This window comes from Polyodon spathula, chromosome 22 (genome assembly GCF_017654505.1).
Source record: "Polyodon spathula isolate WHYD16114869_AA chromosome 22, ASM1765450v1, whole genome shotgun sequence".
In the NCBI taxonomy this organism is placed as follows: domain Eukaryota; kingdom Metazoa; phylum Chordata; class Actinopteri; order Acipenseriformes; family Polyodontidae; genus Polyodon; species Polyodon spathula.
Genome location: NC_054555.1, coordinates 19,069,004 through 19,343,607, shown reverse-complemented (window position 1 = coordinate 19,343,607; position 274,604 = coordinate 19,069,004). Strand labels below are relative to the sequence as shown.

The window sequence follows — 274,604 nt, the reverse complement described above, 5'->3', positions numbered from 1 at the left end:
TCGTTGTTGGGCAGTTTGTAGACACATCGTCTCTATCAGTGGTTAGCAGTACATGCAATTTGAACCAAACAGTCTGCTATCTGCAATATTAGTCTCTTTTCAGAAAAGATAACCAGTATAGCTCTGCTAGTCCACATGCGTAGCAAACCCCTAATCAATTCTCAATCCATGTTTTCCAACACTGTTAATGAAATGTTTTCCTCCATGCTTTACAAAAACGGTTGAAAAAAGTTGATAACAAAAGTTGAGTTTAAATACTGTTACATTTTCTTTGCACACAGTACATTCACTAGCTACGTTTTATTTCTATCCTGAGATTAGTTTAAATCGTCTTATTTAGCGTCCTCCTCCATATGAAGCTATAGCGCCATAGTTTTATAGTAAAAACACAAAACAAATGTAAAATTAAATAAAGGGTTTTTTTTTTTTTTTTTTTAAACTTAAACTGGAAACAATCAATTTCTCTAAAAAGAAAAAAAGTAGAAGTCATGTCTTTTATTCACACATACAATGTGCCTATTTGACCAGTAGGGGGTCACTGAAAACCCACTGTTTACCCCCCTAAAGGTTTCTCAAAATATTAGCACAGAACAGTGATTATTATTAATTAAAATCGGACTAGTTTGGTGTTTATAAGACTGTTTGTGTTATGTTTTTTGGGTCCAGAAATAAGTGAGCCCAGATAAGGAGAACTGTACAAAGTCAAACATAGTTTATTCAGGCAGTTACGCACAGAACACATAACCCCAAGAAGACCCCCCCCTTTTACACCCTTAAAACACGCGGCCCTACACATGTTTAGATGCACTCAGCAAACACAGGGCCTTACAATTTCCCACGAGCTGTTCACATGAACAACCCTCTGTACGTGCAGAGTTATATATATAACAGTTTGGACATTCACTTTGTCACCCACACCACTCACCTCCTGACAGGCTTGTATACAAAGAGATCAGATTGGAAATAAAACACTGAGAGGAACGGTAGTTCCTCGTACAAACTAGAAAAACTTGTTTGAAACTACTGAGTTTCTATACAGCTCCAAGAGTTTTGCTATTTTCACCATATTGCAACAGCAACACCGAATCACTTAGAATTACCATATGTACCCGTACCGAAACTTTCTTACACCAAATGTGAAAAAAAAAATGTAAATACCTCTTATACACAATGAGATATAAGTCGTCAAACTCAGGTAAAATTGTTATTCTCTGTCTTGTAGTTCTTCGTTTTATTAAAACTAAATAAACAAATAATTTATTAGGTAATAATAATTAATTAATTAATTAATTATATAATTAATTAATAAATTAATTTCTCTTAAAAATTAATGTAGAAATTAATGTTTATATTATAAATGTATAAATAAATTAATAAATAGCAAGCCAAATAAATGACATATTAATTGATTTGGCTGATTCTTTTATCCAAAGCAATCGACTTTTGTGTACCTAGTTTCTGTAAAAAAAAAAAGTTATACTACGAGATATTATTACTTCTTCACTTGTAGCATATGTAGAGTAGATGCTAGAGAATTGTGCTTCTTGACTACAAGGTCATGAGTTCAATCACAGGTGGGGGACATACTGCTTTTTTTTACCTAGATTGGTACATTAAAAAAAAAAAAAAAAACTTGATAAATGAGTAATTGTATGTAAAAAAAAGAATGTCACAATTGTAAATTGGCCTAGATAAGAATGTCTGCAAAGAAATAAAATAATAATTTTCAGGTCTGGTTGGTATAGGATTGGAGACTGCCTGGCAATACCAGGTACTTTAAACATTTCTTTGGAGTTTTACTCAGTGGTGAAGTCAAGGGTATATGCAGGTAAATGGTCCAGACAAAATGGTATTAAAATATATAGATGTGTGCCCTCATCTATCTGTGCCTTACCTGCATGTTGTCTGTGTGTCTTCCTAAAGCATACTTGTCTGTACCTGTGATGATGCCTCTTCCATTCATTGTCTTTCTTACTGTAGTAGTGCTTGTAAGAATAACCAAGAACACTCCAGTCTGTGTTGAGCACTTTTCTTGGCACATGTGTCTTAGCAAGCCAAGTTAGAAGCAACAGTTGTGTGAATGTTGGGCCCCAGCACCTTTCCAATTGTACCTATTGCTTGATGCTTGACAAGGTTGCCCCAATTGCTTCTCCTAACTTGGGCTTTTGTGTTTGATATCACCACTTTAAATGGCTGTTGCGTTTTTCTAACTTGTTTTTTTTTACATTGACAATGTTTTGTTATAGATATCACTTCTTTTTTTTACTTCATCAAATAATGAATAAAAAAAAGCGAGGGAAAGCTATTTGAGAATGTGTATGGTAAATAGACAGACAGACAAGACAAGAGAATAGTAAGTAGAGTAATATAAGAGAAATGAGAAAAGACTTGAAAGTAAAATAATGGTAGAAGGGACGGAATTGAAAGTGTAAATGTTGTATTCTTTTAGTTGCAAATGTACAGTGCCACGAAAAAGTATTTGCCCCCTGTCTGATTTTCTGCATTTTTGCACATTTTTCACATTGAATTTGGTCAGATCTTTTTGTGGGTTGTAGTAGTATATAGAGAGAGTCTGACAGAAAAAATGACACCAAAGTTTGGTGCTTCTTTCGTTTGTTTGGTGTGCAAAGTAATCAAACATGCAATCTTCAGGTGTGAAAAAGTTATTGCCCCCCCCCCCCAGTTAACTCAACCCAATTAAAGGGATAATTAGGGTCAGCTGTTTGAATACTTTGGTAACAATCAGGTCTGACTTGGGCCAGCCCTGCCCAATATAAATCTGACTAACTTTGGTCCTTACCATCAGAGTGAATGGCACACATCATGCCATGATTAAAATAAATTCCTGAAGACCTCCGGAAAAAAGTTGTTGATGCCTATCAGTTTGGAAAGGGTTACAAAGCCATTTCTAAGGATCTGGGGCTCCACCATACCACAATCAGAGCCATGTTGTCCAAATAGAGAAAGTTTGGGACAGTAGTGAATCTTCCCAGGAGTGAATGTCCTGCCAAAATCTCTCCAAGAGCAAGACTAAAATCGTCCAGGCAGTCACAAAGAACCCTAGAACAACATCCAGGGATCTGCAGGCCTCTCTCGCCTTGGATAAGGTTAGTCTTCATCACTCCACCATCAAAAAGACAATCCAATCCAAAAATTGGATTCATGGCAGAGTAGCAAGGCGGAAACCACTGCTCACTAAGAAGAACATGAATGTTTGTCTCAAGTTTGCCAAAAAGTACCTGGATGATCCTCAAGAGTTCTAGACCAATTTTCTATGGACAGATAAGTCAAAACTGGAACTTTTTGGCCAACATGGGCCCCGTTATGTCTGGCGAAAACCAAACACTGCATTCCACAGTAAGAACCTCATACCAACGGTCCAGCATGGTGGTGGTAGTGTGGATGCTTTGCTGTATCAGGACCTGGTCGACTTATCATCATTGAAGGAACCATGAATTATGCTCTGTATCAGAGAATTCTACAGGAGAATGTCAGGTCATCAGTCTGTGAGCTAAAGCTGAAGCGCAGCTGGGTCATGCAGCAAGACAATGATCCGAAACAAAAAGCAAGTCTACATCAAAATGGTTGAAGAAAAATAAATTTAAAGTTTTGGAATGACCTAGTCAAAGTCCAGACATAAACCCCATTGAGATGTTGTGGCAGGACCTGAAATGAGCAGTTTATGCACGAAAACCCACAAATGTCACAGAGTCTAAGCAGTTCTGCATGAAGGAGTGGACCAAAATTCCTCCACAACACATGAAGAGATTGATCAGTAACTACAGGAAGTGTTTGGTTACAGTTAATGCTGCTAAAGGTGATGTAACCAGTTATTGAGTCTAAGGTGGCAATTACTTTTTCACACGGGGGGCATTGGGTGTTGTATAACTTTCTTTAATAAATAAATGAAATAAGCATCACAAGTCAGATATGCAAAAATGCTGAAAATCAGACAGAGGGAAATACTTTTTCACAACACTGTACATCCATCAGTGGTGAAACTACATTTTGGTAGGTATTGAAATATTGATATTTACGTAGATTCAAAACTGCAATGTTATGAATGGTTAAAAAGGTACATACTTTACGCATGAGTACTGATTCAGTAGATGTTGCTAAGAAAGAAGCAGCAAGTGTGTGTCATGGAAGAGGTGTTGCGAGAAGGAGAGGGGTCAAAAATAAATCTAGATTTTGTAGCAGAAGGAGATGGAGAGTGAAAGAGTCAAGAGATACTGAGATGGAGAGGTCAGAGGAGGCAAAGGAAGCAGAAGGAAAGTAGAGGAGGTCTGATTTAGAGAGGCTGAGTTTGAGGTGGAGAGGAGAGGAAGATCTGGGCATCATCAGCATAAAGCTGATTACAAAATGTATATTGAAATGGCTAGATTAGCCAAAGTGTTTTATACTAGTAGGCATCAGAGTCATCTTGTGAACACAAAAGGATACTTGATCCAAAGTGGCAGATCACTAGATGGCGCTGGCACCTAAAGACACTATGGCCAACCAAGCCTATGTTACAAATATATATGGCAAATAAAACTAAATAACAGCTTTGAACTTAGTTCAAAGTGCCTTGTGAATGTAGATTTAAAGAAAAAACAAACAAAAAGAAAACAGTGCTGGAGCAATTGCAAAAATAATTCAGAATTACAGCACAGTATCTTCGCTTGCGGGACAGTAACCATGGTTACTAACACTTCCAGACTAAATGCGTTTTTTAACCCTTGGTCTGCATCTGAATTGACTATTAGGGTGTACAGCTGGTTTCCCCACTGTAACTGATTTTGTACAGATATGTACTGTTCACAGAGGTCACAGTGGCAGAGGGGTCAGAAACAAGATAATACTGAGTGAGAGGATGGCTATTTAAATAACCATTAAAGTTACCTATATTTAAATGGTTTAATTAGTCATGTCCGTTATTTAACAATGTGTCCCAGTTTTGAGATTTTAAAAATCTGGTCACCCTAATTATAATTCAACTTATTTACTGTAACTGTGCAATGTATATTTTTATAGCCTACTTCAAATGCCAGTAAACATTGTATATGTGTAAAGGGTAATTGATTTAAATGTAGTATTGTTGATTTTAGGACACTACACTACAACCCTGGCCCTGTGGTTCAGAGATAGCATTAGTAAGCCTGGTAAATAATGAGCTAAGTCAAAACAGCAACAGAGAAACATACAGAACACACACCACAAGATATTAAACAGGTACAGATTAAATATTCTGAAAATACATGCTTTAAATTAATTTAATATATGGTTAAAACAGTAATATTGATCAAAATTGAATACAATTCAATTCAATTGAGGTCTGTGGCAGAGTGATTGCAGTGCATAGGTGCGGTGACGTCACGGAACTGGAAGAAGCAACCCAAAACAAAGAAGGACGGGGCAAAAACTGAAACGCAATGGCACTCGGTATGTTTATTAAATAATAAAAGAAAAGATTTAAACAAAACACTAAACAAAAAATAAAATAAGGGACAAACAAACAACACTAAACAAGTTGTATCCTGGTTGCAAAACCAGCATACATAGCAATTGCTTATTTTTCTTTTAAACAGACTTACATCTCTCCTCTAACACTATCCACCTAACAAGCCTGTATTGTGTCTTTTTATAGTCTGTGGCTGTAGCCTTAATTACCTAATTTTATACAATATTTACTTTAAGGCCTCAGCTGCACTACACTACGGTCTCAAACAGTAAATATAAAAGAAGGACGATGCTCGATCGCCTGCACATAAACACAATAATAACTAGAAGTCCCAGGCAGTTTTACAGCTCCCAAGCCCCAGTATCAGTGCCTGTCTAAGCGTGTTTAGTTCTCAATGTGCCAAGTTTAAAATCAGCAACTTCAGCTGTTACATAGAAGAAGATTTTTAAAGTTGTTTTTTTTTTTTCAAAAATGCGTCATGCAGCCATCTTGTTTAATGCGAGTTTTTTAAAAGTCAGCTGTATTGCTACAGTGTCAGGGAAGATGTTTGTGAAGTTTGGAGTTAGTCAAGTAAATCGTTTGTCAACTGACGCAGGTTTACATTTCAAATGTAAAAGTATAAGTAGCGGCCATATTGTTTTATAAAACATCACCATTTTCATATATTTGTATTCCATTGTTACTGGGACAATAACTACCAAGTTTGGAGTTTGTTGGACAAATGGTTTTAAAATAGCAAGAGTTTGTTGTTAGGGGTGCATTTCGATAAGATTTGTGGCAGCCATTTTGACATAAAAATTTATCACAGCAACTTCTGCTTTGCAAGCTAGATGCGGGTTTGGATGCTGATGATATTTGCCAAGTTTCAGATCAATCGCTTCACCGGTTCCCAAGAAGAAGATTTCGAAAGGTTTTTTATCAAAAAATGCGTCATGGTGCCAATTGCAAGGACGCAGCAGCAAACTTTTTTCAGCATCTGGCAGCCAATGTATCCAGCTTGTTACCTGCCAAGTCAGAACCTGATTGGTCACACACCTTCGAAGCAGTAGCAGGTTAAAATTTTGGGAAGAAAAATAATAATAACTAGAACTGCCAAGCAGTTTTACTGCTTCCAAGCCCCAGTATCAGTACCCGTCTAAGCGTGTTTAGTTCTCAATATTCCAACTTTAAAATCAGCAACTTCAACAGTTCCACAGAAGACGATTTTGAAATTTTTCAAAAATGCATTAGGCAGCTGTTGTGTGAAATTTAATTACTTTAAATTTAAAAGGAAGTTGATGTGGAAGTAAATAAGACAATCACTTCACAGAGTAATTTTAAAAGGTCCTTTATTATTTCACACACACACACACAGTTACATACACAGATGCTATACTGTGAATAATGATATCCCTAACGGGACACAACCAAACAAGGTTACATACAAAGATTATATTAATCACAGATCAATACAATCCATGAGACGCAACTGAACTAATTCTTACCCTTCCAAGCAGATCGGGAGAGCCCTTCGACCCTGGTAAGAGAAAGCAGCTGTCTCCAAGAAAATACCGAGCAGGACTGCACGCTAATCCTCATGGCTGACTCTCATCAGAGCAGGGGAGAACCAAAGTTAGGCTTTTGCGTGCGAGAGAGTGATTGGCCAGATCACTCCCTTGAGGCTCGGCCCTCTGAATAAACCATCCCTTTCCCTAGAACATTCTGACAAAAACAAGTTATATAAACGTGACAAAAACAAGTTATATAAGATACGGGGTTATTATAGGGCAAGGGCACAGATGAACTCGAACGCATTTCTAGAACTTTCTAGAACACACTTTTTTTTTATTACAGCAGCCATATTGTTTAACGCACAAATGCCATTTTTGAAAATGTAAATTTTATCGACACAGGCACGATGGTTTTCAAGTTTGGAATTAATCAAGTGAACCATTTTTAAACTAAAGCAGTTTTAAATATAAGAAAATGTAAGAGTGCCAGCCATTTTGCTGATGAAACATAACCATTTTGACATATTTGTATTCCACAGTCACCGGAACCATTACTACCAAATTTGGAGTATGTTGGTCAGATGGTTTTCAAATAAAAGCAGTCTGCTGTAAAGGCGCGTATTAGCCGTCTGGCAAAGACTTCCTTTCTCGATCCTAGTAGTAACCACATCAAAAGAAACAGATTGCTGGGGCCATGTGAACAGGATGGCTTTGTAGGGGTGACGTCAGACCAGAAATGCAGACTCCAAACAATTAGGAATGGCGGTGAATCTGTGACGCTGTGACGTCCAGAGTTTTATTGCAAATAATAAACAAATAGGTTTGAACAAAACACACAAAATAGGACACGGCACTTGAGGCTAAAATAAAAAAGTAAACACTTCCAGCATGTGTAGCAATTGTTCTCAAAACCCCAAAAACTCCTTCTCTTTCCCGTTCTCCACTCGCGAACACACAACACCCGAGTGAGTGAAAACATGCTGTTTATATGCAGCTGTACTGAGACTCGATTGCTAATCAATCATTCAATTGGAGTCTCGGTACAACTGCACGTGAATTAAGTGTAATTCCCCGTGCTCACATATTACATTTTACCTGCACTTGAAGTGTTGTGCAATCCTCGTCCCTAAATACAAATATACATTTTAAACACAATTTATAGCCCATGTATTTTATACATAAACACCAAAATTAACACACTACAGCCAACATAAAACACTTAAAAAACATAAAGGGGCAGGACACTCCTCCACAGGCCACTTCTCCTAAATACCATCCGCCACGCCCTCTTTCGTTGGTGCGGTTAGTCACGTCTCGTCCAATCTGTGACTGACACCTAACCTACTGCATTAAGGCAATGACTTCTGGTATCGTGGCTCACCCCCTTCCTGGATGGACGGCTTCCGAATGACCCTGGAATGAACTGCCAAACCATCCATTATGGGGCGCTCTGCTCTGATGATACAGTGCCCTCACAGATCGGGAAGGAGACTGTTGCTTAGGATTAATTCTATCACAGTGTTGCATAGAGATTCAGAGAATGTGTCTGCTGTAGTGAGTGTTGCACTGAGATATGGGGAATGTGTCTACTGTAGTGTGTGGATTGAAAACTGGGGAATGTGTCTGCTGTAGGTGTGTTGCATTGAGATTGCAAAGCATATGACATGGTTTATTTAGATTTCCAGAAAGCTTTTGATTAATTCTCAAAACTGAACGCAATAGGGATTCAAGGAAATGCATGTGCATGGATTAGGGAATGGTTAGCATGTAGAAAACAGAAAGTACTGATTATAGGAGAAACCTCAAAATGGAGGTAACCAGTGGTGTACCACAGGGATCGGGATTAGGTCCTCTGCTATTCCTAATCTACATTAATGACTTAGATTCTGGTATAATAAGTAAACTTGTTAAATTTGCAGATGCCAAAAGAAATAGGAGTGGCAAACACAAATGATCTAGACAAAATGCAGACACATGGCAAATGACATTTAACAGAGAGAAATGTAAGGTACTGTATGCAGGCAATATAAAAATGTGCAATACTGTATGCATATAATATATATATATATATATATATATATATATATATATATATATATATATATATATATACACACACACAGTATACTATCATTGGGGAGATACTGAAATTGAAGAAGTTTATGTTGACTCAGAAATGTTTTCATCTAAACACTGTGGGGAAGCTATAAAAAAAGGCTAACAAGATACTTAGATATATCTATATTATATGATATATAAGTGTTGAATTTAAGTCAAGGGAAGTGCATTATTAAGACCTCATCTAGAATATGGGGTGTAGTTCTACAAAAGGATATTGCTGCTCTAGAAAGAGTTCAAAGAAGAGCGACCAAAATTATTCCGGGTTTAAAAGTTATGTCATATACAGATAGGCTAAAAGAATTGAATCTATTCAGTCTTAAACAAAGAAGATTACACGGCGACCTGATTCAAACATTCTAAAAGGTATTGACAATGTTGACGCAAGGGACTTTTTCAACCTGAAAAAAGAAACAAGGACCAGGGGTCACAAATGGAGATTAGACAAAGGGGCATTCAGAACAGAAAATAGGAGACACTTTTATACACAGAGAATTGTGAGGGTCTGGAACCAACTTCCCAGTAATGTTGTTGAAGCTGACACCTTGGGATCCTTCCTGCTCGATGAGATTCTGGGGTCAATAAGCTACTAACAACCTTGCGAGCAAGATGAACCGTATGGCTTCCTCTCATTTGTAAACTTTCTTATGTTCTTATGTTCTTATGAGATCCGTGAATGTGTCTGCTGTAGTGTGTGTTGTCAATTGAAACACCAGTCAAGGTTGCAGGATGCACCTGATCAACTACAAAACTGATCTTGAAATGATTATAACTACCTATGAACAATCTTTAAAATCTTTGCAGAATACGCTCCACGCTACAGTAGGACAGGTTATCTAGAAGCTGTGAGGAGGTCGTATTGTATTTTTATTTTTATTTTGGACTTGTGCAGTGTCAGGCAGCTTTGGTTTATTCAGTCTATTCCACTGCACGACTTTGTTCCAAGCAGATCCTTAAATTATTTAACTATAATTCAACAGGTCCGTTAAATAATTCTGGACTGGTTGAAAAAACTCCTGAATGGGATGGAGAAGCTGGGTAAAAAAATATGTATCCTCTTTGAAAGTACGGGAACAATTGCTAAACAAATACCTGAATTAATCACAAATATACAAGCTTTGACAAAGTGCATGTTAAAATATACAAATTCCAAATATGACTCAGACTAAGAATAGTTTTTTTATGTGTTTTTATTAGAAGAAAAAAAGATCGAATATGGTTAGATGAATTAATATATAAATCAGAAAGGCCAATGTCTTTTACAGAAAGTTCACACTGTCCCGTAGATCCTCTTCTTCCTTTATAGGCAGGTGGTTTCCAACAAACAAGTAGTGATCCTTGAAGTGAAACCAACACGGTCACTGTTTACTTCATGTACCTGAATTGTTGGTCTTCAGTTCCTCGTCCGAGAAACCCAGAGCTATTAGCTTAACAATAAAAGTGTGCAGAGATGTTTCTAATACTCACGAAGCCTCTTTACAATGTGAGGTCTGTCACTAGATCTTCTGCTAGGATTCTTTCATTAAAGGTCTTGTGAAAGATTCATTCTAGAGGAGTTTTCAGAATTGTTTCTGTTGATTTAGGACCAAGATATGTGTACAAAAATAACAACAAAATCGATATAATTTTGAAAAAGATATTTCAGCAATACGTATAGCACAGGAGACCACAATGGTTAGCACCACCTATCTAAAAAAACAAAACATTTCAGATAGACTCCACAATTGCAGGATTATAAGAAATTCCTTGGGAAAATATGTAAGCGATGGCCTATCTCATGGGTGCCTGCTGTTTCACGGGAGTCACACATTATTTTCTGAGCTATTAAAGGCTATATCTTTGGATCTGTCTGTCTGAATGTCATGCCTTCAACTTCATTACATAGATATTTGTTTGAAATAAGGTATTCCACATACTCTGAATATTATGTTCCACTGACCTAATGCAACTGATACAGCTTGGCTCATCTTAAAATGATTGTAGCTACACAGTGATTGCAGAAATATTACCAGATGTGCTCTTTCTTTCATTACACTGTAGGTCTCAAACATGCCCTTATTTCAAAGATGCCACAGGACCTGCTACTACACTAGGTTAAGGAAAGTTCCCATTGTGCTTGCCTTGCTTTCCAGAATGTCTGTTATGCTTCACTTCCTAGATCATTTCACCCCAGGAGTGTCTTCAGGGTCAAAGCATGTTACTGGCTGAAAAGCATGCCAGTCATTAGGGGAAGCAGCTAGTTGTTTAATTACAGGAGAGAAAGCCTTGAAGGGGTGGGACAATGACAATCTGAACGCATGCAACACAGTTTTCTGTAACCCAGTGCAGTAGCAGACGTCCTGTTTGAAATAACAAACACGTTTGAGACCAGTATAGTGAATGGATGTGCACGCTTGTGATAGTCTGTGGAATTATTTTGTTTGTACAATTACTTTTGGAGGTTTTTACATTTGTAACAGTTTTTGCCAGGCCACAGACATTGACAATACTGATCAGTAACATATTCCACAATGCCTCATGAATGAGAAATTAATCTACGCTAATCCTTGCACTGCAACAACCTTACTCAGCATATCCTCCTGATGTATGTTGTCATAGTGATATGAAAACTATAGATATGAAGGATAGACATATTTAACAGATACATTAATTTCTTTCAAATAGTGGAACAATGACCTCACATATATAATACTATAGTACCATGCAAAAACACTGTAGTTTCTTTTAATATACTGCAGTTTTTGGATGGTGCTCTAGTACTTTTTTATATGGGCCCGCAAATGTTTACCACAGTAATTCTGCAATGTTCCTATGCTTTTCCAGTGGTTATAGTATGCATTTACTTTAGTTTAACATGGCTTGCCATATTGTTAACATGCGTTACCAACCAATCTGGGCTTACTATGGTAAACTTTTATATGGGGTGTCAATGTTCCATTTTTGTAATTCACTCATTTGAAATCAATCTATAATTTCCAAACTAATATATTTTCAAAGCATATTCTATAATACAAGTGCTGATGCATTATGCCCTATCCCACTGTTTGCTACCCTATTATGTTCCCTCACCCGTCACTACAGTAACTCCCCACAAGACCTCTGGAGAAATAAAGGTCACTAGGCATCCTCTGACCCCACCCCCACGCCAATCACCTCTTTACAGCCAGGAACTCGAGAGCTGATGTCAGCGAGCACCGGCTCCGGGGGGACAAGGGCCGTCCCTGCAGGTGTCCACCTGAGCTCACCAGGCCCCTGGTGGACAAGGGCCATCCCTGCAGGTGTCCACCTGAGCTCACCAGGCCCCTGGGGGACAAGGGCCGTCCTTGTAGGTGTCCACCTGACCTCACCAGGCCCCTGGGGGACAAGGGCTGTCTCTGCAGATGTCCACCTCTCACCAGGCTCCTGGGCAGCAGGTTATTCTCACAGCCGATGAAGTGCAGTGAGGAGAAACTGACCCTGGTGGCTTTGCCTCCTTAACCAGTGGGAGTACCAGAATCAGTGCGATTTCGCAGAGCCAGAATGTGAATCTGTACTCCTCTAACTGTGGGACTCACCCTGCCTTTACCAGGAGAGACCTCGGGACCCACATGATTCTGTTCTGAAATCACACCCCCTGTAATCTTCATCATGTTTTCTGTTTATACCTCCAGTTAGTCCATTTAGTCATTGTGATTTATTTTGGTTTTACAGATTAAACATTACTGTTGCTGCTAGGAGCTCTGAATTCAAAGCGTTTGTGAAATATGAAAAATAAATATGAAACCCACACATGTTTAAAATGCACGTTTGTTTTTACCAGAGGTAGAACTGTATGTTTCACAATCCTAATAGGAGCAACACAGTGCCTCGTCCATTGGGATCTCATTATCACAATCACTGATATTTCCTGCAATGCTGCTTGCGGTCATGCAGTCATCTCTTCAAATTGATTAAACAAAAAAAGCAGAGGGACCAGGGGGTTTGGCTGCTCGGTTTCAATTCCCTGAAGTGCACTGGCTGACTGGGGGTTGTAGGTTTGGTATTATTTTGTTTATTCCCCTATCAGTCATCCAGCTATATAATCTACACTGCTTGAAATTTCTCTGGATTTCCACTAAGGCATCAACAGCATTCTGGCCATAATGCTGACAGAAATAGGCTACAATTCATGCAAGATTTTGCATTTCAAAGTGTTTTATCTGGATCATGTGTCTTGGCAGAGCAGGTTTTATATCCTGCACAAGCATTTACACTGTAGCTTAAATGAGTGACAGCTGCAGCGGGCTTTCACATTACAGTTACAAATGAGTTTGGCAGTGTGGCAGAGCAAAGCTCTGCCCTTTTTAAATTGGCAGGGATAGGGTTAATTTCCCCTACCTGCCTGGGTTTATTATGTTCAGGTGGCTGGGGTTGATTAGTTGATTAGGTTAAATAACGATCAATCAGCACCCAGCCACCTGACATAAAAGGAGGCCTCTGGTTCTCATTTCGGAGGAGGGAGCTGAGGAAGCAGGTTGGTGTTTTGGTGGGTGTGATGTTTCAATTTTCTAAATCCAGTGAAGGCATTGCCCAGCTTGGAAACCTTTATTTTGTACATTTTGCTTTTTTGTCTTTCTTTTTGTGTTTCAATCCTTTTGTTTTGGCCCTTGTGCCTTTTTATTTTTGTATCTATTTATAATAAAAGTATATTTTTTTAAACTGCAGTCTGTCTCTGGGCCTCTATCCACTTGTCAGCCTGCCACAGGTAGTCTCAATCAAAATACACATGATAAAAACATATGATAAAATACACGTGATATAAGCACAGCACAGTTCAGCATGAATGACAGACACCCTGAGAGAGGCCCAGGGCTCTCGCTGTCTCTCTTGCTCTCTTGCTCTCTCTCTCTCTCTCTCTCTCTCTCTCTCTCTCTCTCACTCTCTCACACTCACTCACTCAACTGTAGTCACCTTTCATGAACACTAAATCTGCAAGTGCCAAAATGGCACATTAAAGTTATGGTAGCTGACAAAATAGCCAGCAAGCCTCTCCATACACATGCATTATATAGGTCCTAAATATGCAGTTTTGAACAAATCACATGTTTTAATAAACACTTATTTTAATCTTAAAACATTTGGCACTACCTTAAAGAAATCTGTTTGCATTATATGCATTCAGATTGTCTTGTACTTCCTGGGTCATTTCAGCTGGTGGGTGAGATTGTCCGCACCGAATCTCGTGTTTTAAAAAAGACTTAAGTAATCATTCATCATCCAGTGGATTGATTTATTCCAACTGTCATCCAAAGTGGAGTTGTGGTTACTATAACGCTCCTGATGCACCAAACATTCAGATTTTTACTTTATTGCTAAACTCAATTTAAATAGATGAAATGCCACAGAGGAATCAGCCTTTACAAGACAGCATTCAGTGTTTAATGGCGTCTAAAACCTCCAATCAGGTTGAAGGAAGTCTCTGTTCCATGTTTTCTATATATCTCAGGGATATATAGTTGCTATATAGTTGTTTGTCATAGGCAAGATGAGCTGGAGTGTCTTTATACTAGTAAGCGCCAGCCCAATACAGTACACTGTGTACTGCCAGTGAAACATGCAATGGGGATGCAATGGATTGACTAGTCATGTCGTTGAAACTGAATCACGGATCTTTTAAGATCACAAAGTTCTGAGGTCAATCAGCTGCTGGGAACCTGACAAGCTTAGATGAGATGGATAGCCTCTTCTCGTTCGTAAGCTGTCTTATGTTCTTATGTGCTATGGTAAGCAGCTAGAACTGAAGAGGAGCTCCTGAATTGTGAACAAAGTAATTTGAGTAATTGCAGTGGGACCCACTCTGAATGCTTGCAAACATCACTAACAAGCAAACGGAAATGAACTTGACCTTAATCTTTAAAGGCATGCTTATAGCACCTGTCTCACACAAGCTGCCAGCTTTATCAGCAGGAAAGTTGGCGCTCCCTTCGTAGCTGGAGAAGTCCGGGACATAGGTTGAGTAGAAGCGTGTGACACGAAGAACAAACTAGAATTAGAACAAAAACTGTCCTTCCCTGCATTGTATTCAATACACTGTGCCTAGCCTTCACACAGCACTGTATCAATACTCTGTGCCTCACCTTAACACAGCACTGTATTCAATACACTGTGCCTCACCGTAACAGAGCACTGTATTCAATACACTGTGCCTATCCTTCACACAGCACTGTATTCAATACACTGTGCCTCGCTTTAACACAGCACTTTATTCAATACACTGTACCTCGCTTTAATACAGCACTGTATTCAATACACTGTGCCTATCCTTCACACAGCACTGTATCAATACACTCTGCCTAGCCTTCACAAAGCACTGTATTCAAAACACTGTGCCTCGCTTTAACACAGCACTGTATTCAATACACTGTGCCTCGCTTTAACACAGCACTTTATTCAATACACTGTGCCTCGCTTTAACACAGCACTGTATTCAATACACTGTGCCTCGCTTTAACACAGCACTTTATTCAATACACTGTGCCTCACCTTAACAGAGCACTGTATTCAATACACTGTGCCTAGCCTTCACACAGCACTGTATTCAATACACTGTGTGTGGCCTTAACACAGCACTGTGCCAGGTATAGGTGACAGGATACATGCACCTCGTCCGTTCACACAGTTACAGATGACAGGATACATGCACCTCGCTGGTTTTATTCTCTTCCGATGGACTCTCTCTTTAAAAATAAACAAGTATCTGTTGACGTACCAAGCACACAATTTTGTCTACAGTTAAAGAAAAACATTTTTCTTTTAGTATTTGGGTTTCCTACTGTTTATTTTAACCCTAATTGTCTCCCCAATCTAGAATGTTGGATTACACAACTGCTCAGGAGATCAGGCTGAATTGCATGCCACGAAAATGATCTGTTGACTGACAGGTTTGAAAGTTGTAGCCACAGGATTCCTCTGGCTGTGTGAAAGTGTTATGACGGTATTATACCTGCATAGATTGAGCCATTTCATGCTGTGGGGATGGGTATTTTAAATTATTTTTTAAACATCTCTGAGACAGCTCAGTAGCAGCATTTGTGTGTGAAAGGCACTTAGTAAGATAATAGAATAAAAAGGGAGTTCTGTTTCCTCAACAGAAGAAGAGGGGCAATGCTTATATTGCTTTTGTTAAAAAGTGATAATGGATTTGAAAGCCTTGGACAGCAGTCCTTTAAAGTGATTGTAGCTAAGAAAACAGCTCCAATGTTCTCCACCATGTACATCCATTCATTATCTAGGTATCAGTGCAGCTTTGTATGAAACACATACTGTAGCAAGCAGTGATTTTCATTTTAAAACATGATGGGGATGATGTAAGTACAGGCACAACAGTACAAATAATTGCGGATGCAAAATTAAAATTGCATAACATGACATCCAGAAATGTGTCTGGTGGGTTGGGCTATCCCTCCAGATATTCTGTGGTCTGAAAGGAACTAGAGGCACAGTAGTGCAGAGAACACAGCACTTTCACTTGTGCAGGGATAGCAGACCCTAGATTGACGCTGGGGTCTAGCTCATTCCTGAATTGAGCTGTGAGGACAAGGATGACTGTGGAATGAGACAATAATGCTTTAGCACCATATTCTTTGGCATCCCAAACAAAGTGACCCTGGGATTGAATATGCAGGGTCCTCTTCGTCTTGCCCTTCTCCTCCGAGCATGTTCCTGCCTCTCCTCAACAAGAACCAAGTGTTGCTGCATCAGGAAGTGAACCACAGCAGCCATCCTGAAGCCAATGACAGGCTTCTGCAGATGTATGCTTTTATACAGCTCTTAGTTACTTGCTTCTGCAATGGTTTGCATCTTGTAAGAAGAGATGTAAAGTTTCTGGAGGGTGAGCAATTGCAAGGCAAAATCCTTACATCACATTATAATGTTTGTGCCAGCTTAGTATCCAGATTCTGCCCAATTCCATGCACTTTTCTTCATTTGAATGAATTTCAATATAATTTGACTAATGATGTCAAAGTACAAATTTACATACACCGATTTTTTTTGAGATCGGTAAAATCAGTCTTATGGCTGCTAAACATGATTTACGGCAGCATTATGGGGGTTTTGCACCCAAATCTGTATCCTTACATCTACCCCAATATCTGGTGCTACACTCGGTTACAGAAGTCTGTTTGCAAGCCATGCTTAGACTGTGTAGCATTTAAATACATTACATCCAATCTTTACAGTACTGGCTCTTTCTTCTATATAACTCGGCCCATTTTGTAGATATTATATCTATGGCTGGTCCCTTTTTATAAAGTTGTACTTCTGGAAATAACAGATGTCATCACACACCACTGGAATTCAGAGCTGTGTATTCAGATGTGTCTGAGGCTTGACCACAGTGCTTTACATTGCTTGGCCAGGCTAGCTCTGATTTTTATATGCCAATTAAAAATAATAATAATAAATAAATAAATAAACTAGAGAGGTGACACATTTCAATTGCAGTCCTTACTTAACATTATTCCCCTTGGCTTCTTTTGAAATGCTTAATTTTATCCTAAGCTGTTGATCTAACAAAGAAAGGCAATGTTGTCTCAGTGCAAGCTAGTGTTATTGGCTAGTCTGTTTGAAGCTTGTGATATCTTAATATACTGGTGCAATAGTGACTAATTACTGTGTTTATTGTTCCTAACTGAAGACCCAATTTGAAGTGAGGCTGACAGGTGCAGGGCTGCCCACTGCTGGGAGATTGCATTGCCTTTATTGTGCTGCCCTGCCTCCTGGGGTCTGCTTCAGGGCTTGTGGGGCCTGGTGTGTTATTTTGGGGTTGGGGAGGTTTGTTTCTTTATTTACTACTGCATGAAGGGCGGTTTGGTTTATTTCACTTGTATGTTTTGAGTTTTGTTTAATTAGCTATTTCACTTTATTTTGATTGCACTGAGCACTTTTTATTCTTTACCACAGGTGTCAATGGTGCTGATCCGGAGTCCTGGTGGGCAGAAGAGCTGGCTGCTGTTTGATGTTCACCAGTTTAGCATCTCCCTTCAGACGATGAACCTGAACCCAGTCTGACTCATTTTAAGAACAGGACTTGTCTGTTTGTTGTCTTTTTCTTAAACACATCATAGCTACCAGTTGTTATTTATCTTATTTTCTAAATAAATAATCCTGCTCGGAAGAGCATAACTACATTTCAATCTCCTTGATTTTCATTCATTCAAAAGGGGCGTGGGCAGTGGTTAATAGTTTTGCAATTTGTGGCATGCCCTTACTATATTGGGGAGGTTTCATTCCTCTGTAAACTTTGGATGGTGTAGCCAAGATTCTACATCACATTATCACTATCACCTTAATGAATATTCTCAATAAATACGACTGGCTCACCTTAAAACAAGCATGCCAGTAACATGCACTCCCTGCCACGACATGGTGGATGAACAGTATAGAGTCAGCAACTTTCATGACACTTGGTGTGATGAGTCAAAGGGGTTTCGGTCTGTGAGTCAGCCTCCCGACAGTAGAAGGCATTAAACTAACTCGGGACTTCCCTTACTAAGATCTCGTGACCATGGCGAAAGTCATCTTTATGAGGGGCGGTACCTTGGTGAGGGGAAGAAGTACGAGTATGTAAATTCCAGCCATTGGAGTCAAGTGAAGGATAAGGACACTTGTCAGTTGGGGATTGGTGTTCCACTGACTACAGAGGCGGGACATGGCATACTAAAGGGAACGTACTATTGTGTTCGGGTTGGTCCGAAGGGAAATAGGCAGAGTATAGGGCGGAGGGAGAAACAAAAATTGAGTAGCTGTTTTTTTTTAAAACTTTTACTAATATTTCTTGTGTCTTTTTTTTTGTTTATGTCCGGGTATGCCGGGAAGATGAATAAGGACGAGTTTCACTACCTGTTTTGGATTTTTACTCCAGCACACACTCCCTCCCTCACGTCATTTTGTTTTCCTTTGTTATTTATCTTTTTTTTTGTGTATAGAAAATAATAATAAATCAATTTATTTCTTTACACATAAATTACTGTCTGGACATTCCATTAATACACTCTCGCCTCACACTTGGATACACATTTTTCCAGATAGATACTACAATGTATAGAAATGTGTGGCAAAGTGGCTGCTGAGTAAGAACAGGTGCAGAGGTGAAGCAGTGCAAGAATAATCACAGACAGGAAACTGTAATCCGTTTGGAAAAGGGGTCTTTTTATTTTTAAATCCTGGTCTGGCAACCAAACAATAAACTCCTGCAAGACACACCAATGTGTAATGCACAGAGGTAGAAATAATAAGGGACTTTAGCCCAAATAATAAATACAAGTTATCTGCCCCACAATAATTTTGGACACGGTCACCAGTCCTGGTGCGTGCAGCAGTGCTCGTGGTGTGTGATAATGTTTTATTTAGTGACTGTGGTGAATTGTTGTCTGGCTTTGTGCTGGCCCAAGGTGACAGATCTGGATAAGTGTTAGCTGTCTGGTGGTCTACAAATATAGACAATTACTAATAGTGACAAACAGACCTTCTAGTCTCTAATAAAAAACATGCGAAGGAGTAGATTGCGATTCTCCATCCCCTTTTATGCTATCATGCATTACCCCTTGGTAAACAAGTGCAGCTGTCTCTACAATCTGCAGCTGCTATGTAATTTCCCTTCCAGGTCAATACATTCTTGCAATGGAGTCTCGCCGCCTTCCAGACTGATTGGCTTCCCGACCCTGGGAAACAACTGTCAGGCCAGCCCATCCAAAGGAACTTTCGCTGCTTAGTGCCCTCACAGGTCGGGAGGGAGATTTACAACCAAGATTCATTGTATTTCTGTCACGTATCCCAATGCTCACAGTAGAGTCGAAGGAACACTCAGCTGAATCTATCTTTCCCATTACTCCTCCCTCCTGGGAAGAAAATCTGCATTTTGATGGTCTTTCCCCGTACAGTGTACCGTGTGCTACATGAAAGGTTGCAATGCCAGATACCACCGAGCTATCCTTCATTGTGCTTAACCCCTTGAGTGGGGCATGGTCTGTGATGAGACTAAATGAATGCCCCAGCAGGTAGTATAGGAGTGAGTAGCCCATCTAGTGTCCCGCCCCTTATTAATTTATTTGTTTTTGTACTGTTATGATTTATTACTATTTTTAAGTATATATCTACTTGTTCCTTTTATTATTAATATGAATTTGCATTTATATGTTTTGGATCGACAGGGAGGGGGTTAAATTCCTCCCTGCCAAAATACATGTGAGAATGTGGCTGGAGTCTTAATTGACTAATTGTTAATTATTGATTAATTGGGCTCCAGCCACAAACTACAAAAACTGAGGAGAGATCCTTTGTCTGGAGAGTGTATGAGGAGAAATGTAAATCTGTGGAACAAGCAATGTAACACTTGCTACGCGTGCTGGTTTCGCAACCAGCATACTGCTTGTTTAGTATTTGTTTATCTGTTTGGCCAATGCACCTTTTGTTTTGTGTATTTTTGTTTTGTCCAAACTGTTTGTTTTATTATTATTATTATTATTATTATTATTATTATTATTATTATTATTATTATTATTATTTATAAAAATACTGAGCACAGTCCACTTGTTTTGGTATCTGTTTCTGGTCTGACGTCACACCTGCAGCCATCTTGTTCACATGGCCAAACACTCCCTTTCGACTACGGTGTAGTTGCTCTCCCGCAGTAGCATCTTTTTGCTGAGATACAGTATCGGGTGTTCTACTCCGTCCACCTTTTGGGACAAGATTGCACCCAAACCCATGTCTGACGCATCGGTGTGGAGGATGAATCTCTTTATGAAATTAGGTGTGATAAGAATGGGGGCCTGGCACAGTTTACGCTTAATAGTATCAAACGCCCCCTGACACTCAGCTGACCATTTGATTAAATTTGGAGCACTCTTTTTGGTGAGGTCGACTAAAGGGTTAACCACTTTGGTACACTCTGGGATAAAGCAGAGGTAATAATCGGCTAATCCTGGTTGAGTGACCTCACCTAAGTCTTGGTTTTGGGGATCAGTGCGTCGACCAAAGCCTGCATTTTGGTGACCATGGGTCTCACCCTTCCATTTCCCATCAAAAATCCCAAATATTGAGTTTCTGTTTTGGCAAACGCACATTTTCTCAAGTTATCTGTCAGCAGGGCTGTCCTTAGAGACTGAAAGATGGCTGTAATCCTAGCCAAATGCTCTCGCCAGGTGAAGCTTTAAATCACCACATCATCAATATATGCTGCTGCATATTCATGATGCGTATACCCAGAGTCAGAAGGTAGCAAAGTGCACGCTATGTCCATTGCAATGCATTCAAAAGGAGTGGAAATAATCAGCTGTGGAACCAAAGGGGCGGGTGAACTCGACCCAGCTCTACTTGCTGGCAGTCTGGCCATGTGGCTACATATTTCGACACATCAGTATGAAGACCTACCCAATAGAATCAAGCCAATATCCGCACCCTTGTCTTGTCAGCTCCGAAGTGCCCCACAAAAGGGATATCATGCATCAGCCTCATGACCTCGGTCCGACAAAACACGGGAACCAATAATTGTGTTACATGCTGTCCTGTGCCCGCAGCTAGGTTTATCCTATACAGTAATTGCCCCTTGATACTGAAGTGTGGATATACTAGTGTCCCAGCACTATCAACATCCTTTCCTTCAATAGACAGGACCTGCCCCACACTATGTCCATGCTTGAGTACCACATGTCCGGTATATTGAGAGGGGCTGGAGTAGTATCTGGCCCAATAACTTTACCCTCTCTGTCACACTGCGTTCTGACTCCTTTTGACTGCCATTTGTTTCCATCCGAGCGCTCTCCCACCAGACGCTAGCCTTGTCTTAGTGATGCTCTCTCCCATTTTGCAGTCCTTCTCATGTTTGTTTTTCTAGGACGGAAAATAGAACTGCCATTAATTGAACCATAATTTCTCTATAACTTGTCCAGTCTCGACTCAGATTTATTGGGTGTGGTAGGCTTTCCGCCACCCCAACTACTAGGTGGCGTTTTATCGGTCCTACCGATAAATATACTTATAGTGGGATATGCTGCCGTGTCTCCATGGATACAGGAGATGGCCACCTGACCTCATGGTCACCACGACATACTGCCCAAGACAGCTGTTCTAATTAAGGTTTGCTCGCATCCTGTGTCCACTAATACATGGGTTGCTGTTATGGCAATGGGGCAGGGGCAGCATCTCTACCACAGCTGGGGGGCAACCTTGGTCTTCATGAAGAGGAGGCAAGGAGGCCCATTGGGGTAGGCGGTCTCGGAGGTCTGGGTCCCGGGACTGATGGTGGTGGTGGAGGAGAGAGAAGTAGGGGTTGGCTGTTCCGATGGGCGGGAACTGACAGTATCCCGGTCCGGGCAGAGACTAGGGAATCCTCGAAATCCTCGCCTAGTTTCATTACATTTTCTAGTTTGTTAGGGTTGTGGGGGCCGTATCCAGGCCTTGGTATCAGCATCGACCACATGGCAGAACTGCTCCACAACCACTGCTTCCCCCATTTGTAGGTTGGTTTTCTTCTCGGGGGTCAGACAGTGTAAAATGTGGTCACACAACCGCTCCGCAACCATCCTGGGGCGTGGTTCCGGGGATCTTCAGTACTCCCTGATCCGTACCTGGTGTGTCTCTGCTGACTGAATAATGTTACGTTTCATGATTGGAGAAGTTTTCTATTGCCTACATTTGCTACCAATAATCTTTGCCCACTTATATATAAAGTTTCTATAAAAGAGTTCTTCCAATCACATGGAACCAGCATACCAGCAGAAGGTAAGCATGCAACACTTGTCGGTTTGATGAGCATTAGTTACATCTAGTGCATAGAATGTCATGACTTATTGCAACTGAAACTGAAAATACTTCAGGATAAATTTCAGACAATTTGGTGAGAAACTGCAACATCTTGCTGCTCACCTCTAATGAATGGTTCTCCTAAGAAGTGACAAATACCCACAGTAGTTAGACATGCAGTGGGTGGCAAGTGATCATAGTTGTGAACAAAGCTCCTGACAGCATCTCGTGGATTGTGTTTTAATGAATCCTTCAGAGGTTGCAAGTGAGGAAGGCGCTGCAATGTTGCATTTGCATAGCATGAGGTGAAATTCAGGTTGCTCAAGCCTCTGAATCGATGAATAACTGCAAGTGCTCTCTTAGAAGATTGAGGCTTTTGCTGTTCCTGAACATTAATGATGGATTGGTGAATGAAATGCTCTCGATCTTTTACCTTGTGTCCCTTGTACATGTTGGTCTCCTTCAAGCTTATCAACTTAGGGCAATAAATCCCTTTGAGCCTATTGTACTCTGCAGCTACAGTTTGAGATGTCATAATGCAGGTGAGGTCAAAAAGTTGATACAGTGGACACTGCTTAAGGATGTAACTCTGGAAAATGCAACAAAACTTTGTCCATAGGAGGAAATGGAGTTACTAAGATCCATCGTAACTGTTTTTAGAGTCTTACCCTTGCATTTGTGAATGGTGATTGCATGAGTACCAATGACTGGGAACTGCTCTCGAACTCTATCCATAATTTCAAACTTTGAGCATAAACGTTCAAAGTTATGGGTGACTCCATTGTTAAGTTTACTTGGGTTTTCCAGATAGTAGGAAACAGCCTGAAGCTTCCCTATTGCCCCATTGATGGGACCAGTGGCAATGTCAATGTTCTTGCGAAGAACCAGTTTGCAGCCTATTTTGAGTTGTACGGTAGTTTCCAGTCCAGCTGTACGACTGTAGTCAACCTTGTAGGTTTTCATTTTTTTCAGCACATTTCTCTGTAAGTTACAATGGCAGTCCACAGTCCATAAGATGGATGTCCTCTCCAGGCATACAATGAAGCATGGCAGTCTGTATCTGGTTACATTAGTCATGACGCAGGTTGAGCTTGCATCTTTGTCATCCTAGTCTTTCATGTGTTTGAACATTTGTTTTTTGTAGCTGGAAATATCTCCTCTTCCATAGGTATCAAGCATAAAGTCAACAATCTGCGATCAGCTTGGTTGGTGGCTCCGAGTCAGGCACGGTTAAGGAAGTTACCAAAAGTTCTGTCCTGCTTATGGCGCATGTTAAGTGTGAGTTGATCATACGCAAACAAATTCCACAGATCCACAGATCCCACGGAGCCAGTCAGTTTGTGTAATTCCTCTTGAGTAACTGGCACATAAGGTGGATTCAGACGCACAGGTGGAAGCTGTAGCAAATCCCCCAGAAGTAAGATGTTGATTTTTCCAAAGCAGCCATCATCTGTGTTAGCAGTCTGGAAAAGCTCACACAGACACAGATGAATGTACAATAAGGTGACATAAGAAATCAAGGACACCTCATCAATAATGAGGAGGCTCACATCTTGCATGTCTGTATGAAGGCATTGCAGTATTTCATCAGAGAGATTACGATACACCAGTGTTTTCCATGTTCCACTGGAAGCATTAGTAGTCTATGAATGGTCATCCCATTGATATTGTAAGCTGCAACACCAGTGGGTGCTGTGATTGCCACTTCTTTTCCCAGGCTTTGTTTCACCCATTATGTAACAGTTTGAATGAGAAAAGTCTTCCTTGTGCTGCCAGTGCTACTCAAAAACATGCAGAAGATGGGGTGTTTGTTTCAGTTTGTTGTTTCAAAGTTTTGGCAATGTGGTCAAACACTCTCTGCTGATTAAAACACTTGAACATGACTTCTACACATCTCTGAATTCAGTCTTTGCCTCTGCAGCCTGCAGATAATCAAAATTAACTTGATTTTCAGGTCCTACTGTTTCAAGCTCATTGTCCTATTCAGCCTCTATTCTTTTTTGTTTCTGCTCTACTAGTCGGGTTAACTGCTCATCAGCTGCAGCTATTTGTTGTAGTCATGATAGACCATAGTTTTTTGAAGGCTATCCCTGCAAGCATGGAAGGCTTCCACCTAGGAATGGCACCCTTCAGGAAGAAGGTCTGTTCTGTCTTTCCATGGCTTGAAAAGTAGGAGGATAGCATACAAGTGAATATCCATATTGCCTTCCCAAGCTAGCAAAATGGCTGGATTGTAGTCTTTGGTTTTGACATCTGCACTACTCCATGGTAGATCATAGAGTCTGCCATGAGGTTTGAGTGCTTTCCGGTCAGCAATGGCCTCAGCCACATCTCGGATTACCACCATGGTTTGTTCTTTTCTGGGAAATCAAAAGCTACAAACTATCACCACCTTGTTTTTGATTTTCTTGGCTCTCAGACAGTACTTGTTGCATTTATGTTGCTGCCATTTCAAGACACGGTTTTTGAGTACAGGTGCTATCAGGTCATTTGTAATGGTACAGGTGATTAATGTACTCTGCAATATGTGAGTTGGGGAAAACTCCAATAAGTGGTGCATCTTCCACCAAAAGAAGCATGTGGAAGTGTTGCATCCCACAACCCTGGTACTATCTGTGCCAAAAGTAATATGTGGGGGGCAGTGGCAGTTTGCTCAGTGTTTCCTAAAAATCTGGTTGCTTGTGAATAAATGACATGCAATTTTCCTGTTTTTTTTGTTTGTTTAGCTGGTGGTCCCAATGATGTTGTTCCTGCTGCTGTTGGGGTCTGTCCAGTGCCTCACTGTGATACACTGCTGGTTTGTGTTACAAACAGTTGCATGATGGTATTCCTCATTGGCGGATTTCATTCTGAATATTTTACAAATCCAATAAAACAATCCAGATCACGGTGTTATCAAGAATATTTTTCTCGGGGCTAAACAAGATTATACTGATTCCTTTGGGGCCATGACTAATTAATACAAATATATTACCACTAAGATATACACTATATAGGCCTATTCTCAAAACAGCATGGCTGAATATTTAAAAGTTAATATTCAAAATAAGTAGGCAACTATTACTATTGCTTATTCATTTATTTTTGATCAAAAGAGCCACCTTCACAATATTAGGAATCTGTTATCCACCTAACATAGCCTACCAACAGATGTGTCCATTTAATAGATTTTTTTTAACCAACGGTTGATAATGCATTGCTGAGTTTGTTGTGCTCACGTATCAGGTCTCTGGAATGATCCAAATGCAATTAAAACAGCAGGTGGAGGCGTGAAATAAATATATTTATAACTTCTCTCATGCAATTATTTAAATAGCGATTAATAAAATCAGTCATAACAGTGCTTCTCAGATGCCTTAGAAAAGTGAAAGAGTAGCACACTACATCGGCATGGTGTACGCTAATGGAATCAGAGATAATAATAATCCTTATTTTTATATAGTGCCTTTCATAGTGGACCACCATCACAAAGTGCTTTACAAGATATGAGACTAGGATGTGTGAACTATGCATCAGCATAGTTGAGTCACTCACAAGAATGTCTCACCCAAAAGTTTTGAACCAGGTACCTCTTGGTTACAAGCCCGTTTCTTTAAACACTGGACCACATAGCCTCCTCTTGAGAAGTTCTGCTAGGAGAGAATAGTATTGTCTCCTTATTGTCTCTCAGGATCACAATCCTCTATTATCAGTGATTAAAGCCTGGCTTTCAAACAAACTGATTATCGTTCACCAATACAGTATTGGTATAAGAAAAGTGTGTTTTTTAAAAAGTAATTTCAGCATTCAATCACTTAAAATATGCTGACGATAATGTAAATACACCAAGCTACAGACAGGGAGTCCCAAGCTTTAAACGTGTTACTGTTTATATATAAGAACTCAACTTTATTATGAATATTGTGTTACTATGTTTTAAGCAACACAATACGATAGTGTTCGTTATGGTAATTGTTTGTTTATTAGTTTTAAAGTGTTTAGTAAAACGTGACCTATTGTTTAATCTTGTTAGTACAACCGGCCCGCTTTGCTAATGACCAAGTACATAAATCTCCACATTTTTGTTAAATTACTTTACACTTACTTCTAAAGATGCAACACGTTTCAGTAAATTGAAACTGTAAACTTCACATCCCGTGCAGAAGGAGAACTCAAACGTAAAACACTATTAAGTGGGGTTGGCATTGCAAGGGAGATGAAGGGAGGTTTCACAGTTCCGATCGAGTGACAGTTTTCTAAGCCTTATTTGTAAATGCTTATTCACCATTGCTACACCATGTTAGAAAATTGACATCCCTGAATTTTTTAAAAAAATATATTCATAATTTAATCATAAAATCACAATTTGCAAGATTAAATACACAACTATACTCCTCCTGGGCACTGCTATAATATGGTCACACGACTGTGATACCATACGCCGATTGGCTCAGTGGATATGTCAGATTTTGTTAAATTAGAAACCTGGCGTATAGTGAGTTATGGAAAGAAAAATTCATTTGTATTTAACCTGGTGTATATTATGTTCCCTTTCAATTCGAAGATGGCCACAAAAACATTGTTAACATCGTTAAGGTCTCGCCTACCGAGGGTACATAACCATCACGCAGGGGAGGTTCACTCTCTTTTCGCTTCTCAAGATTGGTATGGTAAAACCTCTCTGTATTGCATTGAGTCCTTTTTCTTCTAAAAAGTGCTGTGTAAGCTACTGCTAGTTTCCCTGCACTTCATGCTGAAAGCCAGCCTCACTGCTTTTCCCAGAATCAGTAGTTTTAATTCGTAGCCTTTTTATTCTGTTTCTAACTATCAGCATCTGCTCACTCCACATGTCAGGCTGCTTCTCTCTGTCTGTCCATCTTAGTACGGTAAGTATTATTGTTAAGAATTGTGTGTGTTTCACCCTTTCTTACTTGGGAGAGCGCTGTTACTCCACGGGGCTAGGCTTGCTTTGTCCCCGCTGTCCAGTTAACCCACCAAGCGCCTATGGGCTGCAATTCGGGCGTTGTTTTGATCGTAGATGCTCGTCCTCGTGCTTGCACAGAGGACTAGCTGCAGCGCGGCGGCTTACAGCCAGACCAGCCACATACTCCTCACCGAGACTCCCTCGATGATGGGTTGAGACGTACGCGGGCTGTGTTGGCCTTCACCTTGGGTGTAGGTCTTACAATCCAACAGACATTGTGCTCTCCCCCATCTGTCCTGTAATATTTTAACTGTTTTTGTATTTTAAAACTCTTTTGTATTACTGTACTGTGAAAGTCAATCGTCCCCCTGTTGTACGCTATGAGCTGCTCAGGTGTGTGACCACGCGGTCAGGGTAGGCACCGTGCACAGCTGCCCCGGTGTTTTTTAATACCACGGTACGTAGGACTCTGCCCATGCTACTTCGGTACCACGGTGCGCACGGTGCTTATTGACTCACTGTACTGGTACAGGCTAGCGCAGTACTTGGTGCACGCGGTGCACGCGGTGCACATTATACCTGGTGCTACATGGCACCCAGTGCTCAGTGCAAATGGTGCACGCGGTGCACATTATATCAGTGCTGCACGATACACGTGGTGCTCGGTGCACATTATACCAGCCGCTTAGGCCCTGAGCACGCCTTTTGAGCCCTGAAAGGCTCTTGCGACATCTATGCGGCTTTTCAGCCTTGAGTGATCGCTAATCACCTGGAGAAAGTTGCACGGGGCGTTCCTCATTCCCGCAGCGGGCCCCTCCCAGCCATGCCTCCCGACGCCGTCACAGAGCCCCTTCAGGGAGATCCCCTGTTCACAGGCATCTGTGTCTACCCGCAGCCGCTCCCCATCGCCTACGGCTAGACAGGTGAAGAAGTCTCGGCAGGTGCGGGATATTATGGACATTAAAGCTCAGATCGGCCACATCATGGGACTTCTGAAGAGGCAGCAGGCCCCACCGGCTCTGGTCGTGGGCCCCCGTGTGCCCCCCCCTCACCCCCTATGCTGGTCGCAGTCACTCTACCACCCCCTGACACCTCCATGGGAGAGCAGGGTGAGCGGATCGACCGGGCGGTTTGCTCGGACAAGGACATGCTCTCTATCGCCTCCCTGTGGGGGGAGTCCACTTTCCACCCGGATATTTAGGTCGAGGCAGAATCTGAATTCCCTGCTGAAACGTCCCCTAGTTGCCTCGATTATTAGCACGCCACACTTATTGGGACGCGCGGCGATGTACCTGCAGGTCCCCTGGACAGCGCGGGCAGAGCCACGCTGTTCCGTCTTTCAACCACATGACGTGGTAGCCACGTTGCTCCCTCCCCCCACTCCGGCGCAGGGCAGGTCAAGCCGCTGGCACTCTACCCCGATGCGAACAGTCACCCGGACGGTGCCAGTTCCCACAGCCCCACCAGGTGAGCTTAGGCATCGCCTACAGGCCTCATTTCAGGCAAGAGGCAGGACCAACACCTTTCTGTGGAAACAGAAAGAGTTCCACATGCTGACACATCGTCACATACTCCAGTCTGTCCAGCTGGGCGACTGATTTACCACAGTGGACTTACGGGATGTGTATTTTCACGTTCGCATTCATCAGCAGCACAGGAAATACCTCTGCTTCGCCTTTCAGGGAAATGCAGATGAGTTTTCCGTGCTGCCATTCGGCCTCTCACTAGCTCCCCATACATTTTCAAAGTGTGTAGACGCTATCCTAGCCCCCTTGTGGCTGGAAGGGGTCAGAGTGATGAACTACCTCAATGACTGCTTGATCTGTTACCAGTCGCGGGACGGAGTGGTGGCCCACACGGAGCTGGCGATGGAGCATCTAGTTAGGCTGGGCCTCACCATCAACGATGCCAAGAGTCGTCTGACGCCGGTGCAGTGTATAACGTATGTGGGGCTCTGGTTGGACTCCACTATAATGCACACATACCTTTTGGACGACAGGGTAGTAGCTCTGCAGCACCACCTGTTCCTGTTTCGACAGGGATTGAGGGTGCCCCTTGTTTTGTGCCAGCAACTACTGGGTCTGATGGCAGCAGTGGTATCAGCCATTGAGCTGGGTTTATTGTGCATGCGCCTGCTACAGGCGTGACTCAATGCATTCCGCTACAGACACCATCAGCTGACTGTGTGTCTCGCATGTACGACAGCCCTGCGCTGGTAGAGGATTCCCTCTCACCTGCGCCAAGGAGTCTGAATGGGAGTGGTCTACAACCACAGCATAGTGACGACAGACACCTCCAACTCAGGTTAGGGCGCAGTCTGCAAAGGCAGAGGAGTCAGCGGGCCCTGGTCGGGCCGTTGGATGTCCCTGCATATCAATATGCTGCTGCCGCAGGCGGTGTTCCTTGCTCTCCAGCACTTCCTACCTGTGGTGCGAAATAGTCATTTGCTGATCCTCATGGACAATACATCCGTCAGGTCGATCTCTTTGCCTGGTGGAGACGACACACTGCCCCCTGTGGTAGTCCCTCCACCATTGCGGCGATCCACTCAGTGTTGACGACCTAACCCACGCATGGCCCAGAGCGCTCCTTTACATGTTCCCACCTCTGCCATTACTCCCAGCCTTTCTCGAAAAGCAGCGGTCAGAGATGGTGTCAGTTCTCCTAGTGGCCCCCAGGTGGCCCAGGAGAATCTGGTTTTCAAACATGTGCCAGCTATTAAATGGCCCGCCCTGGGAGATCCCACTTCGCCGAGATCTCCTCAGTCACGTGAGAGGCACACTTTGGCACCTGGAGCGGGGAAGACTCCAGTTGTGGGTCTGGCCCCTTAAAGGGACCGCTGGTCAGCCTTAGGGCTGTCAGATGTGGTCATGGGTACACTGCAGAATGCAAGGGTGCATTCCACTAGGTCACTGTATGCCTATAAGTGGAAAAGATTGGTGCTGTACTAATGGTCATGATCCAATCTTCTGTCCCATGCCTGTCATCTTGCAGTTTCTGCAAGATCTGCTTGAGGCTGGTAGATCACCTTGAATATTGAAGGTATACCTAGCAGCTATTTCTGCTTGCCAGGCCCCCATTGACTCAGAGTCCCTGGACGCATTTTCTGGATACCCGGTTTCTCCGAGGTGCTCGGCGATTGCACCCTCCTAGGAGGGCTACTCTCCCCAAAAGGAGCCTTGAGCTTGTATTGGAGGCTCTCATGCAGGCCCCATTTGAGCCTATTTTCTCCATTGAGCTGAAGCACCTGCCCATGAAGACAGCCTTCCTCTTGGCTATCACTTCCGCAAAGTGGGTTAGTGAGCTGTAGGCGCTGTCTGTGCATAGCTTGCATGCATATTTGTGATGATGGTAGTAGAGTTTCACTGCGTGTAAACCCTGCTTTTAAGGTGGTTACAGCCTTTCACATGACTCAGTTTGTGGAACTGAAGTTCTTTCATCCACCACTGTTTACTTCAACTAGGATAGTTGAACCTTCTCTGCCCGATTCGGGCATTGAGATGTTATGTGGATACGACCCTGGGACAGCCCCTTTCGAAGTACCGACTGTTGCATTGCATTGAGGACACAGTCTCGACTGCGTATGATAGTGCTGAATCCCCTTGCCTGGGCGGGTAGCCGCACATTCCACGAGAGGGCTGGCTACGTCATGGGCCCTCTTTCGAGGTGCCTCCATTGCTGAGATTTGTGATGCGGCTAGCTGGGCTACCCTGTATATTTTTTCCAGGTTTTATCACCTGAATGTGATAGATCCCTCATTGTTCTCGGTGGGCACTAGGGTCCTCGTGGTCGCACGCTTGCACCGTTGACCTTGGTCAGGCAGGGCTAGGCACCCCTCATATGCTGCCGTTCTATTCTCCCTCACGACGGCTCTGGTACACGTTTACCCATAACAATGTTTGGTGGCAATCTTTGAATTGAAATGGAACTCTAGTTTACCTACATTAAACTTGGTTCCCTTGAAAGAGAAGATGGCCAACAACCGCGAGGTCGCATCGGTTGACATCACAGTTTCGTTGCGAAAAGAGAGTGAACCTGCTTTTAGCTCAGTTTTGGTGCGAATAGCGTATATTGCGTTTTACATTATTTTCACGTTCGCATTCATCAGCAGCACAGGAAATACCTCTGTGTTTTCTTTATTGTTTTATATTTGTAAATATGAACGGATAGCCGTGCGGTTTTGTTTTTGTGCATGTTTTATTTTTGTAGCGTAGATGGGAAGTTGATTAAAAACCTTTAAATCCACGTGGATTTAAAACCTCGTGCAGAAGGTGGCCATCTCCTGAATTAATTAAGTCACCTGTATAAAAAGCCTGCAGCTCTCCATGTTTGGGGTCGGGTGTTTAGAGGCGGACAGAGAGAGCGATTGCGATTCATTTGAAGACAAAAGGAACCGTCTAGGAACAGTGAAGGCGATTTTCCCTGACTGACCTGGATCGTATTTGTAGTGTTTTGTGTTCGTGATTATTTTGTTTACATCTTTTTTTTCGCTCAGTAAGCACGTGTTTATTTTTGTTTAAATATTTTATTTATTTTTGTGTTCTGTAATAAACGGCGCCACAGCGCGTCTTTTTGAACTGCAGATACCTTTGTTCTGTGCTTCCTTCTGGTCAGCCATTTCCTGCCACAATATATACAGTGCCTTGCAAAAGTATTCAGACCGCTGACCAATTCTCTCATATTACTGAATTACAAATGGTACATTGAAATTTCGTTCTGTTCGATATTTTATTTTAAAACACTTAAACTCAAAATCAATTGTTGTAAGGTGACATTGGTTTTATGTTGGGAAATATTGTTAAGACAAATAAAAAAAATAAATAAATAAAAAAACTGAAATATCTTGCTTGCATAAGTATTCAACCCCCACACATTAACATTTGGTAGAGCCACCTTTTGCTGCAATAACAGCTTTAAGTCTTTTGGGGTAAGTATGTACCAGCTTTGCACAGTGTCGGAGTGATTTTGGCCCATTCTTCTTGGCAGATTTGCTCCAGGTTGTTCAGGTTGGTTGGATGACGCTTGTGGACTGCAATTTTCAAATAGTATCACAGATTCTCAATGGGATTGAGATCAGGACTTTGACGGCCACTGTAGAACATTCGCCTTTTTGTTCTTGAGCCACTCCAATGTTGCTTTGGTCTTGTGCTTGGGATCATTGTCCTGCTGAAAGGTGAATTTCCTCCCAAGCCTCAGTTTTTGTAGCGGACTGAAGCAGATTCTCTTGCAGTATTTTCCTGTATTTTGCTCCATCCATTCTTCCTTCAATTGTAACAAGATGTTCAGTCCCTGCTAATGAGAAGCATCCCCACAGCATGATTCTGCCACCACCATACTTCACTGTAGGGATGGTGTGTCTTGAGGCATGGGCAGTGTTCGGTTTGCGCCACACATAGCGCTTTGAGTTTTGGCCAAAAAGCTCTATCTTGGTCTCATTTGAGTACAAAACCTTTTCCCACATCGCAGCTGGGTCACTCTCATACTTTCTGGCAAACACCAGACATGCTTTCAGATGGTACTTTTTGAGTAATGGCTTCTTTCTTGCCACCCTCCCATACAGGCCAGTGTTATGCAGAGCTCTTGATATGGTTGACTGGTGCACCATTACTCCACACCCAGGCGTTGAATCTGTATTCAACTGAATCTGTATCTCCTTCAAAGTGATTGTTGGCCTCTCTGTGTCTTCTCTCACAAGTCTCTTTCTTGTTTGAGTGCTGAGTTTTGAGGGATGGCCTTTTCTTGGCAGTGCCAGGGTGGTGTGATGCAGCTTCCACTAACTGATTATTGATCCAACTGTGCTCAGTGGGATATCCAAACACTTGGATATTATTTTGTACCCTGTTCCTAATCTATGCATTTGTATTACTTTATCTTTAACTTCTGTAGAATGCTCTTTGGTCTTCATTTTCCTTCAGATTCACAGCCTTACAAATGATCCTTCAACAGTGGGGTTTTTATCCAGAAAATGTGACAGCAACTTTAATGGTTCACAGGTGGAGGCCAATGGTAAGGTAATTGTGTCCTCGTTAGGGCAATTTCTTTTGTCGGTGCCAACTGGGAGCTTCCACAGCACAGGGGTTGAATACTTATGCAAGCAAGATATTTCAGTTTTTTATTTTTCTTAACATAAAACCGATGTCACCTCACAATAATTGATTCTGAGTTTCAGGGTTTAAAAATAAAATATCAAACACAATGAAATTTCAATGTACCATTTGTAATTCGGTAATATGAAAGAATTGGTCAGGGGTCTGAATACTTTTGCAAGGCACTGTATATACAGTAGTTCTCAAAAATATTCGCCCCAACCTTGGACTTTTCCACATTCGACTGTGTTACAACATGAAATCAAAATGGGTTTAATTAGGAGTTTTTGCCACTGATCAACACAAAAAAGTCCATAATGGAAAAGTGAAAAATAAAATCTACAAATTGTTCTAAATTAATTACAAATATAAAACAGAAAATAATCGATTGCATAAGCATTCACCCCCTTTGCTATGACACACCTAATTAAGCTCTGGTGAAACCAATTGTCTTTAGAAGTCACATAATTAGTTACATGGAGTCCACCAGTGTGCAATAAAAGTGGTTCACATGATTTCAGATTAAATACACTCTCAATATAGTCTCTGTAAGGTCTCACAGCTGGGTAGTGCATTCAAAGCAAATATACTACCATGAAGACCAAGGAGCTTTGAAAACAACTCTGGGTTAAAGCTATGGAAAGGCACAGATCAGGGGAGGGGTATAAAAAAATTTCAAAGGCCTTGAATAGCCCTTGGAGCACAGTCAAGTCGATTATTAAGAAGAGGAAGGTATACGGCACTGTCCAGAATCTGCTTAGAGCAGTCCATAATGGAAAAGTGAAAAATAAAATCTACAAATTGTTCTAAATTAATTACAAATATAAAATAGAAAATAATCGATTGCATAAGTATTCACCCCCTTTGCTATGACACACCTAATTAAGCTCTGGTGAAACCAATTGTCTTTAGAAGTCACATAATTAGTTAAATGGAGTCAACCAGTGTGCAGTTAAGGTGTTTCCCATGATTTCAGGTTAAATACACCTGTCTCTGGGAGGTCCCACTGTTGGTTAGTACATTTCCTAACAAAAAATACATCATGAAGACGAAGAAACACTCAAAGCAAATCCAGAATATGGTTCTTCAAAAGCACCAATCAGGGGTAGGATTTAAGAACATTTCCAAGACATGAAATAACCCCCGGAGCACAGTAAAATTCATTATTAAGAAATGGAGAAAATATGGCACAACTGTGAATCTGTCTAGAACAGGCCGTCCTCAAAAACTGAGTATCCGGGCGAGAAGGACACTAGTCAGCGAGACCACCAAGAGGCCCATGGCAACTCTAAAGGAGTTACTGTCTTCCACGGCTGAGCTGGGAGACACTGTGCATACGGCAACAATAGTCCGGGTGCTTCACAAAACTGTCCTTTATGGGAGACTGGCAAAAAGAAAGACATTGTTGAAAAAAACTCACATCAAATCTCAGGAAGTGGAAGAAGATTCTATGGTCTGATGAGACCGAAATAGAGCTTTTTGGCCTCAACACTAAGCACTATGTTTGGCGTAAGTTAACACCACACATCATCCTGAGAAAACCATCCCTACCGTGAAGCATGGTGGTGGTAGTATCATGCAATGGGGAGGCTTCTCTGCATCAGGGCCTGGAAAGCTTGTAAAGATAGAGGGCAAAATGGATGCAGCAAAGTGCAGAGAAATCCTGGAGGAAAACCTGTTGAAGTCTACAAGAGACCTGGGACTTGGGAGAAGATTTATCTTCCCGCAGTACAATGACCCCAAACATACAACCAAAGCCACACTGGAGTGGCTTAAAAACAAAAAGGTCAATGTCCTGGAGTGGCCCAGTCAAAGCCCAGGCCCCAATCCAATTGAGAATATGGGGAAAGGGTTGAAAATTGCTGTTCACCCAAGTTCTCCCTCCAACTTGACGGAGCTTGAGCAATTTTGCAAAGAAGAAAGGGCAAAAATTTCAGTGTCCAGATGTGCAAAGCTGGTAGAGACTTATCCAAATAGACTCGATGGTTGTAATTGCTGCCAAAGGTGCCTCTACCAAATATTGACTCAAGGGGATGATTACTTATGCAATCAATTATTTTCTGTTTTGTATTTGTAATTAATTTAGAACAAATTGTAGATTTTATTTTTCATTTTGACATTATGGACTTTTTTGTGTTGATCAGTGGCAAAAACTCCTAATTAAATCCATTCTGATTCCATGTTGTAACACAATAAAATGTGGAAAAGTCCAAGGGTAGTGAATACTTTTGAGAGCCACTGTGTGTGTGTGTGTGTGTGTGTGTGTGTATATGTATGTAAATATATATGTATGTATGTATGTATATATATATATATATATATATATATATATATATATATATATATATATATATATAATATATATATAAAGCGGTACAGAGTCCATCGGGTAGCAGACGTCTGAAGATGACCGGACTGGTGTTATGGTGCTGACCAACCCCACAGGCTGGGTTTCTATCTCCCGATAGAGATATTTCTTTATTTCTTTTAAGAAAAATCTTTTTAAATCTTATTACCTTGGCACATTCCACTAAGGAAACCTCATGACTCCTAACATCATCCATTGTAGAAGTCTCATCTTTTTGTTATATGTAATATCTTTATATAATAAAATAATTATTATTACTAACATTTTAGTATTGGGGTAAATAATACTCTTAATATAGTTTATCTGGGCATGTACAATTGTTGAATAGTCTGTGTAGTACAGAGTCAGACTTGAAACTTGTTGTTGGAGGCGGGGCATCATTTAAGCAGGCAGGGAGTGGACTGGCTGTTGTGGAAAGAACTGAAACATGGTTGGCAGTGTGACTAGCTGGTTTTGAGGGAGGGTTTGTTTGGGCCCAGCCGATGACAGAAGTGTGGACCAATCATGTCTTCCCTGTTGATTTGCTGTCCAGTAGCTGTGAATTGAGCCTTCATTACGGTGTCCTGTCACAGACATGATTTTGCTTGTTTCTAGACCAGTGTCAGAAAATTTGTTTAAGTAGCTTTTTATGTTATCAGATTAGTTGTAGATTAGAAAGTTAAGGTAAAAGCCGGTACGTATGTGAGGATTGATTTCAAATTTAATTCGGTTAAGCACGTCAATGTTCTAACGAGCATCTATGCAAAATAGAAACCGACTAGATTTGAAAGCTGATTGGTTGTTCGCACTGAATTATATGTATAGTATATATATATATAGATATATATATCTATATATATAGCGATATATTATATATATAATATATCTAAGCTGGGACTAAGTGATTGTCCTACTCTTAGGGGATGAGATCCCTGTCCTAGCTGATTACCAATGATGTGTGACTAAATATGTTTGTACCTCTTATGGAGAATGTCACGACAAATACCTGTTGCGATATGGACAACGGGTTACAGCAGAGGCAATGGTCGTCCCAAAGACCTTGCCCAGGTTGTGTTCTGGAAACCTTAAACAGTCATGATTTGTAAGACCTTACTTTACACATTATTTCAAGTTCTGTCAATATAAAAAGAGACAGAGCACCTATATCATTACATGGAATCATCTGAGTCACTTTTGTAGTGAGTTTGTATGAAGTTACACTTCAGTCATCGCAGATGATTGTTTCCTATAAATATGTGGAAGTGGTACAGTACAGTAATTACTGATTATTATTGAGAATGATTGAATTGCTCTAACAATAAAGCATGACTATTGTATTGTTACAATACCTGTAAAACTGCATTCTAAACAAAGAAGAGAGATTCTCTTTCGTATTGTCACCCGCATGGTATTTATTTCACACATCATTTATACATTGGTTTCTAGTTTTATGACATTTGTTCAACACTGAGTTTTTTTTGTTTGTTTTCCCTGTTGCTGTCTTGAAGTGACAATCAGTGTTACTTTTGCATCTTAGCAATTCAAAGCCTTTGATTTCCTCATTCCAGAAAGTCTCTGACTTGGAACCTTAATTATTATTATTATTTTTTTTTTTGTTAATCACAGGTGTAGGTATCTGTGAACGACTTATAGCTTATTAGGTTTCCAAGCCAAAAGCTGGGAAGCCTATTGTTATTGTTAAAGGTTTTTTTTTTTTTTTTCTTCCCAAAACTTTAAACTGCTGCTGCTTTGAGGCTGTGTGACTGATCAGGTTCTGACTTGGTAGGTAACAAGCTGGATACATGGATACATTGGCTGTTGGATGCTGAAAAAAAATTGCTGCTGCGTCCTTGAAATTGGCGCCAGGATGCATTTTTTGATAAAACCTTTCGAAAACTTCTTCTTGGGAACCGGTGAAGCGATTGATCTGACAATTGGCGTATATCATCAGCATCCAAACCTGCATTAAGTTTGCGAAGCAGAAGTTTCTGCAATAAATTTTAATGTCAAAATGGCTGCCACAAATCTTATCGAAACATGCCCGTAACAGCAAACTGCTGCTGTTTGAACACCGTTTGACCAACAAACTCCAAACATGGCAGTTATTCTCCCAGTAACAATGGAATACAAATATGTCAAAATGGTTATGTTTTATAAAACAAGATGGCCGCCAGGTGTATGTTTACATCTGAAATTTAAAACTGCCTCAGTTGACAAACGATTTACTTGACTAACTCAAAACTTCACAAGCATCATCCTTGACACTGTAACAATACAACTGACTTTTAAGAAACTTGCGTTAAACAAGATGGCTGCCTGACGCATTTTTGAAAAAAAAAAAAAAACCTTTCAAAATCTTCTGTGAAATAGTTGCTGATTTTAAACTTGGCATATTAAGAACTAAACATGCTTAAACGGGTACTGATACTGAGCCTTGGCAGCCGTAAAACTGTCTGGCAGTTCTAGTTACTATTATTATTATTATTATTATATTATTATTATTATTATTATTACTACTACTACTACTACTACTCCCCGCTGGTCTCCGGGGGAGCTGGGGACCTGGGATAGAGGGTCCTGCACGGAGCGCTCGCGTCAGGAGTGATCCTGCATCACTTTACCGACTCGGACGCCGCATGCCCTTTCTGCGGTCAGTCCGAGTCGGTGGCTCATATTTATTTTTTATGCGCCAGGCTGCAGCCGTTCTTCCTGCTGCTGAAGAACCTCTTGCTGCAGTTCTGGCTGCACTTTTCACCCACCCTCCTCATTTTCGGGCACACTGTTCGTGGCTCCAGCAAAAAGAGAGACCTCCTCGTCAATCTGCTCCTGGCTCTTGCTAAACTGGCCATTTACAAGACCAGGAAGCGGAAGATGAGCGGGGAAGGTCTCTTTGACTGCGGGGCCATGTTCAGGGCCCTCCTCCGTTCTCGGATTAATTTAGAGCACGCCCACGCGGAGTCTGCTGGCGACATGGCATCGTTTGTCGACCAGTGGACCCTAGGGGGTGTGCTCTGTACCACCTCCCCTTTTACAATTCTTATTTAATTTACAGTCCTTTTTCTGGTTTTTCTTTTAAAATTAGTTAAATGCTTATTTATTTAGCATCCTCTTTTACGAGAAAACAGTGGTTTCAAGTTTTATTTTGGAAAATTTTTGGTTCTTTTCATTTATTTAAAGTAGTGGTGCACCTTTTAATTAAAGAATTTTAATTTTTGAACGGTTCTTTTCTTTAAAATAAGTGTTTGTTTGTTTTGGTTTGTTTGTCTCCCTGCACTTGCATTGTAAGTGCAGGGGGGCGGCCATTTTTGATTTTTTTCTTTTTGATTGATTTTTATTTTTCCTTCTTTCAATTTTAACTTTGCTTTCTCACTTTTATTTTAGGTGATTTTTGATTTTATAATTAAGAGCACATTATCTAGTTTATTTTAAAATTATTTTTGCTTTGAAAAACTGTTTTTGACTTTGTTTTAAAAATCGTTTTGTTTTAAAAATCCCCTGCTCTTGCCTTGGGCAGAGTAGGGGAAGGGCAGGCACTTTTGTCTGCTCTGTTTCTTATTTTTATTATATTTTTTTAGTTGAAGGTTTTTATTTTTAAAAAAAGAAAACCTTTAACTGGATTTATTTATTTTGATTATTATTATTGTTTTCATTTTATCTCGTTTTATTTCCTTTGGGGGAGGGAATAAAACGGGATAAGATAAACAATTAAAAAAAAAAAAAAAAAAAAAAAAAAAAAAAAAAAAACTCCCCACTGGTCTCCGGGGGAGCTGGGGACCTGGGATGGAGGGTCCTGCATGGAGCACTAATGTCAGAAGAGATCCTGCGTCACTTTACCGACTCAGACGCTGCATGCCCTTTCTGCGGACAGTCTGAGTCGGTGGCTCATATTTATTTTCTTTGCGCCAGGCTGCAGCCGTTCTTCTTGCTTTTGAAGAATCTTTTGTTGCAGTTCTGGCTGCATTTCTCCCCCACCCTCCTCATCTTTGGGCACCCTGTTCGTGGCTCCAACAAAAAGAAAGACCTCCTCGTCAATCTGCTCCTGGCTCTTGCTAAACTGGCCATTCACAAGACCAGGAAGCGGAAGATGAGCGGGGAAGGTCTCTTTGACTGCGGAGCCATGTTCAGGGCCCTCCTCCGTTCAAGGATTAATTTAGAGCACGCCCACGCAGAGTCTGCTGGTGACATGGCATTGTTTGTCGACCAGTTGACTCTAGGGGGCGTGCTCTGTACCACCTCCCCTTTTGTTTTGAATATTTAATTTACAGTATTTTTGACCGGTTTTTGTTTAATTAGTTAAATGCCTAACTATTTAGCATCCTCTATTAAGAGGATGCTAATTTGTATTTTTTGACGATTGCCTATTTAGGCATTTAAATAGGACTACTCCCCGCTGGTCTCCGGGGGAGCTGGGGACCTGGGATGGAGGGTCCTGCACGGAGCGCTCGCATCGGGAGAGATCCTGCGTCACTTTACCGACTCAGACGCCGCGTGCCCTTTCTGCGGACAGTCCGAGTCGGTGGCTCACATCTATTTTCTTTGCGCCAGGCTGCAGCCATTCTTCCTGCTTTTGAAGAACCTTCTGTTGCAGTTCTGGCTGCATTTCTCCCCCACCCTCCTCATCTTTGGGCACCCTGTTCGTGGCTCCAACAAAAAGAGAGACCTCCTCGTCAATCTGCTCCTGGCTCTTGCTAAACTGGCCATTTACAAGACCAGGAAGCGTAAGATGAGCGGGGAAGGTCTCTTTGACTGTGGAGCCATGTTCAGGGCCCTCGTCCGGTCTAGGGTTAATTTAGAGCACACCCACGTGGAGTCTGCTGGCGACATGGCATCGTTTGTGGACCAGTGGACTCTAGGAGGCGTGCTCTGTACCACCTCCCCTTTTGTTCTAAATATTTAATTTGCAGTCCTTTTTTTACAGGTTTCTTTTTATTTAGTTAAAAGCCCATTCCTTTTAGCATCCTCAAATTGAGGATGCTAATGAGAATTTTTTTTATGAGAATGTCCTATATATTGGACGGTCCCATTTAATGGACTTTTAAATAGGACTACTACTACTACTACTACTACTACTACTACTACTACTACTAATAATAATAATAATAATAATATATAATAATAATAATAACAATAACAATAACAATAACAATAAGTAGTTGGTCGCTTCATGAATTGTCATTTCACATAATCAATCTATAAATCATGTATTTTTTCAGACCCGCGGTGTTGCCTGCCTTATAGATACTGTCTGCAGCTACTTGTGCATTCTCCCTGTTGTTGCCTGCGGCGTGCCATAACATAAAATGGGCAGCAGTAGTGTTGGAATTAGCATGAGATCAGAATGCAAGGCGTGTTCCCTGGGAAAGCCCGGCTTTGCTCCACCTGATGGCGGTATGAGGCAGACCCTGAAAGCAATTGCGTGGGAGTTCCCTGCTCGCTGGCCAGGTCTGGGTGGCGCAGTGACTCAGGATCTCCTCTCTCCCATCCTCCCCCACACAGCAACGACCATCCCCGCTCCGTGTAGCAGCTGAATCCAGGCGGAGAGACACAGGAGATACGCACCAAGTGATGCTCCTGCGACTGCCGCATCCTCCTCCAGCACAAGCACGCAACTAATTAAAGGAGTAAACCACTATCACAAACCACACTCTGCTCATGAAGATGACTAACGTTGACATGGTCATAAATTCCACTGACAGGATGGTCAAATGTAAGTACACATATCTCGTCTATCGCATAGGGGGTGCACTGGTAAATCTGTGTTGTTCCTTTTGGGGGAAAACATATTTCGTTTAAAAAAAAAACAATGCATTTTTTAATGGCTTTAAACATGAGTACCTAAGTACTCGCGTGGAATGGTGGTACAGATTGTGGCTAGCAGAGCAATACATGGTGTTCGTCTTTAATAAACATACAAACAAACACAACAACCCTTCGTTATTAACGGTGCTTATTTATATACATAGCTATTGTTATTAATAGACTGTCAAATGATGCTAATTCGTGTTTTGGGAATGCATTCAGAAGGTGTTCGCGAAGGCGGTGATGCAGCAGGATTCTGAGGCAGAATCATGGCTATGCTGGAGCTGTAAGCCATTCAAATGCATGTTCAGTCTGTAGCAGTACACTGGGCGCCCGGAGGATACATTTGATGCTTTTTCGAGGATTTGTTTGCTTTTTGACTGCTGCATGATGTCGACGTGCGGGTGCAAAGGTTTGACTTGTAAAATATGGATTTTTGTTATTGTGGAATAGATTGATGTACAGTAGACTTGCAACGTTTCAGTATTTTACGTGTTGAGATTTTAACATACAGTTAGCTGCTACGTACTTGCTAAAGGATGCTGTTTGTGATGCATGTAGAAACTGTTTTCACTTTACACTTGAAATGTGAAAAATGTATGGAATACAGGACGAGCTCTCTGTGGCCAGTACAATTAAGATGCTCAGTGTATCAAGTCAATACGATTAACCACAGCCGCGATGATTTCAGCGGTACATGAAATCTGATTAGTGTTTAATCTTTTGTCCTTTTGGGTTTCGAGATAATGGGATGCTATTAACATTCTCAGGGAGGTTTGGGTATTCTACAGTACATTACAGTCGTGTGTTTTATTTCAGCCTGTCGTAATGTGTGATTTACTAGACATGGATTGGTCAACAAAATGTGCAGTTGGGATGTTAACTGATATAATGTATTTATATAATGGATTTATTTCATTATGTATTTATAATGGGGTTTTGTTTGGCAAGCCCAGCCTTCGTTTTGATTTTGTCTCTGCAGCTAGCTACAATCGGATCTGAAAATTGAATTTCTAAAGCTGAGCTACTTATTAACATATTGCACACTGTCCCGTGTTTGGAGCACTTTACCCAGTTATTGCAATTCCAGATAAATTTTTTTATTGAATATGTTTTTTAAAAGAACGATTCACATCGTTATTCTTAAGGTGCAGATTCATTTTTTTTAAATGAGTGCGTTTTTAGAATCAGGAGACAGTATAAAAATATAATATCCATAACAAATATATTTTAGGGACGCAAACCTGTCACTGTCATTGATCTGAATGATAACAAAAAGCAATCTTCTTCTTCTTCTTCTTCTTCTTCTTCTTCTTCTTCTTCTTCTTCTTCTTCTTCTTCTTCTTCTTCTCCTCCACATCCTGCTCTTCCTCCCCCTCCTCCTTGTTGTCTAATTATTAAATGGCACCTGAGTAGTATACTGAAGTTGATATGTCTTCGGTCTTGCATAATACACATTCTTGGTAATTCAATATAGAGTTATCGATTCTAATCATTTTTCATTATTATTTATTATGTTAAGTTGTGTATCTTACTGTTATACTGTATTTAGCTCAATCGTTACAGAGAAGCAAAGAAAATCAAGTTCATTGCCCTAGTTTAGAAACAAAGTAGGACACAAGGCACTGTTATATTTTGAATGAATTTGAAATTGTCATTTTTTTTATATAAGGTAAAATATTTACTAATATTCAGGATATACCAGCTGTATCTTTCCTAGTATCAGAATCAAAAAACAGAATATAATATTAAAATAACTGTAAAACTGTGACTTCTGGAATTATTACCTGGAGAATGCCTATTCTATTACAGTTGGCTCCTCACAGAATAACATATATGTAGTGACACGCAGGTAACGGGGAGGAAGCGTGTGGCCCTATCGCTGTAACGACACCTTGCAGAATGACTGGTGAGCGGCTTGTAGCCTGTTTTACCTACTAAGACCACCTACTTAATATCTTGGTATCCTGAATATATAACTACCCATTATTCAAATGTAACATATTACAATACGCAAGACAGTGGCACTCCAAATATCCCACCTCCGTCCTCTTTCATCTGTCCCAAGACTTGTTGTGGGTAATGCTGTACCTTTAAGTTGTGCTCAGTAACAAGCCTATGCTACATTGAGTGAATGAAAAGATACACTGCAGATCAGGAGTGCATGGAAACATACACTGTGGATCAGGGGCACCGGAGCCATGGGGCAGGGGGGCCAAGCCCCTCTCACTTTTTGACAAAAGGAACATGTGCACTGCGGGGATTGTAGAGCACAGTGTTTAGTTGTAGTTTTAGAAAGGTTCCTGCGCCGTTGCCTTGGAATAATTTCATTTTAGGCCAAACCTAATAAATAAAGAGTTTGTCAGAATTGCGTCTTCCTGACATTTTCTTATTTTTTTTTAATTCTGAAAGCAGAGAATGTGCATTCCAGACATTTTTCATCTGCTCTGACTCCAGTGATGACAGCGCTGTCATAAACTCATTGACACTACATTTTATTTCCATATCAGGTATCCTTTTCAATGCAGCCAGTAACAGCAGGCTACTAATGCAGCCATCAACTAGCGGAATTGCTCCGTGATTGTGTATCTACAATAGCAGTGCAAAGACACGTTTGGCTTTACAATGTTTAGTCTCAAAATACCTGGACACTGTTTAGAGAAATGTTGCTTTTTACCATTTTTTCTATATAAACCATTGCAATAAATGTGATTTTCAGCATATGCAACATTAGTAACCAGTCCTATCATGAAGTCCCATGCAGCAATGCCTACGCGTTCCAGTACTGGTGCGTGACAGGCTTGCAACTGGTACGCACCAGCAGGTGTTCTTTATGACGATATGATTCCTTAACCAGAATACTCACTCAATCACACCGTCGTAATGTATCTGTTTGTACAACTGAAATCACAGAGAAACGAGAAATTATGATGCAGGCCCCAGACTCCAACTAACATGGTTTTGACAACTGCTTTTTGCCAGTCCAATCGTAGAGTGCCTCAACAAAGTTTTAAGTCAACACAAACAATTTGTTTTTGCCTATTGCATCTAGCATCCCAGATTGAATAGATTTAGTTACATTATTTACTGGTTCAGTGGTCAAAGACAAGGGTTTGTAACCAGGAGGTTCCCGATTCAAATCCCAGCTTAACCACTGATGCATTGTGTGATTCTGAGCAAGTCACTTAACCTCCTTGTGATCCATCTTTCGGGTGAGACGTTGTTGTAAGTGACTCTGCATCTGATGCATAGTTCACACACCCTAGTCTCTGTAAGTTGCCTTGGATAAAGATGTCTGCTAAATAAACAAAACATTACATTTAATGATTTAATTGAGCTGCAGATTCTCCACTTAGATGATGAGCTGATAATATCTTTCAGCCAAAGAAGCGGCACGGTCATTTCCATAGACAGCCGACTAGAGTGCACTCGAATTGGCCTGAATTCTCTCAGAACTCGAGTTGATGGACAACTTGCTGGTGAAAAGGGTGATGTTTCCATGCTTTTTCAAGTTATAGAAGTTATCACATGAGTTGGGCAGGAAATACGACCGATTTTCCCCAGAAGTACTTGCAAGGTAAATGTCAAGATGTGAATTCACTGCAGACGGCATTATAATAACACTTCCACCAATCAGACAGGTACATACAGATTCGTAGCGACCCCTCCCTCTGTCAGGCTTGTATGCAGAACAATTTAGTGAAGCGCAGGACGGGAGAAATAATATGTCAGATATCAAAGTGGATATGAGGATGGCAGTGATGAAGCCAATTTGCTTGAAAACATTAAAGGTAGACCGGACATTTCCATCAGTGGAGTTAAAAAATCTGGAATTGATCTGATGCAATCAGAAACCCAGAGGCCCTATAAACTGCCTGCTACTGTAGTAGTACTGTTCTTTTTGTATTTTAAGTATTTGTGTGTTATTTTACAAGGTTTTATGAGTAACATCCAAAAGTGTTTATGCCAGACTTATTAGAAAATCTGTAACAAAATGGTTGATTGTTATTTTCGATACCCTGTTGATACAACTACTGAAGACATCCATCATGCAGGTATCGCAAAGTCTAGAAACAAAACAAAACGTTAAAATAAATGAGTTCTGCACAATATAAAACGGAGCTGATTTTACCAGTGCTTGCTAGTCTATTAACCAGTTTCAAATAATTTCAAATTAAAGCATTTTCGTTTTGGCTTTATATTTTAAGTTTTCATACTGTCCTACAATTACATGGTACTGTGATCATTCCACTCTATTAAAATTTTAAAACTGAGAGATAGCAACCGAGAGGTACCTTAAAATTAAGGTCCATATGAGAACAATAAATAATGTTAAGGCAGCAATTCCGCTGAATTGAATAATAGCCAAAATGTCTCGTTATACGGTATATTCCTGCCCACTACAACATTTTTGATTGACATTTAGTGATGTTGTTTCCATACCAGAAATGTGAAAGCGGAGCACACATAAATACTTTGGACTGTAATTAGAAAGTGTACTGCTGAAAAAAGAAAAGGGAATTAAAAATGAAATGTACTGCAGATTACTGTAGTAAAAAAAAATGGTATTCAGCTAATTTAGCTCTCATATTGTGCTAATGAAAATATCTGAAATATATGAGAATGTGCTTGCTGTGGTGTATTTATATAGTAAATATAGCAGAACAAACTCATTGCAATTGAAACTTATTTTTACTGAAATATAAACGGTAACATGTAATCAGAAGAGCTGTCTGTGTTACACGAGCTGGGGAGCTGCATCATGCTATTTCCATATCACAACGGTATACAGTTATAGGTGCGGTCACTAATTCCATACACATGCTGCATAGATTAACCATTCAGAAGAATGAAGCAACAAGTGAGTACAGACACAGCCAATCTGGTTGTAATGGGGTAGGTCTCAGTTTAAGATTGGTGGTCCCTGCTGGAAACACTGGCACTTCAGATGAATAGGTTGAAAACCACTGGTCTAGAGAGAGCTATGCCACATCAGTACATGTAATATGCTAATATTTCAAGTACTCACTGACTTTTTATGCTAGATATTATATTAAAAAGGCATTGTATTTCACTGTCTTATTTAATTGCTTTTCAAAAAGTAATTATTTTCTATAAAGTATATAGTATAACACCAATAGAACATCAGATTGGTACATTTAATTTTTTCATGTTGTGATGACTTGTGGACCATGTTTGTACTATATGGTATTATTCCAGATTGGGTTTGTAATGTGTTAGTTTCCGTAGATCTTTGAGTAACATGTGGTTTGCACTGATTGAATGTTATGCTCTGGGGAAAAAAGACAAAAATAGGTTTAGTATGAAAGGTTTACCAAAACAAAAATTGGAAATTGGCTCCAAAACTCCAAGGAATAATATGTTTTTTAGGATTGGCATAGTGTGGTTAATATTGCGACGTCTCAAATACTGTGGGGTTTTTATTAAATTTTTCTCTAGAGTTCAGGAGCTGCTGTCCTGTTCTATGCTGCCATAGAACTATGTATTGTAGGCTAGATCAGCCAAAGAGTCTTTAAATCAGTAAGCGCCAGCGCCATCTAGTGCACAGCAGTGTATTTCTGACAAAGCAAAAAGAAAATTAATCCAAAGTGGAAGATCACTAGATTGCATTGGCTCTTACTTCAGTATGCTACAGGTTTCTAGGGTAGGCGGCTAGCACTGAAGAGAAACTCCTGAACTCCTCTAAAAGCATCTTAAAGCAGTTTTATCAGAAAGTAATAAAACAAGCATTTGAGTACTTGCAATCAAAAGCACTCAAAAAGACACGGGCAATAGTGAAATAAAGAAATGAGAAGTTCCTTGCTCGTGCAGCACAGTGAATAGGGTTGAGCAGAACAGCATACTCTGTTAAGCAAAGGGATTATTTCCTGATATGTGTTCTGTAATATACATCTATCTATTGTATGCCAGATGAAGTTATGATGGGCTGATCTGACGACTTTGATATTGAACTGATAGTAGGTACTCAGTTGACTTTGATATTGAACTGATAGTAGATGCTCAGTTGACTTTAATATTGAGCTAATAGTAGGTACTCAGTTGACTGATAGTGAGCTGATAGTAGGCGTTCAGTTGACTGATTTACAGTTCTGTAAATTGTATTTCTTTTTATTACTTTGTACTGCTCTTTAATTATTAACTTATTTACTTATGTATACTGGTGTGTTTATTACTTGTTTGTATTGTTTTTAAGTATTTTCATTTCTGTATTCTAAAAAATATGTTTTTATTTTACTTATTTTCTCTTGTTTAGCACTTTGAGACAAATATTTGTGAAAGGCGCTACAGAAAAATAGATTTGATTGATTGACTGGTTGACTTTGATACTAAGCTGATAGTAGATGCTTAGTTGACTTTGAGATTGAGCTGATACTAGACACTCAGTTGGCAGGTGCTTCAGTATCAATGAATGAATGAGAACCAGTCTAAGTAACCTGTTTGATTAGTGTTCATCAGATACATGTCTTTACATTTATTCATATAACATATACTTTGATGTGTTGTGACCAGCTTTCTCAAGCTTTCCCGTAAGCTGGTATGCGTTTGTCAACCCGATGCACCTACTACTGCTGATACCTCACCCCACTGGAAACATTTTCAATCTAGCGGGCAAAATCTATTGCCATACTGGGGTCATGTGACTTTGTAGTTTCCGGATGACAAAGACTTAATGCTTTGAGATGTTGCCATCATACTCTATACACAGCTATATTCTGTGATTCTCTGGGTTAGGGTTAGGGTTAGTACCAAGCGTGTGTCAATTGTACAAGTAAAATTAACCCTTTCCTGCCACTTATATTACACAACCGCCACTGTCAGTGTCTAAATCTCATATCTCAGAAGCTATCTGAGGCATGTGCATGTTATATAAATCTCATATCTCAGGAGCTATTTGAGACATGTGCATGTTATATAAATCTCATATCTCAGGAGCTATTTGAGACATGTGCATGTTATATAAATCTCATATCTCAGGAGCTATTTGAGACATGTGCATGTTATATAAATCTCATATCTCAGGAGCTATTTGATGCATGTGCATGTTATATAAATCTCATATCTCAGGAGCTATTTGATGCATGTGCATGTTATATAAATCTCATATATCAGGAGCTATTTGAGGCATGTGCATGGTTATATAAATCCTACATCCTAGATGTGTTGGGGACCATGTCCTTGACCTAATCTGGCTGCTATATTGAGCTTTTGTGACTTTTTGAGACTTTTGAGTTGTACATTGCTCTATTCTTTTCTTGGTTAGCTTACATTACCGGTATTGTCCAGAAAAGAAAAAAAAATGTTTCACTGACGCATTGTTTTAATCACTGACCATGTCGTGAAAAAGTGTCTGTATAGTTGGTACACAGCTGTAATCTGTGATTCTCCCAATAAAGTTCAATTACAGGTGATGTCCAGTACACATTTCGCACCATGTGTTTTTTAACCTCTGGACATATCCATGCACTTGTTCACATTTCCTTTTTACTTGATTGTTTTGTTTACAAATATTTAATTTCTAGTAAATCAGTGGTACTGTTCCTAGAACTAGTGGTTATCACTCCTGAGGCTTGATTTAGAAGTATCCCCTCCTATCTGTTATGGAATTCCACACCAATGGGATGAATACAAACTTTTGAATTCACCCACCGTATCTCTCTGTGTAAAAGCTGTGTACATTTTAACATCAGGACATGTGATGAAAATGATTGGTCACAGCTTAAAGCAGACCAGGGATTGCCAAAAGGCAGGGTGGTGCACAATGTGGTACTGCCATGCAATGCATACCCACATTGACTAGGTCAGTAATGTCAACAATGAAAGTGACATTTCAGAGAGAGTAATCCTTTGATGTTTGTCTAAACCATCAAAATGAATGTTGTGGCTGTTCTAGTGGTAAACATAACATTTACAGAGGCAGTGTGGTCCAGTGGTTGTAAACAGAAGGTCACTGGTTCAAATCCCACCCCTGCCACTGACTGACTCCAGTCACTTAACCTCCTTGTGCTCCATCCTGCAGATGAGTTGTTAAGTCAGTGTAGTATTGTAAGTGACTCTGCATATAACGCACAGTTCACGGCCTACCTCTGTAAAGTGCTTTGTGATGGTGATCCACTATGAAAGGTGCTATATAAAAATAAATATGTTGTTGTTATTATTATTATTATTGTAAGTATCAATCTTAGGTGCCCAGTGAGATCAGAGAGGACACCTGCAGGGCTGGCCTTTGTAGCTCGATGACACCCACTCTCGAGTTCCTGGGTGTAAGGAAGCTGGCTTGGTTGTAGGATTAGAGGACACCCACTGAACCTTCAGATCTCCTGAGGAGAACTGTTGCTGTGAGGGGGAAAAAAATAGACATTGCAAATTGGGGAGAAAAATCGGGGGTCAAATAATTGGGCACACTAAAAAAATAAAATATTGAGGAGTGTACCCATACGGCAATAAATAAATAAATAAATAAAACCAAATGGCAAAGTATGTCTTTTCTGTTAATATGCACTGTATGGGTGCAGATTCAGAATTGCAAGATGGCAGTGTGTTGCGTTAACGTGGAAAGAAAATGGAGCTGAAGCCTTGGTTCAGAACTACTTTCTGTTCTTCTTAAATGTTGGAATACTTGATTACCACTAGCAGTGGTTTCAGGAAGATCTCAGAGGTGACAACAGCAACAAACCAGGGCTGATATGTAGCAAAGAGGCTTCACTTTATAATTAGCGTTTCTATTACAGAGCCCTATTTTTTAAAAATATTTTGTACAAGTTCCACAAATAGGCAGGAGCACATTAAGAATGAAATCATGCCAGCTTTGTAGAATATAGGTCATCTCGACTGTGTTTATTAGAGTGGAGTGGGGGAGTGATCACAGGAAAATAAAGCTTACAAAATGTTGTATACAGACTCCTGTTTACTCAGAGTCGAGTCAGAACACAGGGCTGGTTGAATGGAAATGTTGTACACAGCCTCCTGTTTACTCAGAGCTCTTTACAACTACAACATCACATTCAAACTTTTAAAGTGCTGTTCAGAAACAGTGCTGTATATTTTGACTGGATCAAAAGGCCAATTTACAGTAAAAAAAATCAAGCCAAACCCACTATGTAACAAATAAATACCCGCTATAGTTTGAAATAACTTGCGCTCCAAGGGTAGAGAGAGCGTCCACCAAGACTTTGAGACAGGAGGGTACGACTAGGGTACACCTGGCGCATGACTAGGTCATTACAAGGGCATGACTGGGGCACAGCTGGGGCATGACTGGGGTACGACTGGCCCATATAGAAAAATAATATATTGCAGTATATGTCAAAGCAATAAAATATATTTAAAATACATGGCAATATGTTATCATCTCTTTCCTGAATATATGCTGTATAGTGCAATATATTTTAAAATATATTCTCATATATTTCAGAAAACTTTAAAATATATTTCAGTACATTCCTACATGAATACAAGATGGCAGAATTCTAAATATATTTTGGCTTTCATCAAAATATATTGCAATACACTTCACACTGAAAGTGTGAGGGTACAGAATGGTTTACCTTGTCATGTTGTTTAGGCGTTGATTTTGTCTGTTTCGTTACAGGGCTTGGTTTTTGCTTTTTTTTTGCATCTTTGGTTAATTTTACACTTGTCTTATTGTTGCCTGTGAGCAGCACTGTTGGTACAGTGGCACAATCATTTTTATATTCCTGTATAAATAAACCGTGGACACCTACAAGGCGTTTCACTGTCACTTTCAAAGTCTCCCACTCTGTCAGCTGATACCCAAAAGCCCATTTTGACAACCTGATAAAGGCATGATTGTGAACTGCAGTGCACAGGGGTTCCTCGTTGCTCTTAACATTGGACAGATTCTACAGTCTTCTAGGTGAAAGCGATCCTATTTGTTATGTCTGGAAGTCTGTGATGAGGCTGGCCAGTGAAGCAGTGCATTATGTTGGAGGCCTTTGCCCTGCAGTGCAAACCAGATCAGCACACAGCACAGTGGACCCACATACTGTTACACAGGGGACAAGTACAGGGCATGAACAAAACGGTGGAGGTATCTGGGACATGTAGCACACACTTGCATGGAAATGGCCCTCCCTGTATTCTGTTTCCTTTTCACTGGTGTGTGGGGGGTGTCAGTTCCTTGGTCTGCACCAGTGTATGGAATATCAGAATCCATTCAAATAGAATTTAACTGGTTTTAATTAAACATGTAGTCAGATGTTTTTAACCCTACAGATCCCTACAGCAATGTAGTATAAATTGTTCATCAAGTATACTCTATGTTCTTAACCAGTGATGGGGTGTTGTTTAAGTTAATGAAATGATGAATTAAAAAACAGAATCTCTAATTATCCTTAGTGATCTTATAGAGGAGACAGTCATACAAGAATACAGGGAATAATTTCCTCAATTAACAAGTTACAATGACATTCCTCACTGCTGAATGTACACCCACATAGAAAAATGTCACATATGATTATTTTTAAAACAAAAGGAAAACCTAGATTTCATTAACTTGTGCTTAACTATATCCTGGGGCTCCAGATCCAGTGCAGTGGAACGGTCTCAGTCACTTAGTTTTTACGCGCACAGCTGCCACATCCCCTTTTTGTATCAGTTCAGAAATCTAGAAAACATTATTAACCCTGTCACATTTGTAAGTTGTCAAGTTGAATGAGTCTGCATGATTTTCTTGATTATTTAAAGTTGTCTGGATATATTGTCAAACCAGTGCATGAACAATCCATTTACAGGAGTCCAAAACACCTCTGTGTCCTCTTTAAACGTCTCCCCTGAGATATGCTATATTCCCCACATATATATGTTTTGGACTCCTGTAAGTGGATTGTTCATGCACTGGTTTTACAATATATCCAGACAACTTTAAATAATCAAGAAAATCATGCAGACTCATTCAACTTGAAGTTTTAATGATTGTTATGTAATGAATGATGTAATGAATGATGTTACAGACCACTTCGGATCCCAGCTAATATGCAGTCTGGGTGATCCAGTGCCTTACAAGTTTAACAGGATTAATATTTCAGAACAAAATGTTTATCATATGTTTTTTCCCTTTTTTCATTCATGCAATTTAGTGACCACCGTTAAATTCTAAAACATCCAATATATCACCCTATAAAGCTAAAATATAATTCCTATACCTTAGAGCAAATGCTTCAATATAAGTGAGATACACATTCAAAGTGGTGCTTACCTTCCACTATATGGAAGTGTAATGGTAGAATATAATGTAAAAACAAGAGCTGTCATCAAAAGCTGAGGCTTCTGAATATGATCGAACAGCAACCAGCTTTTTCAGAGATCTTCAGAGCATGGACCACGCAATTTGTAGTTAGCAAATCAAACGATGCTTGACTGAAGTCTTGCCTTGACTTTTGTAGAACATTTTCTCCACTTCATATGTCAGACCCAATAAAATCAAATTATTTGGTTTGTTTTACAACCCTTATCTTTTAAGTCAATGACATATTTAACCCTTATAAGTCCATTTATTCAGCACTTTATTTAGCTGCTTCAGGTCCAATTTATTTTCGCATGCGCTGTTTATTTTACATGCGCTGTTTAATTTTTTTTTTTTTTTTCAGAGTAGAACAGGTTTAAAAGGCATTAAATTGCAAAATGACACTCAGTACTGTATCTCCAGCCAAGCCCCACCCCTTATTCACTGCAATAAAGAAAACAGACAGTACTGATTGGAGGAGAAACCTCAGACTGAAGCGAGGTAACCAGTGGAGTACCACAGAGATCAGTATTAGGTCCTCTGCTATTCCTAATCTACATTAATGATTTAGATTCTGGTATAGTAAGCAAATTTAAATTTGCAGATGACACAAAAATAGGAGGAGTGGCAAACACTGTTGCAGCAGCAAAGGTCATTCAAAATGATCTAGACAAGATTCAGAACTGGGCAGACACATGGCAAATTACATTTAATAGAGAAAAGTGTAAGGTACTGCACGCAGGCAATAAAAATATGCATTATAAATAGCATATGGGAGGTACTGAAATTGAAGAATAAATCTATGAAAAAAACCTAGGAGTTTTCATCTAGACAATGTGGGGAAGCTATAAAAAAGGCCAACAAGATGTTCGGATATATTGTGAAAAGTGTTGAATTTAAATCAAGGGAAGTAATATTAAAACTGTGCAATGCATTAGTAAGCCCTCATCTTGAATATTGTGTTCAGTTCTGGTCACCTCGCTACAAAGGATGTTGCTGCTCTAGAACGAGTGCAAAGAAGAGCAACCAGAATTATTCCGGGTTTAAAAGGCATGTCATATGCAGACAGGCTAAAAGAATTGAATCTATTCAGTCTTGAACAAAGAAAACTACACAGCGACCTGATTCAAGCATTCAAAATTCTAAAAGATTTTGACAATGTTAACCCAAGGGACTTTTTCGACCTGAAAAAAGAACCGGACCAGGGGTCACAAATGGAGATTAGACAAAAGGGCATTCAGAACAGAAAATAGGAGGCACCTTTTTACACAGAGAATTGGGAGGGTCTGAAATCAACTCTCCAGTAATGTTGTTGAAGCTGACACCCTGAGGTCCCTCAAGAAGCTGCTTGATGAGATTCTGGGATCAATAAGCTACTAAAAACCAAACTAGCAAGATCGGCTGAATGGCCTCCTCTCGTTTGTAACCTTTCTTATGTTCTTATGTTTCACACACATCTTTATAGATGTGCATAATGGTAAATCCTCTCCTGATCACTTGTTTTATCACCAAACTCCTGAATAATGCAATCCAAGTCATTATTTTATTACTATAACATCTCAAAAAGTTCTGCAAATGTCCATGAGCACTGGATGCAGAAGCAGCTATCTCCTTTGTTTATGTCTGTGTTATCTCTGTAGTGCAGGGGCTATGAGATTTTTTTTTCTTTTTTCGGGTTCATTCGGCTCCTATCGGTCTCACTCACCCGTTGAAAGATTTTCTCAGCTTTTTTACGGAGAAAAAAAAGACTAGAGACCTGTGCTTTTTGATGATGTTGGACAGGGTCCGACATCGGACTGGAAAGGGAAAATTGTAAACATAGGACCGCAGAGGGTTAATAAACAGCTTTGTATTAAATTGTTTGATTTTTAAACTTAACAGTTTCTCTGTAATAAATACTTCTCTTTTCTATTACAGTAAAACTTAAATAAGTGCAGCACTTCATTTTAGTTTTAAATGTAATTCTATTTAAAGGTTGCTATTTATCTGCAATACCTAGAAGGCTCTGTGTTCACAAACATCTTTCCAATTAAAGTTGCTACCTTCCTGATAAGAACTTACACTGTAGACAACTTTTCTACTCAAACTTACAATAATTTCTACTTTTATACAATGTTCTCAGAGACTAATAAAGAGTACATTATGACTTTTTTCTGAACAATGTGTTTTAACAATTTGTTTAGTATTTCTGCTGCCTTTATATTTTTTAAAATGTATTCATTAAAATATAAGTATTTTGTTAAACCTGATTATTTTGGCCTCTTTATTTATTCCTGTGTTTGTATTTTTGTTTTATTTTGTTTATTAAAGTGTGTCTTGGCGCTTCGTACTGCTGTTTCCTGGTCTCTGAGTCTTCTTCTGGCCTCTCCCTTGTCACAACACTGTAAAATAAATGTAAAGCCTCTGACAGAAAGGTGGAAGAGTATTATTAAGGATATGACTTGCCAGTGTTCTCCCTGCACTCCATGTCAGAGTGCTCCACCTATGCTGTTTCTATACCAGGTGTGTCTGGATGTAGCCTAACTGAACATGTGCTTTTTCTGTATAGGGAACCTGATTAGCCAATCAGCAGCACCTGGCACGGTGAATCAGAAAACAGCAAAGTGGAGCACTCTGCTTCCCTGACGATGGAAAACACTGCTTTTATTCCAAAATGAATTACAATGCAGGCGTATCACAGCTGTATCTGAAAGCAGAAATATATTTACGTTGTCAGTGTTTTTAAAGACATACAAGAATGTGAAATATTAAAAATCTAAATTTTTAAATGTGGTGTGTACATACATAAATCAGTGCTTCAAAGACAAGTATTACACATGTGGGCACCAGGGACACTTTCCCTGCCTATGTCTCAGTTAAGATTGATGTAGTGTAAAAACTCAGCCCCAATTTCCCTAGTTTTTCCTCGTTAACGTAATGTTATCTTAATATAGTTATTTTTTGCAATGATTTTAAACTGTATTTGTTTATGAACACATAGTTTTTTTAAGTAGAGTTTTAAATTAAGTGCAAAGAAACTATGTTAAGGTAAGGTTAAAGTCCCCATATCAAGTTCCTAACAACTTTTTACAAAATGATAATATAATGTATTTTAATGCTTGACTCGTTTAAAATGTTCAATTGTGATGCATAGTTTCTGCAAAATATAATTTTGGCATTTTGTCAGGAAGGCATTTTCCAGCTGTATGACCATCGACCGCGTAACGTCATCGGAGATAGTGGAATCTCACTATACACTGTATAAATACAGCAATAGATGTATTCGTGTGAACAATTTTGAACGATTTAAAGGTTACATTCAGTTATGCCTAAACGTTGTATTGCGGCAGGTTGTTCTAATATAGCCACTGACAGTATAAGCCTCTCCAAATTTCCACCAGGCGAGAAACTTCGGGCAGAATGGGTTATAAGACGAACTCGCTATAATTTTGTAAGTCCAACTCAGCACTCTGGACTTTGTAGTGCACATTTCATGGAGGATTGTTTTGACAATTAGCCAGCTCTAATCATTTGGAATTAATGTGCAACGCAAACAAACTTAAAAAGGATGCAGTACCCACAGTATTTAAAAGATAAATCTCACCACATCCTGCACATTGAGTCTAACCCGATCTACCATCTGACAGAAACAGTACAAGCAGTACACCAGTGCAATTATTGGACCAGCAACAAGACTGTGGCAAATGTGGGCCTAACAACTGCACACCCAAACGTATCACTGTGCTCAGACTTCAAAGAAAGCGAGTAAGTTGTGTTAATTTACTATCTGGTACATGTCCTGTAGAAGAATTAAGCATTCTGTACATAACATTCATTGACTGTAGGACCTATAGCAATTAACAGCCAAGGTACAGCTAGTCACTTAATTTAAAGTTAGGTTCGCCGGCACACCGAAATGCAATTGGTGCTGTGACGCATTTTTCGATAAAATCTTTTGAAATCTTCTTCTTGGGAACCGATGAAATGATTGATCTGAAACTTGGCATACTTCATCAGCATCCAAACCCACATCAAGTTTGCGAAGCAGAAGTTGCTGTGATAAATTTTAATGTCAAAATGGCTGCCAAATCTTATCGAAACGCGCCCCTAACAACAAACTGCTGCTGTTTGAAAACCGTTTGTCCAACAAACTCCAAACTGGGTAGTTATCGTCCCAGTAACAATAGAATACAAATATGTGAAAATAGTGATGTTTTATAAAACAAGATGGTCGCTGCTTATATGTTTAGATTTGAAATTTAAACCTGCGTCAGTTGACAAACGATATACTTGACTTAACTCCAAACTTCACCAGCATCTTACCTGATACTGTATCAATAAAACTGACTTTTAAAAAATTGTGTTGACCGGAAACTAAAATGTCTGTTTGACGCATTTTTTTAGAAACCTTTTGAAATCCTCTTCTTGGGAACCAGTGAAGCGATTGATCTGAAACTTGGCATATGTCATCAGCATCCAAACCCACATTAAGTTTGCGAAGCAGAAGTTGAAATGATTGATCGATACATTTTAATGTCCAAATGGCTGCCACAAACTTTAACAAAATGCGCCCTTAGCAGCAAACTGCTGGTATTTGAACCCGTTCGACCAACAAACTTCAAACTTGGTATTTATCGTCCCAGTAACAGTGGAATACAAATATGTGAAAATGGTGATGTTTTATAAAACAAGGTGGCCACCAGTTATATGTTTACATTTGAAATTTAAACCTGTGTCAGTTGACAAACAATTTACTTGACTAACTCCAAACTTCACAAGCGTCATCCTTGACACTGTAGCAGTTCAACTGACTTTTAAAAAAATGGTGTTGTAGTGTATGCACAGAAAGGCAAATATCGTGGAACCCTTCTGCAATGTTACACATGAAATGTCCTCTATCTTCTCACAGACTTTTTCTATCTCTCTACAGCAGACGCTTTCTTTCATGAGAAACATGGGGCAGCAAAATGTGCATTGACACCTGGAAAATAACAGCACAACATTGACATAACAGTAAACGGCCCCGCATAGTCCCTTTACAAGCTTTCACCTCTAATTTATGATCGCATGCCAAGGTTTAGAGCTGTAGATAGTAAGTGTTTTTCCACTAACACTGTCAGTCGCAGTCAAACTTGCATCTGCACAGCATTCATTTTAATAATTTGAATTAAATCAGCCTCATTTCCTTTTACAAACATTTTCATGAAAAGGACCTACCATTTGTTATTTTGCAACCTCTCAATGTCTCTGTGGACATTTCTGTCTCGGTTGTCATGTGAATTGGAGCCCGAACTTTCCTCACCAGATGTTTGGTAAGGCTCGAATCTGTAGGGCTGCAAAACACCTGCCTCGGATTCCTGGTTATCAGATGCTGGTGTCTGATCAAATTCGGTGGTAGATTCCGAACACGACAGTTAAAAAAACTTGAAAAACTCACCATCCTTCTCCATTGTTTTCCATACAGTAAAATAGAGATACTGCCGACACTTCAAATGAAGTGTTTACACTGTAATGCCTGAATTTCGACAGGGATTATAAATATTTAAAATGTGTATTTACATGTCTTTATTGGCCAGCATGACTTACAATAACACAGAGACTTTAAGTTTAACTTTAAGTTTGCAACATCAACCCATTGCTGGTATAAAGCAGTGATGAAGTGCATTGGGTATTGTATTATATTTGTTGAACAGGGTTAACAGCTGGACAAATGCTTTTTTCTGTTGTTTCACGCATCAAGCTGAACTGATCAGTCTACTCACGTTGTCAATAGCAACCCATATAGTTCTGCCAGGAAGCATCACTCCTCATGTTGGGTAATGTCTTCATTACCATGCAGTGTGGCAGATTGGACTGCAGCCCATTGTTTATTTCACCTGGTTTAGACACGACAGCAGAAAGGGACCCTTCATTTGACTTGCTGTTTTATAGAGGTAAGGGACTGCTTGGTAATGACTCAAGGCTGAATAGCATGTGAAATTCAAGCTGACTTGCACAATATTTTTGCATTTCAGAATCACACACAGGTTGTATTTATGTGATGGAAAGCTGAGTGTCAATGGCTATAGTTTGAGTTTCCCCTCGATCCTGACCTAAACCCTGACTGCCATTCACCCGTGTCTTTCTCAAGAAAGCTATCATATTAGAACTATTAGTGTAACCCTGATGTTTAGAAACACAGCTAGACAGACACAGACAGACTTATCACTGTCAGAATTAGTGTTTCATTGCTCTTCACAGAAAAGCAAAACTACAACCATGAATTTAAAAAACATCAAAAATAGATTGAGCAAAATAGAAAAAATAAATGCTTTCAGTATTAACTGGTGAACAGTAATTGGTTACATGATAGTAATTACGAATCCATGTTTGCTGTTTCTGTCATATTTTGAACTGTTACATCAAAGTCATTTTATGGCATCATAGAAATCCACTCAAAAGTATTATTTGTTATGAAAATGACTATAACACCCTGCAACTCTGCAACTGTAGTACCATCACAGCATACACATGTCTCTAGTATTAAGACCACTTTTTTGATCACTAACTCAATTGCACTGCTAGTTGCTGGGCTTCTAATGTTATGAACAAGCCTCCCTTGTGAGACTCCATGTCTCTTCTTCACAAACTCTCACGAGAGCTCCTGCTTCTCACTGTGGTGCACAGTAAGGCAGGGACCAGTCCTTCAATATTGTTTCAGTACCTTTATAATGCCATTTCTCGTGAAGCCGGTATCGTAGAGAAAATGTAGACTGAGGAAAAAGTGGATCATGCAAGCGCAGTAATATTAAAGTAAAGCGCAGCAGCTATTTGATTAAAGGGGAAGTTAACTGCACTTAACATTTTCTGTGTGATCATTTTATTTTCCAGATTGAATGGTAATGTATTCACACATCTCTTTATTGGTTTTATTTATTTATTTTCTGCCTGTAAAATATATGTGATGCAAAGTTTTCTGTTATGTCTTTATACTCTGGCTAAAGTGTTAAATGTTTGTCAACTTTTTCTGCCGGTGTATATTTAAAAATGTCGTTATTGGTCAGATGTAGGCTGTATTTGATGTGTAGTCACAAAGATTTATTTACTGTATATTATTAAAAGGCTTTACACGTCAAAATGTTGTCTATTGCTAATCGAAATTTAAATATTTTAGTAATATATTCTAATGACATACAATGATACAGTGTTATTAGTATTGCTTATATTATTTTATCAGTAGGCCTAGCGGTAACTATCACAGTTTACAAAGACTAAATGTTATCCTATTTTTAAAGAAAAATAAAAGACTAGACTATCAACATGACAGCTAAATTAGAAAAAACTGTGAGTTGCAATAACCTTTGTTAAACAGACACACAAATTACACTTACAAACTTAATTTTAAATTATGTATTTATTATGAATTTATATTACAGCATCGTCTTATCTATTGTTATACTGTCAAATACATCCACAAAATCCATTTAAAAGTATTTATTTTTTGTTAATATAGCCGATCTTCTTATTCCCCAGACGTAGCAGTAGTACAGCGATCTATGCATAAACCTTAGAAGAAATTGACCGTCACTTTTAAATTCTAGACTGCGATCCAGTTTTTCCCGGTCTACTTTTTCCCCAGGACACCGGCTCCTTTATTAGCTGTAGTCGCAGCAAGTAGATGCAGTAACTAAAATACCCATCATTATTATCTCCACTGGTCTTAGCTGTCTAGGATGATTTATTTTCTCACAGCATAAATAATACAAGTATAGAGAGAACAGATTTGTAGGTTTTGAGGGTGGCATAAATATGATCATTCATTAATATCATTAAAAATTACCCCACTATCAATCTTACTTCACAATCTGGTAGGATGTTAGATTGAGGAAAGCTCATGAAACATTTGGTTTAAAAAACACCTTATAAAAGTGTACCATTGTAAAAGCACAGCAAAGTGTGAAAAAGGCATAGTGAAAGCATGGTAAAGCATTGTAAAACACAGTGAGAAATTAAAAACATGGTGTGACAGGGATGGACTGAGTGGTGACGTCAGGCTAGAATGCAGGAAGCAAAACAGCAAGGTACTGCAGGGCAAAAGATGCTGCGCGTGCCGTTTATTTTAACACAAATAAATAAAAGGTTTTAACAAAAATAAACGTTCACAGAGCACACAGAAAATAAAAGTGTGAACAAAAACAAATCACAAACACAAATAGATCAGGCTGGGCAATTGCCTTCACTGTTCCTATATGTTTTTACTTTTAAATTTCTCTCCTCTCGCTCTCTCGTTCCTCCTCCTTACATCCACTCAGAACATGGAGAGCTGCAGGCTTTTTATACCGTGGCTGAGGGTTTTAACTAGCTTGTAATTACTCTATTACCCCTTTGGCCACAATCTGCACACGTTTTATTAATTAATCCTGGCAGAGGACGAGCTACTATCTCGCCTCTGCCAGAACATGTTTCAAACAAAAACAAAACAATAAGAAAACAAACTCACGGCTACGTCGTCATATTTAAACACAATAAATCATGATAAACAAACACAAAATAACACAGAGGCAGAGGGGGAGACCCTGTTCTAAAAATACTGTACAGGGCTCCTCGCCCTGTTACACATGGCAAACCATGGTAAACTACGTAAATGCATAGGATAACCATGGAAAAAGCATAGCAATACTGCAGAATTTCCCTGGTAAACCTTTATAAGATTTCACCCATCCATTCAAACATTCAACCATAAATTCTGAGGCAAAACTATAATCAGTTACATATTATTATCTATAATCATTTTTTTTCAATTATAAATGATCCTTATTCTAAAAAAGCAATATTGTTGTTGATACCACTATTCTTTCTTTGCTAACTATAGTGTTTTTGCAAAAGGACATATTTTGCTTCTAAGTATACAGTGCCTTTAGTAAGTGTTAAAACCTGAAATCTTGATGCATTTAAATGGGATTCCTTTTCCCTTTGATTTACCCAACCTACTCAACACTTTGAAGAGGCTAGAGAATTTGTATTGTAAAGCAATAGTTAATGAAAAAAAGACAAAAAAACCCAGAAATGTCTTGGTTGATAAGTGTTCACCTCCCTGAGTCAATACTTGGTAGAACCACCTTTGTCAGCAATTATAGCTGTGAGTTTTTTGGGGTAAGTCTTTACCCGGTTTGCACACCTGGATCTTGCAATATTCGCCCATTCTTCTTGGCAGAATTGTTCAAGCTCTGTCAAGTTGGATGGGGATCGTTGGTGGACAGCAATCTTAAAGTCTTGCCACAGATTCTCAGTTGGATTCATCCGGACTTTGACTAGGCCACTCTAGGACATTCACTTTCTTATTTTTTAAGCTCAGTGTCACTTTGGCTGTGTGCTTGGGGTCATTGTTCTGCTGAAAGGTGAATCTCCATCCCAGTCTTAGGTCTTTTGCAGACTGAAGCAGGTTTTCCTCAAGGATTTACCTGTATTTAGCTCCATCCATTTTGCTCTCTACCCAGACAAGCTTCCTAGTCCCTGCCAATGAAAAGCATCCTTATAGCATGATGCTGCCACCACCATGCTTCCCAGCAGGGATAGTGTTACCTGGGTGATGTGCTGTGTTGGGTTTGAGTCAGACATAATACTTTACATTTAGGCCAAGTGGTTCAATTTTTGTTTCATCAGACCAGAAAATCTTTTGCCACGTCTTTTCAGAGACTCCCACTTGCCTTTTTTGCAAATACCAAGTGGGATTGAAATGGCTTTTTTCTTGCCACTCTTCCATACAGGCCAGCTCTGTGGAGTACCTCAGCTATTGTTGAGACATGGACAGTTTCTCCAGTCTGGGCCATGGAACTCTGTAGGTCTTTCAGTGATGTCATTATCCTCTGGATGGGTTCTCTGACCAATGCCCTTCTTACCTGGCTGCTGAGTTTGGGAGGACGGCCTGCTCTAAGCAGATTCTGGGCAGTGCCGTATTCCTTCCTCTTCTTAATAATTGACTTGACTGTGCTCCAAGGGCTATTCAAGGCCTTTGAAATTTTTTTATACCGCTCCCCTGATCTGCGCCTTTCCATAGCTTTAACCCAGAGTTGTTTTCAAAGCTCCTCGGTCTTCATGGTAGTATCTTTGCTTTGAATGCACTACCCAGCTGTGAGACCTTACATAGACTATATTGAGAGTGTATTTAATCTGAAATCATGTGAACCACTTTTACTGCACACAGATGGAAACCATTTAACTTATTGTGTGAATTCAGAAGGCCATTGGTTGCACCTGAGCTTATTTAGGAATGTCATAGCAAAGGGATGAATACTCTCTAATTAAGACTTTTCAGGTTTTTATTTTTAATTGATTTGTTTTTTCACCCCCCCCCCCCCCCCCCCCCCATTTTTCACACATTGAAAGTGTTGAGTAGGTTGTGTAAATCAAAGGGGAAAAAAATCCCATTTAAATGCATCAGGATTTCAGGTTTTAACACAACAAACTGTGAAAATGTCCAAGGGGGCTGAACACTTCTTATAGGCACTGTAGCTTCTGCAACTGTGGTTTACTCCAAAAATTGCTTCCAGCTCTTATTCTTCACCAAAAGCATTTCAGCTACCTGTCACTAGGCATCTGGCTTCCAATGAGTCTTGATTGGCCAGGTATCCAATCAATCACCTGTGACATTTGGTATATGGACAATAAATCAGTTTTCAGTAAATCAGAATTCCTCAAATCATGCATTTTCTCATTACATTACAAATATGTTAGGCAAAATCCATGTCAATGATCTTGATCACATTAGGTATTCCATTCATATCCGTGGCAATATCTTTTGAAAGCAAGCCCCATATTGCACTTTTTAATTATTAGAAATGTTTACAGAATACTTAACAACTGCATGATTTGTTTATTATTAATAGCTTTATAATTAAACATGTTTTTGCTGACGTTATAAGCATTTGGGTGACACAGTATAGGTTACCTTCATTGTAAATAAAAAATGTGATTTGGTATAATTTAATGATAATGCTATTAATAATAAATGAATCGTGATTACAGCAGCAGTTTGTATTCTGTAAATATTTCGTCTAATAGTTAAATAGTACAATGTGGGGCTGTCAGGTCTTGTTTTAAAAAAAATATCAGCACGGTCATTATATATAAACCAAAGGAATAATGTGTGTCTATGTATGTAGGTATGTATGTACTGTATGTATATGTGTGTGTGTGTGCTTGTATGTATGTGTTTATGTGTTTGAGAGAGAGAGAGAATACATGTGTGTCTCCAGTCATAGGTGGTTTTCACGATCACTTCGCATTAAGTTCTTTCCAAAACTGAAGATATTTATTACTGCCATAGCCTTATTTTTTCACCTGTTGATTCGCCCTATCGCCACTGTACTTTATGCATCCATGCATCCCTTCCTGCGATGTCATCGGGCAGTGTGTTCTGTGCTTAAATTTACAAATTGATAAAACAAGCGAACAAATCTCATTCATAACCACAAGTATATAAACGTCTAAAATATTTTCATAACTACAAATATTGAATTATCAAGGTATCGTTTGACTCACAGCCACAGTCTGTTAAATTTCTGTTTCAAGGTGACTAGTCTTTCATTAATTAAACCCCTCCTTTTCCAAGTGCAAAATTACTCCTGATAAATTACGACAATTAGCACGGACTTGCTTATAAATTCCCAAAAAAAACTAAAGAAATAGTCGTAAGAAGCATTGCTCGTTAAGATACTAACATTATTTTGTAAATCAACACAATTTCAGAAATCAGGTTAGCAAGGTTCCTGACAAGTGTCCCAGTCCCTGCCAATGAGAAATAACCCCACAACATGATGATTTCAGAAATCAGGTTAGCATGATTATTTAATAACAAGCTAGGCATACCAAGCTCTTCAAAATGCCAGCATCAATGCTACATACCAATTTGTTTATTAACACTGGAGTTCTCATTTACGAACTTATCAATGCTACATAGTGATTTGTTGATTAACACTGGAGTTCTCATTTACAAACTTTTGAAAATCCTGCCCTTAAAGTCTTAAAAGGAATCGACAAAGTTACACTAACCAGGCAGCACAGAAACCTGCACTAGAGGACACAGCTGGAAAATAAGTGGAGATAGACTTGGGACAGAAGATAGGAGACACGTCTTTACACAAAGTGGTGAGGGTAAGCAAATCGTTAACTAGCCATGCTGTTGATGCTAAATTATTGGAAGCCTTTAAGAATCTTTGAAATCAACGGACTCCTCTCAGTATATTGTTGTGTGTTTCTTATGAAGCCTGGTCCGAGCAGTCTTTTGTAGAACTTATCCAGAGCAGGAATACAGGGATACACGAAGGTGCCTGACAGGCTGTGTATGTTGAGCTGTACATGTTTAATATATGTAGATCACTGTGAGGGAAATCTATTTAACAAACATACTAGTTACAAAAATATAAATACAACTTTGAACCCTGTTTATGTTCACACTCACTGGGAGATGAGGGACTAGAGGTTTCACATTTTTAAAGAACACTTGAGATTGATGATTTTAATCAACATCATAACATAAACACAGCTGCAGGAGTCCCTCTGATACTTTGATTCATGCACTGATCTTAAACCCTTCAGTATAATAAAGAAAGGAGAGACTAATTGCACCTTAGTGAGTCCATCCTTCATATTTCTTCACAATAAGGATTCCATCTGCAATCCAATGCAGTAAGTGCATAGTGTTGTATATAAAACATATCCTGGAAACAGCCAGCAAAGACCCTTCATCACAACACAGGGAAGGGGCACTGATAATGTCTGTGATGCCAATAAGTGGTTAGAAAATGAATTTGAAAACATTGGTTATCGCCACTTTCAGCTGCCTATATGTGCACTGTCTTTTGTCATTCTATCAAAGAGCACTCATTTGAGGTTGCACCTGACTGTAGGGAATTATCAGAGCCATCTTCTAGAAGAACGCTACAGATCCTTTTGTTAATCAGTGCACTCATTTGGTGCTGTATAGTCAAACCTGTGGTAGAGAGATCAAATCTGGGGCACCACTGCACTATGAGATTTTTTTCTTATTAACATGTGTTGCCTATTTTTGAAGGGACAATTATCCATTCAGGCACATTAAGATATTTAAACAAGGGATGTAATTGTGGTTTAATAGGTAGTAACCTTTATAAGTGGATGAATCTTCTCCCAAGTCCCAGGTCTCTTGAAGACTTCAGCAGGTTTTCCTCCAGGATTTCTCTGTACTTTGCTGCATCCATTTTGCCCTCTATCTTCACAGGCTTTCCAAGCCCTGACACAGAGAAGCATCCCCATAGCATGATGCTGCCACTACCATGCTTAACGGTAGGGATGGTGTTCTCAAAGTTATGTGTGGTGTTAGGCTTGCGCCAAACATATCGCTTAGCGTTGAGGCCAAAAAGCTCTATTTTGGTCTCATCAGACCACAGATTCTTCTTCCCCTTGAACTTTTTTCACATTTTGTTGTGTCAGTGCCTCAGAGTTTCATGCATTTAACTGAGCATTTTTTTCCCGCTTATCTACACACCATACGCCACACTGTTAAAAGGAAAAACATTTTCATGCCACAAATCTTCGATTGGATTTAGGTCAGGGCTCTGACTGGGCCACTCAAGGACATTTACTTTTTGTTCCTTAGCCACTCCAGCGTAGCTTTTGCTGTGTGCTTTGGGTCATTCTCATGCTAAAAGGTGAACTTCCGTCCCAGTTTCAGGTTTCTTGCATAGGGTAGCATGTTTTCCTCAATGACTTATCTGTACTTTGCTCCATTCATTTTTCCTTCTATCCTGACAAGTGTCCCAGTCCCTGCCAATGAGAAATAACCCCACAACATGATGCTTCCACCACCATGCTTCACAGTAGGGATGGTGTTCTTTGGGTGATGCACAATGTTGGTTGCACCAAAAATAACACTTTGCATTTGAGTGTTTTTTTGCATACTTCAAACGGGATTCAAGGTGGGCTTTCTTGAGTAATGGCTTCCTTCTTGCCACCCTACCATACAGGCCAGATCTGTGGATTGTTTCGGATATTGTTTTCACATGCACACTTTGACCAGCCTTGGCCATAAAAGCCTGTAGCTCCTGCAAAGTTGCCATTAGCCTCTTGGTAGCCTCTCTGATCAGTATCCTCCTGATATTTTTATATACCCATCCGCTGATCTGTGCCTTTCAGCAACTCTGTCCCGGAGTCCTTTTGAATGCACCTTGGTGCTCATGGTTGAGACTTTGCTTTGAAATGCATTACCCAGCAGAGGGAACCTACAGGAACTGCTGAATTTATCCTGAAATTATGTGAATAACTACAATTGAACACAGGTGGAGGCCACTTAACTTGGTGTGTGATTTTGAAGGAAATTGGTTACACCTGAGCTAATTTACTTTTGCTATTACAAGGGGGTGGACACTTATCCAACCAAGCTATTTTAGTTTTTATTTTTAATTAATCTTCTACACATTTCTAGAATATTTTTTTCACTTGGAAGTTGTGGGGGAGGATGTGTAGATAAATGAAAAAAAAAACTATTTTAATACATTTTAATTCCAGGATTTAAGGTAACAAAAGGTGAACATTTTGAAAGGAGTTGTAGACTTTTATAGGCACTATATATATAAAAGGCAGGATTTGAACCCTAACTAGTCAAATTTTCACTTCAACTACATAACCACTACGCTACACAGATTCACATCTTAACCCTTTCAACAGACTAGGCTACTTTGCCCCCTCAAACTTGAATTAAAAAAAACACAAGCGTTAGTAGAAACAATTGGGACAACCCCCCACCCCTCACCACATTATTTCTGAATAATGTCAACACAGGTAAATCTGTTAATGCTGTACACTTTTTATACATATACATTATAAATGCAATATACAAACTCATATACATATCTCCAGACTGTGGCTAATAAATCTCAGCAACTAGCTGAGCTCTCTGTGTAGCTCAATCAATAAACCCTGCTGTTGAAAAATATTTTAATACAAAATATTTTTCATAATAATTACAGTAGTCATAGCCTTTTCTTGAAAAATGCATGGATTTGAAGTTATGAATCGTACATCTTTTACAGGACACATTTTTATGAAGTTCATGTTCCATTGTAGCGATTTTGCTAGTCACAATGTTGAGCAACCAAAAAGCATGCTGGCACAACTTTGATACAGCACATTAAGGAATACCTTTTATGCATTGAGATAATCTTAATTGAAACATTTAACAAATAATTACATGTAACCCTCCTTGGAGATATAAAAAAAGCATGACCAGTAGAATGCTGCAGTTACATGTGCTGTGAACCTGGATTGCCATGATTAGGTATGTAAAATTGGAACGTTTCTGTAATATCATTCTAAAAATATTACAGTCATTGGAAACACGCTTTTAATGCAATTTGTGTTTAATTATTGGTACATTCTTATGAAGAATATTGTTTTAAATATTAGCATAACCCTCCTTTTATTACCACAAAATTGTTTGCTGTATTATTCACATACCTCTTTATAGATGTGCATACTGATAAATCCTCTCCTGATCACTTGCTTTATCACTAAACTCCTCAATAATGCGATCCAAGTAATTATTTTATTACTATAACATCTCAAAAAGTTCTGCAAATATCTGTCATATTCTTTGAGCACTGGATGCTTTGTGTCCGTGTTACCTCTGTGGTGCAGGTGCTATCTGTATTGCTCAGATACACCCCTTTTTTTCGTCTTCATTCGGCTCCTAGCGGTCAGCCATTGAAAGGTTATCTCGGCTTTTTCTGAAGAAAAAACGACTAGAGACCTGTGCTTTACGTCTCTCTGATGATGTCAGACAGGGTCCAACATCGGACTGGAAAGGGAAAATTGTAAAGTCAGACCTGGTCCGACATAGGACCGCAAAGGGTTAATAGTACAACAATCACAGAGAGCTACCTCTATTTCATTGTAAATGTAGCCATTGTTAATAACACAACTATCATTGTAAATGTAGCCATTTTTAATAGCACAACAATCATAGAGCTACCACTTATTCATTGTAAATGTAGGTATCGTTAATAGCACAACAATCATAGAGCGCTATCTATATTTCATTTGAAATGTAGCTATTGAATACACATCAGTCACTGGAAAAGCAGTGATTGATACATGAATAAAAGCCAACATGTCTACCATCTGGGAGTTTGAGTTATTTTAAAGAAAATAAATGGCAACCAAAAATGTGCTCAGCAAGAGTAATTGTCTAAAAAAAAAAAAAACCTGCTGAATTGTTGAGTGTAAGGCAAGTTCGGTAGTTTTATTATTTACAAATGCTATGCAAAAAATGTCATTAAAAATCCAATACACATTTAACGTAATGCATCTATCATATAGAAAATCTTTTAAGTGACGGTTATGCATACATCATCATGCAAGAGTCTTTTATTTCAAAACAAATTGTATATTTACTCTTTAGGCACTAAAAGCGTAGCAAAGATTAAAAAGCATATTGAAAGCATAGGTAATTGTTAAATATTTATTTAAAGCATATTACAAACAAAGCAAACCATGGTAAACAATGGAAAACCATGGTAAACTATGGTAAATGCATATTATAACCATGGGAAAACTGCAACATTTTCCTGTAAAACTTTTATAAGAGAACTAACGTTATAGAAAGCTGAGATAAAATCAGTTCTGTATTGAGTGCCTTTCCTAGAGCTGTGTGCTGTTGTGTTTGTGTGTTGTCTTATTTGATGCTATGCTAGTAACTGTATTGCCAAGGTAAAGCTAAGTTACTGTACCTCACACAGTAGGCTGACATTATATCCTTAAACAAGTGCACCTTTTTTGTACCCCTGCTGAGAAACCTGTCAGGGTTAGGGTAGATAAATCAAGACAAAGGATATTAAAACAATAAAGGAAAGACTGCTTTATACTTGTATTTTAAACAGCTATACATATCTACTACAACTAGCAATACTAAAAACATACATCATTCTTCTGGTTGAAATTAGCAAGACTGGAGTGTTTACCGTTGGCTGTCTATGCTGAGATGGGAAGATTTTCTCCAAGAAGCAAACATTGCTGAACCTTCATTAAAGCCTTAATTACTGTCAAAAGCCTTCAGAGACAACACATTATGCACTCTGTATCTACGTTTTGCATATACACTTGCAGGCTTTATTTAGCAGTGCAGCTGAATTATTTAACCCTTCGTGCAGGGCAGGTTTCCTGCACTGTGGCCACTTACATAATGATACTTCCCTGAGGCCTAAGGGGGAGAGAGCAGCAGCTGGGACACAATACAGGCACAGTGGAGGGGCTAGGGCTGCGCTGGGATTCAAAACTGCATGCAGTGTCCCTCAGTACAGTTGAAAGGTAACATTTACTCTGACACCTGCCTAAGCACATCTTCCAGGGTTTAGATGAAGGTAATGTTCATGTTTTGGTTTTATCAGTCTTCTATATTTGATAGGTAGGTAATAACATGGAAGAACATTTGTGATACCCTTTTAAGATTTGTTGCTAATGGGATTTTGGCCTCATTCTGCAATTCAGTAACTCATTTCCCAAAGATTTTCTCATTAGCTGTCATTAGGAATAAACATTTAAAAAAAATATTGTATTTACTGAATGTGTCAATTTTGCTTTCCAGATTCATCACCTTAATATTAAAGTATTACAACAACACAGGTGGAGGGAGGGAGGTGGGGGTTTCTGTTGCATATATGTTCTGTAAGGGGTGGGGGGAAGGGTAAACTGATGATGTAATAACAGAAGTGGGAGTCAAGCCTGCAAGCCTTAGGTGATGGGTAATGAAAGGGGGCCAAAACTCTCATCTCTCAACTCTATTTCTTTTATATAGACTTAGTTATACAAAAACAACATATTTTTTATGTGCTGAAGGCCTACATCTCCTGCCAGGCCCTGGTTTACGCAATGGCTATTCATTGAAGGGCCTGTTTAATGGATACTTGCAACACCTTTCTCCTAATTTCTCATGCTCTTCAGAGGCTTTTCATATGAAATCAGATTTCAAGCAGATTGTGTTTTCATGCTCGGGTTATCATTCCCCAGCCTCTCTTTCATCAGCTCATTCTCTGAAATAAATCTCTGGAGCTGTACGCCTCTCTCTGGGCTGTCAACAGCCCCAGTGGAAATGTCAGCATGCTACCCACATTTAATTCTCATATTGACAAGGTTTTCTTTGTCATTGTTATCCCTCATGTTTATTTTGTGATACAACTTAAAAGGAGAAGATCCCTCCTGTTGGTTTGTGCAAATGGTTCTCCCGCAGGGTAAGCACATAAGAAGAACATAAGAACATAAGAAAGTTTACAAATGAGAGGAGGCCATTTGGCCCATCTTGCTCATTTGGTTGTTAGTAGCTTATTGATCCCAGAATCTCATCAAGCAGCTTGTTGAAGGATCCTCTTTCTAAAGCAGCAATATCCTTTTTGTAGCGAGTTGACCAGAACAGAACACAATATTCTAGATGAGGTCTTACTAATGGATTGTACAGATTTAACATTACTTTCCTTGATTTTAAATTCAACACTTTTCACAATGTATCCGAGCATCTTGTTGGCCTTTTTTATAGCTTCCCCACATTGTCTAGATGAAAACATTTCTGAGTCAACATAAACTCCTAGGTCTTTTTCAGATTCCTTCTTCAATTTCAGTATCTCCCATATAATATTTATAATGCACATTTTTATTGCCTGCGTGCAGTACCTTACACTTTGCTCTATTAAATGTCATTTGCCGTGTGTCTGCCCAGTTCTGAATCTTGTCTAGATCATTTTGAATGACCTTTGCTACTACAACAGTGTTTGCCACTCCTATTTTTGTGTCATCTGCAAATTTAACAAGTTTGCTTACTATACCAGAATCTAAGTCATTAATGTAGATTAGAAATAACAGAGGACCTTACACCGATCCCTGTGGTACACCACTGGTTACCTCGCTCCATTTTGAGGTTTCTACTCTAATCAGTACTTTATATTTTCTACATGTTAACCACTCCCTAATCAATGTGCATGTGTTTACTTGAATCCTTACTGTGCTCAGTTTGAGAATTAATCTTTTATGCGCGACTTTGTCAAAAGCTTTCTGGAAATTAAGTGAACAATGTCATTTGCCTTGCAATTATCCATTATCGATGTTGCATCCTTAAAAAATCAAGCAGGTTAGTTAAATCATGAAGACTGTCTGCCAGGATACTGTTACCATATAGGTAATTTTCCATTTTGGATCTTATTATAGTTTTCATAAGTTTACATATAGTAGAAGTCAGGCTTATTGGTCTGTAGTTACCTGGTTCAGTTTTGTTTCAATTTTTGTGGATCGTTTGCCCTTTGTACAGACTGTTGCATGATCTTGGTTATAGGTTTATAAATAACTTATTTTATTTCATTGAGTAATATTGGGAGGATCTCATCCAGCCAGGGGATTTGTTTATTTTAAGAGCTCCTAGTCCCTTTAACACTTCTGCCTTGGTTATGCTAAAGTTACTTTAAACTGGATAGGAACAGGTTGACATGGGGGGCATGTTGTCCATATCCTCATTTGTATAAACTTGTGAAAAGTAATCATTTAATATATTTGCTATTTTTTTCTTCGTCCATGATTTTGCCATTTGTATGTCTTAGACATGTAACCTCCTTGAATGTTCTCTTGCTGTTGTAATATAGGAAAAACATTTTGGAATTGGTTTTAGCTCCCTTAACAATGTTCATTTCTCTTTTCCTTTCTAACTTCTTTTTTGACTTGCTTTTGTAGTTCCAAGTACTCTTTTTGTTTACTTTGTTTTAGGTCCCTTTTAAATGCTCTGTAAAGTGCCTTTTTTCACTAAATATGTATTTTTAAATAGATCTATTAAACTATTTTGGCAATTTTCTTTTAGATTTAGATTTGTCGACTCTTAGGATGTAATTGTTTTTCAGTCTAGTACTACATTTAAAAAAAAAAAAAACAGCCATCCTTTTTCTGTGGATGTTTTCTCTATTTTACTCCAATCTACTTCTTTTAGCCTCTGTTTCATACCTTCATAGTTTATCTTTCTAAAATTGTAAACCGTAGCTTTAGTCATTACTTTTTGTGTTTTAAAAAACACTTCAAATGAGACCATGTTGTGGTCTGTGTTTGCCAGTGGTTCTCTGACCTCTGTTTTGGTTATTCTGTCTTTGTTATTTGAAAAGAATAAATCAAGGCATGCCTCTCCTCTAGTCAGTGCCTTGACAAATTGTGTTAGGAAGCAGTCATATGTTATTTCCACCATTTCAGTTTCGTCCGTCGTGCTCCCCACCAGGTTTTCCCATTTTATATTGGTGAAGTTGAAATCCCCCATTAGTATGGCTTCTCCTTTGCTACATACATTTCTAATGTCATTGTATAACAGATTATTTTGTTCGGCATCTGAATTTGACGGTCTATAACATGCTGCTATTATTATGCCCTTTTTTGAATTTTTGTCCATTATTCGGACCCATATTGATTCAGCATTATTTTCTTCATCCAGATTTAACCCCTGGGTTTCAAGACTGTTTCTTGTGTATAGCGCTACCCATCAGCCTCTTCTTCTTTCCTATACAGTCTCAGACAACCAAGTTTCTATAACACTGTGGCAAAGTGCCCGCCCCTGTGTGTATTTTATGTTGGATGTTTTGTGTTAATGTTGGTGTATAGTCATTTGGTACACAGGATATATATGGGTCTGTGTAACACAAGTGTTTAAAATGTATATTTGTATTTAGGCACAAGGATTGTACAGCACTTCACGTGCAAATAAAAAGTAAAAATATATGAGCACGGGGAATTGCACTTTATTAATTCATGTGCAGTTGTACAGTGATGCCAATTGAATGATTGATTAGCAATCGAGTCTCGGTACAGCTGCATAAAAGCTGCATGTTTTCTCTCACTCGGAGTTGTGTGTTCGGTGAGTGGAGAACGGAATTGGAGACGGAGGTAATAATACTAATAGTAATAATAAGTAAAATAGAAGCTCACCGTGTTTTTCTATGTAGTCTGTTTTGTTCATCTCTTTGTTTTGGCGAATATGCTGTGTCCTGTGTGTCTTGTTTGCCTTGCAACCTTATTTGCTGTCTGTCTGTGCACTATTAAATGCTGAGCGAGACCATTCGCTCAGCTCCACCAAAGTCCACCTCTCTGTCGTTTATTTCCTGGTTCCTGTTTCTGGTCTGACGTCCCCCACTCCGGCCGTCTTTGTGACACATGGTGTCAGAATCGGGATTACCAGTGCCTCCTAGACGCAGACGAGAGCAGGGACCACAGTTTTTTTGGGGGAAAAAAATGACTTTTTTGTGTGTGGGGAAAAAAAAAAAATAATAAAGAAATGGGGAGAAGAAGAAGGAGAGGAAAGCTGCAGCAACGACTGCAGGAGGAGGAGGACACAGAGGAGTTCTGCCTGAAGGCTAGGAACCCAGGTCAATACAGCCAGCCGTCGCCGGTGTGCCCCCTCTGCAAACAAGGACATGGCTTTTCAAGCTGTCCCTTCTGCAGTTATGAAGAGGAGAACTAGAGCCCAGGAGGGAGGAGACAGATCCTTTCCCATCCTCTGAGGAGATGCTGGACTGGGTGTCAGACCAGCAGTGGAGCGGGGAGGACCTCCCACTGGTTGCTGACCTGCTGTGGGCCAGAGGTGGAAACACTGGAAACAACATTTCTACCCAGAGCCCTTTGAGATCCCAGCAGCCGTGGTGATCAATTACTTGGCTGACGATATGGGACTGCCCCAGCAGGTTGAATTCCACGTTCGAGGAGCCATGCCTACCTGCATCCTCATTGGGCTGAAGGGAGACGACTTGCAGCTCCAATCTCCACCAGCAGAGGAAGAATGCCTGCTGGTTTTGCCTCCAGAGCCAGAAGGAGAGGAGCCGTCTCCAGCGCCAGAGGGAGAGGAACTGTTGCTGCCATCTCCAGCTCCAGAGGGAGAGGTCCAACTGCTGTCTCCAGAGCAGGAGGGAGAGCTGCACCAGTCCCCTGCAAGCGACGGAGAGCCGCACCAGTCCCCTGAAAGTGAGGGAGAGCCTCACCAGTCCCCTGTAATAAGGGTAGACTACACGCTGCTTCCACCTTCACCCCCAGGAGACTACACGCGGCTCCCTCCTTCACCGTCAGGAGACTACACGCCCCCGCCACCTCCATCAGCAGGAGCTGCCTCCTCCTCCGCCACCTTCACCGGCAAGAGACTACACGCCTCCACCACCTCCATCGGCAGGAGCAGAGCAGCAGGAGCTGCCTCTGCCTCCACCACCTCCACCGCCAGTAGCAGAGCAGCAGGAGCTGCCTCTACCCCCGCCACCTCCACCAGCAGGAGCAGAGCAGCAGGAGCTGCCTCTGTCTCTGCCACCTCCACCAGCAGAGGGTGAATGCCTGCTGGGTCCCTATCCACCAGCAGAGGGTGAATGCCTGCTGGGTCCCCATCCACCAGCAGAGGGTGAATGCCTGCTGGGTCCCCGTCTACCAGCAGAGGATGAGTGCCTGCTGGTATCACTTCCCCCACCAGCATAGGATGAATGCCTGCTGGTATCACTTTCCCCACCATCACGAGGAGAGGAGCTGGAGCTGCCTCTGCCTCCATCACCATCAGGGGGAGAGGAGCAGGAGCTACCTCTCCCTGCACCAGAAGGACCAGGAATAGATGCTGGCGGTCCTCAGCAGCTCTTGCATATGCTGCTGAGGGAAGCACGGGGCAGAACTGTCCGGCCGCAGTTGCCGAGAAGAGGGCAACACCCGCACCCCAGCTTGCCCTGACTCCCTGCCTCACTTCACTCAAGGATGCCTGCCTCGCTTCGTCCAAGGATGCCTGTCTTGCTTCACCCAAGGATGCCTGCTTGGCATCACCTAGGGTTGCCTGCCGCTCCACATCACCTGGGGTTGCCAGCCGCTCCGCATCGCCTGGGGTTGCGAGCCGCTTTGCTCAGACTCTTCCAATGTTGTTTGTACCGATGTGGACAACTACTACCGGGTCGTCTCCTGTTCGTTCTAGGAGCTTGTCCACATTCTCAGTGATGTGTATGACCAAACTGTGAACTGAACTTACTGTGCTTCTCAATATGGAGTCCCCAACAATCATGACCTCCCTTCATTTTGCTGTCTGGCCACCACTGTTAATAGGGTCCTAGATGTTGATCCTTTTGATCTTTTGGTTTTGATCATTTACATTTTGAAGTGGCTCAAATTTAAAGTGACTCAAAAAATGTTTTGTTTTCTGGTGGTTGTTCTTGACAAAGTTTCTTTTCTTCCCTGCTTCTGCCTACCTGAACCAAGCTGTTTTGACCTTCTATCTCCTTGGTGGCTTTCAGTCTCTTAGGTGTGCAACCTTCTATGAATTGTGGATGTACCTCTGTACTTTTCCACGCCTGTGCTTCTCCCACACTGTCGCTTCCACTAGCTGTTGCTGGGAAGACTGCCTCATTTATATCTGTATCTGTTGTGCTGTTGGCTCCGCCCCTCCCCCGTGCCTCAGAACGGCTACGGATTTGAATCAGCTGCTATGAACTTCAGCTTGTTTTTTTCAGAAAAAGACATGCAGCTGTTAGATTTTAAGCTGCAGTGTTTTCCCAATTTACTCTTGGATGTACTCTGGGCTGTACTCTGGGCTATTGTCTGAGATGTACTCTGAGCTCTTCTCTGGGTTGTACTCTGAGATGTACTCTGGGCTATTCTCTTGGATATACTCTGAGCTATTCTCTGGGCTGTACTCTGCGATGTACCCTGGCTATTCAATGACCTGTGTGTTTATCAGACCTTAGTTGTGCTACGACCACACCACCCCACCACAAAGTACATTTACTTCCTGTGTTATGGGTGAAGTGCCCTACCTGAACTGTACTATGAAGTTCCATACCAGTAGATAACTGTAACCTATGACCTAGCAAGTAATATTAGTTTTAGCATACATTTTTCATTTGACCATACAGTTTTTAAAGAGAAACAGCTGGTATTTTTTCCCCTTAATTTCCCCTTGGTGCTACATTATGTTAAGAAATCTCTGTTTGAGGCATATGTCTCATTTGAGGTTCCTGTCATACACTAGTAGAGGTTACCATAACAACAAGAAGCTTAACACAGACTTCTTGGATACATTCCCCCAGTGGATCAGTGCTGGTGACTAACAACTACCAAAAATAACAACACAGGGGGTGGGAGGAGGTACATTGTGTATAATGAACACTGATAACTGGTCAGATACAGTATATAACATTTTAAATGAACATTAATAAAAGATCCTTTGATTTCTTCTACTGCTTATATAACACCTCCAGATTATTAAGAAGGGGACACGTGTCGGGTTCAGTCTTATGTTAAGAGAACATGAGTGAGCTGAAAGCTGCAATGGCAATGAAAAAATGAAATACACTCAGTTTTGAGTAATAAAGTGAAGTTTGGTATTCATTAAATTTTGACTCATGAGATGAAGCTTTTTGAAAAGGGCCCAGCATATTCTGTTGTGGCAGGCTGTTCTAGCAGAAGGTAATTGTATTATAACATTATGGATCATGTAAACATAATTAAAGCAGGTAAATTGCCTGGGGACTGAGGACTGTATTACAAGCAATGTTGAGTGCCTCTGATTTGTAGACATTTTCATCAATCATACTTGAATTTGCATGGTTTATGCAACAATGGAGAATTTGCCCCTTACTGATGATTTATGTTGTTTAGGCAAAGTGCATTTCTATATATCATATAGAAGCACTACTCATAACAGCCACGGGCTATTCCTAGTAGGACCCTGTCACTAGAGTACATATCAATACAGCACATTAGGAAGTCATTAAAAACATTTTACAGCCAGTCAAAGCAGGATCGGGATGGAGAGTCTAGAATATACACCACACACATACAGGCTAAAAAAAATAAACTAAAACATAAATATAAAGATATATTAAAACAAATACTCAAAATATATATCTGACTAAAGTAGACCAAATGTACAAAAACAACCAGTTAAGAATGTGAGCTGTATAAGTAGAGGATACTTCCTGAATGTTCAGAATGTCGTGGAGTTATTCCACCAATGAGGATCGTGGGATGAGACTCAATCGTGTCTGATTCAGGTCTTCTCCGAGTCGGGTTGTTTGTGAATGCAGCCCAAAGCAGGTGGTAAACTCCATCTAAGGCTAAATACAGGCATACAAGACCGATAGTCAACAAGTATCATAAGGGAAAGTTGAAAAGAACTTTGGAGAGAGTTCAAGAATTCCTTGTGACGGAGGCTCATCATTAGGTAGAGCAAGGCAGGCATCCTTGGGCGGAGTGAGGCAGGGCAGGAGCAGTCCCACCCATGGTGGTGGAGGTGGGAGCAGCAGGTATTCACCCTCTGCTGGTGGAGGTGGGAGCGGCTAGCAGCCCTCCCATGGCAGTGAATGAGGGAGTGGCAGGTAATCCTCGGGCGGTGGTGGGAGCAGCAAGCAATCTCCTGGCGCTGGAGACGACAGTAATGGCTCCTCTCCCTCTGGCACTGGAGACGGCTCCTCTCCCTCTGGATCTGGAGACGGCACCTCTCCCTCTGGCACTGGAGACGTCACCTCTTCCTCTGGATCTGGAGACGGCACCTCTCCCTCTGGCACTGGAGACGGCTCCTCTCTCTCTGGATCTGGAGACGGCACCTCTCCCTCTGGCACTGGAGACGTCACCTCTTCCTCTGGATCTGGAGACGGCACCTCTCCCTCTGGCACTGGAGACAGCTCCTCTCCCTCTGCAAACTGGTCCTTCTCCTCCTCCTCCTCCTCCTCTTCCTGGAGGATGTGGACAGTTGACCATGAAGTGGCCCCACTCCCCCCACAGCAGTGCACCAGTTCATCGCCTCAAGAGCACTGAGGTAGGCTTCCCAGCTGCCCTTCGGTCATCCTTCTTCCTCCTCTCTGGGGTGGGGGCAGTTGACGATGGAGTGGGCCAACTCAAGGCCTCGACCAGGTGAAAATAGCCATCCCAGCAACCACTTGGGCTTTCCTTTCTTGGGCTTGTGATGCTCTTGCTCTACCTTTATGGGCACTGAAGCTGGCAACTGCTTCTTCACTTCTTGGCACTGCCACTCCTTCCCATCTTCAGAACCAGCAGTTCTACCTCCTGCCATGGACGGCAAAGTACCACTCCTCCTCTTTGAGGCAGGTGAGGCAGGTTTCCTGATCCACCTGCTGCGATGGTACAGCCTTCAGGCGGATCCACTCCTCGGCGGTCTCCACCTCACCCATATCGAAGGCCTGCACAAAAAGGGGTCTTCATATGGGCATACGCCAGGGAGGTGCCCATACTCCAGGCAGGCGAGGCACCATGTAGCCCCTCCTTCCTTTAACTCCCTCTGATGCGCATGCCACCTCTCCATCAACTCCACTTTATCCATTTTTTTTCAAACAACAACAACAAAAAAACACTCCTTTTAACAAAACATCTGCAGTATTCCTGGCCTGACACTTGGAGGTGCTGTCGTCCCAGTTCTGACACCAACTTCGAACAGGATGGCACAAGGGTGAGATCAGACCAGAGAAATGAAACCAAAACACAAGTAAATGCGGGCGAAACTGAGATGCTATGATGCTCAGTATTTTATTAAATAATATTCAAACAAAAGATTTAAACAAAACAAAAAGACACAAAACAAAAGACACGTTGGCCAAACAAATAAACAATAAGTATTGTGCTGGTGTATAAACCAGCACGCTTAGCAATTGTTATATTTTCAGTTACTTCGCTTACCTCCTGTGTCCACTCTCGTTCTCTACTCTAAACACTCTTCCACTTTGCAGCCAAAGCTGCAGGTTTTTATAGTGGTGACAGAGGGATAAACTAGTTATTAATTATCTTGTTAACCCCTCGGTCACATTCTGCATGGGTTCACTATGGATGCGTGACTGTCAGCTAATCATATTATGTAGCTGATCAGTCACGAATTCCAACAAGGTAATTTTCAAAAACCAATAACAAATAATGGCGCTGGCTTTTTGTCCGCACCGCAAACAACAATAACACAATAAATCGTAATACAATAATAATAAGTAAAGGGGTGGGACACTCCGCCACAAAGCCTTACTTTAAAAATGAGTTACAGACTTCAGAATTAATCATTTAATTTTTTTTTTTCTCACAGCACATCTGATAAAGGACTCCTCACACAGTTTCTCTTCATAATCGGTTTGGATGAATCGGCATGGCCTTACAGAAGTCACATGGTTTTTTTGATTCCTTTTTTGATGCATGGCTTTAAATTGAACTTCCAGCCCTGCTTCCTCAATCTTTTTCATATTGTTAATTTTTTGAGAGAGAACTGCTGAACTCAGGAAACAAGAATATATCTGTGGAAAGAATACACCACAATGGTAATGCAGGGATTGCAATTTGTGAGCCTGCGAGTCTGGCAACAGCCTGCTAGGATGACACATTGTTTCTCAGACCTCTTCATGAGCATTCCTGTGATGAACTGAACGTTCTAATTCAGCTCTCTTTGTTTGTCAGAGATAGAGATCAGTCACCTGCCTTTCTTGTATTGCTGGGAGATCAGTATTTCAAATCTGCTTTTAATGATGAGCCCAGTCTTAGTGGCAATGGGGCTGCTTGGTTGTGATGCTGGTCTGATCAGAGTAGTTGCTGTGATGCTGGGTCTATTCAGGGTATTTGCTGTGATGCTGGATTTGATCAGAGTATTTGCTGTGATGCTGGGTCTGTTCAGAGTATTTGCTGTGATGCTGGGTCTGTTCAGAGTATTTGCTGTGATGCTGGATCTGATCAGAGTATTTGCTGTGATGCTGGATCTATTCAGAGTATTTGCTGTGTTGCTGGATCTGATCAGAGTATTTGCTGTGATGCTGGATCTGATCGGAGTATTTGCTGTGATGTCGGGTCTGTTCAGAGTATTTGCTGTGATGTTGGGTCTGTTCAGAGTATTTGCTGTGATGTTGGATCTGATCAGAGTATTTGCTGTGATGCTGGATCTGTTCAGAGTATTTGCTTTGATCCTGGATCTGATCAGAGCATTTGCTGTGATGCTGGATCTGATCTGAGTATTTGCTGTGATGTTGGGTCTCTTCGGAGTATTTGCTGTGATGTTGGGTCTGTTGAGAGTATTTGCTGTGATGCTGGATCTGATCAGAGTATTTGCTGTGATGCTGGATATGATCGGAGTATTTGCTGTGATGTTGGGTCTGTTCAGAGTATTTGCTGTGATGCTGGATCTGATCAGAGTATTTGCTGTGATGCTGGATCTGATCTGAGTATTTGCTGTGATGTTGGGTCTGTTCGGAGTATTTGCTGTGATGTTGGGTCTGTTGAGAATATTTGCTGTGATGCTGGATCTGATCAGAGTATTTGCTGTGATGCTGGATATGATCGGAGTATTTGCTGTGATGTTGGGTCTGTTCAGAGTATTTGCTGTGATGCTGGATCTGATCAGAGTATTTGCTGTGATGCTGGATATGATCGGAGTATTTGCTGTGATGTTGAGTTTTATCAGAGTATTTGCTGTGATGCTGGGTTTGATCAGAGTATTTGAGAATTGCAAATTTGCTCCTGCTGAACTCTGATGGCAGGCAACTCCAGCAACTCCAGCAGTGGCCATTGCCATGTCCAGTCAGTCGCCTTTCATCCTGACACTCTGCTGTAATTCATACTACAGCCTGTCACAGACAACTCCATTTTAAGGTTTTCAAATTATAAAACTAACAACTACTGCAAAAAATAAGTCTTACTGTAACTCTTATTCTTCTGTTTGCACTCAACATTTGAAGGATGGCTCTAAGGATAGGATGGCATTTGTAGGTCGTGTAAATGCTGCGGTCTTACAATGACTTGGAGTAGGATGCCTGCCTTTATTCATATTCCCTCTATTGTCCACCTGGCCATGTCGGCTGATGTCATGGGCAATGCCCCCCATGTCAGTGCAACACAGCCGTCACCATGGAAACGGGAAGTATAAACACTGTCAGCTGCCAAACAAAGCAGGCATTGGTCCAGAGATGACACAGGAAATGATGTGTGGATTTCTGTTGTTAATCTCTTATGCACAGGATCCTGAACGATTACTTTGGTAACTGCTAGTGAGAGGCTAGTGTACAATCATGAACAGCACACTTACACATAGAACAGCAAAAACACGTACCATTCAGCATGCATGTTACAGTATATATCAGTTTTATAAAGGTCTCAGCTGGGGTTTGTCCATAGACCCAATTTTAATGCCATGTGGCTTGGCCAGATACAATGCAACAGATAAGTGTTCCAGAACCCCCTGTAATGTTTACATGAAACACATTGCTTTACCTCTGCTGTATCCCGTGCTGTCCAGATTGCAGCAATGTATTTTTCAACATAATCCAGATTGTTTTTATTCACACATGATAGGCAAATCAACTAGGGAACGTTTTCCAGGAGAAAGACCATTTGTCTTCTAAGAGAAATTCAAATGTTGAGAAATGTCAAAAGAGTCAACACTGACAATACAGGACACAGTAAAGGCTACATAATGAATTTCCTGTGAACATTGCAGGGTGCTCTGTAATGCTTTCACATTTCCCATGAAGGGCATATTGTCAAGTGTCAAAAATGTCATTAGACCAAATGTCCAGCCGTGGACCACAACAAGGCTGACATTCATCAGAACATTTGAACTATTCACTTTCCAGACTGACACTAAGTAGAAAGAATAGTAGCAAGTCTGATTTTCTTTGTCAGAGGTACAGTAGGATACACCTCTTGTCATAGGGGGGTTGTGACAGGCTACCGCCACAAGAAGGAGGGTGCCGCTACCGGAGTATGTGTGCTACACACCCCTCACTATACTGTATGAGGATTGCTTGTGATCCCCCTAAACTAACCCTTCTCTACGGCACTAGTGAGCCCCAGTTCCACACATGGTGTTGCAGTATTAAGGTAGATGACTTTACTTTCCAGTTATTTTGCTCTCCTGAGCATAAGGCTGCCTTTTGGGTTCTTCTAGCCGGTTCCTTTCCTCCCCCTCCAGAGTAGTCCTGCACCACTTCGGCCGAAACATTGAGTAACCTGGGTGTGTAGCTCAGGCTCTTTCTCAATGGTCAGATGATCCTCAGGGCCCTCTCCCCCAGCCAATCAGGGATTCACGGTCAGCCAAATCCAGGCTGAGTCTCCCTGTTCAACCAGTTGACTGACAACATGTTTCCCCTGGATCGTCCGAGCTGTTCCTGCAGTGGCATGCATGCACTGAGTAGCCAATGACAGATCCTGCCCCTGTCACACCTCTAACTCTAGCTTTCCTGTTAATTATAGTTTCACTATATTTCCTTATTGCATACAGAATGTCACCTGTGTCACAAGTAATACTTTATAGTAGAGCTTGATATTAACAGATGTGTTCGGAAATGGTTTTGAAATAACACAGCTGAAGCAAGCCTTGACAGATTGAGAGGCAGAAGGATGGAAGGAATAATTAGAGAATATAGTGTTGGAGTGATTGGGTTTCTGTCATTGTGACAGTCCAGCCACATCTGCTGTTTATGATTCACACTGAGGGAACAAACTGTGGCTCAAATGAAAGACAGATACAAGGGAAAGGGGGTTTTCCTTTGCAGATCAGCGTGGCTGCATTATTAAGAAGCAAAGGGGATTCCAGTAAAACGGCTGCACCTGATTCCATTTCAGCTGTAGTCAAAGAGCCTCCAAGTTTGTGGAAGAAAGGAATTTTCTTCTCAATAATTCAGGCAAAAAACTGGTTTCTTGAGAAAACCCCTTGTGATAAAATTATGATGATGATACCACTGCCACTGTGTATCAAGCAACAATTGATATTAAAGGAAATATGAACATATTACAATAATACAAAAATTGTAAAAAAATAGAAATATTGGAATTATAACCCCAGCTCCAGTACCCCTGTTAACGCTAACCCTCTAGCATCCTTGCATTGAATGTTTATTATCTAACTTCTTATCTGAATGTGGCATGGTAGCATTCCGGAAATAATCCCAATACTCCAGCACAAACATGACACAATTACTGTGCAAATCACTGCATAGAGATGGGTAAAGTTTCAGTCTGAAAGCAGAATGTCAACATTGCAAATGTATTCTAATTAAGTTCAAATTGCAAACAGAGATTTAAAAGTGTGGTGACATATTAAAATTCATAGAGTTTAGCTAATAAGGCCATTTGTATAAAAATTGTTACAGCATATGTAATTTATGATATGATAATAGCTTTTACCACTTGCGTGAGGATGGCTTGACATACCCAGCTTCTGACTTAGTCTCACATGAGGTATCAGGCCACTTTGTTTTGTGTGAAATCAGTTACGATGACTGGGCAAAATATAAAGATACTGAAGCTCTGATGCACAACTCTGGGTGAAACAGCGGGCCGTGTCCTCTTGTACAGTGTTGCAGGTCTGTGTAATTTGCTCTTGTATAGTGTAGCTGGTCTGTGTGATTTGCTCTTGTACAGTATAGCTGGTCTGTGTGATTTGCTCTTGTTCAGTCTATATGGTCTCTGTTATTTGCTCTTGTACAGTGTAGCTGGTCTGTGTGATTTGCTCTTGTTCAGTGTAGCTGGTCTGTGTGATTTGCTCTTGTACACTGTAGCAGGTCTGTGTGATTTGCTCTTGTACACTGTAGCAGTTCTGTATGACATCCACCAATGACTGAGGTTCTTTACAGGCAGGGACATGCTTGACCCCAAAGACACTGCTGAGGTGAAATGACTCATAAGGAAGTTAAACAGTAACATGCTACCTGACAGTAAGACATGCAAACTGAAAGCTTGCTTTAACCTGATAAGCTGTCAAATATAATTTTAAAAATGAAGTTCCATGCACATGTGGGATCTAAATAGCTAATGGAAGTGCACAAGCCCTTATAAAAGTTTGCTAAAGTCTATCTACCCAGTGAATTTGCAGTTTTCCACATGTTTTTTCCACTTACCATAGTTTACCATCCTTTCACTTTAAAAAAATGCTTTACCATACACCTCTGGGCCTACAAATGTTTCCCTATGCTTTCCCTTGCTTTCACTGTTTTTTATTACAGTTCGCTATGCTTTTGTAACAACTAAGTGGGATGTATTTAAATGAGAAAGTGGGTTGTATTGGGCAACAGGAGATACAAGTGCTGTTGTCTCTTTAGCCCTTTGATCCAATCCAAGCATTCACTGAAATAGGCATTGTTTTTTTTTTTTTTTTTTTTTTTTTTTATAATGCACTAAACATCAGACAGTATTACAAAACTGCACTTGCGATCTGGATTTGCTTTAAGTGATACTTGATGAAGCCCCATGTTAAAATAACTGTATATATCAGCTGAGATATAAGAGGAGAGAGCCGTGGTTAGGCTTCGTTAGCTTGGTTACACATTAGTGCTGTAGAGTATGTATTGGGCCCTGACAGCTCAAGTTGCCAGGACCGACCCCCACCCCCCCCCCCCTTTTTTTCTTTGCAGTAATGTTAATAATTGTAAAGTTTCATTGATTGAAAAGTTCAATGTTGTTTTCTATCATTTACATGAATGTATGTGTAACAGGCAGTGTTGTGTCATAGTGTCCAGTCCCCTGTTGGTGGGATGGGATGAGGGTAAAGCTCTAAAGGAGCCTGGCTCTTCTCCATTGTGGTTCAGGTGCTCGCTTGTGGTGTGCGCCGGTGCGCAGGTTCACACCCAGCCTCCGCCCTGTTACACAGGCAGTCTTTGCACTTTTTCTATTCTAATGTTTGTTTCAATTTCACTGCTTGGAATATTGTTGTTGCACATGCAAATTATTGCATTGCACAAGGGAATACAAAGTGCTGTAGTTCCTCCCTCTTGGTAGCATTGCTGTGTGTCTTTTAATACATCGAATTGTCCCACAATCTACAGTTTGTTTCGTAATACAAGTATTTTATTAAAGTATGTTTCAATATTGTGTATTAGCAGATTCCAAATTATTTCCTTTAGAGACAGAATCCCGACCCCTTGCAGTTGAAACAGGTCATTTAATATCGATCTTATTTGCAAACTGGAGCCCCTCATTGAAACTCGTCCCTGAGCCTAGCTGTATGCACACTCAAGAACATGCTTTAAGAGGTAGATAATGTGATGAATCTCCTTCAGCAGCTGATGAGTAATAATGCTAAGATCAGCAGAGGACTCTCCACTACACAGCTTGCTCTTCAGCTGAATGGAAATAAGTTTCAAACTGTGAGCTCCCCCTTATAACCCCCACTCTATTTTACTTTACGATTCTGAACACTTGGATCTAATTGGTAAAAAGAATGAATGCTTAAAAAAATATGCCTTGTTTTCATATGGCTGAGGGATGGTAAGACTGTAATCCCATTTCATTGATGGCAAGCTGCTGCTGATGTGTGAAAACCAGTAACAATCTGATATACACTATAATCTAGGTATACTGTATATTTGTATAAAGGATTTTCCAGTGAATCAGTTCAAACCTGCCAATTTGTATCCATACTGTCTCCAGTGTTGGCATGCAGTTACAAAATAAAGAAAAAACAACAAACCAGTAAGATGTTGTGATGGGGTACACCCATCTCCAGATGTCCATTCAAGCATATTCTTTCCTACGCTGAACCAAATGAGCTCACATTCTCACTCAGCAACATCACTGTTTAGCTGTATTTTTCTATAGGGCTCACATGTTTTCAATTGATGCAGCTTAAAGATGTTTTCTTGAGCAGTTTTCATAAACAAGTATGCCAGTAACATACATCCCCTGCCACCGCTGTCACAGTATGATGAAAAGCTGACGACCATGACCATATATCGGCTATTTTGTTTTATAACATTCCTTATAAAACAACAACATTATAAAGCTGTATCATTTTAGGAGTCACCTGCAAATGGCAACTTCCCTTTTTGCTATGTTATTTTGGTAGTATCTTTCAGGCAATTTCCCTAAAAATGCAAATGACCTAATTAAAATTGATGTGGCAGGGTATATTTAATTATTTCCGTCAGTGTTCCAATTTGGCCTTGTGTGACTTAAACTGGGTTTAGGATTTTAGGTTGTGTTGAAGACCAATAAGTGCAGCCTACTTCACTTGGCCACCAAAAATAAATAAATAAAGTGAAGGAAATAAAACAAAAAAACAGACATATCATTACAGATACCAACATTTCATAAGCGACAACTTTGCACTATCCATGCATTGTTTGCTAAACTTTTTGACTGCACATATATTTATTTACATATTATACACCGAACATCAGTGACTATAGAAAGTCTATACCCCCTTTCAAAATTTTCACCTTTTGTTGCCTTATAGCCTGGAATTAAAATGCATGTCCATGTCCATGTGTACTCTCATCTACCTTACCTGCATGTTGGCCATGTGTCTTCCCAAAGCATACTTGTCTGTGCCTGTGATGATGCCTCTCCCATTCCCTGTCTGTCTTTCTCTCTGTAGTAGTGCTTGTAAGGATAACCAAGAACACTCCAGTCTGTGCTGAGCACTTTCCTTGGCACATGTGACTCAGCATCTTTATTCTGGTTACAACCCACCTGATAAGGGAACGAGCATTTCAATATAAAGTGGAGCAATCAAAAAAAGAAGCCAAGTTAGAAGTAACAATTATGTGAATGTTGGGCCCCAGTACCATTCCAATTGTGCCTATTTGCTTGATATTTGACAAGGCTGCCCCAATTGCTTCTCCTAACTTGGGCTGTTGTGTTTGATATCACCACTTTAAACAACTGTTGCGTTTTTCTAACTTGTTTTTTTACATTGACAATGGTTTTGTTATATATATATATATATATATATATATATATATATATATATATATATAATATAGCTCAGGTGTAACCAATCGCCTTGAAAATCACAAACCAAGTTAAGTGGCCTCCACTTGTGTTAAATTGTAGTGATTCACATGATTTCAGGATAAATTCAACAGTTCCTGTAGGTTCCCTCTGCTGGGTAGTGCATTTCAAAGCAAAGACTCAACCAACCGTGAGCACCAAGGCTCTTTCAAAAGAACTCTGCGACAAAGGGGATGGGTATAAAAAAATATCAAAGGCCTTGAATATCCCTTGGAGCACGGTCAAGATGATTATTAAGAAGTGGAAGGTGTTTGGCACCACCAAGACCCTCCCTAGATCAGGCCGTCCCTCCAAACTCGATGACCAAGCAATAAGGAGACTGATCAGAGAGGCTACCAAGAGGCCAATGGCAACTTTGCAAGAGCTACAGGCTTTTATGGCCAAGACTGGTCATGTAACTGTAACAAGTGTGCATGTGACAACAATATCCCAAGCACTCCACAAATTTGGCCTGTATGGTAGGGTGGCAAGAAGGAAGCCATTACTCAAGAAAGCCCACCTTGAATCCCATTTGAAGTATCCAAAAAAACACTCAGGATTCTGTAGCTATGTGGCAAAAAGTTTTGTGGTCTTACGAAACTAAACTTTTTGGCCTAAATGCAAAGTGTTATGTTTCAGCATGACAACGACCCAAAGCACACAGCCAAAGCTACACTAGAGTAGCTAAGGAACAAAAATGTAAATGTCCTTGAGTGGCCCAGTCAGAACCCCGACCTAAATCCCATCGAAAATTTGTGGAATGACTTGAAGATTGCTGTCCATCAACGCTCCAAGGAACTTGACAGAGCTTGGACAGTTTTGTAAAGAAGAATGGTCAAATATTGCCAAATCTAGGTGTGCAAAGTTGGTAGAGACCTATCCCAACAGACTCGCAGCTGTAATTGCTGCCAAAGGTGCTTCCACCAAGAAATAACTCAGGGGGGTGGAGACTTATCCAATTATGATTTTTCACTTTTGTATTTTTAATATATAATCTTAATAAAAACTTTTTTCTTTTAACTGTGTGGAGTATGGTGGGTAGATAAGTGTAAAAAAAAGTCTAATTTAAATGCATGAAACTCTGAGGCACTGACACAACAAAATGTGAAAAAAGTTCAAGGGGGTGTAGACTTTCTATAGGCACTGTATATAATATATACAAGGTTTCCTGCAGATGGGTAGCTTCAGCAATTCTGATCCTTATGGTAGTCTATGAACTGAGCTAAAGTCCAGTGCTTTAGGCTAATAATATATGTTTCTTTCAAAACTGCATGTTTGAGGCTTACATAGTTAATGAAAATGCTAAATAGATGTATGAAATTATTTTGTTCACTACAATTACTATAGATGAATTAGAAGAAGAAGACATCAAAACTTACATGACCATTCTGTGAAGCCAGTGCCAAAGTAAAGGCAAATATTCATAGGTGAACAGAACGATTGTAACAGTATACAATGTGCAAGAATCAACTGCAGTGAAATAGTCCTGAGTACTGAAGGGGGGTTGAAGGCATCCTTACTATAGAGGAGTCGAACGGTTTGATTTGAGAATTGGGACTTATGTACCCTACAGCACTGCACTGTACTATACATATCAGAGATCGAGGGGTGGTGACAACAGAGCACTGCTTCATAGAATCACTGCTTAACTGAATCAGCTCCATATTGTACAACTCAAACATACCACTGATTGAATCTGATGCTTGAACAAAGTAAAGTCTCCACACTTCTGTCTTAAGAGGTTTTCACTGGTGTGTCTTCACCTATACTTCTGTACTGCAGTACGTGTAAATAATCATATGATTCCTCTACAGTTAATACGCAGAGAGGTGTATCCCTGTGGCAGAGTGTCCCGCCTCTTTATGTTTATTAGTGTTTTATTTTGTATGTAGTGTGTTACTGTTAGTGTTTATGTATAAAATACACTAGGATATAAATATTTTGCATTTGGGCACAAGGGTTGCACAGCACTTCACATGCAGGTAAAATGTAATATGTGAGCACGGGAAATTGCACTTCATTATTTCATGTGCAGTTGTACCAAGACTCCAATTGAATGATTGATTAGCAATCGAGTCTCGGTACAACTGCATAAAAGCAGCATGTTTTCACTCACTGGGGGTTGTATGTTCATGAGTGGAGAACGGGTGAGAGAGAAGGAGACATCTCAATAACAATTGCTATTTCGTGCTGGAAGCTCCAGCGTGGTACTTTTTCTGTTCGTCCACGTCTGTTTTGTCTGTCTGTTTGTTTGGCCAACGCGTCCTTTATTTTCAAGTGCTGTGTGATTTGTTTCACTCTTTTTGTTTGTATTATTATTTAATAAATAAACTGACCACCATAGCATCTCAGTTTTCATCCGCCAGTCCTTGTTGTGGAGTGTGTTTCTGGTCTGACGTCACCCCAGCAAAGCCATCTTGCTCACAGTTGGTGTCCAGAAGTGGGATTACAGCACCTCCAAGTGTCAGACCAGGAATACAGCAGATTAACTTTTTTATTTCTTCGCAACATAAGGAGATTTTTTGGTTTTGAAAAAAAAATATGGGCAGAAGCGGCCGGAGGGAGCAGCCAGCGCATCAGCAGCAGCACAGGGCCAGTCACAAGTCCTGTGCTGTCTTTTCCACTCCGGACGTCTGCCTCACCTGCCTGAAGGGTGATGAGTGGTGTTTTGGTGTTGGCGAGGTCAGGCATGTAGCACCTGAACAACCCCCTTTATGGCAGGAGAGGGAGGAGCCTGAGAATCCAGCGTCGGTGGAAGAAACCCCGCTCACTCGAGGGCCAACATCCAGGGGGGATCTGGGACTGGCTAACGGGCCCTGAAGGGTGGATGGTAAGGGACCTCCCAGAGGCGATTAACCTGCTGTGGGCCAGAGATGGGGAGTGTTGGGAGACTTGGGAACAGCAACACCACCCAGTGTCCCTCCCAGACATCACAGCCATAGTGCTCAATTACCTGACTGCAGATATAGGAGGGGTCCCACCATCTCTGGTCCCACCAGAGGGAGAGGAGCCATCGCTGCCATCTCCAGTGCATGAGGGAGAAGCCCCGCTATCTCCAGCGCCAAAGGGAGAGGAGCCATCGCTGCCATCTCTAGTGCAAGAAGGAGAAGCCCCACTATCTCCAATGCTAGAGGGGGAGGAGCCATCGCTGCCATCCTCAGTGCAAGAGGGAGAATCCCCGCTGTCTCCAGTGCCATAGGGAGAGGAGCCATCGCTGCCATCTCCAGCACCAACAGGAGAGGAGCCATCGCTGCCGTCTCCAGCACCAAAGGGAGAGGAGCCGTCACTGCTGTCTCCAGCACCAAAGGGAGAGGAGCCATCGCTGCCATCTCCAGCACCAACGGGAAAGGAGCCATCGCTGCCGTCTCCGGCACCAAAGGGAGAGAAGCTGTCACTGCTGTCTCCAGCACCAAAGGGAGAGGAGCCATCGCTGCCATCTCCAGCATCAGAGGGAGAGGAGCCATCATTGCCGGGCAGGAAGACGAACGTCCACAGCCCAAGATTGAGGATGAAGAGTGTCTGCAGCCCACAAAGGGAAGCTCCCAGGTCCACAGCCCAAGACTATCTCTAATGCTAGAGGGGGAGGAGCCATCGCTGCCATCCCCAGTGCAAGAGGGAGAAGCCCCGCTGTCTCCAGTACTAGAGGGAGAGGAGCCCTAGTACACCATTGGTTACCACACTCCATTCTGAGGTTTTTGCCTTTAATCCCTACTGCGTTCAGTTTGAGAATTAATCTTTTGTGCGGGACTTTGTCAAAAGCTTTCTGGAAATCTAAATAAACCATGTCATATGCTTTGCAATTATCCATTATCGATGTTGCATCCTCAAAAAAATCAAGCAAGTTAGTTAGACACGATCTCCCTTTCCTAAAACCATGTTGACTGTCTCCCAGGACCCTGTTACCATATAGGTAATTTTCCATTTTGGATCTTATTATAGTTTCCATAAGTTTGCATATAATAGAAGTCAGGCTTACCGGTCTGTAGTTACCTGGTTCAGTTTTGTTTCCCTTTTTGTGGATCGGTATTACGTTTGCAATTTTCCAGTCTGTCGGTACCACCCCTGTGTCAAGAGACTGCTGCATGATCTTGGTTAGCTGTTTGTAAATTACTTCTTTCATTTCTTTGAGTACTACTGGGAGGATCTCATCCGGCCCAGGGGATTTGTTTATTTTAAGAGCTGCTAGTCCCTTTAACACTTCTGCCTCAGTTATGCTAAAGTTTTTTAAAACTGGATAGGAACTAGATGACATGTGGGGCATGTTGTCAGTATCTTCCTTTGTAAAAACTTGTGAAAAGTAATCATTTAATATATTTACTATTTTTTTTCTTCATCTACGATTTTGCCATTTGTATCTCTTAAACATTTAATCTCCTCTTTGAATGTTCGCTTGCTGTTGTAATATTGGAAAAACATTTTGGAATTGGTTTTAGCTCCCTTAGCAATGTTCATTTCTATTTCTCTCTTGGCCTTTCTAACTTCCTTTTTTACTTGCGTTTGCAGTTCTGTGTACTCTTTCTGCGTACTTTCTTTTTGGTCCTTTTTTAATGCTCTGTAAAGTGCCTTTTTTGTATGTAGTGTGTTAATGTTGGTGTTTATGTATAAAATACATGGGGGATATAAATATGGATTACGAGCATGAGTGTTTAAAATGTATATTTTGTATGGAGGCGTGATTATTGCAGAGCACTTCATGTGCAGGTAAAATGTAATATGTGAGCATGGGAAATTGCACTTCATTATTTCACGTGCAGTTGTACCGAGACTCCAATTGAAAGATTGATTAGCAATCAAGTCTCAGTACAGCTGCATAAAAGCAGCATATTTTCAGTCACTCGGGGTTGTGTGTTCGTGAGTGGAGAATGGGTGAGAGAGAAGGATACATCTCAGTAACAATTGCTATTTTGTGCTGTACCATAGGGCTGGTTATTGTAGGGCATTGAAACTTCACAATGCAATATCATAGGGCTGGATAGTGTAGTGCATTGTACTCCAAAGGGCTGTTTGCATAGCAGAGGTGTTTGTGGTTGAGTAGGGTTGTCAAAGTCGTTTCGTTTGGCGGGCCTGATCTGATACCCTGGCACTTGGTGCGGACCAAAAATACAAAGATGAACTCAAAACACAAAACCTTTGCATGAGCAACACAAATTGTCATGTTGGTATGATTGCTGTCAATTGCAGACCACGTTGGTGAGACAGCATTGCGTCCGTTGGTTCGAGAAGACGACACCAGTGATACCAGAACAAGGTTCTGTAGTGACAAGTGTCATTGTGTCTTTATCCTTGAAGAGAAAAGTGGAACAAGAGTGCTGTGTGTTTCAAGAGAATTGGGGAATTTCGTATTTCTTTGAGGGCATGAATGGAAAGCCAATGTGCTTTATTTGTAAGCAACATGTGTCTGTTGTGAAATAATACTACATTAAAAGAGACTATGAAGCAAACCATGGCAAGAAATATGATACATATACAAGAACGGTACGTGAAGATAAATACTCTAAATTAGCTCAACAACTGAAAAAGCAGTAATTCATGTTTACTAATGCTTGTAGCATAAGTGATGCTGCTGTTAAGGCAAGCCATGTGATTGCTCACAAAATAGCTGTTTCTTCAAAACCATTTTCTGATGTTCTGAGTTTTTGAAGAAATGCTGCTGAAATAGTATCTTGAGAAGCAGCAATCGTTCTCCGTCATGAATATCAACAAATCAAAATGTTATTCTCAACTTAACTCGATCCTCAAGATATCATCAGCCCAGTTATTTGATCCAGATGTTGATGCACTGGTTCAAGCAAAGGTTCCAGGTATCAGAAGCAGCAGTAGCAGTCACTAATGCTCTTTGCCTTTATCTTTTTGCTGAGTGCTAAATAAAAAAATTGATCAGTATCTATTTATGTTTTGCAATTTTGTTTTTGTTGTGCTGGGACGAACATGAATTTTCATGTTTGGATATTCATTCAAGATTTAGATATTTGTTCGTTTTAAAAACATTACCAAGGCCATTATATGTAGCACTATATTAAAGTTGAAAACTATTCCAGAATTAAGAAGGGCCTTACTTTACCCTTGTGAATTAACTACAAAACAAGGAAAACAATACAGTAGTTAAATCGTGTGTGTATTTCAAGTAAAACCCTTTTTTTTTTTTTTTTAATAATCACTGCCCTTGTTGTGTCTTGGCAATAAACAAAGCGGTCATAGATGTGTTTTTATAAAGTAATAACGTTGTTTTTTTTAACTTGAATAAACACTTCAAATAAAACACACGTTAAAAAGATGGCGTTGTACAATATAAACAACATTTACTCACTGTTTTTAGGATTGCTAGGATTGCACAATGAAAGAAAATTAAAATATTGATTAATATATAAGTTTTGCAAGTATGACCTGTATCATAATATTGCAGACAGAAATGGACCCCGAGTGGCGGTAAAAATCCAAGCGTGCAAGTTGTATCTTCCAAAATAGAAAGCTATTTTATTTAGCAAATAGAGTGAACAGCAACACTCGGGCTGATCTTAGCTGACAGTCAGAGCGCACCAGGAGAACGCCCCCCCCCCCCCCCCCCCCCCTCCCACTGCTCCATGCTTGTGGACACGTCCACAACTCGCAGCAGCAGCAGTGAGGGAGAGTGAGCAGCGGCTCCAGCAGAATAAATCTCGCTGCTGGCCTCCGCGACAAGATTATTGCTCTGTGGGCCAGATCTGTCCCGCAGGCCGTATGTTTGACACCCCTGGGTTAGAGAGATTTCCTTGTAAATGAAAACCCAGACATCTTGTTATAAACTTGTTGTGAAGCTCTATAATTATAAGAGCCTGTTGAGAACTCTCTCACTCCAACTTTAATGTAATTAGTGTACTTTAATGTACTTTTTGAAGCAAACATGTATTATTTAGAGGTTTGAGTCTGCACATAGATCACAGTGACTTTCCCTGTAGAAAGGGGTTCAGACTTCTGTCAGAATATCAAATTGCTTTTCCAGTATTCCTGGGTCAGGATTTAGTGAAAATAAAGCAGCTGCTATAAAGATGTGCATCTCAGAATTCCTGGCACACACTGTGCTGCTCACATTTCAAAATGCACTGGGGTAGGGAACACTGCCACAGCTTCTCTGAATCCCTGTCACACAATGTGCTGCTCACATTTTAAAATGCACTGGGGTAGGGCACGCTGCTACAGCTTCTCAGAATCCCTGGCACACGCTGTGCTGCTCACATTTTAAAATGGATCAGGTAGACAGATGTTTAGAAACAGAGAGACGAGAAATAAAAACAGTAACTACAGACGCGATAACTTACTGGAATTAATATTCTGCCTTTCCTTGATACACTGAAAATGACTACTCCAACCGTAACACTCGACAGAGATACATTTAGAAATAATGGAATAGAAATATTAAATGACAAATTGTGGCAAAGTAGCTGCAGATTGTGTACAGCTGATAGGTGATGCAGTGCAGGAAATCACAGGCAGGAAACTGTCATCCAGTTAGAACTACTTTATTTTTGTAATTCCCAGTCTGGTAACCAAAACAATAAACCTCCTGCAATACACACCTTTGCGTAAAGCATGGAGTGTATTTACATGAACTATTCTGCACAACCAAAATAATAACTTGGTATTTATCCGCCCCACAATAATACAAGACACAGTCACCAGTGTGTGCTGTAGTTCTCATAGTGGGTGATAATTTAGTAAAGACAGTGAGTGAAAAGTGCAGTGATGATCCGGTTTAGTGCTGGCCCAAGATGACAGCCCCGGATATGTGCTTAGACGTCTAGTGATATACAAACACAGACAGTTACTTAAACAGACACGAACAAGTAAACAAAACACTCACGAATATTTTAAGTATGCTTTTTTCTGCATCTCACACAGTCCTTCCAGTTTATAACCACAAACCCAAGCAAAAGAAAAGATTAGCGTTTCTCTGGCCCCTTTTAAGCTATCCCGCATGACCCCTTGGTAAACGATTCCAGCTGCGTCTATTGCTTGCAGCTGCTACCTCGTTTACCTTCCAGATCAGTACGTTCCTGCCACAAAGTCTCGCTTCCATCCAGGTTGACCGACTTCCTGACCTTGGAAACAAACTGTCAGACACTTCTCCTTTTGCTATTTAGCATCCTGACAGGTCGAGAGGGAGATTTACAACCAGAAATTGTATTTCTGTCACATGAATGTGTCTCAAAGTCTCTTTCTGTGTTATTGACCCCCCAGCTGCTAGGAGGAGGTGCATTGCATTGTGTTGAGGGGTACAGTCTTTTGAAGATAAAGGGGTAATAAATCCTGCACTAATAAATGGCATTCAATCAATACAATATTTGTGCATCTCTGTCCTTAGTCATTAAGATGTGTTGTATATATTTTAAGCATGGGGATCTATTCAGAGGTTCCAATCTCTTGTGAGCATCAGGGGTCTTAAGCAACAACCCTTATAAAAGTTTACCACAGTTAACTTGCGCAGTCATTTTTCCTGTATGCTTTTCCCATGGTTGTACTATGCATTCACTGTAGTTTACAATAACTTGCCATTTTTTCTGTTATTCTTTTTGATACCATGTAAATGACAAGGGCTTTAACATGCTTACCTATGCTTTCACTATGCTTTATTACATTTTGCTATGCTTTTACTATAGAAACTTATAAGAATGGCTAGTCGTTCTGCATTTGTTCATCATTATTTGTCTATAAAATAAAAACGATCAACAGAAAAACAATAAGGAGCCTGTGAGTTTGTTGTTTTACTAATGAGGGTTGTGAATTATTTTTACACCTTTAAATGTAGTGGTTGGTCTTTGCTGTGGCAGTCCATTATTCCTTACTGGTGAATTAGAGGAAACAGATGAGTCAGAGCTGAGCAGGATCTTGATGTAATTGGAATGAAAACATGCTGGGGGTGGAAGGGAATAGGGAAATGTCATCCTGTGTAGGCTGTGATAAAAAATAACTAATACAATGTCTACAGTGAATGTCCTATATCAGAGAATTCATTTTGCTGTAGAACGCACTGCTTACAGTAGAGTGGGTTAAAATGTCGGTGCCAATGTGTTAACTCACTGGTTGGTGCCTCACATGTACAAAACACTGTGATGGTTTGAATTTAGTTCCCAGTAGACATTTGTGTATCCAAACACATTCAGCACACATGTTTGTGAAACTCTCTGGGCTAAATGATAATAAGCCCACTAGACTGAATTCATGAGTTAAAATTGTAATTACGGGCAAACTCTGCCCAATGTAAAGAAACCGATACTCTCACACAGCTTTCTTAAGCATATGCAAGAAATGAACGGCATTGCAAAGTTAGAGGAAACCGCAGGCTGTGCATTCCATCATAAGAACATAAAAACATTTACAAACAAGTGGAGGCCAGGCCATTCAGCCCATCGGTGCTTGTCAAGTTCCTAGTTGCTGATTGATTTAAAACTTTATTAAATTGGGTCTTAAAGGATGCAAATTATTCTGCATCAACAACATGACTTCTGTAGGTAACCCCTCAGTCCATACCCTCACCTCTCAGTCCATACCCTCACCTCTCAGTCCATACCCTCACCCCTCAGTCCATACCCTCACCGCTCAGTCCATACCCTCACCGCTCAGTCCATACCCTCACCGCTCAGTCCATACCCTCACCGCTCAGTCAGTCCATACCCTCACCGCTCAGTCCATACCCTCACCGCTCAGTCCATACCCTCACCGCTCAGTCCATACCCTCACCGCTCAGTCCATACCCTCACCGCTCAGTCCATACCCTCACCGCTCAGTCCATACCCTCACCGCTCAGTCCATACCCTCACCGTTCAGTCCGCTCAGTCCATACCCTCACCGCTCAGTCCATACCCTCACCACTCAGTCCATATCCTCACCGCTCATTCCATACCCTCACTGCTCAATCCATACCCTCACCGCTCAGTCCATACCCTCACCGCTCAGTCCATACCCTCACCGCTCAGTCCATACCACTCAGTCCATACCCTAGTCATTCTTATTCACAAGCATTAATGGTCTGAGTGGGGTAACAGACAACAAAACCAATCATTCTTATTCACAAGCATTACAGTAATGGGCCAAATTACTTTTTTGTAGCTCTTGGTTTGCTCTTAAGCTCCAGCTATAGTCCTGTGAAGACATTAGCATTCTCTTCTACCTTTACATCACCATTGACATGCGTTAGAAGTTCTGAATAAACCACCCCTGTGCAAATATTAGGTAAAATGGTTACATCACTGGAACCTGATTGACTGAGCACTGGAAGGCTATATCTTGGGAACCAGGTGTCAGTGTACATGGGCAGATTTTATACCACACATGTAGTTTTTCATGGTAATGACTGACACCTCAGGGGTGAGGCAATGCCCCTGATTGATTGTGTTTGTGTAACATGCTTCCTCTCCACTTAGCATTCAGGTGTGAGGCAATGCCCCTGATTGGTTGTATTGAGATAACATGCCTCCGCTCCTCTTAGAGAGCATTCAGGGGTGAGGCAATGCCCCTGATCGGTTATATTGAGGTAACATGCTTCCTCTCCTCTTAAAGAGCATTCAGGGGTGAGGCAATGCCCCTGATCTGTTGTATTGAGGTAACATGCTTCCTCTCCTCTTAGAGAGCATTCAGGGGTGAGGCAATGCCCCTGATCGGTTGTATTGAGGTAACATGCTTCCTCTTCTCTTAGAGAACATTCAGGGGTGAGGCAATGCCCCTGATCGGTTGTATTGAGGCAACATGCTTCCTCTCCTCTTAGAGAGCATTCAGGGGTGAGGCAATGCCCCTGATCGGTTGTATTGAGGTAACATGCTTCCTCTCCTCTTAGAGAGCATTCAGGGGTGAGGCAATGCCCCTGATCGGTTGTATTGAGGTAACATGCTTCCTCTTCTCTTAGAGAACATTCAGGGGTGAGGCAATGCCCCTGATCTGTTGTATTGAGGTAACATGCTTCCTCTAGTCTTAATAGAGTCTTCAGGGGTGAGGCAATGCCCCTGATCTTTCGGTTGTATTGAGGTAACATGCTTCCTCTCCTCTTATAGAGAGCATTCAGGGGTGAGGCAATGCCCCTGATCCGTATCCTGACTATTTCCCTCCAGAGGTAAAATCATGCTTCAAACGGTCTCCAATAATTGGAAGAGGATTCAGGGGTGAGGCAATGCCCCTGGGGCATCTAATTGACATTCAGGACACTCCGATACATACTTCCTCACCTCCATAAACCCCAGGCCAAAAAAAAACGGGCCAGAATTCGTTCCTGAGTCAATTCAGTTCCCAAATGACCTGAAAATGGAATGTCATGCGCCAATCTCATGACTTCTGACTCTCCTCTTAAAGGCCTAGGAACCAATAACTGTTTTACGAGCTGTCCCGTCCCGGGAGCCCGGGTTATTCTATATAATAAGTGCCCAGATACAGAAAAATGCGGAAATACCACCGGTTGTCCTTCCTGCATATCCTTCCCCTCGATATATCTAACCCGTTTCCAAGCATACTGTAACGTGGGATCATTTTGTTGTTCATATCCCAAGTCAATATCTCGGTCCCAATGGTTAGGTACACAGAGAGGAGTGTCTTTTATTACATGACCTTCCACCTCAGTAACCTCGCAGCCCCGGTTACACTGAATACCTACTCCCTTTCCTTGCCGTTTAAGCGATTGGTTTACTTTTGTGTCAGACCCCTCCCCTTGTCGTCTCAGAGTTCCCTCATATTTTTCCACCCGACGCTCTCTTTTTGTTTTTCTTGGGCGGATTTTAGGGTTAAACAGGTCGGATTGCAACGGAAAAATCTCGCCAATTGTTTTCTCCTGTTGCTTTAATTGTCCCGGTAGAAACTAAGACCATTTCCCGACCTAAAATACGATCAAAAAACGGCCAGTCTCTTCCCAGGAGAACAGGGTATGGTAAACATTGCGCTACAGCCACTTTAACGCAAGCTGAATAATCACCTACAATAAGTCTAACTTTAGTGGTGGGATAAACCCGAGTTTCTCCATGAATACAGGAGATAGCCACTTTACCCTGTGGCTCCCAGGCTACCCCATCCAAGAGAGCTTGCCGAATCAATGTTTGTGCACACCCAGAGTCCGCAAATGCGTAAGTACTCTTTCCCCCGACCTGTACTCTTAACTGATAAGGGCCCTCCCGACATTCCCCAGTGTTCCTACCTGTTACTGCTGACCAGGATCTTGTCGCCAGGTCCACCTTTATTACTGGACAATTCCTGGCAATGTGTCCAGGCTCATTACATTGGTAGCACACTTGGTTAGGAGGCATCAACGGAGTTAATCTGTCCTGCGAGTCCGCGACCGGCAGGTTAGGGGTCTCTCGCCCAGGATGGGGCTAACCTCGACCTCCATGGTCTGAAGGTCTGGTTACCCCCTCTGGGCTTCATTGGTTGGTTGGTCCGAGTTAGTTTAGGGGCAGGAGTGGGGTCTGACCCGGCACCTTCGTTTGCGTCTTCGTAGGCCTCCGCCAGGAGGATGGCATCCTCGAGAGTGGTAGGTCGATTCCTCTTAATCCACTCTCGATTCCCTGGCGGTAGTATAGACGCGAACTGTTCTATAACTATTTTCTGCACCAGTTCTTGGGGTGTATGTTCTTCTGGCCGCAGCCACCGGGTGCACTGATCTAAAAGATATTGTCCCGCAACATTCAAATCATTTACAATAAACACATGCACATGAAAGGGATTTTAAGTACATATTTTTGTATATTTACAGTATGAAGAGAGGTACCTTACAAGCCAAGGCCCTTGACTAGATTTTGAATCAGCTCTGCCCAGCTCGATACGCTGCCTGAGCTTCCCCTGTCAGGCAGGGTGCCAATTTCATGGCCCAGTGTTCCCTAGGCCACTCTGCAGCCTCTGCCACTCTCCAGTATTTGAAGGCTGCTGTGACAATCATATAAAATTTTACACAAAACTATAATACCCCAGTGTCTGCTTGCCACAGTGCTCACATTGTGCAATCTGCTTTACTGCCCAGTTTGTTTACAGTCCCCAATGCTATTTTAGACCATTCTGTGTAAATAGACATGCAGGATTCGATGCTTATTTTTGGTCCTGTGGGATCCCGTGTTGATCTTGTTGGGTAGCTGTAATGTATTGTATTTTGTCTTTTTCAACATTCTTCAAGTTAAACACAAGTGTCTGGACTAGTTCTCTGATGAAGGCACTAGTCGAAAGGTTTGTTTGTTCTACTTCTCACAAATAAAGGGAAGTACTTGGAGTGTTGTGTTTCTGAGCAGCTTTCAGCAATGTTCTCATTGGATTCTAGCATTTTCTGAGAAACTGGTCCACAAGTCAGACATCACAGTTGGTGCCGCCCCTCAAAAGATGACTTTTGCCATGGTCACGAGATCTTGGTAAGGGAAGTCCCGAGTTGGTTTGATGCCATCTACTGTCGGGAGGCTGAATCACAGACCGAAAACCCTTTGACTCATCACAGCATCATTATTATTATTATTATTATTATTATTATTATTATTATTATTATTGATTGTGTGATTGAACTGCTTTGCTTCTGTTGTCGTTGTACTCAATGGTGTTTCAGCGCTTGTTAATAGCTACATTAAACATCTCTGATAGCTGTTTTCCTGTTTGCTTGTTTCAGCTGTCCCCTTTCCCTTAAGCCATCGTCTCACAATGAAGGAGGTGTTTGACTGTGAGGGCAAGCCACGGGTCGATCTCTTGAAGGCTCATCTCACGAAGGAGGGTCGGGTGGAGGAAACTGCAGCCTTGAGAATAATTAATGAAGGAGCCGCCATCCTCCGCCTAGAAAAGACCATGCTCGACATCGAGGCTCCCGTCACAGGTAGAGGTCCTGAGTGACTGTTTCAACCTGTGAACCACTACCATTCACCAGGCTGCCCCTATTAAATGTGTAAACATCTTAGTTTATTACAAAGAGTCCTTTAACCTTTTAGGGACAAGGGGCATGTGTGTATCACAAAAACAATGCTAACTTTCTTATTTTTGCAACGAGGTACAAAACAGTGTATTTTAAGAAGAAATGGTCTGAACAGCTTCTCAATTCCTTGTTTACCTCAAGGTGTTAAAAATGTAGGTTCTGTATCCATATAATCCCTGAGGTACTACAATCGAATTCTGCTCTCAGAATGTTTGACTTTGTCTTTCTAATAAGCATCCTTATTAAAAAGCTTTCTTCATACTATATACTTTAGTACTTATAGAATTTCTTTACTAATTGCATGGCCTTGAGTTGAGAACTGTAAATCTCTTTCTAGTCAATGGTTTTATGATGTATTCACACCAGTGCCCATGAAACAATTAATGCTGGTGTGCGTACTGGCTCCAAACTTCCCCCTTAGTTAATTTTCTTAGCTTCAAGCACCAGATGCATGGTAGACAGCATGTAGCTCTCTAACACACAAAGATAAAGAACAAAGCAGGCATCGGTCTGCATCAGCCCCCCAGTCTTTGGTGGGCTGTATTTAACTGGGGAAACAGATGCAGTCCCAGGGTCTCATCTGGTCTTAATAATAGTGAGGAGCTCTATCTCTGATTTCAGTGGTGTGACGCCTTTATGTGCCCAGTATATATGTATTGGTGGAGTCTGGAGTGTCACAAACAAATTGCATTCCAGCCGGTCACCAAATGATCAGGTTTCCAGTGTCTTCTGTTGAGTGAACTCTCCTTGACACATGCCTGTTTATTGATTTGATGCACTAGCCCCTTATTTTTCTGTTGAAGATCACAGCTCCAAGCCGAGAAATGTTTTTTTAGCGGCTTTAACAGTAAATAAGCATCCCAGTAGCTCTGCTGCCTGTTTTATCATATAAACCTCCAGCAGTGAACTGTAACTGCTCAAGTGACCAGCCCCAAAGTGCCATTACTTCACTTGTGCAATCACTTTCTATTCTTCTGTTAATTTCTTCTGGAAAGAAAGTGCTAGTGAACAAGCCTTGAGTAAACCATGCATGGTGAATTCTTGGCCAGCTCATGAACAAAATCCTTACTTGAAAAACACTAACTTTGGCAACTGGTTAATTTCACGGTAAAGAATTATTTACCAAGACTTGAGTTTTGTTAAATGTAAACTATAACCAACTAGTTGAAGAACATGTATTTAGCTGTGGAAATATTACTAGTACTTGTTTTTAAATGATGCAAATATTCTTTGCAGCAAAAGAGAATGTGTTAAATCATCCAGTGAGTATATAATATTTGGCCCAACTAACCTAGACTTTGAGTGGGTGGTTGAATTCAAACAGCAAAAGAAATTCTACAAAGATTCTCTAAGCTCACCGTGTTTAAAACAGCATACTTAAAGGGATAGTATCCAAGGCATGTGTAATACAAAGTGCAGCATTGAAGTATCTGCACAGAGTGATCAATAATACAAATACAAATACTATTCAACTTGACCGTAATGACTGCATGTTTAATATAGGAATATGCGAGATGGCAATGCATATTAGGTAAGGTGAATTTACCTGATGCATTGTGGAAAGGGATTGTGAATGGCAAGCTGTGGCTGGTAAGGCTGATGCATCGTGGAAAGGGATTGTGAATGGCAAGCTGTGGCTGGTAAGGCTGATGCATCATGGAAAGGGATTGTGAAGGGCAAGGGATTGTGAACAGGATGGCTTTGTAGGGGTGACGTCAGACCAAAAAGCAGACTTCCAACAATTAGGAATGGTGGTGAATCTGTGATGCTACGGCATCCAGAGATTTATTGCAAATAATAAACAAAAAGGTTTAAACAAAATACACTAAACATGACACGGTACTTGAGGCCAAAATAAAAAAGTAAACAAAATGGACAACACTAAACAAGACAGTGGATGAACAGACAAACAAGTACCGTACTGGCACTTCCAGCATGCTGTAGCAATTAGAACATAAGAGCATAAGAACATAAGAAAGTTTACAAACGAGAGGAGGCCATTCGGCCCATCTTGCTCGTTTGGTTGTTAGTAGCTTATTGATCCCAAAATCTCATCAAGCAGCTTCTTGAAGGATCCCAGGGTGTCAGCTTCAACAACATTACTGGGGAGTTGATTCCAGACCCTCACAATTCTCTGTGTAAAAAAGTGTCTCCTATTTTCTGTTCTGAATGCCCCTTTTTCTAAACTCCATTTGTGACCCCTGGTCCTTGTTTCTTTTTTCAGGCTGAAAAAGTCCCTTGGGTCGACACTGTCAATACCTTTTAGAATTTTGAATGCTTGAATTAGGTCGCCACGTAGTCTTCTTTGTTCAAGACTGAACAGATTCAATTCTTTTAGCCTGTCTGCATATGACATGCCTTTTAAGCCCGGAATAATTCTGGTCGCTCTTCTTTGCACTCTTTCTAGAGCAGCAATATCTTTTTTATAGCGAGGTGACCAGAATATTCAAGATGAGGTCTTACTAGTGCATTGTACAGTTTTAACATTACTTCCCTTGATTTAAATTCAACACTTTTCATAATGTATCCAAGCATCTTGTTAGCCTTTTTTATAGTTTCCCCACATTGTCTAGATGAAGACATTTCTGAGTCAACAAAAACTCCTAGGTCTTTTTCATAGATTCCGTCTCCAATTTCAGTATCTCCCATATGATATTTATAATGTACATTTTTATTTCCTGCGTGCAGTACCTTACACTTTTCTCTATTAAATGTCATTTGCCATGTGTCTGCCCAGTTCTGAATCTTGTCTAGATCATTTTGAATGACCTTTGCTGCTGCAACAGTGTTTGCCACTCCTCCTACTTTTGTGTCGTCTGCAAATTTAACAAGTTTGCTTACTATACCAGAATCTAAATCATTAATGTAGATTAGGAATAGCAGAGGACCTAATACTGATCCCTGTGGTACACCGCTGGTTACCACACTCCATTCTGAGGTTTTTTCTCTAATCAGTACTTTCTGTTTTCTACATGTTAACCACTCCCTAATCCATGTACATGTGTTTCCTTGAATCCCAACTGCGTTCAGTTTGAGAATTAATCTTTTGTGCGGGACTTTGTCAAAAGCTTTCTGGAAATCTAAATAAACCATGTCATATGCTTTGCAATTATCCATTATCGATGTTGCATCCTCAAAAAAATCAAGCAAGTTAGTTAGGCACGATCTCCCTTTCCTAAAACCATGTTGACTGTCTCCCAGTACCCTGTTACCATATAGGTAATTTTCCATTTTGGATCTTATTATAGTTTCCATAAGTTTGCATATAATAGAAGTCAGGCTTACTGGTCTGTAGTTACCTGGTTCAGTTTTGTTTCCCTTTTTGTGGATCGGTATTACGTTTGCAATTTTCCAGTCTGTCGGTACCACCCCTGTGTCAAGAGACTGCTGCATGATCTTGGTTAGCGGTTTGTAAATTACTTCTTTCATTTCTTTGAGTACTACTGGGAGGATCTCATCCGGCCCAGGGGATTTGTTTATTTTAAGAGCTCCTAGTCCCTTTAACACTTCTGCCTCAGTTATGCTAAAGTTATTTAAAACTGGATAGGAACTGGATGACATGTGGGGCATGTTGTCAGTATCTTCCTTTGTAAAAACTTGTGAAAAGTAATCATTTAACATATTTGCTATTTTTTTTTTCTTCCTCTACGATTTTGCCATTTGTATCTCTTAAACATTTAATCTCCTCTTTGAATGTTCTCTTGCTGTTGTAATATTGGAAAAACATTTTGGAATTGGTTTTAGCTCCCTTAGCAATGTTCATTTCTATTTCTCTCTTGGCCTTTCTAACTTCCTTTTTGACTTGCGTTTGCAGTTCTGTGTACTCTTTCTGCGTACTTTCTTTTTGGTCCTTTTTTAATGCTCTGTAAAGTGCCTTTTTTCGCTGAATATTTTTTTTAATTGATCTATTAAACCATTTTGGCAATTTAGTTTTACATTTAGATTTGTCTACTTTAGGGATATAATTGTTTTGCGCCTCTAGTACTACATTTTTGAAGAACAACCATCCTTCTTCTGTGGGTGTTTTCTCTATTTTACTCCAATCTACTTCTGTTAGTCTCTGTTTCATACCTTCATAGTTTGCTTTTCTAAAATTGTAAACCTTAGCTTTAGTCTTTACTTTTGGGGATTTAAAAAACACTTCAAATGAGACCATGTTGTGGTCTGAGTTTGCCAGTGGTTCTCTGACCTCTGTTTTAGTTATTCTATCTTCGTTATTTGAAAAGACTAAATCAAGGCATGCCTCCCCTCTAGTGGGTGCCTTCACAAATTGTGTTAGGAAGCAGTCATTTGTCATTTCCACCATTTCTATTTCATCCTTCGCGCTACCCACCGGGTTTTCCCATTTTATTTGGGGGAAGTTGAAATCCCCCATTAGTATGGCTTCTCCTTTGCTACACACATTTCTAATGTCATTGTATAACAGATTATTGTGCTCACCGTCTGAATCTGGCGGTCTATAGCATGCTCCTATTATTATGCCTTTTGAATTTTTGTCTGTTATTCTGACCCATATTGATTCGGTTTTATTTTCTTTGTCCAGGTTTAACACCTGGGCTTCAAGACTGTTTCTTATGTATAGCGCTACCCCTCCTCCTCTTCTGTCCTGCCTGTCTTTCCTATACAGTGTATACCCACAAATATTATATTCGTCCCCATCACTCTCAGATAAACAAGTTTCTGTAACACCTATCACATCATAGTTACCTGTTAGTGCAGTAGCTTCAAGTTCTAGAATTTTGTTTCTGATACTTCTAGCATTTAGATAAATACATTTAATGGTTGTCTTACCTGAGTTGTTGTTCTTGTTTTGATGCGGTCTCCCTTCTGTTTTTTTGTTGATTTCTCCCCCCTTCCTTTCTAGTTTAAATGCTTCCGAACCTGCTCGAGGATCTTTTCTCCGAGTAGACTAGTTCCCTTGTTATTTAAATGCAGTCCATCCCGTCTATACAGATAGTCCTCGTTGTAGAATGTGGTCCAATGATCAAGATAGGTGAAGCCTTCCCGTGTGCACCACATCTTCAGCCATGCGTTTTGATTAATTATTTCCAGCTGTCCATATGGTCCTTTGCAAGGTGCGGGTAGTATACCAGAAAATACCACAGTTTTGGTTTTCTCTTTTAATTTCCTTCCTAGCTCTCTGAATTTGTTTTGCAGGGATTTTGGTCTGTCTCTTCCGATGTTGTTTGTACCGATGTGGACGACTACTACCGGGTCGTCTCCTGTTCGTTCCAGGAGCCTGTCCACGTTCTCAGTGATGTGCTTGACCGAGGCTCCCGGAAGGCAGCACACTGTTGTAGTAAGGGGGTCCAAACTGCGAACTGAACTTGCTGTGTTTCTCAATATGGAGTCCCCAACAATCATGACCTCCCTTCTTTTTGCTGTCTGGTCACCACTGTCAATAGGGTCCTGGATGTTGTTCCTTTCTTGTTGTTGGTTCTGCTCATCAAAATTCTGAAGTGACTCAAATCTGTTGGTTGTTTTGATTTCTGGTGGTTGTGTTTGACGAAGTTTCTTTTTTTCCCTGCTTCTGCCTACCTGAACCCAGCTGTTCTGACCTTCTATCTCCCTGGTGGCTTTCAGTCTGTTAGGGGTGATGCAGACTTCCATGAATTGTGGGTGTGCCAGTTCCTCAAGATCCTGTTGCTGTCTCACTTCTTCCAGCTCCATTTCTAGCATACTTACTAGTTTATGCAAATCCTGGATCGCGCGGCACTTTACGCACACTTGGTTTAGCTCTGCTGGGTTTTCTCGGATTTCCCACATCAAGCAGGTGTCACAGATTACTGGCTTGAAGACCATGTTGAGGATTTTTTTTTTGAAGTTTAGTTTCTTCTGCAGCTGTCAACCTGCTTTCAAACTGCTTCGAAACTGCTCTGTACTTGGGGGTTTCTAAAAAAACCCAAAACTCGCAGCTTTTATGCAGCTGTACTAAGACTCAATTGCTAATCAATCATTCAATTGGAGTCTCGGTACAACTGCACGTGAATTAATAAAGATGTAATTCCCCGTGCTCACATATTATTTTACCTGCACGTGAAGTGCTGTGCAATCCTCGTGCTTAAATACCAATATACATTTTAAACACTTGTGCTCGTAACCCATATTTATATCCTGTGTATTTTATACATAAACACCAACATTAAACACTAATAAACATAAAGGGGCGGGACACTCCGCCACAGGGCGGTGGCCCCATTTATAAATTCAAAACATTTATTTTATATGGTTACTTTGTCTACTATTTGTAGATCTAGAATACCGATGGCTATGGCTAAATCTTTTAAAATAGTCTATCAGATAGTGTTATCACAAATAGAACTAATCTAATGATTACTCAATGTTAAGTAGGTTCAAACTGGATTACCTCCCAACTTCAAGGGTCGGTGATAGCTAGCCAATAATAGACTAACAGATATAGTCTATAAACATATCTTGTAGAAACATGTTTACAACTTGAAAAGTAATATTAAGTGGATCTAGAACGTTGACTGTATATAATTAATTTTAGATCGTAGAACATGGATTTGTCACTGAAAAGCAGTGACTTTTTTTCTGGGTGATAAAAATAAAACAGTTGCAGTTTTATATGTTCTGAACAGCAAACTGGTCCTGAACAACCGTCCGTAAACCTAAAAGATAGGATTTGTCTATCGGACACAGGCTTTGAAATGTGCATGTCCGAAATTTACACGTTTAAAGTTTTTTTCAGTACAATCAAATTTCAAAAAATAAGTCATGTTAGTTTGTGTCAGGCTGCCACTTTAGTTCTTAAGTGTATTTTTCCGACGGTATAAACTCTAAACTTCACACAAATCGTCGTCTATGGGAAACGACCTGGTCTAGCAGCTGAGGTGCCTGGCTGAACCAGTTTACGACTCCACGGGAGGACTGGGTCAAACTGGAGTCCTTTGTAGTTTTCCACCTCTGTACATCAAAACAACAGACATGGCGTCTCTGTAGCACAGTGATCCTGTGTGTCTGTAACGTGGTGTCTCGCTTGGGACACACAGCACATTGCACCACAGAGTCTGAACCATGGTGACATCGTGTCACTGTAGCACACAGACATCCTGTACCACTGTACTGTGTGGTGACATCGCTTGAGTCTCTGTAGCACAGTGATCCTGTGTACAGTAACGTGTTGTCTCTCGGAGTCTCTGTAGCACAGTGATCCTGTGTGTCTGTACAATGGTGACTCAGTAAGTCTCTGTAGCACAGTGAGACATGGTACCACTGTGTGTCTGTAGACATTGGTGTCTCGTGTGAGTCTCTGGAGCACAGTGATCCTGTGTCATCTGTACACGTGGACATGGCACCACAGTCTCTGCAGCACAATGACATCGTGTTACTCTGTACCGTGTGGCACTGACGAGACTGCTGAGCACTCCAGTACCGATGCCTTCAACAGTGTGTTTGAGTTTGCTGTTATACTTTAATTGGTAACATTTAAAAGGGACAAACCCTTTCTAATACAAATAAAATAAAGGCATTAGTCAAAGCCTTGACTTTGGAATTTATGATAGAATTTTTGTATGGCTATAGTGTACATACAGTGTACATGCAGTGTACATGCAGTGTACATTGTTGTGTCTTCCCCTTTATACAGAGATGCTTAATTGTATGAAAAAGCACTACATAAACCCCACATTGTGATTCTTTTATTTTAGGATCCCTCTGGGTTTCGTGATAATGATATCAGCTTCTCATCTTTTTCCTTTGCTAATGTACATTTTGTCTGATATATGCGGCTAACATTATTATACATAATATATCACTGCAAATGGAAGTTTGAGGAGAGAATGTATAATGTTAAGTAAACCTCACTATAGCATTAAAAACTGGAGCAGTCAGAAACATTCCTGTTTATAATGCCTTGACCTATTGTATGATGTAAACACTGGAGTGTGTGTTCAGTTCAAAGATCTTTATATTAAAATAATTATAGCAAAACAAATGTTACAGCAAACATTGACTGTGAAGCCATATACAGTAAGGTGCTGTATTACTAATGGCCTTGCAGTTACAGGGAATCTTTTCAATTTAAAACATGACAGCTGGTACCACACTATGTTAAATAATACCCATTTGCTTGTCTGTCCTTCCAGGAAGTCTACTTTACTTCCTTGTTCATGTCTCCCTAGCAGTTTCTATTGGGTCGAAGCATATTATTGGCTGTAAGTATGCCAGTCAATAGGGGAAGCAGCTGATTCCTGTGAAGGGAAGGGGACAATTTCCCTTTCCAAGTAAAATTACCCAAGTGTAAGACAATCTAAAAGTATGGCTTGCAAAATTAATTTAGTGCATTTTCTTTTTTTTTTATCGTAGCCTAATTAACAATTACCACAAAACAGATCATGGTGCCTGTGACAGAAATATAATGAACCATTTTTACAATTATTACCTCCGTCTCCAATCCCGTTCTCCACTCACCGGGTGGGTGAAAAGATGGAGCTTTTATGCAGCTGTACCGAGACTCGATTGCTAATTAATCATTCAATTGGAGTCGCGGTACAACTGCACATAAATTAATAAAGTGCAGTTCCCTGTGCTTACATATTACGTTTTATTTGCATGTGAAGTGTTGTGCAATCCTCGTGCCTAAATACAAATATACATTTTAAACACTCGTGTTACACGGACCTGTTTATATCCCGTGCCCCAATGACTATACACCAACATTAACACACAACACAAAATACACACAGGGGTGGGTACTTTGCCACAGGGCACTAAGCAGCAAAAGTAGAGTACTTTGGACGGGTTGGCCTGACAGTTCTTTCCCAGGGTCGGGAAGTCGGTCAGTCTGGAAGAAGGCGAGACTCTGTTGCAAGAACATATTGACCTGGAAGGGAAATGACGTAGCAGCTGCAGATTGTACCAAGGGGTCATGCGTGATGGCACAAAAGGGGCCAGAGAATCGCAATTTACTCCTTCGCTTGGTTTGTGAACTTTAACCTGAAGGACTGTGAGAGACACAGTAACCACTGCTGAAATAAACCTGTGTTTAAAGAATATTCTTGAGTGTTTTGTTTGTTTGTGTCTGTTAGTAATTGTCTTTGTGAACCACCAGACAGCTAACACGTATCCGGAGCTGTTGCCTTGGGCCAGCACAAAGCCGGATCAGCACTTCACCACAGTCACTATAAATAATTGTTATCACCCACCACCAGCACTACTGCACGCACCGTGACTGGTGACCATGGCAAGTATTATTTTGGGGCAGATAACGTGTGTTCATTATTTGGGCTGCAATCCCTGTTTCTGTTCTCCGTGCTTTAGACATTGCTTTGTATAGCTGGAGCTTATTATTTGGTCGCCAGACCTGGATTTACAAAATAAATGTCCTTTTTCCAAACTGGATTACAATTGCCTGAGTATTCCTTCACTGCATCTCTGCACCGTTCACAATCAGCAGCCACTTTGCTACAGTGCCCCTTTAACACGTTATGATATTATACAGTACCTTAAATATACTGCACACCCTTTACATAGATAATCATTTTACATTGTACTAGGCTGCAAGTAAAACACATAGCCTACCTGCTACTTTTGCTTTCTGTTGATATGAGTCAGGCTTTCTTTTCTTTGCAATTCAATACTTAAAATAAGTAGCTTTCAAGTTAAGAGGAATGCAAGCAGTGACTAGAGAACAATGGGTAATCAGGAAATATGAAAATTTCAGCATTACAAGAGCCAATCAAATCGCATGAAAGTCACCTTAAGACCATGATACATTATGCAATTCTGTTGCAATCTGATCATGTGCAATCCAATTGCGTGATTGCATGTAATCGATCGCATGCAGTTGCGGCTGATTGCTCTGGGTGCAATAGGATGCAATCGGATGCGATGCACTATATATAGACGGTGTTTGGAAGTGCGAACGAGAATATTTGTATACTCCTGTGACGAAAAGACAATGAGTTCTGGTGTTAAATCTCCCTCCCGACCTGTGAGGGCGCTAAAAACGGGAGGAGAAGTATCTGGAAGGGCTGGCTTGACAGTTCGTTTCCAGGACCAGGAAGTCGGTCAGCCTGGAAGGAAGTGAGACTCTGTTGTAGGACCGTATTGACCTGAAAAGTAAACAAGAGACAGTTGCATCCGTTTACCTAGATGTCATGCGGGAGTACATATAGGGGCCAGGGTAATGCTGATCTTTTCCTTCGGTTGGGTAAAAGCTCAGCAGAGAGAAGGACCGAGAGAGGAGCTCTCGTGCATAAAGTGAAAAGTAGCTTTCGAGTTAAGGGGCGTTAAGGGGAATGAAAGCAATGAATAGAGAACAATGGGTAATGGTGAAATATGCAAATTTCAGCATTACAAGAGCCAATCAAATCTTGTGAAAGTCGCCTGATAAAAGCTTCTACATTCACAGCATTTTAAAAACGTGATTATGTAATCCATTCCATACCCTCACCTCCTTAACTCTGTCCTAACTCCTATCTCCATTTAATATCCAACAGATCCTGCTTTCTGTGCTGCGCTTAAAGTATTGGTTATGCTTAACTTTGTCAACTCCTTTAAATATTTTAAAGACTATGTCCTCTTTAATTCTTTTTTGTTATAGGCTTAATAAATTCTTTCAGCCTATTGTTACAACTCATTCCAGTGTATGAAAAATAGAACACAGTACACAGAAGCTGAGGGAAGTTCATTGCTGCACCCACACTGTAGTCAATGTTTTTACAGCATACACACTATATTTCGGCATGCAAGCTCACAGACAACTGCTGTTAGCTCCTGTCGTGCCTTCAGACAACAGTTAGGTCTGTCTGCACTGGCACATGAAAAATTTAAATACCACGCCAGATAAGAAAAGCCATGCATCTTCATTTCTTTACACCAAGGCTTTCAAAAATCATAATACATGATTTTTTATACTAATAATAGCATACAGTGACAAGATAAAATATAAAATATGTATAAAAATGATACCTATTGGGTTCTCACCTCCCTCCATTCCAGCCAGAATGAAGTTGGAATGTAGGAAACTGGGGCTGATTGGTTGGCTGATTAGCAAATCAATGAATCAGTTATTTGTTTAATTGTTTCACATGCTGACAAAGAGACTTCAGAAAGCCCAGACCAGGAAGACAGGAAAAGGACTGGCAGAGAAAGTGTTGACATCAGTAACAGTTTGATGCAAGGGTAATACAAAAATATAATTGTGCAAAGCTACACTGAAATGCATATCTCTTTTGTGATCGTGCCCTCCTGTTGTACCAACTCATTCAAACACACCAGCATTCTCACAAAGCTTTGGCTTGCTCTCTGTTTTCTGTTGAAGCCCTTTTACTTTTCTCCCCATTCACTAGTTTCTAGAGTGAAAACAAAACAAAAAAATGTTTTACTGTACGAATGAAGTTTGAATTAATATTGATGAATAATGAATTACTAATAATAATTAACCCAAGCAGTTACATTGGTATAGTGATGAATTAAAATATAAGTTCTGTGTGGAGAGTGGACAGGCCGATACATATCTCTTCAATTTATTTTTTATCTATCTCATTCATCTGTGATAAAACTTGACCTTATTTATCCAGGGATATATATCTAGTTTACATTGTACTATGGCACAAGTCAGGACTACACAGTGCACAGTGGCACAGGTCAGGACTACACAATGCACAGTGACACAGGTCAGGACTACACAGCACAGTGGCACAGGTCAGGACTACACAGCGCACAGTGGCACAGGTCAGGACTACACAGCGCACAGTGGCACAGGTCAGGACTACACAGCGCACAGTGGCACAGGTCAGGACTACACAGTGGCACAGGTCAGGACTGCACAGCACACAGCACATAGTGGCACAGGTCAGGACTACACAGTGCACAGTGGCACAGGTCAGGACTACACAGCACACAGTGGCACAGGTCAGGACTACACAGTGGCACAGGTCAGGACTACACAGCACACAGGTCAGGACTACACAGTGGCACAGGTCAGGACTACACAGCAGCACAGTGGCACAGGTCAGGACTACACAGTGGCACAGGTCAGGACTACACAGCGCACAGTGGCACAGGTCAGGACTACACAGTGGCACAGGTCAGGACTACACAGAGCACAGTGGCACAGGTCAGGACTACACAGTGGCACAGGTCAGGACTACACAGAGCACAGTGGCACAGGTCAGGACTACACAGCGACTACACAGTGCACAGCACAGGTCAGGACTACACAGACAGGTCAGGACTACACAGTGGCACAGGTCAGGACTACACAGAGCACAGTGGCACAGGTCAGGACTACACAGTGGCACAGGTCAGGACTACACAGTGGCACAGGTCAGGACTACACAGTGCACAGTGGCACAGGTCAGGACTACACAGCGCACAGTGGCACAGGTCAGGACTACACAGTGGCACAGGTCAGGACACAGGGTCAGGACTACACAGGACTACACAGTGGCACAGGTCAGGACTACACAGAGCACAGTGGCACAGGTCAGGACTACACAGTGGCACAGGTGGCACAGGTCAGGACAGGTACACAGTGGCACAGGTCAGGACTACACAGAGCACAGTGGCACAGGTCAGGACTACACAGGTCAGGACTACACAGCACAGGTCAGGACTACACAGCACAGTCAGGACACAGGTGGCAGGTCAGGACTACACAGTGTGGCACAGGTCAGGACACACAGTGGCACAGGTCAGGACTACACAGCGCACAGTGGCACAGGTCAGGACTACACAGTGGCACAGGTCAGGACTGGCACAGGTCAGGACTACACAGTGCACAGTGGCACAGGTCAGGACTACACAGCGCACAGTGGCACAGGTCAGGACTACTACACAGTCAGGACTACACAGCGCACAGTCAGGACACAGGTCAGGACTACACAGTGGCACAGGTCAGGACTACACAGTGGCACAGGTCAGGACTACACAGTGCACAGGTCAGGACTCAGGACTACACAGAGCACAGTGGCACAGGTCAGGACTACACAGTGGCACAGGTCAGGACTACACAGAGCACAGTGGCACAGGTCAGGACTACACAGCGCACAGTGGCACAGGTCAGGACTACACAGTGGCACAGGTCAGGACTACACAGTGGCACACAGGACTACACAGAGCACAGTGGCACAGGTCAGGACTACACAGCGCACAGTGGCACAGGTCAGGACTACACAGCGCACACAGGTGGCACAGGTCAGGACTACACAGTGGCACAGGTCAGGACTACACAGCGCACAGTGGCACAGGTCAGGACTACACAGGACTGGCACAGGTCAGGACTACACAGCACAGTGGCACAGGTCAGGACTACACAGAGCACAGTGGCACAGGTCAGGACTACACAGCGCACAGTGGCACAGGTCAGGACTACACAGTGCACAGTGGCACAGGTCAGGACTACACAGTGGCACAGGTCAGGACTACACAGAGCACAGTGGCACAGGTCAGAACTACACAGTGGCAAAGGTCAGGACTACACAGCAGCACAGTGTGCACAGGTCAGGACTACAGGCACAGGCACAGGTCAGGACTACACAGAGCACAGTGGCACAGGTCAGCACAGTGGCACAGGTCAGGACTACACAGCACACAGTGGCACAGGTCAGGACTACACAGTGGCACAGGTCAGGACTACACAGAGCACAGTGGCACAGGTCAGGACTACACAGTGCACAGTGGCACAGGTCAGGACTACACAGTGGCACAGGTCAGGACTACACAGAGCACAGTGGCACAGGTCAGGACTACACAGTGGCACAGGTCAGGACTACACAGTGCACAGTGGCACAGGTCAGGACTACACAGTGTGGCACAGGTCAGGACTACACAGGCACAGGTCAGGACTACACAGTGACAGGTACACAGTGTGGCACAGGTCAGGACTACACAGCGCACAGTAGCACAGTTCAGGACTACACAGTGGCACAGGTCAGGACTACACAGTGGCACAGGTCAGAACTACACAGAGCACAGTGACACAGGTCAGGACTACACAGTCCACAGTGACACAGGTCAGGAATACACCGTGCATAGTGGTACAGGCCAGGACTGCACAGCACACAGGACGTTTCTCAGAAACAAATTGATTTCCTTCACTTTCCACAAGTTATCAACGTGAATCTTTTTGATTGCAGTTTGGTAAAGAGATATGTCCTAATTCCAGTGATAGTTCTTGAAAGGGGATTACAGTCTGAGTGTACTGGAACCCAGCCCTCTCTGAGATTGTACATTGGCTCTATCAGTGCTGGCCAACTCGAGGGAGGAAGGCACAGCGCTGCCAAAGATTGTCAAGAGGGCCTACATGACCTTCACAGCCTTGCAGTAAGGTGTGTATGATACTTTTCTGTTTTGTAAATCAATCTCTTTAGTGAGAGTAATGCAGGGTAATCATGTGCAGTACCTATTAACGCCAGAGTGACTCTGTCTCTATAATTGGTGCTAGGCCCAAAAAGGCCTGTCTTCAAGTGAGCGAGTGCTTTGAAATGCAAGCTTCATTTTGTTTAAGCAGCTTGAAAGGGAAAGGTGGCCCTCAGGTTGGCATTGAGCCCACCCCAGTTGCCTGCAGCTAACAAAAGTGTCCTATAAAAGGAAAGGGCCCCTGTCAGCAGGCTAGCTTCTTTCACTGGCATTAGTTCACAGAATTGTAAGGTTCAGTTCATCTTTATCTGGTGTGTTCACTTGGGCCCAGTTCTCTAATACAAAGCTACTAGCTGCTTTCTGTCTTTGAGTCGAAACGTGTCAAATATATCACACATTTAGTCTCTTTTGCCATGGTGCTGTAGCTACTTAAAATAGACAAATATTGTAACTGAAGGTTGTAACCGAGAAGTCTTTAGATTTAATTAACAAATGGGAAGCTGTACCAAAGCTGTCGTGGCTCCAGATTACGGACAGTACAGCCTCACGGCGATAGCCTCAGAACCCACATGACGCCTAAGGGCATGCCATCTGCAACACCCTAGAGCCCAGAGAGGGTCTCGCTCGGTTTGCAACATCAAGGTGGTAAAAACATGCAAATGTCTGACTAGCTGTTCATGCAGCAGCATTTCATAACACCATGAAAGAGAGCCCACGAAGTTGCCTGGCCCCTGGTAGAATGGGCCGTAATGTCCCCCGGTTAGGGGGAGTCCGTCTGTTCATCACATCTGCCACCCAGTGCGCGAGACGTTGCTTCGATAGGGCCTGACCTCTAGAGCGGGACCCATAGCAGACAAATAGCTGGTTAGACTGTCTCCAGGATGCTGTCCTATCCAGGTAACAGCCCAGAGCCCGAACTGGTCAGAGCATGTGCTGTCTACGGTCCTCCTCTTACTCATGCGGGGGAGATCTGAAAGTTTGCAAAACCACTGGTTGGTTAATATGGAATGAAGATACCACCTTTGACAAAAAGGTTGGTGTGGCAGAGCAAAGCTCTGCCCTTTTTAAATTGGCAGGGATGGGGTTAATTTCCCATACCTGCCTGGGTATTATGTTCAGGTGGCTGGGGTTGATTAGTTAATTAAATGATTAACTTAATTAACGATCAATCAGCGCCCAGCCACCTGACATAAAAGGAGGCCTCTACTTCTCATTTGGGAGGAGGGAGCTGAGGAAGCAGGTTGGTGGTTTTTGGTTTGTTTGTATTTTTGAAATTTTGAATCCAGTGAAGGCATCACCCAGCCTGGAAACCTTATTTTTGTAAGTTTGCTTTTTGTATTGCTTTATTTGTGTTTGAATCCTTTTGTTTTGCCCTTATGCACTTTTATTTTGTGTTATTTATAATAAAATCGTTATTTTTTTGAACTGCAGTCTGTCTCTGGGCCTCCCTATCCACTCGCCAGCCTGCCACAGTTGGATTTGTTCTTAATGTTACCAGCGAGTCATTTCCAGTGAAAGCCATACATGTGTCATCAATGGACAGCACATGAAGCTCACTTACTCGTCTGGCAGACGTAATGACTATGGGCTCAAATGGGGGACCTGTAAGGACCTACAGTACCAGTTCTAGATCCCCCTTAGGGACCATACTTTTCATGGGAGGACGAAGCCTCCTAGCCACTTTAAGAAATTGCACTGCTAGGAAGTGTGCCCCAGGGAACACAGAGTCAATTTTGTCGTGGCACTGGTATACCTTCAAAGTGGATGCTGATTTTCTTGCATCAAACAGATGTTTTAAGAAGGTTAATATCGTCTCTATAGGGCAGGTCACAGGATCGTGACCTTCGGCAATGCACCAGTCTTGAAGAACTTTCCATTTGTATGAGTACTGGGCTCTAGTGCTCTGCGCCCTAGAAAACTGTACTGTTTATACATACCTACTACTGCATCTGGCAAACCTCGTCTGAATAGATGGCTCAGTTCAATGGCCAGACCCAGAGTTGGAGCTGGGCTGGGTTAGGGTGCCATAATAACCCCTCTGCTTGGCTCAGGAGGTCCTTGTGCAGGGGGAGCTGCCATGGTTAACCTGACAACATGTCGGAGAGGAGAGCAAACCAGGGGCATCTCGGCCATCTGGGTGCAATCAGCAGAACCTGTGCTCTCTACACCCTGATCCTCTCTAGTGTCAGGGGTATTAATGGTAGCAGAAGAAACGCATACTAGAGCCCCTGTGGCCAGGGGTGAGCTAGCGCGTCTACTCCCAGAGGGCCCCCGTCTCTGTCCATGGAGAACCATAGAGGGCAATGAGTGGACTCAGCTGTGTCAAAGAGGTCAACTCGTGCAGGTCGAAACCTCTCCCAAATCTGTTTCACCGCTTGAGGATGCGGTCTCCATTCCGAGCTGTCTGGAGCTCTTCTGGACAGGAGGTCTGCTGCCTTTTTGTCCACACCAGGTCTGATGCCTTTTTGTCCAGGACAGAAGGCGTCTGTAGTGATCACTTCTCTTCTGTGAGGGGATCCGAGGGGAGATCCAAGGCGCAAATTGCCGGGACGAAACCACAACTCCAGTGTCTTCCGGCATTGTCTGGACACTCGCACCAGCCGGTACCGATCTTGGACCGGGTGCATCTTGAGCGTAATTACCCAGGCTTGAAGCGGGTGTATTCTCAGCAGCCCTAGTGGAAGGATTCTCGAGGCGGCTGCCATCAGCCCCAACAATATATATATTTTGACCTGTAGGAGAGCATCCTCTAAATAGGACCGAATCCCGTCTTCCGACAGTGAGGCAAGCATGCTGACAGAGTTCTGTTTGATCCCCAGGAACACTGTGGACTGAGACGGTACGAAGTTGCTCTTCTGTTGATGTATAGAGAGCCTTAGCTTCTCCACCAGGAAGTAACTGGAGTAAAAGCCGCTGAGGGCATTGCTTGGGTTTACCAAGCGCACAGCGTTCTTCTGGTGAAGACTGGCGATCTCCTGTTAAAGGAGTATCGCGCTCGCTGGTTCGACGGTGGTGAGGAGCACACCCTTGAAGGGTGGCGGACCTAAGAGGAATTGTAGAGTGTAACCATGTCTCATTGTTAATAGTACCCATGGCACCCTTGCCATGGGTCTTTTCCTTGGTCAGTCCGGTTGTGAGGGGGGTTGGTGGCAGCCGGGGCCTGGGAGGAGGTGAGTCTTTCTTAGGCCCCGGCCTTGGTCTCCATCCAGAGAACTGGTTACCCCTGGCCGGCGCTGCTCCCTTGCCGCCGGCTCTTCCTCTGCCTGTTTGCTTATTCTGTGGTGGAGGGCGGCATTCAGGCCCAGTTTCCCCTGCAGGCTGTGAAGGTCACCTTGGGCTCTGGCGGTAGGCAGGGAGGCAAGAGAACTTCAAAGCGACCTCCGTGGCCTTGTGGGACCTCTCAAGATTCACATCAATGGTCTCCACAAAAGTTTGCCCCGGTGTAATAAGGGCATCCAATAATACCACCTTCTCGGTCTCTACCATCTTGGCCAAGTTATCCACAGGTGACTTCAGGCGGCTACCAGTGCCGCTAGAGACATACCTGATGCCTGACCTAACTCCCCCATTAAGTCAGCCATCGCCCTTGTTACCGCCAATACCCCTGTTTCCCCTGTGTCCGTTTTTGTTGCCCTCTCCTGCAGCCTCTCAGACAGCTGCGTCTGGTACAAGACCAGTATGGCCATATGGCCGCTTGTGGCAAAGTGCCCGCCCCTGTGTGTATTTTGTGTTATGTTGTGTGTTAATGTTGGTGTGTAGTCATTGGTACACGGGATATAAACGGGTCTGTGTAACATGGGTGTTTAAAATGTATATTTATTTAGGCACGAGGACTGCACAGCACTTCACGTGCAAGTAAAATGTAATATGTGATCACGGGGAATTGCACTTTATTAATTCACATGCAGTTGTACCGCGACTCCAATTGAATGATTTATTAGCAATCGAGTCTCGGTACAGCTGCATAAATGCCGCATGTTTTCACCCACTCGGGGTTGTGTGTTCGGTAAGTGGAAAACGGGATAGGAGATGGGATAGGAGATAGTATTAAGTAAAATAGAAGCTCACCGTGTTTTGTTTAGTGTTAGTCCGTTTTGTTTGTCTCTTTGTTTTGGCTGACAGTGCTGTGTCCTGTTTTTGTCCTGTTTTATTTTATAATAATAATAATAAACTGTGCAGCAGTGCATCCATTTATCATTTCCTCTCTCAGTACTGTGTGTTTCTTCTGGTCTGATGTCCCCACTACAGCCGTCTTTGTCACATGTGGTGTCAGAACCGGGACAACAGTGCCTCCAAAACTCAGGCCAGGAGGAGTACTGCAGAGAAATAAATCTATATTAAAGGGCAATGGCAGAAGACACCGTCAGGCTGTAGGAGTGGATCCATGAGAATGTGGGGCTGGAGGCCCAGTCCATGCCCCTAGCCATCCTGGTCCTATGGCTGATGGACAGGGCGTGATGGGATGCCTGGGAGTGAGAGCACACACCCAAAACCCTGAAGGAAGTTGTGGAGTTGGTCCTCTGCTACCTGGAGGCAGTGAAAAAGGGAACTGCAGCTCAGATAGCAGAGTTTCCAGAGAGAATCAGCCACCTCCAACGGCAGGAGCAGAGCAGCAGGAGCTGCCTCTGGCTCCGCCACCTCCAGCAGCAGAGGGTGAATGTCTACTGGGTCCCCGTCCACCAGCAGAGGATGAATGCCTGCTGGTATCACTTCCCCCACCAGCAGAGGATGAATGCCTGCTGGTATCACTTCCCCCTCCAGCAGAGGATGAATGCCTGCTGGTATCACTTCCCCCTCCAGCAGAGGATGAATGCCTGCTGGTATCACTTCCCCCACCATCACAAGGAGAGGAGCTGAAGCTGCCTCTGCCTCCATCACCATCAGGGGGAGAGGAGCAGGAGCTGACTCTCCCTGCACCAGAAGGACCAGGAATAGATGCTGGTGGTCCTCAGCAGCCCTTGCATAGACTGTTGAGGGAAGCACGGGGAAGAACCTCCTGGCCACAGTGGCCAAGAAGAGGGCCAACATCCGCACCACAGTTTGTCCTGATTCCCTGCCTCGCTTCGCCCAAGGATGCCTGTCTCGCTTTGCCCAAAGATGCCTGTCTCTCTTCGCCCAAGGATGCCTGCCTCGCTTCGCCCAAGGATGCCTGCCTGGCATCGCCTGGGGTTGCCTGATGTGCCTGGGGTTGTCTGTTGCTCCGCATCGCCTGGGGTTGCCTGTTGCTCCGCATCGCCTGGGGTTGCCAGCCACGCCACATCGCCTGGGGTTGCCAGCAGCTCCACATCACCTGGAGTTGCAAGCCTCTCTATTTCGCCTAGGGTCGCCGCGCAGTGTGGTCGGTGCAGAGTCAATCGGTGCCGAGGTCAATGTTCTGACTGGTGCCAAGTTCAAGAGTCAGAAGTGGCACCGAAGATGTTTTCCACCGGTGCCAAGCAATCGGCGTCAAGGCTGTTGTCCAAGCCGGTGCCTAGTTAATTCGATGTGGGGGTCGGCGCCGAGGAGGGTGCGGTCGATGCCGTGCTGATGTAGCCGAGTCAATCGCCGTCGGCGTCGATAGTAAGCGCAGCAGTGCTTAGGAAAGCCTGAGGCTTGGGAGGGGCAAGTAGGCCCGAGGTGCAAGTAGTTGAGGCCGAGTAAATGGGCACAGGGGACGGCACCGCAAGCCCGCTGGGTCACCCTACAGTACAAGAACAGCTCAAAACATGGTCGAAAAACTACATGAAAACATTTTGCTCATTTGAATACAATTTAGACATGTGTTTTAAACATTGCTTAGTATTTTGTTATATAATTAATCAATTGATAATCCACACACACAAGGTTTACTTGTACAGTCAAGTCTCATTAGAACTCAGATTACACAATTTGACTTTCTGTACCTAAGATCCATACAGAGAGTAATGGCTGCTTTCCAATCTCAAAAGAGGTGTCGAAACCAGCTCTAGTCAGTAAATTGATGCAAGAATAAAGCAGGAGCACTCTCAATGAACGCTCGGAAGCGTAATATTACCATGTACAAAAATTATTTGAAGGTTTAAAACCGACAAATCAGCCAAAATTCAGACAAAGAAAGCATGAGGCAATCTGTGACCTGTCTCAGTGAAGTGAGAGAGAAAATGTCAATATGCTACTGTGAGGACGTCCCTCTTCAGCAGGAGGTGGGAGGGACTTCCCCCTAACAGCAGGGCCCTAATAGGACAGCTTTTTTATATACGCTCAGTGATTGATGGTCAGAGAGGGCTCTTTCCTATTCGGTAATGGTTGTCATTGCATTGAAAGGGAACAAGCACAGCTCATCTAGGCTAGAGAGAACTCAGAATCAGACGAGTTTCATTCCCTCTATTGCTATTGTACACTTTCAGTTATGTGGTATATATAACATAGTAGTTGCTGAGTTACTGTTAGGTATAAACAGCTTTGCTGTACTGTAATCCAGGGGTCATCAATTATTTTATGGGAAGGTTCGAAATTCTTAGTTCCAGCAAGGTGAAGTTCCAGAGAACATTTTAACTGACCCCTGTCCCCATACACAAAACAAACACATAACTACACAAATACAGGTTTTTGCTTTTTGGTAATCAAAATGACATCTTTTTAACTATTCTGCCTTTTTTTGCTGACTTGTTTCTACATGAGTTCTATCAGTGCCAAAGTTACAAAATGATATAACTACTGTATGTGTCTGTTAGCAAAGCCAAACATTGTGTTTCACAACAAAACATATTGTAGCAAACAAAAATGAAGCACAAGGGAAAAAAATGAATTAGAAAATGACTGTGCTTTCTTAATTATTAATTAATTAATGTACTATAGTAATTACGTAGCGGTTTCTGGATTATTGTTATCTGTGGGGATTACCACGTATTCTCAGTAAGTGTTTCTTCTTTTTATTTTAATGCAGGTTTTGAGGCTTGCTTTTCAGCCGCTCTTTAATACACACATTCCTGCCAGCCTGTGAAGGTCATGTAGGCCCCATTGCCAATGCCGTCTCTGCCAGCACTGTGCCTTCCTCCTTTGAGCTGGTCAGCACTGATAGAGTCAGTGTCCAATCTCAGAGGGGGTTTGATTCCTCTGGAAATCTCTGGAGCTCAAACTGGGTCCCAGTACACTCGGACTGTAATCGCCTTTCAAGAACTGGAATTTAGGACGTGCCTCTTTACCAAACTGCAGTCAAAAAGATTCACATCGATAACTTGTGGAGACATCTTAAAGTAACAAAAATGAATCTGTTTGTGCTGCCTTCTTTATTACTGTGCTGCCATGACCTGTACTAGATCATAAAAAACTTTCTTTCAACAATTTAACAACATGAAACAATTTTAGTTTTCTACCCTACCTGACCATTTCAAAATTGAACAGAAAATAAACTTTATGACTAATTGACTGCAGCTTTTAAAGAGCATTTCCTAAATTCCAGTCCTAGTTCTTGAATGACCTTCACAGGCTGGCAAGTTGTGTATGAAGCTGTCCTGTTCTGTAAATCACTCACAACCACTTCTTCAACAGCACATATCTCATAAACCATTTCAGATATACTGTATACTTCATATTTTTAGTGGAAAGTCCTCAGGCTTGATACAATGGCTTCCTTCATGCAGTGGTCATTTGTCTTCTGGACGTTGGTTGATAAAGACTTAATATGGTGTCTGCTGTACTTATAGAGCCAGCTTTCCTTATCAGTATGTGTCGACTCTTCACAAAAGCTACTGAAAACATGCATGTGCTGGTAATATTATATATAAGTGAGGGTGAGGTTCCAAATAGGGAACAATGGTGCAATGGTGGACTCCTGGACTTCAGCTGATTAATCTCTAGGCTTTATGCTATGAATCTTTGTCGGTTGCTGGACAATCACCCACACAACCCTACACTCACTCACACACAAACAAAGCCTATTGTACACAAATAGACAAATATCAAAATATCGTTATGGAGCGCCCAAGAGAGAAATCTGCTTCTAAAAAAAGGAAAAGTAGAGGCAGCTTTGTTCTGTGTTAATAATATGTGCTGTAGTTTTTGCTTGGCGTCAGGACACACCCAGGTGGTTTATTGACAGTGTGCTGAGGTACATGAACTGTGATACAGTGTCGATTTGATTGAGGGCTCTGGTCTGGCATCTGCTAATTCATGTGACTGTGCGTAGAGATTTGAAAAACTGGACAATTTCCAAACATTGGCAAGTATGCAGATTGCATTGAATTTCACTGTTCTCTTATCTCCTCACGCAGGAGAGCCCCTGAGTAGTCTGGCTGCTCTCCTTTTATACCTGCCAGCTGCCCTCAATTTGCAATAACGAGGCCAACTGCCAAAACAATAAAGCAATAAACAAATAATCATAATTTTTATATACATACACACACAAACAATTTCAGACAATTGTGACCATGATTTAGTATGAAACAAACGTCAAACATACAGTGCCAAGAAAAAGTTTGTGAATCACAATGATAATTATGGAAATGGGTCATGCAGCAAGACAATGATCCTAAACATACAAGCAGATCTACAAAAGAATGGCTGCAGAAGAATAAATTCTGTGTTTTAGAATGGCCTAGTCAAAGTCCAGACCTAAATCCCATCGAAATGTTGTGGCAGGACCTGAAGCGAGCTGACCATGCAAGGAAGCCCTCAAATGTCAGTGAGTTGGAGCAGTTCTATAAGGAGGAATGGGCCAAAATTCCTCAAAACAGATGTGAGAGACTGACCAGCAGTTACAGGAAAAGCTTAGTTGAAGTCATTGCTGATCAAGGGGGTGCCACCAGTTACTGAATCTAAAGGTTTATATACTTTTTCACACATGGATATTGAATGTTGAATCATTTGTGGATAAATAAATGTTGAAAAAGTATGAATATTTTTGTGTTGTTTGTTTAACCAGGTTATCTTTATCTATTTTTAGGAGTTAGATTACGATCTAATAACATTTTAGGTTTGAAACATGTGAAATATGTGAAAATATGTGTTCACAGACTTTTTCTCAGCACTGTAAATAATTCAATTTCGCATAACACATTCATGCTTAAACAGTTTTGGGATAAATAAAAAACATTATTATAATATTATTCTGCGTTACATGTATTAGCAGAAGCGTTAGACATAATACTTATTTAATGCAACGAACAATAACAAAACAGAACTGGAACACTGAACTCTTAAACTCTCATTCTTCAAGGATCTAAAAGTTAAAACTGCAGGCCCTTATGTGAGTTCTGCTGTCATCTTGTCTTTATTTGACACTAGAAACACATAGCAGAAAAAAATAAAATAAACTGATTATGCACCAATGTAATTATAATCCAATTCAAACTATTGTACACTCACCTATCACGGTCCCAACCTTTCTGATCCCTCCAATCTCCAGACTATTATTTTCCCCTCCCCCCTTCCACTCTCCAGCTTCCAGAGCCCGCTCCTTCTCCTCCCTTGCCCCTCAGTGGTGGAATGACCTACTGTGGCAAAGTGGTGAGTGGATACAGGTGACTGCAGTGCAGAGCGGATTAGTCACACAGTCTAATTGCTTTCGGGTTTCATTAATAAATGACACTGTCCAGAGCCCAAAGGCAAACACCAGTAAATAATAAATGTTGGATTGATACAGTGGTGTGTATCACTCATATTTGTTATCCCTGGGTTTGACCCACAGCCAAAAGTCCAGGTTTTACAAACAACACCACCAAAAACAAAACACAAACACAAGTCAGTGAGTGAAATTATGTGCTAGTGGTGATTACAGTACTTCATGAAATGTTGGCGTGAAAAGTGATGTCCATTTTAATGCTGGCTTGCGCTACAGTTCCGGATTAAGTTACTGGTAGTCTACAAAGACAAACAACAGTTACAGCTGACACTTAACAACACAAAACAAACACTCACGGTTTCTAGTACAGCACGGTATTCCTTCTTACAGCACGGTATTCCTTCAAGGTCAAATCCAACCATTTACAAAAAAACAGATTACTACGCCCCTATTTTATACCCTCGCTCATGACCCCTTGGTTAATGAGCGCATCCGCTCCTCCAGTCCGTGAATGCAACTCTATTTCCTGTTCGGGTCATTGAGTTTGGGTACAATAGCTCAGTCCCTTTTCTAGCCGGCCGACTTCCACCTACCCACGGGAATAAAGTGTCATGCCTTTTAGTCCAGGGTACTCTGCTCCCTTTATCTAGAACTCTCTCAGGTCGGGCAGGAGATCTAACACCAAGCATTTTTCGATCTCTGTCACACCTACCCATGGATAACAGAGGTGTGTTCAATAGCAGCGCGCTCTCTGGTGGCACCTGTAACATATGTTAACAGTTATTGGATGGTCTGTTAGAAGAGAGCAGTTTCACAATAGCAGGCAATACATTGCTGTATATTAAACAGTTGCTTCAAGACAGTTTTGCAGTTTTTGTATGTAATAACTACAATTGTATTTTTGTAATAAGGTTACACTTTTATTTTTTTGGTTTAGCATCTTGAGGTGTGAGTCATTTTTCCTTTTCTAATATAATTGTCATTTTAAAAAATACCATAATGAGTTTTAAAAAGCCAAAATGACAACAAAAATATTAGTTATCACATATGTGTTGGTCATACAAATCCATATTTGAAAAAAACAGTTTACAACCACCGCACTGATAATGCAGGTCAGCCATTTTGGACCTCCAGTGAGGCAGCTGCTGTTAAGAAGTACTCTCGGCGTGCAGGTCGTTCAATAGATAGTGTCACTTAATGCCTTGAGGCACTTTGCCTATTGAACCCACCCCAGGGCTCCTCAGTCCCTAACCACCTTCAGGCAACTCCTCAAGACACACCTGTTCAGAAAGCATCTGTAAACCTCACAACCCTCAACTATACTGGACTATATGGCACCCAGTTGTACCAGTACTTGTATCGTCATGTACTTGCACTGAACTGCTCCATACTTTGCCGGATACTACTGCTGCTCTTAATTATAACTACTTCCTGTATCTTCTACTTTATTTTACTCGTGTTTACATTTTTTGTAATTGCTTTTATTTGAAATTGTTCTTATCCATTTATTGTATTCTTAATGGAATTTTACCATTTTATAAGCAAATGTTTTTGCTATAAATGTAACTGCTTTTAGCTGAAATTGCTCTCAAACGTAATTATTTACTGTACCAAAATAATATGTTTGTACTGTGGTTTTTACACTCTGCTGTGTGCCGGGTCGCATGTTGTTTGTATTGTGGTTTTTACACTCTGTTGTGTGCAGGGTCACATGTTGTTTGTATTGTGGTTTTTACACTCTGTTGTGTGCCGGGTCGCATGTTGTTTGTATTGTGGTTTTTACACTCTGTTGTGTGCCTGGTCGCATGTTGTTTGTACTGTGGTTTTTACACTCTGTTGTGTGCCGGGTCTCATGTTGTTTGTACTGTGGTTTTTACACTCTGTTGTGTGCCGGGTCGCATGTTGTTTGTATTGTGGTTTTTACACTCTGTTGTGTGCCGGGTCGCATGTTGTTTGTACTGTGGTTTTTACACTCTGTTGTGTGCCGGGTCGCATGTTGTTTGTATTGTGGTTTTTACACTCTGTTGTGTGCAGGGTCGCATGTTGTTTGTACTGTGGTTTTTACACTCTGTTGTGTGCCGGGTCGCATGTTGTTTGTACTGTGGTTTTTACACTCTGTTGTGTGCAGGGTCGCATGTTGTTTGTATTGTGGTTTTTACACTCTGTTGTGTGCCGGGTCGCATGTTGTTTGTACTGTGGTTTTTACACTCTGTTGTGTGCAGGGTCGCATGTTGTTTGTACTGTGGTTTTTACACTCTGTTGTGTGCCGGGTCGCATGTTGTTTGTACTGTGGTTTTTACACTCTGTTGTGTGCAGGGTCGCATGTTGTTTGTACTGTGGTTTTTACACTCTGTTGTGTGCAGGGTCGCATGTTGTTTGTACTGTGGTTTTTACACTCTGTTGTGTGCAGGGTCGCATGTTGTTTGTACTGTGGTTTTTACACTCTGTTGTGTGCAGGGTCGCATGTTGTTTGTACTGTGGTTTTTACACTCTGTTGTGTGCAGGGTCGCATGTTGTTTGTACTGTGGTTTTTACACTCTGTTGTGTGCCGGGTCGCATGTTGTTTGTACTGTGGTTTTTACACTCTGTTGTGTGCCGGGTCGCATGTTGTTTGCACTGTGGTTTTTACACTCTGTTGTGTGCCTGGTCGCATGTTGTTTGTACTGTGGTTTTTACACTCTGTTGTGTGCAGGGTCGCATGTTGTTTGTATTGCTTCTAAATGCTTCTAATAATGGCCCTTGGGACTGAACCAGCTCCATGCAGTTACGCACTTAACTCTCATAGAGGGTGACCCAGAACTCGTTTGGAGTTTGCTGAAAGTGTTGTGATATAATAAGAAAGCAACCCGCTTCCATCCTGTGGGAGAGGGAGAGGAGTCGAGATTAACCCTTTCAGTGCCCAGCAGCGAGCCCACCTCATTGTACTGTATTTGTATCAAATGACAAACGGCAAAGGCAAATGTTTAGAGAGTATACAACTGTCAAAAAACAACTTAGTGACTGAAAGCAGTAGTTCAATTATAGTCCAACTAATGTGCCTTAGCTATACCTCAATCATTAACTTAAAATATCTATATTTCCATAAACAGTTATTCCTTTGTAAGTTACTCTACTAACTCACAATTTGCAGAGTAAAAAAGTAAAGAGTAAAAAATATAGTTGCACAACCCAAGTGGTCATTCTTGAAACCATGTTATGTCGATGTTAATTTAATTAGTTCTGTTAAAATTTTGTAAAATCTGTTGATACTATAAAACTGTTTAATCTCTGTTTTATGAGCTACATTAGCATTGTCGAGTAAACAATTATGGTGAGTGGAAGCTGTTCTAAGTGATTGCTTTTTCTTGTTTTACGTAGTTTGTTATTGATTAAAGTGAAAAACTGTTCATTTACGTAAAATGAAACACAGAGCTGTAACACTTCCGCTCATTAGAACTCACCTAAACAATAATTAAGAGCCCACCCATGGCAACCAGACTGTGTGACTCTGTGTAAACCTGAAGCTACCTCACATTATTTTCTAATTACACTTCCTGGGGCCTGTGTCCATGGCAACATCTCCCAATGCGCACCCAATGCAATTTTTGTCTACAGTGTTCTGAGATTATTCAAAGAAAGATTTTGAGAAAGGACAAGGATCTATAAGATAGGAATTTATGGATGGAAAAAATTAAATATTTCCTAAGGATGTTATATTTACTATGAAACTGCCATACAGGTATTTTTGCCCTACTGGCCAGGCATCTGCTGAGCTTAAGCAAACAACTGCAGGGCTGGAGTAAAGAGGCAGTTGGCTTGGTCGTGGGATCGGAGGACGTCCACTAACCTTATCCTGAGCTGTTGTGGGGAATTACTGTGGTGAAGGAATGTAATTAGTAATTGGGCATTCCTAATTATGGAGATAATTGTAGATAACATAATTGGGCACTCTAATAATAATAATAATAAATGCTGTAACCAAGTTTTGTCACATCAAATAAGCATTTCTCAAGATACAATAAAAGTAATACGCACACAGGGAAAGAAAAATGGACAAGAACCTCTTTATAATGTATTGCCATTTTATTACTCTCAATCATTTGCAGGAAAGAATGGCCTTACCAAGTTGCTTCAACCCTGACTATTCGCCACCATTGATAATAGGCTCATGCAGCTCTAGATAATATGCAGTCCGGAGGAAGGGTACATAAAATCAGGTAATGAATTGAAGGCATATGCTGCAGTGTGGCTTCTCCCCTGCCTGTTCTTCTGTTTCAGTGGGCTTGAATACAGTGTTGTGTGCAGTGAGTTTCAGGGCTTGAGTACAGTGTTGTGTTCAGTAAGTTTCAGGGCTTGAGTACAGTGTTATATGCAATGATTTTCTGGGCTTGAGTACTGTGTTGTGTGCAGTGAGTTTCAGGGCTTGAGTACAGTGTTGTGTGCATTGAGTTTCTGGGCTTTAGTACTGTGTTGTGTGCAGTGAGTTTCTGGGCTTGAGTACAGTATTGTGTGCTATGATTTTCTGGGCTTGAGTACTGTGTTGTGTGCAGTGAGTTTCAGGGCTTGAGTACAGTGTTGTGTGCATTGAGTTTCTGGGCTTGAGTACTGTGTTGTGTGCAGTGAGTTTCTGGGCTTGAGTACAGTATTGTGTGCAGTGAGTTTCACGGCTTGAGTACAGTGTTGTGTTGTCACAAAGACGGCTGTAGTGGCTGGCGTCAGACCAGAAACATGAACCGTGAAATAAACAACAGAGAGGTGTAGCTGGGTGGAGCTGAGCTATTGGTTTCGCTCAACATTTAATAATGAACAAACAAGAAATAAAAGGTTGCAAAGACAAACAAAAACACAGGACACGGCACTTTCACCAAAATAAAGAGACAAACAAAACAGACTACACAGACAAACATGGTGAGCTGATATTTTAACTATTATTATTATTGTTACCTCCGTCTCCAATCCCGTTCTCCACTCACCGAACACACAACCCCGGGTGAGTGAAAACGTGCTGCTTTTATGCAGCTGTACCAAGACTCGATTGCTAATCAATCATTCAATTGGAGTCTTGGTACAACTGCAAGTGAATTAATAAAGTGCAATTCCCTGTGACTTTTCATTTTAATTTATTTTCATATAATTAAACAAAACACACAATAAGTCAAATAACACACCCCCCAGCCCCCCCCCCCCCCCCCCCCACCCACCCACGTCGTCCGTGTCGAGAGCAGCAGGGCACAGCTCTTTTTCAAGTTCACCTTAGCCGAAGATATTGTCTGAAAGTCTGAAAGAGTCACGTGCAGTGCCCTGACATCATGCTCCCCTTTCACCATAACTACTACATCTGCGTACACTGACAGTTTGACAGAAGGGTTGGGGCAGTGTTGTAAGGACAGTCCACTGATCACTTGGCGCAATTCATGAAGCAAGGGTTCAATGGCCAGTGAATACAGTATGCCTGATAATGCGCTGCCCTGCCTGACACCCCTCTGTGTTGAAAAAGGAGCGCTCAGCCTACTGTTGATTTTTAGCACACTGTAAATGTCACTGTACAGCACCCGAATCCTAGCTATAAAGTCAGAGCTGAACCTGAAGGAACGTTACTACTGCCCTCCTGCAGCTGACTGGCAGCTGTCCTTGGGACTATATATGGCCAGCAGGTCTTCCCCCAGCTCGTCCCAGAATGCTCTATAAAATTCAGTGGGGATGCCATCAATACCAGGGGCTTTTCTATTACTCCGTCCACTGAGGGCAGTGGAGAGCTCCTGCAGTGTAAGCGCTCTATCCAGCCCCTACTTCTCTTCAGGGACCTGTGGCAGACCCTGATGGAACATGTGTATGTGTGCTGTATCTCCTCCTGTCTCGCTGGAGAGAAGCTGTGTATAAAACTGCACAACCCTCCTGCGGATCTCCCCCAGCTCATGCAGCTCTCTCCCATCTTCTGTGTGTAGGCAGTGGATCAGTTTGCTCTGGCCCTGTTTCTTCTCCAGGCTGAAAAAATAGCGGGTTGGGGCGTCCACCTGTTATACACTCTGAAACCTTGACCTTGTTAACAAGCTCTGTGCTTTTGCGTCCAGCAGGTCAATGAGCAACGTTTTTTTTTCCTTTTGAGGTCCTCAACAAACCTGCTATTTGGTATGGACTCCAGAGCCCGCTGAAGCTCTAGGATGTCCGTCTCCAAAACTCTCATTGACTCGTTAATGCTCCTAATGACACTCACAGTGTACTACTGACAGAACTGGCAAATCTACACTTTCCCCACATCCCACCACTGTATCAGGGAATTAAAACTGAGCTTTTGTTCCTTCCACTGCTGCCAAAAAAAATAAAACAATTTTAAAAATGTAGATCATTGATTAAATGAGTGTTAAATGCCAGTAAGTGCTACATGTTTTTACTAATGGAATTAATACACTTAATGTTATCATACAGTGATCAGATAAGCCAGTGGCGATAGTAAAACAGGATTTAAACGTACTACAATGGTGTTTAAAACAATAAGAATGGTCTAATCTGGCTAGGGAGAGTACATTGTCCCTGACCTTTACTCCAGTCTACCGTCTTTTGTTATTATTGATATTTCTCCAGACATCTTCTATTTCACAATTTACTGTTACCCTGTGCAGCTCTCTTGCAGATTGTGTATGGGGCTCTATGAGATTCATGTCTTTTTTTTAAATCATTTTCTGTACAGTTAAAGTCTCCTCCCAATAAAAGATAATCTTCTGGTTGACAAGTTGCCAAGGTGTCATCTAAAATCTTTAGAAATGAGACTCTTTCCCTACCGTCGGTGGGCGCACAAATATTAATAAAAATGAGAGCCTTATTCTCTACTATTGCCCGTACTATGAGCAGGCATCCTTTTACAACCTCAACAGTAAGTGAAATTGGTTTAAAATGTGCAGAAAATAAAACAGCAACCCCTGCGCTCAGAGAGGACCCGTGACTTAAGATCACATCACCACTCCATTCCTTTTTCCATTCAATACAATTATTTTTGTCACTATATTTTTCTTGCAAAAATATAGCGTTTATTTCTCTACACCCATTTAAATTTAGACTCCCGGTTTTGAATTCACCGATTAAAAAATACAAAGAAACAGACTCAACATTACTAACTTTAATTTGCTTATTAAAATTGTCAGTCTCCATCTTTCCTGACCGCTAAACATTTCCCTTCCTGTCCCTTTTTTCATCAAATATTTCACAGTCACAGTAAATATTTCTTGATCAAGGAAAAAATCCTCAATTACAACCCCCCTCTCCCCTTTTATTTGTCCTAAAAAAACTCTTATGCTCTGCAAATCATACACCCCCCCCCCCCCCCGCCCGCAACACTGGCTGGCCGGTGAGCCCGATGTCAGAGAGATAACAAGGATTCCCCTTCAGCAGCGCTAGCAGTGATTACGCTCCAGCGGATTGTCAGTCTTATCCCCATTATGCTACTCTGTTTCCCAGCATTGCTTCCTGTCACTCCCTGTCCAGTGCTCTCATTGCCTTTTCCTGGAATTCCTCCCGTACTCCACTTTTTTGCCACTGCCCCCTCACTGCTTTTTCATGTTATTTTTTCTGGTATTTTAAACTCCCCAACATGTTTCCTTTCTATTTCCATCTCCACCTCCCCTTACACAGTCTCCACTATCCTGCCTGGACCTTCTATTAGCTCAGCTGTAGCTGTCTCTGCTTCCCCAGCCTCGGCATGTAACACAGTCCACCTTCCAGTCTGTACCTCAGTGCTGCTTTCAACCGACTCCCCTACCACTGCTTCAGCAGTATCCCCTGCCTTTGCCCCCTTTTCCTTACCTTAGAGCAGTTTTCTGCACTTCCTTTTTCTACTATCTGTTCACCAATTCGGTTGTTTTTAAAAATATTACTATTGCTCTTCTTATACGGGAAGCAGATTTGATATTATCGCATCCTACTATCTCCCCGGTCGCTAGCACACACCTTTCCAGGGGGCAGAACTGCTCCGGAGCAATCTTTACTCCATGTCTCAGTGTTAATTTTTCAAAAGGGAAGTTCAGGGGGTCTGACCCCCCTGAACTGGCCATTTCGGCCACTGACCCACACAGTCAGCCCCCCTCCCTTTAAAATACACCACAAAAAACTAACAAAAAACTATAAAAGAACCAGGAACAGTAAACGAGACGGAGTGCAGTAGCTCATGCTCACTCAGCAACTCCGCCTACACAGTCCCAGCATGCAACGAGAGAGAGAGAGAGAGAGAGAGAGAGAGAGAGAGAGAGAGACCCTTCCTCTCACAGCAGAACCGAGGGTTTTCTAGAGGAAAGAAGCTGAGCTCTGTTTAGAGTGAGAGAGAGAGAGATAGAGATACTAATAGATATTATACACTCCCTTTACCTGTACACAAAACATTAACAAGGGGCTGTTCTGAAGTATACTGTAAATACCAGAGCTTCAGTGAGGAAGAGCCCTGTACACAGAAACATTAACAAGGGGCTGTTCAGGTGGAAGCTCCTGTGTTGTGGATTCGATTTCTAGTCCAATTGTAGTGAAAATGAAGTCTCAGAAAATAGTTCTGGTTCTCAGCACCATACAATCTGGGACTGTTGTCAGTTTCTTCTTGGGAGAAATTGAGGGGAAACTCACATATCAATATGACTTACTGTAGCCACTGGTCCATCACCTTCCATAAATTCACAAATAAAATAAAAAGGACAATAGAATTTGAAGAATAATAACATCTTTCTTCTTAAGAAAAGCACGTTAGGCTTGTGTGACAGGCATGCTGTGTTCTGAGTTCCCTTTATTAATATTCTTCCTGTGAAGGCTACAGCAGCTGTGTAGACCTACAGTCCATCTCATGCTTTACTGCTGTTACATTCACTAAAACCATCAATCCTACTTCAGTGCTGTTTACAGGCCCCCAGAGGTGTACAGGTGTTTGAAAAGCAGGTAAAATCGTCTGTCTGACTTAAGAGGCACAGAGCACCAGGGCTGGGCTCTTAGTGGCCTTTGAACCTTATTATTGCACTACCTGGCTCACACATCATGTATATTATCAACTGTGATTTGGTGAAGGTCCTTATACCATAGAAACAAGTCACTGAAAATGGACAATTTAGTGAACTACCAAACCATGAAATAACTACGCAGCTTGGGTTTCTTGTATTTTTTACATTAAATGAGCACTTCAGAATGTAGAATGGGTTTTATTTTTTCTTTATTTGATTCTTTAAGCAACTGTCTTTAAAATGATACATCTTCAAATGACAATAGGGTTAACGTAAACACCTTCAATTATTTTTTATAGGAATACACTGTTTTATATGTTAATGACAATAGAACCTCTGGCTGAGGATAAGAACATTCCCAAAACTGAAGAAACATACAGTTCATGTAACTGAAGAAACATACAGTTGATGTCACCAGTAACTTGTTTTTTTTTTTCCAAAGCAGAAAATGTGTAGTAAATCTCCTCCTAGAGGCTGATAAGTTTTAACACTGGTAGCAGCATAAGACCTGTACTTGCCTCCGTATTTGTTTGTGGTTCACATGAAGCTCTGGCCTTTCCGTTCAGTTCAATGAGATGTCAATTCATTACACATTGTGTGCTGGAATCTTATTATTGGCAAGTAGTGACTTCAGAACAGTAAATGCCGTGTTAAATGCTGGAGGGTATAGGATTGTAGTGTTTTATAATGTGATGCAATGCATATATTAAACACAATGAAACAGTTTAACTTGTATGTGATAGCTGGGCAATGGAAATGCATTCTGATAAGATTGCGGGGCATTAGAATACTAAAGGACTGCAGATAGATGTGAAGTATTGTATTTATAAAACAATGCAATATAAATGGCAGTGTTATGTTCTGTTTTGGTGCTGCGACGGAGAAGGAGAACTTACAGCTTTTCTGCAAGAGATGTCTGAATTATTTACCTGGAGCTTCTCTGCAAGAGCTGCCTGCAGTCTTTACATTGGAGCTTCTCTGCAAAAGATGCCTTGATTCTTTACACTGGAGCTTCTCTGCAAGAGATGCCTGCATTCTTTACACTGGAGCTTCTTCTTTACACTGGCAGCACTTCTTCCTTGAAGCAATACACACTCTGCTAACCCTCCCACACACTCTGCCACAGGCTTGAAGTGGGAGTGACCAGATGAGCACATACATACAGTTCAGTATGCGAGGGGAGGCATATGACCAAGGCTGTTTCCCAGTGTTTAATGTTATTTGGTGCTTTCAGCACTGCTCACAGCCACATGAGCAGCTAGTTGGAAAATCATTTTAGAAACCTAGTTGCTAGGAAACAGGTAAAAGTAAGGAGTTGAAGCAAAAGAAGGCGATCTACCCATATTAACCTGCCACTGCAGAAAATGCAAAAATGAATTCAATGGAGAATGAGCTGATAATGACATTCTGTGCTAAGAGTACAACATGTTGGTTTTTTTTTTATTATTTTATATTAATTTAATAGCATTAACGGTAGAATACTGAACCACTTTGATCATTTGTGCATTTGGAAACATACATAGAGGACCCACGCTTAGTATTCAAAGAGTCCTGTAGTTATTCCACAATGCAGAAAGGGGTCAGGCAGTTCAATTCATAATGAACACTATCATAGTATGTTGCTTAAAACATAATAACACAATATTCATAATAAAGTTGAGTTCTTATTTATAAACAGTAACACATTTAAAGCTTGGGACTCCATGTCTGTAGCCTGGTGTTGTTTACATTATCGTCAGCATATAAAGTGATTGAAAGCTGAAATTACTTTTTCAAAAACACAATTTTCTTATACCAATACACTATTGGTGAGCGACAATCAGTTTGTTTGAAAACCAGGCTTTAATCACTGATAATAGGTGCAATTGATGAGTGCCTCAGGACTCAAGCACCAATGGGGGAAAAAAGGTTCTGCACAGCGCAAATAAATTACCTGTTCTGTCAAATTATAGTGTGCATGCTTCACAAGCAGAATTGTTATTGCAGCGTTTAAAAATCTAAAATCTGTTTATACAAAGACTCCCAGCTTTCCTGAAAAGATCTGTGTTTCCTTTGTTTTTCTTTTGTATTTGTTTTGCTCTCATTAGTATCTATAGTAGATACAGCGTCCGTCAGTTCTGACAGATTCTATTGTACATGCTGAAGTGGTTTTCTCCCACTGTTAATTAAAAAAAAATAGCCGCCTAGCTAACAATATCATCCCGAGGGCTACAGTGCAACGTACTGTCTTTAAATTGGGACTTTAGTGAAGACCGCATGTGTTTGTGAGCACGTTCATTATTGTAGATAGTAATTCATACCCTGCTAGCCAGCATTATTGTAAACAGCAACACATGTGAAATAAAACATGGAATTTGTCAATTTCAGGCGGAGCTTCACGGTCAGCAAAATGACACAGCTGAGAGAATTTTTTTCCTGTCTTCCCGTCCGGTGCTGTCACTGTCAGTTTCTCAGCACACAGTGCAGTAGTTGCTCAGTAACCAGGTACAAACAGGTGATTGGTCGATCTGTATGAGTGTTTATGAAGGTGCTTTGTTAAAAAAAAATGAAAATCTAACAGAGTCTGTTTTTTTTTTTAGCTGAAATCTAAGTCTATTTTTATTGATCCCAACTATTTTTGATTCCAACTTAGGCACGTCACATCAGGACTAGCAAGTTCACATCAGGACTAGCAAGTTCACATCAGGACTAGCAAGTTTCAAAAGGCACAATAAAGTTAGTTTCTAACCCTGATATTATTGCATTTTGATTAATTTTAAGCAATTTATTTGATGAACCCTCATTAGTGTGCCTCTGTAATACTGAAAATCACTGACTTTTCTTTCAAGAGTTTGTTCATGTAGGTATCAATATGACAGTTAATATACCATGTAAAAGCAGAAAACTTGAAATTTATTCAATAATAATAATAATAATAATAATAATAATAATAATAATAATTGCCTAAAAGTAATTTTTGTCTCCAGAATTATATTATTTGATGTGAAATTTGTGAATGTTTCAATCAATATCCAATTTGTGGATATGTCTTGTTTTGCAAGAAAATGGCCCATGGATATATAGCCTTCTGCTGCAAAACAAAAAATAAATGAACAATTTTGAGTTTAAATAAATTTAGATTGTTTGATTTTAAATTATTTTTTCTTTATTTTTTCCATTTGAAAAACACCTAATGTGGAATCTATTTATTTATTCAAAAAATCACAATAAAAATGATCATTTACCAAAATGGATAAATCTGGTTTTGCATCTAAACTCTTCATGGGGTCGTCCAGTCTATGTTTAGTCAGAGCTCCAAAACGGAGTTAGGTGTTTTGTTTCCGTTTTGTTTTTTGATTTGTGTTTATTAAAAGTGCACGTCAGCGCTATAAAATTCCATTTCTGTGTCCTGGGTCTATTTTAAAGGGGCAATGAACAGTGTGAGTGCAAGGGATCTCTTACAATATATATATATATATATATATATATATATATATATATATATATATATATATATATATTATATATATATATTATATTAGGCTGAATCAGCAATATATCAGCAATATATCTTTCACCTGCAGCATCAAGCCAATCTTTGTCAGATTAATAAAGGACCTGGACTGACCTGGGACAATACATAAAGGAGGTGAATGGACCAGGGTTTGCAAACATGCCCATCAGTGAACTTGTCGCACAAGATCCTGTCAGTGCATCTCGGTTCATGCACAACAAGTTTCTTGCAATCCTGAATTTTATCACATCCACAAATGGCCCTCTGGGGAAAGTTACACATTACTTTTAGCACAGAGAGTACCAGGGTCATGGAATGCAGCACTTCCACATGTTTCTTTAGGTGGAAGTTACACCACTTATTGGGGTTTTCCCCAACTCACAAATTGCACAGTACATTAATCAACATGTCACCTGTACCATTACAAATGATCTGATAGAACCTGTACTTAGAGGCCATGTCTTGAAATGGCAGCAAAATGCAACAAGCACTGTCTAAAGATCAAAGAAAATCAAAAACAAGGTGGTGATATTTTGTCACTTTTGATTTCCCAGAAAAAAACAAACCATGGTGGTAATCACGGAGTAGTGCAGAAGTCAGAACCAATGACTACAATCCAGACATTTTGCTAGCTTGGGAAGGGAATATGAATATTCACTTTTGTGCTATCCTCCTACTTTTCATGCCATGGAAAGACAGAACAGACCTTCTTCCTGAAGGGTGCCATTCCTATGTGAAAGCCTTTCATGCATTTAGGGATAGCCTTCAAAAAGCTATGGCATATCATGACCAACTACAACAAATAGCTGCAGCTGATGAGCAGTTAACCCGACTAGTAGAGCAGAAACAAAAGGGAATAGAGGCTGAAGAGGACAATGAGCTTGGAACAGAAGGACCTGAAGTTCATGAACTCCTCTGCGGGCTGCAGAGGCAATGGTTGAATTCAGAGATGTGATGGCACAATCTCTTCTACAAAATGTAAAAGACATGCTCAAGTGTCTTAATCAGCAGAGAGTGTTTGACCACATTGCCAAAACTTTGCAACAACAAACTGAAACAAACACCCCCATCCTCTGCATGTTGTGAGTGGCACTGGAGGTACAGGGAAGACTTTTCTTATTCAAACTGTCACAACATGGGTGAAACAAAGCCTGGGAAAAGAAGTGGCAATCACAGCACCCATTGGAGTTGCAGATTACAATATCAATGGGATGACCATTGACAAACTACTAATGCTTCCAGTGGACATGGAATAACACTGGTGTATCGTAACCTCTCTGCTGAGGTACTGCAATGTCTTCATACAGACATGCGAGATGTGAGCCTCCTCATTAGTGATGAGGTGTCCATGATTTCCAGTGTCACCTTATTGTACATCCATCTTTGTCCGTGTGAGATTTTCTAGACTGCTAACACAGATGATGGCTGCTTTGGAAAAAACAACATTTCATTTCCTGGAGATTTGCTACAGTTTCCACCTGTGCATCAGAATTTACCTTATGTGCCAGTTACTCAAGAGGAATTGTACAAACTGACTGGCTCTGCGGGATCTGTGGAATTTGTTTGCATATGATCAACTCATACTTAATATGCGCTAGAAACAGGACAGAACTTTCTTAACATCCTTAATAAAGTTTTGTTGCACTTTCCAGAGTTACATCCTTAAGTGGTGTCCATGTTATCAACTTTTTGACCCCACTGAAGTTTCAGGGTACAATAGGCTCAGAGGGATTTATTGCCCTAAGTTGATAAGCTTGAAGGAGACCAACATGCACAAGGGACACAAGGTAAAAAATTGAGTGCATTTCATTCACTGATCCAACACTACTGTTCAGGAACAGCAAAAGCCTCAATCTTCTAAGAGAACACTTACACTTACACATCCATTCAGAGGCTTGAGCAGCCTGAATTTCTGAAGGATTCATTAAAACACAGTCAGCAACAAGCTATCAGGAGCTTTGTTCACAACAATGATCACTTGCCATCCACTGCATCTTTAACCACTGTGGATATTTGTCACTTCTTAGGAAAAGCCTTCAATAGAGGTGAGCAGCAAGATGTTGCAGAGTTTCTCATCAAATTGTCTGAAATTTGTCCTGAAGCATCTCGCCTGGTTTCAGTCACAATAAGTCATGACATTCTAGGTACTAAATGTAAATACTGCTCATCAAAACGACAGGTGTTACATGTTTACCCTCTACATATACCTGCTGATACAGATTCTATGTGTTTGGAAGAACTCATTTATAGGCAACGATTCTTGGTAGCAATGCAAATCTTTTCCAATCATGAAACGTGAACTTTTTCAGTCAGCAGGAAGAATGATTGCACTCCAACGGACGCACTGGTAAACCAACCGGACACAACCAATACAAAGCGACTCAATGCTAAGTTTATTGCTGTGCAGAAGACCAAAATTACTGTGGACAACGGGAATGACCAATTAGCTTTCATTATCATACACCAAGGACAGGGTGTTACTCCAGGACAGTATGTGTCTCTTCTTGCTGTGGGTGCCAGTGGAAAATGGGTGCATGCAAATGATGCAGTCATTGAAGTCAAACCATGGCCAAGAAATGCAAAGGACATGGATATGCTTTTTTATGAAGAGATCTATTGCTTTACAAATGCCTTACATTGGCCTAAGTTCATAACACCTCTATAACAAGGAGAATTTGTTTTCAGCATTAAAATGTGTTTGTATACTACCCTTTAGCACTGACATGCATACTGTATGTACCTTTTTAACCATTTATAACATTGTTGTTTTGTACCTATGTACATATCAATATATTAATACCTACCAAAACAGACATATTGTTTTCACTACTCATGGTTGTACATTTGCAAATAAAACCATACAATATTTACACTTCCAATACTATCCGAAAGTCCCTTCTACCAGTATTTTACTTTCAAATCTTTTCTTATTTCTTATATTACTTGACTTATTACTCTCTCGTCTTGTCTGTCTATTTACCTTACACATTCTCGAATAGCTTTCCCTCACTTTATTCATTATTTGATCAAGTAAAAAAGAATATCTATAACAAAAACATGGTCAATGTAAAAAAAAAAAAACAAGTTAGAAAAATGCAACAGCCGTTTAAAGTGGTGATATCAAACACAAAATCCCAAGTTAGGAGAAGCAATTGGGGCAACCTTGTCAAGCATCAAGCAAATAGGCACAATAGGAAAGGTGCTGGGGCCCAAGATTTACATAATTGTTGCTTCTAACTTGGCTTATTTTTTTCATCGCTCCACTTTACACTGAAATGCTCTTTGTAGAACTTCAAGGGCATTATGAGCATTACTTTATCAGCTCAAAAGTCACAAGATGGGCTCTGCTTCTGCCACAATGTGACCAGTCTGTTCGAGGCAATCGGAATCGCCTGTAACCAGAATGAGTGGCGCCCCTTCATTGACAGCTTATCCAGGAGCCTCAAAGCCGTGCTGCTCCATAATGGTAACAAGTACCCATCTCTTCCCCTGGCTCACTTGGTGCACCTCAAAGAGGATCACAACAGCATCAAGACCTTGCTGGACGCCTTGAAGTATGAAGTACGGTTGGGAGGTCATAGGAGACTTCAAAATGGTGGCATTCCTGATGGGTCTCCAAGGCGGTTTTACCAAGTTTCCCTGCTATCTTTGCCTTTGGGACAGCAGGGACACCAAGGTGCACTACCACAGGCGGGACTGGCCACAGCGGACCGAGTTCTCTGTGGGGAGGAACAACGTCAAGTGGGAGCCACTGGTGATGCCACCACTGCACATCAAACTGGGCCTTATGAAACAATTTGTCAGAGCTCTAGATAAGGAGTCAGCAGCCTTCAAGTACCTTCAAGACTTCTTCCCTAAGCTGTCTGAGGCAAAGGTCAAAGCCGGTGTCTTCGTCGGACCACAGATAAAGAAGTTCCTGGAGTGCAATGAATTCCCCAAGAAGCTCACTAGTAAGGAGAAAGCGGCTTGGAACAGATTTGTCGCAGTGGTTCGGGGCTTCCTGGGCAATCACAAGGCCGAAAACTATGTGGAGCTGGTTGAGACTCTGGTGAAGAACTACGGCACAATGGGCTGTAGGATGTCCCTCAAAGTCCATATCCTTGATGCTCATCTTGATAAATTCAAAGAGAACATGGGAGCGTACTCGGAGGAGCAAGGCGAGCGCTTCCATCAGGATATACTGGACTTTGAACGCCGCTACCAAGGACAGTATAACGAGAACATGATGGGAGACTACGTTTTGGGGCTGATTCGTGAAAGTGATTTACAGTATAATCGTAAATCTCGAAAAACTACTCACTTCTAAATCTTTTGTAGTCATTTTTGTATTACTTTAGTATAAATACATGTTAATTTGGATTCATATGTTGTTTTTTTCTGACTTTATGTGAACGAAAAGACACAAATTCGCCCATTTTCTCATTGGAAATAGGTCAATTTCAAAATATCAATGTCTTTGTCACAAAAGCAAAGTTTGTGGGGAATAATAGCCATTTTCTATACTTTTGAGGCATAAGCAATTAGGAACTACCCAGGAACAAAAATTGTGTTTCATAGTGATATCATTTAGCCTGAGGAATTGTTGAAACTCCTTGGAAATAAATTGAGGCCCATTGTCTGAGACTATCTCCTCCAGCAACGCATAGGGAGCACATAACTCCCTTAATACCTCAATTGTTTTGGCTGAAGTGACATTTGATACAAGCACTACTTCAGGCCATCTAGAATACGCATCGATAACCACCAGAAAATTATGTTTGTCTTTCTCTGCGTAATCAATATGTATCCTTTGACATGTCTACTAGCCCACTTCCATGGGTGGCAAGGCACTACAGCAGGTAAGTTCCTGCTACCCCTGCACATTTCACATTCCTAACATTTGGTTTCTATAGCAGAATTTAAGCTTGGCCACCAAAACAAAGTGTGAGTTAACATTTTCATTTTTACAAAGCCTTGGTGCTGTTCGTGTAATTCTATTAACATTCTTATTGCAAACTTTCTGGAATTACCACTCGAAAACCCCACAGAACACAGCTGTTTTCTACAGTTAGCTATGTTTTCTGATTTACATAAGGTGTAAGACCATCCTCATCTACAGTATTTGGCCAGCCTGTGAGTGTATAGTACCTCACTTTACTCAACACATGATCTGTATCCTTCTCTGCTGCTATCTCTTTAGCTACATATAATTTGCAGCTCATCTGCGAACGGGACTCAATATATTGGATTTGGCTGTGGAGGGTTTTCTACATCTAAAGGCAATCTAGATAATGTGTCCGCAATAGCATTGTCTTCAGAGCATTTGTACCTGATGTCATATTTATAAGCAGATAGCATCAATGCCCACCTTTGAATACAGGCAGCCGCCAATAACGGTACTCCTGTTTTAGAACCCAGAATCAGAATAAAGGTTTATGGTCCGTCACAAGAGTAAACTTTCTTTCCCACAAATATTCTTTGAATTGCATAATTCCGAAAATTATACCTAATGCTTCTTTCTCAATTTGTGAGTAATTTCTCTTCAGTGTACGTGAGGAGGTGCTCTGAGTCATCCCCACACGTGTGAAATAACTGCTCCAATTCCAACAGGAGAGGTATCGCACGCTAGCACTACTGGCAGCGCCAGGTCATAATGCACTAACACTTTAGTTTGGTTTTAGCTTCACAGAATGCCTAATCACAATCCTCAGACCATTTCATTTGACATTTTTCCTCAGTAGCTCAGTCATGGGTCTAATCAGTGTGTACAAATTCAGAATGAACTTCCCGTAGTAATTTAGAAGGCCAGGAACAATCTCAGTTCTGACACATTCTTGGGAACAGGTGATCCAACAATCGGTTGTGTTTCCTCAGTGAGGGGACTAATTCCCAGTGCATTTATTTCATGCCCAAGATATTTTACTGAATCCTGGAAGAAACTACATTTGGCTTCTTTAAGCCATATGCCGTGACTTTCTAGCCTAGACAGCACCATTTCCAGGTTTGCCAGGTGTTCCTTGTCATTTTTCCTCGTTATCAGTATGTTAACAGATGAGCCCTTCCAGACCCTGCAAGATCTGGTCCATAATTCGCTGAAAAACAGCAGGGGTGCTAGCTACTCCATATGGTAGTCGGTTATACTTAAACAATCCTAGTGGTGTGTTTATTGTTAAGTATTTCTTTGAATGTTTGTTCAGCTCCACCTGCTAGTAAGCTTGGGAGAGGTCTAACTTTAAGAATTTAGTTCCCTTTACCAATTTTGCAAAAATATCTTTTTTTCTCCGAATTGGGTATTGGTCTATCTCTGACCAGGGATTTATGGTTACCTTGTAATCCCTGCAAATGCGTACACTACCGTCCGGTTTTGGCACACATACTAAAGGAGCAGCCCATCACTAAAGTCAACCTTTGAAATTATACGCTGTTTTTCCAGCTCTTTTAACTGGATTTCTACAGCTGGTTTCAAAGCATAAGGTACCGGTCTTGCATTACAGAATTTTGGAGTGGTGTCTTTAGCCACCCTCAGACTAGCCTTTACTTTGGTCACACAACCAACTTCAGGGCTGAAAACAGACTGGTACTTATTACACAGAGCTCCTACTGCATCAATAACTCGAAGTATCTTTCTCCAGTCTAGTTTCAGCTTGCTGAGCCAATCTCTGCCCAACAGTGCAGGGTCATTTCGCTTAGTAATTACAAGAGCCGAATCAAAGATTTCTTCTCGGTACATTACACTTACATTTAGTTTACTCAACACTTCAAGCATTTTTTATTTATATATATATATATATATATAATATATATATATATATATATATATATATATATATATATATATATATATATATATCTTTAAACACACAATCTGTTGGCTGGAGCTTAACCTTTGGAAACTTTTGTTTGTACACTTTTTCCAAAATCAAAGTTACAGCAGCTCCTGTGTCTATTTCCATTCTCATGACTACATCATTAACATTTACATTTACATAGTATGGTTTTTCAAAATCAATGCTAGAATTTACAGTGTGCAGTTCAACATAGCAGTCAGACTCACAGTAACTGTTCTCAGAATCCGAGCTTAATGTTGGGGACTCTGGGGTGTCCACTGGCTGATTTGCAAGGTAGCAAGTCCCACCAGTTTCCTATGTATTGTGACATTCTCCAACAGTCTAGTTGCAGTGAGCTAGTAATATAGTATAGTATAATATAATAATATATGATCTTGACTCTATAGCTGTGGCTTATTTTACTATTTTTACTTTTTACTATTTTTATTTTTACTATAGTTTCCCTATTTAAAATATTTTTACTTGTATGGCTATTATCATTACCATTAATGTTAATACTTGATTTTTTAACTGCTGATTGTCATTATATTATTTCCCCCTTTTTTTTAAAATTCGTATCGTACACTGTCTGAGTCAATATTTTTATGGCAAGGTATTCAACCTACTTAACCACTTAATAATGAAAATATATATATATTTTTTTTTAATTTTTAAAACTTAAAAAAAAAAATTATAATTAATCATAATTTATAATACAAACCTTGTGAATTAACTACCAAAATGTTCATAGGGGGAAAACTTATGCCACTGGATTACCCAGATGACAATCGATAAATTCTAAATATTTCAAATTAGCAGCAGACATACAGTACTGCTCCAATTCTTGTGTTTGTGTAAATAAAGATAAACCTGTGGACTGGATTAGAGGAGCCTCCCTTTCCACCTTCCTATATAGCCAGCTGATCAGATCAGTCCCGAGAAAAGCAGGGGAGTATAAATATTTATATTTTAAAACTGTATTTTTATTATTAGAGTGCATATATTCACAACAGACCCTAATAATAATAGGCCCTTTTTTTAAGTGAAACATAAGTGTAGAATTCAGGATTCGAACAGCAGTCCCAAGAAATCTGCTTCCTTCTCGTTCATTCAACCCACATATCTAATGCTCTTCGCCAAATAACCCATTGTTCAAAAGCAGGCATTTGAGCACTTTTTACAAAAAATGACGTCATCGTAATGCAAGCATGTGCGATGCGAATTAACTTTTCTATTCTTATCCAAAAATGTGTTTCAGTCATGGATGGGTGACCAGAGCAACATCACAGCAAAACAAATGAGTATTAACTTATATGAAAGGAGGCAGATAGTACAGCTCTCAGAGGGAAAACATCGAGTAGACTACCATTAAATTTCCAAAGAAATCAGTTGTAAATATTTACCTCTACCTTTCATTGTTTTTAGAAATAAATAAATAAATAATTTTTACAACATTTGCAGTAGGTTGTTGTTAATGTCTCAATCAGACATGCATGCAGCTGTCCTGTAAAAGTGGTATACTTAAAGTATATTTGGGTCAAAATAGTAGCCTACTAATGACCCAAGTGTCAATGCCTTCATAGTTATTTGTTTTTTAGGAGCCTATATAAAATATCCTGGACAAAATTATTGACAGTTGTAATAATCAAACATACATTTAAAAAAAAAAAAAAAAATCCTTAACATGTTTGTTAATGAGAAAGGAATGGTATTGTGGGTGTTTGGAAATGGTTTACAATAAAAAGGGTGGGTGGGTAAAGGATAAGGAACAATACTGAAACTATAAATTAAATGGCTAGTCCGATCGAGGGAAGGTGGAATAATGAATAATTAAACAAAAAAAAACAAAAACAAAAAAAAAAAAAAATAGGTAAGGTGATGTAAAATTATAAGCCCAGTATTGAAGCCATCAACACAGGGCTTGTAATTTGCAATAAGCAAGTGAGTCAAAGTCTTGGTTTGGTCCAGGAAGAGGTCAGAAGATGTAATGGGCCGACCCCCACGCTATCCATCAGCTCGAAAAATATTAAAACACTATGCACTATGCATGATGCAGTTCTTATAGAACCCAGCATGTGCCTGCTGCTAGTTCTGTGGAATACTTTCTAAATTAACAATAATAAAACCACTATCTTCAAGAATATGCTGCATTATTCAGTTTATTTCACATTATCCCACAAATATCAGCCACTGGGATCAATGGAAACTTTTGACGAACATAACATAACCATCAAAAAAAAAAAAAAAAAAAAAAAAAAAAAAAAAAGAGTTGCAGTGAATCCACACATAAAGTACTAGAAACAAATCTGAAAAGCTATATATCTACAAGTAAAGGCTTTGAGCATATCCTGATTTAGTGCAGGTTTAGGCATCTTCCTCACTTCAGCCCAAGATCCTGTCATCGAATGGGATACCTACTGCTCCTTTGTAAAGAAAGCATCCATGAAATCATTCTTGAGCTTCCTGTAGTCGGTGTGTGTGCACAGCCTCAGCTGTTTTTTGTTGTTGTTTTTTAAATTGAGATTTGAGAGTCTGCATCCAGTATAACCTACAGTAATGCAGATAGTGTTAGTAGGTTACTACAAGTTTTCCCAACTATCCCCAAACACTAGTTCCCAGGTATTACCATTACAGACAACTTACAAGGTTTGTTAAGAAATGAAACAAAATTACAACTTCATCACTAACAAAGGCAGCCACACAGTGAACATTAAAAATCCCCAAAATATGCAAGCACATTAAAAGAGGACAGTATAGAAATGAACGAAAAGTTTAGCAGTTCACATGTTCAGATAGGGTAGGTCGCTCCTCCACAGAACTAGAAGAAGAAGGAACACATGCTGGATTAACAAGTTATAACATAACTGCTATGGAGTGTGACATTTCTAAAGTAGTTTTGTAATGTCCCAGTTATAGGCTTTACTTAAAGTAAAACCCTGGAATTTTTCAATAGCCTTCTCAAGTCTTAAGATACACATTGGAAAATCTGGAATGACAAACATTTAGACATTTGCATTAGTGAAATAAACTGACCCCAACAAGGCCCTGTAACATACAATATCTATAAAATCAACTTACCTTTTACAGATTGAAGTAACTGCTGAAGGTACAAAATAGGGGAGGCTGGGGATAGTTGTAACAGTTTTTACATTTCATGTCACTACTCAGAAACCATTTGAGCTGGTCTTGGCATTTTTTTTATACAAACAACTTACATCTGTCTGTTACAAGTTCTCACTTTTTTTATGTTTGTAGAGCTAATATAAACACTGCAATATTGCTTCAAGTGTAAGGAGTCTGGTGTTACAATTTACCCCATGACCGAGGGCAGTTGTAACACAGTGGTCAGGGTCAAATGTAAGACTTTGTAAAGAACAACAAATAAATAACACATTTTATTTAACAAAAAAACTAACAAAAAAGATCTTTATTCAATAAAATATATAGTTATTAAACTCAAACAATGTTTTGTAATTCAGAGGGTATATACACATGCAATTACTATCATTCTTATTCAAGACACCTCTTTACTTTTAAAATACTTTCAAATCCACTTTCCACTATTTAATAGGAATAAATGAAAAGGGCCATGAACACAGAGAATAGGCTACTGCTAGTTTTCCCAACACTTGTGTTGTCGGTATTTATTAATAATCTAATCTATAAACAATCTAGCATTGTCTTACACAATGCACAATTTATGATCCTGCTTACGGGGACTCAGTCCATAATACAAATCTGCAGCTTTCAGTAGATATTCTGCTTTTTCCCCCTGCTCCTCAGTGAAGACTCAAGTTGCACTGCAGTAGCCTATGAGGTAGTTTACTAGATCCTTCCTCAGCTAACGGCTTTCTGGCCTTACAAAATCTGGACAAAGTTATATGGCAAATATCAAATGATTTTGCCAGATCGTACTGAGTTTCCCTCATTTTGAACTTCATTGGATGGTGTCTCCAAGATGTGTGTAATGGCACACTTTTACTTGTCTAAGTCTTAACAAACTGAAAGCAAAATAATGAATAAAAAAATGAGCTAGTGTTGTATGGGGTAAATTGTAACACTTGTTACAACTGGCCCCAACCCTAGGAGCCATTATTAAACTTCATGTTCTGGCAAGAAACAACAAAACTAACATCAATCAACGGTGTCAATTGTAAGTACACAGATTAGTGGTCAGAAATATATAGGTTCGGATTCATGAGCTGGGGAATAAAGTTGGTGAAAAAATGTACTTACCTACCTCAAAAAAAAAACTTATCTTAAATCTTAAGCTTTAAGCACAGGTAGTTTATTTTCTAGAAGCCTGCAGGGAACCTAACTGAGCATGTACAGACACTGTGAGTTTCATCACTCTAGCTTGTTTCAGATTGGAGAAAGTTGAGGTGTTACAATTGACCCGTCTTACAACTGTCCCCAGTCTCCCCTATCCTTTTTCAGAGTTCTCTTTAAAAAGTAATAATGCGTGAGCACAGGGAATTGCACTTTATTAATTAATGTGCAGTTGTACCGCGACTCCAATTGAATGATTGATTAGCAGTCGAGTCTCGGTACAGCTGCATAAAAGCAACATGTTTTCACATACTCTGTGTTGTTGTGTGTTCGGTGAGTGGAGAACAGGATTGGACACGGAGGTAATACGAATAATAATAATAGTAGTCGTAGTCGTAGTAGTAAAATATCAGCTCACCGTGTTTTGTTTAGTCCGTTTTGTTTGTCTGTTTATTTTGGCGAATGGGCATGTTCTGTTTTTGTTTGTTGCAACCATTTATTTTCTGTCTATCTGTTCATTCATTAAATGCTGAGCGAGACCATTCACTCAGCTCCACCAAACTCCCTCTTTTGTTGTTTATTTCCTGTTCCTGGTCTGACGTCACCCACTCCGGCTGTCTTTGTGACACCATCTCATTCCTTTTCTTTAGTAAGCACATTTTAATGTCTGCATGACCATAGGGGAGGGAGAAATTAAATAGCAAGAGTTAAAACAAAATAAAAATAATCCAGTCCCTAGACCGTAAATCATTTTAAATAAAGATAAGCACTATACCTGATATGTGCAAGAGTTTTGCTGGGCATCTTTTGGTAACTCTTTCGCGCTCCATAAAATGATAACCTTCTCATCAATAAAATCAGACAAGTTATTGATTTCAACACTACCATCTGCAACTCATTCTACATTTTTGGCTACAGTAACTTCAAGTGTAATGGGGTTTTCTGTATAGAACTCACACGGCATCCACATTATTTAGTATTTTGGCTTTTTTGTCCTTTTTTGTATGGCTTGCTCATTCGAGAATTCCAAGAATGATTGCACTTCTTTTTATAGTGCTCTGCTATAGTAATGAATGCAGCTGTTTGTGCTTTTTAAGGTGATTAAATCAAATTGAAATACAATTGCATAGTTGTGACCTCCTTTTTTTTTAGGAGTGATTTTACGTCCATTGTTTGAGGGTTATGGGATTTGTTTGAAGATTTTTAATATATACAATAAGATGGTAGAAGAATTTGTAAGTTCATCAATATCTATTTATTGCACAGCTGCACAGATACAAAGAAATTTAAATACACAAGCACACATTCAAAATACCTTACTTCTTTGTTTATGTGTCAGCAGGGACTTCCGTTAATTTGCATTGGTGTTACAGAATAACACTTGTAGTGTTGGGCAAGCATTGCACAGCACAGAGAGGCATGGTAAAACACAGGCAAGCAAACTACAGCACATTGAGGATTGGTATAACACAGGCAAGCATTGCACAGCACAGAGAGGCATGGTAAAACACAGGCAAGCATTGTACTGCACAGAGAGGCATGGTAAAACACAGGCAAGCATTATGCAGCACAGTGAGGATTTGTATAACACAGGTAAGCATTGTACAGCACAGAGAGGCATGGTAAAACATAGGCAAGCATTATAGAACACAGTTAGGTAAACTTTAAGGGAGGTGTAACAGGGCCAGGAGCCCTGTACATGAAAAGAGGGCAGGGCAAAGCCCTGCCATAAAATGTGTTTGTTTTTATATGTGGAGGACAAGCAAGGTGCTGTCCGCCACATTATTGTCCCTGTGCATATTTTGTATTATGATATATATTTTTTTAATTGTATTATGTGCCATGTGTTTTTGTGCTGTTACAGAGTGGATGGGATGCCTCCTCCACATTTAGTAAACTCGTGCAGATTGTGGCCGAGGGGTAATAGAATAATTACTAGCTACTTAACCCCTCGGCCACGGTATAAAAGCCTGCAGTTCTCCCTGCTCAGGGTGGGTGTTGAGAGGAGAGAACAGAGTGAGAGCAGCTTAAAATGAAACTAAAATATATATATATAGGATCAGTGAAAGTAATCTGCCCAGCCTGACCTGTGTGTTTAGTTTTTTGTGTTCATGATGTGTTTTGTGTACCTGTTTTATTTTGCTCGGTGAGCTGTGTTTTCTTTTTGTTGAAAATATTTTATTTATTTTGTTATTTAAATAAATGGCGCATGGCATGTCTTTTTGCCCTGCAGTACTGTCTCTGTGTTTCTTGCTTTAGTGAGTGAATTTAGTGCTTGTGGTGCGAAATACAATTCTTCGTGAAGAATTCACAAAGTGCTTGTGTCTAGGTTTGATGCTGGCCTTCGGCTACAGCTCCAGATCATGTTAGTAATCTTTAGATAACAAACAGTTTTTACTAGACAAACAAACAAACACTCACATTTGTTCTAACCATTTACAAAGGAGACGATTACTTTTACTACGTCCCTTATTTATACCCTCCCTCATGACCCCTTGATTAACGAGCGCATCCGCTCCTCCAGTCCACGGATGCCACACTATTTCCCATCCGGGTCATTGAGTTTGGGTACCGTAGCTCCACCCCTTTTCTAGGTATCTGACTTCCACCTAACTCTGGGAATAAACTGTCATGCCTTTTAGTCCAGGGAACTCTGTTCCCTTTACACAGCACCCTCACAGATCGGGAGGGAGATCTAACACCAAGAATCATTCAATCTCTTTCACATAGATTCATCTTTTCCTTTTCTTTTTTCCAGTGTGCGGTGACATACACGGGCAGTTTTTTGACCTGATGAAGCTGTTTGAAGTGGGCGGCTCCCCGGCCACCACACGCTACCTCTTCCTGGGAGACTACGTGGACAGGGGCTACTTTAGTATTGAGGTAAGGAGAGGCTATGAAAGCATCCAGGAGGGTCTGGAGCTGAGCTGCTGCTTCAGAATACTTGGTAATACACAGCAGTGTTTCTCAAAGGAGGGGTGAGGACAGCTACTGGTGATATTACGTTAGTGCTTCTCAAAGGAGAGCTAAACCCTGTCCTTAAAACAAGTGATACAAATTACCTTATAAGATCTATGAGAGCAAGCAAGCCTTTCAATTCTGACCTGAACTCCCCTGCCTGCCTGCAAGCATTCAGTCACTGGTCTCTCTCAAACAAGCTCCTCAATCCTGACCTGACCACCCCTGCCTGCCTGCCTGCCTGCCTGCCATTCAGCCACGGGTCTCTCTCAACCAAGCGTGGGCCATCTGAAGGTTAAGTTGAATTTTAATTTAATTCAATACAGATCAGTTAATTTCTTTATTATTTAACCAGGACTGAGATGTTCACTCTTTTCTCGTCCTGAAAAACAGCAGCTACAATCACCCTTAATGTTCAAGTAGCGCCCCTTGCCTTTTTACAATATTTGCAATCAGTTCGAGTAGTTCTGGGGGCCGTTGCTTAAATATTTTAATAGTTTTATTGTTGTTTTTTTTTTTTTTTATGTACCCTAAGACAATTAGTAGAATTGTTTTGAAAAGCCCAGCAACTTATCAAAGTAGCTGGAGTTTGTGATTTGTACTTCCTCGTTTAGGTAATGCTATCTCCATGGCGACCAGTAGGGTCACTTGATCCTGCAGTGACTTTGCTATAAAAATCCAAAGCAGGAACATTCTGTCTGTTTGTTTCTTATCATATAAAGTACCACCTGGACATGAAATTATATCACACAGAACAAATACAAAATATAACTCAAAATATTTGAGCAACAGCAGTCAGAACTATGAGATCAATATAAAAGAAAAGTTCAGGGATAGAAGCTGTTAAAACTCCATTTCCCTTATAAAGGTTTCCCACAGTAAAAGCAGAGCAAAGTGTAGTCAATAACAGTGAGCGCACGATAAATCATAGGGAAACATCGTACATATCAGAGGCATAGTTAAGCATATTAAATGTGTTGTGTAACATGGGAAAGCATGGGGAAGCTGCAACATTGTGCAAATGTACCGTGGAAACCCTTTGTACAGGTGCTATTTAACCAGATAAACCACCTTATGAACGTTTACTACAGTAAAAGCACAGCACAGTGAAAGTGTGGTTAACCATAGGGGAACGTTGTAAAGCACACAGAGGTATGGTAAAGCATAAAAAAGCATTGTAATGTTGTTCAAGCTGACAACCTGGGATCCTTAAGCTGCTTGATGAGATTCTGGGATCAATAAGCTACTAACAACCAAACAAGCAAGATAGGCCAAATGGCCTCCTCTCATTTGTAAACCTTCTTATGTTCTAAAGCACAGAGAGGTGTGGTAAAGCATAGGGAACATGGCAAAGCACAGAGAGGTATGGTAAAGCATATTAAAAAACAAACCATCGTAACCTAACCCTTATAAAAGTGTCTCACAGTGAAAGCAAAGCAAAGTGTAATAAAGCACAGTGTAGGAAAAGCATAGGTAAACATTGTAAAGCATGGAGTTATGGTAAAGGATATTACAAAATGGCAAACAAGGGTAAACTATGGTAAATGCATAGTATAACCATAGGAAAAACATGGTCAAACTGCAAAAATAATGTGCAAAAATACTGTGGTAAACTTTTCTAAAGGGAATGCCAATCACTCCCCAGGACACAGCACTCCATGCTGTGGTACAATGTACAAGCCTGTCCAGTAGAGCTCAGGCATTCATGAGAGACAGAAAAGAGACTCCCTGCTCTGTGAGAGGATCCCCATTTGAACCCAGATCACCTAGTCTTGCAGGGACATTGTCAAAGTTTACTGCAGTCTTAAATGAACTCTTATCTTTAAATGTGTAAAAACACCTAGTCACAAACATACAGGTAATTTAAGTAAAGGGGCCATGTTTCCAAAGTGTTTACGCCAGTCTTTAATTAACTTTTTTTAATGCAGTAAAACACTTAATTAAAAATAAAATAGAACCAGACCTTGTTTGTCATTTCGTAACATTAAGATAGATTTTTCTCTTTTAAAAAAAAAGGAATAAATTAAAGAATGGAGGGAAAACTTTCGAAGTATGGCCCATTGTGACTTACGAACTATCCAGTTGTATGTTTCTCAGTTTTATACATTACCATAGATTTTTCATCTTCTGAGTTATTTAAATACTGAAGATATGTCCTGTAGTGTTTTATTTGCTCCATCACTGGGCTGCAGTTTTTCCTATTGACATGAACGTTTTGATGCTGTTTTTGAGAATGATAACATATATTTCTGGATGTTTGTGACACCTTCTGTTGGCTCTTTTTTTCTAGTGTGTTTTGTACCTGTGGTCCTTGAAAATCCTCTATCCAAAGACGTTATTTTTACTCCGAGGAAACCATGAATGTAGACATTTGACAGAATATTTCACTTTCAAACAAGAATGTAAGTATAGCAATAATGTTTGTGTGTTCCTGTATTGAAATACAAGTTAAGAATATACAGTACTGTTTTTCAGATCCACCTCTTAGTATCCCATATTCATCTACATACATGCCTCAGTTTCTTATAGATTTGTTTCTGATTGTTATTTGACAGAACTCCCCTAAATGAATCTTTAAATAGGACTGCTTCTACTACAAATTCTACTACTACTAACAACAACAATAATAATAATAATAATAATTAATATAATAATTCTTCAGCAGCAGTTTCATGTTTGAAGTTTAAACTGCATTTATAATATGTTTAAACTTGTACAGTTTACACAGAGCACCACACTGATATGTAGAAACAAATACAAAATGCACAATATTCATCCTTCTCAAAGGAATGTTGACTGTGCAAAGTCAGGGTCATTGGTTGACATCCCACGATACCTGGGTTTATGTGAAATGTATACATTGTATAATCTATTGACTGCAGGGTATGGAATTAGCACCCACCCAGCAAAACAGCCGAATTGTGGGCGGATATGTTGTACAGAACTCAGAGGAACTGCAGTTTCTGTGCTGCTACACCCCCACTGGAGTCGAGCTGCGATTAAGTAAAACTGACTCCTGTTAGAAATGTTTTGATAAGGATTTGTGTTAAAAAGGGTTCACGTCCATTAGTTTTTTACAGTAAATTAGTTTTATGAATCACCCTATAAAATACTACTGTCACGATAAAGAGATGGTAAGTTGTATGCATATTAGCCTAGGAATCAAGGGTTTATCTACGAAACATATTAATTATCCACAATTGGCCCTCATTATTAGGGAATGTTTTATAATTCTCTAAGTTAATGGGTCCATTACCTAATTATTCTTCAGATCATTTTAATTGTGATCAATATATAGGCATGAGGTATAATACTAAATTGCAGATGAGCCTGTCCGTACACATTGTGGAGTTCAATACAGGTCTTTGATGACTGGAATACTGAAGTCAGCCACAGAACTGTGAGTGCTTTCAGGCTGATTCATGTGTGAAAGAATCAGTCAAACTCTTAGCAGAGCTCTTTGACTAATTGTAGTGGAATGATTCCCACTAATTTGCTTTTCAGGGTAGAGTTCCCTCTTTATAGAAAATTCTTGTTTGGTAGAATGGAATAAGGATTGTAGAGACTAGGAGACTGTTCTTTATCTTTTAAACTTACCTTTATTAATTACTTAACTGTTCTTTAGATCAGACAGACATCTTGAGCTATAAGACTGAACAACAAGTGGGCCAGTTCATACAAGTTCTGGAGTGAATTTCTTCTCATAACCCATTGTGAACTTATTATGAAAACTCCTTGGGCAAACTCTTAACAGCAGCCACCCACTTTGACCTGACCCAAGAAGGCTATCAGAGTCATTTTGGTTTGAGATGTTTGGGGGGATTTTCAAACATCAGTGTTATTGTATTGAACTCGCGGTATATAAATGACAGCTTTCGTAGCAAGTGATTTTCAGACAGAATTTGTTAATAAAATCAGTCCAATAATGCCTTGAAATTGAGTCGATGAAGTCAGTAATGAACAAATCATTAAAAAGCTTAATTGTTGCAGGTCACATACATCACTTCCTGTATCAATGACTAGATAAAGGGAACTTCTTTGATCAAAATGCAAGCAAACGAAATCAATATCTGTTTAAAGTTGGAGAGGACCATATTTGCAGAACAGAAGTCAGTCTAAAAATGAACTTCATTTATGATACATTCCCTCATTATAATGCTGGGTGTAGAAGAAGGATATCTACTTGTACAGAGCTGGTTGAGAAGATGGATATCTACCTTGTATAGTTCTGGGTGCAGAAGGAGATCTACCTTGTATAGTGCTGGGTTCAGAGGGATATGTACCTTATATAGTGCTGGGTTCGGAGGGATTTGTACCTTGTATAGTGCTGGGTTCAGAGGGGTATCTACCTTGTATAGTGGTGGGTTCAGAATAATATCTACCATGTATAGTATTGTTTGGCTAACTAATTCTGTTCATGTAATATTGGTGCCCAGCAGCAGTACTGGGGAGAAACGCATAGATGGAAAGCATTACTGTGATCTGATAACATTTTTCAGTACCTTTCATTACATTTAAAAAACAGACTATGGCTAATGTATAACATGGAAATCAAAAAGCTGCAACAATGCAAGTTAAACCTCACATGTGAATGTGCATTTCATATTGATAGAAAACAGCCTCAGAGGAGGGAATGACTGGGTTCAATGTAAACTGTGCCTGACAAGTAATATAGTTGTAACTATAACTGTAAGCAGTTACAATTTTATTAAAGCAACTACAATGGATTACTTTTTAAAAGTAGCTTCCTCAGCATTGTCTAGCACACTGTCAGACTCTTGGTACAGTACTTTTAATTTTTTTTATTTTTTATTTCTCACTTCCCTTCACATAACACACGAGAAAACTCTGTGAACATTCAATATTATTGGTAGCCACCCAGCATGTCTAAATTAATAGGATAATGTAGTAATTCAGACATTTCAGAGGAACTTTTAAAAATACACAGCAAAAAGGAGCTGTTCAAGCTCCTGTCAATATTTTGTGTACAATTTTTGGTAAATTTATGGTAACTTCGGGATTCGCAGAAGCCCTTGATGAAACTGGATTGGCCTGAGCAAACAACCAGGTTTCGCCCTTATATATATATATATATATATATATATATATATATATATATATATATATATATATATATATCATGGATATAAAATTCCACACAGCCAATGGTAAGTACATATTATGGATTACAATTACACATCAAGGTCGATTTTTATCATAACTCCAGCTATATATCAATCTTTATTTTATATAGCGCCTTTCATAACACTATGTAACACAATTTTTGTTCCTGGGTAGTAAGTGTTATTTCCTAATTGCTTATGCCACAAAAGTATAGAAAATGGCTATTATTCCCCACAAACTTTGCTTTTGTGACCAGGACAGTGATATTTTGAAATGTACCTATTTCCAATGAGAAAACGGGTGAAGGGTCTTTTCGTTCACATAAAGTCAGAAAAAAACAACATATGAATCCAAATTAACATGTATTTATACTAAAGTAATACAAAAATGACTACAAATGATTTAGAAGTAGTAGTTTTTCGAGATTTACGATTATACTGTAAATCACTTTCACAAATCAGCCCCCAAATGTAGTCTCCCATCATTTTCTCGTTATACTGTCCTTGGTAGCGACGTTCAAAGTCCAGTATATCCTGGTGGAAGCGCTCGCCTTGCTCCTCCGAGTACGATCCCATGTTCTCCTTGAATTTATCAAGATGAGCATCAAGGATATGGACTTTGAGGGACATCCTACAGCCCATTGTGCCGTAGTTCTTCACCAGAGTCTCAACCAGCTCCACATAGTTTTCGGCCTTGTGATTGCCCAGGAAGCCCCGAACCACTGCAACAAAGCTGTTCCAAGATGCTTTCTCCTTACTAGTGAGCTTCTTGGGGAATTCATTGCACTCCAGGATCTTCTTTATCTGTGGTCCGACGAAGACACCGGCTTTGACCTTTGCCTCAGACAGCTTAGGGAAGAAGTCTTGAAGGTACTTGAAGGCTGCCGACTCCTTATCTAGAGCTCTGACAAATTGTTTCATAAGGCCCAGTTTGATGTGCAGTGGTGGCATCAGCACCTTCCGGGGGTCCACCAGTGGCTCCCACTTGACGTTGTTCCTCCCCACAGAGAACTCGGTCCACTGTGGCCAGTCCCGCCTGTGGTAGTGCGCCTTGGTGTCCCTGCTGTCCCAAAGGCAAAGATAGCAGGGAAACTTGGTAAAACCACCTTGGAGACCCATCAGGAATGCCACCATTTTGAAGTCTCCTATGACCTCCCAGCCGTACTCATCATACTTCAAGGTGTCCAGCAAGGTCTTGATGCTGTTGTAATCCTCTTTGAGGTGCACTGAGTGAGCCAGGGGAAGAGACGGGTACTTGTTACCATTATGGAGCAGCACGGCTTTGAGGCTCCTGGATGAGCTGTCAATGAAGAGGCGCCACTCATTCTGGTTACAGGCGATTCCGATTGCCTCGAACAGACTGGTCACATTGTGGCAGAAGCAGAGCCCATCTTGATGGGTGAAGAAGCTGGAAAAAGGTTGGTGACGCTTCCTCTGATCTGCGACTTGCACACTTTCATCCAACAAGTTCCACTGCTTGAGCTTAGACGTCAGAAGCTTGGCATTGGACTTGATGAGACCAAGATCTCTAATCAAGTCGTTGAGGTCTTTTTGGTTGGGGTAGTATGCTGCTCTCTTCTAAAGACGGCTGCTCTCTCTCTGGAGGAGTGGGTAAGGGGAGCTCATGGCAGTGTGGCACTGGGGCGATGGATGAAGGAAGGTCCAGATATGTGATAGCAGGTGCATTCTTGCCAGTCCGACGTTTGGAAGGGTCCACCATGCAGAAGTAGCAGTTGCTTGAGTGGTCAGTGGATTCCCGCCAAATTCTTGGGATAGCGAACTTCATGGCTCTCTTTTCCCCTCTGTACCATCCTAAAAAAATACATTTATTTCACCCATGACTAATGTGCAAGAGATTATCGCAACATTTTTCATATGATATATTTTTTCAATAACATTGAAAATTGTAAAACATTTTTAAAAACTTTTACAATTTAAAAAATTTTAACAAATTTTATAACATAAAATTCCGAGCAACAATTGTCCATCTTACCTTCCAGAGTTTTTTTGCAGTGCTTGCACGTGAAATGAGGTGCCCAGGGTTTGTCTTGATCCCTAACAGGCATGCCGAAATATGCCTTTAGGCCTCACACATCTTAGCAGATGCTTCCACGGAGTACTTTTTTGCTCTTGTCTTGATAAATTGGCCACAGACATAGCAAAATGCGTCTGCTGGATGCTTGCTGCCTCTTGATGCCATCTCAGAAAAATGCAGATATGTATCCACTTAGGCAGCTGGAACTAAACTGAACTGGTGGGCTTAAGGCCCCTGTATTTATACTACTATTTATATTACTGGAAAGTTCTAGAAAGTTCTAGAAGTTACTCCAAGTTTACTCATCACTGTATCTATCTGGAATGTTCTGGAAAACAGGTACATTTCAAAATATCACTGTCCTGGTCACAAAAGCAAAGTTTGTGGGGAATAATAGCCATTTTCTAAACTTTTGAGGCATAAGCAATTAGGAAATAACACTTACTACCCAGGAACCAAAAAAAAAAATAAATAATAATAATTTGTTACACGGTGTTATGGTACACCATCACAGAGGGCTTTACAAGATGCATTAAATACAAGAAAATTCACAATACTTTAAATACAGATAAATGCATAATACATGATATACAGTAAAAAAGTATAATACATACATAATACATGATAGTAGCATAATACATGAAGTAGTACATTAAATACAGTGGAAAGTGCATAATACATGATAGTAACATAATACGTGAAATAGTAGCAGGAGCTAATAGCAGATGTCAGGCTTAAAGGGAGCATGGAAAGCAAAAGAGAACAGATGGGTCTTGAGAGTTGAAAAACTAGCGACGGTGAGAGCATCACACACCAAAGCTGGGAGAGAGTTCCAAAGGGTCAGAGCCATAAAGCTAAATGAGCGTTGTCCAAGTGTGGTGCACTTTTACTTGGGGATAAGAAGCAGGCCAGAGTCAGAGGACCTCAGCTTGTGGGTAAGAACATAGCGAGTCAGCAGGCTGAGGAGGTACTCGGGACGCATTGTAGATGAGCAGGAGAGGTTTGAACATAATCTTGAACTTTACAGGTAGCCGGTGCAGCTGGGCAAGACGGGGGATGATGTGATCATATTTTTTACATCTGGTAAGGATCCTGGCAGCAGCATTCTGAACTAACTGTAGTCAGTTTATGGTGCATGCCAGGAGACCACCATATAGAGAGTTGCAGTAGTCTAGTCAAGAGGACACCAAGGCTTCATATTGTGGGGGAAGGCAGCAGCAGACTGAGGTTCAGGGCAGCTATATTGAGATTCTTAAGGTGAGTTTTAGATCCTACTAGAAGGACTTCAGATTTATTAGTGTTCAGCTGAAGAAAACTGGCAGACATCCAGGCCTTGATGTCTTGAATGCAGGCAGAGAGGCTACCAGGGTCGAGATTTAAGTAGAGTTGGGTGTCGTCAGCATAGTGGTGAAACATGAGGTTGTTTTGGCAGATGCGGTGACCCAAGGGAAGCATGTACATATTGAAGAGAAGGGGTCCAAGAACAGATCCTTGGGGACACCACAACACCACTGCCTCCAGCTTAAAAAACTGACTGCATGCGTCCGGATAGGTAAGAGGACATCCAGGAGAGACAGGTTCCAAAGATTCCAGCATACTTCTGAAGGCGGTCAAGAAGAATTCCATGATCTATGATGTCAAAAACAGCTGTTAGGTCAAGAAGGACAAGCACAGAGGGAGCACCAGCATTAGCATTGAGCAGGAGATCATTCACAATCCAGAGCAGAGCAGTTTCAGTACTGTGATGCAGCCGGAAACCAGATTATAGAGATTCAAGCAGATTGTTGTCTGTGAGATGTTTCATCAGCTGACTGGCTACAGCCCTTTCAAGAGTTTCTGAGAGAAAAGGGAGATTGGAGATGGGACGGAAATTAGATAAGTCAGCCGAGGCAAGGGAGGGTTTTATGAGTACCGGCATAACTCTGGCAAGCCTGAGGGCATCAGGAACTGAGCCAGAGTCTAAGGACAGGTTGAAAGTGTACATAATGGAGGGAACAAGTTCAGAAGCACAGAGACGGACAAGGTTAGTCGGCCAGGGGTCCAGGGGGCACGTGGTAGTAGTTGATTTCAACAGTAAGCTGGAAACATTAGCAATGGAGAGAGGGGAGAAGTAGGAGAGGGCAGGAGGAGCAACTGGAGGAGCGTCAAGGTGCTCAAGTAGTAAAATGGGTTTGTGGTGAGCGAGCATAGAATCAATGTTGTTGATTTTGTTCAGAAAGAAAGAGGAGAAATTATGACAGGTAAGAGAGGAGGATGGACGGGAGTTGGATCTGTCTGATGACTGGATGTAGGATTTGGTCAATGATCTTAAAGAGAACATTGGGTTTACCATGTCCCATAGTTAAGATTTCAGACCGCCTGTAGCTCACAAGATGGTTGGTCCAGATCTCTCTATGAACTGTTAGTCCAGATGACCTCCACTTGCGCTCGAGCTTGCAGCAGATTTAAACAGTCGAAGTTCAAGGGTGTACCATGGGCAATTTCAATTTTTCTTGACGGTTCTGGTTGTAACCGGGGCAACAGTGTAAATGATATGAGTAAAGGTGGCACTGTAGAGGTTCACGGCATTATAAACTGAGGATGGGAGTACCAGTTAGAGGGGATATAGAGACACATTCTGAGAGTTTCAGAGGATTTATTAGATTCTTGGGACGGAAGGAGATAACAGTATCAGTAGCAGAGCAAAGAGCAGGGAGATTAGTATTTGCAGTGATTAAGAAATGGTCAGAGAGAGAGAGAGACATCTGAGACAGAGAGATTGGAAACATCAAGGCCCCTGGTGATGAGCATATCCATGGTGTGTCCTCGGGTGTGACTGGAGACGTTGACAGATTGAGAAAGTCCAAGACAGTCCAGAAGCATGTTAATTCGCATATATATATCTAATATATATATTCCGTATCAGATATATATATATATATATATATAATATATAGCATAGATCTTCTAACAAAACATTGTGTATCTATATAGACATATCTATATATATATATATATATATATATATATACACACACGGAGGGGTGGCTTGTCCAAGGAACACCGTAGCACACCGTTGCTACGTGACACCGTAGCAAGGAAAAAAAGACAGCAGCTCCCATCAACAAAATCCAGAGCTGTAGCAGATATTTCATATTTCAAAACAAACTTTATTCTTATATTAATATATCAAAATATTGTTTGCTAACGCGTTTCAACAAAAAACATGTCATCATCAGAGTAAATGGTAAAAATGTGCATCTTGGGCATTTTATACATACCACACCTGACAACAATGGTTAATCATTAGCAGTTAAACACACAGTCTTAGTAAGGTTGCTCAAATAAATATTTAATGATCATCAGTAAAAGTATGTAGTACAGCAGAACTACATAATTATTATTTTACATCTTACTTGAAGCAGTTCTACCATTATGTTCTACAATATATATATTTATATATTCAGTTAACATCAGTAAGTACTTAAGCCAAGTAATTAGAAAAAACTATTTTTTTTCTGTATAGGTATATTATCACCCTATCTTCGATGGGGTTACACAGTAGACTAGATTTTTTGGAAAGGGGTACGGGGCCTGAAAAGTTTGAAAACCACTGCTTTAGAGTAAATATCCAGTGTGCCTCTCTTCGCAAAAGTATTCAGACATTTTGGAGGGACTTTGAAAGTAATGTTTGGCCATAGCATAATCCTGGGCACAGGTTCTTATAGCAGCTTTGTGTTCTGCAATCCGTATTTACAATATGCGCAAGTCCACAGGGGTATGTCAGTATGTATGTTACACCAATGGATTTAGATTTTTTTTACCTGATCTAGGGTGGGATATGAATCTTGTATTGATAGCGTTTGAACAATGTTCGCAATGCCCACATTCATAGTTTACCATTAAGACGATTTTTAGATTGCCAAGTTTGTGAATGTTCTGTTTTAGTTCTAAATGAGTGCACTAACATATTTTATATTTCTTGCATTTAAATGCTGTCCGGGGATGTTTTTATTGTACTATTTTCTTAAAGGAATAATCACTGCTCAAAATATGCCAGTGTTTAAAAATAATCTGTTTGATATCATTCGATATATTGTTAAATTCAGTTGAAAAACAAATTGTATTAATATTGCTTAGATTGGGCATTTTCTTTATGAGAGGTGAGTCCCTGTCTGTCAAATTAATTTCCTGTATTGTTTTTTTTAAGATGCGATCTTCATATCCTTGCATCTTAAATTCTGAGTACATTTCCTCTGATTTAGTAATGTATTGATCTTCTGTGCTATAATTTAATTTTATACGTAAAAATTGGCCCCTAGGTATATTTCTTATCAAAGGACGTGGGTGTTGACTATTTGCGGTCTGTCGGTTTTCTGAAAAGTGTGACATGCAATGTATTCATACTCTTATAGATTAATAAATCCAAAAGATGTATTTTTTGTATATTGAGAGGAACGGTAGTTCCTTGTACAAGTTAGAAAAACTTGTTTGAAACTACCGTGAGTCTCTATACAGCTCCAAGTTTTGCAAGTTTCAGCAAAACTAAATCACTTAGAATTACCATCTGTACCCGCACCAAAAGTTTGAAACTGTCTCAAATGTGAAAAAAAAAACATACATACCTCTTATACACAGTGAGACATAAGTCATCAAACTAGGTAAAATTGTTGTTGTTCTTCCGTTATAAGAGTGTGTAGCGACTATTCAAACAGAAAAGCTAAATAACTGGACATCTACCAATCAAGTGATTTCACATGTTGGCCAACGTCAAAGTAAACCAGGGATCGCAAGCAATTTGATATCCACACCATTTATATTAAACAATGTATTTATGTTTTAAAACAACACATATCGCAGATTTTTTTTTTTTTTTAACCGTGGTTTAAACTTGCAACATGACAATCTAGTTTACTGTTTGGATACCACAGAATGGAATTGTACACAAGAGTAGTATGTAGCTTCCATGTCTAAATATTTGATCTCTGATAAATTGTAGTTCCTCATTTAATTAAAAATTAAATAAAGCAATCATTTATTAGGTAGAAATAAATAAATGCTTCAAAATGCATAGAGGAATAGTAAATATGTTTAGAAAAAATATTTTTAAATAAATTAATGTTATATATATAAATTAATGTTATAATGTTAATATTATAAATATATCAATAAATTCATAAATAGCAAGCCAGAAAAACGTTATATTAACACTAGAAGCCCCGCAGTGGTCATTTTGGTGTGTAACTGTCACAAAGACGGCCAAGTGGGCGGCGTCAGAACCAGGAAGGAATGAAATATACAAAGACGATGATGTGAAATGAAATGATGAAGACGCCTGTTGGCGCCGGTTTATTACAAAATAAAAGGTTTAAACCAAACACGAAAACACAGGACACGGCACTCTACGCCAAAATAAATAGGCAAACAAAAACAGACTAAACTTAACAAAACGGTGCACGGACAGACACTGACAAACACGGTGAGCAGATACTTTCTGTTGTTGTTATTATTATTATTATTATTATTATTACTACTACTACTACTATACTTATTTCCTCCGTCTCCAATCCCGTTCTCCGCTCACCGAACAGCCAACCCCGAGTATGTGACAACGTGCATCTATATATACTATTGTGCTGGGATTCAATTACCAATTAATTATTCACTTGAATCCCAGCACGTGAATTAATAAAGTGCAATTCCCCGTGCTCACATATTACTACATTTTACTTGCACGTGAAGTGCTGTGCAATCCTCGTGCCTAAATACACATATACATTTTTAAACATTCGTGTTACACAGACCCGTTTATATCCCGTGTACCAATGTCTATACACCAACATTTAAACACACCACACGCAACACATAACAGATAATATACACAGGGGCGGGCACTTTGTTACAGTAACACATTTGGGGCTGCGTGTTCATGTACCTTTCTGTCCGTATATATTAAATATTCTCACAAAGCATGACATGTGGGAGTGCAGAAATAAAGGAGATTTACTACATTATACCTAAAAGCCCTAGGAGCATTGATGGCCACACAGAAAACAATTGCATTTTGATTATACTGAACGATATTCTACTTTATTATTATTGTAATCAGATTCGTCTCTACGCTCTGTCTGAGTGAATGACTGACAGTTTATTGTTTTCAGTCAGCCTTTTGAAGGCTGCCAGCTGCGCTTCGATTAGCATCAAGACTAGTGAAAATGAATACCAGTGTTTTACTATGCAACAGAATATGGAGCTGATGTTTTGGATCAGATGGCACGGAAGTATTCTATGAAAGCTGGCTCCCGACGGTGGTCTGTTCAGGTGTTTTACAATGTATTGGACCTAACAGCCATCAACTCCTGGGTACTTTACAAATAATGCACAGAGAAGAATTTACCAAGGAGAGAATATATTTTACAGTTAGCACAGGAACTTCGCAAGAAGCATTTGGAACAGAGGGAGACTGCCAAGCGTGTACCCAGAGCTGAAGCTGGCAACTCTGTTGAGAGCCGCAAGAGACGCCAAAGCAGCTTGAGAAGTGCAATAAAAATAAAAGTTAGGACAGCTGTGCCCTGTGCAGAAAGGCGACATGAAGAAGTGCATTATCTGTGTTGATTGTGAACAGTCTTCAAGGTAAGGGAATACCCTTTTGTCGAAAAAAGAAAAATAAATTATACTTTTTGTTATAACTTCTTGTGCTGTGCGCTTCTGTAATTTTTTAAAAATGTTTTATTTCTCTACGTTGTTCAGTTGCTTTTGCTCATCTGATAATAAACCGATTGCTGTTGAAAAGTAAAAAATGTATTGCTATCGTTTCAGTTTTATAAATATGTACCGTATGTTGTAAACCGATGTCTGTTCAGATGTTTATTTGCATGTTCTTGTTTTGATTTGTATATATATATATATATATATATATATATATATATATATATATATATATATATATATTAATAAATAGCAAGCCAGAAAAATATGTCATATTAATTGATTTGGCTGATGCTTTTATCCAGAGCAATTGACATTTGTATACCTAGTGTTTCATGTAAAAAAAAAATATTATACAACGAGACAGTAATGCTTCTTTACTTGTGGCCTATCTGGAGTAGTGTTTAGAGTGCTGTGCTCTTGACTGGAAGGTGGTGAGTTTCATCCCAGGTGGGGGACACACTGCTGCTTTACCTAGATTGATCCAGTAAAACAAAAAAAAAACCTAATTATATCACTTTATAAATAAGTAACTATGTGTAAAACAAATAATGTCACAATTGTAAGTTGGCCTGGATAAGGGTGTCTGCTAAGAAATAAAATAATAATTTTCAGGCCTGGTTGATATAGAATGGGAGACTGCCTGGTAATACCAGGTACTTCAAACTTTTCTTTGGAGTTTTACTCAGTGGTGTACGTGGAGGGTATATGCAGGTAAACAGCATTTACCCACTTTGAATTTGGACAATATATCATTTACCCAGTTCTCATATAAGGGATACAGAGTTTACTCACTTCCACTCTCCTGTGATGTGCAAATCCTGTGTTAAAGCCAATATATTTTAATTGTGAGCGTCTGTGTTGTGTTCAGAGAACGTGAGCAGAGCGAATCGGTGATAATTCCGTTCACCGCTCATAATAATATCCTCCGCTCTGCTCCGCATGCTCTTTCATTCCGCTCCGCTCCCCCACTCCAGACAAAATGGTATTAAATTATTATATATATATATATATATATATATATATATATATATATATATAAAATAAATAAATTAATGATCTGTTTTTCCCCCATCGTGTTGCCGATTGTAGATGAAAAGATGTAATGTACATTCAGAAAGCAATACCATTTAATTGTCCTTATTAATCACATACCTTGACCCAAGTAAAACCAAAAAAACATTTGGCTTATTTGTATCCAAATATCTCGTATGGAGTTCAAAGCAGACCACAAACACATATTAGTGAGTCGACAGGGCTGACGGACCACCCTGGCTCTACTAGTGTATGAACTGTCCTTAAAGAGAAAATAAAAACCGTTTTCACAGCGTTGTATTTTGCATAACCGTAGAACTGTCTAAGAATAACAAACCCAGACAAATGGACACACACACACGGATGATGTTTCTTACATTTTTATATGGCACAAATGTAGCTCCACAATCGGGAATCTACAGCTCTGGAAAAAATTAAGAGACCACTGCAAATTTTTCATAAATCAGCATCTCTACATGTATGGCTGCCATTCCATTCCAGTGTCTGTTGAATTCCAACACAGGCACACCTCATTCTACTGAATGAGGTACTGATTAGGGGATCACCTGAACCAAATCTTATTTAACGAGAAAAAGTATAAAAACCACTCCTGTGGTCATCACTATCCTTTTGCAATAGGACCAGCTGGATGGCAAAACAGTGCTAGTAGAATAAAAAAATAACTAGTGACCATCCCCAAAGAGTTGAAAAGGAAAGTTTTGAGTGAGGAAAAGAAGGGTTCAATTCTGGCTTTACTGGCAGAGGGATACAGTGAGCATCAGGTTGCTTCCATCCTTAAAATTTCAAAGACGGTGGTTTATAAGAACAAGGTCAAGCAGCACACATTGGGGACAACAAAGCTACAGACCGGCAGAGGGCGAAAATGACTCTCCACTGACCGGGATGACCACCAACTCATTCGAACGTCACTCAGCAACCATAAGATGACATCAAGTGACCTACAAAAAGAAAGGCAAACAGCAGCTGGGGTGAAGTGCACGGCGAGGTACAAAACAGGCTCCTAGGGGCAGGGCTGAAGTCGTGCAAAGCTAGAAAAAAGCTCTTCATCAATGAGAAGCAAAGAAGAGCCAAGCTGAGGTTTGCAAAAGACCATAAGGATTGGACCGTAGAGGACTGGAGTAAGGTCATCTTCTCTGATGAGTCCAATTTTCAGCTTTGCCCAACACCTGGTCAACTAATGGTTAGACGGAGACCTGGAGAATCAAGCCAAGTACAAGGTTGTCCTGGAAGAAAACTTGCTTCCTTCTGCTCTGACAATGTTCCCCAACTCTGAGGATTGTTTTTTCCAGCAGAACAATGCTCCATGCCACACAGCCAGGTCAATCAAGGTGTGGATGGAGGACCACCAGATCAAGACCATGTCATGGCCAGCCCAATCTCCAGACCTGAACCCCATTGAAAACCTCTGGAATGTGATCAAGAGGAAGATGGATGGTCACAAGCCATCACACAAAGCCGAGCTGCTTTTGCCAGGAGTGGCATAAAGTCACCAAACATCAATGTGAAAGACTGGTGGAGAGCATGCCAAGATACAAGAAAGCTGTGCTTGAAAATCAAGGTTATTCTACCAAATATTGATTTCTGAACTCTTCCTAAGTTAAAACATTAGTATTGTGTTGTTTAAAAATGAATCTGAACTTATTTTCTTTGCATTATTGAGGTCTGACAACACTGCTTCTTTTTTGTTATTTTGACCAGTTATTTTCTGCAAATAAATGCTCTAAATGATGATATTTTTATTTGGAATTTGGGAGAAATGTTGTCAGTAGTTTATAGAATAAAACAAAAATGTTCATTTTACCCAAACACATACCTATAAATAGTAAAACCAGAGAAACTGAATTCTGCAGTGGTGTCTTAATTTTTTCCAGAGCTGTGTGTGTGTGTGTGTGTGTGTGTATATATATATATATATATATATATATATATATATATATATATATATATATATATATAGTAAACAGATTGGCAGTATATTCGGGTTTGTGCCCCTTTAAGAATGTGACACAGAAATAAAAACTTGATTTTTAATGCACTTTCGCATACTTTTATTAAAAAATAAATCAAACCAACAAACAAACACCTAGCTCTCATTGAGCACTAACTAAACGTATGCAGGTCCCTGACTAACACGCAGTACAGCTAAGCTGTTTACCTGACATACAACCCAAAACAAACTCTAATACAGATCTTTATGAAAAAACAAATGTAGGTTTTAACCTCACCATAACACTGAGTTCCTCACTCTACAGCCACACACTGTTCTGAGTAAACTGGTTGCTTTCCTTAAATACCCTGCACCTGACTCTAATTTACAATGATAGCCAGGTGCAGGGGATAATTAACAATAAAATAATTAACACAATAAAAAAAAAAAAAAAAAAAAAAGTTTTTAGGCAGGGAGGAATCTGACCCTCCCCCTGCCACCTTACAATGTATATTCATCTCACAGTGGGGCAATTTACAAGCAAAAACTGAAAAGCCTGACAACAGGTCTCTCGCGCTTTTATGGTCATGACAGTTTTGCTTCCACTTTTACACGAGAGTTTATTTTAGAGAGAGAATTTAGTAGTCCAAATGCAAGCAACCTCATTAATAATAAAATAATGGGACGTTTTATTGAAATATCACCAAACGCACTGAAAAGAGATGCTGCATGATATAGGATATCGTTCAAATAATGCATAGGGGTTTACATGAGGTTTTACGTGCTAGGCAGAGATGAAGATCCCATCTGTCTAGAATGCAGAGGGCTTGCAGTTAAAATGGTTCATGCTGCCAAGAAGAAGAAAATAATAATATTGATTTCCGTATTTTACAAATGCAGCATATTTTAGTTTAGAAAAGTAAATGATGGCTGGCGCAATTAATTGGGCTGGTATTTCACAGGACATCTGGGAGGATGAGGATTCCAGCAAATGGTCCGATGCGACTGCCACTGGCCGGTCACCCATTAACCGGTGCATTTTCTCCCAGAACCGAAATTGGAACCTCGAGCTTTGACCGGAGGACTTGCAGGCTTTGTCTCTCCTGCAGGTACAGATATTTTAGTTTCTTGAATTTATCTCGTACCTGCAGGAGTGTTCTGTTTATACCAAGTTCAGCCAGAGCACCGGTAATATTGGTGAAAATGGTGGCATTTCTTTGGCGAAGTCGATCCAGTTCATCCCTAACTGGGGCTGGGATTTAGTCACAGTGGTTGCAGGCGTCACGGATTCCGTGACAGTTGCTATTGTCCGCGATTTTTGCTGATGTGCGTGACTTGCGAGGAGGTCAGTAAATTGTGTTCAATCTGTATGGGATTTAAAATTTTGCATTAAAAAAAAAAAAAAAAAAAAAATCATTTATTAATTAAAATAAATAATTATATTTTTAAACTAGCTCCAACTTCGTTCTTTGATGTCCTGTTTTTTTTTTGTTGGTTTTTATTTTGGAGAAGAAAAAAAAAATCTGAGTCAAACTAAGCCCTTCAATTAAATACTTCTTGAAAGGTATGTTAACAGTTCATAAATTCAGTGTGCGTGCATGTGTGTGTGCGCTATACTAACTGCCAGAATTCACTGCGAGACATACATTGAAGAGTTTTCTCTTTTTAATTGAAATTATTGTTCCACTTGTTTAATTGTTGTATGGTTGCACTTAATTTAATGTACATGTCTCTTGTCTGCTCCACATCCTCTTTGCGTTATCCTCGTGTGTGTATTTCTCGCCCCTAAAGTGTGTTACAGTTCTCGTCTGCTTACCCGTTCCCGTTTGCATCTTTATTCTCTGCTTAGTTTAGCACTTATAAATGATACTGTTAGATAGTCACCATTGCAGAGCAAATAAAAAAAGCAACACATTGAAATTTCATTTGCTTGTCTCTTCCTTCTTTGCTGAACCTGTGAGCACCAACGCCGCAATATGCTTTTATTAAAGTTATTTTATTTTATTTTTATCCCCATGACTTTATTTTTCCTGTCATTTTCTCTGTGATTTTGAACGCATTTACCGTGACTTCTCCGTGATTTATGTCCAAATTTCCGGTTACAGACTGCTAGCCCTATCCATAACCCCCAGGTCCGCAATAAATTAGAAGAGGGAATAAGTTTCCTCATCCGTCCAGTGGACCTGGTGTTGTGTGCTGTCAGAAGGGGTGGAAGCTTGAAATATCCTGTGGGAAAAAAGCTACATTATTCGTAGTATTATTTTTATGATAATAATGCTGGTAATAATGATTTAATAGTTCTCATGCATCGTTCATAATACACTGAAATTAATAAATAATGTTATAAACTGCTGACATCATTGTATTGGTATAAATCAACATCTCTATAGAATTTATATATAATTTAGCCACGACACTCACCAGGAAATGGATGGATGGATGGATATTTAACTGATTTGTATTAGTAAGATTGGGATAGGGAAAACCTTACAATACAGAGGAGGACAACAGGGTGGAAAGAACGTTCCCAGAGAAGAGCGTTCTTTTTATATAGGGGGAAATGGAGGAGGTATCGTGGTATTTCATGAAATTCTATCATGAAGTATTTTGCACGACTGTCGAGTTTGTTGCTATGAGACTAATTAGGCCAATTAGCACAATTTACCGTGCTTTACCAAAGTGTAATGACACTTACTGTAAGTCGCACACTTTTTTGCCGTGCACTTTTGGAAAGAGCACAATCATGCGTTATTTGTGCGTGACACATGACAGTAGCGGGATTAAAACTTGCATGTAAACCCCTCCAGTGTCTACTTTCTAATGTTCAGTGTTCTTTGTCCTCAAAACATTATATACACCATGTTAAATACAACTCAAATTATCCTTTTTCCATAACTCGCTATACACCAGGCTTCTACTTTAGCAAAATCTGACATATCCACTGAGCCAATCGGTGTGCAGTATAGTAGCATATTTAATCTTGTAAATTGTGATTTTATGATTAAATGGTGAATAATTTAAAAAAATGCAGGGAAGTCAATTTTCTAACATGGTGTAGCAATGGTGAATAAGCATTCACAAATAATGCTTAGAAAACAATCACTCGATCGGAACTGTGAAACCTCCCATCATCTCCCTTGCAATGCCAACCCCACTTAATGGTGTTTTCCGTTTGTGTTCTCCCTCTGCGTGGGATTTATCATTTGAATTTACTGAAATGCGTTGCATCTTTATTAGTAAGTGTCAAGTCATTTTACAAAATGTAAAGATTTATACTTGGTTATGACCCTGGCTGAAGATGTCATTAGTAAAGGGGGCCGTTTGTACTAACAAGGTCATGTTTTCCTAAACATTTTAAAACTAATAAATAAACAATTACCATAATGAACACTATCGCAGTATGTTGCTTAAAACATAATAACAATATTCATAATAAAGTTGAGTTCTTATTTATAAACAGTAACACATTTAAAGATTGGGACTCCCAGCCTGTAGCTTGGTGTTGTTTACATTATCTGAATAGAATCAGAATATTTTAAGTGATTGAAAGCGGAATACAGTATTGGTGAGCGATAATCAGTTTGTTTGAAAACCAGGCTTTAATCACTGATAATAGGTGCAATAGGTGAGTGCCTCAGGGCTCAAACACCAATGGGGGAAAATAAGGTCCTGCACAGTGCAAATAAATCACCTGTTCTGTCAAATTATAGTGGGGATGATTCACAAGCAGAACTGTTATTGTAGCATTTAAAAACATAAAATCCATTTATACAAAGACTCACAGCTTTCTTGACAAGATCTGCATTTCCCTTGTTTTTCTTTTGTATTTGTTTTGCTCTCATTAGTATCTATAGTAGATACAGCGTCCGTAAGTTCTGAGAGATTCTACTGTACGTGCTGAAGTGGTTTTCTCCCACTGCTACTTAAAAAATAGCCACCTAGCTATTTCATTCCAAGGGCTCAACCTGTGTCATGCCTACTGTATATGCCTGTAACCAGATCCAGACTGCCGTGCTTGATCATATGCCTGGAGAGTACATTCATCTTATGGACTGTGGACTGCCCTTGCAACTTCCAGACAAATGTGCTGAAAAAAATGAACGCCTACAAGGCTGATTGCAGTCGTACAGCTGGACTAGAAACTGCCATACAAGTCAAAATAGGCTGCAAACTGGTGCTTCGCAAGAACATTGGCATTGCCACTGGTCTCATCAGTGGGGCAATAGGGAAGCTTCAAGCTGTTTCCTACTATCTGGAAAAAAATTATCGGCAAAACAATAACCATCTAATTTAACAATGGAGTCACCCATACCTTTGAACATTCACGCTCAAAGTTTGAAATCATGGACAGAGTCTACATTGTGCGAGAGCAGTTACCAGTCATTGGTGCTCATTCAATCACCATTCACAAATGCCAGGGTAAGACTCTAAAAACAGTTAGGATGGATCTTGGTAACTTCATTTCCTCCTATAGACAAAGTTTTGTTGCACTTTCCAGAGTTACAACCTTAAACACCTCTATATCAAGGAGAATAATGTTTTTTTTTCATTTTTTTCAAATGTTAGTATACTACCCTTTAGCACTGACGTCATATTTGATCAAGTAAAAAAAGAAGTAATATCTATAACAAAAACATTGTCAATGTAAAAAAACAAGTTAGAAAAACGCAACAGCCATTTAAAGTGGTGATATCAAACACAAAAGCCTAAGTTAGGAGAAGCAATTGGGACAACCGTGTCAAACATCAAGCAAATAGGCACAATTGGAAAGGTGCTGGGGCCCAACATTCACACAGTTGTTGCTTCTAACTTGGCTTCTTTTTTTGAACGCCACTTCAACAAGCGCACCCCATTCCTGAAGAAGCAGCAACATCCAGACGCCGGTAACTGTTTGGGAAACGGGGTGACGAAGAGCAGCCAGGGCTGTGAAGGGACCTTGGGGTGAAAAATATATTGGGTGGGATAATCCTGACATTATATGTTTTAATTGTCAGAGAGGACACATTGCTAGACAAAATAACCAAGAAGTAGAAAATATGGAGTGTGATTGGGCTGGTGCATATGGGGGCTGTAACTATACTTGTAATTATGTCACCACTGTTATTAACTTGTTCACCTCACGAGCGTTGGAGGGGGATTATTTGTTTACTATTAAAGTAGCCAGTAGGGAGACTGTAGCACTTTTGGATTCATGCTGTGGGCAAAGTTTGATCACTGCTTCACTGATTGAACATTTAAATTGACCAGAGTGTAACGAAGTTAGGATCAGTTGCATTCATGGAGACATTAAAACCTACCCGGCTAAGTTAGTGGAGGTAGAGATTGGCAGAGAACCAGTGCACTATAGGTTTGGAGTATTTCCTCATCTTCCCTACCCGGTAGTGTGGGGAGAGATTGTCCTAATTTTAACACTTTGATAAAGAACCAGTAGAAATTGTCCTCAATATTCGTTGGTGAAATCCATAATGAGGGAGTTTCTAAGGGGCATACGTTGTTTGATTTTTCGGATGAGGTTTTTGCAGAACCGGGTAAAACAAAGAAGTCCAGGAAACAGGAACAGCTAGTGGTTCCTGGTAAATTAAAAGAACAGATTTTCCATTTGTCACAGTCATATGTTGAGTGGCCACTTAGGGGCTCATAAAACTAGAGAAAGGATTTTCAAGAAATTCTTAATCATTGTAATCAATGCAAAGAATGTCAGTTGGTTTCAGAAAGAAAGCCTGCACCTGCTCCTTTGATTCCATTACCCATAATTGAAGTTCTGTTTTCTAGAATTGGCATGGATTTAGTGGGACCATTAGAAAAAATTTGTTTGGGAAACAAACATATCTTGGTTATAGTAGATTACATAACCAGGTATCTGGAAGTGATTCCATTAAGAGTTCCCAGCTCAAAAACATACCACAAGCCTTGTTGCAGGTTTTCAATAGAATGGGTTTTCCAAACGAGATAATTACCGACCATGGTACTCCCTTTGTGTCTTCAGTATTGAAGGAGCTGTGCACGCTGTGTAACATTAAAAAGATAGAGACTTCTGTTTACCATCAACAATTGTGTGGTTTAGTGGAGAGGTTTAATAAAACATTAAAGCAAATGTTAAAGAAAGTAATGCACCCTAATGGTAAGGACTGGGACCAGCTGTTGCCCTTCGTGCTTTTTGCTTTTAGAGAAGTACCTCAAAGTTGCACTGGATTTTTGCCATTTGAGTTGCTGTATGGAAGACAGCCCCATGGAATTTTGGACATAATTAAATAATTCCTTTCTTGTATTATCACAAGAAAGGAATGGAGAGGAACACTCAGTCTTGTTTTTAAGCAGGAAGTTGTTGCCCAGGCAAGTCATATATGCCACTGTAGAGGAGTTTATGGCCATCAAGTGGGTAGTAGAGGCTCTGCGCTATTACATATTGGGTAGAAAATTTACTTTAGTAATGGACCATGCACCCCTAAAATGGCTGTATCGCAATAAAGACAGGAATGCAAGGGTTACCCGTTGGTTCTTGTCTTTGCAACCGTATTGTTTTGAGCTCAAGTACAGAAAGGGCAAAGAGCACATTAATACAGATTTTTTTTTCAAGGTACCCACAAACAGAGATTAATTTGTTTGTACAACAGGGTGGGCTTAAACTGAGAGGAAGGGTACAAGACGGAATCTACGTGTCCAAACAACGTTTAAAAGGCCTCGGACCTTGGTTGGAAAATTGTATTTGTTAATTTTGCAGGTCTGCCTGGTTGGTATGCCTGATCCCACAGGATCGTGCAAAAGGTGGGGTAGTGTGAAGGATTGGCTGTGAAAGGAGAATTTAAACTAACTGGGTGGTAAACAAAGAAATTAAATAATGTTATGGTTTTGAGATTAAAACTAAAGATGGGTTAATGAAGACACTGGGTAAATGATAATGGATTTGTTAAATAAGGGAAATTAAAAGTAATTAAATCTGGTTTGGAATAAACATGTCTTGTTTGGATGAGACCATACTGGGAGGGCATTAGAACCCAGTAGAGGTTACTGGAGTCGGGACCAACTCCAGGTTTAGTCAATAGACCAATTAGGGACTAAGTAATTATGTTTAAAAGGGTGTGCGTGTGTGTGTTTCAGTGTGGGTGATGGTAGGAGTTTGGTTGGAGAGCAGGGGAGCAGGGGAGCAGGGGAGCAGGGGAACCGGTTGTTATTGTGAAATGGGAAAACAAACTATTGGAAAAGGTATTTGGATTACGATTTTGATTATGATTTGGTTTTTGTGACGAGGTAACAGGCTTAGCCTGCCTCGATATTAGGTAGGAACATCATTTGTTTAGATACGGCCCAAGATTGGGTTAGGTTTTGTTTTGTTTATTTTTCTTTTCATATTGTTTATATATATATATATATATATATATATATATATATATATATATATATATATAATTAGCTCAAAGAGCCAGCTGCCCAAAGTTTTGATATGTTGTACATATCTTTCTCAAGGGAGAATGTGTTTGAATCAAAACGTTGGAGGTATTTATAGGTTTTTAATGGCATGACAACTTCTTGCTATTGTTTGTATTCAAATCCATGATTTATTCTTCCATGATGTTATGGTGTTCCATATATTGTGACATCATTTTTACTTCTACCTTTTAATCTAATTCTAATTAACATTATTTTATATAAACTTATATTTATGTTATCATGCAATGCTGGCTCTGAGGATCAGCCTTGATTTAGCCTCCCCAGCACATTTGCATTCACAACTTCTAAATAAATTTTGTTTTATTTATTTAAATGTTATATATTTATTGGAGTTAATTAGTTTCAGTCTATTTATCCATTGACTTCCTTTTATTCTTCTATATGTCGCATTGTCTAATTTTAGCTGTTCTAATACTACAAACTTTACATCGTTTATGTCATGTCCTTGACTGGTGAAGTGCTGCAATATTGGTTCATTCATTATTTTTATTTGTAATTAATGAAAGGTGGTTCTGAATTCTTATGTAAAGTTGTTCCAGCCTCTCCAACATATTTTATTTCATCACATTTTTCACAGGCTATTCCATAAAGAACATTGCTATTTTTACAGTTGGTATTAGATTTTAGTGGAGATGTGTTGTTCTTATGTTTTTTATATATATATATATATATATATATATATATATATATATATATATATATATATATAAACGGATATATGAACGGCAGTTGCCGTCCCATCCCATGGTAATGGTTAGTTTAATTCAAAAAATTAGTTTTTCGAAAAGTATAATAGGAGCAGCCCCGGGGAGTGATTTGGCTTTATACAAATAGACTGTAATTTTCACAAACAAAAAACAATAAATAAATAAATAAAATTACCTACACATACATTTATAGTGCTCAATGTATTTTAAATGTATAAATCATTGTGCTGAAATAACACTAATGTGCTTTGGGTAGGAGACACGTAACATTATGAAAAAATGCAAATATGTACAGTGTCTGTACAGGATACAAGTAACTCAAATGAATACCTTGCACATTTTCTTTTTACTTTGGCCTCTAGGCTACCGGTATGGTAACACAAAATGAATCATGCTGCTGCATTGCACACATTGGTGTACAAGGCGACTAAAATATTGTTTTAAATTGGAACAATTATTTTATTATTATTATTAATAAATCATGGTGTCGCATTGACAAGTTATGATACCTACAGGAGGACAGTCAATTCTTGTTAATACGAAGTTCAAGTGACAAAAAATGAATGCAACTGTAAATGTTGCAATTGCCTGTAGCTTTCGTACATCTCATTATAATATTGGAGAACCCTGATTTGCACTATCTTCACCCCCTTTTTGTGAATTTATGCAGGAAAACCCATAACTACATATTCATCTGTGGTTGACCCGTAAAGAAAGAGAAGATTTCCACCGAAACATTACGTGTGAGATATACCTGCCTATTGGTAGGTATTTTCTGATTTCCCTATACCAGAGCTGCCAATAGGCCCATTCCTGGGATGACGCACTTGGTTCCGCCTACTGAGGGGTTAACGCCGTCATTCTACGGAAGTCATGTTCTCTTTTACATTGAACCCATGAGGGCGACCGATGCAACCTCACTGGTTGGTGTTCGTCTTCTCTTTCAGGGAGCCATGGTTACGGTAAATTACCTAATGTTCCCTTTCAATTCGAAGACAACCACCAAAACATTACATATGGGAAATGTATACTCAAGCCAACGTGAGGGAGAAGGAACGGCAACTTACAAAGGACGCATCAGAACTGCTTAACCCTAGGTTAGCGGTGCAAGCGTGCAACCTCAAGGACCCTCATGCCTATTGAAGGCAAAGAAGGATCTACCACGTTCAAGCGGTAGAACCTGAAGAATGTATGCGGCATAGCCCAGTTAGCTGTTATACATATATTGGACAGTGAGGGCCCTCTGAAGAGGGCCAAATTTGTAACCAACCTTCTAGAGGAGTGTGCAGCTTCTCTCCCAGGTGGGACAGTCGCTGTTTTGAGAGGGGCTGTCCTAGGTCCGTAAACTGTGACAAACAAAGAGCTGGTCAGAATGACGCAGCACTCTTGTTCTATCCACGTAACATCTCAGTGCTATGCATACCAAGGGAACCAAGCGCTGTGCACAAAGAGTATGTCAAGCACTGTGCGCACGGAGTAACAGGGTGCTATGCACACCGAGCGTACTGAGTGTGTGCACAGCTATTGCATTAAGCACCGTGCACAGCGAGCACCGTATGCACTGAAGCACTATGCATACTGAGGGCACCAAGCGCGTGCGCAATGAGTACACTAAGCACTGTACGCACCAGGCACTGTGTGCACAAGGGTACCATATGCATGAAGGCACCAAAGTACAATGGGCTGAGTGTGCATAGAGGTACTGAAGCACCGGGAGGCAGCTGAAGCAGCAGTGCCTACCCTAAGCATGTGTAGTCACACACCTGGAAAGTGCGTAACATATACCAGGGGACACACATACAATACAATACAATAGGAGTGCTGCACAATATGTTATGTAGTATATATATATATATATATATATATATATATATATATATATATATATATATATATATATATATATATATATAATAATTTATTTTTTTTTTTTTTGAAGGCCTAGTAAATAAAAATACAGCCCTGTTTTTACCTAGCTGCTGCGTAACACAGACAAGCCGGTGTACTGCATGTTCGCTACAGATGTGCCAGCGATGTTATTTAGTTAACAACAACAACGATATATATAACTTTTTTTATATATATTTAAACTGCCACATGGCAAAGCCTAGCCCCGGTGGAGGACGTGCTCCCACACAAGACTGGAAAATACTCACCCCTTTTAAATCAATACTGCACAGGCAGTCGACTCATGTACCACAGATAGGAAAGCAGCAGCCTGCAACACGAGGTTGCTGAGAAAAGATAGAAAGAAAAAGGCTGTATCAGGAGTCACTGAGTCCATGAAAGCGGCAAGCCAGCTTTCAGCCTAAAGGCAAGGGAACTGTAGTAGACTCAAAGCTATTTTTCACAATGACGGCTTTAACCCGGCACCGAGGGCGTCATCCCAGAAAGGGGCCTCTCTGCAGCTCTGGTATAGAGAGCTCAGAAAATACCTATCAAATGGCAGGCGTATCCCATACATAATGTTTTGGTGGTCATATTCAAATTGAAAGGGAGCTGTTGCTGCAAAATATTTCCTAAAAAGTGGCTAACAGCATTGCACTTGTTTTGTACATTTCACCCTAGACTTCCAACTTGTTTTCAACAGGTTTGTGACTATAGTACACCTACCCTCAGTGCGGAAGTTAATTGCCATTGATTGGTACTCGATTAGAAAGGTGAGAGAAGGACATATTTTCTTGTTCAAAAATCAACACATTAATAAGTAGGGGTCTGTGGCAAAGTGGGTAAGTGTGTGCAGGTGAGAAACAGACAAACAATATCCAGGTGCAAGGGTGTTTATTGATTTGCAAGTGTCCAGAGCCTGACAGCAAACAACAGTAAATAATATTGTTAGAAAGTGATACAGCGGCATTTATCACTTTAGTTATAATCCCCACGTTTGACCCGTAACCAAAAGTCCCATTCTTTTAACACCCACACGTAACACAAGCACAGTTGTTTAGTGAGAGATTTTAGTGCTTGTGGTGCGAAATAAAATTTGTTGTGATAAGGAAAGTGCTGGTGTCCAGGTTTGATGCTGACCTTCGGCTACACTTCTGGATCGTGTTAGCAGTCTTGGAAAACAATCAAAACAAACAGTTTACTAGACAAACGAACAAACACAACACTCACGTTTTTATCACTGGTTCTCCTTTTAGATTGTTCTAACTGTTTACAAAGGAACAGTACTTTCACTACGACCCCTATTTGTATCCTCCTTCATGACCCCTTGGTTAACGAGTGCATCCGCTCCTCCAATCCACGGATGCCACGTCGTTTCCTGTACATATCATTGAGTTCAGTTACCATAGCTCCGCCCCTTTTCTAGATGGCAGACTTCCACCGGGAGGGAGATCTAACACCAAGAATCATTCTATCTCTGTCACATCTTCCATCACTCAGAGTGGAGCCGAAGGAACACTTGGCTAAATCTACCTTTCCCATTACTACCCCCTCCCGAGAAAAATAATCCGCATTTTAGTGGTCTTTCCCCGCACGGTGTACCATGTGATACATGAAGGCTGTAATGCCAGGTACCACTGAGTTATCCAGCCATTGCTGTCCTTCATTGTGCTTAACCATTTGAGTGGGATGTGGTCAGTGATGAGATCAAATGAGTGCCCCAGCAGGTAGTATCTTAGAGTGAGAGGCCCATTTAATGGCCAAACACTCCTTTTCGACTATGGAGTAGTTGCGCTCCCGAGGGAACTTTTTTTTTTTACTGATGTACAGGATGGGATGTTCTACTCCATCTACCATTTGGGACAAGACTGCACCCAAACTGACATCAGATGCATCGGTGTGGAGGATGAATCTCTTAGTGAAGTCTGGAGTGATGAAAGCTGGGTCCTGGCAGAGTCTCTGCTTAACAATATCAAACGCCCCCTGACATTCTACTGACCACTTAATTAAACGGTGCGCTCCTTTTGGTGAGGTCAGTTAAGGGATTGACCACTGTGGCATACTCAGGGATAAATCTTCGATAATAACCAGTTAACCCCGGTAGAGACCTCACCTGAGCCTTGGTTTTGGGGATTGCCGCGTCCATCAAGGACTGGACCTTGGTGACAACGGGTTTCACCCTTCCACTCCCCATTATAAATCCCAAGTATTGTGTCTCTGTCTTGGCAAATGCACATTTTCTCAAGTTAGCTGGCTACCTTTAGAGACTGAAGGATGGCCATGATCCAAGCCAAATGCTCTCGCCAAGAGGAGTTGTAAATAACCACATCATCGATATACGCTACCGCATATTCACGATGTGGATGTAAAAACCCATCCATCAGTCTCTGAAGGGCAGTGGACACACCATGAAGCACAAACAGGAAGGTTGTGAAAAGAAACAGCCCCTCTACAGGTTAATGGGATCTGCCAGTATCCCTTCGTTGGGTCCAAAGTGGAAATAAACCTCGCAGTCCCCAGTCTATCTAGAAGCTCTATCTAGATGCATCGAACTTGGCAATAGCATTTACTTATGGAAATCAATGCAGAAGCAGTTGGTGCTGCCACTATCACAATTGGACTGCACCACTCGCTCCTGGATACCTCTTTGCAAATGCCACTTTAGCGACTTTCTGGGATCTGATAAGGTCTCTCTCGCACCGTGACACCTGGGGGAGAGATAATGGTATATTCAACAAGGTTAGTTCTAACGGGCACATCAGAAAACACATAATTGAACTCCTCAATTAACTTACGCAGTTCACATTGCTGATCAGGAAGTAACTGTTCCCCCATAGAAATGTCTTGTGTGCTAGAGGTCTCTAAAGACCAGGGCCTAAATCACCGTCTCCATTGCCTGCCAGGGCTTTAAGAAATTTATGAGATATATTTCTCTTTCATTACAGCGATCAGGTTGTCTAATTTCACATGTGACTCATAGTGTGTGCTGGAAAGGGAACGATGAACCCAGCACACATGTGACTCAGAGTGTGCTGTTTCACTACAGCAGGGCTTGTTTCCACTCCTTCTTCCAGGTAGAATCAAGTATTCGGAGCAGGTGTATGACTCCTGCATGGATGCATTTGACTGCCTTCCTCTGGCTGCCCTGATGAACCAGCAGTTCCTGTGTGTTCACGGAGGCCTGTCACCTGAAGTACACACGTTAGATGATATTAAAAAGGTGAATATAAAGGAAGTGCAATGTATTTGATAATGTTCCTTTGAGAAGGAAAGACAGGATCTGATTCAGCACTACTGAGCAGCTCTCTCCTCTTCAGGTATTAGTCCCCTTTCTTTGTTTTACCTGCCTGTCCCAGAGTTCATGGCTGTTCACCACACTGCAGGGCCTCTTCTTCTCCCTGTCCACACAGAACAAAGACCAATCCCAAGCTGCTGTTCCCTGCAACCGAACTAAATAACAGAAAAAAACCCACAAAACTCTAATTAAACTAGGAGCACACATGAGCAGGACCTCAGTCCTGCCATAACCCTCAATTGCAGTAAATATAAAAATCTGAAGCACAATGATAAGGGGATCAGCGATAGCTTTGTTTTATAATTACCGTAAATATAAAATCTGAAGCACAACGATAAGGGGATCAGAGATAGCTTTGTTTTATAATTACCGTAAATATAAAATCTAAAGCACAATGATAAGGGGATCAGCGATAGCTCTGGTTATAATTACAGGAAATATAAAAATTTAAAGCAGTGATAAGGGGATCAAAGATTGTTTTGGTGATGCTAATAAAAGATAAATAGAAGGGTTAGCTTATTAAACGTCATGGTTTATTTTTAAAAGAAGAACATAGTTAACGCTGTTCTCAATATATTTAGAATTTGTCAGTTGGTAGTCGTGCACGAAATGACGCTTATGGCATGCAATGGAATGCTCTGAATTTTTTTTCATTGGCTGATTTATGATATGCACTCTATATCAGTATATACTCAGAAGTATATCACGGCCTGCTTTATGTTCTGCACTCTATGTCAATGCATAATCAGAAGTATAACACTGCCTGCTTTATGAGCTGCACTATATATCAATACACAATCAAAAGTATAACACTGTCTGCGTTATGAGCTGCACTATATATCAGTATATAATCAGATGTATAACACTGCCTGCCTTATTCTGTGTACTGCCTATCGGTGCATAATCAGAAGTATAACACTGCCTGCTTTACGATCTGCACTCTATATCAATACATAATCAGAAGTATATCACTGCCTGCTTTATGATCTGCACTATATCAATACACAATCAGAAGTATATCACTGCCTGCTTTATGATCTGCAGGCTATATCAATACACAATGAGAAGTATAACACTGCCTGCTTTACGATCTGCACTGTATATCAGTACACAATCAGAAGTATAACACTGCCTGCTTTATGATCTGCAGGCTATATCAATACATAATCAGAAGTATATCACTGTCTGCTTTATGATCTGCACTCTGTATCAATATATAATCAGAAGTATAACACTGCCTGTTTTTATAGTTAGACAGGTTTAAAGAGCCCCCTGCATTTGGGCCAATGTGTGACCTGCTGTGGTCAGATCCTTTGGAAGATTTTGGAAATGAAAAGACCCAGGAATTCTTCAGCCACAACACTGTCAGAGGCTGCTCGTATTTCTATAGGTAAGACTTCTTTTAGAAATTCACTTATTATACACAACTACTTGATCACATTTTTGCAGAGGTGTAGTAGATATTCTCATGCCTATTTTCCACTGTATAACCGAGCTGCGCTGGAGCTGTACCGAGCCCTCGTGGTGAGGTTAAAGAGAACCTTGGTTGTTTTTCCACTGCAGAGCCAAGCTGTGCTACTGACGTCACACACAACGACAGACAGTTGCTATTAATTATTGTTATAATTAACTCAGTTTGCCAAAAGATGTGCAAAAAAATGATGTTAAAAAGTTAGTAGACCAATGGCACAGCTGTATCTTGTATTACTGTATTTTGTAAATATATTTAGGAATTTCTTTCCACAGATTTTACTGATTATATCGACTTAACAAAGTTCAATTAGTTCTGTTCAAGGGGAAAAAAGGTTTTAAAAATATGATTTACCAAAGATATCCCATTTTAAGGATAGTTGCTGTTTTTCCTAGAGTTGTTTTTTGTTTGGATGCTTAAAATGTGTGGGTGTGTGAGTGAAGTGGAGAAGCACCCATACCATACTGAGCCCTCACACGGTGGCTGTGCCAGTGGAGAAGCTCCCGTACGGTACCAAGCCCTCACAGGGAGGATGTGCCAATGGAAAAGCACCCATACCGTACCGCACCGAGCCCTCGTGGGGCGACTGTGCCAGTGGAAAAGCACCCGTACCGTACTGAGCCCTCACGGAGCGGATCTGCCAGTGGAGAAGCACCCGTACCTAAACCGTACCGAGCCCTCATAGGGCGGCTGTGTCCGTGGAGAGGCACTTGTACCCGTACCGTACCGAACCCTCATGGTGTGGCTGTGCCAGTGGAAAAGCACCCGTACCGTACCGAGCCCTCATGGGGCGGATGTGCCAGTGGAGAAGCACCTGTACTGTACCGAGCCCTCATGGGTCAGATGTGCCAGTGGAGAAGGGGTATCACAGTTCACTTGGGCTTGCTAGTTCAGGAACATCAGTACAGAATTTTAAATACCATGCATGTCAGCAAGATGTACTACCATGAAAAGCAACATTTATAGTACAGTACAATACATGCGTATACTCCATAAAAAGACACTTAAAGAAACGACAAAATATACATTAAGTAGTGAGACTGCATTCTGGGTTAGGTTTAGGGTTAGGGTTTGGGTTTAGAGTTGTGGTTTAGAGTTATGGTTTAGGGTTAGGGTTAGGGTTACAGTTACGGTTTTCTGAAATAATATAAAGTCCGAACTTCATACCTGTGTCAAATAATGTTTTTAATATTCTTAAGAAAATATTTTCTTGTGTGAGGTTTGAAACAAGCTTCCGAAAGTAAATACCCCACACAGTAAATGCTTAAGTGCAAATTTAAATATAAACACTTAAATTACATCCAGTAATTGTGAGTTATGATATATATTGTGAGGTATGTATTTTTTCAATGTAAATCTGTCTTTCAGAGCTGCTCTAAAATTAAAGAAGGCACATTCCACCGCTCTATTATATAGTGTTTCTTTTAAAATATAAGAAATATATAACTGTGACAGAAATATAATGAATCTTGGTTGAAAATCTCCCTCCCGACCTGTGAGGGCTTAAAGCAGCGAAAGTAGGGTCCTTAGGATAGGCTGGCCTGACAGTTCGTTTCCAGGGTCGGGAAGTCAGACAGCCTGGAAGAAGGTGAGACTCCGTTGCAAGAATGTATTGACCTGGAAGGGAAATGATTTAGCAGCTGCAGATTGTAGAGACAGCTGCACTTGTTTACCAAGGGGTCATGCATGACAGCATAAAAGGGGATGGAGAATTGCAATCTACTCCTTTGCTTGGTTTTATGTTAGAGACTGGAAGGACCTTGACCTTGAGAGACCTAGAGAAACCTCTTTAAAATATATTTGTGAGTGTTTTGTTTGTTTGTGTCGCCTTGGGCCAGCACAAAACCGGATCAACACTGTAAATAAATTGTTATCACCCATCACTACTGCACACACCCAGACTGGTGACTGTGGAAAGTATTATTCTGGGGCAGATAACGTGTTAATTATTTGGGCTGCAATCCCTGTTTCTGTTCTCCATGTTCTACACATTGCTGTGTATAGCCAAAGTTTATTATTTGGTCGTCAGACCTGGATTTACAAATAAAACCTCCTTTTCCCAAACCAGATTACAATTGTCTTTGTCTGTGATTATTCCTGCACTGCATCACCTCTACACCTGTTCACAATCAGCGGCCACTTTGCTACAATAACATAGAGCATTGTTTGGAAAAAGTGTCTCTTTCTCTTTCACCACTTCCTGTTTCCTTTTTGTAATGGAATCGGCTGTGCCTGAGTTTCAGATAAACCTCCCCTTTAGTGGTTAGTTTGAGACACAGCCCCTATCTACGCTTTCATCGAAATCGCTCAAAGATAACATGCAAATAACACCCCAAAAGCTATGTCGACCACTGGTTCTAACGCAGACAGTAAAGGACGGGTCAAAGCATGCCTCCAAAATCAGGGACAAGTGCTTTTGCATAGATGTTTTATAGTTTGCAACCTTTATCAAAATTGGGCCCCATGTGTTTGTTTGTAAACTGCACATTTGAGATGTATGTAGCAAATTGAAGTGCAACAAGGGTAAGATGTATGAAATTATTTTCATAACTACAATTACTTCAAATAAAGACAGTTTACGCATGTGAAGACAAAATGCAATACACTGTCATTTTGTATAACCAGTGTATCACTGCACCTGCCAGTGTCTACTTCTGAAATATATTCCTTTCTTTTTCATTTGTAACTGCACATACAAAGTGCGAATGTATGTCATGTTGTTCTATTGCCTCCATGGTTCTATAGTATTGCAAGCGAGACCCTAGTGGTTTGCCAATTCTTTTTTTTTTGCTCTATTTTTTATACAAGCAAAGACTTGTCAGATCTAATTGCATGTAATTTTTACTGCATTAAACTACTTTTCAAATGTCATGGGCATTCAATAAAGAGGTCAAATATATCCGAAGGCAAGGTACTAAGTCTGTCATTTTCTATGTGAGTGCTCATTTATTAAAAACATGTAAGTGTTCATTAATCTTTTATCCAAAATGTAGAGCACCCCAGACTACCTCAAGTAAGGTCAATATTGTTGTGTTATTCAGTTGATCTTCAGATGAGAAGTGCATAGTAAAAAAAAATAGTGTACCCAGCTGTACATAAAATCCATCAACTAGTAAAACTCACTTTACCTGAAATAGCACTTTGTAGAGTACAGTTCTGAATAGGGAGAAATAGAGGTTCTAACACGTTATAGGAGATGCAAGCAGGGGAAATGGAGGTTCTAACGCATGTTATAGGAGATACAAGCAGGGGAAATGGAGGTTCTAACTAGGGTGACCAGATTTTCAAACCTCAAAATAGGGACACATTGTTTAATAATCGATAAGACTTATGAAACCATTTTAAAATTGGCTATTTAATTGTCATTTAAATAGCCATTATCTCACTCTTAGTATTATCATCTTGTTTGTTAGGCAGCTAATTTCAGTACACTCCTGGGTGTATAATTTATGGCTAATTAGTTTAACTTGCCATATTGTGTTATACATATTGCTACTTTTATATTGAGTTTATTATTAAACATACTACTATACTACTACTACTACGACTACTACTACTACTACTACTACTACTAATAATAATAATAATAATAATAATAATAATAATAATACTCACTGCATCAGATGGCTCTATTTATTGATGTTGATGTGGCTTCCTATTTTTCCTATTTCACAATGAACACATTTCCTTCTGTTTTAATTAAGAAAACACGTTAAAGGGAATTACTTGGAAAGTGGGAGTGATTTTAAAGGTGTTTTAATATACCTCATGATAAATAATTAATTGGAATACCCTTGCACTCCGGGTGTTTGGGCCATGGTATGATATTGATTGAGTAAGGCCAGTCATCAGAGACACCAGGGAGACATTAACATTAGAGGAACCGGAAATATACTCCTAACTAGAAGCCCCGCAACAGTCTTTCTGACTGCTGTACTCAAAACAGTGTAAATAGTACCATGAAAGGAGAAACAGTCGGATGCAATTCATTTTTTCTATTTTTATTGAGTACGCCACAAACATCTGAACAACCGAAGCATGTATATGTGTGTGTGTGTCCATATATATATATATATATATATATATATATATATATATATATATATATATATATATATATATATGAACATTTATTTTACAAATCAAAACAAGTTGATTATCAGCAAAATCAACTGAACAACGTAGATAAATGAACTAAATGAAAAACATTTTACAGAAGCGCACAGCACAAAAAGTTATATAAAAAAGTATTTATTTTAGTATTTAATTTATTTCTTTTTTTTCGACAAAAGGGTATTCCTTTACCTTAGCCTAAGGCTGTTCACAATCAACACAGATAATGTGCTTCTCCACATTGCGGACTGGTAAATATAAATAATAAAGTAGAATACCCTTCTGTATAATCACAATACAATTGTTTTCTGTGTGGCCGTCAATGTGACTGCTCCCGGGGCTTTTACTTATAATGTAATATATCTCCTTTATTTCTCTCCCGCATTTCATGCTTTGTGAGAATATTGAATAAATACAGACAAAGGTACATGAACGTGCAGCCCCATATGTGTTACACGAGTGGAGAAAATTACATTTTAAAACCAAAAACCACAAAAATGACCGCTGCGGGGTTTCTAATGTTAAACACCAACATGATTGCTGAATGATACAATCCTCCCATCTGTCAGTGAAGATTGCATATCCAGGGCAGCACTTGCATCTCAGCAGATACCTGACCTAGAAAACTTAAAAGTAAAAGCACTGCATATACAGGAAGAAATATAGATTTCAATCTACTTGTTATATATAATGTTTATGGGTCATACATTATGTAAGCAATAATTCACTTCAGGGGGTGTGATATACTCTAATATCAGCAACCTCGAGGTGCTTTGCAAACACAAGGCAAAGCTCACACACTCTGAAGTGCCTTACTGGGCCTATAAAATGGGTTAACTAACTAAATTGAAAAACAAATGTGAAAATGTTTTTTTAATTAACAAAAAAGTAATTTGTATTAATATCCTTCCTCCTAAAAATGAGCTTAGAAAAAAGAGTTCCATAGAACATTTTAAAAACATAAAACCAAAAATGCATTAATTAAAAAAAAAAAAAAAAAAAAAAAAAAGCAAATTATAGATGTTGAATTTAACATTACCATCGAAGTGCAGTTTTTCTGTATTTGATTTGTTATACTTCTTGTAATTCTTGGTTTGTTCATTACATTTTAAAGTAAAATATTACTGTCCATTTCCATCATGGCACAGCACAAACTGAGTCTGCCTTTATATCACGCAGACCCAGTAACAATATCAGGTGACAGGGCTGTTTTTTTAAAGAATGTATTTAATTGCCCTTTGCTATCCGGGGTAGTGACAGGAGGTATCCTTACCAGATTAGCGCTACTGCTTCACAATAGCAAGAAAGACATTATTGGAATACCCAGTCACTTATCAAACTACTGGATCCGTATTAAGAAACAATTTAAAAAAAATGTAGGGCACGGCAGAAGATGTGAAGAGAAAGGTACAGCAGGAATTGCCAAGATGCATTTCTAAACATTCTGTATCAGATCGCACATTAGTGCAGGGTATAGGACCGGTGGCAGCAGGCTGGGTAGGAGATGCAGGCGACCAGACATAGACCAGGGGCAGCGACAACAACACATCCATTTAACCTCTTTTAGGAGTGATCCAAATCTTTAAAAAAAGCTTAAAGTTTAAGATCATGTCAGTCATGTTTTTTGCGCTAAATTCCAATATGGCTCTTTTTTTAAAGGGTAAGGGTATATTAATACCTACTAGTGATCCGCCCCTTTTTGAAAAGAAGTGCCAACCCATGCCGATATGCTCTAATATCAGCACCCCAGGAGAAAGAGAATTTACAGTGTATCCTGTGCATGCTCCCTCCTGCAAAAATGCTGCCACTATGTTTGAAATGAGTGCCGCTGTTTTGTGAGGGAGCAGGATCTGGACACACTGCACTTCGCTCCACAACTGTATTTACAAACAGCACTCGCTGCGGTTGTTTGTTTTACACACACACACCTTTCATTACTGAAGTGAGTGCACTCCCTGTTTAAACAAACCATTGAACTCGGGCCATTATTACGTGCCGATCGTGAGGTTTTGTGTGACAACATGGAGGCTGTGTTTTTGTATTATGCTTTTGGAAGAAAGTACTGTACGTAATCGATTGAGAGCTTGTCAAGCACAGTGATGCTCTTTTCTGCAAAACCAGTGGAGACGCTGGTTTGCTTTTTCTGCACTGCTAAATACAGTGGCAAGGATCTGCAGTACCATGACGATAGGTGGGAACGACTTGAGTGGTTTCCAAATCACTGGATAAAAAATGTACGCATGTCCAAGGAGCCACATATGTGTCTTTGTCATTTACTGAGACATTTCCTGGAGTGCAAAAACACACAGTTGAGACATTCAGTATCGGTGGCAAAAACAAGTTTCGGTCGCACTGGCGTTTTGGGATATGAATTGTCCCATATTGTTTTTTTTTTTAATTTATTTACTTATTTAATTTATTTATTAAAGAAAGTTATGCAACACCCAACACCCATGTCTGAAAAAGACTCAGTAACTGGTTACACCACCTTTAGCAGCAATAACTGCAACCCACCGCTTCCTTTAGTTATTGATCGGTCTCTTACAGCGCCGTGGAGGAATTTTGGCCCACTCCTTCGTGCAGAATTACTTCAACTCAGGGACATTTGTGGGTTTTCGAGCATAAACTGTTCGTTTCAGGTCCTGCCACAACATCTCAATGGGGTTTAGGTCTGGACTTTGAGAAGGCCATTCCAAAGCTTTAAATTTCTTGTTCTTCAACCATTCTTGTTTGTTTGTTCGGATCATTGTCTTGCTGCATGACCCAGCTGTGCTTCAGCTTCAGCTCACGGACGGATGACCTGACATTCTCCTGTAGAATTCTCTGATACAGAGCAGAATTCATGTTTCCTTCAATGATGGCAAGTCGTCCAGATCCTGATGCAGCAAAGCATCCCCAAATCATGACACTACCACCACCATGCTTGATCGTTGGTATGAGGGTCTTACTGTGGAATGCAGTGTTTGGTTTTCGCCAGACGTAACGGGACCCATGTTGGCCAAAAAGTTCCACATTTGACTCATCTGTCCGTAGAACATTGTTCCAGAACTCTTGAGGATCATCCAGGTGCTTTTGGGCAAACTTGAGACGAGCATTCATGTTCTTCTTAGTGAGCAGTGGTTTCTGCCTTGCTACTCTGCCATGAATCCCATTTTTTCCCAGTGTCTTTCTGATGGTGGAATCATGAACATTGACCTTAGCCGAGGTGAGAGAGGCCTGCAGATCCTTGGATGTTGTTCTAAGGTTCTTTGTGACTTTCTGGACGATTTTACGCCTTGCTCTTGGAGAGATTTTGGCAGGAGGGCCACTCCTGGGAAGATTCACTACTGTCCCAAACTTTCTCCATTTGGATAATATGGCTCTGGAGCCTCAGAGCCTTAGAAATGGCTTTGTAAACCTTTCTAGACTGATAGATAGACATCAACAACTTTTTTTTTGTTTTTTTTCCGGAGGTCTTCAGGAATTTCTTTTAATCGTGGCATGATGTGTCTCTAGAATCTGTGTTCTGACAACTTCACTCTGATGGTAAGGGCCAAAGTTAGTCAGATTTACATTGGGCAGGGCTGGCCCAAATCAGGCTTGATTGTTATATGTATATCACCAAATATATCACACGGAAATGTCTGCTAAACAATGACATCATTAGTTGCGCATAAATCCACTGAGCACGAACTGTGGTTGTGTTAGTTCGGTTGTAATACACACACACAGATCAGTGCGTATTATCTAACCGAACTGAATTAACACCCACATTCGATACTTGCTCTGAAAAGGATTAACTAATGCGGTTGTCGCTGCCCTTTGTAACCGAACTGTGTGTGTATACAAACAGTATTAAGAGCAAAAGGTGAACTCACAACCGTATTTAGCCTGTGTGTGTACATAGCCTTGAAGACAGTTTTTCTCTTGCTCCAGAGAAATGTTTTACGATGTGTGATTAAATGTTTTATGATATGTTTAAAAATATAACTCTACAGACAACAAGAGACACAGCAAAGGCAACATTATATGTCTTACACTAGTAAGACCTCATCTTGAATATTGTGTTCAGTTCTGGTCACCTCGCTATAAAAAAGATATTGCTGCTCTAGAAAGAGTGCAAAGAAGAGCAACCAGAATTATTCCGGGCTTAAAAGGCATGTCATATGCAGACAGGCTAAAAGAATTGAATCTGTTCAGTCTTGAACAAAGAAGACTACGTGGAGACCTAATTCAAGCATTCAAAATTCTAAAAGGTATTGACAGTGTCGACCCAAGGGACTTTTTCAGCCTGAAAAAAGAAACAAGGACCAGGGGTCACAAATGGAGTTTAGAAAAAGGGGCATTCAGAACAGAAAATAGGAGACACTTTTTTACACAGAGAATTGTGAGGGTCTGGAATCAACTCCCCAGTAATGTTGTTGAAGCTGACACCCTGGGATCCTTCAAGAAGCTGCTTGATGAGATTTTGGGATCAATAAGCTACTAACAACCAAACGAGCAAGATGGGCCGAATGGCCTCCTCTCGTTTGTAAACTTTCTTATGTTCTTATATGTTTCTTGTTAACTTTGCAGGTTGCTCTGTAACAGTGAAAGATCAATTATGTGTTTTAAATAGATGAAACATACATGTTTAGCAAATGTTCTTTATACCATTTGTATACAGTAGACACTGCATTGTTTTTTAACCTTTCTTTCTCTCTTTCTCATCTAGTTACCCTGCGGTATGTGACTTTCTACAGAACAATAATTTATTATCAGTTATCCGAGCTCATGAGGCACAAGACGCTGGGTATGTCTGACAAGTGTACTGTTAATAACCTGATACTGCGGTGTCCCATTGTCATATACTGTAAATCCTTCATTAAAGTACCATCATCTGTAGAAATTAAGCAACATAGAGGAGGGTAATGTTTCTTTTTTTATTATTTATGTGACTGTAGCTAACAAAATAATTCTATGTTTGCCATGCACATCCATTCACTGTATACTGTAGGTCTCAGCTATATAGTACATTCATTTTAACACAAGTAGTAAATGAAAGATACACCACTACAACAGGAGGCCTGTTTTCATCTCATTTACTAAAAAGGACATCTTTGACCATCTGCATTTATTTTTCAGCATATGACGCTGAAGCTATTTAATTAGCAACCCTGAAGTGGTAACCCTGTGAATTTAATAGCCTAGCTGCTGAAGACCATTTCAAGCAGCCTTAGTGCAGTAGCCCTTTCTGTGCAGTAGAGCAGTTCTCACTGTTTTAGATGTTGATTGAAATCACTGCTCAATATAAACAGGTTCAACGTGAAATGTTATTGATCATCGTCTTCTCTATTCTGAACGTACCTAATCTCAGATTTAAGATTAACTGGAATGGCCCTTACATTGTGAAGAACCCCCTGCAGCATTTACAGAACAGGTATTATGTTACTTTTGCTGGGTCCCATGTTGTCCATATTGCACGTTCATATTTTTAAACATACAGCTGTGGTCAAAAGTTTTGCATCACTTGAAATTTTTTGAGAATAATAATTAAAAAAAAAAAAAAAAACTGTGAACATAATTTAGATCTTTTATTTGACATCATGCAATCAAAGAAACTACAAAGTGATATTGCAAAAGTCTCCTGGATGCCATAATAGTACAGCATTTCATTAAAAAAATAAGTTTTCAGTTTTTTGTTAAGTATATGGAAAACATAGCAGTATGTAATTCAATATGTTAACATAACATTATTCAGCAGATTTCATTCGACTTTATGAAGCAAAATTTGTTCATTCTACAGGGTGATGCAAAACGTTTGGCCAAAACTGTACAGTATTGCCTCATCTGAAATTTTTATCACACATCACAGTTCGTAAATCAACTGGCCAATACATTTGTCAACATTTACTCAGGCGTGTTTACCAGGAAAAAGAGAATGTATCTTTTGCACATTGCAGTTGCTGCAGGAGGGAGCGTGGTCTGGTTTACCAGGAGAAAGAGAATGTCTCTTCTGCACATTGCTGTTGTTGCAGGAGGAAGTGTGGTCTGGATACACTGCAATGTTTAGAAGAAAAACTCTCTTTCCTCTTGCAGAGTCAAAGCTGAAAAAAATTTGATTTATCTGTGATGTGTAAATAAAAATATTGAAACCATCGGGTGATGCTGAAAATATGTTGCTGCGATGTGGGCAACATGGGGCACAGCAAAGATCAAGTCCTGTGTTTCAAACACTGCAGGTGTTCAAGTGTCTTAGTAAATCTTCACTTGCACTCCATTAATTCAATATTTATTTATTATTTTGCATTTATATAGCACTTTTATACAAAAGTATTGCAAATCAGTGTACCGTACAGAGCAGAAAAAAGAACAAACCTTAATATATTTGTATAGCATGTTACACATACAACTGCCACAGTCAGACCATTTAAATAGCAGTTTACACATAATAATACAAAAGCAGCAATTTTAAAGTTACATTAAAACCCACTAGGATAAGAAAGCCATTTTATAAAAGTGCATTTTTAGTCTTGACCTGAAAACTGTAATGGTCCCAGTTTTCCTTTCAAAGGCAGAGTATTTCATAATTTTGGAGCTCTGCAAGAAAAAGCCCTCTCCCATGTTGCTTTTGTTGACCCTAGAAATAACCAGCAGCCCTGCATCCTGTGATCTCAGATTGTGGTTTGGAAGATACAGGGTCAATAACTCCTGCAAACAACTAGGTGCTAATCTCCATTCTATTTTACGACCCTAATATTTCATCTTAAGAATTGTATCATTGAACCACGGTGAGCTTTTTTTAAAAGACATTCTCAGAGTTTTGATTGGAGCTACAGTATCTAAGATACCAGTCATGATGTTGTTGTAGGTATTAACCAGCTCATCTACTGACTGTCAATATAGATATCAGATCCCCAAATTCAGTCAGAAAAAGTGTGTTTGACTTAGGTGCTCAATAAATATTTACAACAGGTAATGAACTGTTTAATGTCAAGGTTAAAATTTCAAAAGATGAATAACCTTCAACAATTCCTATTTGATTCTAAGTCCACTATGGAAAACAGTAGCAAGTCCACCTCCCCGCCCAGCAGAATGAGCTTTGTGGAAAAAAGAATTGTTCGGTGGAGAAGCCTCAATCAGGGAGACATTGTCATTCGGGTCAAGCCATGTTTCAGTTACAGAGAATATCAATGCTGTAATCCTGAATAAAATCACTAATTAACAGAGCCTTATTAGACAAATACCTGACATTAAATAAACCTAGGTGTAAATTGGTCGAATCATGAGCATGTGATTGAGCAGGGGTAATAGGAATTTGACAAAGGTTCCTGTAGGTTACTGAAATAGTACTAGTATAGTAAAGAGTATAATATTGAAGTTTATTATAAATCTTCACTGGAACTCCAATGATTCAATAGGCGCAGTTTCTTAATAAATCTTCACTGGTACTCCATTGATTCAATATGAGAAGCCTGTGCCGGAGTTGAGCACTTTGATTATTAGTTAGTGGTTAAAAAGAGCATGTGCTCTTCAGAGACAGAGTGGACGTGCATACGCATTTCTTTCAGGAGTCTGCAAAGCTGGCAGGTCAGTCCTGGCCCCTGCCACATGCTGTACAACGTTGCTTGATGAATCATTCTAACCAGCATCAGACTGGCTTCAGAAAGTCACTGTTTTGACCCTTTGCGGTCCTATGTCAAACCAGGTCTGACATTACAATTTTCCCTTTCCAGTCCGATGTCGGACCCTGTAGAGCACAGGTCTCTAGTTGTTTTTCTCCAGAAAATGCAGAGAAAACCTTTCAATGACTGAGTGAGACCAATAGGAGCCGAATGAAGCTGAAAAAAAGGGCGTATGCACTACAGAGGTAACACAGACATATACAAAGGAGACAGCTGTTTCTGCACCCAGCGCTCAAAGAAAATCATTGACATTTGCAGAACTTTTTGACATCTTACACTATTAAAATATTGACTGGGATCGCACTATTGAGGAGTTTGGTGATAAAACGAGTGATCAGGAGAGGATTTATCAGTATGCATGTCTATAAAGAAGTATGTGAAAAAAACAGCGAACAAGGGGTGGGGCTTGGCTGGAGATACAGTACTGAGTGTCCTTTTGCGATTCAATGCCTTTTAAACCTGTTTACTCTTCAAAAAAAAAAAAAAAACGGCATGTGTAAAATAAACAGTTCGATTGAAAATAAATTGGACCTGACGCTCCTGACAAGCTCTGAATAAATAGACTGCAAAGAGTTAAAACAAATGTTGTAGACACACCAACAACTACACACAGTCTACAGTGTATAGTCCTCAATCTAGAAGTACCAGAACTCTAGGGGGTGATAGAGAGTGAGTGTGCCGATGGCATGGGAATTTTGTCCCCCCTGGAAATTGGTCCCCACAGACTAAATTTCATAGATCAGCCTATGAAAAATTGATAAAATTTGCTATCTGTGAATCCTATAAATAATTTGTGAAAATCAATACAATATCTCATATGCGCGTAGTATATGGGGATGAGTGAGGAAGCTTTTTATTAGATACCATATCAACTACTATATGTGCAGATGGGATATTGTGTTGATTTTTACAAATTATTTATAGGATTTACAGTTACAAAATGTTAACAGCTCAGCTTCAATTTTAAAATTGTTTTGAAATGTCTAGTTGATATGGTTGCGAATATCAAATGAATATCAAACTGGTTGCTAAGCCCATTGCTAAGTAAATGACACATTGACTTTCTTGCATATTTAAAGGTGGCGGGCATTATTGGATTTCATTTTAATTACCCTGACAATGATACTAAACGGACGTTGCTAAAACAGGATAATCTAAATATTTTGTCGATTTTACATATCTGCCGCTTTTGACAAAATTTGTCAGCAAGTCAGCCCTTAAATTGGCTAAGTTGGCAACACTGATTCTAATTCCTTTCTTCCTTTGTGTCTCTTCTCTGCAAGCTACCGGATGTACAGGAAGAGCCAGACCACAGGCTTCCCTTCGCTCATCACCATTTTCTCAGCACCAAACTACCTTGATGTTTATAATAATAAAGGTACGTCTTCCAATGCAATAAGTAAGGACATGGATTCTGAAGTCATACAAAGAAGTATATCTGTATCATTTTAGAACTATTTTTACACCATTCACAATCAGCGAGTGGAGCAGAGTGGGGATTTTTATTTCTTAACAAATAATAAATCTCTTTTTTGTAAGAAAGTTGTTGTTTTATAATTGGTATATTCAGTTGAAGAGCTGTGTAATTACAATGCAAAGCTCTGTGGGTGATTTATCTGTTCAAAGGTATGCTGTTCTTTTCCTTCTTGTATGGAAGTTCAAATAAAGCCAGAAAAAAGGATTTAAAAATTCTTATATTTTGTACCTTTTTTAAAAACTGTAAATCCAAGAATCCCAATCCTTATTCATAAGATTGCTGCTTGATAATAATATTAAGAATACAAAGAAGAAAGGTGAAGTCAGCTGTTGGGTATTGACTTACTTGCTGCAGCCTTCTCAACACAACTTCTGAAACACACTCACCCTGACATTCTCAAAGTGCTGTATTCACCCAGACATTCTCAAAGTGTTGTACTGTTTTTTTTTTTTTTTTTTTTTTTTTTTATATAGTTGTGGTGTAATTGTAGGATGCTTAACATTGGTTTTAATCCAGTCCATTGGCTGTGCTTCCTTTCTGTCCACACTGTGAATGGAGCAAGGTGACGTATGCAGAAGTATATGCTGGTAAAGCAGGGTTGTAGTGCATTTCTGGTTTACTATCACTATAATCTATAACAGAAATTATTACCTTCATTATTAACTGCTTTTATTTTCTTGGTCAATTGTTTAGCAGTTTTTACCGTATGTTTTCTACCTAATATGAATTGCCTCTTTTGTAAAACTTTCTGATCTAGAAGACAAACTAATGACCCCTGTTGCAGTTACTTCATTACACTGTGTAACAACATTTTTTTTTTTTTTTTTTTGTTCCTGGGTAGTAAGTGTTATTTCCTAATTGCTTATGCCTCAAAAGTATAGAACATGGCTATTATTCCCCACAAACTTTGCTTTTGTGACCAGGACAGTGATATTTCAAAATATCACTATTTCCAATGGGAAAATGGGCAAATGTCTTTTCGTTCACATAAAGTCAGAAAAAAACAACATATGAATCCAAATTAACATGTATTTATACTAAAGTAATACAAAGATGACTACAAAAGATTTAGAAGTGAGTAGTTTTTCAAGATTTACAATTATACTGTAAATACAGTATAATTGTAAATCTCGAAAAACTACTCACGTCTAAATCTTTTGTAGTCGTCTTTGTGTTACTTTAGTATTTCCAATTGGAAATAATGATATTTTGAAATATCACTGTCCTGGTCACAAAATCAAAGTTTTTGGGGAATAATAGCCATATTCTATACTTTTGAGGCATAAGCAATTAGGAAATAACACTTACTACCCAGGAACAAAAATTGTGTTACATAGTGTTATCACTGACATGGTCTGCTAATGATGCATTCATTATCATTAATTCATTATCTCATCACATCAAGAAGATCTGGTTAAATTCTTGTTGTTTTAATGACCAATACTAAAAGCATTACTGCACGACTTTTTTATTAGTAATTTGAAGGTCCTATTTTTCCTGTTTGCTTCAAAAATGTGGTGATTGTGAACTGAGCACTCATAAAAGTTAAGGTACACCAGAGGGAGCCATCTCAGCCTGATTCACTTGACAGCCAATTCACTTTGGAAGGGCTGGAGTAAGTTTTATTGAACTAAACACCCTGTCGCATGTGTTGCTTACCTAGGGAATTTCTTGCAGTGTACAGCAGTCAGGTAAAACAGCTGGGCTTAATCACAAATAATGATTTTCCATAGAAAATATTGCTTTGCCAGAAAAAGGTTGCTCCATGGACTTCAGAATTCTGCAGTGTTTGAAATATAATTTGACTTAGCAAGATCTCTGCATGACCTGCGCACACCTGAAACAATATGAGCAGGGTGAAATGGGGAAGAATCTCGATGCCTGAGACAACTACATGACAGACGTGCAATGTGAAGGAGTTCAAGCTGTACAGAATAGAGTGCAATATGAAGGAGTCTCAGCTGTACAGAATAAAATGCAATGTGAAGGAGTTTGTACAGAATAGAGTACAATGTGAATGAGTCTGTACAGAATAGAGTGCAATGTGAAGGAGTCCCAGCTGTACAGATTAGGATGCAATGTGAAAGAATCTGTACAGAATATAATGCAATGTGAAGGAATCTGTACAGAATAGAGAGCAATGTGAAGAAGTCCCAGAGGTACAGAATAGAGTGCAATGTGAAAGAGTCTGTACAGAATACAGTGCAATGTGAAGGAGTCTGTACAGAATAGAATGCCATGTGAAGGAGTCCCAGCTGTACCGAATAGAGGCACAGGTACCAGCAGAAGAGCCTGGGCAGGAGAGCAGTTTTGGTTGATGAAAGCAATAACTCTGAGTGCAGAGTCCTACAGCATTAGTATAGAGTGCTGTATAGGTCTGAAAATACTTTTAAGGAGATCCTACAGGGTACACTGAATCTGTATTATATTCTGTGACAAAGTGCCCGCCCCTGTGTATATTATCTGTTATGTGTTGCGTGTGGTGTGTTTAAATGTTGGTGTATAGACATTGGTACACGGGATATAAACGGGTCTGTGTAACACGAATGTTTAAAAATGTATATGTGTATTTAGGCACGAGGATTGCACAGCACTTCACGTGCAAGTAAAATGTAGTAATATGTGAGCACGGGGAATTGCACTTTTTAATTCACGTGCTGGGATTCAAGTGAATAATTAATTGGTAATTGAATCCCAGCACAACAGTATATATAGATGCACGTTGTCACATACTGGGGTTGGGTGTTCGGGAGTGGAGAACGGGAGCGAGAGAAGGAGTAACTTAAATATATCAATTGCTATTGTGTGCTGGTGGGACCAGCACCATACTTGTTTATTTAAAACTCACCGTGTTTGTCAGTGTGTCTGTCCGTGCACCGTTTTGTTAAGTTTAGTCTGTTTTTGTTTGTCTATTTATTTTGGCGTAGAGTGCCGTGTCCTGTGTTTTCGGGTTTGTTTAAACCTTTTATTTTGTAATAAACCGGCGCCAACAGGCGTCTTTATCATTTCATTTCACATCATCGTCTTTGTATATTTCATTCCTTCCTGGTTCTGACGCCGCCCACTTGGCCGTCTTTGTGACATATTCCTATAAAATATGTTCTCAAAAATGACTTGTTCATCCCAAGTAAACTCACAAAGTATAGTGTTTCTCAGGCAGTACAAAGAGGGGTTCAAAACTGTAGAGTACAGATCAAAGGTAATCCAAACATCAATATGGAATAAAAATGGAAAAGTCATGATTGCATAAGTATTCAAACCCTTTGCTGTGACAAACCTAAATTAATTCAGGTGCACAAAATGACCTTAACGAGCCACACCATTAATTGAATGGCCTTTGTCTGTGTGAAATGTTAGTGGTTCTCTTGATTTCAGAATAAAAACACCTGTCTCTTTGAGGTTTCTTGGTCAGGTAATGAATTTCAAGCAAAGACTCAACCATGAAAACGAAGGAGTTTTCAAAGCAAGTCTGGGACAAAGTCTTTGAAAAGCACAGCTCTGGAGAAAAAAATATCGAAGTTTCTGAATATCTCTCTGAGCACAGTCTACTCAATCATCAAGAAATGGAAGGTGCATTGTACCACCCAGACACTGCCTAGATCAGGCCATCCCTCCAAACAGAGCAGCCAGGCAAGGAGGAAACTAGTGAGGGATGCCACTGTGAGGCCAACGACAGCTTTGAAAAAGCTACAGAGTTCAATGGCTGTGATGGGAGTAAATGTGCATCAGTCAACAATATCCAGAACACTTCACAAAAATAGCCTGTATGGCAGGGTGGCAAGAAGGAAGCCATTAATAAAATTAAAAGCCATCTCAAAGCCAGCATGGAGTTTGCAACAAAACACCTGAGTGATCCTACAAAAATGTGGCAAAAGGTGCTGTGGTCAGACGAGACAAAATTTTAACTTTTTGGTCTAAATGCCAAACGCTACGTTTGACACAGACCCAACACAGCACATCCTCCAGTCAACAACATCCCTACCGTCAAGCACTGTGGTGGCAGCATCATGCTATGGGGATGCTTCTCCTCAGCAGGGAAGGAAAGCTTGTCAGGATTGAAGGAAAAATGGATGGAGCAAAGTATAGGCAAATACTAGAGGAAAACCTGTTTTAGTGTGTTAAAGACTTAAAACTGGGGTGAAAATTCACCTTTCAGCAGGAAAATGATCCAACGCACAAGGCCAAAGCTACACTGGCGTGGCTTAAGAATAAGAAAGCGAATGTCCTTGAGTGGCCCAGTCAAAGTCCTGCCTTGAATCCTATTGAGAATCCGTGGAAAGACTTGAAAACTGCTGTCCATAAGCGATCCCTAAGCAACTTGACAGAGCTTGAGTAAATCTGCCAAGAAGAATGGGCACAAATTGCACCAACTGGTGTGCAAAGTTGATAGAGACTTACCCAAAAAGACTTGCGGCTGTAATTGCTGCCAAGTGCTTCCACCAAATATTGAGTTGACGGGTCTGAATACTTATGCAATCAACATACTGCAGTTTTTTCTCTTTAGTTTTTGCTGACATACTGTAACTTATCTTTCCCTTAGAAGTCTTCAGTTTGAGCATTCAAGCTTTCAATAAAATATTAAGTTTGCAAAAATGTGTATGCATCATTTTGTAATTTCACAAAATGGGACACCATAGGAAGGGTCTAAATACTTTTGCAAGGCACTGTGTGTGCGTGTGTGTGTGTGTGTGTGTGTGTATATATATAAATAAGATTGACCGTGTCACATAAATAGATTAACCAATTTGAAATTAATATAAAGAATAATACACACCCAGCTGTGCATAATAAGACTGTAATTCTATCAAGGTTTTCTGGTGACATACAAGAGTGCTAGCTTGAGTGATTTCACCAGAAACCTGAGATACTGTAGAATACTGTACAGTTTTTAATGTATATTTGTTGTAAAACATGGTGACATACAGTAACTGTCCTGTCTCCAGTTAGTTCCACTGTTTCCTGGTCTTGGTTTCTGTACTGCATTGGTAATGGCTCAGGTTAGCTACATTATGTCCACTCCTTTTAAGATTTTAAAGACTTAAATGCAGTCTCCCTAATGTTTCTTTGTCCTAAGCTAAACAGATCCAGTTCCTTCAAGCTGTACTCATAGCTCACTATACTGATCCCTTTTTAAATCTACACATTTTATTATCCACAATACAGGAAGTGTCTAGGAGCTTGTCAGCACAGCAATACTACAGTATGTATGATCAGTTACAACTCTGATATGTATGATCAATCACAATTGATAGATACGTATGATCAGTCACAACTCTGATAGATACGTGGTCACAACTCTGATGGATACGTATGATCAATCACAGCTGTGATAGATACGTATGATTATTACAACTGATAGATACATATGATCAGTGATTACTGATAGACATGTAAGATCAGTCACAATTCTGACAGATACGTATGATCGGTCACAACTCTGATAGATACGTATGATCAAAGATAATTCTGATAGATATGTATATTAAATGACTCCACAGATAGAAATGCAGTTCAGTCTAAATATAAATGACCCCACCATCACCTACAGAAACTTTTACTTTGAGGAAAGGCAGCAAAATAGTATATTAAAGGTCTTAATTAGTATTTAATTAGGTTTTAATTTACACAGTTGTGTTCATATTAATGTGTTCTACAGCTATGGCCAAAGTTTTATATTACCCTATAGAATTAACTAATTTTGCTTCAAAAAGTTGAATGAAACCTCCTGAAAAATGTTATGCTAAAGTGGTTGATACTGTGCTGGTGCAGGTGATTAAAGAACAGGCAAACAATTGTAATTCAGGTGAAAAGGCTTGAAAAGGTGAAAAGTCCAGTAATAATGATGGTAAGTAATACAGCGGCGTGTATTACTAACATTTATAATTCCCCAAGCTGGTCCCGAAACAATAGCCCCGTTCTTGTATCCCCACATTAAACACAAAACACATACACACATTCCGTTAGTGCATGAATTAGTGATTGTGGTGCAATACAGCTTTACAGTGGTACAAGTGAAGTGCTGTTCCGGGTTTTTGTGCTGGCCTCTGGCGACAGCTCTGGAATGTGTTAGCTGTCTAGTGAATACACTCAACAGCAGACAGTAAAAACAACACTTACTATTTATTTCACCAACTGTACAGGTCCTTCCAGGTCAGTAACACAACCAAAAACGAAGGAACAGATAACATTGCTTCAAACCCTATTTATACTGTCACTCATGAACCCTCGGTAAATGACTGCAGCTGCTTTTTATAATATGCAGCTGCCACATCATTTGCCCTCTGGGTCAATGAGTTAGTGTACCGAAGCTCCGTCTCTTTTCTACATGACCGACTTCCTTTTAACCATCGGAACAAAGTGTCAGGCCAAGTAGTCCAGAGCATTCTGTTCCTGTTACTTAGAGCCCTCACAGGTCAAGAGGGAGATTTACCACTAAGAATCATTGTCTTTCTGTCATATCCCACTTGAGTGGGGCGTGGTCTGTGACAAGATCAAATGAATGTCCCAGCAGGTAGTATCGTAAGCAGTGAGTAGCCCATTTAATGGCCAAACACTTCTTTTCGACTACGGAGTAGCTGCGCTCCTTAGGGAGCATCTTTTTACTGATGTACAATATCGGGTGTTCTACTCCGTCAACCTTTTGGGACAAGACTGCATCCAAACTGACATCTGAGGCCATGAATCTCTTGGTGAAATCTGTTGTGATGAGATTGGGGCCCTGGCAGAGTCTTCACTTAACAGTATCAAATGCCTCCTGACACTCAGCTGACCATTAAATTGAATTTGGAGCACTCTTTTTGGTGAGGTCAACTAAAGGGTTAACCACTGCGGCATATTCGGGGATAAAGTGGCGGTAATAACCGGCTAATCTCAGTAGCGACCTCATCTGAGTCTTGGTTTTGGGGATCACTGCGTTTACCAAAGTCTGGATTTTGGTGACAACAGGTTTCACCCTTCCATTCCCCATTAAAAAAAACAAATATTGAGTTTCTGATTTGGCAAACACGCATTTTCTCAAGTTAGCTGTCAGACGGACTACCCTTAGAGACTGAAGAGACTTACTCTTCAATAAGCTTACGCAGCTCCCATTGTTGATCTGGAACCTGTTGTTCCCACATCGAAATGATTTTAGTACTAGGGGTCTCTGGACAGGGGTCTAAATCATCCTCTACATTGCCTGGGTCTATAAATAAGGCGTCCCTTGTCTGCCAGCGCTTAATAAATTTACATGATAAATTTCACGTTCATTACGGCGATCGGTCTGTCTAATTTCATAATTCACCTTCCCTATAGCCTGAATCACTTCATATGGCTTCTGCCATTTAGCACATAATTTCGATTCTGAGGGAAACAGCAGCATGACCTTGTCTCCTGGTCTAAATGTTTGAACTAATGCATTTTTATTGTATATAAGAACATAACAAAGTTTACAAACAAGAGGAGGCCATTCAGCCCATCTTGCTCGTTTTGTTGAGACGCTTATTGATCCCAGAATCTCATCAAGCAGCTTCTTGAAGGATCCCAGGGTGTCAGCTTCATCAACATTACTGGGGAGTTGGTTCCAGACCATCACAATTCTCTGTGTAAAAAAGTGCCTCCTATTTTCTGTTCTGAATGCCCCTTTGTCTAATCTCCATTTGGGACCCCTGGTCCTTGTTTCTTTTTTCAGGTTGAAAAAGTCCCTTACATCAATATTTTCAATACCTTTTAGAATGTTTGAATCAGGTCGCTGTGTAATCTTCTTTGTTCAAGACTGAATAGATTCAATTATTTTAGCCTGTCTGTATATGATATGCCTTTTTAAACCCGTAATAATTCTGGTCGCTCTTCTTTGCACACTTCCTAAAGCAGCAATATCCTTTTTGTAGCGAGGTGACCAGAACTGAACACAATATTCTAGATGAGGTCTTACTAATGCATTGTACAGTTTTAACATTACTTCCCTTGATTAAAATTCAACACAAATTTACAATATATCCACATCTTGTTGACCTTTTTTATAGCTTCCCCACATTGTCTAAATGAAGACATGTCTGAGTCAATGTAACGGACTGAATATACTGTTACTAAATAAGGAGAACTGTAAGATTTTGCACTGCAATAAGGACTTCCTGTTAACATTATTATTTTATTATATCTGCCAGCTTAACTGTAAACTAATTGGTAAAATATAAATGAGAATGTACTTACCAATGGGGGGAGTTGCGCTCCAGAATCCAACGGGAGGAGAAGTTGTGTAGTTTCCTGAAAGGAAAAAAAAAGTCTGTTTGTATCAGAATGGCAGGGTGCGCAGTGACGGCAGAGTTCATTAGTTGGAGGCCTACATTGGATGCGTGTGCGTGTGTGGACAAAGAGAGCGCGCACGGTTGAGGCGCGCTTTTTGAAAATGATAGTGGACATGCATAATCTAAGTCTATGGGGAGGGAAGTATTAAAGGAAGGAAAATGGTTTTATAGTCTTTTGAAAGTACCTCTACCATGAAAAACAATAATAATGATTTCTGATTAGTTAAAAGAAAGGCAATGTTACTGTACTGTTTAAAATAAAGTAAGATATAAATGTTTTTATATTTATTAATTTGTAATTTGGTATGTTCCAAGGGGAGGGGCTAAGTTGGGTATAAATAGCCAGTATCAAGCCCACACTCTCAGTGTGTGTTGGTTTGTTAGAACTGGTTGGTGCTGTGTAAAAGAGGAGGAACCTGATTATCAGAATATAGCCTCCTAGTGACAGTTAACTGTTTACTGTTTTTCTCTTTATTTATTTATTTATTTAGTAATTTATTTATTTTTTCTTCTTTGTGGCCACATTTGTGCCAAGTGCAATTTTTGTTATGGTGTTCCTCACTCCGGTTTGGATAAATAAAAGAAAGCCAGCTTGGCGCAACAAAAACTTTTCTGGCCATCGCTTGTTACTTTATAACAGCTGACATTATGCACACTGGTCCCTAACGTCAACATAATCTCCTAGGTCTCTTTGATAGAGTCCTTCTTCAATTTCAGTATCTCCCAAATGATATTTGTAATGCACATTTTTATTGCCTGCGTGCAGTACCTTACACTTTTCTCTATTAAATGTCATTTGCCATGAGTCTGCCCAGTTCTGAATCTTGTGTAGATCATTTTGAATGGCCTTTGCTGCTGCAACAGTGTTTTGACTTATGTTTGCAGTTCCAAGTACTCTTTCTGTGTACTTTGTTCTTGGTCCCTCTAAATGCTCTGTAAAGTGCTTTTTTTCACTGTTTTTATTTTATTTTTTTATTTTTTTTTTAATTGAGCTAATAAACCATTTTGGCAATTTTGTTTTAGATTTAGATTTGTCTACTTTTGCGATGTCACTGTTTTGCGTTTCTAGTACTACATTTTTAAAAAGACAGCCATCCTTTCTTCTGTGGATGTTTTCTCTATTTTACTTCATTCTACTTATGTTAGTTTTTGTTTCATACCTTCATAGTTTATCTTTCTAAAATTGTAAATCTTAGCTTTAGTAATTACTTTTTGGGTTTTAAAAATCACTTCAAATGAGACCATGCTGTGGTCTGAGTTTGCCAATGGTTCTCTGACCTATGTTTTATTTATTCTGTCTTTGTTATTTGAAAAGACTAAATCAAGACATGCCTCCCCTCTAGTAGGTACCTTAACAAACTGCGTTATGAAGCAATCATTTGTCATTTCCACCATTTCAATTTCGTCCATCATGCTCCCCACCGGGTTTTCCCATTTTATATGGAGGAAGTTGAAATCCCCCATTAGTATGGCTTCTCCTTTGTTACACGCATTTCTAATGCTATTGTATAACAGATTATTTTGCTCAGCGTCTGAATTTGGCGGTCTATACGATGCTCATATTATTATGACCTTTGAATTATTATCCATTGTTCTGACCCATATTGATTCGGCATTGTTTTCTTTGTCCAGATTTAATACCTGGGCTTCAAGACTATTTCTTTCCTATACAGTGTATGCCCACAAATATTACATTAGTCTCCATCACTCTCAGACAACCAATTTTCTGCAACACCTATCACATCATAGTTACTTGTTAGTGCAGTAGCTTCAAGTTCTAAGATTTTGTTTCTGATACTTCTAGCATTTAGATCAATACTTTTAATGGATGTCTTACCTGAGTTCCTGCACTTGGTTTGATGTGGTCTCCCTTTTGTTTTTTTTATTTCTCCCCCCTTCTTTTCTAATTTAAATTCTTCTGAACCACCTCAAGGATCTTTTCTCCAAGTAGATTGGTTCCCTTTTTATTTAAGTGCAGTCCATCCTGCCTATATAGATTGTCCTTGTTGTAGAATGTGGTCCAATGTTCAAGATAAGTGAAGTCTTCCTGTGTGCAACACGTTTTCAGCCATGCATTTAGATTAATTATTTCTAGCTGTCTATGTGCTCATTTGCAAGGTGCTGGCAGTATCCCAGAAAATACCACAGTTTTTGTCTTATCTTTTACCTCTCTGAATTTGTTTTGCTGGGATTTTGGTCTGTCTCTTCCAATGTTGTTTGTGCCAATGTGGACTACTACTACTGGGTCATCTCCTGTTCATTCTAGAAAGGCGAAGAAAGGCTCCTGAAAGGCAGTACACTGTTGTAGTAAGGGGTTCCAAACTGCACCACTGAACTTGCTGTGTTTCTCAATATGGCGTCCCCAAAGATCATGACCTCCCTTCTTTTTGCTGTCTTGCCACCACTGTTAATAGGGTCCTGGATGTTGTTCCTTTCGTTCTCTTGATGTTGGTTTTGATCGTCAAAATTTTGAAGTGGCTCAAATTTGTTGGACGTTTTGATTTCTGGTGGTTGTGTTTGACAAAATTTCTTTTTTTTCCCCTGCGTCTGTCTGCCTGAACCCAGCTCTTTTGACCTTCTTCTATTTCCCTGGTGGCTTTCAGTCTGTTAGGGGTGCAGACTTCCATGAATTGTGAGTTGCCAGCTCCTCAAGATCCTGCTGCTGTCTCATTTCTTGCAGCTCCATTTCTAACATAATTACTAGTTTAAGCAAGTCCTGGATCATGCAGCACTTTACACACACTTGGTTTAGCTCTGCTGGGTTTTCTCTGATTTCTTACATCATTCAGGTGTCACATATTACTGGCTTGAAGACCATGTTATTATTTTCTTTGTTTAGTACTTCTCCCATGCTGTTGCTTCCACTCACTGTCGCTGGGAAGATTGCCTCGTTTATGTCTGTATCTGTTGTGCTGTTGGCTCAGCCCCTCCCCCTGCATCTCAGAGTGGCGCTGAATTAGAATCAGCTGCTCTGATCTTCAGCTTATCAGAAAAAGACATGCAGCTTTTAGACTAAGCTGCAGTAATTTCCCAATTTACTGTGTTTTCTGATTAAATCAATTAAAGATGTAATTTCTCCTTACTGCTTCTAATTGCTCTGTACTTTTCCACGCCTGTACTCGCTGTCGCTGGGAAGACTGCTGTTGCCGGTGCTGAGCCGATTTCAGGTTGTCCTTGGCCAAATGGCCAAACAAATCGAGGCGATCTCTCAGTAGGAGCACAAGCTTCACTACGTTTTTGGATGAGCTTTTGTGCTCCTCCCACCCCTCTTCCAACAGATCGAGGATGCTTGAGGCTGTCTGCCATTCAAGAGCTCAAAGGGGGAGAAGTCTGTCGAACTCTGCGGCACCTCTCTCACTGCAAAAAGGAGGTAGGAAAGCAGCGGTGCCCAATGTTTTTGCTCTTGCGTTACAAAAGTCTCAGCAACTGCTTCAAGATCTGATTAAAGCGTTCCACAAAACCTTGCATCTGTGGATGATAAACAGATGTTCTGATGGGACATAGTTTTAATATTTTATATACCTGCTGTAACGTGTTAGACAGAAAGTAGGTTCCACGATCAGTGAAGATCTCCTTAGTGATGCCTAATCTAGCCATAATCTGTACTAGCTCTGTGGCTATCGCGGCGGCACTAGTGGATCTCAATGGAATTGCCTCTGGGTATCATGTTGCATAATCTACCACTACTAATATATATGTATACCCGGAGTCAGAACGTAGCAAAGGGCCCACTATGTCCATTGCAATGCGTTCAAAAGGAGTGGAAATAAGAACATAAGAAACATAAGAACATAAGAAAGTTTACAAACGAGAGGAGGCCATTCGGCCCATCTTGCTCGTTTGGTTGTTAGTAGCTTATTGATCCCAAAATCTCATCAAGCAGCTTCTTGAAGGATCCCAGGGTGTCAGCTTCAACAACATTACTGGGGAGTTGATTCCAGACCCTCACAATTCTCTGTGTAAAAAAGTGTCTCCTATTTTCTGTTCTGAATGCCCCTTTTTCTAAACTCCATTTGTGACCCCTGGTCCTTGTTTCTTTTTTCAGGCTGAAAAAGTCCCTTGGGTCGACACTGTCAATACCTTTTAGAATTTTGAATGCTTGAATTAGGTCTCCACGTAGTCTTCTTTGTTCAAGACTGAACAGATTCAATTCTTTTAGCCTGTCTGCATATGACATGCCTTTTAAGCCCGGAATAATTCTGGTCGCTCTTCTTTGCACTCTTTCTAGAGCAGCAATATCTTTTTTATAGCGAGGTGACCAGAACTGAACACAATATTCAAGATGAGGTCTTACTAGTGCATTGTACAGTTTTAACATTACTTCCCTTGATTTAAATTCAACACTTTTCACAATGTATCCGAGCATCTTGTTAGCCTTTTTTATAGCTTCCCCACATTGTCTAGATGAAGACATTTCTGAGTCAACAAAAACAAAAAGGTCTTTTTCATAGATTCCTTCTCCAATTTCAATATCTCCCATATGATATTTATAATGTACATTTTTATTTCCTGCGTGCAGTACCTTACACTTTTCTCTATTAAATGTCATTTGCCATGTGTCTGCCCAGTTCTGAATCTTGTCTAGATCATTTTGAATGACCTTTGCTGCTGCAACAGTGTTTGCCACTCCTCCTACTTTTGTGTCGTCTGCAAATTTAACAAGTTTGCTTACTATACCAGAATCTAAATCATTAATGTAGATTAGGAATAGCAGAGGACCTAATACTGATCCCTGTGGTACACCGCTGGTTACCACACTCCATTCTGAGGTTTTTCCTCTAATCAGTACTTTCTGTTTTCTACATGTTAACCACTCCCTAATCCATGTACATGTGTTTCCTTGAATCCCAACTGCGTTCAGTTTGAGAATTAATCTTTTGTGCGGGACTTTGTCAAAAGCTTTCTGGAAATCTAAATAAACCATGTCATATGCTTTGCAATTATCCATTATCGATGTTGCATCCTCAAAAAAATCAAGCAAGTTAGTTAGGCACGATCTCCCTTTCCTAAAACCATGTTGACTGTCTCCCAGTACCCTGTTACCATATAGGTAATTTTCCATTTTGGATCTTATTATAGTTTCCATAAGTTTGCATATAATAGAAGTCAGGCTTACTGGTCTGTAGTTACCTGGTTCAGTTTTGTTTCCCTTTTTGTGGATCGGTATTACGTTTGCAATTTTCCAGTCTGTCGGTACCACCCCTGTGTCAAGAGACTGCTGCATGATCTTGGTTAGCGGTTTGTAAATTACTTCTTTCATTTCTTTGAGTACTACTGGGAGGATCTCATCCGGCCCAGGGGATTTGTTTATTTTAAGAGCTCCTAGTCCCTTTAACACTTCTGCCTCAGTTATGCTAAAGTTATTTAAAACTGGATAGGAACTGGATGACATGTGGGGCATGTTGTCAGTATCTTCCTTTGTAAAAACTTGTGAAAAGTAATCATTTAACATATTTGCTATTTTTTTTTCTTCCTCTACGATTTTGCCATTTGTATCTCTTAAACATTTAATCTCCTCTTTGAATGTTCTCTTGCTGTTGTAATATTGGAAAAACATTTTGGAATTGGTTTTAGCTCCCTTAGCAATGTTCATTTCTATTTCTCTCTTGGCCTTTCTAACTTCCTTTTTGACTTGCGTTTGCAGTTCTGTGTACTCTTTCTGCGTACTTTCTTTTTGGTCCTTTTTTAATGCTCTGTAAAGTGCCTTTTTTCGCTGAATATTTTTTTTTAATTGATCTATTAAACCATTTTGGCAATTTAGTTTTACATTTAGATTTGTCTACTTTAGGGATATAATTGTTTTGCGCCTCTAGTACTACATTTTTGAAGAACAACCATCCTTCTTCTGTGGGTGTTTTCTCTATTTTACTCCAATCTACTTCTGTTAGTCTCTGTTTCATACCTTCATAGTTTGCTTTTCTAAAATTGTAAACCTTAGCTTTAGTCTTTACTTTTGGGGATTTAAAAAACACTTCAAATGAGACCATGTTGTGGTCTGAGTTTGCCAGTGGTTCTCTGACCTCTGTTTTAGTTATTCTATCTTTGTTATTTGAAAAGACTAAATCAAGGCATGCCTCCCCTCTAGTGGGTGCCTTCACAAATTGTGTTAGGAAGCAGTCATTTGTCATTTCCACCATTTCTATTTCATCCTTCGCGCTACCCACCGGGTTTTCCCATTTTATTTGGGGGAAGTTGAAATCCCCCATTAGTATGGCTTCTCCTTTGCTACACACATTTCTAATGTCATTGTATAACAGATTATTGTGCTCACCGTCTGAATCTGGCGGTCTATAGCATGCTCCTATTATTATGCCTTTTGAATTTTTGTCTGTTATTCTGACCCATATTGATTCGGTTTTATTTTCTTTGTCCAGGTTTAACACCTGGGCTTCAAGACTGTTTCTTATGTATAGCGCTACCCCTCCTCCTCTTCTGTCCTGCCTGTCTTTCCTATACAGTGTATACCCACAAATATTATATTCGTCCCCATCACTCTCAGATAACCACGTTTCTGTAACACCTATCACATCATAGTTACCTGTTAGTGCAGTAGCTTCAAGTTCTAGAATTTTGTTTCTGATACTTCTAGCATTTAGATAAATACATTTAATGGTTGTCTTACCTGAGTTGTTGTTCTTGTTTTGATGCGGTCTCCCTTCTGTTTTTTTGTTGATTTCTCCCCCCTTCCTTTCTAGTTTAAATGCTTCCGAACCTGCTCGAGGATCTTTTCTCCGAGTAGACTAGTTCCCTTGTTATTTAAATGCAGTCCATCCCGTCTATACAGATAGTCCTCGTTGTAGAATGTGGTCCAATGATCAAGATAGGTGAAGCCTTCCCGTGTGCACCACGTCTTCAGCCATTGGTTTTGATTAATTATTTCCAGCTGTCCATATGGTCCTTTGCAAGGTGCGGGTAGTATACCAGAAAATACCACAGTTTTGGTTTTCTCTTTTAATTTCCTTCCTAGCTCTCTGAATTTGTTTTGCAGGGATTTTGGTCTGTCTCTTCCAATGTTGTTTGTACCGATGTGGACGACTACTACCGGGTCGTCTCCTGTTCGTTCTAGGAGCCTGTCCACGTTTTCAGTGATGTGCTTGACCGAGGCTCCCGGAAGGCAGCACACTGTTGTAGTAAGGGGGTCCAAACTGCGAATTGAACTTGCTGTGTTTCTCAATATGGAGTCCCCAACAAACTTCTTTTTGCTGTCTGGTCATCACTGTCAATGGGGTTCTTGGATGTTCTTCCTATCATTCTCTTGTTGTTCGTTCTGCTCATCAAAATTCTGAAGTGACTCAAATTTGTTGGTTGTTTTGATTTCTGGTGGTTGTGTTTGACGAAGTTTCTTTTTTTCCCTGCTTCTGCCTACCTGAACCCAGCTGTTCTGACCTTCTATCTCCCTGGTGGCTTTCAGTCTGTTAGGGGTGATGCAGACTTCCATGAATTGTGGGTGTGCCAGTTCCTCAAGATCCTGTTGCTGTCTCACTTTTTCTCACATTTCTAGCATACTTACTAGTTTATGCAAGTCCTGGATCGCGCGGCACTTTACGCACACTTGGTTTAGCTCCGCTGGGTTTTCTCGGATTTCCCACATCAAGCAGGTGTCACAGATTACTGGCTTGAAGACCATGTTGAGGTTTTTTTTTTTTGAAGTTTAGTTTCTTCTGCAGCCGTCAACCTGCTTTCAAACTGCTTCGAAACTGCTCTGTACTTTTCCACGCCTGTACTTCTCCCACTCGCTGTCGCTTCCACTCGCTGTCGCTGGGAAGACTGCCTCGTTTAACTGCGTTGTTCTGCTGTGCTGTTGGCTCCTCCCCTCGCCCGTGTCTCAGAACGGCGTGAATTTGAATCAGCTGCTCCGAGTTTCAGCTTGTTTGTTATCAGAAAAACACACTTCGCTGTTTGACTTTGAGCTGCTGCTGTGTTTCCCCAATGTCCTCTGTTTTCTGATTAAAGCAATTCAAGATGCAATTTCTCCTTTCTGCTTCGAAACTGCTCTGTACTTTTCCACGCCTGTACTTCTCCCACTCGCTGTCGCTGGGAAGACTGCCTCGTTTAACTGCGTTGTTCTGCTGTGCTGTCGGCTCCTCCCCTCGCCCGTGTCTCAAAACGACACTGAATTTGAATCAGCTGCTCCGAGTTTCAGCTTGTTTGTTATCAGAAAAACACACGCGGCTGTTTGACTTTGAGCTGCTGCTGTGTTTCCCCAATGTCCTCTGTTTTCTGATTAAAGCAATTCAAGATGCAATTTCTCCTTTCTGCTTCGAAACTGCTCTGTACTTTTCCACGCCTGTACTTCTCCCACTCGCTGTCGCTTCCACTTGCTGTCGCTGGGAAGGCCACTCGCTGTCACTGGGAATAATTGGCAGTGTAACCAAAGGGGCGGGGAGCACTCGTCCCAGTGCTACTTGCTGGCAGTCTGGGTATGTGGTTACTTATCTGGACACATGAGTATGAAGACATACCCAATAGAAACGAGCCAATATCTGCTCCCTTGTCTTGTCAGCTCTGAGGTGCCCCGCAAAAAGGAAATCATGCAGCAGCCTCATGACCTCGGTCCGACAAGATGGGGGAACCAATAATTGTGTTACAGGCTGTCCTGTTCCCGCAGCTAGGTTTACCCTATATAATAATTGCCCCTTGATACTGAAGTGTGGATATACTAGCGCCCCAACGCCATTAACATCCTTTCCTTCAATAGACCAGACCTGCCCCCAAGCATGCACTACTGTTGGCCCCACACTATGTCCGTGCTTGAGTAACACATGGCCAGTATATTGAGAGGGACTGGAGTAGCATCTGCCCTAGATGGCCCAGTAACCTCGCCTCGCTTGTTACCATCCGAGCACTCTCCCACCAGACCCCAGTCTTGTCTTAGTGATGCTCCCTCACATTTTGCAGTCTTTCTCTTTATTCGTTGTTCTAGGATGAAAAATAGGAGAAAACATTTCAGCTTGAAAATGAAACACATCACCAATTCGTTCTTTTTTTTTATTTTTTACTGCCACGTTTACATGTGCGGTCAAGAATGCCATTCATTTTATCAATTCTCTATAATTTGACCAGTCTAGACCCAGAATTATTGGCTGTGTTAGCCTTTCCGCCACCCCAACTACTAGGTGGCGTTTTATCGGTCCTACTGATAAATATACTTTTAGGGTGGGGTATGTCGCTGTATCTCCATGGACACAAGAGATCACCACCTGGCCTTGTGGCTGCCACGACACATAGCCCAAGAGAACTGCGTTAATTAAGGTCTGCTGACACCCGGTGTCCACTAATGCGTGGGTTGTCATCTTGTCGAAAACTGCAAAAACAATACAAGGCCCCTCCTGACCATTTTCCCCTCACTTACCTGCTTCTGATGCCAGATTGCGTGCTTCCACATCACACCATTGCAGATGGACATGACTTGGCCTGATGTCCTGGCTGGTGGCACCTAAAACAGGTAGGGTGGAAGGAGGGCACATCGGTTAAGTATCTGTCCCATTACTGGTGTGGTAATGGGGCTGGGGGACAACCTTGGTCTCCATGGAGGGGAGACAAGGATGCCCATTTGGGCTGGCAGTCTAGGAGGTCCAGGTGGTGGGGGTAGTGCAGCACAGAGAGTTGGAGCTTGGACGCTCCGCTGTACTGGAGCAGTGAGTAACCCAGATTGGGCTGATACCAGGGAGTCCTCGAAGTCCCCTGCACCGTAGCCACACTTAGGTTTCGGCGCTGACCACATGGCAAAACTGCTGAATTACTATGGCCTCACCCATCTGTAAACTCGTATTCAGCGCAGGGTTGAGCCAGTGTACCATGTGTTCACAGAGTTTTTGCGTGACCAGAGTTTTCAGGGACCTTTTGTACTCCCTGAGCCTCACATGGTGGGTTTCCTTCGTGATGTTAAGATGGATGAGAATGGCCAGCTTTACCAGGTCGTATTGAGCAGTGTCGTCATCAGCCATAGCCTGGTAAGCTGTCTGTGCTTCTTCAATCAGGCAGGGTCCCAATTGGCTTGCCCAGAAATCTCATGGCCATGATGCAGTGTTAGCCAGTCGCTCAAATGCCAACAACTATGCCTCTGGGTCATCCTTCACTGTCATTTTGTGCGTCCTCACCTTCGGGGCTGCCATGACGGGTTCTGCTGATGCTATGGGCGGTATCCCCAGCCTGACCCTCTCAATCAGAGCTGTGTACCTCTCCTCTCTCCATCTTTCCTCAGCTTCCCGTCTGCTGTCCAACTGTTCCAGCAGCGCCAACAGTGCTGCGTAGTCCATCCCACCCTGACACCACATGTGGCAAAGTGGTGAGTGGATACAGGTGAGTGCAGTGCAGAGCGGATACAAAACAGACAATGACTTCCAGGTGTAAGGGTGTTTAATTAAATTTTTCAATGCAATACAAAACACCTATAAACAATAATGAATGAAGTGATACAGCGGCGAGTTTGTAAATTTACCGTGAAAAGGTTAAGTGCTGGTGTCCAGGTTTGATGCTGGCCTGCTGTTGCAGCACCAGATTATGTTAGTAGTCTTTTAGAAAAATATACAAACAGACAGTTTAACGAGACAAACTAACAAACACAACACTCACATTTGGGTAACACAGGATTTTTTGGTCATTTTTTTAACCATTTACAAAGGAACAGACTACTTCTCTATGACCCCTATTTATGCCCTCCCTCATGATCCCTTGGTTACTGAGTGCATCCGCTTCTCCAATCCGCGGATGCCACACCGTTTCCCGTCTGAGTCATTGAGCTCGGGTACCGTAGATCCGCCCCTTTTATAGCTGTTTGACTTGCACATACCCACGGGAATAAATTGTCATGCCTTATAATCCCAGGGTACTCCTTCCCTTTACATAGCGCCCTCACAGGTTGGGAGAGAGATCTAACACCAAGCATCATTCGATCTCCGTCACAGTGAATTACACAGTTTTATGCCTCTGTACTAATGCAAAGGAAACAAGTACAATGTGCAAAGTTACATCTATATCAGAACTGCAATAAATAGGCATTTTAATAACCCTCCTCACATTAGAACCAGAAATATCTTGCACAATACTTCTGCAAACAATGTTTTTTTATTGGAATGATGATCAAAAAAGATGCACAGTAATGGGAAAGATAAATCTAAAAAGCATGACTTTATATCCAAATCTGATCTAGAGAAACTTAAATCATCTGGCATATTGAAGATCAAGGTGTTCTACTCTGGACCTGACAAAGGAATACTGGCAGATCCCCTTAACCCACAGTTATAGAGCAAAAACCGCATTTTCAACACCAGAAGGGCTGTTTCACTTTAAAACCATGCCGTTTGGGCTACATGGTGCTCACGCTGCCTTTCAGAGACTGATGGCCCAGGTTTTACGCCGACATCATGAATGTGCAGCAACATATACTGATTATGTGGAGATTTACAGCTCCACCTGGTGAGAGCATTTGGCTACGGTTACAGCCGTTCTTCAGCCTCTAATGGTAGCCTGCCTGACAGCTAATTTGAGAAAATGTGTGTTTGCCAAGACAGAACTGCAATATTTGGGGATTTTTAATGGGAAATAAAAGGGTGAGACCGATTGTCACCAAAATATACGCTTTGGTCGATGCGGCGATTCCCAAAACTAAGACTCAGGTGAGGTCACTACTGTGATTACCAATGCTTTATCCCTGAGTATGCCACAGTGGTTAACCCTTTAGTAGACCTCACCAAAAAGAGTGCCCCAAATTTAATTAAATGGTCAGCTGAGTGTCAGAGGGGGTTTGATACAATTAAGCGTAAAGTGGGACATTCATTTGACCTTGTCACAGAACACTCAAGTGGCTAAGCACAATGAAGGAGAGTAATGCCCAGATAACTTGGTGGTACCTTCATCTACCACATGGTACACCATGTGGGGAAAGATCATCAAAATGTGGATTATTTTTCCTGGGAGGGGGGAGTAATGGGAAAGATAGATTCAGCTGATTGTTGCTTCAGCTCCACTCTGAGAAGTGGGATATGTGACAAAAATACAATGATTCTTAGTGGTAAATCTGACTCCCGACTTGTGAGGGCGCCAAGCAGCGAGAACAAAGAGCAGTTCTTTCCCAGAGTTCAAGGGTAGTCCGATAGCTAGGAAGGAGGCAAGACTCAGTTGCAATAATGCATTGATCTGGAAGGGAAACGATGTGTGCAGCCGCAGATTGGAGAAGCTATTGAACTCGTTTACCAAGGTCTCACGTGTGACAGCATAAAAGGGGATGGAGAATCGCAATCTGTTCCATTGCATTGGTTTTGTGTTATGAAACTAATGACTGTGAGAGACCCAGTAACCAGTGAAACAGTATGGTGAGTGTTTTTGTTTGTTTGTCTGTTTGTAATCGTTTTGATTGTAAATCACTAGACAGCTAATATGATTCCGGAGCTGTCGCAGAGGGCCAGCACAAAGCCGGAACAGCACTGCACTACTGTCACAAAATAAACGGTATCACTCACCACGAGCATTACTACACACATTGAAGACTGGTGACCGTGTATGTATTATTGTGGGACATTTTTTTGTTGTTCATTTGTTTATTGTTTGGGTCTGCAATCCCATTATTGCTTACCCCGTGCAGTACACATTGTTGTGTATTGCCCGGGAATTATTGTTACTCGTCACCAGATTATAAGGCTTTGTTTGTTTCATTACCGCACTGCATCACTCTTGTACCAGTATATTCTTATTTGTAGAAAATAGAACGCATTAAAAAAGCATAAAGCAGCATGAAATAAATGAGCGAGAGCGGAGCTTCATTTTAATATTACTGCATGGGGGCTGTCATGATTCCCTGTATGACCTTCATTTCTTGCAGTAAGCAGAAAATATTGTAACCCAGATGGCTTAAGGGTGATGGACCAGGAAATGAATGAACTCCCACACAAGATTGGGGAATGAAAGGGCTACTTGCACATTTTAATAATAAAAGACCTGAACAAACAGACAGTCAAAAGACACACTGACAAACACTAAATACAACAAGTAGCAAACTGGTATTAAGCCAGCATGAGTAGCAATTTTTATTATTCTTTTTTATTTCTCTGTTACTCAAATTTTTCAAATACAATACACATAGGGGCGGGGTGTGCTCCATCACAAATACAGTACACCATCACAAAATCAATACACACAGGGTTAGTGTGCGCTCCGTCACAAATACAATACACACAGGGGCGAGGTGTACCTCATCGTAAATATCGATTCCAAAGTACAGATGAACCTGTTTTCTACCACCTTGCTTAATATCATACCCAGTTTATTATCACGATTTTAATATCATCTCACAAACCCACTTATTGTCATGTTTTGTGCACCCTGCTAAATGCTGCGTGGCCAGAACCACAGGATATAATTAATTTCCAAAGCAACTAACAACCAAAAATCATCTCGGCTGATAAACTGACATTTTGTTCAGCCTGTCAACTGCTGCATGGGCGGTCTTAACGGGATACAGTTCAGTTTCAAAACACCAACATGAAATGGTACTTTCCTACATAGACAGGAATGCAGAATAACATAAAACAAAATTCAAAAGTAGCAAACATTTTTACTTTAAATGCTTTATTGCGTTATGACAAATTTAATGAGAAAAATTGCACTTTTGTTCTGAGATCAACTTTAGAACATCAGATGTGATAGACGTGATGGCGATACGTTGGCAGTCCTCCAAAGATTCTTGTGTCAGCCTGTTTCATGCCTCTGTTTTAATTGCATTCATTGTGGAATAAGCCACTTCGCATGTGTAAGTATATCCAAACATGCAGACCACAAACAGAGCCAGCTTCTTCATGGTCGCATAGTTCTCTGGACATATATAGGTGGAGCAGAATGATTCCAGATTTGCTTTGTTATTTATTCAGTTTTCAGCAACGATGATGCCTGCAAATCTACTAGTTCTAGTTGCAGAGCTGCTTCGTTGATTGCAGGAAGCAATTGCTTTGCATGGAATGAGAAATCACCATCAGGGTTGATTTAAAAACAGATCATAGACAAGAATGATTACGTACCTGGGAATGCTGAAGTTGTCAAAGCAGCACTGAAATTGCTGTACAATAAAGTCCGCCATAAGACAGTGGCTACATCGTTAGGAGCCATTTTGAGTTACGTTTCACTTACAACATATCGGAAACTAAACTAATGTGTCTCAATAGATACAACACAAATCCTGTATTATTTTTACTAATATTTATTTGGAGGTTACAAATACATACTATCACAATTGTTACTTCTTTTTTCCTTTTTGGTTTGTTTGTGACCAGCCTGACGTGCTTTCTTATTGATGAGCTGGTATGCCATGTCCCATGCTGCAACACATATATGGGCAAATTGTTCTGTAGGCCGGGGGGGGTGTATTGCAAGTTTCCCGTGGTGCGGCTGCCCGTGGGTCAATTGGCCCACCGTTAAATTTAATTGCCGACCATTGGTTTAGAAGGATGAGAAACCTGATCACACAGGATGCCACCTCTTATACCACGATGATTTCTTCCCCAAACATTATATACAAATTTATATTATTTTAAACTTTTGCTTTGTTGCTGTCCTTTTCTTTTTTCTTCTGTTACCACTAGAATGAAAACTTGCGAAAACCTCTTAACACATCCAGCTTTTTTTTTCTTCTTCTAACTAAATCAAAGCAAAACTTTGTGCTTTAATGAAGCAGCCCTGTGCTGCAGTGCTTTGATGCAGCTCTGTGCTGGTGATTACGTGGGCGGCTCATTATTCTTGAGGCTCTTTTGATGCAGATTTACTGTGCTGAGAAGTGACAGTCACGCTTTCTCGCCCACTTCTTATAAACTGGCGGGGAAATGATTAGATCAGTTAGAAGAAGCCTGGGGGACGAGTAGTTCCACATTCAAATTCTGCTCATTGCCCAAAGGTAGATTACTTGCAAGGCTGTTTATGTCTGTAGAGACCAATATAATTAGATTCTTGCAAGACATAAAGGTACTCCTGCCTACTGTGCAACAGCACTGGCTGTAGTGTAGGGTAATGCAGTGTGGGCTAGAGGGGATGGGGGCCAAACAAAACATTGACTCTCTGGAGCTGCTGGTATGCCTTTTATATTTGGCTTTTTAAAAAAAAGAATATGTTATACCTGTCAATTGATAGACTTAGGACAGAGGAAAGGAGATACTCCTTCACACAGAGAGTGGCGAGGGGATGGAATGAATTACCTAGTCATATTATTGAGGCAGAATCACTTGGATCCGTTAAGACTTGACAAAGTTCTGTTATCAATCAACTACTAGGCACCGAATGGGCCGAATGGCCTCTCTCATTCATACGTGTTTTTATGTTCTTTATGTGTTTGTGTTGCTGGGGCATGTGGGTGCAGTGTAGGATCTTATCAGCTGCAGATCCCCTGGCACTGGCGGGAGTGCAGTGAAGGATCCTCTCAGCTGCAGATCCCATGGATGAAAAACAAAGAATGAGATCCAGAAAGTTGCTACATTGTTGTGTGCCTCTCTAATCATAATTAATGTGTACATTCTGTGGTAAAAAAAAAATAAATAGTAGAAATCATTTTTATTATATTTGTTCTATTTTTCTGTATAAGGGCCCTCATGTCCTCACTGTTTTCAATATTTCCCTGTTTGTCAGATACAGAAGTAATAAGTGAGCACTGTACCTTAACATTGCTCTGCTATAATTATTTTTTCATTGGAAATTATAGATTATCTCTGACTTATATTAACAGAAGAAAGGAAAAATGCAATAGGCAGTTGGCTTAATTTCACATTTAAATGGCTGGTTCTAACTTTTCTCCAGTAAACACAATGGCAAAAATGTGTCATGGTTTTAATTAAAGGTTTTCATGTGGGAATTCATTGCATGGGGACTTGTGACGGCTCCTAATGGTGGCATAACGTTGACTGGGTCTCTAGCTTGGTGCTGAATGTCATACATATGGCAGTTATTCCAAACGGAGATAATCTATTTTTTGCAGAGACACAAATGTACCTCTGAGAACCTCCTGCTGAAGAAATTATCTTGGGTGGAGCGAGATAATATGTGGTAACCGAGTCACACTCAGAGTCTCCCTGACAATAACAAGACAGTCTGTGCTCACTGTATCTGTAACTATTACACACTCAGAGTCTCTGACAATAGAACAAGATATTACTGTACAGTCAGTGCTCACTAGTTCGGGACAATAGTGTTTTTTACTATTGATGCATCGTTTTCATAAAGACCCGATGCACTGATGCATTGTTTTTTCAGAATGCAAACGAAGCGTGTAAATAATAAGTACATATACACCCACCCCTTGTTATATCGCCCCTTGCTATACTGCGGATTGGGATCGGTCCTGGAGCTCCCCATTTTTACTGTCTAAGACCCCATTCACACTTACTGAGCCAGCCTTGGGCCATCTCTGGGCTGCTTCAAATTTCCGTTAACAGTTGAGGTTTTAGGGGGCCTAAGTGCGTTCACATATGTGGCTGAAAAGGAAGCCTAAATTGTGTTGAAGTGCTTGTCGATAATGTAAACAGTGACGTAAACACGCATTCCAGGAAGTCAACATAAGAGAGTGAGCTGGGAATTTTAATATGGCCATCTTATTTTTTGAAACACTATTAGTACTGTACTTATTGCATAAGATATGACAAAGGTGTATGTTGACAGTGCAGTCAGTTACTGTGGAAAGAAACGATCATGTTGGGTAATGTGCAAATGCAGCAAACAAGGACGTGTACATTACATTAATCATAATACAGATTATTATATTAATGGTGACTGAATATGCAACGTCGTATGCATTATTTATCAATACTGAGATTTACAATCTTAGCTACAATCTGAAATGTGTATACTGTATATAGTAAATTTAATCGTTTTAATGAAAGCTGTACAATGAAGAAATACCATCTGTGACTGACCCATCATCGTCAAAACTGTCAGTATATTCAGTGCATTCCCCGTTGCTATTTTCCGGGCTGGAGATCGCTGTAGGTCCCATAGAATCCAAGATCCATGGTGGGTTTCTCTCTGGCCTGCTGCTCAGTATTTCCGGATCGCATTATTGAGGAGTTTGGTGATAAAACAAGTGATCAGAAGAGGATTTATCAGTATGCACATCTATAAAGAGGTATGTGAAAAATACAGCGAACAAGGGGTGGGGCTTGGCTGGAGATACAGTACTAAGTGTCCTTTTGCGATTCAGTGCCTTTTTAATTTGTTTTACTCTGAAAAAAATAAATTTAAACAGTGTGTGGAAAATAAATTGGACCTGACACACCTGACAAGCGCTGAATAAATGGACCACTAAGGGTTAATTTCTGGATCGTCTCAGTTGCTACCTCTTAAAACCGACATTGTTTGATCTACTACAGTTATGCTAGCAACCGTAGCTCTGTTACGAGCACAACCTAGTAGGTGAGTGGTTTGAGCTACGTTACCGCATTGACACGATAAGGCCGGCCCAGGGCCTGCGTTGGGGTTCACACATACAGATAGGCCGGCCCTGAGGCGGCATTGCCTACTTTAGGCCGCATCAAAAAGCTTGTTTAAATTTCACCAGGCCCAGGGCTGTCTTTTCATTTTTTGAGCGTTCACACATGAGATCAGGCGACTCAGGGCCTGCCTAAACTGCAAGTGTGAACGGGGTCTAACTGCGTATGCCTTAGCTGCAATAAATATAAGCACTTACAATTACTGTTAATTTTATTTCGTACACAAACAAAAATATACAAACCAAATTAAAGATTTACTTACTGAAGTGGTTTTTATTTTAGCCAACGAGGTGCTCACGAGGCAGCAATGCACTAGCAAAAGTCACAAGGAGGTGACGTCAGCTCCCTAGCAACAAGCTTCCTATGTTGTTGTTGGGAATGGATTATTTCAAAGCAGCAGGTTTGTGCATGTGAGAAAGGAGAGGAAGACTCATGAAATGAATTTGAGACTGAAGCTGATGAGAAGCAATTACCCTCCTGTGGCACAATGGCTGATTAGTGTTGGTGTAATTTTTATGTGGGAATGGGTTTATTCTGTCTTTTTGGAGTTGATTTGTGTAGTTAAATTATTGTTTACAGACGGGTGCTCGATTGAGCATTGCTGCCTGCTAAGCTTGGTTGAGGGAAAGGGCAGCTATAGCGAAGGTTATGTAGTGTAGCAGGTTCCTGGTGTGGAACACCTCATTTATAAGGCTAGTGTTTGCCCTGTGTGGCACCTTTTATTTGCAGTTTTTGTACTACGTGTTATTTTGCACTTTTGCACAGCTTGCTGTATTAGTCCTCTGTGTGTTACCATTGCTGGTAACATCACATGACCACCTTTATTTACTTTCTGTTTGTCGTTAATAAATGACGCACGCCTGTGCGATGTTTCAACTCCACCCACGGTTGTCTCTCTGTGTGCTTAATCTGCGGCTACCCACACACGTGACACGAGCAAGACCCTCTACACACCTCTGCTGTACGAATTAAAACTATATGCTGCTTTTTTACGAAAAATGAGGAAAAGCAGGTTGCGTAGAGGATTTATACTGGCCCCTGACACACGATAAAATGAGGGAGTGGTTGTACAGTAATTTATTTGTTAGCCTATTTGTTTTTCTATGAGTCTCTCGCTGTATCGCAGCCCTCGATATAGAGAGGATTTATTTTCGACCCCGACACCCACGATATATCAAGTGGGTGGTGTATTTTCATCAAATCTAATCACGAACAGTAAACGTTTCTCCAGCTGAACTTAAAACTACACATTTATAATTATTTATGGCTAGTCACACTGTCGGCGAGGTACCCCCACAAAAAGTTAATAAAACTTTACAAATATTACTGTCTTCCCTTAAGATGTCCTGACATCAACTGGATTAGAGAAGATCAACAAAAAAAAAAAAAAAAACTCCAACGGGGAACATAAGAATAACTCTTTACAATTCCAGCGTAGCAAAGTCGGTGCTCTCTCCAGAGCTTATTTCCTGTTTATATTCAGAAATATTATCACACCCACATTCCAGTTTCACAGAAAAATCCCTGCTTTGCTGAACACACGCAAGCTCGGACCGATGTTGATACTTAACGTGCTCTTTGCCAAGGCTGCTAGGTTGGGAAAGCGTGACTGGTTATTTTTCCAACAAATCAATAACTGGCCATTTTAATTCAAGGCGTTCAAACATATAATAAACTTTCTTCCACCTTGTTTGTACACCCTGTATTAACTTGAGTGGTGTTTTTTCTGTGTTCAGCATTTCTGTTTGATTCCTATTAAAGTACTTGTTGCCAACTTAAAATGTGCAACCAGTCTCCTTGCTGCTGTCATTAACATATGGACTTCCCGCTGTCGTGTTTTGTCGGGTGCTGTCTTGTTAAAGATCGCGCAGGTTGGTGGTATTGCCACAGAAGCTCATTAAAACTCCACAAACAGTGCATTTTACTTTTCCATTTTGTTCTTTTGTAAAAAATAAACAATAAATAAATAAAAACAAAAATTCCAAACGTCTGACGTCATTATTTAAAATTAAATTAAATCGACAATTTAACTAGCAAAATCTGATCCTGAAATGCAACCTTTCTCTAGCCTTTTCTTTAAGTTTTTAATTTTTTTTTTTTTTAGTTTTTGTCACGGCCGCTCTGAAAACATATGTGCTCGTAGTGTGGGCGGGTTTATTATTATTATTATATTTATTATTATTATTATTATTATTATTATTATTATTATTTATTCTCGGTTTACCTTCTGTACAAATGGAAGACAATGAATAATTGTGTAGACGTAGATATTGCCGGTCCTGATTAAAAACGGTTCTATTAATGCGTTTTGTTTTTGTTTTGTTTTTTTCAACCATCGGCGGTTATTTTATCCATCGATGGTTATTCTAACGATTCGATGTATTGATGCATTGATGGATTGTGAAAATGACAAACATTTTGACTAGATTGAAGACATTGAGAAAGACTTCTGGTAACATTTAACATTGAGGTACATTTCACTTATAACGGACTACAGGGACAAAGGAAATCAGTACTTCATAAACGAAGTACATAGTAAACACAATTACCTTAAGTATAAACAATATCGGAAAGCTTAACACGGCCCTGTGGGCTGTACAATGTAACAAGTAGTACCGTTTACCGAATGTATATTTTTTATAAATGTAATTAAAATTGTACACGTTTAAACTGTACACCGTCTTTGCCAACAAAGAAGAATAAAAGAAACAACAACTGTTTTTACTGCCTGACATCACAAATGTCGCCATTACTGTCATTTACTATCCCGGATGTACCGCAAAATATACCTGTGAGGTATGGAACCGTATAACAGTCTCGCGTTTTGATTGGTCCATGTCTGTCACATGAATATGTTGTCACACTAGTGGAAAAGCTTGCAGGCATTTTTAACATTGCGATCAATGAGAGAAAGAGAGCAAATCTGCTTTCCAAAACCTTTCAATTAAAATATAACGTAGTATTTTGCTGTATTAGTATAACAAACTATAGGTTATTACTTTTTATGAATTATCACATTATGCACAAATGCAAGAATTGTTTTTTTTTTTTTTTTTTTTTTTTTTTTTTTTTATGTAGTTTTCTTTCAAATAACAGATCTATAATTGTTTGCGCAATGTATACATATATTTTTTTTTTAATTTAGTCGTTGCCAATTTGAAATCGCCAATTATTATAATTTAGGCTCGGCTCACTGCTGCCATCTCTGCGACAGGATGCCCGCAGACGAACATTACGCTGTCCGTCTGAGGCTGTGCCGTAAGTGGACGCTTTTCCTTCGTCTGGGGCTCACGTCGGTCGGGTCGCCGGATTCACCATGCAGCCACCCAGGAGCTACAGCTTAGGAGGACAACGCAGCTCCTGGGCAGCTACCAGGCAAGCCCGCAGGCGCCCGGCCAGATACCAAGGGTCGCTGGTGTGCAGTGAGCTGAGGACACCCTGGCCTGGATCGTGAATTCATTTGAGAATAACCCTACATGAATCAAAGTTAATGTATTTTTTACTCTTCCAGGAAAGAAATATATAAAAAAAAAATTCTTATTATAATTCTTATAACTTGAAAAAAATATACAAAATTAATTAAAGCAGCCACCATTTTCCTTTATTAAGGTCACTTGAGAAGGAACATACTATTCCAAAAAAAAAAAAAAAAGTACATTTCATTTGCTTATGTAATGTCCATCAATCTATAGACATGCGTAGGGGTTTATCAGACCTTTTGGGTTTAAGAGACCAGTGCCCTTGAACTTCAAATAAATCTTACTGTATTGTATTAGTCAACATTTTCCTTACCTATTACTGATAGTTTATACTGTAGGCCAGGGGTTTTTAATCTTTTTTTGAAACTGTACCCCTTCTACCTGGAGGTTTCAACTCAAGTACCCCTTTACAGTTTTCGCTGAACTGAACGGTACCCCCGTTTATTTAATAAATAATTTAATGTCACAACAGTTTGGGTGACACGCTGCTGGTTTCGGACAGAATAACAAACAGTAGCCTTAATTCTTAAACTTTTAAATACAAGTATTTGGAAGCACAGAATTAAAAAGAGAAGTATTTGGTAATCTCTTTGGAAATAGTTGTATTTGCATTCTATTTGTCGAAGTTAGTATAAATAATACAAACTAGTGTGCACTGGAAATGTTTTTTTTTTTTCTTTTAACATTAACATTTAGTACTGTCTTGATGCACAGCAGTCTTAGCTAAAGAAACTGGATTCCTTCAAGTCTGTACGACCTACGACCGCCATTTGCTGAGCCTTACCCAGATGGTGTTTTTATAATGGGATTTGCTGTAGGAAGGGGGTGGTCTCTTACCTCATATCTCCACGACCCCTGGGGCAAAGAACTAGGGAGCACTGTCTTCATGTGTGCATGACTCTAAGCTAAAGAATATCACTGTCCTCGGCTTTGTACGCCACCCCGACGCCAGATGGCGGGCGTTGCCCCAAAGGTGTTTTATAATGGGATTTCCTATACATATTTTTGCAGATGCTATATCTCAGGTTCCAGGGGTCACCGAGACTTGAAAATCGGTACGGGGGTCAACCTTGGGGCCCCTGTTGATCCCTCCAAGCGACGTGTCCCTAATTTAGAATTTTTTGCCAACCTGGAGCTCAAAAGCTATTGTAAATCCAACGTTGACTTGCCATCATGCTGAAAATGTGAAAATTTTTTGAAAACGTAGCAGTCTTCCCAGCGACAGCGAGTGGAAGCAACAGCGAATGGGAGAAGTACAGGCGTGGAAAAGTGCAGAGCAGTTTAGAAGCAGTAAGGAGAAATTGCATCTTTAATTGCTTTAATCAGAAAACACAGGACATTGGGGAAACACAACAGCTCAAAGTCAATCAGCCGCGTGTGTTTTTCTAATAACAGACTGAAACTCGGAGCAGCTGATTCAAATTCAGCGCCGTTCTGAGACACGGGCGAGGGGAGGAGCCAACAGCACAGCAGAACAACGCAGTTAAACGAGGCAGTCTTCCCAGTGACAACGAGTGGGAGAAGTACAGGCGTGGAAAAGTGCAGAGCAGTTTAGAACATAAGAACATAAGAAAGTTTACAAACGAGAGGAGGCCATTCGGCCCATCTTGCTCGTTTGGTTGTTAGTAGCTTATTGATCCCAAAATCTCATCAAGCAGCTTCTTGAAGGATCCCAGGGTGTCAGCTTCAACAACATTACTGGGGAGTTGATTCCAGACCCTCACAATTCTCTGTGTAAAAAAGTGTCTCCTATTTTCTGTTCTGAATGCCCCTTTTTCTAAACTCCATTTGTGACCCCTGGTCCTTGTTTCTTTTTTCAGGCTGAAAAAGTCCCTTGGGTCGACACTGTCAATACCTTTTAGAATTTTGAATGCTTGAATTAGGTCTCCACGTAGTCTTCTTTGTTCAAGACTGAACAGATTCAATTCTTTTAGCCTGTCTGCATATGACATGCCTTTTAAGCCCGGAATAATTCTGGTCGCTCTTCTTTGCACTCTTTCTAGAGCAGCAATATCTTTTTTATAGCGAGGTGACCAGAACTGAACACAATATTCAAGATGAGGTCTTACTAGTGCATTGTACAGTTTTAACATTACTTCCCTTGATTTAAATTCAACACTTTTCACAATGTATCCGAGCATCTTGTTAGCCTTTTTTATAGCTTCCCCACATTGTCTAGATGAAGACATTTCTGAGTCAACAAAAACTCCTAGGTCTTTTTCATAGATTCCTTCTCCAATTTCAATATCTCCCATATGATATTTATAATGTACATTTTTATTTCCTGCGTGCAGTACCTTACACTTTTCTCTATTAAATGTCATTTGCCATGTGTCTGCCCAGTTCTGAATCTTGTCTAGATCATTTTGAATGACCTTTGCTGCTGCAACAGTGTTTGCCACTCCTCCTACTTTTGTGTCGTCTGCAAATTTAACAAGTTTGCTTACTATACCAGAATCTAAATCATTAATGTAGATTAGGAATAGCAGAGGACCTAATACTGATCCCTGTGGTACACCGCTGGTTACCACACTCCATTCTGAGGTTTTTCCTCTAATCAGTACTTTCTGTTTTCTACATGTTAACCACTCCCTAATCCATGTACATGTGTTTCCTTGAATCCCAACTGCGTTCAGTTTGAGAATTAATCTTTTGTGCGGGACTTTGTCAAAAGCTTTCTGGAAATCTAAATAAACCATGTCATATGCTTTGCAATTATCCATTATCGATGTTGCATCCTCAAAAAAATCAAGCAAGTTAGTTAGGCACGATCTCCCTTTCCTAAAACCATGTTGACTGTCTCCCAGTACCCTGTTACCATATAGGTAATTTTCCATTTTGGATCTTATTATAGTTTCCATAAGTTTGCATATAATAGAAGTCAGGCTTACTGGTCTGTAGTTACCTGGTTCAGTTTTGTTTCCCTTTTTGTGGATCGGTATTACGTTTGCAATTTTCCAGTCTGTCGGTACCACCCCTGTGTCAAGAGACTGCTGCATGATCTTGGTTAGCGGTTTGTAAATTACTTCTTTCATTTCTTTGAGTACTACTGGGAGGATCTCATCCGGCCCAGGGGATTTGTTTATTTTAAGAGCTCCTAGTCCCTTTAACACTTCTGCCTCAGTTATGCTAAAGTTATTTAAAACTGGATAGGAACTGGATGACATGTGGGGCATGTTGTCAGTATCTTCCTTTGTAAAAACTTGTGAAAAGTAATCATTTAACATATTTGCTTTTTTTTTTTTTTTTTTTTTTTTTTTTTTTTTTCCTCTACGATTTTGCCATTTGTATCTCTTAAACATTTAATCTCCTCTTTGAATGTTCTCTTGAAGCAGTTTGAAAGCAGGTTGACAGCTGCAGAAGAAACTAAACTTCTGTGACACCTGCTTGATGTGGGAAATCCGAGAAAACCCAGCAGAGCTAAACCAAGTGTGTGTAAAGTGCCGCGCGATCTAGGACTTGCATAAACTAGTAAGCATGCTAGAAATGGAGCTGGAAGAAGTATGACAGCAACGGGATCTTGAGGAGCTGGTACACCCACAATTCATGGAAGTCTGCATCACCTCTAACAGACTGAAAGCCACCAGGGAGATAGAAGGTCAGAACAGCTGGGTTCAGGTAGGCAGAAGCAGGGAAAAAAAGAAACTTTGTCAAACACAACCACCAGAAATCAAAACAACCAACAAATTTGAGTCACTTCAGAATTTTGATGAGCAGAACCAACAACAAGAGAACGAAAGGAACAACATCCAGGACCCTATTGACAGTGGTGACCAGACAGCAAAAAGAAGGGAGCTCATGATTGTTGGGGACTCCATATTGAGAAACACAGCAAGTTCAATTCGCAGTTTGGACCCCCTTACTACAACAGTGTGCTGCCTTCCGGGAGCCTCGGTCAAGCACATCACTGAGAACGTGGACAGGCTCCTGGAACGAACAGGAGACGACCCGGTAGTAGTCGTCCACATCGGTACAAACAACATTGGAAGAGACAGACCAAAATCCCTGCAAAACAAATTCAGAGAGCTAGGAAGGAAATTAAAAGAGAAAACCAAAACTGTGGTATTTTCTGGTATACTACCCGCACCTTGCAAAGGACCATATGGACAGCTGGAAATAATAAATCAAAACCAATGGTTGAAGACGTGGTGCACACGGGAAGGCTTCACCTATCTTGATCATTGGACCACTTTCTACAACGAGGACTATCTGTATAGACGGGATGGACTGCATTTAAATAACAAGGGAACTAGTCTACTTGGAGAAAAGATCCTCGAGCAGGTTCGGAAGCATTTAAACTAGAAAGGAAGGGGGGAGAAATCAACAAAAAAACAGAAGGGAGACCGCATCAAAACAAGAACAACAACTCAGGTAAGACAACCATTAAATGTATTTATCTAAATGCTAGAAGTATCAGAAACAAAATTCTAGAACTTGAAGCTACTGCACTAACAGGTAACTATGATGTGATAGGTGTTACAGAAACGTGGTTATCTGAGAGTGATGGGGACGAATATAATATTTGTGGGTATACACTGTATAGGAAAGACAGGCAGGACAGAAGAGGAGGAGGGGTAGCGCTATACATAAGAAACAGTCTTGAAGCCCAGGTGTTAAACCTGGACAAAGAAAATAAAGCCGAATCAATATGGGTCAGAATAACAGACAAAAATTCAAAAGGCATAATAATAGGAGCATGCTATAGACCGCCAGATTCAGACGGTGAGCACAATAATCTGTTATACAATGACATTAGAAATGTGTGTAGCAAAGGAGAAGCCATACTAATGGGGGATTTCAACTTCCCCCAAATAAAATGGGAAAACCCGGTGGGTAGCGCGAAGGATGAAATAGAAATGGTGGAAATGACAAATGACTGCTTCCTAACACAATTTGTGAAGGCACCCACTAGAGGGGAGGCATGCCTTGATTTAGTCTTTTCAAATAACAAAGATAGAATAACTAAAACAGAGGTCAGAGAACCACTGGCAAACTCAGACCACAACATGGTCTCATTTGAAGTGTTTTTTAAATCCCCAAAAGTAAAGACTAAAGCTAAGGTTTACAATTTTAGAAAAGCAAACTATGAAGGCATGAAACAGAGACTAACAGAAGTAGATTGGAGTAAAATAGAGAAAACACCCACAGAAGAAGGATGGTTGTTCTTCAAAAATGTAGTACTAGAGGCGCAAAACAATTATATCCCTAAAGTAGACAAATCTAAATGTAAAACTAAATTGCCAAAATGGTTTAATAGATCAATTAAAAAAAATATTCAGCGAAAAAAGGCACTTTACAGAGCATTAAAAAAGGACCAAAAAGAAAGTACACAGAAAGAGTACACAGAACTGCAAACGCAAGTCAAAAATGAAGTAAGAAAGGCCTAAAGAGAAATAGAAATGAACATTGCTAAGGGGACTAAAACCAATTCCAAAATGTTTTTCCAATATTACAACAGCAAGAGAACATTCAAAGAGGAGATTAAATGTTTAAGAGATACAAATGGCAAAATCATAGATGAAGAAAAAAAAGGTAACAGGTAACTACAGACCAGTAAGCCTGACTTCTATTATATGCAAACTTATGGAAACTATAATAAGATCCAAAATGGAAAATTACCTATATGGTAACAGGGTCCTGGGAGACAGTCAACATGGTTTTAGGAAAGGGAGATTGTGTCTAACTAACTTGCTTGATTTTTTTGAGGATGCAACATCGATAATGGATAATTGCAAAGCATATGACATGGTTTATTTAGATTTCCAGAAAGCTTTTGACAAAGTCCCACACAAAAGATTAATTCTCAAACTGAACGCAGTTGGGATTCAAGGAAACACATGTACATGGATTAGGGAGTGGTTAACATGCAGAAAACAGAAAGTACTGATTAGAGGAAAAACCTCAGAATGGAGTGTGGTAACCAGTGGTGTACCACAGGGATCAGTATTAGGTCCTCTGCTATTCCTAATCTACATTAATGATTTAGATTCTGGTATAGTAAGCAAACTTGTTAAATTTGCAGACGACACAAAAATACGAGGAGTGGCAAACACTGTTGCAGCAGCAAAGGTCATTCAAAATGATCTAGACAAGATTCAGAACTGGGCAGACACATGGCAAATGACATTTAATAGAGAAAAGTGTAAGGTACTGCACGCAGGAAATAAAAATGTACATTATACATATCATATGGGAGATACTGAAATTGGAGAAGGAATCTATGAAAAAGACCTAGGAGTTTTTGTTGACTCAGAAATGTCTTCATCTAGACAACGTGGGGAAGCTATAAAAAAGATGCTCGGATACATTGTGAAAAGTGTTGGATTACTAATGCACTAGTAAGACCTCATCTTGAAAATTGTGTGCAGTTCTGGTCACCTCACTATAAAAAAGATATTGCTGCTCTAGAAAGAGTGCAAAGAAGAGCAACCAGAATTATTCCGGGCTTAAAAGGCATGTCATATGCAGACAGGCTAAAAGAATTGAATCTGTTCAGTCTTGAACAAAGAAGACTACGTGGCGACCTAATTCAAGCATTCAAAATTCTAAAATGTATTGACAATATCGACCCAATGGACTTTTTTGACCTGAAAAAAGAAGCAAGGACCAGGGGTCACAAATGGAGATTAGACAAAGGGGCATTCAGAACAGAAAATAGGAGGCACTTTTTTACACAGAGAATTGTGAGGGTCTGGAATCAACTCCCCAGTAATGTTGTTGAAGCTGACACCCTGGGATCCTTCAAGAAGCTGCTTGATGAGATTCTGGGATCAATAAGCTACTAACAACCAAAGGAGCAAGATGTGCCGAATGGCTTCCTCTCGTTTGTAAACTTTCTTATGTTCTTATGTTCTTATTTGAAAACAGATGGCTCCCTGTGAAAGAGGGGCCCTAGACATGACCCTAGGAAGTTCAACCCGGGTTCAAGACCCCGGGGTTATTGAGATATGACCCCGAGGAGGGTCGTTTTTGGACATTTTTGACAGGGCGTGTCTCGGGTTCTGTGGAGATTAGGAACTTGATTTTTTGGTTGCAGGGCCAGGTAGGTGCCAGGACGGCTCAGCAAAGTTAATTTTTTCATCAGAAGTCGAGTTTTTGGGTGAATTACTGCACCATTTTAGGAGGTGGTTTGAGGCACTCCCCTGAGTCTATATCACTTTCAATGGTGGTTTTACGTGCCCAGGTTCGAGAGATATGCATGGAAATGTGTTTTTTAACCCTACCATAGACATGAATGAGGCTGAACACCCTGAAAATATTTTTTTGCAAAGAATTGCTGCAAGGTATGTTACATTATGGTATGTTACATTCAGGCTGGTCCCCTGAGTCTAGAACCATTTAAATGGTGGTTCTAGGTGCTTCTGTTCCAGAAATATGCACTAAAAGTGATCGCTTTAAGCATAAGGCAATAGTGCCACCTAAGGATAAGTGCTTCTGGATTCATTATTGACATGTATTAAAGGTGCTCTGTAGCAATTTTCAGCCTAGCGCATGCGTTTGTTACTTAATTAAGTAATTTAGGGAACAAAAAACAGGATGGACACCGGCCCGCCACGACCCGATTGGAGACCCCTGCTACCAGATTCATTGCTCCATATCACCAGATTTATATTGCGACCTTTTTAATTAAAACACCTAATGAATCTCCCTGTTGTTTCTTGCTAATTCTTCATTTGTTGTGTGCTTCTCCAGGCATTGCAGGGAAAAGATTGGGAAGGGTAGGGTAAAAGAAAAAATACTACAGTCATTTATTTTCACTTTCAACTCCCAGTCCCGTCTTCTCACTTTTTGATTTTATTTTGTGATTATTTAATTACAATTATTTAATTATTGCCATCTACTCATGGTTGCAGTCTCATTTCTGTCCCCAAAAGAACCTGAGTGCTACAATATATTGATGGACATTACATAAGCCAATGTCCTTTTTTTGGAATACAATGTTCCTTCTCAAAAATGTGAATTTGGGACGTTATCTGCAAACCAGATCGGCCCAGAATATGGGACATTATCTGAAAAACAAAGCAGCCCAGAATTTAGGACGTAAATGACAACAGGGGCCGTCTATATGTAAAACCCATAGTTTGTTATATTAGTACAGCAAAATACTATGCTATATTTTAATTGAAAGCAGATATCTCAGTCTCTTTCTATCTCTGATCACAATGTTAAAAATGCCTGCGCGCTTTTCCACTTGTTTGACAACATATTCATGTGACAGACATGGACCATTCGAAGCGCGAAACTGTTATGAGGTTCCATCCCAAAAACCGGGCCTGTGTCATACCTCATACCTGTGGAACAGGAAAACTGTACCTATTAAACGTTACTGTATGCATTAAACTGTACGTATTAAACGTTACTGTATGTATTAAACTGTACATATTAAACACAAAAGACCTACGTGTGGAGCAGGAAAACTGTATGTATTAAATGGTATATACGTTATAAGCAAGCTAGTTTTAACCAGAGTAATTCCCCATTAAAAAATTGTTTTTTGGCAGGGACATGCCTCCTCAATACGTTGTAAACAGAATTCTGTTCTAACAGGACTCATTATAAGTGGAGTGCACCTATATGAAGTTCCTTCAGTATTTTTAACGTGCTGACTTGTTACAATGTGCAAAGGAGCCATGAATTGTGTCTTTCTCCTCTCTCCAACACGCGTTGACAACCAGTGTTTTTGTCATCAAATGACTCGACTCAAGTCCCTGCAAGAAAAGACTCGACTTGAGTCTCTGACAGAAGATTCCACTCTGTTTGGGCTTTACTGACTAATTTGATTGGATTGCCAATAATTGCTTGAAAATATTAAAAGTAGACTGGACATTTCCATCAATGGATTTAAAAAAATGGAATTGATGATGCGATCAGAAACCCAGAGGCAGTGTAAGCTGTCTGCTACTGTAGTAGGACTTTTCTTTTTTTATGTTAAGCATTTTTGTCTTTTTTTTTTATTTATTTATTTATTTTTTTAGAAGGGTTTAATTAAGTAACAGCCAAAATTGTTTGTGTCAGACTTGTTGAAAGTCTGTAGCAAAATGGTTGATTGTTATTGTCAATACATTGAAAATACAACTATTAGTGCAGACATCGTGCAGGTATCGCAAAGTCCAGAAATAAAATAAAACGTTAACATATTTTGCACTGTATAAAACTGTTTTAGTAAAAAAATGAGATTTAGTTAAATATTTAGCTGTTAAATTTTTAGAGAGTTAAGATTTAGTTAAATATTTAGGTCAACTAAATCTTGATTCTCAAAATAAATATTTAATAAGAAAATATATATTTATTTTTAAAATAAATATTTAGCATTTAAATGTGGAAAATTTAAATATTTAAGTTAAATCTGTAAAAAAGACGTGAAAAAATTAATGCTTTTTATTTTATTTTTTTTTACACATGGCGCCCCATATTAGGCGGCCTTCTTTGTTCTCCAAATTGCTTCAGTTACATTGTAGATGTTATAACCAAATTTAATACCAGCAGTTTAATAGGAGGCAGTGTGGACCAGTGGTTAAAGTCCAGGGGCTTATAACCACAACGTTACCAGTTCAAATCCCACCTCTGCTACTGATCAACTAGCTGTGTGACCCTGAGCAAGTCACTAACCTCCTTGCGCTTCATCCTGTGGATGAGGTGTTAAATTAATATCCTATTGTAAGTGACTCTGCATATAATATACAGTTCACAGCCTACCTCTGTAAATTGCTTTATGATGGTAGTCCACTATGAAAGGTGCTATATAAAGATCATATTATTTTTATAGTAACTTAAAACAAAGCTTTATGCTGGCACCTCCATGCATGTCAAAGTGTGTAAATGGTGCTGTGCCTCTGACTGGAAGCTTTCAGGCTTGTGTAGTAAGTGTTGGTCACAATTGGTAAACTGTAATTTATAGTGTTAAGTTTGCTCATTACGATGGAAAAACACAACAGCAGTGACATACAGGGAACCTGCAGGCATGTTGGACTGTTTTTTTTACCAGTATATGTTTGTTTGTGTGTGTGTGTTGAGTGTGGGGGCGTCAAGTACCACAGACAAGAGGAAGGAGGCGCTGCCCAAAAATTTTGAGAACTACTGATCTAGAGTACCTGCAGTTGTCGAGTTTGCAAAAACAATGGAGTAGACAAGGAGAGAAATAAGCAGTCTGCATCCTGCCAGCACTGAGAAATGTCAAAATAAAATAAACTGTCTAATAGAACTGAAATCAGTTTTGGTCAAAGTATCAATACTTATTTGGTGGGTCAATCAATAGATTTTTATTTACGTGAGCTTAAAACTTAAATGCGGTAGAAAGGGGGCTTAGTGTTTACTGTCTGGTTTAATGCATATTGATCTAACTTTATACAATGTTTAAAAAACATTGTTTTAGAAAACAAAAAAAGAACTGGCAAAAAAAGCCATATTTTGCTAAAATTGTAAGTTGTTTTTAAAACCCAAATTACTACTTGCGAATCCAAACTCATGTACAAGCTTATAAACTTGTACACAAAATTTAATGTAATAATGCACTGCACAAGAAATGAACACACAAACAACCCTCTGGATCGTTAATAATTGTATTATTATTTAGTTTACATAACCGTTACATTGCACTGCAGGGATCCCGACTCCTCCCCTTGCACTGCAGTGATCCTGACTTCTTCCCCACACTGCAGTGATCCCGACTGTTCTCCCTGCACTGCAGTGATCCCAACTCCTCCCCTTGCACTGCAGTGATCCCGGCTCCTCCCCTTGCACTGTAATGATCGCGACTCCTCCCCTTTCACTGCGGTGATCCCAACTCCTCCCCCACACTGCAGTGATCCCGACTCTTCTCCCTGCACTGCAGTGATCCCAACTCCTCCACTACACTGCAGTGATCCCGACTCCTCCCCCACACTGCAGTGATCCCGACTCCTCCCCTTGCATTGCAGTGATCCTGACTCCTCCCCCACACTGCAGTGATCCCGACTCTTCCCCCTGCACTGCAGTGATCCCAACTTCTCCACTACACTGCAGTGATCCCGACTCCTACCCCACACTGCAGTGATCCTGACTCTTCCCCTTCACTGCAGTGATCCTGACTCCTCCCCTTCACTGCAGTGATCCTGACTCCTCCCCTTGCACTGCAGTGATCCTGACTCCTCCCCTTGCACTGCAGTGATCCTGACTCCTCCCCCACACTGCAGTGATCCCGACTCCTCCCCCACACTGCAGTGATCCCGACTGTTCCCCCTGCACTGCAGTGATCCCAACTCCTCCCTTTGCACTGCAGTGATCCTGACTCCTCCCCTTGCATTGCAGTGATCCCAACTCCTCCCCTGAACTGCAGTGATCCTGACTCCTCCCCTTCACTGCAGTGATCCTGACTCCTCCCATTACACTGCAGTGATCCTGACTCCTCCCCTTCACTGCAGTGATCCTGACTCCTCCCATTGCACTGCAGTGATCCCGACTCCTTCCCCCACACTGCGGAGATCCCGACTCCTCCCCCACACTGCGGAGATCCCGACTGTTCCCCCTGCACTGCAGTGATCCCAACTTCTCCCCTTGCACTGCAGTGATCCCGACTCCTCCCCTTGCACTGCAGTGATCCTGACTCCTCCCCCACACTGCAGTGATCCTGACTCTTCCCCCTGCACTGCAGCGATCCCAACTCCTCCACTACACTGCAGTGATCCCAACTCCTCCCCCACACTGCAGTGATCCTGACTCTTCCCCCTGCACTGCAGCGATCCCAACTCCTCCACTACACTGCAGTGATCCCAACTCCTCCCCCACACTGCAGTGATCCCGACTCTTCCCCCTGCACTGCAGTGATCCCGACTCCTCCCCAGCACTGCAGTGATAATGACTTCTCCACAGCACTGCAGTTTTTCCGACTCCTCCCCAGCACTGCAGTGATTCCGGCTCCTTCCTCACACTGCAGTTATCCCGAATCCTTCCCCTGCACTGCAGTGATCCCAACTCCTCCCCCTGCACTGCAGTGAGTGGGTGCTTGTACTGTGCAGCTAATGAGATGAGATATTAACTCAGGGAACAGTCTCATCTCAGCTGCAGGAGATCCAAGGTAGTTGTTGAAATGCTGGAATGCTCTTATTGTTTTCTGGTAATTTATTCATTGCTGAGCAACCCACAATTACTGCCCAAAAGAGAAAGATGTTGAGTGTTACAGCCTAAACTATAGCCTGATTACAAACTTCACAGAGATTGTAATAAAGCGCCTGCAGTCTCCAGGTCATTTCTGTAACCCACACTACTATCCAAAAAGACAGGCACTGTTTGCAGGGTTATATAAACACTGTTTGGTGACTAGGGGTCGTGCTGAACAGTCAATCAATAGAAAAGAAAAGTAACAGTCAACTGATAGTCCACTAATTGTGTATTACGTGACTGATAATTGTGAAGTGCTTGGTTTTATATGGACATAAGTTAAGTTGCGGTTGCAATCCATTACTTTTAAATGACATACAACCAGGAGAGATAACAAATTCTAACATGTGCCAGGGGATTCTCAGTGAGTGTTGCACCGCAGGCTATAGCACTCCCAGGGTCAGGGAGGTTCAGAAGCAGGCACTATTCACCCTGCTACAGTGCACCCTGCTGACCAAGCGCCCTGTGAGAATATAGACCTGTTTATGGAAGTACCTGTTCATGCCCACACTGACAAAACATCAATTTTTAAAGGGTAGATTTCAATTAAAAAAATGTGACCTGTTTTTAAATGATCAAAAGGCTGAAAAAGTTGTGTGAGCTGTTTTGAACCAATGAAGAAGCCAAGTCTTTGTTACTCTTCGTTGACCGTGTTAATAAGGTTATCACCATGGTATTGGCTTGGTTACCCCACTGGAAGTGATGCATTTAGTTCTTGCTGCACATGTAACTATATTGTGTATAACTTAATGTCAATGTATCAAACGACACAACAATACTAATTTAGATTGAACTTGTAAGGGATGCAAGAAAAAAGCGTCCAAGAAAATATGAACCATGAAATAAATAGAGGATTGTGACAGGGTGAAAACCCCTCACATGCAAATAGTGCTTATTTTGGTACAGACCTGCAGAATTTAAAACACATTGAAAAATGAAATAGAGCAATCAAGCCCCCATCTTACTCCATTCCATCTACATTCTAACATGGAAACGTAAGTATTTTAAATCAAACCCAACCTTAACCCTTTGCTGGGTCCAGTTGATATATAACACTGTTGAACATTTATACCAAAACTAAACAAATATGACAATAAATATGATACTGTTGTTGATGTAGCCGCTGGAATTAAACACATTTATACTCCAGAATATCGGAATGAATGCAAACAAGTACTGGTACAAAATAGGTTAACACAATAATTAAATACCCTATCACACTCTGCATTACCACAGCCTGTCTCCACTCTATTTACAAGTGAGAGGTCTTCACCTCATCATACTCTGCATTATCACGACCTGTCACCACTCTGTCACCATAATAAGTCCAGCAAACCCAAGTGGGGTCAATATAGAGTTTAAGAGTGTTAGTATTAAGCCATTAAAACCCAAGTGTGTGTAGAGATAGACAGTACTACTATTCAAGATGCTTTCCTTCATTAACCGTTTGAGTAGTGAGCGTTAGAATGTTTTGCTGGGCCCACTGGAGTGAGTTTTTTAATTCTTCATATTTACACTCCTCACATCAACACATTTGTTTGTAGGCCTATTAACAATTTATTAGGGTGAAGGCAGTGAGGAATCGTAGCTCACTGATCCTTGCCAAGTTGTCTGAGCTTGGGCCACTCGATGTTGAAGGTAAATATTCTTCACTGATATTTTCAGTAACACCTGATTCAGTAGAATAATCTAAATCGGAATCGGAATTCAATATAATTTCTAGTACTTCTTTCCCACAGAGCATTTTTCGCTGTTTTTCAGACATTGTTGACATTTTGATACTGGGTTGTGTGTAATTCCGTAAATATCTGTCCAGTGACGCAAGAGACCAATACAAGGTGTTACATACTTCTAGTGTTGCAATATCAGATTATCAGCAGTTTTGTAGACTCAGTAAGTCAAGTTAAAAGTTCAAGTTCAAAGCTCAAAATTCGAGAACGTACCAGTACATTCGTACTCCCTGGGGACCATTAATTCAATTACATACAGGTACATTCGTACTACTCAAAGGGTTAAACACTTACGTTGCTAGGTCTGAGATGACTTTCATCCATTCCACATCTTAGCAACTGCAAAAAGTGGCTGCATACAGCAAGCATATTTTCATTGCAACAGAAATGATTTCAGGGCTGCATACAGCAAGCATATTCTCATTGCAACAGGAATGATTTCAGGGCTGCATACAGCAAGCATATTCTCATTGCAACAGGAATGATTTCAGGGCTGCATACAGCAAGCATATTTTCATTGCAACAGGAATGATTTCAGGGCTGCATACAGCAAGCATATTCTCATTGCAACAGGAATGATTTCAGGGCTGCATACAGCAAGCATATTCTCATTGCAACAGGAATGATTTCAGGGCTGCATACAGCAAGCATATTCTCATTGCAACGGTAATGATATCAGGGCTGCATACAGCAAGCATATTCTCATTGCAACAGGAATGATTTCAGGGCTGCATACAACAAGCATATTCTCATTGCAACAGGAATGATTTCAGGGCTGCATGCCCGCTTGAATTTATATAACAGGGATGTGTATGGTTGTGTAAAACTGGTTTGCCATCTAGTGGAACAATAGACACATTACAAAACTGAAAAATGAAAGTATTTCCAAATAATTTTCAAAATGTGGCCCATCTTGTTGTTTGGGACCAAAATCACTGGGAGATGTGGTAAAGCCAATTTTAAAACATGTACATATCGTTTAAGCATAGTATCACCATGGGAAAAGAATGGGGAAAACTGCAAGGTGATTGTGGAAATGTAAACACATTGTCATCTAAACAAAACATGTGACAGTAAGTGTGGACATGGAGTGTGGGGTGTTAGAGGCCCAGGGCTTGGTTGTTGAGAGGCTATGTTAGGTGTTGTGAAGGGTTAGGGGTTGTTGTGAGGATGTGTTAGGTGTTGTGAAGGGTTAGAGGTTGTTGAGAGGATATGTTAGGTGTTGTGAAGGAGAGGTTGTTGAGAGGATATGTTAGGTGTTGTGAAGGGTTAGAAGTTGTTGTGAGGATGTGTTAGGTGTTGTGAAGGGTTAGGGGTTGTTGTGAGGATGTGTTAGGTATTGTGAAGAGTTACGGTTGTTGAACGGATGTGTTAGGTGTTTTGAAGGGTTAGGGGTTGTTGTGAGGATGTGTTAGGTGTTGTGAAGGGTTAGAGGTTGTTGAGAGGATATGTTAGGTGTTGTGAAGGAGAGGTTGTTGAGAGGATATGTTAGGTGTTGTGAAGGGTTAGAAGTTGTTGACAGGATGTGTTAGGTGTTGTGAAGGGTTAGGGGTTGTTGTGAGGATGTGTTAGGTGTTGTAAAGGGTTATGTGTTGTTGAGAGGATGTGTTAGGTGTTGTGAAGGGTTATGGGTTGTTGAGAGGACGTGTTAGGTGTTGTGAAGAGTTACAGGTTGTTGAACGGATGTGTTAGGTGTTGTGAAGGGTTAGGGGTTGTTGAGAGATGTGTTAGGTGTTGTGAAGAGTTACGGGTTGTTGAGAGGATGTATTAGGTGTTGTGAAGGGTTAGGGGTTGTTGAACGGATGTGTTAGGTGTTGTGAAGGGTTAGGGGTTGTTGAGAGTGTTTAAAGGGACTTGTGCAATGCACTGGATTTCATTTCTTACAGTTTCATTTAGACTGTATGATAGAGTGTTTCATGGTTCTATAGTAAAAGACAATGATGTGAGGTAAAAGAATAAAACTTTTTGACACACACAGACCTGGGCTAATGTCTTCGTCAGGATTTTAGACAAATATTTGTCTAGTTGACGAATGAGGGTGTTTACCTGTAAACCACAGCTGGGTTTAGACCATTTTACAGTACATGGGGAATCACTCTGGGCCACCATGGCTACCCAGGGATTACTCCTGTTGCTGTAAAATGATCTAAGCTCTCCAGATGGCTTATAAAGGTAAAGGCTGATCATATTGACCCCTACATATCGTCACTGTCCTTTTGTCTCAGTACACAAACACTGCAGTGCCATATAGGTGCCTTATCCATGAATCATATATTCTGAAGTACAATAAAAACGATAAACCAAGTAGGCAGACAATTTGGCCTTCCTTAGCAAACCAGCCACTCCATTGCCATTGAAGGTAATTTGGTACAGGAGCATTTACTGAAATATCACATTCTCTTGAAGTTTGGATTTAAACTTTTGCTGTTCTCAATTTCAAGTTTCAAAACAATTATGTTGATGTAATTCCACTTGGTAAAAAGTAGAATTCTGACAAGATTGACTATAATCCTCAGTTACTATGTGTGACTCAATTTTTCATTCAGAACAGAGCCTCTGTTGTAACTCAGAAATCTCACCAGAGATTAATTGAAATTTCACTTTATTTGGGCAGAGAGCACAGAATCCAAGGCAGCGAGAGAGAGCGCAGCAGAATAAAAACCCTCATGTGGCATTTTAATTATTTAACTGATCCTCTAATAAATGAAGCTGCTTTTTAAGGAGGAGCTGAGGGTTACACATTTAATATGGAACATATTGGTATTAGTCTGTTCCAATTCTGGTCACCAAGGTACCAAAGGGACATTGTGGCCCTGGAGAGAGTCTAACATGGAGCAACCAGACTAATCCCGGGTCTAAAGGACTGAGATATGAAGAAGAACTTCATTTATTTAGCTGTCTTAGATGAGGTATAAAACCGAGGTGTAAGTGACTCTGCAGCAGCAGTTATGATGCATAATTCATTCCCTAGTCTCTGTGAGTCACTTTGGATAAAAGTATCTGTTAATTGTCTAATTTCTTCTTCTTCTTCTTCTTCTTCTTCTTCTTCTTCTTCTTCTTCTTCTTCTTCTTCTTCTTCTTAATAATAATAATAATAATAATAATAGAATTGAAGTCTTTTAACATCTTCAGAGGAGTTCACATAGGTCACCCTAATCAATTCCTTAAGTACAAGACAGAAACTAAGACCAGAGGATACATTTGGAAATGAAGTAGAGGTAGACTTAGGACAGAGGGAAGGAGACAGTTCTTCACACATAGAGTGGTGAGGCTATGGAATGGGCTGCAGTACCTACCTAGTCATGTTGTTGAGGCTGAATCACCTGGATCTTTGCGACCCAACCTGACAATGTTTTGAGATAAATCAGCTGCTAGAACTGGACGTGCATTTATGGGTCGGTTGACCTCCTCTTATTTTTATTTTTTGTGTGTTTATTATGGTTTTGAATTTCAATACAGTGCAATATTTGGCTGACACAAAGTGCTTAATTGCATTAATAAGTGCTGCCACACTGCAATAGTGACGATCACCTGACAAGATGGCAAATTACAAAATGGAACGACTGTCAAACACTGTTTATCAATTGTTTAATGGGATTATACCAGTGCAACTAAATTCAAATTCACCAAATGTATTTTAGGCAGGGGACTGACTGAAATGCAATGCATTCTGGAGCCTGTTGTTCCTAACAAAGGGCAATCAAAATTAGTCTAAAAAGTATATGTGATGAAAAAACTATAATATATATATTCGAGTCAGTGCTATACCCAGTGGAAGATGTACATGTCATTTCACGATTCATAATTCTATACTGTTGTCCAGCAATACAAAGTATATTTCTAAATTACTACAGCACCCAGAGCCACTGCTCTCAATGCAAAATAAAAAGATGAGCTTCGCTTGGTCACAATGCTGAACTAAATAACGTATTCATAAATTGAAATGCAGATCCTTGTATTAATGTCACTGTTTGCTGTTATTTCAGACATGTAGGGATTTAGCAGCAGACAATACCCAGTTTACACCAAGTGCAGAGTCTTACTGATTCCTGTTTCTAATGTTTGTTTTCAGCTGCAGTATTGAAGTATGAAAACAATGTCATGAATATTCGACAGTTCAACTGCTCCCCTCATCCCTACTGGCTTCCAAACTTCATGGATGTCTTTACTTGGTCCTTGCCATTTGTTGGGGAAAAAAGTATGTGGATCTGAACTTTCCATTCCTAAAGTATAAGTGTTCAAAATAATTCCTCAGTACCTCTGGGGTTGCTTGTTGCCTGCTCTACCCCACTCACATGCCTTGCTCACTAAACATCATAGTATCTCTACTTTTAAAGTGATTCATTCCATGCCATGGAAATCTATTCAAGTGTGCAATTTTGAAAGAAAGCAAACCTGTTCATCTAAAATGATGATCTCTGGTTATAATGACTCATTAAATAGACTGAATTTTTGAATTGCTGCGGCAGCGGTTCTATCCTGAAAGCACCATAACAGCATTGATTCAAATGGGATTGCTTGAAATTTGATATGGTAAAAATATTGATCAAATAGTATTGTACAGTTATTACAGATAACTTTACACTCACCCATGCACTTCTCATTTAACCATTGGGTGGGAATGTATGAAGCAGGCAGAAATATGAAATAAATGGAAAGTGGACCCATGGGTTAAATGAGCAAATCAGCATACTGCACAGGTCTGATTGCTGGACAGGTATGTGCTTTTAGTAACTAGTAAGTAAAACAGTTCACTTCATTTAGTGACAGTTCACACTCCCTTTATATGTCAATTGAAATCAATTTGTTGGTGGTTTAGAGAGAGGAGTTGAAAAAGGTTGCACACCCAAACCTGGCCTCTGTTAAAGTATCGTGTAATTGTAGAGCTAGCTGGCCTCCCTAATGCTAACACACTTTCATTCCTTTGCAGTTACAGAGATGCTGGTGAATGTGTTAAATATCTGCTCCGATGATGAGCTCATGAACGACGGTGATGAAATCTTTGATGGTAAGAACCCTGTGACACAAATACAATGATTCTTGGTTGTAAATCACCCTCCAAACCTGTGAGGGCGCTAAGTAGCGAGAGGGCAAGACTCTGTTGCAATAACGCATTGACCCAGAAGGGAAATGACGTGGCAGCTGTAGATTGAAAAGGCGGTTGCCTCTTCCTTCGTTTTGATTTGTGTAAATAAACCGAGAAAGACTGTGAGAGACCCCGTTCCTATTCATAAAAGTACAGTGAGTGTTTTGTTTGTTTGGTCTTGTCTTGTAATGGTCTTGTCTTGTCTTGCACATTACCAAACAGCTAGCGCAGGTCTGGAGCTACTGCCTAGGGCCATCACTAAGCCAGATCGACACTTCACCAACAGTCACTAAATAACCTGTATCACCCACCATGAGCACTACTACATGCACCCAGGACTTGTGACCATGTATCTATTATTGTGAGTCAGATATTGTGTTATTAGTTGGGACTGCAATCCCGTTATTATTTACCCCGTGCAGTACACATTGTTGTATATTGCCGGGGGATTATTGTTTTGGTCACCGGACCTGGAATAAAAATAAAGATCACTTTTCCAAACTGGATTACAAGGCTCTGGCTGTTTAATTACACACTGCCTCACTCCTGCACCTGTTCTGACTCGTCCACTTTGCCACAAACACTCAAATGGGGGCTTAATATTGCACTTTAATAATGACCGTTCTTTTGATTTAGTTGTCATAATGAATCATCCAATTAGAGTAGAAGCTCTTAGCATTTAATTGATATTTGGTTTAAGTTCATAATGTATTCAAATACTATTTTAAAAGTCTTAATTAATGATTGTTTTATTTGTTTTTATTTTCAGTTATTGAGACCCTAATTTATATGACATATTGGTGACTAAACTGAGTAATGTTTGCTTGGATTCAGATGTGGGTCATTGTTTACTGTTTACTATTTTAAAGAAAGTCAACTCAGTCTTAGACCCATAGAATAACATATGTCTTCTTGATAATATTACAAATTTGATGTAAAATAATTTTAAAACTGAAGTAGGAATATATATTATTGGGGCATAATGGAGGCTCATCTAAGACACTGATCATTTCAGAAGTGTTATGCAATGAGTTATTTGTTAATAGAAAAATCATGTTACATATATTGTTGTTTTTACATTGCAGAGCTGCTTTTGTACTTAAGATTTTGTTATAATTGATATTGTCATTCATTCAAAAGTCATATTGATATAAAAATCTATCCTAACATTTATCAATAGTATATACCATTCAAAATTAATATTGACATAAAACTCTGTCCTAACATTTATCAGTCGTATATACAATTCAAAATTCATATTGATATAAAACCTGTCAACACTGCCCATTACACTCCTCCCCCTTTAACCTGTCAGCACTGCCCATTACACTCCTCTGCCTTTAACCTGTCAACACTGCCCATTACACTCTTCCACCTTTAACCTGTCAACACTGCCCATTACACTCCTCCCCCTTTAACCTGTCAACACTGCCCATTACACTCCTCCCCCTTTAACCTGTCAACACTGCCCATTACACTCCTCCCCCTTTAACCTGTCAACACTGCCCATTACACTCCTCCCCCTTTAACCTGTCAACACTGCCCATTACACTCCTCCCCCTTTAACCTGTCAACACTGCCCATTACACTCCTCCCCCTTTAACCTGTCAACACTGCCCATTACACTCCTCCCCCTTTAACCTGTCAACACTGCCCATTACACTCCTCCCCCTTTAACCTGTCAACACTGCCCATTACACTCCTCCCCCTTTAACCTGTCAACACTGCCCATTACACTCCTCCCCCTTTAACCTGTCAACACTGCCCATTACACTCCTCCCCCTTTAACCTGTCAACACTGCCCATTACACTCCTCCCCCTTTAACCTGTCAACACTGCCCATTACACTCCTCCGCCTTTAACCTGTCAACACTGCCCATTACACTCCTCTGCCTTTAACCTGTCAACACTGCCCATTACACTCCTCCCCCTTTAACCTGTCAACACTGCCCATTACACTCCTCCCCCTTTAACCTGTCAACACTGCCCATTACACTCCTCCCCCTTTAACCTGTCAACACTGCCCATTACACTCCTCCCCCTTTAACCTGTCAACACTGCCCATTACACTCCTCCCCCTTTAACCTGTCAACACTGCCCATTACACTCCTCCACCTTTAACCTGTCAACACTGCCCATTACACTCCTCCCCCTTTAACCTGTCAACACTGCCCATTACACTCCTCCCCCTTTAACCTGTCAACACTGCCCATTACACTCTTCCACCTTTAACCTGTCAACACTGCCCATTACACTCTTCCACCTTTAACCTGTCAACACTGCCCATTACACTCCTCCGCCTTTAACCTGTCAGCACTGCCCATTACACTCCTCCCCCTTTAACCTGTCAACACTGCCCATTACACTCCTCCCCCTTTAACCTGTCAACACTGCCCATTACACTCTTCCACCTTTAACCTGTCAGCACTGCCCATTACACTCCTCCCCCTTTAACCTGTCAACACTGCCCATTACACTCTTCCACCTTTAACCTGTCAACACTGCCCATTACACTCCTCCCCCTTTATCCTCACAAAACTGCCCATGACACTCCTCCTGTTAACCTCTGCAGCCAATCTACGAGATCTGGATCAGGGTACCAATGTAACAGGGCAGAGGCTTGTTTGCATTCATGGTTCTAAAGCTTTTAACCTCATCTCACCAACAGGGGTCAGAATTCATAACAACTGTGCATCACACAACACTGTCTGTTAGAAATCCAGATTGAATCCTGTGATTCCACCTGCAATGTGAGACTGATGAATATCAGAAGTAAGATTTTTGTTTCCTTTTCTTAGCCAATGCTGCTGCTGCTCGAAAGGAAGTGATCAGGAACAAGATACGAGCCATTGGCAAGATGGCCAAAATGTTTTCAGTCTTGAGGTAAGTACTGTAAGTACAGGAGAGTTAGAAACAATCAAATAAACTTGAAGTGCAATGACTAACGCTACAGGGGTGTTTCACTGTAGACCACTCCCACTGTTTACAATATTTGTTGTATAAAATGTATGGGTACCACCATGGGAGCACTCAGATTGTAGCCCCTCTCCAGGCAACACGATTTCAAACAACATGTATGTACAGTATATCAGTCAGCAGCAATCAATAACGCTAGTATTGAAAGAGCATTTGGAATGAACACAGCAACACTACTACTGTATATCACAACATTCTTCCCACTTAAATTAATTGTAGCTAGCAAAATATTCTCTGCTATGCATCTATTCGTTTTAAAGGTCTCCAATGTTCAGTTTTGAAAGACGTTATGACAAACATCCATTTTCATTTCAGAACATGATACTGTGTACTACATGTGAAAGAGAGCTCTGTTTACAAGCCATGCTTTTAGACTGTCTTGTACTTCCTGGATCATTGAACCCACCCCTCTCTAGCTTCTTTCATGCCAATAACCAATCAGCCAATCCCATTGACCGACATGCTTTCAGCCACTAATATGCTTTGACCCAGAAGACACTGCTGAGTTGAAATGGCAGGTATAAAAACTGAGAGCTTTTATGCTCTTCTCATATTTTCCACATTTTACTTTTTCCTTTTCTATATGAGCTGCTGTAACTAGTGCTGTTCACACCTCTGCAAGGTTAATGTCCACAACAAAAAGCAAGCTGTTGACACATTTGTCACTGTTATTTTTAAGACCTCTATAAGGACAGTTGAGGGGATCTATAGAGATGTGTGTGTCTGCTCCGCTGAGGGAATCTGCCTCTTTTGGCACAGGACATTGTGACAGGAATAAAAATAAAACCTGAAAAAAGGGATTTGTGAGATTTTTGTTGATGAGAGACTATACATGTGTATGTTACTGCTATAACATAAATGTATTTCAGTCAATAACACAAATAATAAGCAACAAGTATGACCTCTGGAGTGTCTCTGAAGCTGCTAACCCTATCATGTGAACTGTGTTCCACAGAGAGGAGAGCGAGAATGTTTTGACACTAAAAGGTCTGACTCCGACTGGAATGCTTCCTAGTGGGGTACTTTCTGGAGGCAAGCAAACCCTAGAGAATGGTGAGTGAAGAAGTTACTTTTTTCAAATCATACAACCAGACAATGTGAGAACAAGGGCTTTTTTATTATTTAGTTGTCTGCAATTATTTTTATTTTATTATTTTCTCCCAATTTAGAATGTCCAATTATTTTTAGGCTCAGCTCACCTCTACCACCCCTGCACTGACTTGGGAGGGGCGAAGACCACACGCTGTCCTCTGAAGTGTGTGCCGTCAGCCACCCACTTCTTTACACACTGCAGGCTCACCATACAGCCACTTCAGAACTACAGTGTTGGAGGACAATGCAGCTCTGGGCAGCTTACAGGCAAGCCCGCAGGCGCCTGGACAGACCACAGTGGTTGCAGGTGCACGGTGAGCCGAGGACACTCTGGCCGACCTATGTCCAAAGCTATGTCCAAAGACAACGTGTGTCTTCCCTCCATGTTAATAAATATAGTTGATGAACTGGATGCCATGATCCAGCTTGATCACCCGAAACAGCACTACAACATCCAACAAGTCTCAGAACTGCCCAAATAAAATGTCAAATAAACGTATTGACTGTGTTTTATTTGTTTGCATCATTAATATTTAACACAACAGTAAATCCAACACAACTTAAAAGAAAGGAGAGAATCTCTGACAGCACAAGACTCTTCAGATCGCTTCTGTCCAGTTGAAAATGGCGGCTGAGGTAACCGTCGTAGTTGCCAAGTCTGCTTATAATAAGTGGAATTGGGCTTGTTTTGAGAGTAGCTGGTTGGAATTTGCATAAACACCCATACTCTGTTATGGATTTGCTTGTTTTGGGCTTGTTTTGAAAGGCAGTGTCGCTTTTTTTTTTTTTTTTTTTTTTTTTTGCGTGTGAGACTTGGCAACACTGGTAGCCTTCCCTGTCTGTCTCACAGGCAGCCACTGATTCCTGAACACCTAATTTTGCTGTTGACAAGAGTTTGTGCAGTATACAGCAGGCAGTGGCAATTTTGGGAACGAAATAATGCTGCACTGCAATCCGTTTCACCAGTATCCGTGTCACAGAGATGGCTGAAGTGGGCGGCATCAGAACCAGGAAAAGGAATACACACAGACAGGATGGATGAATGGTGAAATGATGATGGCGCTTGCTTGCGCCGGTTTATTGTAAAATAAAAGGGTTTAACAAACAAACAGAAACAGGACACGACACTTTACGCTAAAATAAATATACAAACAAAAATGGACTAACACTTAACAACAATACGGTGAGCAGATTGACAAACAAACACGGTGAGTTAAATAAACAAGTATCATGCTGGTCCCACCAGCATGCAATAGTAATTGAAATTCAAACTCTCCTACTCTCTCTCCCGTTCTCTACTCACCGAACACCCAACCCCGAGTGGGTGAAAACATGCTGTTTTTATGCAGCTGTACCAAGACTCGAGTGCTAATCAATCATTCAATTGGAGTCTCGGTACAACTGCACGTGAATTAATAAAGTGCAATTCCCCATGCTCACTTATTACTTTTTACTTCCACGTGAAGTGCTGTGCAATCCTCGTGCCTAAATACAAATATACATTTTAAACACTCGTGTTACACAGACCCGTTTATATCCAGTGTACCAATGACTATACATCAACATTTAACAAACCACACGCAACATAACAGATAATATACACAGGGGCGGGCACTTTGTCACAATCCGCAACCTCCCTTTCAAGTGCCCACTACCCGTATTTACCCAAGCGTGGTGTTAAATGCTTCCTCAGCAGTGGTCAGCCGTCCGGACAGTATATATAACGTCTGTGTCAGTTTTCAGCTATGGTGATCTGCAATACCTGTTGGTCAGTTTCATATTATACCTCCAACTTTATTTTTAATTAATGAGTCGTAAGATAGATGAGCTGAAACAATATTCACTACTAACAACATGACACCCCACTAATGACATTTGAAAAACAATTTGGGCAAGATCAGTAAAACACATTATTAACCAACCGGCACAAGGTGTTCTGCTTTATTACAGCAGCTTACATTCACTCATGTACCAATCCTCTGCGAATGGAAACCACATTTTCACAAAATGTAACTTTATGCAGCAAATTTACACATCAGCCCCCACCTTTCCCATTCCTTTGCATGAAGTTGGGTGAAAAGCCTGGTTTACTCAAGTGAAATAAACTGTGCGAACGGAAACCCAAAAGAGCATTTTACAAGAGACATTTTTCTTGTATAAATGTCTCGAGTTAAAAAAAAAACTTGCATGGAAACCCCATGAATGAAAACATTTACACTGTTGTCAATGGAAACATTTAAAAAGAAACAAGAAACATTGGCTAACGTTGACCACAAGAGGGAGTCTGAAGCCTGCTGAAGCCTGAACCAAAGAAACAAGAAACATTGGCTAACTTTGACCACGAGAGAGTCTGAAGCCTGCTGAAGCCTGAACCGAAGAGAGGCCATGTTTTCACTAAAACTCATCTGCAGTAAAGGAAATGAAATCTAAGTAGACAATAAGAACAAGAAGTGTTTCTTAATGAGGGATATGCAAATTGCAAGGTCTAAACGGCTGCTTTCTGGAACTCTACCACTTCCTGTTGTTTCACTGCCATGGGGCAGGCTGAGTGGTATACCATGGCTGACACAGGATGTGATAAGGTACCAGGAAAAAGCAAGCAGTTTTCTTTATAGAGGGAACAGTAAAAAAACAAGGTAAGAAAATTGATTTGAAAGGGGATGATGTGACTGTAATACTAATACGAGGTAGATGAATGGGGTTGAAAGCTTTGATTCTCACCCCTTAAGAGTTTTACAAAGCTTTTTACTTCAGTTGCAGGCTCTAAAGTTGGTTCCTCATTAGCATTCTATCATTCTTGCTACCAGGCATGCGTTTGTAGATTATTCCATTAAACATTGATGTAGCCTGTTTCCTATACAGTGGCTCTCAAAAGTATTCACCCCCTTGGATTTTTCCACATTTTATTGTGTTACAACATGGAATCAAAATTGATTTAATTAGGAGTTTTTGCCACTGATCAACATGAAAAAGTTCATAATGTCAAAGTGAAAAATAAAATCTACAAATTTTCAAAAAATCTTTCTAAATTAATTACAAGTACAAAACAGAAAATAATTGATTGCATAAATATTCACCCCCTTGAGTCAATATTTGGTAGAGACACCTTTGGCAGCAATTACAGCCATGAATCTGTTTGGATAAGTCTCTACCAGCTTTGCACATCTGGACACTGCAATTTTTGCCCATTTTTCTTTGCAAAATTGCTCCAGCTCCGTCAAATTGGATGGGGACCTTTGGTGAACAGCATTTTTAAACTCTTTCCACATATTCTCAACTGGATTAAGGGCCGGGCTTTGACTGGGCCACTCCAGTACATTGACCTTATTGTTTTTAAGCCATTCCACTGTGGCTTTGGCTGTATGTTTGGTGTCATTGTCCTGCTGGAAGATGAATCTTCTCCCAAGTCCCAGGTCTCTTGCAGACTTCAGCAGGTTTTCCTCCAGGATTTCTCTGTACTTTGCTGCATCCATTTTGCCCTCTATCTTCACAAGCTTTCCAGGCCCTGACGCAGAGAAGCATCCCCATAGCATGATGCTGTTACCACCATGCTTCATGGTAGGGATGGTGTTCTCAGGATGATGTGCGATGTTAGGCTTATGCCAAACATAGCACTTAGCGTTGAGGCCAAAAAGCTCTATTTTGGTTTCATCAGACCATAGAATCTTCTTCCACTTGGTCTCAGAGTCTCCCACATGCCTTCAGGCAAACTCTAGCAGAGATTTGATGTGAGTTTTTTCAACGATGGCTTTCTTTTTGCCACTCTCGCGTAATGCCAGTTTTTTGAAGCACCTGAGCTATTGTTGCCGTATGCACAGTGTCTCCCAGCTCAGCCGTGGAAGACTGTAGCTCCTTTAGAGTTTCCATAGGCGTCTTGGTGGCCTCCCTGACTAGTGCCCTTCTAGCCCGGATACTCAGTTTTTGAGGACGGCCTGTTCTAGACAGATTCACAGCTGTGCCATATTATCTCCAATTCTTAATAATGGACTTTACTGTGCTCCGGGAAATGCCTTGGAAATGTTCTTATATCCTACCCCTGATTGGTGCTTTTGAAGAACCTTTTTCTGGATTTGCTTTGACTGTTCCTTCGTCTTCATGATGTAGTTTTTGTTAGGAAATGTACTAACCAACTATCGGACCTCCCAGAGACAAGTGTATTTAACCTGAAATCATGTGAAACACCTTAATTGCACAAAGGTGAACTTCATTCAACTAATTATGTGACTTCTAAAGACAATTGGTTGCACCAGAGCTTATTTAGGTGTGTCATAGCAAATGGGGTGAATACTTATGCAATCAATTATTTTCTGTTCTATATTTGTAATTAATTTAGAACAATTTGTAGATTTTATTTTTCACTTTGACATTATGGACTTTTTTTGTGTTGATCAGTGGCAAAAACTCCTAATTAAATCCATTTTGATTCCATGTTGTAACAATAAAATGTGGAAAAGTCCAAGGGGGGGTGAATACTTTTGAGAGCCACTATAGCTATAGTGCCTATGGTAAGTATTCACCCCCCTTGGATGTTTTCAAAGTTTGTTGTGTTACAGCCTGAAATCTTGATGCATTTAAATTTGAGTTTTTTCCTTTGATTTACACAATCTACTCAACTTTTTGAAAAGGCAAGATAATTTTTATTGTGAAACAACAGTTAATGAAAAGCAAAAAACCCCTGAAATGTATTGGTTAGATAAGTATTCACCCCCCTGAGTCAATACTTGGTAGAACCACCTTTGGCAGCAATTACAGCTGTGGATCTTTTGGGGTAAGTCTCTACCAGGTTTGCACATCTGGTTTGTGCAATATTCTCCCATTCTTCTTGTCAAAATTGTTCAAGCTCTGTCAAGTTGGATGGAAATCGTTGGTGGACAGCAATCTTCAGTGTTGCCACATATTCTCAATCGGATTCAAGTTTGGGCTTTGACTGGGCCACTCTAGGACATTCAATTTCTTGATTTTAAGACACTCCAGTGTCTCTCTGGCTGTGTTCATTGTCCTGCTGAAAGGTGAATTTCTGTTCCAGTCTTAGGTCTTTTGCAAACTGAAGCTGGTTTTCCTCAATGATTTGCCTGTATTTAGCTCCATCCATTTTGTCCTCTACCCTGACAAGCTTCGAAGTTCCTGCCAATGAAAAACATCCCCATAGCATGATGTTGCTACCACCATGCTTCACAGTAGGAATGGTGTTACCTGTGTGATGTGCTGTGTTGGGTTTGTGCCAGACATAACACTTTGCATTTAGGCCAAGTAGTTCAATTTTTGTTTTAGACATAACGCTTTGCATTTAGGCCAAATAGTTCAATTTTTGTTTCATCGGACCACATAATCTTTTGCCACATGCCTTTTTGCAAATTCCAAGCGGAATTTTACGTGGGCTTTTTTCAGAAATGGCTTCCTTCTTGCCACTTGTCCATACAGGCCAGATTTGTGGAGTACCTCAGCTATTATTGACACATGGACAGTTTCTCCCATCTCAGCCATTGAACGCTGTAGGTCTTTCAGAATTGTCATTGGCCTCTTGGTGGCTTCTCTGATCAATGCCCTTCTTACACAGCTGCTCAGTTTGAGAGGACAGCCTGCTTTAAGCATATTCGGGGTGGTGCCGTATACCTTCCACTTCTTAATGATCGACTTGACTGTGCTCCAAGAGATATTCAATGCGTTTGAAGTCTTTTTATAGCCCTCCCCTGATCTGTGCCTTTCCACAACTTTATTCTGGAGTTGTTTTGAAAGCTCCTTGGTCTTCATGGTAGCATCTTTGCTTTGAATGCACTACCCAACTGTGTGACCATACAGACACAGATGTATTTAATCTGAAATCATGTGAACCACTTTTATTGCACACAGAGGGACTCAATTTATCTTATTGTGTGAATTCTGAAGGCAATTGGTTGCACAGAGTTTATTTAGGAGTGTCATAGCAAAGGGGGTGAATACTTATCTAATGAAGACTTTTCAATTTTTTTTTATTTTTGATTGGTTTGTTTTTTCACCCCTACATTTTTCACACATTGATAGTGTTGAGTAGGTTGTGTAAATCAAAGGAAAAAAATCCCATTTAAATGCATCAAAATTTCAGGTACACAACAAACTGTGGAAACGCCCAAGGGGGGGTGAATATTTCCTATAGCCACTGACTTCATTTAAAGCTACAATGTCATGTTTCTGAAACCCCCTCACATGTCTGTTTCTTTCACAGCTACAATTGAAGCTATTGAGGCCATTGAGCCACCCGAGGATGGTGAAGGTAAGACTGTGTGCAATGTCTGAAGTGATGTCCTTTACCTGTTTCTGTGCTAGTGCTGAACATGCAAGTCCTGTGCAAACTCACAGGAGCGTATTTACCTGTTTCTGTGCTAGTGCTGAACATGCAAGTCCTGTGCACACAGACAGGAGCATACAAGGGCACTGGAACTAGGGGTGCTGGGGGTGTGGCAGCACCCCCTGGCTTTGCATGGCTTCCATCATATACAGGGGTTACAGTTTTGTTCAAAGGCTTTCAGCACCTCCACTTTAAAAATTGTTCCAGTGCCATTGGGAGCATATTGACCTGTTTCTGTGCTAATGCTGTTCAAACTCACAGGAGCATATTTACAAAACATTTCCTCCAGCCTTTCGTTATCTTACCTGTTTAGTTTTCAAAATTACAACCAAGCAACTAAGTTTTATTTTTCAAGTTCTCTAATATACACATCTTGTACCTCATTTTGTAACATGAGCTTTTTTTTTTAAAATAGGAGTTAATTAGAATATAGGGAATGGTTTGAAAATAAGGTCCATGATTTACAAAGATTTAGTAAATTATTTTTTCTTGCTCCTGTAATTTGTGATACTGTTGCCCTTTGCTGCCCGGTGTCCAATATATTTGACATTAAGAAAATAGGCATAAATAGGAAGAGGAACATGCCCTGGGCACTACAGGGTTAAAACATTAATTAAGTAGTGATGAGAGTACAGTAGGTAGCCAACATCAGCGCGTTGCTAGGATACAAACATTTGTACAGGTCACATCAGTTACACATATTTTATTTACATATTCCTAATTTAAAAATGAAAGCTACACAATTGTTTTATTTAAAAAAATGGAAGAATATGACCTGAAGATTTTTAATTTTCGGAGTAATGGAAAGGGAGGACGGAAAAGCAAAAAACTAGCTGACCTATCGGACTATTTTTACTTCAGGTATTCGCCTGTCAAATTAGCAGTCGTTCTATGCCTACTCTAAACACATTTTCCTTATTTAAAAGATTCATGTTCAGCTTGGAATTTTTTTTAACTGCTTTATTAATCTTCTAAGATGTAATTGATATATTAATGGGCTTTATACAAGTTTACCAAAGTACATTTGTATGGTAATTTAGCAGTTGTCTATGCATTGTTTTCCATACCTCCCTGGGTTTTACATGCTTATCAATACTAGCCTATGTTTTAACATGCTTAATTACACTTTGCAATGCTTTTACTATGGGAAACTTTATTAAAAGGGATTGCAACCACAGCTGCACCTCCGCCTATCTGAAAGTACAGTCACAAGACTTCCAGTTTCTAAGGTGGATTTACATGTCCCTGAACATGGATAGAGGTCATGGTGATGTTTTAACACTACAAGCTGTACTTGTGTACTTACTGACATGCCTGTCTTCTCATTTTGCTCTTTCCTGAAGCAGTCAGAGGATTCTCCCCCCAGCACAAGATCAACAGTTTCGCGGAAGCAAAGGGCTTGGACCGTGTCAACGAGAGGATGCCTCCCAGGAAGGACGCAGTAAACAATGTGGGCCATTCGATGGGAAAGATGAACATGTCGGAGTCCAACGGGACAGATGACAACAGTAATGTACAGTGAGACCACTTCACATCCCCACCAACTCTACCAACACATTGAAGCCTCTTATCTCCAAAGCAATATTCTGCTTCAACTGAAATTAGACTTCTCAAGAGCCAATTTTAGAGAGCTGAAGGTCTATTGCTTTGAAGACAGAATATGCGCTAACTACTTAGAGGTGACGTTTACCGCTTTTAGGAAAAAAAAGGGAACAAATTCCAGCAAAAAATGCATTCAGGCAGCAGTCCGCAATGCAGCAGCATTCTCTTCAATCCCTAAGAAATACGGGAATGATTTTGTCCTTTTATGTACTTCAGTAAAGGCTTCATAAGGATGCATTTGTGGGTGCATTAACCGTATTTTGGCACCTTATATTTTAAATGTTAAGCAAAGTTTGAGTTCATAAAACATCTTCTACAAATTATCTTGCTGTTTAAAAATGTTTTGCTACTAGTGTTACTAAAAAAAAAAAAAATGTTTAAGTCTTATATAAAAAAAAATGTGTACAATTTTGATTTACAATGAATCTTACCTGAAAATGATGTTTTGTAAAACAATTTCTCTGCCCCCAATTTGTCTACTCTGCTGGAAGGCTGATAATCCTTTTAATAAGCCACTGTCAATAATGTTGCTAAGAATCAGCAAATAATTCAATTTATCTTCTGTTGCTCCCTGCACAATATAGACTACTTGTTCATTTATCACTTGCCTATAATTAAAAATGCATACAGTATGTTTTGCAGACCGATTGACCATACCGTTAAAATAACAATAATAATAATAATAATAATAATAATAATAATAATAATAATAATTTGTACAGAATCTATAGAACGCATCTATAGAACGCATCTATGCATGCGGTTACATTTCTTATTGATATGTGCAATTATCTTTGTGCTGTGTTTCAATATGGTAATTCTGAATTTTTTCCTGCTTTATATTTATCTTCTCTTTGTAAAATTCTGTTTTAAGTTTTTTTTTTTTTTTTTTTTTTTTTTTTTTTTTTTTGCTGTATTATTGAAGTTCTTTTAAACTGTTTATTCTAACTTGTATTTTTATGTTGCGTTCCTGTACAGGAGTATTCAATAGGCGTGAATGAACATATTCAGTGAAAAGCAACATTTTTGGCTGCCAATGCATGATCGCATGGTTTATTAAAATGCAACACAGATTTAGGCACACTGTTGTGCCTCACTTTAAACAATTTTAAGCTTACTGTTCATTTTCTTCCACTCTTTTATGATCCTTGTTTTGTCCAAATGTGTTTACTTCAAAAGGAATTTCATTGAACTTTAACTTGTGGCAATTTTTCTTGTATTTTTTCTGGACCTAAGTTTTCACATATGACTTCTTAAACACAGACATTGTAAGCATGCCCTATGGGAAGAAAACACTTTTTTTACTCTTGAATAAAATATGCATGAATTAATCAATGGTATTCCTGTATTCTTTCAGCAATAGGATTTATTTCACTACTGTAAGAATGAAGCTGCTTTAGAAACTGGTAACAGTACATTTAGTCACCTCTTTTTTTTTTTTTTTTTTTTTTTACAATATTAAAAATGATTTATTATTATTTACAAAATAATTCCAGAAATATTCCCTATTTTGCCCTCCCATTAACTACATTGGGCTCAAATGTGCAGTTCTGAAAGAAATGCATGTTTTAGCAAATGTGTTTTCAATATAAAACATAATGGGGGAATTTTCAAAAATCACTGTTATTGTACCAAACTCGCAGTATAGCAAAGACAGCTTTAGTAGCATTTGATTTTCAAATGGGGAAGTGTACAGGGACAACAGACACCTCCTGTTTTACTTATGTGTGAAGGTGAAAGTGTACATTGTACATAAAGTGTGGGGGGAATCTGACAGCATTACAAATACGTTTAGACAAAATCCATTGTCAATGATCTGTTTCCTGACGGCGGATCCTCCAGGAAGAATATTCTGAGGAACACCAGTGGTTCAAGACAGGACGCTTCTTCCACCTTCCTCAAGTATGTCAAGCATTTCTTGGTCGCCCAGCAATCTGTGACGTATAGCTATGTTGTGCAGGATACGACACACTACAAAGATCCGAGCCATAGTTTGAGGGTTGTATTTTTAGAAAACCAAAGGTCCACTTGATCACATTTCTAGTGGATCTGTGTGTCCTTGTATGCTTGTTCTTTGTTTGTGTGTGGATATGACACAGGTGTTAAAAGCCAAGGACGCATTGCAAATCTGCAATCACCTGTAAGGTAACTTTATTGTTTTCTATATCAAGATTTAATTATTTAATCTTATGTTTTTATTTGTTTAATTCAAATAAAATCTACAGTAGAGGCCAGTTGTCATATAATGCACATATCCAGAGTTCAGGCAACAGTTGCATTGATAATTTCTTGGCAGTAACATTGCACTGGGTGCAGATAACTATATTTCAGTCAGGACAATCTTGCGTAAAAATATCACCGTAACAACACCTTACTGGCTTACACGTAGTGTTTTGATCACATTAGAGTATTAGGCACTATCACTGCAATTCAGTTAAATAACCTCCTTTATTATAATGCAAAATCTTACGGATTCCAAAAACATTGAACCCAACAATGGTTGAAGAAAAATAAGTAGAGTAAAAACAGTTGGGGCACAGCCTCATCCTTCATAGCATAAATCTATACCTAGAAGAAAAAATATCTGGGGGTCCTAGAACTTCAGCCACCTCCCCTCCAGGCCTAAAAATAAAATAATGTAATTATACATATTGGGTAACCCTAGCAGTTCAAGTGTAGCTCCCAGTGAAATACTAGGTGACACATACTTTGCGGCTCGAATGAACTGAAGAAAGAATAATAAACAAAATGAAAAGAGAAAATGTAAAAATAAATACATGTTTGTTATTTGTGTTCTGTATTCATTCGTGTTATTAATTATTATTTATTCTCTCTCGTTCTCTCTCTCCTGTTTCTTTGAGCCTGCATGTTCACTGCAAGGAATCGCCACTTGTTGACTTTCAACACTGCTCGCTGGCACATGCATATTTCGAAACCGGGTGTGCAAAAGTAAATTTCATAATTTTGAATCAAGGACTTGTTCATTTCGTAGACACTGGCATTGAGCAAACCCTCCATGAGTAGCAAATGAAAATATGAGGCTTTAAAACAGACCGGGAGGGAGGGTTTGCTTTCACTTCAAACAGTGTTAAACCTGTGTCTCATCTGCAACAAATCACTTCAAAGCAACTTCAAACGTCATTATGAGACAAATCACAACACATTTTCATATGCATATCCTCCTGGATCAGACTTGAGACAGATGCTGCTTTAATGACTAAAGCGAGTTTTGCATGTTAGATGAGGAACAGCAGGGAACTTTCACGGTCACGTGCTTAGCAAAGGCGGCAAAGGGGAAAACAATCGGCTGATAGAGTCCGTACGGAAAATTACTTCTGTGTTTCTTAAATATGAGGAAATCTTGCTGTATTGTGCAGTGACACATGCCTAAGCTTTTACTTAATACCATCAGAGGCAACAGAACCAGGGAGAAGGCAGCTTTGGCTGCAATCAATAAGTCAGACATCAGCTATCAGACCAAATGGTAGCCGGCCTCAGAATATACATACATTTGCAAAACCCACCTCATCTCTGGTATATCGTTTCATGATTACTTTTATAGTTATTTTTAAACTATAAACTCAGCATTTCCTAATGATTTAGATTTAAGGTTGGTTAAAGAGAATATTTAGGTAAACACCTACGTAATACGTAGTACGTGTGAAGCAGAACTGCTCAGTTGACAGTTTGCCAGTAGCTCGCTCATTTGACAGTAGGCAAGCACACAGGCGGCGGCGGGGGTGGGGAGCGAGTCGAGTCGCACACACACAAAAAAAAAATTCTGGGGGGGGGCCATTGAGCTAGCGCCTCAACTCTGATAATCAACACCAAGCTAGACAAAGATTTTATATTACATTTTTCAATCCTAGCCAAACACAATTTAGCCTTGTATCTTTTTTTAGCTGAAGCATCAATACTTTTTAAATAATCATATGCCATATCTGCCTCAAAAAAAAAAAAAAAGTTTTCTTAAATCCGAAAGTATGTTTGTCTTTGTTGTAAATCTATGTAAACTCAATGTAAACTCTATGCAGCCTGCTTTTGTTTTCCCTTCCAAGAATGGCGGCCGCTCGTTGCTAGGCATGTACATCACACCTTGATGTCTTTGTTATATTCTGTTGCTACTATATCACTGTATTACATTTCTAATTAGATTGTGAAGTACCTTTTGAAATGTGCAAAGTATATGTATAGTATATATTATTAAAGTCAGGAGCTGACTACTGCCTAGACCTTCACTAACATAGTATAATTATACAGAGTCGGTGGCATCATAGCACAATGCAGTGTTACAAAGGTTGCAGTTCCAATCCTGAAGGAATGGCATGAATAGTTCAAGAGAGAAAGGCCGCCTTTTTGGGGATCTGGAGTCTTGCAGATTGGCAGGATCCGGAGTCTGGCAGGTTCTGCAGTTAGAAACAGCAGGTGCGGAGGTGCGGATCAGGGTCTGGAGGCCAGATATCACAGCACGGACAAAAACCAGAATTAGTGAGAGCAATGTGAACAGTTTCTCCTTCCCTTAATTTATCAGATTTACTTTATTTCCGAATGATAGAAACCCCCACAGAACTACAGCAGGACCCCGACAGGCAGCAAAAAATGGCAAACACAACCAGCATGCACTCCAAATGCACGGAATACATGACCCGACCCCGAAGGTCCGCATGAACTCCATCAGGACACCTCAATAGGCAGCAGAGACCAAAGTTCAAGGTCCATATGAACTACAGGATGCCTCAACAGGCAGCTAGAAGCAGAAAGGGCAATTAATACAATTAAAATGATATTTTACGTGCTTTAAATGTATGGAATACGGAACCTGAGGTTGAAGTTTAAGGTCTCTGATGCAGGGGTCCGGTAATGGATCAAGGAAATGGTTTCGATGGTGATTTTGCCATGCCAGGACCCACAGTAGCAGATACAATGTTGTTTCTAGAAGGACATCCTTGAATGGGGAGAAGCATCCGGAGAGCAGAATGTTGACAGAACTCCAGGACTCCTTTGTATCGGGTGGTTTGGAAGATGAAGGTTGGAGCAGATCTCAAATGTCCTGCAACGACATTTGCGAATTAGAATAGATTTTCTATTGAATCCGTTGAGCTGGTTCGTTGATCTGGTTGATTGGCGAGTGAGTGAGTGATAAAACATCTGGTTTAACAGGGGTTAGATGCAATAAATTAGAGAAGTATAATAGATTAAGGTGACAAGCAGCTTGTGTAAAAACCTGTAGAAATGTCTCTTTGTAACTAACTGAAGTACCACATGGTAGAAGATCTTGCTGGTATGGTGTTCATTTTAGGACATCCTCAGGCATCGCTCCTCACTGTGTCAGGCATCACTCCTCCCTGTGTCAGATATCAGTCCTCCCTGTGTCAAGTATCAGTCCTCCTCAAGTCAGTCCTCAGATATCAGTCCTTCCTGTGTCAGATATCTGTCCTCCCTGTGTAAGGCATCACTCCTCCTTGTGTCAGATATCAGTCCACCCTGTATCAGGCATCACTCCTCCCTGTGTCAGATATCAGTCCTCCCTGTGTCAGGTATCAGTCCTCCTCGAGTCAGTCTTCAGATATCAGTCCTTCCTATGTCAGGTATCAGTCCTCCTTGAGTCAGGTATCAGTCCTCCTCGAGTCAGTCCTCAGGTATTACTACTAAATACTACTACGGCGTACTAAATTGCATACCAGCTAATACTGTCTCACGCAAAAAATGGTCCCCCTTGGAAAATGGTCCCACTGGAAAGCAGTAATTACCTTAGGGAGGAAAGCAGGTTTTTTGTGCCATGATACCATGTTTTCATTGTCCCAAATACGGAGCGGAGGTGATGGCTAACAAAAAGGCTGTCTTCATAGAGAGATATTTCAACTATGGAATGTGTAGGCTCAAACATGGCCTTAGTGAGAGCAGGCCCGTAATAAGGGACAGGCCTATGGGGCCAAGGCCCAGGGCCCCCAGAAAACTAGGGGCCCCATAATTGTGACCTTACATATTTCATCTTCCATTTGTTATTATTTACAGAGCCTAAGAACTTATTTGTAACATGTGTACATCACTGTAAGAGCAGTAAATACTATTCACAATTTTACATTTTTATTTAATAACACTTGACATCCCCCTCCCTTGCAAATGGTTTGAGTGCTTTTGAAACACGACCTACATGTTTTTAGTGGAATGCCAATGAGCTTGAATGGCAGTATGTAAATGAATGTACTACCATGTATTTTAACTGCTGCTGATATGCTAATAAGTAAACCAGGGATTTGGCTACCAACCAAACTGGAGGATGTGGCGATGAGTGACCATCTGGAACCTTCTCTCCCTCAAGAACCCATTGAGGTGTCTAAACTCTAGGATATGGTGAAAGCCATAGTAGAACCCCTCTTCTTGAGTGGTATGTTCTACGAGGCGGATGGCTTGTTTGAGAAGTAATGTTTCTACTTCTTGCCTGAGAGGGTTGTTCATGGATGTAACCATGATCCCTTGAAAGGGAGGAGTTCCTGTGTGGAACTGCAGTGCATAACCGGTGTGTACAGTGGTGAGCACCCAGGAGTCTGAGATGCAGTTGCGCCAGTGTTGCAGCTTGTGTTGTGCGATCTGGTGGGTTTGAGGCCGCAACCCTTCAGGGCCCCTGCTGGAGCTGCTGGGGCTGGGGTAGAGCCTGCTTTGGAGGCTGCCTGGGATAGTTCCACTGGAACTGTCTCTCTGACCGCTGGTGCGCTGGGGCCCGATGTACAGCATTTCCCCGTCCAAAAACAAGGACCAGGGATCAAATGGAGATTAGATAAAGGGGCATTCAGAACAGAAAATAGGAGGTACTTTTTTACACAGGGAATTGTGAGGGTCTGGAAGCAACTTCCCTGTAATGTTGTTGAAGCTGACACCCTGGGATCCTTCAAGAAGCTGCTTGATGAGATTCTGGGATCAATAAGCTACTAACAACCAAATGAGCAAGATGGGCCAAATGGCCTCCTCTCGCTTACAAAATTTTTTATGTCCTTATGTCCTTGCTGATGACCCCGGGTATTAGCTGCTGCAGGGGCCTGAAGGCAGTACTTCAAGTCACCCTGTGGCACAGTGGAGATTGGAACTGTCCAGGTTACTGTAGTAACTGCCGGATGCCAATTCTTCCCCCTTTCTTGTGCCAGGGCACAGGACTGCAGCCACCTGCTGAGATTCCTCTCGCTCCCTATGGGAGCATTACAATATCTCTTCCAGCGCTGGGCCAAAGGTATGGCCAGGGACATAGACGCCTCCAATAGGGTGAACTTATCCGCATCTGGGACCCTCACCTAAGACAGCCACAGCTGTGCACGTTACCACCAAGCCTACCAGGCTTCTGACCAGGGCTTACCCCTGGAAGCAGGAGATCTGTAATAGTGTACCCAAAACCAGGTGTAGCTCGGAAGCTAGCTTTTCAGGAAGGGATACAGTTTGCAACATGCCATCCAGGTGCATTGGCCATTTGGGCATATAGGACCCTTAGACAGGCGCCTCCTACTGGGGGACTTGCACCAAGACCACTTTGGTGGACTCCACCAGCGGAAACTATGCTAACCCCATCGCCTCTGTACCTTCTAAGGAGGTCAGTGAGGCCGTTTTCTTGGATACATTGGGTGGTGCTAAAACTCAGGGAACCATGGAAAAGGCTGGAGGGGGGCTGTCGAAGCTTGCGCTGGTCTGAATTGCGACCAGCGTCATTCAGGCACTGCGTTCCAAGGAGCCTGGAGGAAGCTCGCTGTATGAGTGCCCGAACTGAGCTTGAGGGGGGCCATATCAGTCTGTGATGCAACCTCAGAGCTGGGGCCCACCTTCTTGGTTGTATCTTAGACCTCTGGTACGCCCTATTGAGTCTCCATCCCAGGATGCCTCAATGGATATGATGTAATTTTCTTACACATTCATCGCCTCGTCTCTCTCTGACGACCGGGGCGACCACCAGTGAAGGCAGAGTCGGTTCCGGGACAAGTACCAGAGACAAAGCTGGGTAAGGAGCCGGACCAATAGCCTGCTGCATGATCAGATACTCCAGTACCTGAGCCAACTGGCTCTTCAGGTCTGAAATGTCCTTTGCCTGCTTCGAGTGCCTCGACCGCTTGTTGCTCCTTGGAGGAGAGCTTGAGCGGTTGCGAGCTTGAGGTGCTGGAGCCTACGTGCAGGGTATGCTCTGCACAGGGCTCGATGGCAGGTGGAGGAGGGGGGAGAACATAAGAACATAAGAACATAAGAAAGTTTACAAACGAGAGGAGGCCATTCGGCCCATCTTGCTCGTTCGGTTGTTAGTAGCTATTGATCCCAAAATTTCATCAAGCAGCTTCTTGAAGGATCCCAGGGTGTCAACTTCAACAACATTACTGGGGAGTTGATTCCAGACCCTCACAATTCTCTGTGTAAAAAAATGCCTCCTATTTTCTGTTCTGAATGCCCCTTTGTCTAATCTCCATTTGTGACCCCTGGTCCTTGTTTCTTTTTTCAGGCTGAAAAAGTCTCTTGGGTCGACACTGTCAATACCTTTTAGAATTTTGAATGCTTGAATTAGGTCGCCACGTAGTCTTCTTTGTTCAAGACTAAACAGATTCAATTCTTTTAGCCTGTCTGCATATGACATGCCTTTTAAGCCCGGAATAATTCTGGTCGCTCTTCTTTGCACTCTTTCTAGAGCAGCAATATCTTTTTTATAGCGAGGTGACCAGAACTGCACACAATATTCAAGATGAGGTCTTACTAGTGCATTGTACAGTTTTAACATTACTTCCCTTGATTTAAATTCAACACTTTTCACAATGTATCCGAGCATCTTGTTAGCCTTTTTTATAGCTTCCCCACATTGTCTAGATGAAGACATTTCTGAGTCAACAAAAACTCCTAGGTCTTTTTCATAGATTCCTTCTCCAATTTCAGTATCTCCCATATGATATTTATAATGTACATTTTTATTTCCTGCGTGCAGTACCTTACACTTTTCTCTATTAAATGTCATTTGCCATGTGTCTGCCCAGTTCTGAATCTTGTCTAGATCATTTTGAATGACCTTTGCTGCTGCAACAGTGTTTGCCACTCCTCCTACTTTTGTGTCGTCTGCAAATTTAACAAGTTTGCTTACTATACCAGAATCTAAATCATTAATGTAGATTAGGAATAGCAGAGGACCTAATACTGATCCCTGTGGTACACCGCTGGTTACCACACTCCATTCTGAGGTTTTTCCTCTAATCAGTACTTTCTGTTTTCTACATGTTAACCACTCCCTAATCCATGTACATGTGTTTCCTTGAATCCCAACTGCGTTCAGTTTGAGAATTAATCTTTTGTGCGGGACTTTGTCAAAAGCTTTCTGGAAATCTAAATAAACCATGTCATATGCTTTGCAATTATCCATTATCGATGTTGCATCCTCAAAAAAATCAAGCAAGTTAGTTAGACACGATCTCCCTTTACTAAAACCATGTTGACTGTCTCCCAGGACCCTGTTACCATATAGGTAATTTTCCATTTTGGATCTTATTATAGTTTGCTTAATGGTCAGGCTTACTGGTCTGTAGTTACCTGGTTCAGTTTTGTTTCCCTTTTTGTGGATCGGTATTACGTTTGCAATTTTCCAGTCTGTCAGTACCACCCCTGTGTCAAGAGACTGCTGCATGATCTTGGTTAGCGGTTTGTAAATTACTTCTTTCATTTCTTTGAGTACTACTGGGAGGATCTCATCCGGCCCAGGGGATTTGTTTATTTTAAGAGCTCCTAGTCCCTTTAACACTTCTGCCTCAGTTATGCTAAAATTATTTAAAACTGGATAGGAACTGGATGACATGTGGGGCATGTTGTCAGTATCTTCCTTTGTAAAAACTTGTGAAAAGTAATCATTTAATATATTTGCTATTTTTTTTTCTTCATCTACGATTTTGCCATTTGTATCTCTTAAACATTTAATCTCCTCTTTGAATGTTCGCTTGCTGTTGTAATATTGGAAAAACATTTTGGAATTGGTTTTAGCTCCCTTAGCAATGTTCATTTCTATTTCTCTCTTGGCCTTTCTAACTTCCTTTTTGACTTGCGTTTGCAGTTCTGTGTACTCTTTCTGCGTACTTTCTTTTTGGTCCTTTTTTAATGCTCTGTAAAGTGCCTTTTTTCGCTGAATATTTTTTTTTAATTGATCTATTAAGCCATTTTGGCAATTTAGTTTTACATTTAGATTTGTCTACTTTAGGGATGTAATTGTTTTGCGCCTCTAGTACTACATTTTTGAAGAACAACCATCCTTCTTCTGTGGGTGTTTTCTCTATTTTACTCCAATCTACTTCTGTTAGTCTCTGTTTCATACCTTCATAGTTTGCTTTTCTAAAATTGTAAACCTTAGCTTTAGTCATTACTTTTGGGGTTTTAAAAAACACTTCAAATGAGACCATGTTGTGGTCTGAGTTTGCCAGTGGTTCTCTGACCTCTGTTTTAGTTATTCTATCTTCGTTATTTGAAAAGACTAAATCAAGGCATGCCTCCCCTCTAGTCGGTGCCTTGACAAATTGTGTTAGGAAGCAGTCATTTGTCATTTCCACCATTTCTATTTCATCCTTCGTGCTACCCACCGGGTTTTCCCATTTTATTTGGGGGAAGTTGAAATCCCCCATTAGTATGGCTTCTCCTTTGCTACACACATTTCTAATGTCATTGTATAACAGATTATTGTGCTCACCGTCTGAATCTGGCGGTCTATAGCATGCTCCTATTATTATGCCTTTTGAATTTTTGTCCGTTATTCTGACCCATATTGATTCGGTTTTATTTTCTTTGTCCAGGTTTAACACCTGGGCTTCAAGACTGTTTCTTATGTATAGCGCTACCCCTCCTCCTCTTCTGTCCTGCCTGTCTTTCCTATACAGTGTATACCCACAAATATTATATTCGTCCCCATCACTCTCAGACAACCAAGTTTCTGTAACACCTATCACATCATAGTTACCTGTTAGTGCAGTAGCTTCAAGTTCTAGAATTTTGTTTCTGATACTTCTAGCATTTAGATAAATACATTTAATGGTTGTCTTACCTGAGTTGTTGTTCTTGTTTTGATGCGGTCTCCCTTCTGTTTTTTTGTTGATTTCTCCCCCCTTCCTTTCTAGTTTAAATGCTTCTGAACCTGCTCGAGGATCTTTTCTCCAAGTAGACTGGTTCCCTTGTTATTTAAGTGCAGTCCGTCCCGTCTATACAGATAGTCCTCGTTGTAGAATGTGGTCCAATGATCAAGATAGGTGAAGCCTTCCCGTGTGCACCACGTCTTCAGCCATGCGTTTTGATTAATTATTTCCAGCTGTCCATATGGTCCTTTGCAAGGTGCTGGTAGTATACCAGAAAATACCACAGTTTTGGTTTTCTCTTTTAATTTCCTTCCTAGCTCTCTGAATTTGTTTTGCAGGGATTTTGGTCTGTCTCTTCCAATGTTGTTTGTACCGATGTGGACGACTACTACCGGGTTGTCTCCTGTTCGTTCTAGGAGCCTGTCCACGTTCTCAGTGATGTGCTTGACCGAGGCTCCCGGAAGGCAGCACACTGTTGTAGTAAGGGGGTCCAAACTGTGAATTAAACTTGCTGTGTTTCTCAATATGGAGTCCCCAACAATCATGACCTCCTTTCTTTTTGCTGTCTGGTCACCACTGTTAATAGGGTCATGGATGTTGTTCCTTTCATTCTCTTGTTGTTGGTTCTGCTCATCAAAATTCTGAAGTGACTCAAATTTGTTGGTTGTTTTGATTTCTGGTGGTTGTGTTTGACAAAGTTTCTTTTTTTCCCTGCTTCTGCCTACCTGAACCCAGCTGTTCTGACCTTCTATCTCCTTGGTGGCTTTCAGTCTGTTAGGGGTGATGCAGACTTCCATGAATTGTGGGTGTGCCAGTTCCTGAAGATCCTGTTGCTGTCTCACTTCTTCCAGCTCCATTTCTAGCATACTTACTAGTTTATGCAAATCTTGGATCGCGCGGCACTTTACGTACACTTGGTTAAGCTCCGCTGGGTTTTCTCGGATTTCCCACATCAAGCAGGTGTCACAGATTATTGGCTTGAAGACCATGTTGAGGTTTTTTTTTTGAAGTTTAGTTTCTTCTGCAGCTGTCAGCCTGCTTTCAAACTGCTTCTAAACTGCTCTGTACTTTTCCACGCCTGTACTTCTCCCACTCGCTGTCGCTTCCACTCGCTGTCGTTGGGAACAGGGCCCCCGAGGCTGGAGACAGTTCATCTGGGCTGACCATGGAGGTCTTGCTAGTGAACTGTGCCAGCCACTTGTGCAGAGTCTTTTCCATGGAATTGGCACAAATGGGGCAGAATTTTCTATTTGCTAAGGCAGGAGAGGCGTTAGTAAAGGCAGACTACAGTCGCTGTTGAAAATAATCATTTTAAAATGGAGCGCCATTGCGCAGTGTTTCGCTCAGGCATCAGTTGCCAAGTTTTGAGTCCGGGGAAGGGGCAAGACGACTTTCAGCAATAAAACTGCCAATGAACTTGCTGAAAACTCAGAGAGAAGGACTCTTAAACAGAGACAATCGACAACTGGAAAGAGGTTAGTTGATATCCACCTTACTTACCTGGTTGTGAGAAGCAAACCAGAAGGTGTTCTCAGCATAGCATCAGTCCACGGAGGGGCCTATCGGCAGCTCTGATAAAAAATGTTCAGTGAATACCAGACCTGTGGCAGGCATATTAATTAGTTAATTTTTATATAGCATCTTTCACAGTTGACCACCATCACAAAGCACTTTACAAGATACAAGACTAGGGTGTGTGAACTATGCATAATCTGCAGAGTCACTTAAAACAACTTCTCACCCGAAAGACAGAGCACAAGGAGGCTAAGAGCCTTGCTCAGGGTCACACAGTGAGTCAGTAGTTGAGCTGGGATTTGAACTGGGGACCTCCTGGTTATAAGTCTGGTTCTTTAACCACCTGACTACACAACCTCCTTGAAAGTATTGGTAGGTGGTGGTCTTCTTAGTCCTCATTATTTAATGTGGGAGAGAGATGATGCAGAGAGAGGAGTGCAGCCAGCATGAATGGGTCGAGCTTTACACCAGCAAACTCTTCCTCATTCTGAGAAGAAAATGTCAGATCTAAAAATACAATTATTACTGGGACAAGGAGTAACAGGTAAATGTTTATTTGAGGAGAAGTTAAACATATTAAAACAAAAGGAGAAACGCATAAATACAAAGAATTGCATCATCATATCAAATTATTACATTTGAGCAGTAGTAGCCTATTGTGTAATGCAGATGATTGGTATAAATGTAACACACAATGTTGGGGCCCCTAAGTTCATCATGTGTATTTTTTTTCTTTTCAAAACGAGATCCCCTCCCATGTACCGACCCAATTATTAGGTGTTGTATCTGTTCTAAAATTGAATACCATACTGGCCCCAATTTAAGGTGGCCACTTACTTTTCAAAGAAAAGAAATTTAAAAAATGTATCACATGTACAGTAAACCAAGAGATTTATAAGGGGGAACTTTATCAAGACGATATGCAGTCTGATATTTTAGCAATGAATGGGGAGGAATTAACAGGGTTATTTATTTATTTAAACTTAACATTAAGGTCTGATTGCACTGGGAGTGGTAGCGGTAATCAGTAAACCGTGCCGTTTTTCATATTACACTGGCGGTGGGAAACTTCGCGGTATATGTACATTTATTATCACATGTTAATGTTGAGAAAAAAATGTCTGAACGTGTAGAAAACCTACTACGTTTGCTGCGAGCTAGAAGAATGAATAGAAGTCGGAAGATTAAAAAACGTTGCATGTGGGTGCACGAGATATTACAGAAGAGGACAACATCGGGAGAAAACCACATGTAAATACGTGAACTTGATTCGCACGTAGATACATTCGCAGCATACATCCGAATGCACCAGCTTCAGTCTGCTGACATTCTAAAGTTGGTGGAGAATGATATCAAGAAGACATCCACGAATTGTAGAGAACCCATAAGTCCTGGTGAAAGACTCGCTGTGTGTTTAAGGTATGCTTGTGCATTACGTTAAAACATGTATTTTATATGCTTATCTTTATTTTTGCTCCTCTCTCTTTCATATTCTCAAAATTACAACACTCACAAATATATGAACCTTTTTTTTTTTTTTTTTTTTTTTTTTTTTTTAACAAACTACAATATGTAAGTTCACGTGCATGCATGGGTGCAGCACATGTACTCATGGTATCCCATTGTATTGGCAAAGGGGTCGAACTTCTTTGCACTGAAGTCAAATGCCTTGCTTGCATCGGAGCCATTTGAGTAGAACAAGGTAAAAGAATGACAACCATTACCAGAGAAGAGCACTCTCTGACCATCAATCTCTGAGCATGTATATAAAAGCTGCTCTATCAGAGCCCTGTTGTTAGAAGGAAGTCCCTCCCACCTCCTATTGAAGGGGGTCGTCCTCACAGTAGCATATCGCCATTTTCTTTTGAAATCGGAGGTCAGCTGGGGACACAACCTTGAAGGGTAATGGTTGTCATTCTTTTCAGGGAACCAGGGTTATGGTAATAACCTGACACTCCCTTTCAAGTGGAATGACAACTATTAATGAATGAAAGCTGTACCAAAGCTGTCATGGCTCTAGATTACCGACAGTACAGCCTTGCGACGATAGCCTCAGAGCCCACATGACGCCTAAGGGCATGCCGTCTGCAACACCCTAGAGCCCAGAGAGGGTCTCTTTCGGTCTGCAACATCAAGGCAATAAAAACGCACAAATGTCTGACTACCTGTCCATGTAGCAGCATTGCAAAGCTCATCCAGGGAGGTACCATGAAAGAGAGCCCACAAAGTCGCTTGGCCTCTGGTAGAATGGGCCGTAATGGCCCCCGGCATGGGGGAGTCCATCTGTTCATAGGCCACACATATGGCATATGCCATCCAGTGCGCTAGACGTTTCGTCGATAGGGCCTGACCTCTAGAGCGGGACCCACAGCAGACAATCAGCTGGTTGGACTGTCTCCAGGATGCTGGCCTATCCAGGTAACAGCGTAGAGCCTGGACCGGAAAAAGCATGTGCTGTCTATGATCCTCCTTTGACTTGTTCGAGGGAGGTCTGAAAGTTTCCAAAACTACTGGGTGGTTAATATGGAATGATGAGACCACCTTTGGCAAAAAGGCTCTGTTTGTTCTTAATTATATCCGCGAGTCATTTCCAGTGAAAGCCATACATGGATCATTGCTGGACAGCACATGAAGCTCACTTACTCCTCTGACAGATGTAACGGTTAATAAAAACGTCACTTTCAAGGAAACAAGGCGCAGCTCTGTTGACGCCATGGGCTCAAATGGGGGACCTGTAAAAACCCGCAGTACCAGTTCCAGATCCCACTTAGGGACCATGCTTTTCATTGAAGGACAGAGCCTCTGAGCCCCTTTGAGAAACTGCACTGCCAGAAAATAAACCTTCAGAGTGGATATGGATTTTCCCGCATCAAATAAGTGTTGTAAGAAGGTTAGGATTGTCTCAACAGGGTAGGTCACAGAATCGTGACGCTCAGCGATGCACCAGTCTTGGAAAACTTTCCATTTATATGAATACTGGGCTTTAGTGCTCAGCGCCCTAGTAGACTGTAGTGTCTCTACCACTGCATCTGGAAAACCTCATCTGGATAGACGACTCCGTTCAACGGCCAGACCCAGAGTTGGAGTTGAGCTGGGTTCGGGTGCCATAACCCCTCCACTTGGCTCAGGATGTCCTTACATAGCGAGAGCTGCCACGGTTGGCCCAAAAACATGTTGCAGAGGAGAGCAAACCAGAGGCGCCTCAGCCATCTAGGTGCAACCAGCAAAACCTGGGCTCTCTCCACCCTGATCCTCTCTAGTGTTGGGGGCAATAGCGGTAGCAGAAGGAAGGCATACAAGAGCCCCTGTGGCCAGGGGTGAGCTAGCATGTCTACTCCAAGGGGGCCCCCATCTCTTTCCATAGAGAACCATAGGGGGCAATGAGTGGACTCAGCTGTTTCACCACCTGAGGGTGCAGTCTCCACTCCGAGCTGTCTGGAGCTCCGCTGGACATGTGGTCTGCTGCCCTATTGTCCACACCGGGGAGGTGAATCACCCTGATGGAATGCAAGAGTCTGTGCACCGCGTTGTGAAGGCCCGGCGAGCGCAGGCCGACTTGGTGGTTTATGTAGGCTACCACTGTAGTGTTGTCCGTGCGGACCAGCACATGTTTGTGCGCTAAATGCTGTCGTAAATGAGAAAGCGCCAGGGTTACTGCTTGCAGCGCTTGGGCATTTATATGCGCTTTTTGTCAATGTCCCTTCCACTGACCTCTTATTCCCCTCCCATTCCAGACCGCTCCCCAGCCTAGACTGGAGGCGTCCATAGTGACAACTTTCCTTCTGCGAGGGGAGCCGAGGGGAGATCCGAGGCGCAGATTGCCGGGATGTAGCCACCACTCCAGTGTCTTCCAGCATTATATGCATGCTCACATCAGCCAGTATCAATCATGGGCTGGGTGCACCTTCAACGTATTTACCCAGGCTTGAAGCGGGCGCATTCTCAGCAGCCCTAAGGGAAGGATTCTCGAGGCGGCTGCCATCAGGCCCAGCAACCTTTGAAATATTCTGACCTGTAGAAGTGCATCCTCTCTGAATTGGGAGAGTGTAACTTCCAATGACTGAATCCTTTCTTCCGACAGTGAGGCCAGCATGCTCATAGAGTTCAGTTTGATCCCCAGGAACACTGTGGATTGAAATGGTATGACATTGTTCTTCTGTTGATGTATGGAGAGCCTTAACTTCATCACATTATCTTTGACCTGTATCATGTGTGCCTCTGCGCATACTTTGGAATATGTGCAAACTAGCCAATCGTCCAGGTAGTTCAGGATCCAAATACCCCACAGCCTGAGTGGAGTCAGTGCTGCAACCATGCACTTTGAAAATGTGCAGGGCGTCAGCGAAAGGCCAAACGGCAGCACGCAGAATTCGTACGCATTGCCTTGAAAGGAGAAGCGCAGATACTTTCTGTGCGCAGGACGGATCGGGACATGGAAGTAGGCTACTTGCAGGTCGACCAATGTGAACCAGTCGCCAGGCTGGATGGACTGGAGGATACGCTGTGCGGTCAACATGTTGAACTTTCTTTATTTGAGGAACATGTTGAGGACCCTGAGGTCCAGAATAAGTCTTAAACCACCATCCGTCTTGGGCACCAGGAAGTACCTGGAGTAGAACCAGCTGAGGGCATTGCTTGGGTTTACCAAGAGCACAGCGTTATTCTGTTGAAGATTGGTGATCTCCCATTGAAGGAGAATTGCACGTACTGGTTCGATGATGGTAAGGAGCACACCCTTGAAGGGTGGTGGGCTTAAGCAGAATTGTAGAGCGTAACCATGTCTCATTGTCGATTGCCTTGCCATGGGTCGTGTCCAGTGGTCAGTCTGGTTGTGAGGAGGGAAAGTGGCAGCCGGTGGCTTGGGAG

At 40.5% G+C, this 274,604-nt stretch overlaps 1 protein-coding gene across 1 annotated transcript; it reads left to right on the top strand.

Moving 5' to 3' along the window:
- Nucleotides 1–41,584: 41,584 nt before the first annotated feature.
- On the top strand, nt 41,585–258,031 carry LOC121297616 (serine/threonine-protein phosphatase 2B catalytic subunit alpha isoform-like). Its single transcript, XM_041224059.1, has 14 exons — nt 41,585–41,858; nt 101,506–101,706; nt 151,925–152,049; nt 154,415–154,526; nt 182,070–182,215; nt 183,541–183,680; nt 192,568–192,645; nt 196,801–196,895; nt 244,155–244,280; nt 245,013–245,090; nt 247,967–248,051; nt 249,100–249,197; nt 255,439–255,486; nt 256,905–258,031. Exons 1-14 carry the CDS (start codon nt 41,804–41,806, stop codon nt 257,081–257,083), a joined length of 1,566 nt encoding a protein of 521 aa, XP_041079993.1. The 5' UTR covers nt 41,585–41,803; the 3' UTR covers nt 257,084–258,031.
- Nucleotides 258,032–274,604: the final 16,573 nt, after the last annotated feature.

What these genes read in the sequence shown, in the direction of transcription:
- LOC121297616 (XM_041224059.1), top strand. Translation starts at nt 41,804, where the DNA reads ATGAAGATGACTAACGTTGACATGGTCATAAATTCCACTGACAGGATG. An exon ending in CATCGAGGCTCCCGTCACAG is followed by an intron (nt 101,707 to 151,924) that starts GTAGAGGTCCTG and finishes TCTTTTTTCCAG; the next exon opens with TGTGCGGTGACATACACGGG. An exon ending in AAAATGTTTTCAGTCTTGAG is followed by an intron (nt 248,052 to 249,099) that starts GTAAGTACTGTA and finishes TGTGTTCCACAG; the next exon opens with AGAGGAGAGCGAGAATGTTT.